At 35.7% G+C, this 288,358-nt stretch overlaps 2 protein-coding genes across 2 annotated transcripts; one reads left to right on the top strand and one right to left on the bottom strand.

Annotated features, from left to right (window-relative positions):
• The first annotated feature begins 57,258 nt into the window (after positions 1-57,258).
• Positions 57,259-125,126, top strand: LOC150107637 (uncharacterized). Its single transcript, XM_090391443.1, has 8 exons — positions 57,259-57,632; positions 66,104-66,143; positions 74,756-76,034; positions 96,530-96,752; positions 102,980-103,105; positions 103,214-103,347; positions 119,397-119,557; positions 124,598-125,126. The coding sequence occupies exons 1-8, from the start codon at positions 57,387-57,389 to the stop codon at positions 124,996-124,998; spliced, it is 2,610 nt and encodes an 869-aa protein (XP_090247569.1). The 5' UTR covers positions 57,259-57,386; the 3' UTR covers positions 124,999-125,126.
• Positions 125,127-167,127: 42,001 nt separating this feature from the next.
• LOC150107636 (uncharacterized) lies at positions 167,128-284,910 on the bottom strand. The gene is made up of 5 exons (XM_090392147.1): positions 284,825-284,910; positions 231,208-231,259; positions 213,523-213,636; positions 175,872-175,940; positions 167,128-167,257 (listed from the first exon to the last, which is right to left on the bottom strand). The coding sequence occupies exons 1-5, from the start codon at positions 284,908-284,910 to the stop codon at positions 167,237-167,239; spliced, it is 342 nt and encodes a 113-aa protein (XP_090248273.1). The 3' UTR covers positions 167,128-167,236.
• Positions 284,911-288,358: the final 3,448 nt, after the last annotated feature.

The following is a 288,358-nucleotide window of genomic DNA, read 5'->3' as shown; positions in this document are numbered from 1 at the left end:
TACTAAGTTCTCACCCGCTTCTCCAATACACACCTGGAGGAATACTTGGCAACGAGATTATTCAGTAGCCAATCCAGAAATATTCTAACGAGTTACCGTCAGGGTCAATTGTCTGATGAGCAACCTATAGAACTCTTTTACTGTCGTTTTCTCGAATGAAAGAAGTACGGATTCTTCTCTCCCTTTCGTTATTTTCTGGCGGCATCATTCACATTGTATGGTAAATGGAGGAAGAAGAAGAAAGTGACAAAGAAAACACTGGAAACAAAGAAAACGCTGGACATAAAGTTAGACGCACTCTTGGATTTCAATAAAGAGAATGTTGATGTCACACCCGGCGATGAGTAATTAGATTATGTAAAAGATTGCGGGCAGTTAAAGTGTTGAGACGAGTATATCATTTTTGTCAACTGAGTGTGTTCTACGGCTGGTTTATCTATTGCGATAGAGGAAAAATCCGAGTATGAATGAAGCGTATTCTTATACTCCATCTGAAGTTGGGTGAGAGTTGAAAAAGTATAGAAGAGGGTTCAGATCCCGTCTCTAAAACGCGAAATGAACTTTGGGTCATTCCAACTTAAAGGCACATTTTGTTATTATGACCGTTCCACGTAGAAGCCTCCTCGTTAACGCACTCATTGGTTCATCGTTATCACCAGAAAGTAGATTAGGGATTAGAATACTATGCTCTTTACCCTCCTCCTTAAAAGTGCAAAGAATTATAGTACTGTAGTGCTATTCTCTAATAGCAGAACATTTAAGACATAAAATACTAATATTTTACAACCATTTCACCTCTTCCATTAAGGAGAAAAAAAAAATGGGCAATCTGATTTAATATCCTTTTTCAACCCACCTCCGAATCTTGGATGTGTTCTTCGGCGGAGTTATTTGGTAGTACAGAGGTAGAGATTTGGTTGTTACCGTGTTCGTATAATGTACCACCCAACAAGTAGGCTGTCCTCTGTAGGCCAAATAGCCTGCTTTGACATCGGCTTATAACAACGTGCCTTCTAGCTGAAGCACGAATCGTAGTATTTGAGGCGCCACGTAGGTCCGAATTTGTGACAAGAAGAATGCAGCAAACCTCTGTTCATCCTCTGGCTACAAAGGATCAGAGGAGAAGAGAAAGAGAGAGAGAGAAAAAAAAAAGATTCGAGATTTGATATTTTCTATGTTACATTTATTAAATCTATAAGTATATACGAAAACGCAGGCATGGAATTTCCAAAATTATTTGATAAGTTGGGCCAAATAGCAATTTTTTTTTAATTCTCAAGGGGCTAATTAAAGGTTTGTAAAATTAGGGTTAATAAAAAAATACAAATTACTAAGAATTATTTAATAGCACGTGCATATCTTATGAAATGGTAGTCATCGTTTTATAAACACCGTTCCATAAAAGTATTAGGAACCTCAAATAAAGGTCAGATTTCAATAAAGAAGTTAAATAAAATGCCTTAAGCAATTATTTTTTCCCTTTTCATATTTCTTTCTCCCGTTCTGTTTTTTTTTTTTTTTTTTTTTTTTGCATACGTGTTATTTTCTTATGTTTTTCATGATGCTTGTAGTACCTATCTCAGTGCCCTAATCATTGATCTCATTAATTAATATGCCAACCTCTGTACTCATCGAACGGCTCGGTATGGCTTTTTTTTTGTTATGTTAATAAAAGTCATGACGTTGCACAATTAAACAAAATGCAACAAAAATTGTAATAATACCGAAAATCGTCTCTAATTAATATTGGAGTATATCGGAACAAGTGCATATATTTAGAGGAGAATAACCCACTTGAGATTCTGTAAGGACTGTAGAATATTGGCGTGATCGCTACTTCAATATGAATATTTTCCCATTAAGTGTCTTATTCAGGATGCCAACCTGTGAGAAAACCGCCTTAAGGTGACACTTGACATCAGCTTGCCACCGATCTTCTTATATGACACTTGAGGAAGCCCCTGTGCATGTCTCTAAAAGACAAAATGCCGAAGTTCGGTATTGTATTAAAAAAAAAAGAGAGAAACACATACGTTCACTTGCTATCTGTTCAACGAATATTTTTTCAAGAAGATCTTTAGATAAATGAAAGAATTTCTAAGATAAATAATTTTGTTCAGGAATATTTAACGTATTAAATATTCCCAATTTCCGGTAACCTGAGTGCTATAATTTCCTAACGACTAAATTTCTGTGGCTGGCTAATTTTCAAAGAAATAGTCTAATATTTAAAAATTCTCCCCAGAAAAGATTACTTCTTTGATAATGATTATTGTAGGTTGGCCTTGGACAAAATACCACAGACCATCGAGTCAAGCAAAGAATATCATACGCAGTGGCGTAATTATTACGTAGCTAAGAATCCTACAATTTATTTGTCAGTGTATTGGGGTAGAGAGAGGATCTTCACATGCACAATAATCGTCAAAAGGGCTCACTCACTTTCTCAAAGAGCTAACCAAAAGTTTATGGAGGTAACGTAGATCTCTTTCCCTGAAGAAGTGATATTTCCCTCTGTGTCGAAAATATATTAACACGATGAATATTTATGAACATTATTGGGGAAAATTTCTTCGCTGTGTTGATAGTATACTGGTTGTTTTTAAAAGATAATCCTATGGTTTGTTGTTTTTGGAATTGTATATGAAGCAATGAAGGTTCATCATCATCATCATACGTATCAAGGATTTAGGCCTGTTCCGGCCTTAGAAGTCATCGTTGAATCTTTTAAGAGGACGTCCTGGTTTTCTTTTTCTTATTGGCTTGTACTTTAAAGCTTGTTTTGGTAATCTTTCTGTTTTCATTCTCTGAACGTGTTCCATCCATTTATGTTTATATTTTTTAATTTTTTCAATTACTGGTTCTTGGTTTAATTCTTTCGTAATTTCTTCGTTTCTTTTGTGATCAAATAGGATATACTTTGCAGTTTTTCTCATAAACTTCATTTCTGCTGTTGTTAATCTTTGTTTGGCTTTTTGTTTTATTGTCCAGATTTCGCTTCCATACATTAAGACTGGTAGGGCTAATGTATTGTATACTTTTAGCCTGGTTTGTTTTTGAACTAGGTTGGGTTTAAATATATAGTTAATTACACCTGTTATTTTTAAATATTTGGCAATTTTTACGTTTATATCTTTTTCATATGTGATCATACACCCTAAGTAGTTAAATGAATTCACCTGTTCTAAGATCATGTTATCTAATACTATTTTAGTTCTTGTTGGATCTTGTCCCTTAAAGGCCATAGTTTTTGATTTTTCCGTTGATATTATCATACCATAATCTTTGGATATTTTAGATTTAAAATAGCTCTCTGTAAGTTATCTTCAGAATTTGTAATTATTATTTGGTCGTCGGCAAAGAGGGGAGTGTTTAAGTTCACAGTAGGAGAAAGTTTAATACCTTGATGGAAATTTTTATTCCATTTTATTATTATTTCATTTAGGTAAATATTAAAAAGAGTTGCTGAGAGGGGACATCGCTGTTGAACCCCTTGATTTATCTCTCTCGTATATGATAGCTCATGATTTAATCTTATTTGTATTTGATTATTTTCATATATACTTGTGATAACTTTTAGGATATTATTTGGTATTTGTCTTTCTTTTAATATGTTAAATAATATGTTTCTTTTAACTTTGTCAAATGCTTTTTCAAAGTCAATAAACGCAATATGTGTTTCTAAATTATATTCTCTTCTTTTCTCTATTATTAATTTTAGGCAAGAGGCCGGGTCTATACATGATCGTCCTTTTCTAAATCCATTCTGTACTTCTAAAATAAAGTTTTGGAATATTTCATTAGTTTGCTATTTAAAATTCTGCTATATATTTTGTTTTGTAACAGGAATTTAGTATACTTATACCTCTATACTTTTTAGGGTCATCTCTATTACCTTTTCTAAAGATAGGAATCATAATTGCTTTTTTCAATGAAGGTGATGTTATTAAGTTTAATTGCATATGTTCTTCCAGCTGGATTGCCTGTGTTGAGAGAGTGAAAAAAAAAACCTCAAGGGAAAGTCCTACCGCCTGGGTATATAAGCTTGGCTAACTCAACTTCACTTGAAAAGTTCTTACAGCCCTTTCCTTGAATGTCTTCAATAAGAGCTTGACTCACCTTTAGCAAGAGTTGTCCATTTATTACCACAATGAAGTAGTGCATCCAAGGGCAACTGGTGATAAAGGTGATTAATCACAGTATGTTTTTAATCAGTTTATGAAGTATACAAATATTAATCTACTTATCTATGTGCATTAGAATGATATTTCAGGCATAAAACCTTAAAATTATTAAATAAGGTTATGATAAACCAGGTTAAAAATAGTCTTGTCCCCAATGATAGAATTATCTCCAATTTTATTGCAGATCATCACCACAAATTCAAAAAATCAAACCAAATCATAAAACATCCGAAGAATCAAATTTTGTCAAAAGGTGATACTATAGACATTTTTTTTTTATCGTATGGTCGATTTATAACTTGTAGAATGCTCTTGACAGTGTCTTAAGGACATTTCCTATCCATCAACGAAGATTCAAATATTTTAAAACATTCCTTGAAACTCAACAGTAAATTAGAAACGGACATATTACGCATTTAAAAAGAATGTATCTAACATGTTCTGACTATTAAAGACGTGAATTCTGGTTTATTTCATAAATAAAATTAACTATTTTGTTGGATTGGATTTGTTGTCAGCCATATGGTTGATTCAATGTGGAACAGAAATTATTGGCAGCATTCCAAAAAAAAATGTACAATTGAAAAAAAAAAAAAAACTATACGTGTAGCAAAAGTATATAAAAGTACGAAAAAAGAGGCATCTCGTATGCAATTTTTTTTCCCCTTCCGATGAATAGTAATTACTCCCACAACCATGTTTATTTATCTTCTGATAGATAAACAAGGTTCTGGGAGTAATCGCTGTTTCCTTTCATTACTAGTATTATGTAGTTTAAGTAAGATAACAGTAAGTTGATTAAGATTGTGTACAGATGAAGAGAACTCATTGTAGTTCAGGAAACTTGTAGTTTGGGCAAGTTTCCCGAGGGAGTTGTTTTCCCAGGGAGTTAAAAGGATTTTTAAGAGTGGTGGTTGCTTTTCCCTTTCAGTCATTTCCGACCCTAGGTTACTTTCTAGGCATTGCCCACAAAGTGTTCTTGGCGAGATTTTTACAAGGTACTTCACCATTGCTATCCCCCCCCCCACTTTTATCCGCACTCAGGACCGGCATATGGTTGGGACGTATTCATGACTAATCCATGTGTGTTCACGGGGACTGTTTGTCTGTTCTGGGGGGAAATGAAAACCCCCTACCTTCATATGAGACCGGCTAACTCACCTTTCGTCAAAAGTGACCAGATAACGGTTCCTCATGTCACTAACGGGTATCGAACCCAGGTCTTTCCGACCAAAATGCTTCGTCTATACTGACTCAGCTACGGAGGCTCCTTAGTCTATGAGACGAGTGTGTTATGTCTATGAATGGTATGTTCTTCGGCCAGTTTGAAAAATAAAAAAAACATGAAAAAAACTAGTTCCGGATGGGGAATTCGAGACGAGATTCGAAGCCAAGTCTCTTGTAACCATTGCGCATTGTCATGTGAACTAAGGAGGCTCTATTGCCATCTTTAATAATAGATTATTATAGCAAATAAGCTTCCTCTATTGTCCGACCATCTGGAAGTCTGCTAACTACACTTAAATCAAGTAACTGCATTTTTTTGAGTCATTGGATCTTTGATTTGAAAACCTTCAAATTTCACTCTTTAAAAAATACGTAACAGAGGAAGTGACTGAATGAAGTGGAATTTGTTTTATGAGTTTGGGGTTGAAGTGCGTAACCATCGGAGTATTTGTAGATAATGCTGCACCGGAAAGCGAACGGTGAAAAATGAGTCAACGTAAATGCTATTTTCTGCACTTAAATATTTTTAGGGACCTCTAAGGCGTCCCACCATAAATGGGAGAACAGTATTCAATGGGCACACGGATCTGCGATTGGCATAGTAAGGTTAATAGCGGTTTAAAAGTAAAATGACGCCTTGAGCGAAAGAGAAAAACCTAATTTCTCGGATGCTGTGGAGGCGACTTTTGCAATAGGTTTATTATCAAGAAAGATTGAAGATTAGAATTATTCAAAGAAGAGAAACATCTTATCCAAAGATTGGAGTGTTGTTAAAAAGGGATACTGTTAAAAAGTAAGATAAAAAAAAAACAGTTTTTTTTTTTTTTGCGAGAAATGAAACAGGATTCAGTTTTAAAAGCATTCAAGTCAATAAATTATTAGAAATCTGTTGAAGAATGGATTACCGATCAGAATTTAGGAATGAAAAATTCATTTAATGGAAATTTTGTTGATGTGCAATGCAGGGTTTGTCAAATGATACAAAAGGACTGCAGTGCATTTGTTATCAAACATCGGGCAACCGAATTTGCAATCATCTAGAAAAGGTTGTTGATATAGAGAAAGAAAACAGTACGTGAAACATGTGGAAGCCTAGTTTTAGCTGCAGAGTTTGAGGATCAACATCCCTCAACCATTACACTTAACGGACGACCAGACAGAAAACCGGGAACTTCGTTGCAGAAGACAGCCATAGGATCAGAGTTTACTTAAAAGGCTGTTGCTCCAAAGAGTTGAATCACGACAACCACTCGAGATTTCATCGACTTTTCCATACCATTTGTGCAAAGGTGGGTGACACAAACAAAAAAAATCCCACCTTTTGATAGAAAAGATTTGTTACTCTTAAGAATTTCAATACGGAGTCGTTATCACTGCAGGATAGATACCAGTGGAACGAGAGAGAGAGATGTTGAGAGGAATCTCTTTGGAATGGTAAGAGAACATTTACCATTCAATGGTATGACTGATTTTCTCTTAAGTAACGATACCATAGAACCATGAGAATGCAAAAGAAGTTGGGCAAATTATTACTAATAGTCTTGGCAAGAAACTTTAAAGCACGAATTCCACTTGGCCATCATACCAAACCTGATTTCAGCCATTTGCAAATCAGTCTTGAATGTGTTGACAGTGTGCTTGTCGCTCTTTGGAGCTTTGGTATAAAGAGAAATGGAAGATGGAGGTTTCGATGAACACAACTTAATTCTTCTCTTACAGAGCCGAGCCTTAACTTCGTGAAAAATACTATTAGATAAGGGACGATCATTAAAATCGGACCAGAGGACTGTAATCCAGCGAAGAAAATTAAATAGCTCTATAATAAAATACGATTTTACTAAATCTTTTACATAAGCTTACCGGAAAAAAAAGCATGTTTGAAAATATATACAATCTAAGAGACAGAGTTTGAAATATTATTAGTTTGGTAACTTAACTAAATATTATAATCAAAAATGTTTAAAATATTTTAATTCAGCTTATTAAGGAAGCGAAGTTCTGAGAGTATTTGCATCATTTGGGTATGGGCTGCCTTGGTAATATTTCAAAGATAATCCTCAGTCAATCTACGGAGTAATAATGAGGCAACTAAACTCAACGGTGGATAATCCTGTATGTTACAAGTAATACCATCCCTATTAAAACTGGAATCTTTCTGTAGTTTCTTTCAAGATAAAAAATTTAACTCCACTAACGCCATTTTATTTCTAAAGGGAGTAGACAAGGCACATTTAGCGTAACTGACTAACTGTTTGAAAATCATAGATAGCCAATATATCCATCTTTTACCATCACAACAGCTGGTCCCAGGCTATCAATGATCGCTGGCATCAAGGGAGAGAGTATGGCAGACAACTGCCACCATCTTGTAGTCTCTATTTAAATCAAATTCTGTTATTAAAAAAAAAAAGTTATCCAAACAGTTTTCTAATTCAAAAACAATTTTTGTGTTATTGAATCCATAAAACGTTTTATGCACAAAACAATTCCACGTATTGCACTCCCCCCCCCCTACAGAATGAATTAAATTCACTTTCGAAAGATGTTTCTTAAGTGTAACCATAACAGGGACTTATGAATAAATAATAATAATAATATAAAAACATTATTATAGGCGAGCGTCCATTTCTTGTCCTTCCAAGACTGGGCTTTAGATAATTTAATGTATCCGGATTGTTTTTCGTCTGCCGCATCTCTCTCTCTCTCTCTCTCTCTCTCTCTCAGGTTAATTATTTTATGTCTGTAGAACTCTGTGTTTATGAAGCCAGTTTGCCTGTTCTGAGGGACAAAAAATTTGATTGTAAAGACACCCAAAAAAGTTTCTTACGCTATAAACGGGATTCAAACCCAGTTTTTTTTCCTACTAATGGGCTCGTCTAGACCAACTGAGATACGGAGGCTCTAGGCAAACATATACACACATATTAATGTGCCTCATAAATAGATCGATAACGCATCTATGTTCTGTTAACAATCCATGATACTTTCAGGTACAACACATAATGATTCAAATTTCTTAATTACGTGCATCAATCAAAAGATTGTCCATTGAAAACAATACGGTCTAGAAATTGCCTTAACAATGGCAACTCTCGCGTTGCCGTTACTAAAACTGTAAATGAGAGCTTTAATGTCAGGGCGCTCCTCGTTTGAAAAAACTCCACTGGCATCTCTTCAGTAAAAGCACCCAGTTAACGTTAATATCATCTGTTGTGTGTTATTGAGTTGGTAGTTCTCAGAAGTTATGAGAACGCTTGCACGAACCAGACCAAGATGTCTGAAGTTGGGTACTGCTCCGATTACTAGCAACCAAATTGTGAAATGATCGAATTTCTCTATGGCCTGAATAGGACCGATGTTGATATAAACTTTTGTCTGTTTGTTTAAAATAATTTAAATAATAAACCCCTAAAATTTGACAGATTTCGCCTATGGCACTGTCGGATCATCTGTAAATTAATATAAAAAAACCTTTCAAACGACATCTTCCTCTGGATTAATTGTTGCATATTTCAATTAAGTAAAGTATGTCTTAATTGTATGATTATGATTTTTTAAAGAGAAAGTTTCTAGAGAAGGGGGAATGAAACCCCCTTTTTATGATACCGGATCTCACGTTTAATTGAGAAGCCCTTATAAAAACCCCTCGAGATCTCAGTTTCAGTGCCCTCGGGATTCACAATCAGGCATTTCCGATCAAATGTGTACCGGCTGGGCTACCCCACCCCCACACACACACATTAGATGTTTGATTCAAGGTAGCCCAACAAAATATATCCAAATAGCAACTAAATCCACTTGAGGCAGAAGCATAGCTAGGGGGGGGGGGGACGAAGGGGGAGGTCCTCCTCGGGCGGCACTTTGACTGTTTTGAACTTTCGCAGTTAATTCTAAAATACAGTCTCGAGAACTCATTTCGAAATATTGTAATACTACTGCGAATTTTCCTCACAATTGCTGTAAGTGTTGCTAGTTGTGAGAGGAGTTTTTCTAAATAAAAATGATTAAGAATTACCTAAAGACTTTTGCCAATGTCATCGACGATTTTGCCAACAGAAAAGCAAGAAAAATAACATTTTATAATGTTGAAATTAAAGTTTTACTTCAAAAATAAACATAGTGTTTTAATTTATTTCCCTTTACGTTGTTTTGACTTTTTGTAGTATTTTTAGTATGTATTGAGAGGGGCGACAAACTCAGGGACCGCCCCTGGCAGCTAAAGCTCTAGCTACACCACTGACTCGAGGCCAAACGAATTTTATGTCTTTACAGTAATTAATGCTACCAACTGAATTATAACATGCTGTAATGCTTAGAAAATACTTCATCGCTGTTCGTTTAAACTAATCGCTTACTTGATTAAATCAAGTATTCGACATATTAACTGAATACTACGGTGCTCGAATTCTCGATAGCACTGGGTATAATCAGTTCAAATGATTCCGTACCTAACAGGAATGAGAACGATAATAATTTAATCGAATTTTGGTATTAAAATGGTTCCTTTTAAGCCCAAACTGACAGCTGTATAAGTTTTAGTAAATTTTCCAAATAACCAGAATCCTTCCTGTCATAGCAAAGTGGTTAAATGCGTATGGAGGGACCTAAAAAAAAAATGAAACCTAAAAGTGAAATGAATGTAAACAATGGATTAATTAATTACAGAAAACCAAATATACATCCAAGTGACACTGAAATCGCTTTTGCTTTTTGCTTGATTCAAACAAAAACAAAGCAACTATGGACTAATTTCGAAAGATTTATGACCACTTTTTCATTACTTTTTCCACTCTTTTATTATATGAAAAGAAAGTCAAAATGCTCTTCTAATTACTTAGATTATACGATACCTTTTGAAGTTGAATGAATTAAATGGTTTTTATAAGACCGAAAAACACGTTAACAAATCACTACATTCATAACTTTAAACATAATAGAATATGACGCCAATTATAATATAGTTTTTACTTCAAATGCATTTTTAAAAAAAATGGCAGTATTCAGTTGAGCGAGGGATATAACCAGCATAACCCCAAGATTTAAATACTAGAGTATTCCCCCCCCCCCAATTGTTTTTAAGAGGTTTATTAAACTTAGTAACTTCATCCTTTGCATAATGATTCTCAGAACCTTCTTTGGTAACCAGACCATAAAGCCATTATTACAAAGGAAACTACATGAGACTAATTACGTTACGACCAATAAAAGACTATGAAAGCTTTTCAAAAACAAGAAAATGTTGCCTTACCTGACAGCCGACAGTATTGATACATTTCAGTGTATTTGGCCTCATTTGAAATGGGTTGAATATTCCTTAAAGTTTCTTCTCTGCTTTCCAGTTGAGTTTACTTATATGTTGTTTTTTAATTGTAAAAAACAACACTTATCATTATTAACATATAAAACTCCCTATCGGTTTTTACTTCAAATTTATTTTTTAGAAGCATCGCTATACGATACTTGTTATCAAGTATACAGGGGATTCGCATTGGATTAGCAAAATAATGATAAAAAAATGCAGAACGTCTTATTTGAGAAAGATTTGTTAATCAATTCATGTTGTATATATATCACTGAATAAAAAGCAGACGATAGTTCAGTTATCAGTTCATTGTTGCCATTTATAGAAGTTCAATTGTTGCGTAATACAAGTCAGTTTCTTTGCTGGCTGCAGATTTCATTCCACCAGTATGAACTCGCTAACCTTGTACATTTCCAAACATTGCAGTGTAAAAAGAAATGATTCTAATCTCGGTGAAATTGATCATGTCGATATTTTGCATGTTATAATTCCTCCCTCTGACACGTAACGAAGCCTACACCCAATTATACAGTTATGATTATAGATTACGTACGGGTGAGGACACAGAATGATGTCGTTCAGTCATAAAGCGGATTTTAAACTCCACCTGTCACATCGGCTACATTCAGCTCATTACAAATGGCGCTAAATTTTTCACGCCTATACAGGTGGCTCAACTAATGATTCGCCTTAAACGAGTCACATTGTTTTCAACCCCTCACTATTCCCATTTTCTCTCTCCCCCTGCGTCATGTGCGGAACTGTAATTCGTTACTGGAGAGGCGTGTTCGCCTTTCGGTATTCTTAGGGATCGAATTATTGATGATATTTTTTTCCTCCCATCTCGTGCGAGTATGCTACCCTCCATCATGAAACGATTTGTCATAGGTAATTACCTTCATTAAGGACCAAAACAGATGACGATTGTTTTTAGCTAATTATACACGTCTGCAATTATAATATTCTTTGATTGCCCGTTTAGTTATTCTCTTTTAGACTTTAATGTTCCCTTTTTGGCAATTCACCCAACTAGAAGTTTGGGGGAAACGAAAATTACCAAGTTTCATTCAAAGTTTTAACATTTGTCATGTTACAGACTGTTAAAAGCAATTTAACATCGCTTCAGAGCTTCTGGAATTACCCGAAAAAACTTACCGAACCTTAAACAGAGTTTGTGTAATCCATCGATATTTGATTAACGTTGCTCTGAATTACTTAGGAACGATTTTTAAGGTATTTACAATACCATTGTTTGGCTAACGTTAGTTTTGACGTCACAGAAATCTGCTTTAATCATTGTTTGGCACGTGAACGGTTGCATTGTCAGTTTCATGTATTCCGAAAGAAATAAACAATGTGTATAGTTTAATGTGAGTGGTGACGTCACATAAATTGTTTGGCACGAGAACTGCTGCATGCACATTGTCAATTTCATTTGTTCCATACTTTGATGCTTGAATGAAATAAACACTGGTATGGTGTATAGCGAGTAATGACGTCACATAAATAGACTATCCTTTGATTATTATTAGGCACGCGCGAATAGTTGCATGTAGATTGTCAATTTCATTTGTTCCATACTTTGATTCTTGAATGAAATAAACACTACATGGTTTATAAGTAGTACGAGTAAAAAAATACAGTAAGCATGATAAAATTTTAGGTTAAAAGCTTAAAATCATTATGTTTTTTTGTTGTTGTGTACAGTTTGACGATCTTTTGAGAAATGAGCTAATATCAGTTGCTGTTTGACAAAAACGTGACATGCAATATACCGCTAAGTAATTTAAAATCAGATTTTCTTTCTCCACTTAATAAACACGCCGTTTTAGAAATCTACATGAGTAATAAAACTCATTATTTGTATCTTTCAGCGCATGACGTTACGCAACAATTAAATTTGCAATCGATGGCCTTGTTTAACCAGTTAATTGTTGCAAATGCATGTCAATTTCACTTTTTAAACTCCCAATTTCTAATTGACGCTAATTCCAATGCAACCAAAGACTTTTCTACAAATCCAAAAGGTAGTTCAACAAAGTTATCATGCTAATCCGCTAGACGAAACAGAAAAGAAAAAAAAAAAATTAACACTTATGTTACTCAGAAGAGAGAAGAACGGTATTGCCCGAAAATAAATTACTGTTTGATTCCCTGACGCATGCTGGAAGACCGAGTTAAATGCGTTATTTTGTCATTAGGAAGACAAGCCTGCTTCAGTCTCTGGGGGGATTGCCATGCCAGAACCCCAGTTAACATTAAGAAGCAGTAATTACCGTTAACAAGCACTGCAGTTGCATTCTATACACGGGGGCACAACTTAAAAATGATTTTTCATTCTAATACCGGCGTCCTACGTGAGACCGGGTTATTTAAACAGTCATTAGTCAAGTAGGGAGAAGAAACGCGTAGTGGGGATTTGTGTTTGCTTATTACTTCGTCAGCCCTAATCTGCACTGACAGATATTAAGTTTTCCTAACGATTTATGTGAGTTTTATACCTGGCTCTGATTACTGGCTCTTGTACGGGCTGTTTTCAGATTAATATCGAGCGTGATGTTATACACAGCCACCCCCCAGTGATTTGGTAGCACAGGTTAAGTCCTCATTGTTAGGTCAATATTACCTTCATGGACTTGACTTCACAGTCTGGTGCCTCTTTGGACCATTTAAGTCCGTAATGACCTTTTCGTACACACACCTAGTAATACCAGAGTACCTTTTAATGTGTATACCACCCCATCTTAAGTCATGCCGCGTTTTATTTATTCCAAGGAAGATCGCATCATTGGGTAGTAAATGACAAGAAACGCAAGTTACGTATCAGGAATAGTGGAGACGTTTCTTTTGATCTTGGCCAATTGTCATGATTGCTAACGAATGGTTCATGCATGGAGAGAGAGAGAGAATAAATACAGGGGTTGTTCGCACTGAAACTAACCTGTTGTTTGGTTTTGTCCTTCATTGTTAAGTGACTAACAGTTTTTCAGATGAGATTAATTGGCAATTATAGCTGGCAGGTTTACTGATGTCTGGGAACTAAAGTGTCAGAATGAATAAAAAAAATAATAATGAAATAAGCAAAGTTAATACTTTTTTTGTAGGACATTGGTCGTTTAGTTGTTCTAATTAAATATTAAAAGCAACGGCTATTGTTATAGTGTGAGCGACAGCTTTATTGGCGTAATAGACTGAGTGAAGTTGTTTGATGACATAGTGTTTTAATATTTCTGAAAAAAAATTGGTGACTCATAATACTCATATCACACACACACACACACACACACACACACACACACACACACACACACACACACACACACACACACACACACACACACACACACATTTAATACTGCGACTTTGATAAATATAAGATTGTTTCACAGCTTGCCGGCAGAACGTTGACAATCTTAAATGACAGACTATTTGAGTTAACGTTGCTCTGAAAAAAAAAATGAATTTTTGGAAGGAAGAGCTATTTCATATCTCTCAAAATTTGCTCATTTAGATCTTATTAAGAGATATGAAATAGTTCTTTCCACTTTTTTCGTGACTGGACCCAGATTCCCATATGATAACTGACATGCTTTCGTATCCAAAGCTCCATACAAAAAGAAAAAGAAAAAAAAGCTGTTATGTTTCTTCTTTTATAATAGTCTAAAAGATATTTATTTGGAAAAGGTAAAAGCCAACAATTTTTCCAACTAAACTCCCCAAGATCAACGTAAGAGGAAGTTACCTACCGAACATGAGTGATCCCAGCTTTTGTTAAGTAAAACAAAACTGCATAATGCACGGCGCCCCTTAGAGCTTAACCAACTCAACCTAATGCTAATTTTATTTGAGTGGTCATAGATCATACTATTTAGACAAGGAAAATGCTAGACAGACAGATAAAGAGACAAGAAATATACCAAACGCTCTTCTCAGATGGTATTAAGAAGCTCGTGGATTGATACAAGAATTGGGTGGAAAAGTGAAAATGAATGCAGGTTGTACATTTCCATAGTTCATTTATAGAAGTGTTCTGATGAAGAACGTGTAGAGGAAGATAATGCAGAGATGATTGCTGTCCGAGGTGTCTGCAATTGACATGGTTTTCAGAACGGAATACTCAGTTCTAGTTTGCATGAAGATTAAATAGATTAAAATTGAAGCAAAGTTTTACTATAAGGCTGAATTCATTAAATATAAATTTGAAGATCGTAGAATATATTAAGAATATATTATTTATTCCTTTTAACATCTATGGTCTTCTATGGAGATCGTAGCTTTATACATCTATTAAATTAAATAATTAAACATTAAATGATAATTAAACATTATCATTTCATTCATAGAGTACGCATGATTTATAGAAAGAATAAAAAAAAAATAAATTTACTCGTCAAATACGATTAAAGAAATTCATTCACAATTGATCGCATAATAGGACAGATGAATTTTATAAATTAGTTAAAAAATTTTTAAATTTCTGTAATAATTTATATTGAAAATTATCATTATAATCATTCAATGAAAGATTAATATAAATATTCGTATAATTTATAACTTCGTCAACAGAACTAAAACTCTTAGAGTTAATAAAATTATACACAAGTGACTTTATCGATATTAAGGTTGGAGGATCTTGAGATTGTGGTGCTATTTTAACGAAGACTGAAGGCTCTTGAGATTTGTCCAGAGAATTTTATTAAATTGAGAACGACAGAAAAAGGAACTTTTTTTCCGTTTTTTATAACAGTTTTTGATATTAAACGGGCGTTTCGTGGTCCAGCTGAAATAAAATCCTCTAGTGATGCCCTTGCTATAAATAGCATTAATAAAATAATTTATGGAATCCGTCATTAGATTCGATACAATCTTTCATTCAGTATGATAACACGATTTATAAAATCATTCAAATCCCTATGTAGAGCAATCAGTATTATAATGCGCTTTCGAAATCCCCATATCTTCCCAACCTTCAAATACGGATACTTAAAGAAGAAGACTTATTCCGATTGCACACATAAATTCGATTGTTTAACACCCTACAAAACAGAGAAATCGGCCAGAGAACACACGCAATTTACAAACATAGCAGACTATGAAAATAGAAGTATCAGATCTCTTATGGCATTAATTCGGTTTATACGAAGCCAGTTTATTTTGCTGTGATAGGCCATTGAGTCTAATACGCTAAGGAGAAGTCATATAAATAGCGTAGCAAGGGGGGGGGTAGGCTAAAGAGCAAGAATTAAGTGACATTCTTGACCCATAATAACCATATAAAATTTACGAACAAATAAGAATAACTGCGACAAATATAAAAAAGGGGAACAGAAAATTACTAAACCGTAATAGGCGGTAGTGTTCCACAAGAGGGGGGGATAGCTACGAATTACAAGAATTTCATAAACTCTCACGACACACAAATGTTTGTCAACGATTATGTTTCAATTAAGGACACGAAGCCTAGAAAACGAGGTCAAACCAGTCCTAAATAACACAGACCACTTCTCGTGCAAGAAAAACAGTAATCAGAATCTAAGACACGTTGTGGTGTGGGTAATGACCACAATATCTCCAATGCGCTCTTTTAAACACTCGGCCTGCGTCAATTTTACGTGGTTGGTATGGTGATATGGCGTGATCAAAGGCTGTGTTATAACAACCACACTGTTTGTCATGTTTATGCTGGAAGAAGTGAAGTGAGTTGTACCAAGGAGGGAGGAAAGGAATGAACAGACTTACATCAAACATAAGATTAGCAAGCCATTCGGTTCAAATTAAAGAGTCAAGTAAAATGCTTTTTTTTTCTCTCTCCACGAGTATTATTTTGTTTAGCTCATAATTCATTCTGAATAGTGGGCTAATCCTATAAATTGAATACTGACTTAGTTGCTCTCGATTTTACAGTTTTTTGTTTTTTTTTTTTTGCTTTTGTTTTCACTCTTTTCGGAACATACTATTTTTAGAGAATATTTCGATGGCAAAAAAAAAAAAAAAAAAGATTTCTAGTTAGTTCTAATTAAAAACTTCAACATAAGTGCAGAAACAGAACCTTTGTAGCGTACTCAGCAAATTCGCTGATGTGAGGAACATTTCTTGGGATTAAAGAGTTTTGTTGACTGAAGATGAATTATCCAGTTTCAAATCGAGAGGGTCGAATTTTCCCTCGTGGATTACTTTGGGTTTTCATCACTCAAAAAGTCAAATCCTTTTGAGGACATATAACAGAGATGGGACTAAGTTAGTCTAATGTCTAAAGGATGTTAATCTTAGGGATTAATTAAGGTATAATCTGGATTATGGGACTCAGAAATAACGGTCGGTTAGAAAGGATTTGAAGTTTTAAGTTCTTGGATTTCTTTCTATTTTTAATTCACGTACCCTTCGCTATACTGAGCTAACTTTCCCGAATAAATCTCAGAGTTACTACTTCTAACCACCAAAATCCGATGGCAAACTATTATTCATAAGCAATGCAATCTGAAACATGGCTTTGGGGTATAAACCGATTTGTTTATTCTTCAATCACACGTTACATCGGCAAATGGGATCACACTTAAGATTTATTTATCAATATAAGAATTCTGATAGCCATAGAATATGCGTATTATTTTATACAAAACTGTCTTTATTTTTATTTTTTATTTTTCTTATATTTACACAATAAAACATGATTAGATTCTAGCACTTCTTGGAACTTCAGGCGACAGCATTGATATTTAAATCCAGTGATCAAGGGAAGATTGGTTTCGTGGTTATAGATGATCCGCAGTTTTGTAATATAAAATAACTACAACACACACAAGAGAGAGAGAGAGAGAAGAGACGATAAAATGGGGGAAAATAGATAGACGATGAGAATAGATAGATATACAGATGAATAGAGTGAGATAGATAGATAGACAGATGGATTTTTCGATGTCGTCTGATTTCAGTCGCCACACCCGACGAATCCACCCACACAGACGTTCCGTCCCAAAGAAAAATCAGCGACCCGAGATATCTATCATCCCATTCATTCGTCCAGCCACACGAAATAGGTGAGAAGCCCCGACAGCAGTAATGAGCAGCACATCCTGGCGTGATACATGACATGCCCACCTCCGGAAGGGTAAGTCTGGGGTGGGAGGGGCCAAAGAAACAACTGACAGATACAAATGACTAGCGACGGAAGTTCACCGTGCCGTAGAGCGAGGTCTGGCTCCTTGCCTCTCTCTCACCGAGTAGGCCTGATGGCGGTGCGGCTAATGGAGCTTGCTCTGCTTTCCGCTCCATGGGGGAGGAGAGTGTTCCAAGTGCTCTCTCCTCCGAAACAGCCGCCTGCACGAAGAAAGACAAGAAAAAAAAAAAAAAAAAAAAAAAACTTGATTCGTTTCTTTGCTCTGTTGGGAGGAAGAAGAATTAGAAGGAACGCTTTGCAGTAACTGAAGTGCTTTTCAAGTGGTAGTCTGCGTCTTATCAGAGCGTCTTCCCTTACTGTTTGGTTGGTGTAATTTACGGCAGCTGCTAGTGATAAGTGTCACACGAAAGTGTTCATTTTACCAGCCCATAGTTCGAACAATAATTACGGTGATAATATAGACAGTCGATGTCCGTAGCTAACGCTCGAAATATTCATGTAAATGGAGTCAACCAACCATCCACTCAGCCACATTGAACGTAAAATTCTCCAATAAAAGTTCATCGTAAAACCTTACTCACTTCTACGGACTGTATTAGCATTAAAGTGTATTTATTTACCTATCGGGACGTCTATAGTATCTTTCGTAATCGTAATAATGCTTATGATTAAGTGTTTATACTGGAATCGGATCGAGGGTGTTCGTACAATCCATTACAATGTATTTGGCCATCCACCTATGGTCAGATGGCCGCCAACTGTCCGTTTCTGGAAGTCGGATGCAATGAGGTTGTCCATTCAACTGTGGCCTAGATGGCCGATCACAACAGATTTCCCCTGCCGTTGCAAACCAGCAACTGGCTGATAGTGAAAACAACTTTTAAATAGAACTCAAATAACACAGCTCAACTGACCACTCACCTCAGACTAATATGACAATTTGAGTTTATAAAATTTAAACCGGAAATGGATAATACGTTAGAAGCTATCCACAAAGAATTCTATTCAATCAAAGATGGCTGACTGATGCCAAATAGTTCGTTATCTTTTTCGCATATTTTGGTTTTAGATGGTATTTCACTTCATAAAATTTACCAAACATTTTCATCATCCACAGTGTTTAGATCAAGGTAAAATGACAAAACTAGTCGATTACACGACATTTAATTACTTGTCAGTGGTGTATCACATTTTATTTTATTCAATTTGCGTTAGGATCGTCGTATTTCACCACAGTGATTATTACTAATTTCGTCAGCATTAAAAAAAAAATCCCTGTTTTTTGATAGATTACAACAGCGTTTCGAACAATGTGGTTGTTACTCGGAACTGCTGCCAAAGCAACAGACTATGATTCCAATGTAATTCTGTCTGGTAACTGTGTGTGTTCTTCTGTTTTGTTTGCCTACATTCCTGAGATTTTAAATCCTGTGATTTCCTTAGGAGACTGGATAACTACCCTTCAGTTGAAGAGCCCTTAGAAAAGTTCGTCTCCTCTTAGAAGGAATATTAAGGGTTATTCCGGAAGGATAGAAAGAATACACCCTCCAGAAGCCGTATTTTTTTTTTTTTTGCAAGCGACTAGCACGTTTCATAAATTACATTTTAAAAGATATATTTTCGACTGTTGATTGGATTTGCGTTTGTCTATCTTGCACTACAAATTAACGTTCGATATTTTTCGTAGTGATTCTGCGCAACGGTTTTGTTCTTTCTGAATGTCACGTGTTTTTGAAACAACTATTATTGCGTAGTATAATCCGATAGAATTGTATATGATATACAATAACTGTTTATTTTTCACTTAAAAATAAAGTTATCTTGCTTCTCTAATGTTTTTTCTCGTTTTCCTTTTATTTGTTTTTAAATAGGGATTATTTTAAACGTAAAAATTGCAAAATATTTAAAAATAACAGGTGTAATTAACTCTATATTTAAACCAAACCTAATTCAAAAACAAACCAGAATACAATACATTAGCCCTACCAGTCTTATTGTGTGAAAGCGAAATCTGAACAATAAAACAAAAAGACAAGCAAAGATTAACAACAGCAGAAATGAAGTTTATGAGAAAAACTGCAAAATATATCATATTTGATCACAAAAGAAATGAAGAAATTACGAAAGAATTAAACCAAGAACCAGTAATAGAAAAAATTAAAAAATCAAAACATAAATGGATGGAACACGTTAAAAAAATGAAAACAGAAAGATTACCAAAACAAGCCTTCAAGTACAAGCCATTAGGAAAAAGAAAACCAGGACGTCCTCTTAAACGATGACTTCTAAGGCCGGAACAGACCACGCTAGGCATAAATCCTTGATATGCATGATGATGATGATGATGATATATTTTAGTTATAATATTATAATAATTATACATGTAATTTTACAACTAATTTATTCTGTCCTTTTTATTGCTCTGAAATTTTGGATAGGACTCACCAACTACAAAAATACCTTTGCGGACAATCAGAGGGCCTCAGTTTGAATTTAAAAAAAATTTTTTTTTTATTACAAATGAACATTTCATTTTCTTTCTGTTTTTAAATATATTTCTAATCACGTACTTGTGGTATACCAACAATGACATCACGGGACCATTTCAACAGCACTCCTAGGTTCTAATTTTTTGACCAGGTAGTATAAGTAATTATTATAAAATTTTACTGCTGTGATATTGTATTTTGGTATCAGCAGACGCACATAATTATGTGTGATATAAAATCACACACACACACACACACACACACACACACACACATACACATACACACGGTGTAGTGCGATTATGCTGGGTAATCCAATCCCGTCCCCAATTAAAAACTTCGACTTAGAAAAGCGATGGAGCTAATTGTGAATTCCCTTCTACCACTTTCATCCGTAATCTTCCCATCTAAACATGGTCGAGTTTTTGCGATGGATCCATGACGGGTCTTCTATCGTGCACTCATCCACACCTCATTATTCTGTTTCTTGGCGCCCTATTCATCATCACCACCCATTAAAGGGAACTTTCCACTACAAGAGAGTGTGTGTGTGTGTGTGTTTGAAAAGAGGCGCCTCACATACACCGCCTTAGGGGATACTACTGTCTTTACACCTTCTAATTACGAACCCTGACCTTCGACCTAAGAAATTACACAAGGCCTCTTTAAGGGACTTTCGGTTTTTATCCAGATGAAAATTTCATGATTTTTTGATTCGTTTTTCCCTCTCCCTACTTCTCACCCTCCCCGCCATCTCAGCTCACTTGCCTACCGAGAGATGTCCTATTCAGCCGTGAAGTGTAGACAGGTGACTGCAAGTAATAGGGGGAAATTACTTATCACCTAAGTCACTGTAGAACAACTGGTCGACTCCTCCTTCGCTTCGACTCCCCTCTGACTCTCCCGTAGATTTAACGGGAATCCCATACCCATGGCGAAAGTAAAATTTATTACAAAAACGTGGGACAATTAGTCACGGTATAAACTCCTCCCCCTTCCCGGAGCAAAACTTCAGACTTGAAATAATAAAGACGTCAGACCTAAATATACCGATGACCTTTCCGATGAGGTCACAGTCGTTGGATGGATCCACTTCTTTGCGTTCTTGAAATCGCATCGTTGGATTCATTAGTTAATGTAGACGAAGAGAGTCCAGTACTCATTTCGGATATCAAATAACTTTCCCGCGTGATTCTTTTCATGACGTCATATCCTCTTTCTTCTCTTAGACACTAATGAAATAACTTATTTTATTAAAATATCACAAATTATTGTGATATTTTAATTATTACGTTATATTTCAGGCATTTGATCATTTACTGAGCGAATTTGTTGCTAATCGAAACAGGTCGCCGTCGATTTTTGCATTGAAATTCCGTACGTTCAGGTAAAAGTTTCATAGAAATTTAAAGTAAATAATTAACGTTTATTTGTGTACAATATTTCAATGAACTAACATCTCTTAGTTAACCAGTTAATTAATATGTAAATAGTTCAACAAATATCATTGGCATTCTTTCATCTTATAACCCTATTAAAATATTTTATGAACAAAACCAAAAATTGTTTGTGTTATAAATTAAAGTTTTCTTTCATTTATTTATTTGAATAGTTCGTTATCTGAGTTAATTAGTCTTTAACGCACGTAAATCTTTTTCTCCATGGAAGAAACTTATGTTTCTCAACTCAGCAAAACGCCCGTAGAAAATACACGTACAAGTACATGGAAATAAATACTAGTTAATATTAGGAAACATCTAGCATGCTGCAGGAAGACACTCAACCTCAGCGATGGTAAGAAATAGAGAACCTCTGTATACTGGTCTTTCCCCCACTTCCCTCAAAAATAGAATAAAAAAAAAAAAGAATGCGGTCTGCCCCTTTTGGGAATTAAAGGGCATTTATTTTAGTTCACACGTTTTATCATGACGAAAGGAGCGTTAAAAAATATTCACGTGACGATGTATTTGAATTTGTCTCAACACTAATTTGTTTTATGAAAGATGCATTTTGAAATTTTGACCTTGCTTTTTAAGAAAATAAATGCAATCCGGGGTTGGGAAATCTTCCCTGTCGTAGGACTTTTAAGAATGGGGGATAATTTTTAAGAATTTCATCAATTTAATTTTAAGAACGAGAAAACTAATCTTTAAGAATGAGAATATCTGCTCTTAAATAGGGGTCAGGTTACGAAGGCTGACTTGTGCGTTTTGTTGCTGAAAGGGAGATCCAGAAATATGGAGAGAGAAACTCTGCCACCCTTAACTATGACTAGAGTGGTATTAGACGCATTTCTTAGGAACAGAGCGTGCAAAAGTTCTTTTTTGTCTTTGATGGGAAGCCGAACGCAGGTATTTTTAAGCAAGTGAACTTGAACAGTGCCTCCTTTGGCCCAGCTGGGAAGACAATGAGACCCTTCGATTAGAAAATGGCCTGAGTTCCATTCTTTTCATGAAGTGAGGAATCTTTAGATGGAAATTTCGCTTGAGGATGAGATAGCCGATCTCCCACCCTCACCTCTTTGCTGGTAATTACGCAAAACAGGAAGATAGGCCAGTGAACAATCGGGATTTATAGATTAGAAATGCTGCGTATGGGTAGTAGATAGTGTAGTGTTGGGTAGCGTGGAGTGGATGTCGGACTCAGTGGAAGTGTCAAGTAATAATAATAATAATAAAGAATAATTCTGTCCAATGAATTTTATTTTTTTCTTGTACTCAGTTATGATAAACAGCTGTGCTCTAAAGGCATTCTTGAACTACGTTAGAGAGAGAGAGAGAGAGAGAGAGAGAGAGAGAGAGATTGAAAATGAGATAACTAGGGAAAAAAAAACAGAATGAAAAATTGAAAAGAGTAAAGGATGATAATAGAGAGAAAAACAGAAATAACTTAGACAGCGAGAAGATTCTAAGGGTGAAAAATAGAAAGAAAGAAAGAGAAAACAGAAGTAGGAAAGATGAAAGTATTAAATAAATAAATAAATAAAAAAAGGCAGATAATGATGTGTTCTTGAGAATAAGTGTGTGTGTGTGTGTGTGTGTGTGTGTGTGTGTGTGTGTGTGTGTGTGTGTGTGTGTGTGTGTGTGTGTGTGTGTGTGTGTGTGTGAAAGAGAGAGAGATTAAATTGTTCCTACCTGTTCAATGTTTGACTTCGTTTGATTTATTCTTCTGGAATTTCAGAAATTATTTTGACCAGAAGGAAATTTGAAACTTCCGTAGCCCAACGTCACATCCTGTTATAATTCAACTCCTTATCCACAATGCGTCGAAAAGCAGCCGTCCTGTCAATAGACCGAGCAACAGAAAATTAATGTCGTACGGGCTTAGAACATAATATTTTATCCATTGTATTTCATCCTTTCTCCTGCCTCTATAATTCCCTTAGCGACAATGGAAGAAGAAGGGGACGAAAACATTCCGTAGCATCAATCATTATCGTCACCCTTATTATTGTCGCCTTGACGGAACAAGTACTCTACACTCCAGACTTAGTAAAAAGAGCGAATGAACTAAAGAACAAGAGAGAGAGAGAGAGAGAGAGAGGGAAGGAAAGAGATAAGTGTTTTACTGCACATTTTTCCCTGGAGCCAGTTTCCAAGGAACCAGTAATGGTACGACGATGGTCCATCCATAAAAAAAAAAAAGAAAAAAAAAACTTTGGTTCGCTAAGAATGTAAATGCGGGGCATTAATGTGGCCAGAAAGGCTTAAAGAGGGAATTTTCATATTTAGTGGATGGTTGCGATGCTGAAAAGAGCGATAGTAATCGTGTTCTGGTTTCATTTACCTATTTACAATTTCTAATGGAATTTTCCTGTCTTTCACGACAAAAGTCTTCGACTACAAAATTTCGCGAATCGACATGAAGAATTGTCTTTATGATGGTAGCAAGTACGACAGAAAAAAAAAAAAGGAATTGAACTCTTCTTTTAAAAAAAAAATGAGTATAGTAGGTATTAAAAGAAAATTAAAAGAAAGAAAATGAAAAAAAAAATAATACAATAAAGTGTGAAATAGAAACAGAAAAGTGAATAAAAACAGAATTAAAATGGCGAAGATGCGAAACCCTTTCATCGGGACCTTTCGACTGAAACTGAGTTAGCTGGTCTCAAACGGAGGTGAAAGGGAGCAGCCATATTAGGCAATTCAGATAGCATTAACCGTCCTATTCTATGCAGTATGAGGTTTCTAAGAAGACACTTGGCCGTGGCAAGCGATTAAGTCCAAATATGAAAGGGAATAAGGGATGGTAAAGAAACCGTTAAAGGAAGAAAAATATATTCGGTGGAATGTTCTTTTTGAAAAACAACATTAACGAAAACTGGTTAACTTAGGTTTCAGTATAATTTTCTGTCTGCTGCCGTTTTCTTTCAAGGTGGAGTAAATGTGCTTCATATTCGAACATTTACAACAATCCACATGGATTGTAATTTACTATCAAAAATTACCGATGTCATTAACCAGTTTTTTCTTTTTAGAACAATGAAAAATATGCACGATTAATTTAAATTATTAAGTTGGAGGGGGGGGTAGTTTCTATTAAGAAAATCATTTAAATGATTCAAATAATACATAAAACTTGCTGTTAGCAAATATTTTCTGCTCCTATATTCTTAGCATTGCAACATTTTCAGACCATCTTGAAATCTTCACAAAATTACGACTTTCCAAATATTTTTGAGTGGCTCAAACAGGTGAAAGTTCAAGAACACTGCAATGAGAGGATAAGGCATTGTCATACAACTAAAGAACACGATGGGAAGGCATCTCTCTCTCTCTCTCTCTCTCTCTCTCTCTAAGGTACACTATCGCATTCATTTCTTGATAATATTCATGGATTGATCTTTATGGATCTAAGAAAGGTATGGGCATCTTTTTACTGCCCTAAACTATCGTTTGTGCTGTTTCTGTTTAGACCCTCCAATGCATAAAGTAGCAAATCAACCTGTTGAAAAGGTGCAGATTTTTTCAATGTTCTCATCAGTCATTGATGTGTATGGACTCCTTGATTCTTCTTCGGTGGCGATATCTGTCTTACCATTTAGAATCCGTGAATTCATCGTATCAATCGATCAATCAAAAGTCTTTCAGGGGACAGATTACATCAATCAAATGTTATATATATAAAAAAAAATTAATATACGTAATAGATCAAAAGAGTAGAAGGGATTTAGTTTCCAACTCAAATGAGAATATAAATAATTTACGACTAAATTCCCCAATATAATAATTCGTTAAAGTAGTCTTTATTAAAGAAGAAAAGTTAATGGTATTAATGTTTGGAAAAAATCTCAAATGACTGTTTCCTAATAATCACATCTTCCACAAGATTTACATGTTTAACTCGTGACATGAAAACGGCATAAAAATATCACGTGTTTAGTGTCGCACATTCTATTGCAACTTAAATACAGTTCTCTGTTAGATTTTTTTTTTTTTTTTTAAATTTTACTTGTCGTTGTTAAAGAGGAATGCCACGTTTCTATTGAATACCATTTGCTGACCTGGTTGGCCGAGGGGTAGGCGTACCCGATCTCCCACCAACGGATTGCGGGTTCAAATCCCGCCGTGGGGGATGGATGATTGTCTTTAGGTGGGAGATGAAATTCATCGCTCAGTGAGAAACCACCCCTTCCGCTTATTGGAGGACTGAAGTGGCTTAAAAAGTTCCATGTTTGGTCTCTACAGCAAAGTTGCGGACTATGTAAAAATAAATAAAAAAATTATAAAAATGGGAAAAAATTCCTTAGCCTACCCACGGTTACTAATAACTTTTAGTAGACGGGAACAACATAAAAAAATTAGACATGAAAAAATGAATAAACAACAACGAAATGTTCTTCAACAGTAGTCCTTACGGAGTTACTTTCGATTTTTACAGTTGAAAAGGAGTAATAACCTAAACTCCAACAGAATAGCTGCGTAATTCAATTATAATTACGACAATGAGAGGAATCCTTTATCTCTTTATCGGCGTTGACGTAGATGACTCACATCCAGAGATGTGACATTAACAGAACGCTGTACGTGTATTGTTATTACTAAACAACCATAAAATGTTTGCGTTTTACCAAAGCAAAGGGTAAAATGACTGCGATACATCTTATATCAGCAACTGTGCTTATACTCGGCACGAGGTAAATGATAACATTATTATCACAGAAATATGAGAAATTCAAAACACTAGCAAAATATATAAATAATTGGCATCTTCTAAGAAATTTTATGAACATGATATTACGGGGGGGGGGAGGAAGATCGACAGAAATGATTTACAAATGGAATTAACAAATACATGTGTTGAAAAATGTAAATCTAAGTAATTAAAACACGAAATTGAAATTAAGGAATATGCGAATGGATAAAGATGTCGAAAATTATAGTAGGCTTACTGAGGAAAAAAAAAAATCAAGGAAGAATATTTAAAGCTAGAAAAAGAACCTCTTGATATGTAAAGATGAATATAAACATAATATTATGGTTATATTTATGTTTATAAGAGAGAGAGAGAGAGAGAGAGAGAGAGAGAGAGAATATAAAACAAAAATAATTTAAATACCCTTTTAAGGATAATTTATTTTTCAATTCGATAAAACTGATTCGACTGGTATCAGACGTACTACCAGGAACAGAGTGCCAGTCAAAGGTGTGTGTATATATATATATATATATACAAGAAAATAAATAAATAAATAAACTAAAATAAAATAAATAAAAATAAAATAAAAGAAAACTAAATACAGACTAATAACAGACATGAACAAATAAATGGGGAAACATCAAATGAAATACAAATGAAAATACGGGGTATAAAAACACATAAAAAGGTTTACAGATAAAAAAAAAAGAAATGTAATTTAATTGTTGCAAAGAAACTAACAAATGAAACCATAGAAATCAAAGAAATGGACATAGAAGTTTTTTTTTTTTTTTTTTTTGTTAAGTTTCTTCCGAAATAAATTTACTTATTTATATTGAGATACCGTTGCTATACATTCCCAATAGGCCTCGTTATTTTTGATAATTTACTTACAATGTGACGAAGAGAGAATCGAATCACTTCATAAGACTCCATTAAAATTTTTCTGGTCCATTTCTCATTAATTCGAAACCCGTTTTATGTCTTTTATTGCGCCTTTTTGTTACGAATATATCATCGTAATTTGCACTTTATCGTAGCTTCAAATTTTTAAAAGAATTTCAATATTCTAAAAAAAAAAAAAAGTTTTAATTCTTTAAAATCTCTAATTAGAATTTTTTTGGATCTTTTCTAGGAATATTAATTCTAAACGAAACGTTTAGTCATGTTTTAAAACATGATTAATCTTCATTATTATCTCGTTAATAATTTAATATTTTTCAATTTCCTCTGTTCTGACTATTCTCATGTCTATTCTAAAACCAATAATAGAACGCAAATCATTTGGACTCGTCATTGTTACTAGTTGCTGTAGAAACCTTGGTATGTTTCATCGTTTAACGTTTGCAATACCACGTGATCTGGCGACTCATTCTTTAGCCTATGGTTAGATCGTCTGCTCAGTAATTACATTAAATGTAGTTTTCTCTAATCCTATTATCTTCTGATTGACTTATATCCATAACTACGTCATTGCAACGTCATAAGGACGTTGATTATTATGACAAAATTCAATTATTTTTATTATTTCAAATTAAATTGTATTTGAAGGTTTGTTTTGAAGTTTCAGCTATTGCATGATCCCAATTAGATTCCAATAGAGTCATTGGCACGTCGATTATTTTAATGTGAAGCCATCGAATTTCTTCTTTCTCCCCCACTCCGGTAGATGGCGAATATCTGTCATCAGAGTAACACAACAGGAGACGTCGCAGTCTAATGTAACACTTGCAGCAGATCGCCACATCATGAATCATAGTAAACGTCATACACGGCTGGTTTCAGTCTGTTTATCACCTACAGAGCAGTACCGACCTGGGAAAGACGGTGTCAAAGAACACTAGAAAACACCATCTGCCTGAGCGGCCATCTTTTCTCTCTCTCTCTCTCTCTCTCTCTCTCTCTCTCTATCTTTCGTTCTCTCTCTCTCTCTCTCTCGCTCGCTCCCTTGCACTTGGCAACACCAGCCAACAGCAACAACACACACACACACACACACACACACACACAAAAAAGAAAAAAAAAAAAAAGAAAGGAAATAAAAAAAAAAAAAAAAACACGAGCTGCGCAGAGTCATCAATCACTGTCACCACCGCTCTACCCATTGCCAAAGTTACATCTGACTTAGCAATTATTCCCCCAAATCCCTTCATCAAGAGCGGCCTGGCCTGAATGTGAAATGTCCACATCTTGGCAGCGTCCCAACCCCTCGCTCCATCAGCTTTCCTCGACCTCCCAACTGAATGGTAAAAGCAGATACTCTACTGTTTTCAGAGCTCTGAATGATTCGGTTAAAAATTCTCATAACAAAAATTGTTCTTCTGCTGGTTCAGAGAGAGAGAGAGAGAGAGAGATTCAGTGTCTATTTCGCTCATGGGGGCTAATTACACTCCAAACCACGTTCAGATGGATTTCAATAAATCTAAGGGATAGAAAGATCATTATAGATATTAAGAAGCTTATTTTAGACTAATAACATTTACCTTGATTTCTATGCGACTTAAAGAATACCAAATATCTTTATTAAACTGCATCTTAGCAGTCTTTCCCTCCCCAGATTTTTTTTAACCGAAAACCTACAAAAGGAGTGGAGGTGAAAAAAAAATCACGCTTCTATCATAAGGTCACTCTCTTGAAATACAAATACCAAATTTTAAACAAAAATATAAACGTAATAGTAGGGACATGTATGCTTTATTTAGGAAACAAGAATAGTTAGATATCATTTTCGAAACTAATTGTTTGCATTAGATCAGTTTTCATACATTAGTATGATATTAGCTATTGGATAGTAGCTAACGTATCATCCAAAATCACTTTTATTATTGGAGGTAAGTTTTCTATGTACCTGAGATCGTTATGACTTTTGCGTCTTTCAAATTACTTGTTTATTTGACAACTAAGTTACTTAAATTTAAAGCGACCTGAGCTGTCATTCATCTACAGAGTTTAAAAGGAGAAAAGGCATATTTATTAGAATCCGGTAGTTTATAATATTTGACCTTTGACCCAGTAACCACATTACATATGTCAAAAGGATGTTCTAAAATCATTTTTGAGTGCTATATTTGTAAAAAAAAGTATCGCTTTGTCTCATAAACAGTTAGAGGGCAATACGAGGGTGTGCTGAAAAGTGATAATCATCATGAAGGAATTGAGACCTAAAAGAAAAAGAAAAAAGATTACAATTTGATGAAAAGACGGGGGGGTTAAAGGGTTTTAAGATATGTTCTTTCTTGTAGTTATATCAGTTGCTTTGATATCATTTTTGTTCTAGGTGTTAATCAGAACTTTTCATCCCCCCCCCCCCGTCGTACTTACCTCTTTTCTCGTCCTAGCTCTGAGCTGATATTTTACTATCAACACACCGTTTTAAGGTATTTCAAATAATGAAATCTGTCATTGATCGGAAGGATTTAAGTTCAGATATCATCAAGCACATTATTGAACTTTCTTTAGGTCTTCTCATTCGTGGTTGAAAACAAAAACAAAAAAAAAAAAAAAAGGACGGATAATAAATACACAATTGACAGAAGTATAGCGATGTCTTTTGATTCGTGGCAAACCACTTTTAAAGACAACGAAACTTAATGTTAAGTTCTGACTTGGTGAAAAAATTTAATGGCCCCTGCATAGCACATTCGGCACCCTTTGATTGCAAGAACTAAGTTGGAATTCCGTCTGGGGAGCGAAATACCCTTTTAATGGTGTTTCAACATGAGTTAACCGGTCTCCTTGAGATGGAGGGTTTTTCCCTCCTGGAAACTCGGGTTTTTCCTTCAACCTGAGATTAACAGAACTTAATACACTGTCTTACCTCCTAAGTTTACTTGATTCGGTTGATTCTACATAACAAACTTAGATTTTTCATAATTTGGCGAATTGTGAATTGTTGTCTATAATTTCCATTATCAACATTGTTGGTAGTTAGTAATGAGAGAAATTAAAAAAAAAAAATAAATAAATAAAACTCGATCGGGGGGTGGAACGGAAGAATAGATCTCCCAAAGAATAATTCGGCATTGCCAAGGAAAAGGATGGTCAGAGAAGAAAGGAGTTATTACAAACACAAAATTAGGATTCTTTGCCCCGAAAGCAGACTTTGAAAAGTTGTAAGTGAAGGGAGAAGAGCCAAAATTGAAACTGGGGATGATGATGACAGTCGGTTTCGCGATGTGACAACAGTTAGTACGGTCCCAGCCATGAAAAGTGATGTTTGAAGGTAAAGAGGGGATCCAGACATTGCCGTCGGATGTCTAGACGCTACCGTGTCATAATAGGCGTTAAGTCTGAACGGAGTGAAGAATGTGAGCCTTTTCATACGTTTTTATACAATCGTCTGAGTAGTAAGAAAATCTACTAAAAATATAAAAAAAAATCATCAATAAGTCGTTTATTATCATTCTTTCCAGTATTACGTTATTCTGAATGTAATACATATGGTGGGTATTTAATTTTTTTTTTTCACTACAAAATAAGCTCGATGATATTATTTTATGTAATCTTAACAGAAAAGTCGATCTTTTCTTCAAGTTTTTATTTCATAATATATCAGGGATAATTAATAAAAATGATTATTAAAAATAAGAGGAGAATGAAATCCCAAATGACCATTTATAACATTATTGCTATGGCAACCATTATTACTCAACAATTTTTGAGAATAACATTGATGACGTTAAGTCGAAGGACATCAACAAGTGTTGCTATTCATATAATTGTAATTTTACGTTTAAAATTTATTCATGCATATTTCATATGATCGATTTCCTTCTCTACATCATGTTCAACAGAGTTACTATGAATGGCAGGTGAAACCTACAAAAATAAACCCCGTATGTTATCAAGCAGACGAAATAAATCCTACAAAAGGGCGTGGTTGGATTCATGATAAAATTCCATCAGTATGTATATCGTGATCATTAGTCCAGATTTTCTTATCAAAGAATATCTTCCTGTGTGTGTGTGTGTGTGTGTGTGTGAAGAGGAAGTAGGCTATCATCTGTTGAAAGTTTAGATATCGGCATGTATTCCAACGAATAACATCCCTTGAATAATCTTCACATCAAAGAGTATCGGGATATCTTACGGGAAGTAGAAAAAATTAAATTACAATTTTTTTTTCTACTTCCGGCAGCATTTATTTGCAGTTTTTTTTTTTTTTTTCTCCTCCAGATTCTTCTTCCTCACATTGGACACTCTGTACCAATGTAAGGTAATTATAAGTTCTATTTCTGGATGATCCAACCCACTCTCGGTGCTAGCATGCGAAGTCGCGAGCAAAGATGATTCGTTTTGCTCAACGCTCTGCTAGTTTGTGGGCACTTGTGAAATGAATACTTGGCGACACGGAGGATTTCCAGTGGCGATGGACGCTGATGCGAAGTATGACGTCATTACACGTGATTTCTTAAATCATATCTTATTTGTTAATGTTAGTGTAACAAAACCCAATGTCGAAATGTCCGATTTTTAATGTCCTCGTAGATGGCACAATTTATAATAGGACGTGTGTTCTATGTAATTACCTGAATAACAACTTCCAAATTCATGTTTTTGAAAAAAAAAAATAAAAAAATAAAATAAGGAAGTTTGTGACATGGGTTATGCCATTCCCCATTAGCAAATCGACATATTACTTTTGGATTATGTACAACTGCCAGTTGTTGAGAACCTAAAGACTTCATTATTACAATGTTTTTTTTAACAAAATTATTACTGTTGAAAGCCACCATCATGGGTTAATTGTTATATGACACCTCTATGAATTTCCAGGACACTTGCGGACAGTTACTCCACACTTTACACAGTTCGCATACAAATGTATGTTTGTCTGGTAACCAGAGGCCCTCGTAACCTTCTATGACAATGTTTAGGGAGCAGTAAGATTGGAAGAAGGCAAAATTGCATCTCAACCATAAAAACATCTTTTTTTTTTTTTTAATTACATATATTCTCGCATTTAGAGACGACAAAACAGTGCTTACATAGGAGACGACATACAGCTATTTCACGCACTTCGATTCGCCGGTCATCCAATACCACATCGTGCACTTGATCGATGATTTCTGGTGTTGTTACACTTTGTTTGGATGTCCTTCACATAGATCATTTTCAAGACTGGTACGGCCATGTTTAAACTCAGCAGCCCATTTCTTAATTGTCGAAAACGAAGGAGAAGAGTGCCATTAACTTTTATGAACTTCATATGAATTTCTTTGGGCGTTAAACCTTCTTTTACAAAGAATTTTATAACCGCACGATACTCAATTTTATCCATTTCAAGGGATACAAGACAACACTTTTGCTTCAGACAGCTGTATAAAACAAACTACTTGATAGGATGACTTGCAATTTCACATGGATGCTTATGACAGATGTATCAACTTAGAAAAAAAAAAAATCTTGCCGATAGTATACGTACACGTATACCCTAACAATGGTCCTACTGCTAACTTGGTGTTCCTAGTGCTTTGCTTCGGGAAACCCCCCCCACCACCACCACCACCTTTGTATGAGACCTTTTTCAACTGAAGTTGATTAACCGGTCTCATACGGAGGATCTGGAAACTCGAGTTTATACATTCCTTTAAAAGGCTAGAAGAAATATGGAGATAACAGACATAATACGCACTGGTCTCTCTCTCTCTCTCTCTCTCTCTTTCTCTCTCTCTCTCCCTCTTTCATAGTCTTAGTTATTTCGTCTAATTTAAAACAACCTACTCCACCCCAATCCTTGAATACTAAATGGGATTCGAACCTAGATATTTCCAATAAGATTCTGTTATATAAAAATTCCTTTGTCACTTTTATTATTAAAATATTTGTCGTCTTTTTTATTCATTAAGAATTTCAATTTTTTACTTATTAGCATTGCGATATTTTTCCAATTATTATTCTAATTAAATTGTACAATATAATTTTTTCATATATATATATATATATATATATATATATATATATATATATATATATATATATATATATATAATATATATATATATATATATATATATATATATATATATATAATTTCTTTTTCCCCAATACCCATGCTAAACGAATTATCCCAATTTTGAACTCCATCTCTGCTGTACTTAATACTTGAAAACTTGCCGATAGTGGAATTTTAGTTTTAAAAGTAGTCCATAGAGAGCAGCACTGTACACTGTTTAATTTATCCAAAGTAGTTGCTTTTTTGGTAAGATGATGTAAACGGATAATAATGAAACCAGTTTTTCAATGAATTACAGCCTACTAACATGATCATATGTCAAAAGAATTATAAATCACTTCCATAATTGCTTAATACAACAGACGTGAAAAACTTCCTTCTGCTATTGAAGTCAGATAAGCAGCGATAGCATTTCAAGATAATACAAAGGTGATTTGTTTGTCCTTAGAAATGTGCCAAAAATTGCAAACGTTCGGGTTTGATTTGTCAGAAACAAGTTTACGAAACGGAATTTCTAAGAATGAAAAGTGAAGATCTTAAGATAAGAATTTGATTTTGACATTTGTTTCGATAAGCCTAATCAGTAAACAGTAGGAAATCAAATATTTATCGGTTTAATAAAACAAATGATTTTAATACAGTCGGTTGATATATGAATAAATTATAAATATTTCACAGTTGAATTACAAACAGAAGTGAGCGTCCTTCAGTAATTCACTTTTTTACGACTTATTTGATTCTCCATTTTCTTCTTCTGTCGCAAAATATCGTAGAACGTCATACCACTATTTTACGTAAATGCGAAGCCGTTAATATATATATAAAAAAATCAAATTAATTTATTGTTATTATATCTTCAAATTGCATAGTTCGTATAACTACCACTAGGGGGTCGCTGCACTCAACGAAGAGTGCAGCACTGTTGATCCAACAATACAGGGAAGCCGAAGCATATTTCAAAACTGGTATTTTAATAATTAATTATTTTATTAAAATTGTGAAACTTAACAAATTATTAAATTAATATAATTAATTTATTTACATAATTAATTGTAAAGTTCATTTTTTGATGAAAATTACAACACTTTGAATAAAAATAAATGATTTTTTCATTATTAGATGTACATTTATACTTCTAAGCGTCATCGTCTGTTCCTTTTGTTATTCTGAAAAAAAAAAAAAAATCTGATTCATAACGATGCTGATGCAAGATACTAACGATTCTGTGTGGTGAAATGAATGCTTGAGTTTTTCCGCGATTCAGATTATTTATTTATTTATTTTTGATCTATTGATTGATTCTGAATATTCGTTTTGTAAAATGCTTTACAAAAAATAGCAAACACACTCCAAAAATACCTTCCTGATATCTGTTGGCATAGCATGGAGTGATTTTGTGGGATTCGCTTACAGAATAACTCCATCACTTTGTTTCTTTGTAATGTAATCAGATGTCATTGACAAATGTCTTGGTAGGATTGGAAAGAAGGTCGTGGGTGATCGAAAAAAGTGAGCCGACTGTATCTGTGTACATGGTGCTGATCCGCTGTACCTGTCAGAAATGTAAACACTCACACAGCAGAACACGTGCTGCTTGGCCAGATATCAGGCAATGAAGTGAACATGCGTTGGACTGAGCCTCTGTAAATAATGTTTTTAAGCAGAACAACACTAATGGATAAGAATCTGCACACAGTCCAGTCAAAATATAACCACCATCCTAATAGTTCGTGGCCTCCCCCCCCCCTTCATTTCAGAACAGCTGCATTAAGCGGAGTGGAATAAACTCTATAAGACGTTGCAAACAGGATGCTAAACCACGTCTTCAGAATTACTTTCTGTAAATCTGCAAATATTGAGGATGGAGAATTCAAACCCCAGACCCCACGCCCTAACCGTCGATTCGCATAATCTCACAGATGTTTTATAGGATTCAAATCCATTTGGCAAACATGGCAATACCTGGAAGTCACTATTGTGTTCAGTGAACCACTGAAAGATCCTGTTGGAACATACTTTCAGCCTTCAGTGAAGCCGCTATTAGAGTTCCAAGAACTTCCCAAGAAAACATCTCTCATATATAACGCTAACCCCCTCCTGTTTGTGTATTTTTGCTGAACCACGATATCAGAGTGATTCTCTCACAGCTTTTCATCAAACTCCTTCATTTACATTCATTTATATTCATCTCGTTTCCAAAGGAAACGAGATGAATATAAAGCTGGAAACGAGATTCATCCAAACAGGCAACTTTTTTGCAGTTTTCAATGGTCCAGTGATGTTTCTTTCAGATGCAAACTGTAGACATAGACTATGGATTCCTTGAGTAGACGTCTACTTCGGAGGTCCATATGGAGGAGGAGGATGGTGGTATTGTAAATTCTAGGAAACACTACCCTTCATCTTCGGGTTAAATTCCATGGTCAAAAATTCCACAGTTTTTCTTTTATGAGCTTGCACAATGCGGGATAATCAGCGTTTACCACATCATCGATGAAGCGTGGTTGCCCACCATTGTCCCACGACTGCTCTTCTGTTTGGTATTCTTCCACTTGGAACACCTTAACTACAGTAGTACGCAAACTCATAAAATGTTGTCAGTTTCCTGGATACTGCCACTCTTCAAACGCTACCTCACAATCATGTCGTTTTCGAATCAGGTTTTCCCCTAAAGGATGGTCGGATATCAACATTTTGTCAAGGTCAGATGACGGGCACTTCAGTGCAGTCTTCCATTTCTAAACATAAAATGTGATGTTCCTGCAGTTGTGATTACTTGGAGGAGTGATCCAGATCAGTTCTGCATGATGTTTGCGTAGGTATTGATATTCTCTCTCCCCTTGGGTACCTCAAGTACTGACGCGCTCATTGTGTTGGTAGCCAATCCCATCTAAATGGTTAGAAAAAATTAAAAAGAAAACAATGTCATCTACGACAGTATTACCAGTACTTTCTTTGCATCCCTCTTTTGTATAAAACAGTTAACAATAATCCTTATGCACTGTTTGTTTTCAAACCACTTGTTTACAATAATCTTTTTAACGTGAAAAGTTAGTTATCATAATATGCTGATATCCAAAATATCAATATATCACCTATATCAATTCACATGGTCATAATCCATAGGGAGACACTGTCACCACCGAATTTCTGTGCTGTGGCAGCATTCACGAAAAGATTTACCAGTCTGCTCCTTCAAACTACGTCCTTCAAACTGGAATCGTGTAATTTTCTTTACGGAACCAATATTCATGGTTTTGTAGTTCTGGTTTCTTGATTTATCAATCGATGCGTATTCGATTGATAAATCAATAAATTCGATTGATTGGCGTGTGAACATTTGTGTAAGATCGTTGATGGTAGTCAATACATTTTTATCGCTAGCTGCTGGATCAATGCAGTTAGAAAAGGAAAACCCATTTGATTTTTAGGTAATACAATCTAAGGATGATTCCTTAGGAAAGTGACGGGGGGGGGGGGAAGATCAATGTTTAACAGAAATGAAAGAAGTTCAGAATAGTTGGTGGCATCGGGAGAGTGACGCAAACGAATGAGAAAGAATGGACACAGAAACAGAATTACAGATAAAAAAAAAAAGGTCCTAGATGGAAATTTTTGACATGGCATGTCTGAGCGAAGATATGCGCCAATGCCATTTTTCAGACGAAAAGAGTCAAAGACTTTGTAATTAGGAAAAAGTAAGATGAAGTTCGGCAGATTGGAGATAAAAATGAACATCGCTAATGTCAGAATTATAACCACGCGTATTTGTAGAATGCGAAGTGGGTCCGCAAGATTTGGTGAGGTTTTACTTTTTCTGCTTGTGATCTCTTTCTCTTTGATCGATTTTTCATTTTTGTTGTTTGAGTTCAAGGCGAAAGGAAGATGGAACATACACGAATGCATTCTTTGCTAAGTCATACATACGGAGAATTTTGCTTCACTCTTCTGCAAATTGTGATCTCGACAGTGTGTTTCCGCCTGCCATTATCGGAGTCCCTCCAGACACACCAGATAGAATAATGGCAGCAAGATCATTGGCTCATCTGAAAGCCTCTCAAATCGTTATCATGAAGTCCGATTCGGTATGCATACTATCTTACAGACCATTTATATGCCTTGAAACGAAAAACTGTGGTCTCGCTTGCTTTTTGAATGATGTCTCATGTAATTTTGAAAATATGAACATTTTTATACCGGAAGATATGGAAAGGAAGCAAACTTAAATTTTGCTCTCGGGCCTAAATATAACATGGCCACTTCCAGTAAGTGAGCAAAGTGGTGGTGGTATTGCGACAGGAATTGAACTCATCTATCATCAGATGGTGTCCAGTACCACAGATGCTTGGCCTTTCCTCCTAGGAAAGTAAATGCCTCACCTCTATTCTAGCAAATGTTGGTGCACTCCTAGGTATTTTCCATTCTAATGGTTTTATGCTGCTTTCTCAATCCCGACTTAAGGCTAACCAGCTCCTCCTACTCCCTTTGAGAAATATAATGAATTTCGGAGCTGCCTAATAATTATTAAGGGTCTCATAGATATTACTCTAACAAGAACGGATGTGATAGCAGACCATTCCAACTTTGTTGTTAATACATTTTAGACCCAAAAATTGAGAAAACACTCGATTTTAATGAAATGTAAAGCCATTTCATTCAACTTTCATTTCAACAACACAAATGGAATGCATTTCAAGGCGCAATTCAATAACGCGTACGCAAAAAATACAAAGATAACCGCGCAATGATTTCATGCGGCATGTGATTGCTGAAGTCAATCGCCCAAATGAATTTTGATATTCTCAGTCAGATTTAGTGCGACAAAGACTTAAGTGTTCAACATACTGAGTCAAAACTTTGGGTACTCCTTCCATTGTGTTATACGAGTATATATAAAGAAGCCACATGGCCGAATCCTCAAGTAACTTCTGAACCAATGGAACATGGAAAACTATTGGAGCATACATCTAAGTATCTTGGATGAATTCTTGTCACCTGGTCTCTAAAAGAAGCTCTCTTCTGAGACAGATTTCTTCCTCATGAAGGAATGGATTCGGTTTAAAAATTGAATACACGTTGCTCTTATAAGTATTTTACTGTTCGATTGGTCTGATATCTTCGACGTAGCTCAATGGATGTTAACGGTTATGACTGACGAAGATTCAAAGGACGTTAACCGTTAATACTTTCTGAAACAATGTAGTTTAGTACGATGTCACACGTCCGTATTTAAGATTTTAGCTACCATAAGCTTTTTTTTTTTTCTGTAACGTTTCTTATTTAGAAATGCAATTCTACATTATTTCAAAATAATATTTAGAAAAGCTTATTATTTTGTTAATATTTTGCATCATATTATAAAGTCAAAACGAGCCTCTAAACTCAATCGGTATTGAGGAAATTAGAAAGAATTTGTGAATCTGAAATCTCGTCAAGGAAGAAAATAACATTTTAAGGGATTTCAGCTTAAGATGAGTCGATCGGTCTTTTATTCGAAGTGGAGAGTCTTTTCCTTCTTTCGAAAAAGAAAAAAAAATCGGAATTTATTTCTTGCAAACCAAGTAAGCCGGCCCAAAAACAACAACAACAACAACAACAACAACATCAACAAAACACACTTAGTTAACAAACATGATACATTGACCTCATAGCCTTGGATGCTTTCACCGTAATTCTAAGCAATACAGCCCAATCCAGCCTCTAAGAAATAAGGCAGCGTACACGAACACTAGTATGAGAACTTTGTGTTTTGGGTTTTAATTTGTGTCCTCTTTTTTTTTTTTTTCTAAAAATGGGTGAGAAAAGACAAAAGGTATTATCTATGGACACACATATATTAACATCCATACGATCTTTTAGTGTTGAAAAAAGGCGGACTACTGACTACTGCATTGTCGGAGATGACTCGTCATTATGTTTAGCGAAAATGTTCTGCGTTTTCTTCTAAACGTTTCATTTATTTGCAGTTGACTACTTCTAGTGCTGAATAGGCGGGAATGGAGTGTTCGAGTTACGGAAAGAGAACGTATAAAGGTCAAATAGATGAACTGGTTGAATGTTAAGCGGTCGAATTCTGTGATCCTCGCCAACTTATTGAAAGAGAAGCCTTAAAAGGATATATCGGTATTGAAACTTTAAAAGGACGATAAAATATTCATGTCCATTACAAATAGACAATTGTTTACTTTACGTTTTGAAAGTTGGTTCCAGAATACACAACTTTGATGCTGTTTCCCTCAAGATGATTTTCAGCCTGAGAAAGAAGTCACAAAACATCAAAAATGGTGGCGAACCATGGGAATTCTATGCTTGGTTAAGAACTAGGACACTTAGATCCCGTAACATTGCGTATTATTGTTGGACCGCAGAAATCAGATAGCAGAAGACTGCTTATAAGGTCAATTTAAATGAATTATATCCCGAAGGCATCGGAAAGCTCTTCTGTAAGCAGTCATGTTTACAGTTTGGCTGCGGTGGGGAGGATAACCATGCTGTTATCACACTCTCTGTGTTTCCTTTATTGAACGAAAGCATCGAGCGTGCATCAAGTGCAGCTGAAAATATCGCGTTCTCTGCTCCATTCAATGCATTTGCCCATGCATCACACTGACGTGGCTTTGCTGGTGTGCGGAATTGATATATACACCATGATGAAATAACTATTGGGAAATCTATTTTAGAATGAATGTGGCTTATACATAAGGCAAACAGATATATCCCTTGAGTCGACTACATCTGTATACTGCCAATGACACGAGTAGAAGACCTTAGACTTCGAAAGTCATATCATAGGCGATCCCATCAATGGTCTAACCGTTTGTGACATTAGTAAAAGACTCTATTATTTAAAATTAAGAGGATGCACCATTATCAACTGATACTAAGGTTTGAGTACCTTAACCAAGAAATGTACGAAAGACCAAGAACGCCAACATCGATGGACGAAAGAAGTGAAATGGAAATCTTTGCCATTCTGATATGAAAATATCAAACAGAAATTCAAAGAGCTTGTAAAAGATTCGACTTAGTTGCAGTATACTTATTAAAAAGTATACGGCCTTGGGTTCTACAAAAGGACAGCTGCACATAACCGAACATTATGTACAAAGCTAAAACACCAACTGCATTGGTGTGAGGAGCATCATGACTGGTGCTTTGAGTGTCGAACATGTGTGATATGGAGCGAGGAATCAAATCACGCTACTCTCTTTTCTGATCACGTAGACGATGGATTTGGCAGATGCTCAAGGAACACCTTACGTCTTGATCGTTCCAACTGTGAAGTTTGGTGGCAGGGTATAATGGTGATAGAGATTTTTCTCCTGGAATAGACTCCCGGAAACTCTTTTTTTTTTTTTCTTCTCAAAAACGTGCAAACTGGCCAGAAGTGCACGCGCGCGCGCACACACACACACACACACACACACACACACACACACACACACACACACACACACACACACACACACACACACACACACACACACACTGCCTTGGTCAAAATACCCCGCCCCCCCCAAAAAAAACCTTGCATGGACGCACTTAAAGTGCCTGGAAAAATGAAATCCAACAAATATGCAACACTTCTAAATAACGCAATGTTTCTTTACGTTGTGATAGTTATATGGAACAGATTTCTATCGCTTTCACAGTGAACTAGAAAATGATGTTCCAAACTTGACTGACTTGGACACGGACTCGAACTCATTTTTTATATATTAACTGGAACACGTCGGGTGGGTCTAACAAAGAATGAGACGTGGTGGTCATGCTGAAGGAATGAGGAGTGGTCCAAAATATCACCTCCCTTTTTTTTTCTTTTTCATGGGACTACTACCTCTGAAAGATTGTAAATTTTACCTATAAGTACATTGTACCGTGGTGGGCTAAGGAATTTTCTATTATTTAATCATCTTTAACCCTTTATATATATATACTGTATATATATATATATTATTTATTTTTTGCCTAATTTGGAAAATTTGAAATCAAGATACACCTATTATATATATATATATATATATATATATATATATATTAGTAGTTTCCTTACAAAAATTCTTTCCTGGATATTTTTGACATACTTAAATCTCATAACGATGACAATCGATGGTCTTATTTTACTGTAGAATCCTATTTGGAAAATTAGTTGCACCATGTCAAAAGATATCATAGGTTATGATTCAATATAAATGTTTCCTTTTTTTTTCCCTTTTGGTATCGTCTTCAACTAAATTGATCTTCGCTGAGTTCTGAATGAAGACAGAATACTATATACTGCATTTAGTAGACGAGATGAGATGATTCTGTCCTCTGATATGAGATCATCGTTTTTACTTGCAGGCCTAAAATGACTTAAAAAGTTTCCTGTTTCTAGATATCATGTTTGGTTTTTAGAGTTCTAGGAGTTCCTGGATTATCTGGTAACTCAGTACTAAAATCTACGAGCGGTTTTGCAACCATTCATAGGTGGAACTCATATTGAAAATACTGTAATTTTGAGTGGTAAAATAATATTTAGGACTTGTTACAGTAAAGTTCATGATAATAGAATCTTTCGTTAAATTATGTTAAATAAGTGTGGTATAAATTTGAATAGATATTTCTTTATTATTAGTTCGAATAATAACACTTTCCAACTTCAAACTAAAAATGTCTACAACAGTTAATAACACCACCAACGAACTGAACATTCGTGATAAACTGTTCAACCCTGGCTCGATACGCAAGATAAACCCGGTATGTAGTGCGCAAAAAAAAAAAAAAAACATAAAATTTGAATGCATGTGAGGTGACGATAGATAAAATCAAGCTATAAACAATAAAACAAGAAGCAAAATTAAACTGAAATAAAATGAAATTGGAGAACTATGTAATGATTGTTATCAAGTTTAATAACATGGCATACACCAATAGAAAATGCACAGGTCGGTCCTGTTGTTTAACCGATATCGGACGCTACCTTTTATCAGTGACAAATTGTGTTACAAATCTACTTATTGCATTCAGCAAATTATATATGTGATGGAAGACAAAAAAAAAATATTAAAAAAAGTTTCTGTTTATTTCAAGTTTGGGAAATGTTGCATGAGGAATTAGCCAACAACCAGGAAACCTTGCATCAAGCAAATTGCAAAACTGATGTAAGCTGCTTTTTTTCTTTTGTCAAACGTAATGTTTTCCCTCACATAATTGATAAAAGTATTGGCATTTGAGTCATGAAATATGCTCAGTCATGTTGTCAAAATAACTATCAAACCACGTTCACACACTGAATAAAAATCTTATTATTTCATCGAGTTAAAGTTTCTATTTTGAACAGACAATGTCTTTAGGCTTAACTTATTGTTAAGCCTAAAAAAAAAAGTTTATACATACGATGTTCTTTTAAATAGCAAATTATTGATCGCAATTATTATCCTGTCTCAAAAAATAACAATAGTAAGCAACCAAAAAGTACTTGTAAACCTAATTCACCCAAAATTTGATTTTCTGGTTCCTTCTCGACTTCTTACAATGTACAAAAATCAAAATAAATACAGTACTATATGTTACATTTTTATTTATATTTTGGATCATTTAGCGAAGTCCGTCTCTGTCTTTTCATTATAGATAGTAGTTGAAGCAAAATTTGCTACATCAAGAAATACGCCAATGGAAAAAATAAAAACAAATCACATTCGAATTTATCTTTAGTTAACTATAATTTGGATTGTAATGAAGCATCCATAATAATAATAATAATAATTATTATTATTATTATTACGTAACACCTCCAGGGAGTTCAAAGACTCATCAAGGGAGGGCACCGACTCTACAACTCTTTGTTTCTATCCACCAACTACAACGAACCGCAACTACCATCATCATCTACCAACGTCATCTACCACCCATCATCACCCATAGTATTTTCGCAAACAAATCACAAACATCCATGCCCGCGGCGGGATGTTTGTGAGGCTGCAGGCCTCCCGCAGCCTTTTGGCTGGAGAGCGGATACGCTTGTCTCAAAACAAATTTCTTCATTTGTTTTGCGACAAGATTATTTGTTAGAAAATCTAATCCCCCCCCCCCCCTCTTAATTTCGTTAATTTCAGATGCCCTTGCTTTTCTTTCGGATCGAATATCTAGAGTTAGACCTAGAAAAAAAAAAAAAAGCTATGACTTCGACAAACAACAGACGGAATCATTGCAAAAACGTCTTTCAGTACAACTTAGAACACAACGAAAAATGCATAATTAAAAAAAAAAAAAAAAAATAGTTGAGTGTGCTAACTGCCTTACAACATATCAACCTTTGACTATTATTTAGTTTCAATTCAAGTTTAGCTCTATTCATTTTGCAGTCGAATCAAGAATAAATTTAAAAGATTATCCGAAGAGGCCTGCGTAAACTCGAATTAACCATTATGACGCTAGGCTACCCTTCTAGTCACTCACGCAACAGAGAAACCTTTTAGGCCTGCTTATCAGTCGAGTTAGATTATCTTTGGCGTTGAAAAGTAGGTTTCCGTTTCTCTCAGGAAAGAATATTCAGATTTTTAACCCATCAGTTCAGCAAAATCGTCCGTAAAAAACATACACACACACACACACACACACACACACAACACAGTGCATATTAATAAGTACTCAGTAGGATTACAAGCAGCCTCTCATCTAGCATGCCGTAGGAATGCTCTTCATCCCGGGGATGGTGAGAGCGGATTGCCACCAAATTAATTACACTGTTTATATTTACTAACTGCAAAATGGTTCCCAAATCAAGTTGTAAAAACTCAAAAGGCATATTTGCTGATATGAAAGTCGAAAAATCTTCAAGAATGTAATCGTAAGTAAACGCCAACGTAGATGAATAGCATGTTATCTTAAAATTGCTATCTTGACATCGAGTATTCAAAACAAATCAGGAGTTATCACTCTCGTTTTAAATATTTGTTAACAGAATGTAATTTTGACCATTTTGTGTAATGTAGATGAATTTTATTCTTTAAGGATGTGTCAAAGTTTCTTTCAAAAAGGTGGAGGTTTAAGAATTCCCTAAGTTATTATCAAACTCACCCACCCACCCACCCACCTCCTTCTCTCCTTTCACATACTTCACCATGAAAAAAAAAAAAGCCAATTAACACCGACATGTTTATTACGAAAATTGTCCAACAATGAGTAACAATTTTGCGGTCTTGACACTCCACTCGTATGTCGGCTTAATTAATTGATCTCTAAAGTTTCCCTACATCATCTAAGAAGGCTCCCATTATTTGTTTTCTGCCAGCTGGTGAGGAACAGCTCAATTAAAGAACCGGAGAAGCTGCAAGGGAAGACCAAAAAAAAAAGTGCTTGATCAGGAGTTGTAACCTCGCACTTTTAATGAGCTCCTATGACATCCTAAGTAGCCCTGCTGCCGGGGTTGGAGCAGTGATGGATCGTTACAGTGACAGCTGCTCCTTTAGATGCAACTCACCATGGCCAGGTAACAACGATTCATCATCACCGTCGCAGCTTCGTCAAGGAACGGTGTCGCCAGCACATCATTCGTCAATCGGCAAAGTGGATTGGACTGTAGACACTCAAAATAAACCTCCACTTGAGATGGTCAAAAATAGGTCTGACTAAGACTTCACACAGCCACCTAGCTCTCTTTCTCTCTCTCTCTCTCTCTCTCTCTCTCTCTCTCTCTCTCTATCTCTTTGTATGTATGCGCTCACGTATCTGTGCAGCCTATCTTCTACGTCAGCAATTTTGTAAGATAACTCCATAGAGAGAGACAGAGAGAGAGAGAGAGGTATACAAATAATATTTTAATTAGTAATTAGCATTTTGATAATTAAATTCATATCACTTACTAGATCTTCTCCCAAGAACTGCTTTCTAGAATCACATCGATCAACCAGAGGCTGTGATGTTTCATAAACTGTATATAATTATATTATAATTTTAATATAACAGACTATTTTGAATATGTATCGAATGCTGACATAAATAAACAATTTTGAGAATGAATTATATGTTATGAGTAGAAGAGGAGGATAGGTGAAATAAACATATAAATGATTAGGCGATGGACTTAGAACTCTTTATAATATTTATAAGTTAGTATATTATATATTGATGTTAACATTCGAATACTTGATACAAGTTATTTGCTTACTGTTGAATATGTTTGTCTTGATATTATTGGTAATTATTATTACTGTTATATATTCATGAAAATTTTAAATACGTTTTCTTTAAATTATTCATAAGTTACTTAGCATTCAACATGTTGCTACGGTTGTTATTATACACTGTTTTCAGTTTCGAATGACGCAGTATAAATCTAATGATAAGGCATTAATTAAAGATGATTATTTTGCAAATAAGTACGGCCAATCATGTGGTATCATAATTTTAAAAGTGGAAAATAAAGTTTAAAAACAAAAAAGACGAATAGAGTGTAAGAAAGAGAAAAAGTAGTTATAAGTGAAAATAAGCACAAATCAACCACTTCGAAAAGGGGGGGGGTATGGCTAATTTAGTTATATTTATATGTTTTCTTTTACTTTTTATATAATTTTATTTTATTTCTTAAATCTCCAGTAATACGAGATACTGCACTCCGTTTCTGACTTTGTGGTTGTGTGTTTCTCCTCCAAAACATAAATCGACCTAAGACTTTTTTTTTTAGGTTATACAGGGTGGCCATAAAATAACTTTCCCTCATTATTTAAATTAAGGGGATATTAAATCCCACATTGTTTTAAGAAGCTCAAAGATTGGAATCAGAGAGTTTCTTGCCGAATATAGTAAACTATAAAAGTATCGGCGACCACTAGCGTGAGCTAATGCAAGTGACCCTAGTACGTAGTACAATACCGGACAACTCGTAGCAAAGGAGGTGAAGTTCTGATCGCTGTTCTTAGGTATTTCCCATAATGTAAAAACACATTTCCTAGGAAATGTATGCTGTTATTACATTATGGTGGAAGGTCACTACTCAAACCGGTTTCAGCCTTTTTTGAGGCTTCATCAGTGAGTAGCTAGACCTAATACCAAAGTGTATAGCGAATGTGGGATTTAGTATCCCCTTAATTTAAATAATGTTTATATCGCCGAAATGAAGCTTATTAGCTCTTTATATTTAAGTAACTTTCCCTCTTTGGAGGCATCCAATAAACGGAATGAGACCAAATTTTATATTGAGACTTTTGAAGGCATGGGGAGATGATTTCCGCGAAAAAAAGATTTAGTACCAAAAGTCCCTGATAGGAGAAATTTTGGCGCTGGCGGAGCTGAAAGCTGTCAAATATTTGCAGTAAACGCAGGTAAAAGGATTATGCAAATTTTACTGTGATTTAGTTTCAAAAAAAAAAAAAAAAATCAGCTAACGCCTTTTTATTCCCGTATATATAGGGAGTAGGCGAGGCCGTTTTTAGCCCTATCTAACATTTTGAGACTGAGTGGGCAGTTCAATCTCCACTGGTACCCAATCAGAGATAGCTGGCCCTAGGCTATCACTAATTAAGCGGCACGCAGGGAAGAGTGATGGCTCAGCAAGTGCCGCCATCTCGTGGTCCCTAACCCTAACACTCGTATTTAATGTCTAAAATAATGTGGGTTCTACGTCGATTTTCTTGAGTTTACGGGACGAAAAACCCGAGTTTCCGGGAGAAAAAATCCACTTGCCCATGCCAGAGATCGACTAACTCGGGAACCGGTCGAAAAAAGGCTTAGAAAAATTTCCTCTAGTCGCCGACTAGACTTGAAATCAAGTCTTTCTTCGTGCGGTCAAGCGCCATGGTGTACAAAAGCCACATTAGTTTAATTATAATAATTATTATTATCATTGTCACGCTCCTCAAATCCAGATTAATGAGTGACGCGGCTGTCGCTTACACCGCCGAAATGTTATTATTCCATTTTATCTGCCTTTAATATAATTATCCGCTTGTTTTCGGCTCTGCCAGGGCCAAAATTTCCCCTATTGGCGACTTTTGGTACTAAATATTTTTTTCGAGGAAATCATCTCCCAATGCCTTCAAAAGTCTCAATATAAAATTTGGTCTCATTCCGTTTATTGGTTTTACCTACAGATGCCTCCAAAGAGGGAAAGTTATTTTATGGCCACCCTGTATTTCCTTCAGTATACAATACTAAGTTGTAATTCATAGAATTCATGACGTTGGCATCTCTTAGTGGAAAGTCATAATAAGCTTTAAAAATATGAAAATTTCTAAACTATGTAATAAAGGCAGGCAGGACTGAAAATATGCTTACAACAAATTGAAAGGATTTTTTTTTTTTCAATTAGCGATTCTTAGAACGATCGTACCATCTAGCGATCGATAAGCGCATTACACACTTAATCGTCAATTATAAATTAAATAAAACTTTGCGTGATTAAAACGATACTTCTTTTTACAAGGTGTTCGACTGCTGTATTAATGTTGTGAATCTAGTTACAATTTTATCTACACGATAAACCAGACTCCTGTTATTCATTATAAACATGGGTGGAGGAGAATCTATATCTTCATATGTACATTGCCTGCAAGCAAGATTCCTGTGTTCTAAATCAGCGAAAAAGGGTTGGGAAGAGGATCAAGATAACCTCATATGTTACAACTCATTCATTATTATGCCAGCAGTGATACGCCAGGAATATCAATCTAAGTCATATCTGTCTGACGTTAGATGACATTCCTTTGTGTATCTTCGCCACCTACCGAAAGGAATCTGTCTGGAGAAAAAATAAAAAAATAAAAAAAATGATGTCGCTATTATCATGTCTCTTTGACACTTGATATACAAATTCAAGATATAAAATTAAATTTTAAAAATAATTTGAGGATATTTTTATGTCTGCGTTTCCATTGTACTATTATAAACAGATAATGCCTTCAATAATAAATATGCACACATGCGCATGCGTTGAAAGAGTTGTATTCTTAGATGTTAATTAAATATGTTTGAACTATGGATCCATTGAACGGGTAGAAAGGCTTATATGTTGCAGTTGATATATATATATATATATATATATATAAAATAAAAAAAAAAAATATATATATATATATAAAATAAAAAATATATATAAAATATATAAAATATAAAATAAAATATATATAAAATAAAAAGTTTATTTATTTGCTGATATTTCGCTGGTTTTATATCCAGAATCTTAATAACACAAACAGTTTGTCACAGCACGAGAATAGCAACAATTATTGGTGTTAACAGCAGGACTAGTTTAAAAATTGTAACGGACAACACAAAACTAAACAACTAAAGTTATAATTGGCGCCCTCTATTGTTGGATAAAGAGAGAGAGTTTAACAAGTATTAATTTGATCTTAAAATGACTGAAAGTTTCTTAGTGCTTTGTTCGGGACTTTTTGGTCTCCGCATAAATTACAAAATTCCACGGAGTTTCAACCTCTCACGGCTTCCTCCAGGAACACGTACAAATAAAAGAACATGTAAAAATAAAATAAACGAAAAATATCTAGTTTTTCCTTCAAAGTTTGCAGATAAATTGATATCTATGTTAGCAACTCCAGTAATTACAATATATCAACAACTTTTTGAATTCGGCAGTATGCTGAAAACCTTTTGAAGGACTTTATGTTTAAAAATGGCTTTTTAATCTAGAAAATGCAAACCTTTTTCATTTGATGCTTGGATTCTTACTAATCATTTCAGATACGCCCTACCAAGGTCATAAAATGTCAAATTTTCCAGGCCCTACTTGTAAAAAAAAAAAAAAGAAAAAAAAGATATATAAGAATGATCCCTTAGAAGAATTGTGCTTACATGTTGCTAAATCTGAATTCACCGAACACAACACCCTCACTGTCCTAGAAACTGTCCCAGACGTCATCTAAAACCTAAGAACGAGGCACCACCTAGCTTCCTTACACGACGGATTAACTTCTATGTGTGGGGGCCCCAGCTATTCTCTTCCTTATCACTTCAACATTTCATGCCATCCGCAAACACTAAAAGTTCACGAATGGGAGGAAGCCAGCTGTCTCAACCTCACTCAACTCTTCTTCCCCCCCTCCCCCCCATCCTTCACACTGTTGTCTGCCCGACATTCTTGCAGCTGTTAGAGATCATCGATAAGCCTAAAGACGTACCAACGAACGTACTGTTTACTTGCATTGTTTCTAATTTGAGTTCACAGCCAGACCACCGTGACTAAAGCTGATACACAGCGATGACAGGTCTCGAGACGTAATTCCTACAGTTTCCGCACTTCGTCTTCAAGCTGGGTTGTTAAAATAAAAGCAAATAAGGTTATCCATACAGAAGATAGAATGCAGGTTCTTGGGTTCAAAAGAAATGATAGAATCGTTAAATCAAACTAAGAAATGGAAATTACAGTATATGTCGGCGTACAAAGGCGACTTTTGGGCGTATAAAATTATTCCAAATTGTATTTATTTTGTGCTGTACTCGCCGTATTAGTCAACCACATTACGCTTTCTGCTGACAGCTTTTTACACAATATAATATAATGTAAACATAGCAATCATGTCAGGTATATTCTTTACTGTAAATTAGGTACAATGTCTTCCTGGTTTCAGTTTTTTTTTTAAAACTTCAAATTTCTTGACGGGATTCGAACCCAGGTCTTTCAAATCAAAGCTATTATCGAAACCAATTAACTACAAAGGCTCTTCAGAATGCCAATAATTAAATAAGAAAATTAATTCGATAATATGAATTAATAAGTACTTGATTTATTAATTATTATTTATTCATTAAACTATAAACTAGATTATAAAGAGTATTTTTGAGTCAATATATAAAGAGTATTATTTTATTTTTTTTTTAAATTGATTTTATTAGTCGTCATTGTCACACCAGTATTGATTAAACCCACAAATTTTGCAATCTCCAAATGCCAGGTTGCTTCTTCATCTACAAAGAGAAGAACACCAATAACAAAAATCGGAGATCAAACCGTTAACGGTATAAATATGAAAATAAACGAGATACGTGTCTTGCATAGAATGCGTATTATCTGTTTCCTATGAGAAACGTTTTGATGATTGTTGGAAAGGTTGAAATCGTGCTTGTTCCGAGATGTTTAAAAAAAAAAAAAAATCCCAGACTACATTTGATGATTAATCCTTGGTTCCTATTAAGTCATGTGGTGGATTACTTCAGTAAATTCTTTAATATGTCGCGATAAGAATTTTACTCCAGTATTGGGCATGGTGACTTTATCCTATTCTACTCGGCGAAAAAAAATACTGTTTATTATCGATAAAATATACACTTTGGTATAATTCAAAATTACTTAGAAATAAAATATATTCTTCTTGTTTTTCATGAAAAAATATTGTTTATTATCGATAAAATCATACAGTTTAGTATAATTCAAAATTACGTCAAAATAAAATCCATTATCATAATCCCAATAATGTTCTAAAATAAAAACTATAACAAATGTTATGTCTTTAATTGTAATGTCCAAATATTTAAAGAGACAGAGTAAACACGATAAGCACTACAAACACGCTACTACTGGTGCAAACTGCATATAAACAACAGCGGAACTGCGCGACGGACAGTGCCGCATTACGCTAATAGTTCGCATTTCACTATGATGCATATACTTGTGCGCGTAGCAATATGACACTGTGGTTAACACAGCGCTGCTAGCGTCCTTCGCCCTCCTACACAAGATGGATTTTTATTATTTTTTATTCAAAATAAGAGAATTGTATAGGATTGCTGATGATAAAATTAAATATTACAAGCAAATATAAATAAATTAATAAATATATTTATATATCGAGAAAAATTGGGGGTGCTGCAGTTCCGTAGTGCCTATGCAGGAGCCCCTCCTCCCTGTAGCAGATACATGCGTGGTGAGGAGCCAAATTTTTCTTTGTCTTTTATGGACCACATCAGTGACGTGTTCTTATTTTCTGTATACGACAAACAACATGGATAAAACGTTTTGAAGATTCTTGAGTAATTTTGAAAGGGACGTCATGTGTAGGCGAACTTCAGGGATTCCGAATAGTTTGGACTGTTGTCTAAGCAACCCCAATGTTATGCACTTTTAGTAGTGTAGCGTATCAGTCTTCCAACATATGGAATAAATACATGTGGAGTTATTATATTAGATGTTAGTGGTCTGGAGAAGTAGTATTTCTCAAAGGTAGATTTTTAAGGGGTTTCTTCGGATAACTATTAAGCATGAACTGATGGAGCAAAAAATGCTGTGTTTTTCTCCATTTGTTATCATCTTTTATGATGGTGATACTTGTCTTTTTTTTTAAAGGCGTGAATGAGGCTAAACTTATGAGTAAGATCAGTGGCGGCCGGTGAAAATTTTAAGAAGTTTTATATATATACAGGGTGTTCGGGATAAATTTGACATATTTATAATTAATTATATTTTTCCGTAAGTTACATGTATTAACACACACTTCTCTTCATTTAAAAGTTTGGACCCTTCTTCATTCATATACAAGATGTCAGAAAGGATGGATAGCTGGAACCCACCTGAATCATGGAAGAGAATAACTTGTATCATGATGATTCGTGCCCGCCATCAAAATAAGGATATTACGACTGCTGCCCAATGCTCCCTGAATACAGTAAAAACAATCAGGCATGAACTAGAGACTTGCAATGGTGACTACGAGGATGTAGCAAGAAGAAAGATCCCTAGCAGACGATCTGATTGCGTTCGTACAGCAGAATTCCTCGCAAATCTGCAGGAACAGGTGTTGAAGAACCCTGGCATTCGAATTCGGGCTTTGTTCGTGGAGTTGCTAACTGTAGTCAAGCCCTGGATAACAAGGGTAGCCAATGGTAGGCCGTATGTATGGCAGCAGGATTCGGCCCCTTGCCACACCTCTGGGAAAAGTCAAAAATGGTTGTCTGAAAATTTCTACGACTTCACCAGTCCAAATGTTTGGCCTCCAAACTCCCCAGACCTTAACCCCATGGATTATTTTGTATGGGGCGCAGTTGAAAAAGACACCAATCGCACTTCCAGTAATACAAAAGCCCAGTTAATGGATAAAATTAAAACAGTTTTTGCGGCCCTTCCCAGGGAGACTGTAGCATCAGCTTGTTCGAGGTTCCGAAGCAGAATTGAAGCTGTGATCGATGCTAATGGTGGTTATTTTGAGTAAATCTTGTTGATAGTATTGTAATTAACTCTGCCTGTAATGTTTTTTTGTCAATTCATTAAATTTAATAGATACAAAGAAGATTTTCTTTTTCCTTACGAAACTGTCAAATTTATCCCGAACACCCTGTATATATATATATATATATATATATATATATATATATATATATATATATATATATATATATATATATATATATATATATATATATATATATATATATATATATATATATATATATATATATAACCTAATCAGTAACGAATTTATTAATAAATAAATTTACATATTAAAAATTGTTTTAGTGCAATTTTTAATATGTAAATTTATTTATTTAGTGCAAATGAATATCGGCATTAGATCGCAGTGCATTTGTTTCGTGTAATGATAATTGAAAAAATATAATTCTTTTCATATTTTCAACAGTGACACTCGTCATAATTCAGCCTTGTATCTAACCAGCGGCCCGTACATGAGCCCTGCGACACTGCAGTACCCCCAAGGAAAAAATGAAAAATTTAAATTTTGTTTGTGTTTATAAATAATAACAATGCTTACAACAATATATAAATGCATTACAACATGTTAAAGGTTACAGCTTATGTTTTGACATTGATTGAATAGTTAATAATTGGAATTGTTCGATTAACGCTTTAGATTACGAAACAAATGCACTGCGATCTAACGCCGATATTCGTTAGATTCATCATTTCGACACTGCCCAAACAGCAATGTATTTTTAGTCCATACGCACGTTATTTCCGTGAGATATTATTATTATTATTATTATTATTATTATTATTATTATTATTATTATTATTATTCGTGACACCTCCAAGGAGTCCGAAGACTCATCGCGGGAGGACATATAAAACGCTTATTATTGGTGCGTGTGCGTGGTGAACTATTTTTTGTCAATCTTATTTTATTTTGTTAAAATAACATATAATTATTTATTTATTATGGATACAAGGTTGAATTATGACGAGCGTCACTGTCGAAAATATGAAAAGAATTATATTTTTTCTATTATCATTACACGAAATAAATGCACTGCGATCTAACGCCGATATTCGTTTGCGCTTGTCATTGCTATTGATTCGAAACTTTTATTATTGGTGTTTGTTCGTGGTGAGGAAGAAATATTTTTAATAAAGCAATTATTAATATGTAAATTTATTTATTAATAAATTCGTTACTGATTAGGATTTTTTTTTTTTTTTTTTTTTGTATATGCAGCACCCCCCTACTTAAAAATTTCACCGGCCGCGACTGGTCTTCAACAAAACATGTACATGGACCCATCATGGATGATCACACCAGTTTGAAGGTGAGATGGTGGAGTGATGGTCTGAGACAAGTTTTTCTGACACTCATCCATTCCCATTGGTGCTTATAAAGAGCTGAACTGATGCGTCCTATCTGATCATTCATGTTGACCACTTACATCATTTACTCATCCAGAATGGTTCAAAACACGGTAGTAACTTTACATTAATAGACTGATCCTCTCATTCACTTGATTTTATGCCCACTGAGATTCATTGATATAGTTAACGAGTTAATCGTCAAAACACAGAATTTTAACAGTTCTTTAAAAATCTTCGACTCTATACAGAACTAGGACTAATAGTAAAAGAAGAAGAGAAATGCTTAATCGCTTCACATGGTGAGAAATGTTAATTCAGTGAGGATACATCCCCTACCCTCATTACATTTCAGTATTCAACACTATGTTTTTTTTTTGTTTGTTTGTTTCCGGAAATAAATTCAGTCTGATGGGCTTCGTATTAGTTACCAATAAAGTAGTTTAAGTGTTATGCTTTCAAGACGAGGTTAACTCCGGTTCGACACAGTTTTGGGTTTGCATAGCAACCCGAATCGCTTATAGTTCCATATGCCCCACATTAACTTCATCACTGGCACTAATTACTGTTTTCAATATTAAATCTGATAAAAACCGGTTGGTCGGATTCACTGCCGAAGCAACTAACACCATGAAATCAATGAAGCCAATGTATTAAATTGTTTCTTCACGCCAGTTTTCATGTTTCCGAGATGAAGTGTTGTTTCCAGAGGAAGAACTATGCTTTCCCCTTACGAGACAGGCTGATTTGAAATTCTTTAGAAACGTCGCACCTAGAAGAAATCCGGATCCAAGTCTTTCCAAGCAAAGGGCATTTATCGATAACGACTGATAACAACGGAGACTCCAGTATTTCTAGTGCAAAGGGAAAAGTGGAGCTCGTACATAAGCACTGCGACACTACACCATCCCAAAGGAAAAAACGAAAAAGTTAAATTTTGTTTGTGTTTATAAATAATAACAATGCTTACAACATTATATAAATACAATACAACATGTTAAAGGTTACAGCTTATATTTCGACATTATGAATAGTTAATAATTGGAATTGTTCGATGAACGCTTTAGATTACGAAACAAATGCACTGCGATCTAACGCAGTGTCGGAATTATCACTTTCGGTCAGTTCCGGCTAGACTCGCCGATATTTGTTTGCACTTGTCACTTGCACATAACAAGTGAATCTGACACAATAGATACAATTTATCGCTACAGATAAATTGTATGATATGCTAATTTTGATATTTCAAGGGGAATTAAGAATGGGAAATAACAGTCAAATATTTTTTGTAAATCTTATTTTATTCTGTTAAAATAACATATGATTATTTATTTACTATAAATTCAAGGCTGAATTATGATCAGTGTCACTGTTGAAAATATGAAAAGAATTATATTTTCTCAATTATCGTTACACGAAACAAATGCACTGCGATCTAACGCAGTGTCGGAAAATATATTTTTTTTTATTTTCGGAAAATAAATGCACTGTTATCTAACGCAGTGTCGCTACAGATATATTGTAGGCTTGCGCGCATTATTTCTGTGTACGAAACTTTTATTATTGGTGTGTGTTCGTAGTGAGGGTGAAATATTTTTAATATGTAAAGTTACTTATTAATAAATTGGTTACTGATTAGGAAAAAAAGAATTATTTTTTCCTATTTTGTATATGCAGCAGCCCCACTTAAAATTTTCACCGGCCGCCATTGAAATGAAAAAAAAAAAAAAAAAAAAAAAAAAAGATAAAATAAATTCGATGCCGAAAAGAATTTATATTTTTCGAATCGGTTTACCTTCGTTCCCTCTCCCCTATAAAAGTGGTATGATTGATACAAGATTTAGCTGTTTCACAAATTTTACTAGAAATCCATAATATCCTATTTTCATTACAGTATATTGCTATTTTTTTTGCCAGTTTTGTTCCTAAAAATGGTTCGATTTAAACCAGAATTGAAGTAGTTCGATTTTAATATGAACATCGCAAATAAAGGTTGATCGATTGGTAGAACCTCTGCTACTAATGGCTCACCGCAAAAAGTTAAGCAAGTTTGAGCGTGGTTAGTTGGAAGAGGATCAATCGTTCGATGTTGTTGAGTGGATGCTTTCCGGGTTCGAGTCCCGCCATGGGCATGGATGTTGGTGATTGTCTGTGAAAATAGTGGTGGTGGTGGTGGTCGGCGGTGGATGGCGCTGGTGTTGATGATGAAGATAATTGTGGTTATTGGAGTGGTGGAGACGGAGAGTTGTGGAGCGGGTGCCCTCCCTCGATGAGTCTTTCTACTCCCTGGAGGTGTTATGTAATAATAATAATAATAATAATAATAATAATAATAATAATAATAATAATAAATCAACTTTCAATAAAATCCATCCAGTCAGTTTGGAGCTATTACATGTGTGCAAATCTAACATGTACTTATGTATTTTGAAAAATGCATCTAAAACAGACCGAGAGATAATAAGAAACAAGCACAGTAAACTATACATAACTCAGCTTCCTATAATCTACAATAATTTATTTGTGAAATGAAGTATAATACCAATAATCTATAAACTGGTTTACGTGAAAATTCGAAATATAAAAATATGGAATTAGCACAAGAATAGGCGTTATTAATTCTAGAAACGAAACCATGTTTGTGTTCGGAACTAAACTTTCTCGCTCTCGAAGACAAGAAATAATAATTTTAGTGTCTTTTATACAATTTTTAATACTAAATTTGATTCCTTTTAGGCTAGCGTCTAGGGAAAAATGCAGATGTATATGTAGAGTGAAATACAAGCAGCCCCTTCTCCACTCCCAGGACACTCTGCACTGAAAACTGAAAAAAAAAAAAAAAAAAAAAAAAAAAAAAACGTTAGTTGAATTTTTATAAGATTTATTTACCAGAAATTGAATACATTGCAACAAAAGGCCTTGTATATTTATTTTCCTGCTATTTCTCTCAAGAAATGCAATGATAATATTTAATTAAACAAGATAGCTTCTATAATTATCGTGGATGAAAAAAAAAGACATAAACAACAAAAAATTTAGGAAAAAAGATTCAGTCATATAGTCTTTTTCCCATCCTATTTCCAGCAATTTCGAGAATGAAATCTTTTTTATTTTTATTCTCCCCATCAAGAACACAGAAAAAAGCAATTAAAAATTAAACGTCTTTCATGGCATTTTAGAGACATAACTTCATGTGTGATAGGCACTTGTTTACTTAGAGATGTTTTGTTTATTTGCAGAAAGCCATAACAACTTGTACCATGCTAAAGCAACGAAGCTATCTTATGTTAAACGCCAGCTCACGTTCAATCGGTTGTTATTCTACAGAATAATAATAATAAAATAAAAGCAATTGAGTAGTAGTCAGTTGAGCATCATTATACCAAACAGAAACAAATTGCTGATCTATGGAACCTAAAAGTAATTGTTCAAATTAGTTCAAATAAATGAACATCATTATTCTAAATGGCATTGTCAAGTCCGTACGCAACAATGCTGAAACATTTACAAGTCAATTCGGCTAAAGGAGACTGTTGTGTCTGTTCATCATGCACTCACTGTAAAGACAGGTATTCTTCATCTGGACTGCATTCACAAGACGTGAGAAGGGCTACTCCCTCAGGCCAAATTGTAATGAATCCTGTCTTGCCGAATCTTTTGAAGGAATACTCTCTAAATTACGATATCCAAATAGAGGATAAATTTGATCAGGTAAATTAAAGTATTTAAATGTCTACAAATATATATCTATTTCTCTTCTACAATTGTCTAATGAAATTCTATTGGCTATGTATTTGTAATTATTTATGTAATAATAATTGCACATTATTCGAATTCTATTTTTATTAATTTAGATTTGATAAAGTCTAGTTATTAAATATTAGATATTTAAATATTTAACAAATATTTTCATCTTCAGTAGGATTGATTATATATAGCTAACAACAAATGCCGCCACTCTAAGCAACAGTTATAGTAAACAACTTTTTTTTTTTTTTTTAAATAATCTTTCTCGAACGAATGCTTTTATGTGACTTTTATGGAGAACAACTGCATACATATAATAATTGTCGCTTTCCAAAATAAAATACTAAGAGTTTTACTTTGCTATTTGTCTGAAGTTAGAAATGGATGGAATTATGACCGAGTTAGATAAGACTACCATGTCCGTTAATTATACATTCTCTTGCCGGTGTTTTGTGAGAATATAAACATGAGTTTCTAAGGTTAGGAAAACGAAACAAAACAAAACAAAACAAAAAACTTCTGATATCTTTATGAGGCCAACTAACTCACATTCACTTGAAAAATCCTTGTAAAGGTTAGCCCGTCATCGGATGTGAGCCCAAAGATTTCCAACAGAAGAGAACGTGTCCATAGATGACAAATGATGTGGAGAGAAATAAATTAGAAAAAAAAAATCTCTACAGTAGTATTTCCAGATAATCTAATAGAGTGACTTTCATATTTTATGTTCGGATGATTCTCTACATGAGAAATATTGAAACATACTCTCTAGCAAACGGAAATTTTAAATATCTGTTTAATTACAATGACATTTATCACTGAATGGTAGAGAAAAGCTGCAGAGTGTATATGGTAATGTGCCATCCTTCGTGGATGGGGTGTCATAAAAAAGTGACATTATCCTTCCATCTATTAGAACAGGCTTGTCCAGTGGTCTGTAATTTGTGGCTTCCTTGCTCTCATTCCATACATGAATTCTTTACGGGTACTGCGACTATATATATTCCAATTTCGAATCCCATAGCTACCCTTATGGTATAAGGTCCTCAGGAAGCTGTATATTTCTCTGAGCAGCCAGATAATCTCTTCTGCAGATGTCGCTGAATTACAGTCATTAAACTGTTTTGTGTCATATCAAGTTCTGACGTAAAGTGTCAGTTTTAAGGATATTTTAAATCGTGCATATTTTCTTGCATTTCTGAACTCTTCTGGGTATTTATTTCCAGTACTTACCACATGGTCTGTTTGCCTGGGCGAGTGGACAGCATATGCATTCTCCAACTAGTAAGCTGTCGTTTCCAATCCCATTGTGACATGATATCGGTTTTCGTGTTGAACTATTACGTGGTGATTGTGGGATGACAAAAACCCTGAATCTCCGGATGAGACCGGTTAATTCGCCTTCATTAAAAAACATATGGTTTCTTTAAAAACGTATATGTAGCAAACGATTTTTGTTGCATGACCAACATCATTTTTTTTTTTTTTTTTTAAATTAGTGGTCTAAAGTAGCTTGATAAAATTTCATGTTGAGTATCTAAAGTTTCCGGATTACTTAATCCTTATATAGTCTCTCTCTCTCTCTCTCTCTCACAACACACACACACACACACACACACACACACACACACACACACACACACACACACACACACACACACACACACACACACACACACACACACACACACACACACACACACACACACACACACACACACACACACACAAACAAACAAACAAACAAATTTTTGGCGGAGGACAGGGATAGGATTTACATTAAAAATACTACGTAAAAAAAAGTTGGGAGAAACTCAATGGTTGCTTTTGATATCTCTAAGACATCTGATTGGATTTAGCACAAACGTATTAATAAAGCTTCCATCGTATTGTCTTCTTTCTGCAACTGGATTACCAGCTTTCTCTCTGGTTGCACATTACTTGTGATTGCAAACGGGCCGTTATCTTGTAACTAGTCCTGAGATATCAGAGGACAGTGCCGTAACGAGCGCGTATCGAAAGAGGAGCCCGCCACGGGCGCAACTAGGTTTGGGGCGCAAAACGCAAAAATTAAAAATAAATAGATATAAAAGTCAACTATTTTATATTGTATTTTTAAATTTCGACAATACGCCGCTTTAAACACACAAATTCTGCAACACACTGCAACTCATTTTGATGGGGTTAATAGTAAGTATTTAACATATTGCATTTAGTAAAATTTAACTTATTACATTTAAATTTTTCAAAATTTTTGTCATTTTTGGGTTGGGGCGCAAGTTAAACACTTGAGTTGGGTTGGGGGGGGGGGGGGGGGGGGTTCGCAAGTTAAAAACTTGCCACAGGCGCTTCATACTCTCGTTACTGTACTGTCAGAGAACTTCATTCACTGGGCTATTCTCTTTATTTTCCTTCTTTACATCAGTGACTTTCTTCAGTTTATTATAAATAACATTATATCACACTTACAGTATGATATAATGTTACTTACTTACTGTATATGTGAAAAGAATCAAATACAAATAAGATTCAATCATAAGCTATCATATACGAGAGAGATAAACCCAGGAGTCCGACAGGAATGTCCCCTTTCACCAACTCTTTTTAATATTTATCTAAATGAAATAATAATAAAATGGGATAAATATTTCTAACAGAAAAATTATCAACAGAAAAATCAAAAACTATGACATTGAAGGACAAGATTTTAGAACAGGCGAATTCATTTAACTACCTAGGATGTATAATTACGTATGAAAATGAAAAATATATAAACCTAAAAATTGCGAAATATTTAAAACTAACAGGTTTAATTAACTCTATATTTAAACCTAACCAAGTTCAAAAACAAACCAGACTAAAATTATATAATACATTAGCCCTACCAGTCCCATTGTATGGAAGTGAAATCTGGACAATCAAACAGAAAGACAAACAAAGATTAATAACAGCTGAAATGAAGTTTATGAGAAAAACTGCAAAATATACTCTATTTGATCAAAAAAGAAATGAAGAAATTTTGAAAAAATTAAACCAAGAACCAGTAATAGAAAAAATAAAAAAATATAAACATAAATGGATGGAACACGTCCAAAGAATGAAAACAGAAAGATTACCAAAACAAGCCCTAAAGTACAAGCCATTAGGAAAAAGAAAACCAGGACGTACTCTTAAAAGATTCAACGATGACTTCTAAAGCCGGAATAGGCCACTCTAGGACTAAATCTTTGATCGCTATGATGATGATATCAAATATAAAAATCCTAAACAAGAGCCAAAGCTTTTACAATATCCACTTCTACAAACAACAAACCGAATAAGCTTCTTACTTTTGATAACACTCAGATCTCTGGATAAGTTGGGGTTTCTCTTCTTGGAATAATTAATAACCAGTCTTTCTTGAAATAAACATATCACAAATATCGCCTTCTCAGCATCTAATATATAATGTTTAAGTGTTACTTTAAACAACACTACAAATTACAGATCCGTCCAATCATTGAATAATATATGCTATTATTTGGAGAGTGGCTCCAGAAACTCCCTGAAATTCGATTCAGTAAAGAAGAACGCACTTAGGTGTAGGTTGACCAGTGACCTGTTTCTCGAATTCGCTTTGAAATCTGTTCAACACAGACGTTTAATTTCTGCTACATGCATTTTGTAAAAATATTTCTATGATCACTGTTTCTTACAACTGGCATCCCTATTTCTTCCATTCTTCTTCTCAAAATCTGTTAACACATGTGGTGCAACTACTTAATACTTTCTTAGAGTTGAACTCAAAATTCGCGAAGTGTAGATGGAGATTTAGGTAATGTAGATGGTAGGTTGTTTACAGTGGAGTGCCCTTGGATTATTATTATTATTTAAAATAATTCAACTAACTCACTCTCTTCTTTCTTTAAAAGAATATAGCATAGTAATTACATATAATGACAAACTCAATGTTATGGCAGTGACTGGACTAACCCATCTTGGATTATGCGATGCATTTCAGAGTAATAACTGCATTGAGACGATATTTAGTGTACAGCATAACTTGATGATGAGATTTTTTTAAAAAAAAAATACGTACTATTTTTCTTTTTTGGTTGTTGAATATGAGGACATGTCTTAAATCGAGTTTGAATTTTCTCAGCACTAACAAAGTGTACTAACAACCAAAAATAAGCACTTGACTCTGGTCTTTATTCTAATATGCAAGCTTGACACAAATTTTTTGGAAAAATTAAGGAAACTATAATAATAATAATTATTATTATTCGTGACACATTCAAGGAGTCCGAAGACTCATCGCAGGAGGACACCCACTGTATAACTCTCCATCTCCACTACTATACAGAACCTCTACTACCAATCATCTATATCAACGCCATCTACTGACCACACCCACCACCACCACCATAGCTAGTATTTTTTTGTCTGTAAATTGCATGTGTTCTGAAGGGCCGATTTGTCTGAATGCGGGATGAAAAACCCCGAGTTTCGGGGAGAAAAAATCCTGCTATTTCCTATGAGATCGGCTAACTCACCTTCAAATGAAAACGTCCATATAAAGATTCCTCCCGTTCGATTCACGACGGGAATCGAACTTAGGCCTTTTCTAATCGAAGGGCGCAACGTACTGTCATTCTTCTAATTTTATATTTTATTTTCTCAAAAGCATCTATGTACATTCGGATGAACTATTTACATATATACAATAAGTACATAGCATGCTTATTTCAGTTAACAATTTTCATTGATGTTTCATTTTCATTTACAACATGATAACATGCTCAATATCTTTTTCACCTAGAGTCCTGTACATTCTTTTGAGCAGTTATTTTGCCATTTAGCATAAGTTACACATTGAAATAATACAATGTTTTTACCTTATCTGAAGAGATAAGTTGCTATTTCCATATTTACAACCTTTTTCATATATATATATATATATATATATATATATATAAGCTTGGTTATATATATATATATATATAACCAAGCTATATTTTTATAAGCTTGGTTATTTAACTCCTAATCCCAAGTATGCAAACAATTAAGTTTGAGCCTGAAACATAGTTCAAGTCTGAAGTTTACCCACCTTTACAATGAGTTGCCCTGGTGTTGTACCATCTTCAGACTTGCGCTATGTTTCAGGCGCAAACTTAATTGTTTGCATACTTGGGATTAGGAGTTAAATAACCAAGCTTATAAAATTACTTGGTAACCCTAATGTATATATACATATATTTGGCAGAATTTCATAATTTACATTTTGTTTCAATCTAATATCAGTAATTTATCTTAAAGATTAAATGACCATTTTCATATGTACAAATAAATATACATGTAATTTTCAATATATATCATATGTTACATATTAAATTATAGCTATATTTTTAACATATCGTAAGTGAGCGTTACTATTGGCATATATACATTTTTCTCTTCCTTATATACAGATAGATACATTTTTCTCAATATATCATACGATACATACTTCCTCTTATGCAAATAGATACACATTAAATTAAATTGCTCATACTATATATACAGCATGTAGTAACAGAAAACTGGAAATGCATAACGAATTCGTTTCAGATTAATTATATTATTAAATTAAATTTAATAATATATAAGTGTATATTTTATTAAATTTAATAATATTTAATAATATTTAATTATATTATTAAATAATATTTAATTATATTATTTAATAACATCAATTATATTATTAAATTAAATTTAATAATATATAAGTGTATATATAAGTGCAATACTTCTACACTTATATATAGATATGTACATTATGTGTTTAGTTTTCTATTCCGTTATTTTTGCCTTTCAGAGTGAGTTATATGGTCTTGTTTTCATGTTTTTTTCTTTATGGTGGGTCTTTTATTTCCATTATTTGTATGTTTTCTTCATATTCTTTAGAGATAGGGCCTATCTTCCGCCATTGGTGTTTTGTTATCTTTTTTTCTGTTTATTGTGTCTGTTATGATTTTATTTAGTTGTTTGTTGAGTTTTTTGAGTATATCTGGGCCTGTTTCTCTTCCATAAATTTTATCACATCTGTATGTCCACATGGAATACATTGTTGTTATAATTATAATTGCTTGTGTTAGAGTTATGTTTCCGTCCTTTAGCCAGAACAGTGTGTATTCTGTGACCGGTTCTTTGTGTTTTATGAATTTCTGAGCAGTGTTCCATATTGAAGAAGTATGGGGACAGTATAACATTATGTGATATAGTGTTTCTGGTTCAGGGCAGAAGTAGCATTTGCTGGGCCTTGAAGTGGAATACTTTTGTATGTGCACCGTATTCTGGTGGTAGGCAAGCGCGGTGAACTTTGTAATAATTTGTAATAAAATAAAATAATAAAATTTACTTTATACTTTAATTAAAGTATAAAGTAAATAGAATATATGTAATTACAATAAAATTAAAATTTTCTTATTTTTAACATATCTTGCTGTTTCTTATTAGGTTCTTTGAAAATTTCTTGTACCATGCTTGCTGCAACAGCTCCGATTCATACATACGGTATGGCAGAAAAAAAAAAAGTACTGAACTTCGACATAATATATATCGTTGTAGTTATTCGGTAATGTTTTTTTTTTTTTTTTTCCCCAACATGCTGTATCATTGCTCATACTATATATACAGCATGTAGTAACAGAAAACTGGAAATGCATAACGATTTCGTTTCACATTATATAATATTAATTTAATAATATTAATTATATTATTAAATTTAATTTTATGATCACCAGGGGGATATGAGCGATACAGTTCGAAAGTGATTGTTAATTAAAAATAAGGAATATTAATAGAATAAAGAAAGACTGTTGGACTGTAGGGTATGTGGAAAATTTTGCATAAAGTGGATTTATAAGTTATATGATATCATTGTGCTGCATTTTTTGAAATACGCTAGCTCGAAATAAATAACATGACATCGTATTTAGGCCTGACGAAATTAATTTATATTAATGGCTAGGAGGTCGGTCGGTGAGTTTATAATACTTGTATATTGTTAAGTATTGAAACTTTGTCTTTTAATTTAAGTAGTATTATGCCGTTTACATTTACGTCTGAGTTAGGCCAATTAATTTAGCATATCATCACAAGGACAGTCGCCTTACTTACCTACTAGAAAAGTAATGTAACATGCTTCGCGTCAATGAAAGACCAACAGTCGGCCAGACAGGCTGTTAGGAGAATGTAAACTGCGTAATCCCGGCTTTTAAATACTAAGACTACTTTAACATCTTATCTAGAAACTTTACGTTGAAATTTTGGATTGAGAAAAAAAAATTCCTTGAAATATCTGGTGATGCCACTGTTTGGTAGGTTTACCACATTACAGCTTTCTGAGGTTTAACTGTCTAAAAAGAGCAAATTCTTCAGCAGCGCTCAAGTCTAACTGGAACGGATTTTTTTTTTTTTTTTTTTTTTTTTTTTTTTTTTTTTTTTTTTTTTGAGGGGGTGGGTGATGATATTTGGTTTATACACAGCAGTCCTGTCGTGCCATCAAGGCTATGGAATCCACAGGTATGTTACGTGATTTACTTGTCGAAATCATTTTCTCTTTGTCTTTTAATTTAAGTAGCCTTTACAGTTCAGCTTGAACTTTTTCATCACTTTCCGTGTGTGATTTTTCTGTTTCTTGGGGCTCTTTTCACCATTAATCTCCTTGGGTGATGGTTAGTAATGTGTTCTCCCACGATGAATCCGTAGACTCCTTGGAGGTGTAGCATAATAAAAATAATGCTTTAATGATTTGACGTCACTACAGTTGACTCCGGATGATCTAATTGTGCTTCTGGCTATTGGTAATTTATGATAATACTACTACTCTGGAAGTCGGTTAACTATGCTCCATTTTCAGTTGCACAGAACCAGCATGTAACTCTTGTCTTTAAATTCCAGCGTAAAGTGGTTCACTGTTAGGCGAACTTCTGGAAATATGGATGACGTGTGCACAGAGCACAATGTTGTGAAAGCTGGCTGTACGTCACTACCTGTAACCCTACTGTACACGTTCACTAAATTTAATCGTGGTTACTAGGTTATATGACAAAAGATTTTCTGATAATCAGCACTATTATTCAAGTACTCATAATTTTTTCGAAAAAACATTCAGGCTTTTTATGGGTTTACATTTTTGGAACCCTAATAAACTTTGCATCAGTTGATATTATTATTAAATAACTATTTTAATTAATATATATTTTATTGAAAGTGGATAGTCTTGTCAATATGAAGAGTGAAAATCTTTATTATATTTATTATTCTTGTTTAATTATTTTCATGATACCTTTTTATATTAAACTAAACTTTTATATTAAACACACGTTTATAAATTAAAAAGAAAACCGAGGTCACAAAATACTGTCACGCGATGCAAGCATGAATTCTATATAATATTTATTTTGTTTCAGGTCTCGTTAGCCGGAGAATTTATCTGTCTAGTATGTTTTGGTAAGTAATTCTGTTTTAACGTTTCAAATTCTCTTACTCTTATAAAATAAAGGATTCAATCTTTAAATATCTTCATAAAGAAGTCTGTCCCGATACAAAATATGCGTATACAAATATATATTGTGCAACGAGAGATCTCAAAACTAAACAATTTACATGATGCACTAGACTTAGTGCACCATGGAACTACGTTTTGCATTTTATGCGTTGTTTTCCAAGCTGTTCTGTTGAACAATATTTCGTGCAGTGCGAAATAGGAATTCTTGGGAGAATTTTGATCTGGCGATGTTTTCTCCTGTAAAATACCAAATATTATATTAAATTTATATTGCGAAATGACTTTGCCTACGTAGCGCAATTGGAAGAACAACAGGACATTGCACCCTTCGATTAGAAAATTCTTGGGTTCGACTCTCGTCGTGACGAGAGGAGTCTTTATATGCGCTGTTTCGATTGAAGGTGAGAGCCGATTTCATACGGAGGTAGCAGGGGGTTCCCCCTCCCGGAAACCCAGGTTTTCATCCCACAAATCGCCAGAAGAACACACGCAATTTACAGACAAAAAATACTATTGTGGCGGTGAGTGGTAGATGGTGTTAATGGTAGTTGGGAGGGCATACTTCTCCACTATACAATGCACCGCTTCCAGTATATAGTGGAGAAGTATGCCCGCCCACGATGAGCTCTTGGAGGTATCACATAATAATAATAATAATATACGACTTGGAAATACTTATTTGAATTGAGTTTAGATTGTAAAGTATTTATATTGTTTAATTAAGTAGTCCTGTTTTCTTGCGTCTTGGTGTCACTTCCAAACAACTTTTCTTCTTTGAAACCTTAATGCGTGTAATCCTATTTATATAGAACACACAGTTACATGTGTTCTAACCGGTTTGCTTCATTTGTGGGATGAAAAATCCGAGTTTCCGAGGGAAAACAAACTTTTCTGTGTGAGACTGGCTTACTCATCTTCTACTGACTGAAAAGTCCTGATAAAGGTTCTTCGCCTTCTAGACGGGATTCGAACTCAGGAGTTTCTATCTAGAGGACATTGTCAACCGATTGTGCGATGAAGGCTCTGTTGTGCTAAGGCTGTTATATTTTAGAAGAATGAATACATGATTTGATTTGAAATTTCATAAAGGAAATATCACATGTCTATGAGTGGAATCTCGTTTTCAGTTGATAGGGAAAGAAGTTTGTAGCTGGGATCATTTCAAGTTAATCGTTGGTAGTGAGAGTTAAATTATTATTATTATTATTACAACTACTACCAAAGATCTCCAGGAGTTATTGAGTTATAAGAGAGAAGGGGATAAATGGAAGAAGGGGGTGAGAAAGAATAGATTTTAAGCAAAGAGAAGGAAAGAGAGAAGGTTATATGTCAAGTAATTGAACTTAAGTAGACATCTAAATTATATATATAATGGAAGACAGAATTTTTAATGGTATAAAATTTCTCCCGAGTATCAAGAGTACCTTCCGTATGAATTCAAAATTAAACAAGATACAAGTAACATAACGAAGACAATAATGAGAACATGTTAAACACATGTGGATAAAAATTCTACGAGCTGGGACATTCTGAGCTTGCTCAACATTCCATCTCTATCAAACATAAGATTCTGTGGAAAAAGACCTAAGAGCCTACATAAAAGCCTTTCTCATGAAACAGTTGCCTAAGGAAAACCGCAAATTCCGATTGGGGTGATGTAACCTTGTTATGCTGCCCAATCAGAATTGATCTTATGGGCTTAATTTGTCATCTTTATGAGAAATTGTTCATCTTCACACAGCTTTCCTTACATAAGTTTTATACCATATACAGTATAAAGATGTGTTTCGACATCAGAGCAGTTCGGACCGTGCTACTCCACTTTGGCACATTCTCATTATTGAGTCTTCATTATGATATGTGCCTTGTTTAAGTTTTCTTATATAGTGAAACCTGTGGAGCATCCATAACTATAGAATAACAAGCATGCCACAGTAAATAACTTTTTATTATGTAAATATTTTGTCTGATGTCTCATAAAACATCAGTACAATGATCGAACAACAATAGGAATTGAATTTAAAAATCAGTAGAGCGCACATGCTTAAATTGGAATCCCTCAATGTATACACTGGCATGTTCATGGATTAAACCTAATAGGCTGAAATTAAAACTAATTACATTAAATTTAAATATAACAGATAAATTTATTGAATACAATTGAAGATAGCAATTTCCCAAACTTTTGGAATAGTGAGACAGTCATTTTGATTAAGATTAGGTCTATGAAATAAGACTTCAGTATTTTCTTTATATAAACGTTCATGCTTATATATGGATCTATGTAACAACTTAGCGTTTTGGCCTTGCACAAGATGGAATTAAAAACGTTAACCACAGGATACAATGGCAAAACGCTAAGCTACTAAAAGTTTAGTTCTAGTTATAAACTATAGGAAAACTTTTTCTGGGCTTTTTTTTTAACCTGATTCCAGATTTCGTCGATTTGCTCCAGTAAGAAACTGATAAAACTTTAATAACCGAGCTCGAGTATATAGAAATAACTAGTTAAAATTTGGAAACGTGGTATTGCATCTAGTATGCTTGGAATGCACATAACATCAGCGATGGTAAGAATTGGAGATTGGCTGCCTATTGATTAAGAAAACTTAAAGCTAAACGAGTTTTACATTCCCTCTTTTGAAAAAGAAAGGATGATTTACGAGACTGGAGCATCCATAACTATTGGAACATTACTACATAAGTGTTCATTGCTTCACCTTAAAGGATGGTTGAAATCGTGTGCAACGACAGCAAAACATTTAAAATAAAAAATAAAAAAAAAGTTAGCACCTTTTATTCTCTTATAGGGAGTAGGCGAGGGCTTTAAACCCCATCTAGCTTTTGGAGACTGAGTAGCCAGTTCATTCTACACCGGTAGCCAATCAGAGATAGCTGGCCCATTACTATCACTAATTATTAGCTGCCACCAATGAAGAGACAGGCAAACAAGTGCTACCACCTCCTGGTACCTAACCCTAACAGAATATATTACTGTCTGAAATACTGTGGGTTATACAGTCGATTTTCTTGAATTTATGGGACGGAAAACCCGGGTGTCCAGGATGAAAAACACCACGACCCCTTGCCAGAGATCGACTAACTCGGGAACTAGTCAAAGATAGGCATAGAAAAATTCCATTTGGTGACTAGACTTGAACTTAAGTCTACCTTTGGGCAGCCTAGTGCAGAGGATGCAAGCATCACTTCCACAGAGCTACACAAGCCTTAAAAAATAAATTATTTTAAAATATTTTTTAGAAATGTTTTGTTGCTGATAGCGAATTTTTCCAATAGATAGCACTTAATCGATGCTATCCATTGGGAAAAAATTGAATTGGATATTCTCATGTATATACCTTTATCAAAATATCGAAATTTTCATTATGTCGAAAATAACCACAGAAGTAACTATAAATAAAAAAAAGTTTTAATCATGGTTACTTTTGTGCCTTATTTATAGCATCTCTTAAATAGAAATTTTCAAAAGTTAGTAGTCCACAAGATAATATCTTTCAAACAAAAAAGTTTGAGCATCTGTGTCTTTATTAAAGTATAATAATGAAAAGCAGTATGCTGTTCCTTCTCTGGATAACGTCTTTTAATTATATGTCAGAGGCATCTTATATTGAAGTTTTACTCACTCCTAAGCTCATGAAACACAGACTTCTAGGAAACTGAACTTTTAATTAATCAAACTATCAAGTATATATATATTATTATTATAACTTGTAAATGGAACCCTCCTTAGCACAACGTGAGAACTTAGCTAGTAAGACACATCTTTGAATCCCGTCTAAGACAATGGGATGAGTTTCCTGGAGTGGAAACTCTGTTCCCTTCCAGGAAACTTGGATAGTTATTCCGCAAAGAAAACTGGATCATATGCATTTGACATCTTATTATATTTGTTAAATTTGGTTTCCTCAATAACTAAGGCCATAATCCAACTAGAAAAATTAAAAATTATGAAATCTGACATCGTTTAAAATGTTACGAGTGCTACTTTCGGATGCTATAACTTATTATGCATCTTTGTTTACAATCTCAGTGGTTAAAATATATTACTATGATGCAGTCTCAAATTTTAATCATTTAAAGTGTAACAAATGAGCATTTTATTTTTTGGATACATAAAATTCCAATGATTGGTTGGTCAGATTTAAATTAGGAATGAAACAACGGCTATAAGAAGCACACTCTTAAAATTTCTAAGTCATTTGTGTTCGCCATCTTGTTTCAGTTTTATTGGACAAAGAACTTTTCCACTGCCTATGTGACAGCCTGACTAACTCATGTTCACACTTGATAAGTGCTTATTCCTTCCGTCCTAGATGCGATTTGAACCAGTCGGCATCCTCTCAACTTCGCTAATGGAGCCACTTTAAAATTCACTCATGTTCAGTATGTTAACACGTTCTGATGACACTCTGAATTTACGATGACTATGACTACAAGATTTTCCTTATTTAGTATATTATAGTCTACAAGAAATTTTATTATTTTCATTCATGAGATGCGTTCGAGGTAGGGATTAAAATGTATCAGGGTGGGTTATTTAAAAATTTAATGATTTATGAGATAACCCACTTATCAGAAGTGAGCTTATAAAGTCCGAACAGGACTTAGGATCCTCACTGCAATTTTTCACGTCTCAAGAAACCAGTCCGCAATCAGTTTGTGGCAGGATGGGCAAGAAATCACAGTTATGCTAATCTCAGATAAAAAGGATACATTCGTAGCATTTTACAGACGACTTCTGCATAAGTCATCGGCTTGTTGGCTTGATTTAAAAAACTATTATATTCTGATATTCTACAATTGGGTAATCTTTTTTTTTTTTTTTGTTTAAATTTCATTATTTTATGAAATAATCATTTCCTTTATAAATCTCTGACCAAATCAGGGATTTGGTCACCAGGTGACTATCATCAGCAAACAAATCTGCACAAAAAAAACCTGCCTCTCACTACCCTACTCACACACTCTTTATACAGTTTCCAGGGATGACCTCGGGTTCTCCCCCGATCTCCCACTATTTTCTGTAGAACTTCTCCAGCATTGATCCTATAACAACCCCTTACCAACATGTAGGTCTCTATCATATCTCCCCTCTTCCTCCTGTCCACCAGACTCTGCAAATTACATCTTCTCAATCTTTCTTCATCCTCGACATTCCATACATCAGAAACTACTTTAGTCATATGCCTTTTGACCCTTTCCAACATCTCTTCATTCTTCTGAAAACCAGGTGACCAAATCTGGGCATAATAGTCCATTTGTGGCCTAATTAAAGCCTTATACAACGGAACAAGAATCTCCCTACTTCTACAAGTCAATGTCCTCCGCATCATTCCCAGAAGTCTTTGTGTTGTCTTCAATTTTGGCTATGTGTCCCCTAAATTTCAGATCCATATCCACTATCACTCTCAGATCTCTTATTTCTTCCACCTCCAACAATATATCCTCACTAAGCATAAATTCTGCATCCCATCTTTGTTTTCCAAATTTTAAAACCTTACATTTTGCAACATTGAACTCACATCTCCATTTCCGTGCCCAATCACTCAATTTATTCAAGTCTTCTTGTAAGGCCACAACATCTTCACTACTCTTCATGGTTCGTCCCAACTTTGCATCATCAGCAAATAACTGAATATCTCCATCCAAATCTTCACCTATATCGTTAATATACAAGTTAAATAGTAATGGCCCCAGAACAGACACCTGAGGCACTCCACTAGTGACTTTCCTTTTCCTGGATATCGGTCCCCCATACACAACTTGTTGATACCTATCAGATAGCCAGTCTCCAATCCAATACACTAATCTAATATCCAACCCCATCTGCTCTAGTTTGACTATCAATTTTTCATGAGGTACTCTATCAAAAGCCTTTGCAAAATCTAAGTATATTACTGTGTATTCTTCTCCTCTGTTCAGGGAAGCAGTCACTTTATTGTAATAAGTAAGTAGATTACTAAAACATGACCTCCCTTTAGCAAATCCATGCTGTCCATCAAAGATAATACCATTGTTGTCAACCCAACTCTGGATCCTAGTTCTCACAAGCTTCTCCAACAACTTAACCACAACACCTGACACACAGATTGGCTATAGTTTAATGCTTAAGTTCGATCATCTCCTTTATGGTGACCGAACAATGGAAGAAGGTGGCACAATCTTGCCCTCCTTCCACTCCTTAGGGACTTGAACGAGTGCAAGACTCGTAAAAATATATGTCAAGACAGGTGTCAACTCCCTGGCACATTCCTTCAGAATACGTGGCGATATAGTATCAAGTCCCACAGCCTTATTAACATCTAGTTTACTCAACTCCCCATACACCTCTTGCTCACTTACAGTCAGTCTCTCCTCCCTATCATCTACTGCTCTCAATCTCTCCATGAAATCACATTCACAAGATTGAAAGACCTTTATAAATTGCTCATTAAGTATCTCCACCACACATTCTTCAACGGCTGTCTTTATATCATTTTCTCCTATCAATGTCATCCTTCCATAATTATTCTTTCTTTTGCTGGCTACATATCAAAAGAACTCCTTAGGATCCTTTTTGGCTTCATTAGCTAACTGCTGTTCTTACCTCTCTTTAGCTACCCTCACCAACCAAGTCACCCTCCTTGCCTGGTCTTTGTAGACCTCATGGAATTGGTTATTTCCACTTCTCTTATGCTGCCTCCACAATGCCCTCTTTCTCTGTATCACATGCTTAATCTCTTTATTCATCCATCTCGCACCTACCTTATTTAATCTTCTCACCCTTGAAATACACTTAGACATTGCATCTACTAGATAGTTTTTAAAAATCCCCCAAGCTGCCACTGATCTCTTTTCCAGCTAACTCCTCATTCCATGCTACACCCACAAGCTGTCTCCTGAGCTCTTCATAATCACTCCCCCTCCTTGTAGTTCCACATATACCCTTTTCTCACAGAGGTCCTCACACTGCTGGAAAACACCCAGGTAATCACCTCATGGTCACTCTCACCAATTGGTGGATGATTTGACTCCTCATTTATGATGAGATGACCAAATCCAAGATCCCTGAATCCTTGCATGCCCTCTGTTACATACTGTCTGAGGTAGTTATCCCTCAAAAACTCAAGAAACTCATTTTCTTCACTTCCAGTTGCTATCTCATTATTCCAGTTTATATTGCCATAATTAAAATCGCCCATAATGATCACCCTTTTCTTATTTGCTTGACTAATTTGATTATACATTTCATTATCGCCACCATCCGCATTACCTGGTCTATAACAACATCCAACCAAGTATTTGATTCCATTCACCTCTATCTCACACCATACTGTTTCAAAACTACTGACACTATTTCCCTCTTGCATCTCTACTTTGTATGGACATAACTCTTTCTCTATCATCAATAGCACCCCCCTCCCTTTTTACCCCTTCTATCCTCACGAAACACATCATACATAACCTTCCATCTCTATTCCTGTCAGGATGTCATCCTCTTCCAACCATGTCTTATTTATTCCAACAATCTTTGGGTGAACAGATGCAATTAATGCAACCATTTCATCTGCCTTGTTTCTTATACTTCTAGCATTGTATACAAACACAACAGCTCATTTCTGGATCTACAGCTAGTTCCACTGATACCACTCACTCGATGTGATCTCTCCATGCTCGACTGGGGGCCATTTCCCTTTCTGCTTATTCATTTTAAAACCATTTTCAATTCCAACTGTTTCCTCTTGATCCCAGGTCATCCCATTTCTTTCCTGTTTACACATGCTCTCACCTCCTCTCGGAGCATCCACCTTTCTCACGCTGTATACTCCTGTCCACCCTGAGCCTCCCTATTTCCCTGCTCCTCTTGCACACCCATTGTCTCATTTTATATACTTATACCACCCACTTCCTCATTCATGACCACCTCTTCAATCTCTTCTGTCACTCTCCTGCTCTTCCACATCACTTCCCACTTGATCTGATTCATTCTCTCTCACTCTACTCACTTCTCTACCTTCCAACAGCAGACTCACACCATAACCACTCAAATGCAGTCCATCTCTCCCATACAGTTCACTTCTTCCTTTGAACTCATTCCACACATTAACAAACTGTACTCCCATCTCCTCACACATTTCATTCAGCATATCATTCATAATCCTTGCTCTCCGCCTCATCTCACCACAGTCATACCTAGGCAACATGCTGACTACCCTTCCTGTCACACTGTTCTCTTTTATCCTTCTAAGCAGCCTCCTGACATCCATTCTGAGTTGCTCTTTGTCCTCTGTCAAATCATTCGTGCCGATTAAAACCATCAACTCCTTTGCTCGCTCCCTCCTCATATCCAATGCCTCAATCACTCTGCTCATTTTACCTCCTGGAAAACATACCTTGTGCATCCTATCATCCAGCACACCTTTAATAATGGAGTCGCCTTATAATGCCCCTCGCTTATCTTTCGTTAACTCTTTTGTGCCATCATGATTAGTTTTAATAGTTTTTACCCGAATTCATTATTAAATATATATTTTTCTTTTTTTTTTTTTTTTAGGATTCTCGGAGAATTTGTTCTTTTTGGCCAGATGGGACACTATTACTCATCCACAAGGAAAATGGGTACTTAGTAAGATGTACAATAGGGATTCAGTGAAAATTGCCATCCCAGAACACAAACATCAGATATTATTATTAGAGTTTCCTACTGGAGAATTTATATGTTTAAGATATGATGGAGATGATGCCTGTTGGTATAGTTGGACTCTTATGGTGTCACCATTAGAACCATCTCAGATACAGCTTCCTACCACGGTACACAGACACGAAGTCATCGTTCCAGACAAAATGGACTCGAGACGGATCAGCTCACCACATACATTAAAATTGAAAAACACTAACAGTAATACAAGAAGGAAAATATTTAGTCGAAGTAAGAGCAAGGGAGATATCTTCTCCAGTTCAGACACCCATGAAGATATAAGATATCTGTTTTCTAATAGCTTTATTGATAAAGCAGACATTGAACTGGAAGTCAGTGAGAATAAAGCAACTTCCGAATGCATTTTTACGAATGATCACATTAATTCACATGAACCAAATAATGAGCAAAGCGAGTATGTTAATGAAACGAACACTATAAATGAGGATATTGCAAAACAAATGATTTTCTTGGAGAGTCAAGATAAGGTTAAGTTTGAAGAGGATGATGACGAGAAAGTAATTAATGATATTGGAGATTTGACTATAGTACAACCTAAGAAGGAGAGTAATGTAAGCATATTGTCAAGGTCTCAAACTTTAAGCAACATAACTAGTTTGGTGGAGAAAAAGTTGAGCTCAAGGATTTCTCTCCCTTTGCAAGGTACATCAAGTAGTGAAAATGCTTCCAAACAATTTCCAGCTGTTCTTCAAGAAAACAGCGAGAAATCAGAAACTTTAGCAGAACATGACATGCTCTCTATAAAAACTGAGAGCAAGGAAGGACTTCACGAAGACGCCACAGTTCCTGCTGGTAGGTTCCGTGTTAGGAAATGCCCATTTCCAACCTGGGTATATCTAGGAGCATTAGGAAGTCATGTCTTAAGAGGTATTATGAAGCACAAATGGCATGAATATCTATCAAGTATGTTTCTTGTAGCAGATGGAGTTTGTGGAATTGGTGAAATTCTTATATGGATTCTTCCTGAGCAGAAATTAATGAAAATTAGAAGATGCTACTCCATGCTACATCTTGATCATTGCAGCAATGCTTGGAAGAATTCCAGTAGTCGTTCCATGCCACGTGTTGTATCATTACCCAACATTAAAAACCTGGGAAATTGTAATTTAACAAGGTAAGGTTAAATTTAAAAATATGTACTATCCAGTGTATTTGCATATTAAATGACAAAAAAGTCAGTTATTATTTTCTTATTCTATTGCAAATGCCAAATATGTGTTCACTTTTACAAAGGACTTACATATTTGTATGTGTAAGCCCTTTGTAAAAATAAAAACCTTGATGAAATACTTTATTTCATTTTATTAGTATTTTTTTTTAAAAGAGAGTGATAATCAGGGATCACTGCTCTAGAGATAAATATGTTTTTTCATATAACTTCGGGTTTAGTAAGCAGCAGGAAATTGCTTATGGAATCAACTGCCTGCCTTCAGCATCATACGATTCCACACCCTATAATTCATCCAGGAAAATATTAATATGAGGAAGAGATGAAAATCCCCATATGGCCCTGAGCCATTTCTATATATGCATTCTCTGAAACAGACTGAGAAGATCAGCATTTCAATTCAGATGCAAAATTAATGTAGGTAGTGCAACTGGTTTAACCAGTTGCTAAATATCAACCAACTAATAAACTGACAGGTTTATTAGTTGGTTGATAAATCAGTGGGATAATATCAGCGCTTTCGATTACTGGACGCAACATTTCTGTAATCTTTTTGGTCAAGTTTTTATTTAACTCCATATATAAAATAAACATGAACAACTGCTATCACCTTTTATAGATGAAAATCTTAACATATAAAAGTTCATTACATAAAAAGCACAACCTGCTTTCTAAGTCTTTCCTTTTTTTTTAAAATAAAGCAAAAGTAACTTGTCATAATAAGGTAATGGAATTTCTAGAATTCTTGAGGGACAAATGTCTTAGGCAACATGTAACAGAGCGAACAAGAGGTTCAAGAGTTTTGGATTTGGTTATAGCATCAGAAGAGTTGATAATAACTGAGATGACATCTCTTCCACCAGTTGGAAAGCGTGACCATATGATTTTGACTTGGAAAATGAATAGACATGCAGGAGAGTACTCAATGGTGTTTTTATCCGTAATTAACTCTTTATTTAATTCGTATGATGATATAACGGCCGTGAGGCCCTTTTTTTTTATGGGGAAGTACGGCACTATCTTAATCCCCCCAAATTTTTATCTGGGTTCGGGACCAGCATATCTAATGAATCAGGCCTATAGCTGCTTTTGCTGACTGTAATCCATTTATGTTCACGGGGATGATTTGCGGGAGGAAAAACCCCAGATAAACTGGGGAGAAAAACCCTGCTGTCCATGCCCAAGACCAGCTAACTTGGCTATGTCTAAGAAAGATCCTAAGCTCCTCATGTCAGTGACGAGAATTGAACCCAGGCATAAGGTTGTGAAGCATATAGCCACTCGGCTAATCGTGTGGACAGAATTAACTCTTTTGAAGGTCGATGGTGGCCAGTTGGTCTCCATTCACAGCCATATTGTAGTTAGTGCATGACTATCAGTAATCCAAAAGAATCCAGGAAAGAGAATATGGCATTATGGAACTGCTATCTTGTGGTCCCTAACACAAAATAGTATGAATTTATGGTCGATTTGCTTGAGTTTTAGGATTTATTTATTTATTTATTTATGCTTATGGCTACATGAAATTGGTAAGTGAAAAATAAAATCACAATTTCACAATTTCACAATTTCCAGAAACAAATGATGAAAATCTTAACATATAAAAGTTCATTACATAAAAAGCACAACCTGCTTTCTTAAGTCTTTCCTTTTTTTTTAAATAAAGCAAAAGTAACTTGTCATAATAAGGTAATGGAATTTCTAGAATTCTTGAGGGACAAATGTCTTAGGCAACATGTAACAGAGGGAACAAGAGGTTCAAGAGTTTTGGATTTGGTTATAGCATCAGAAGAGTTGATAATAACTGAGATGACATCTCTCCCACCAGTTGGAGAGCGTGACCATATGATTTTGACTTGGAAAATGAATAGACATGCAGGAGTATCAAAGAGACAGGAACGTATGTGGAATTATAAAGCAGGTGATTATAATAGTCTTAGACGTCAACTCGGTGAAGTTTTGTGGAGAGAGAGGAATTGGAAGGCCAGGATATCATTAGTGCTTGAGCACTATGGGAAATTGTGAAGGAATATTTGTTAGCAACAATGGTAAGCTGTATTCCACGAGTGAAGAAGAGGACACAATTTGGAGTAAAGTGGATGACAAACAATATTAAACAGGAACTGCTTGCGAAAAAGAGGATATGGAAGAGATATAAGGAGACAGGTGAAGAGAAGATGCATATAGAATATAAGAGACAGGCCAGAAGAGTGACTAGTATGGTAAGGAAGGCAAAACTAGAATATGAGAAATGATTGGCTCTTAGATCCAAGGAAAATCCTAGAGAATTTTTTAGCTATGTGGCCAGTAGGAGGAGAAATGACTGTGGAAGAATGACGTGGGATAAAAATGGGAATAGAGTGACTGATGCAGAGGACATAGTGAAATTGTTCAATGAATCCTTTATTGGAGTATTTCATCCTGGAGGAATCAATTTTAATACTAGAGAGATAGGGCAGGTTCGAGGTTTAGAGGTGCAGGAGGCAAGTGTGTTCCACATACTGAGTACTCTGGATGTTAGTAAAGCAGTGGGACTGGATGGTATTTCACCACGAGTTTGGAGAGAATATGCTAAGGAACTGACAGTGCCTTTGACCTGTCTTTTCAATGAAAGTCTGCTGCGGGAAAGGTGCCCATAGATTGGAAGGAAGGTAAGATAGTGCCATTGCATAAGGGCGGTAGCAGACCAGAATAGTCTAATTATAGGCCAGTTTGTGTGTCATCAGTAGTTAGTAAGATCTTGGAGAAAGTAGTGAGGGACTGTATATAGCATTGGGCAGATGAGGGTAATGTTATCTGAGAGAGTCAACATTATTATTATTATTATTATTATTATTATTATTATTATTATTATTATTATTATTATTCAGGCCTCCAAGGAGTCAAAAGACTCATCGAGGGAGGTCCTTCCTAAGACATAAATTCTTTAAAGACTCATCGAGGGGAGGTCCCCCCCCTGAGAAACATAAAGTTTATCATACCACTCTTTAAACTCACTGACCGTTCTCGCTCCCACCACTCCATCAGGCAATGCATTCCACGGCTCAACCACCCTCCACACAAAGAAACCACTCCTCACCCTCTTGCTCACAGTTTCCTTTCGTAACTTCCAGGGATGGCCTCTTGTCATCACTCCTTCCCGCTGATCAACCAAGCGAAAGAACTCCCCAGTGTCAACCCTGTAACCACCTCTCAACAGTTTAAAAGTCTCAATCATATCACCTCTCCTTCTATCCACCAAACTCTGCAGTCCACATTCTCTCAGCCGATCCTCATAACTATCCTTGTACAGTCCTGAAACCATCTTTGTCATCCGTCTTTGTATCCTTTCCACAGTTAATTTATCCCCTTCAAATCCTGGGGACCAAATCTGAGAACAATAATCCAAGTGTGGTCTGATCATGGATTTGTGAAGGGGCGCTCTTGTTTTAGCAATACGCTAGCCTTTTTATGATAAAGTTACAAGAGCAGTAGATGAGGGAACAGCATATACTGCCATTTTCCTAGACTTAGCAAAGGCATTTGACAGGGTGCCACATGAGAAGCTGATATTCAAGTTGCAGCAGATGGTTCTGGATGTCAGATTGGTCAACTGGATTCAGGATTGGCTGTCTGATAGGTATCAGAGAGTTGTGTATGGTGGAGCAGTATCAAAGAGGCAGAAGGTTACAAGTGGTGTTCCACAGGGCTCAGTGCTGGGGCCTATATTGTTTAACCTTTATATCAATGACATGGTCTGTGGATTGCAAGGGGACATTCAGTTTTTTGCAGATGATGCGAAGCTGGGAAGGGTTATTAGTAATAGTGCAGATGTGGTAGCCCTGCAAGAGGATTTGAATAAGCTAAACAGATGGGCAAATGAATGGGTGTATCAGTTTAATGCAGCAAAATGTAAGGTCTTGAGGTTTGGGACACATCGATGGGACGCTGCATACTCTATGGGAGGAGTTAAACTGGAGAATGTAGGGGAGACAAGAGATCTGGGGTTGATGATTGATAGAAAACTGAAATTTAGTGGACATATTGCAACGGTAGTGAAAGTAACACAGAGGATTGCTGCAATAATGAGAAGGACACTGACCTGCAGAGATAAAATGGTTATCATTCCTTTGCATAAGACTCTTATTAGACCACACTTAGAATATTGTTCTCAGATCTGTTCCCCAGGATTTGAAGGGGATAAATTAATTGTGGAAAGGGTACAATGGCAGATAACAAAGATGGTGTCGGGACTGTACAATGTTAGTTATGAGGTTCGGCTGAGAGAGTGTGGACTGCAGAGTTTGGTGGATAGAAGAAGGAGAGGCGATATGATAGAGACTTTTAAACTGTTGAGAGGTGGTTACACGGTTGATACTGGGGAGTTTCTTCACTTGGTTGAACAGCGGGAAGGAGTCATGACATTCCTGGAAGTTACGAAAGGAAACTGTGAGAAAGAGGGTGAGGAGTGGTTTCTTTGCATGGAGGGTGATTGAACCATGGAATGCATTGCCTGATGGAGTGGTGAGATCGAGAACGATCAATGTGTTTAAGGAGTGGTATGATAGATGATAGACTTTGTGTTTCCTAGGAGGGACCTCCCTCGATGAGTCTTGATAGACTTATGTTTCTTAGAAAGGACCTCCCACGATGAGTCTTTTGACTCCATGGAGGCCTGAATAATAATAATAATAATAATAATAATAATAATCAAGCCAGGGACAATTATCGTCCTGCTGCAACAAGCATGACAAAGCTGCATGTTCTCGCAACACTTCACAACATAAATGTAGCTATATCCGAGGTTTAAGTAGAGAGCAGTTGTGTCTTGTTTGAGAAAACTTGATCCATTAGAGGAGGCCCATTTCACATTGTATCACCACCTTCTAACATGAGGAGGAGTTTGCTGATACTATGACGAGGACTATGAGAGTGACTACAAGAATAACGTCTTTGTGGTGAGACGGGACCATGATTTTCTGTTTCCTTCATAACCACCATCATACCAACTGCAAGTCAAGGTCCAGGCTGGAAAGCCCATTCAAGGCCTCATCTGTCACCTTGTGGATGTCCTGTAGGCCACCACCGTGAAATTGGTGCGTTCACAGCATTGGCAGTCGTACACAATATGGGTAATCGTCTGAGCCACGGGAGAACAATCACAATAAGGGTGATCTGACAGCCCCCATTTATGTAGAAGGTAGTCACATCTGCCCTGACTAGTTCTGATTCTGTTTATTGATGACCAAATCTTCCTAGGAAGATCAAAACCAGGCTGCAGAGCACAGGGATCTTTTACCAGGAAGCTGTTTGTTGGGAGATTGTTGGACCAGTATTCTCTCCATATGTCAGATATCGATGGCAGTGCAGCTGAAGAGAGTTCGTCCATGGACCAGAGAGGCTTTCTAGGTTTGAGGTGAAGACTAGGCAGGTTTATGAGAGTCTGGTGTAGGGGCAGGAGTGGGTTGCTCACTGCTTTATTAAATTCCTTAATCGAGGCTTGTCTTCTCCGTATGTGTGGTGGAACAATGTTAGATAGAACAGGCAGCCAGGAGAGAGGGTTGCTTCTCACTGACCCACTAATTGTGCGCTGTGTGTCTATAATGTTAGTGTGTGTACTTCTTTCCCAGACTGGGGTACAATATTCTGCTGCAGAGAATGCGAGGACTAGTGCAGACGACCTTAAGACCTCTGCACCACAACCCCAGGTTGTTCCAGCAAGCCTTGAAATGATATAATTTCTGGTTTTAATTTTATTGGAGAGGTTGATGATGTGCCTTTTATAGGTTAGGCTTCTGTCCAGGCTCACTCCAAGGTATTTTGGGTGAGGCTCGTGTTCTACCATTTTTCCACAGAAAGAGAGGTTGAGTTGTCGATTCGCCTCTGGTGAAATATTGAGGACACTGTTTTCGTTGGATTTGGCTTCAAATATCACTGCTTCAAGTACTCTTCCTGGGTGTTCAGGTCTGTGTTCAAGGTTGATTCTAGGTTGGTAAAGGAGGTGGATTGATGTAAGATCGCTAGGTCATCGGCGTACATATACTTGCTTGATCTGGTATGAGGTAGATCATACATGTAGATGTTAAAAAGTATAGGGGATAACACAGAGCCCTGAGGAAGACCGTTGTGAAGGAATCTGGGCTTGCTCTTTTTTCCACCAATATGGACCCGGATCTTTCTGTTGGAGAGAATAGATTCAAAAAGTTGTAAAGTTTTTTTACACTTTATAATATTTCCTAGTTTTAGGAGGAGGCCCCTGATCCAGACAGTGTCATAAGCAGATGTTAGGTCAACGAAAGTGGCTCCAGATTTAAGTTTCTTCTGGAAGCCTGCTTCAATTTGAGTTGTCAGGGCTAGGAACTGGTCACAGCAACTTCTTCCTGGCCTTCAATTCGATGAGTGGTGAAATTCTTTTAAGGAGAATTCTTTCAAAGAGGTTAAAGGTGGTGCAAAGCAAGGAGATAGGTCACAGGTTTTTCACATCATTTGGATCTTTCCCTGGTTTGGGCACGGCAATTATTTTGGCTTCCTACCACAGCTTTGGAAATTTACCAGTCATGATGATTTCTGAGAAAAGGGCAGCCAGCCATGTTTGGCCATGTTGTCCAAGATGTTTTAGGAACTCAGGGAGTATACCATCCACTCCTGCAGTTTTGCCATTCTTGGTAAGTTTTAAGGCTATTTGTACCTCTTCCCTAGATACTGGGTGTACGAGTTCAGGAAGCTCGGGTTCCGTCTTCAGGATTTGTCTGATGGAAGCGTGTACAGCAATTTTCCTGGTAGAGCTGGGATGAATCTTGGAGGTTTTCAATAAATGGTTAGCCATTTGATCAGGAGTTATCAGGAGTTTTAGGATTAAAACATGCCAAAGATCGATTAACTTGGGAACTAGATGAAGAAAAAAGCTTAGAAAAAGCTCCTTTTGTTAGCAACTAGGATTGAACTTTGAATGGCCTTTCCTCTTTCTGCATTTTTTCTGGATTCCATCGTCAGTGGCAAATCTAGATACAGTCTCACTTAACTTTCGTGTTTTACAAAAGTTTAAAATTGAGGGGGGGATCAGCTTTAATTCCTTTTGAGCTTCTTGAAAGTTCCATATTTCCCCCAGCACTTCTTTTAAGTGATTCTTGCAGATGTTCTAAATTCCACAACAATTTACTAGTGTTTATCCCTTATATGAAATTTGCTTTGGACAAGAATTGCATGCAGTCGTTTAATTTTTTCATATTTTTAATCTTTCTAAATTTTGCATTGATTTATTTTTCATTTGAAACTATAAATAAATAAATCTGCTAACTCCTTTTATAGCTCAGTGGAAGTGGTGTTTGAAATCCATGGCACTAGACTAACTGAAAAATGACCTATGTTCTATTCTCGTCACTGAACGTTTTTTTTTTAGGAACTTTTTCTAAGCTTTTCATTTACCAGTTCCTGAGTTAATTGATTTCTAGTACTAGCAAGCTGATTTTTCCTCCCAGAAGCTTGGGTTTTTGTCCTGTAAACTCAAGAAAATCGACCGTACAACCACAATATTTTGGACATTAAATACAGTGTTAGGATTAGGGACCATGAGATGGTGGCACTTGTCAGCTGTCTCTTCACTGGCTGTGGTTTATAACTAGTCTTGGGCTAGCTATACTACTTTTCCTGGCCTTGCTTGCTCCCTATAGGGGAATAAAAGGCGTTAGCAGATTTTGAAACTAAAATAAAAATATCGAAATTAAAAAATTAAAATTGTAAATAACTTTTATCTTATCAAGTTATCAGATGTGATCCAAATTTAAAAGTAAAAACGAAAAAAAATAAGTAACAGCATGAAAACCCATTGGCTACTGGCGGTTAATCTTTTGTTTAACTAATGAACCTCTTGATTATAGGAATATTATTCTGTGAATGAACTAACTTGGAGCAGATAGTATAATAAAAATGTCTATTTACGTGGCTGTTTCATTGTACTTGATTCATGGTCATATAATACAATTTTAATCATCATCTATAATCTGTATACGATACAGTACTCATTTTACTAAAATTAAAAATTATAATAAATTCAGTGCTTTTCTGTTTCAGATTTGTACATTTAAATTTATGAAATGTTTAGAGTACTGGAACTACTTTTCCCGGGAGTCGAGAAAAGAAAGATTCAAAAATTTTCCAGGAGAGAAACCCTATATGACAATGGACAAAGGATGAGAAAGAGGCTAAATTTACCATACCTCATTGGTCTTCTTGGTCACTGAACCACAACATTATATTTCATTTCTTTCTCCATGTCAGCTGATATACAGAATGAAGTGAAATACAATGCTACATTACACAAAAGCTAGAACTTAAGCATATCAGTGCCATGTCTGAGATTCAGGTGAGGGTTGGAAAGAAGTTTTTTTTTTTTTTTTTTGAAGAGTTGGAGATTGCAGTTGTTGAGCAACACTTCCTGAAAAAGGTTGTTCCAGAGGACAAATGTAAAGAATAAAAGAAGCAGAGAAGCAGGTCCAGCATATCCATCATTTCTCTGCTTAAATTAAACAGAGAGCAGTGCAATGAGAAGTGACAGTTCAAGAAAGCAGCATCCATGAAAGTACCTCTAGAAAAGACAGAGTTAAAATAGTGCTTCTTTGAAATAGGTTGTAGCAAGTCAATGAAATCTATCAACTAGTTGTTCTCCAAAAGCATCAAGAATTTTAGGGAGTTTTAGATGCACTATGAAAAACGTTGAAAAGTATTCTAAGGACGGGCATATTTGGGATTTATACATAGTAAGTAGATGGATGAAAAGTAGCATCTAGAGCAGAAAAAAAATGCTTAGTGTTTTGTAAGCTCAGAAACCGTTGATGTGATGTGTTTATTCCAGGAAAGGCTGGGTTGGGGAGGGGGATATGTCCAAGAAGAGAGAGAGAGAAGAAAAACTTATCTTGTCTGGTGATTTGTGTATTACTGCAGACAAGGTTAGGTGAGCTGAGATCCCTTTTGCCCCCCCCCCCCCCCCCAAAGGCTAAACTGCGTTTTGTGAACAGGTTATCCTTGCCTCATTAAAGGATGGTGGAAATCAGTGTTTAATGAGGATTTAAGTGGAAATCAGTGGAAATTAGGTGGAAATCAGTGTTTAAGGTAGATAATCAAGATCATCTACCTTAATTGTAGATGATCTTGAAGCTTTGAATGTTTGTGCACCACATATTTTGTCAAATGAGTAGGATGAATGGAGTGCACTGTCATCAGAAAAGCCGTGGATAGGATTATTGGTGATTGAGAGTAAGTCATTTATGTATGGGAGGAAGAACTTAGCAATAATACAAAAATTGTTGTATTCCTGCATTGGTATAGAAATGCTTGAAGTGAGGAAGCCATGATAGTGAATAATCAGATAAATGCTATCTATTCAATTACAGAGGAAAGAAGGGCCAACTGAAGGCAAGTAGTTTACTGAACAGGTCTTGATGCTGTTGTTCTTTATATTTCCATGTTCTTTACATTTCCACAGTAATACACAAATCACCAGACAGGATCAGTTCTCTCTCTCTCTCTCTCTCTCTTTACATTTCCATGTAAAGAACAACAGCATTCTGTTGCAAACTGCTCATGGCATGTATCAAGTAGTGGGTAATGTAGGCTGAGATCAGCTGGGTATCTTGTGTCAGAATCTATACAGTTAGTCGTTGATTAATTGATGGATCTCTAGTTGGAGAAATTGATTGGTAACATTCTTCATTAATTTGAAGAAGATTAAAGTGAGGGAATGATCAGTCAGAAGTCTGACGATAGACTTTTATTTTCCCTTTTGTTTGGAATAGCTTAGATATATGTTTGCTTCCACATACTGGAATAAGAGCCAGCTGAGTTTAAAAGATGGTACAGACGTTAGAGAATAGGTGCAAGTTGTAGAGCATAGCTATTGTGTACAGTTAGAGAGTTGCCCTAGGGACTGGAAGGCTTTTTGGTAAAAAATACATCAGACGAATACTAAGTTATTTAGTATTCGTTTGATGTCTTTTTTTGCTAATAGACCATAGTATTCATGGTACTCTGTTTCTAGTATGGTTGGTCATCTGTGCAGGAATTAGAAAAGAAGAGTGATGCAGGTGACATATTATCTTTATGTTCTGTAACAGTGGTGCCATCCAGATGAGAAAACAAGTAAGCCGAAGTTGTGTCTGCCATCTTTTGCAAGGAACCACAAAGTTTGCTACACTGTAGTATACTCAGAAAGAAATGTGGAATACTCTCAGGTTTGGTCCATTGTCTGTGTATCATGTGTTGATGTTTCAAGAAGTTCCTACTCTAATGAGTGGAGGCTTTGTGTGCTTTCTGCCATGTGATACCAGCTGTACTGATTTGGGATTGTGCATATAGCGCTAAAATGGTTCAGACTGTACTGTCAGCTCAAGTCTCACCTTCTTTGGTAATGCTCAATAATAAAAACATAACTGCACAGCCATTAAAGTTCTGAGTGCATCATGCATGCTCTCAAATGAATATATGTGTGGATAACAAAACTCTGTATCTCAATCTCTAGCACCAGAGAAGACAGCACAGAGAAAACCTGATGATATACACTGCTTGGAAAGAAGTCAACAGACACCCCATGAGGAAAATGCATCATGGCATGTTACAAGTCATGTGTTTATAGCCAGTATAAATTGGAGGAATATGATGCTCCCAAGTTAGTGCAACTGTGTCTGGGTGAAATGGCTACGAGAAGGAAACTGATGGAATTTGAAAGAGGTGTTGTGATAGGATGGCATGTTGCAGGCCTATCTATTCGGCAAATCGTTGAAAAATTGGACCATTCCAGGTCAACAATCAGTGATATGAGATGAAAGTGCAGGGAGTCATCTGCAAGTGCTACCTGCAGCAGATGACCCACCACACTGACTGACTGAACATGACTGTAGGGTGTTCCGAAGTATAACATCTAAAAACCGCCATTTGTCAGCCGACATGTTGAACGCAGAATTCCAGGCATTGAGTAGAACATGAATCTGCAGAAAAATCTGCACATTCAGAATCAGAACTGAGGCTCACAACATGGGGTTTCCATGTGCAGCCCCACATTAGTCAAACCAACATGCAGCATCGTCTTCAGTGGTGCAAAGAGCTCGTACAGTGGACATGGAAGCTTGGAAAGCTGTGCTATGGAGTGACAAGTCATGCTATACCCTCTACTGAGCAGATGGACAGGTGTGAGTGTAGTGGATGCCTGGCGAAGTCTCTTACCAGAGTGTGTAATCCCAACTATGAAATTCGGAGGTGGTGGTGTGATGGTATGATACTGTTATTCTTGCCACAATCATCGAACTCCGAGAGGTATTTGAACATTCTGGGCAATGCATGCAATGCTTCCTACTTTGTGACGTTTCTACAGAACTGACCATTGTCTCTTTCAACAAGACAATGCACCATGTCATAAGGCTGCTGCTGCTGTGGTTTGTGGACATGAACTTCACCACACTTGACTATTATTATTATTATTATTATTATTCCTGACACCTCCAAGGAGTTCGAGGACTCATCGCGGGAGGACACCTACAACTGTCTCAACTGATACAAGTCTCAACCACTACACCGAACCTCTACTACGAATCATCTCCATCAACACCATCTACTGCCCACCTCCACCACCACAACTAGTATTCTATGTCTGTAAATTGCGTGTGATCTGAAGGGCCAATTTGTCAGTATGGGGGATGAAAAATCCAAGTTTCCGGGAGAAAAAACCCTGCTACCTCCGTATGAGATTGGCTAATTCACCTTCGATTGAAAATCGTCCAGATAAAGATTCCTCCCATCATGATGAGAATCAAACTTAGGCCTATTCCAATCGAAGGGCGCAATGTACTGTTGTTCTTCCAATTGCGCTAGCCTCCACAAAGCCCTGATCTAGACCATAAAACAAAAACCATACCAAAAACATCTATGGGATGAACTGGAGCATCGGGTGAGGTCAAGTGGCGTCCATTCCACAATAGTTCAGGATCTCATTACATGCTTATAGTAGAAATGGTCCAGAATTCCCATTAATCGCTATTGTACGCTTGTGTAAAGTATGCCTCGTAGGATTGCTGCAGTCATTGCAGTGAAAGGAGGTTCTACATCTTATTAAGGTGGGTGCCATGGCTGTTAGTTCTTCACACTATGGTTTCTGTTGACCTCTTTCTAAGCAATGTATATATTTATGCAATGTGAAATAGTATGTTGATGTCAATATGTAAGTCACGCCAACTTCTTACATTTACCAACGGGAAAAATAATGCAATCCAAATATTTAGATATGATACAGATAGCATATCTATGTAGCATGCAAGCAAATCAGCCAAGAACACACAAAAGTTACAGACAAAAGTACTGTGGTGCAAAGAGCTTGTATAGTGGACATGGAAGCTTGAAAGCTGTTTTATGACAAGGCATGCTACACCCTCTTCTGAGCAGATGGACAGGTGTGAGTGTAGTGGATGCCTGGTGAGGTCTCTTACTTACCACAGTGTGTAATCCCAACTATGAAATCGGAGGTGGAGGGTAAATGTCATAGTATGCAGATGGTGGTAGTGGCGTTGTGTGTAGACAGAGAATTATGAAGTGTTGAGAGTGGAGTGGAGTACCCTCCCATGATGAGTCCTCACAGGTGTCACATAATAATAATGTTTTGATCTTCTAGTCTGAAAGCATAAATAGGAGAATGCTAGGCTTTTGTATTGTCTCTAATCTCCTTTTATAAAATTATTACTATTACCATTATTACATGACACCTCCAAGAAGTCTAAAAACTCATCATGGGAAGCACACAGCTCTGCTAAACAATTCATGATATCTCCTCCTGCTCCACAGTGAGTTTATCACATTGGAAGAACTTTACTTCAGGAAGTAGAGGAAGCAAGAGATCTAAATATTTTGGTGGATAGGGAACTGAAGTTCAGGAGACATATTGCAAAGTTGTAATGGTTACCTGAAAATTGCTGTAATAATGCAAGAACATTGACATTTATGGATAAGGAGGTGATAGTTCCACTCTATAAGATATTGATTAATGCTCATTAAGATTTCTGTGCACAAATCTGGCCACTTGACTATATTGGTGTAGAAAGTTTTCCACTTGGTTGTATTATAAATTAAAGATGTCAAGAGATTATATTCATGGAGAAATGTGACCAACATACAAACAGCACAAGGGTCAGGCAAGAAAGGTGATAGCATAATAAGGAAGGCAAAATCAGATTATGACAAGAAATTAGCTGATCGAGCCAAAGGAAATCCCTCTGAAAAGAGTTCTTTCAATAGATAAAAAGTTTTTGAATGAGACAAAAGTTCTTTCGTTATGTGGCAAGTAAGAGATAGCATGACTATTGAAGGATAACATTAATGAGTGCTGAGGGTACTGAGGTGACAGAAGCAGACAATATAGTTGAATTACTGAGTGACTGTTTTTTAAGGGTATATCATTCAAGTGACTTTACTGCTATGACAGATGTGATAGGAGGCAATGTGAGAACAGAAGTTGATGAATTGGAGGTGCTTAAGATATTGCAGAAGTTCAAGGTAATTAAGGCTGAGGTATTAGATGTGATATCAGGTGGTGTCTTACAAGAATGTACAAGATAACTGGCAATGCCTCTGACTAGGCTGTTTAAGTTTCAGCTCTGACTGAAATAACTTCTTCACATAAACAAGGCTCTAAAACTGCAGTAGCAAATTATAGACCAATCAGGACCACAGGATTGGTGATAAAAGTACTGGAAAATTTGGTCAATGGGAGAATTTAGGAATGGGTGAATAAGAATATGATGCTAAAGCAGTATCATATTCTTTGTGATGTGTTAAGGATCGGTCATATCGTAGTAATTTACTGACTTTTTTAATAAGAGAGTGTCAGCTGAGTTGAATAAAGGGAATAACTACACAATGACTCTGCTGGTTTTTGTAAAGACATTTGACAGAATACCACATGGAGATGTTAGAAAATAAATGGAGATAGTTATGACACTAGTTATATGGATATGAGGGTGGCTGATGGACAGATACCAAAAATTGGTATAGTATATGGAGGAGCAGACACTAGGAGAAAGCAGGTGACTAGTGGAGTGCCACAAGGTTCTGTGCTAGAACCACTACTGTTTAATTTGTACATAAATGATTTGTACATTTTTAATTTGTACATAAATGATATCAGAAATAACCTGAAGAGAAGTATTCTTTGTTTACTGATGATACAAAACTGGGTAGAGTAATAGTTAATCAAGGCAATGTGTAGAACTTGCATGTGAAGACTTAAATAGGTCAGTAGGACAAAACACAGTTGGTGTCAGTTTAATGTGGAGCAATGTAAAGTTATGCATTTTGGGAAAATTGGATTACAAGCTGTGTAGTACCACATTTATGAAAGTGTACTCCAGGAAATAGAGCAAGCCAGGGACTTAGAGGTTGTAGTAGATAGAGAGTTGAAGTTTAGAAGGCATATTACTAAGGTTGCCAAGCTCATAAGATTACTTGGCTATTGAAGAACAGAATAACAAGTGGATATAAGGAAGCTTATTCCTATTTATAAGGCCTTGATACATCCACATCTGAATTTTTGTGGTCAGGTATGGTCCTGGATTTCTTGGAGATGAAGAACGCAAAGAAACCACTCCTCACCCTCTTGCTCACAGCTTCCTTTCGTAAACTGGTATCTATTTTGTTAATTTTATTATATTGTTCATATTATTGTTCCATGTTTTGTGTTATATGTTATGTTATGTGGTATTTTTGTTGGCATTTAATTAATTATTATTTTTTTTTGATGCTTGATAGTGTTTTTTTATCTCCATAGGATAGTGTCATGTGATGCATTACTTTTGGTGATATCACTCATGTGACACAGAGGCGTGCATGTGCTTTTGTTTGGTATCATTGATTTCTGGATTATTGGAGAGAAGTAGATATCATTTACCTGCTTTGAATTAGTGTAACTCTAGTCACAATTGGAGTTACAGTAATAATAATAATCATCACAATCACAACCCCAGTCACAACTGGAGTTACAGTAATGATGATAATAATAATCCCAATCACAATTGGAGTCATCGACTATCTTCACACAATTGCTAGAGGATATCACCACCAAACTTCTTTTACACTGCAGTGACATCACCACCACAATTGCACTATAAATATCGTATTACAGTGCAATTGTGAGCTCTTATCTTGGTAATCATCAGATCATGATTACCAAAATAATGGTGGAATGGAAACACCTATTTCCTTATTAAATACACCTTGAATATTTCCCCTCTTGTAATCCAAGATCCCTTTATGCTATCCCTTTCAATTCTACCAACTCCAACTTCCGTACATGTCCCTTTTAAATTTTGAATTCTATATCCCTGATGATATCCCTTTGAATTTTACCAACTCTAAAAAGAGCCTTATAAAGATTCTTCACAAAGAACCTTTATAAGGATTTTCAATTGAAGGTGGGTTTACTCCACAAAACAGACAGACTGGCCAATGAATACATGGAGTTAACAGACATATAACATTATGTACAAAGGATTTACAAGAGCATTGAATGCATTATCTACTATTTATCTTCCCCTGTCATTAACAGTATTCTTCTCAATGTGGTTGACATTCTGCTAAAATTCCAAACTTAATTCAAACCTCCTAGTATTCCTTCAAAAGAAATAGTAGCCTTAAAAATATATACAATGAAGAAAAAAGATTGCTATAACTAAAGTAGATAAGGGTTGTGTAAGTATCATACCTCATCAAATTGAATATAACAGAAATTTTGACCAACTGTTAAAAGACTACTCTACTTACCAGATTATATATCAGGATCCTAGTATATCTCAAAGAAAAAAAAAGTATCTGAATTATTTAAAAAAGTATATCTTGGCTAAAAGCAATTACCAAAATTCTCCATGCGTGCAGGCCACAAAGATGCCTCCAACGATCTTGATCTTGAGCCTCCCTCTTCCATGTTATACCCATAGATTTCACTAGTGGATCTTCCCATCTTGTAGATGATCTTCCTGGTTTTCTCTTTATTCTTGGTTGCCAGTTAAGTATTCTATATGTCCATCTGTTATCCCTGAGTCTGACCTGCCCATCTCATCTTGCTTTCATATACTGCAGTTACCACATATTTTATGCCTAATCTCTTTCTTAGTTCCGTGTTTCTAACATTTTGCTGATGTTACAAATCCTGCATTCTATTGCAAGCTGAGTTATTCTGAGAGTCTCTTCTTCTTTTCTTGTCGTGTTCCATGTTTCTGATCCATATGCGAGTGGGGGAAGAATGTCATTAAATAGTTTTGCCTTCACAGAGATGTCAAGATTTGGATGAGTAAGTGTTTCTTTTAGTCTGTTGAATGTTAGCCATGCAGCTTTCTTTCTTTTTGCTAGTTCTTCAGATAAATCGTTATTCATTTTTATTGTTTGTCCTAAGTAATTGTCAACTTGTTCTATAGGGATGTTATCAATACATAGGTGACTTTCACTTGTGTAGATGTTTTTGATCCATTTTGTTTTTTCTAGATTCATTTCTAAGCCTATCTTACTGCTGTTTGTATATATTTTTTCACCCATTTCTTCCAGGTCTTTTGGGTTGTGGGATATCAGTACTAGATCATCAGCAAACATAAGGATTTATAGTTTTTCACCATCTATGCTTATTCCTCTATTTAGGTCTATTTCTTTCAGAATGTATTCTAAAGTGCTGGTAAATAGATTTGGGGGAGATCACATCACCTTGTTTGACCCCTCTCTTTATATCTATATTTATAGGTTGATCAAATATGGTTATTTGTGTGGTGTGATTTTTGTTAATTTCTTTTATCATTTGGATGTAAGTAGGGTCCACATTTATTTCCAGTAAGTCACTGATGACTGCATTGTGTTCTATGGTATCAAATGCTTTTTTAAAATCAATAAAGAGGAAACATAGAGGGATTCAGTATTCTCTGCATTTTTCTGTTGATTGTGAAATGACCTGGATATGATCCATTGTGGAGAAGCCTCTTCTGAATCCTGCCTGCTCTCTACTGGAGTTGTCTTTGAGAGTGTTTTGGATTCTGTTTAGTATTACTCTGTTCATGATTTTATATATGTGAGAGAGTAGACAGATTCGACAATTGTTTTTATGCCTTTGTTCCCTTTTTTGAATAGAAGTATGGTTTTTGAGGTCTTCCATTCCTATGGAATCTTTCTTTCTTTGAAGTACCATGTGAATCTGGCAGCCAAGGCTTAGAAAATAATTGGTCTGCCTTGTTTAACCAATTATTTTCAATATATATACGGAGCATGTATATATATTTTCAATATATATACAGATAATCTGCACAACTGTGCCTTGCAGTTGTGCAGATTGTGCCCTGCACAAGGGCGCTTGAAGATGAGGGGTGCCATTTCACCACGAGAAATAATAAAAATAAATAAATATAAATTTTCTTATTCTTGAATTATATCGTACTATATAAATTACACAATTACAATTTATAGTTAATGCAATAAAAATGAAATTTAAAATCAGTTCAATTATTATGAATTCTTAATAATCTAACAATATTTTTAACTTAATACATCACCAGTTTAATAGAAATTATTAGTTTAAGACAGACCGTGAATTCATTCTTATGCTGTGCTTTGCCCTTTGTGGATGTGTGATTGACTGAAACAGTGACATTGTTCTGCAAATTTGGAATAATTTGTAGAGCATAATTCTATTTGATTTTTTTTTTTTCAACAGTAAGCATTTGGTGAGACTCTAAAATAAAAATGGCGGTAAAATTTACCAGCTAAAATAAATTTTGATTTTAATTGAACCTCTAGTTTTCACAAAAAATATTTATAACATTAAAAAAAAAAAAAAATTGTTAATTACTGTTATTTTTGTTGCCACTTAAAAATAATATCAAGGAAATTTACCAGGCTCTTTTTGATATTACAGAAGATGAAACCAAAGATATCGATTCTAGAGTTCAGGCAGACAACTTAATTTCAAAGATTTATTCGTTTAAATTTATTTGCTCTATTCATATTTGGTACGAAATCTTAAGTCTTGTAAATGTTGCAAGCAAAATAATGGAAATTATTATATTACATCTTGATTATGTTGTACATAATCAAGATATAACATAATAATCTTGATTATGTTATACAAAAATTAAATACTCCCCGAGCAGACCAATAGTTTGAAAATATTATTAGAACTGCAAAAGAAGTAGCAAACGATCTTAATATTGATTCTATTTTTCAAGACATTCGCAAAATAACAAAAACAAAAATGTTTGGTTACGAGGCATCAGATGAGACAGTGCATGATCCTAAACAAAATTTTAAAATAATTTTTTTATTCGCGATTTTAGACACAACAATAACTTCATTCAAGGAAAGACTGAAGTTATTGTCAAAGCAGATTAGTAAATTAAAAGATTGGAGCGATTAAGATTTAATAAAACATTGTAAAGATTTGCACTTAAAACTGAGCAACAATCAAGATTCTGACAATCACAATATTGATGGTATGACTTTATTTGAGGAATTAAGAACTTTGCAATGTTTTATTAAAAGAGAGTCGCCTCCTTGGGATGTTTTAAATTCTATATACGACAATAAATTAACCGACACATTTCCGAATATTGCGATTGTAATGCGTATTTATTTAACATTACCAATATTCGTAGCACAGGGGAAAGAAGTTTTTCAAAACTGAAACTAATAAAAAATTATTTGCGGTCAACAAAGTCTAGAGAGTCTAACGGATTTATCAATTATATCAATTGAAAATAATATTATGGATTCATTACACATTAAAGATATTATTAAAAATTTTATGGCAGCTAAAGCAAGACAGATAAATATGTAAAATAAATCTACATTTATCCTAATTGTTATATAGTTAAAAGCATATCTCCAAATTATTCTTTGTCATGTAATAATATTTCTTTTTATATTAAAAAATAAAAGTAATTTTTGTTTATATGTATATTCTGTTGTATTTATAATGTTAACAAAATAAACATTTTTGAAAATTTTTATTATTAAAAATTCTTTATTAATGAATTTTAGTGATTACAATGTTCTACTATTGTTAAATAAATTTTATTTTTATGTATGTGTATAAACTGTTTTGTACTTTTAACAAAGTAAAATTTTTCGCAAAAATTTTTCATGGAAATTTATTTTATGGGGGCGCTGAAAACGTTTTGCACAAGGGTGCCTCCTACCCACAGTACAGCACTGTATATATATATATATATATATTAAAAATCATCTATTTTGCAAGAGGATCCAGGATGTGCAAGAGGATGAAGGATCAGCTTCATTCTCTTGCACATCCTGGAGTGTATAAAGTTCTTTGTGCCCGACACTTGGCCCACTTTGGGCAGACCAGTAGATCTGTTAATGTCAATTTTAATATATATATATATTAAAACCTTACCATGCTGTACCATCTTGGATATATGGGACCGACAAAATTAATCCCCCACCCTTTCATACAGTAGTTTATAGCATAGATAACCCTCCCCATAAACTTTTCAAGCAGTTATCACAATCACTTTCCCATCCCCTTGATGGGAAACTCTCCTTCCATTATTAAAAATTAAAAGCACAGTTTTGATCTTGTCTGCTGATTGTGCTGAACTGTTAACCATCTTCTGTATCTCGGTCGCATTTGAAAATATAGCTACAGTTCTTCATAAATATAATTACCATGCCACTTTAAAACCTGACATCCAGCTAGTAGCAACCATCATCTATTTTGCAAGAGGATCCAGGATGTGCAAGAGAATGAAGGATCAGCTTCATCCTCTTGCACATCCTAGAGTGTATAAAGTTCTTTGTTCCTGAAACTTGGTCCACTTTGGGCAGACCAGTAGATCTGTTAATGTCAACCTTTGAAGAACATACAAACTACATTCACATCATCTGTATAGCAAGTTAGGACTGGCAGACCATGCTCTAGACACTTTTCACACAGGATTAAATAGAAGAAGACAACTTTGCTACATGTAAGTTGCTATATATCTGAAAAATTATTTTTAGTATCGACATCAAATATGAAACACTCCCACAACCTCAACAAGTATGGCTGTATCACTTTGCCAAAGATTTAGGAGACAGTCATTCTAAGACCACATTTAGCCTGTCTTCTCTAAATTAATTACATTTTTATCTTGTCCCTAGAGGGCAACTTGAATGGAGATTAGTTCCTTTTCAGTTGTAAAATTTGAATTCTTTCCACATTGAGCATTTTATGTTTTACCTAGTTGTAATTTGCAGTCTGAAGATGCAGGTTAGAAAATGAGTAAAATATTAGTAAGTTTAATAAACAACTTAAATTATTTATTTTCTTAAAGTTTGTACTGTGAAGCATTGTTATGGATATCCTGTTGACTTCAGCAGCCAAAGATTCTTTATAATTAAATTATTTTGCATAGTTCTTAACCCTATTTTATATCTTTAAAAAAGCTAATCTGCATTTTTAGATGGAAATGCCAACAGAATGACCAGCAACAAGAAGAACACGTACCACTGTTAAACAGACTATCTCCCAGGCGTATGTTACCTATACGAAAATCCTATAGTTGTGTTAAGGGTGTCCCATCTCATACAATTGCTTCTGAACTGACACGTATATTCTCATCCTTATTCCTGAGCATCCGAGAGAGAGAATTTTCCAGAGCTGTACATGAGAATGTCCAATCAGTGGTAATTATTAATAATAGATTATTATTTTTTAATATCTTTTATTATTATTATCTTATTATTATTTTTAATAGCATTTCAGCATTCAGCATCTGACATAGAAGTCAGCTGCCAAATGCTGAAATGCTACATCTGGTCCATTCTGCTCTATGGAATTGAAACATGGACATTGAAGGCGACAACCATCAAGAAAATTGAAGCCTTTGAGATGTGGCTATATAGAAGAATGTTAAAGATATCATGGATAGAAAAAATTACCAAGAAGATGTCTTTAAATCCATTGGCAAAGCCAAAGATCTCATACAAACAATCAACAAATGAAAAACATCACATCTTGGCCACATAATAAAGGAGCTAGAGGAAGAAGAAAATATCTTGGTTTGAAAACATCAAGACGTGGGCAGGAAAGAGTAGCATACAACTGCCCATATTAATGCAAGGATGCAGTTTGTTTGCCAAGATGGTTGCTGACCTTTGAAAGAAGATGACACCATAAGAAGATATCTGAACAATGAAAGCCTTAAGCAGTTCCATGGTGTCTTCTATCATTAGGGCCCATTTGGTTCAGGGCCAGACATAATGATCACAAAGTAATTACTACATCTGAACCATAATATAATAAGCTTATTTAATCCTTTATCCAAGTGTGAGCAAACAAAGCCTGAAAGTATCTTCAGGACTGGGGTAAGGTAGTGCAACACCAGACAACTCATTGCAAAGGTGGAGAAAGATCTCATCACACAGGTAGTGCAACACCAGGCAACTCATTGCAAAGGTGGAGAAAGATCTCATCACTCCTATCTCAGTACCTCTCTGAATCCGGAGTAATTTAATAATAAGGTTGCACACCCTTTGGCAACTCCTATAGGTTAGGATGACCTCTCATTGCTTCTGCCTTTGTATCTCCACTACTGGGCCTGGCTCCCACTGATGAGACTTCAGTAAAGGTCGAAACCGGTATGGGTAGTGGCCCTTGCCTTAATGCATAGCATTACACATATCTGCAAGGAGATTTGCTTTGCATTATGGGAGATACTGAGATAGGAGTGATGAGAGCTTTCTCCACCTTTGCAACGAGTTGCCTGGTGTTGCACTACCTTACTCCAGTCCTGAAGATACTTTCAGGCGCAAACTTTGTTTGCTCACACTTGGATAAAGAATTAAACTAAACTTATTATAGTCTAACCAAGTGAAAAATAAACTCTCTACATCTGAACCACTTTCTTGAGGCAGGAATAGTTTTCTTATATATTAAGAATAAAGATGTATCAGAAAAGTAAAACTTGGAAATATAAAATATCCAAATATATTAAAAACAAGAATGAAAAAAAAAAAGAAGCAAACTGTGTATTTTAAATGGCTATATTTTATATTACCTGTTATGAATTTTATTCAAGATGGAAAGGTGAGGACTACAATCTGGTTGACAAAGAATCAGAGGGATCTAAACAAGGTAAACAAAGATTTTTCTCCATTTCCACAGTGAGTTGTATCTTTGGATGGACATCATTATTACTAACAAATGTATGGACTTTTGACCCATAACTAATCAAAACAATCAAGTTTGAAGACTATTTCAGGAGACACACACTATCCATATTATATTTATTGGACTTCTCCTTTAAGGATACATTCACTCATTCACTACTCTCCAATGAAAAAATCTAATTCTCACACCCTTCTCAACAACAACTTACAGCAACTCACTAAATTACAACCTGCTCAATTTTCAGAGATGATCCCTTGTTCTACCTCTTCTAAGTGGCAAAAAATTTCTTCTGCATCACTCCTACAAAACCCTTTTAGTAATTCTATCATATCCCTTCTTGTACACTTATCAACCAACTTCTGCAACCCACAAGTCCTCAATCTGTCACTATCTGTGGAGAGCGTTTCACAGATCACTCAACATCTTGGTCACTCAGAGAGGTCACAGCACAGACCACTGAACATCTTACGCACTCAGAGAGGTCACTGAATAATACTTTTCAAGACTTCTGAACCCAAATCTATTCAAACACAAGCTATCCATCTTTATAAATCTTCCTTCCTTCCGTCAAACTCAGCACCATTCCTCCTGAAATCTGTATACTGACTGATTTAAAATAATCCCTCTTTGTTTCAGCTCATCTGGTACACATGGTATGATACATACCATGGCAGCAGACGCACAACTGTTTCTTTCTCACTCTTCTTTTTTGCTTGTACTAGCAACTCTTTCATATCTTCTCGCAGACCACGTCACCTGCTAGATCATTTGTATCAGCCAAAATAAACATCTTCTTCATCGTCACTCTGCATCCTGATGACATTATTGACATCCTTAATCTTGGCTCCAGGGAAACACCATTTCATCACACACTCTCCTCGAGCACTCCTCTTATCAGTGAATCAACATCCAAGATTTCATCCTTATTCTTAAGTTTTTACTCTTTCATACTCTGCTTTCTCTTCCCTTACACTCCCCCTTCTTTTACTTCTGTGTCATACCATTTGTGAGATGCTTCTTGAACTATTAATTCTCATGTTTTGTTCTGCAGAGAACTCCATGTAAGTGCACTATCTTTCCATTACCATCTGGTCATTCTCTTCATTTTCCATCATTTCATTCTTGTTGTCACTTTTACTGCATACAACATTAGCCTTGCCATTCATAATCACATTTTCATGTATTTCATCTTTCAGCTCACAACTGTCATTCTTCTTACTCTCCTCACACTTCTGGCATTTGCTCTTGAAACACTTACGACAAACCCACTCACCAGTTTCATTCTCCTTCATAGATCTTTCATTCTATGAAGTGCATATGTTTGATACATGTTACAGTGAAAAAATTCATGCACATTGAAATTGCTTCCCATTATTTTACACATCACTCCCATGACATATAGTATAGCTTACAGTAAAACAAAAAAAATAAATGCTTTAAAAACCATACAATTAAGCAAACAGCCATTGCAATTAAAGAAACAAATACTTGTAGAAATAATAATCCAGAAAGAATGAGTCAGGTTATCACTAAATACTTTCATAAACAAATTTATCTTTCGGCACCAAAAAATCACAATGTATAGAGCCTTAGTCTGCTTTGCAATTAGAATCATTACAATCTACTTTGTGGATAGGAATCTCACTGTGGAGCAAAGCAGAGATGTTATTCACTTTTACAACCCAGGCAAGCAAGAATTTACTTTTGATATTAACTGTGAGTAGCTGAAGTAATACAAAGAGATGTAGCCATATCTATGCTATCAGTAATTTGTTTAGACACACTACATTAAGACTGCCTAGTTGTCACTAGGCAGTCTTGATACTTTTTTTGATCAGACTTCATATTGTTAATGGCTATGCAGTTTATGATTTATACCAAGGGTCAGCAGCCTGCGGGCCACATGCGGCCCAAACATGCATTTTTGGCGGTCAATAAAAGGGTTACCGTACTTACATGGCACGTGGCCTGTATTTTGAATTATTTAAATAATACATTTTATAATATGAATAATAAATTAAAAATAATTTTTATGTCTATATGCCTTCGTGATATCGCCATGCAACTTGGAGCGAGTCAACCATGGTCACCATGAGTGGGGATAACAAAGGCGACATCATCCGACGACAACCGAGATTTTGGTACACTTTTGCATTCGCCAACTATGTCTGTTGAAGAAACATTGATGGAAGAAAATCTACATCATTATATATGTTGCAAATCTGCATCTACAGTTGGATGGCAAACACAAAAGGAAACTTTTGTTGGTATTATTTGAGATTTACAAACGGAATTTTCAACAAGATTTGTGGATTTTCATAAAAATTGCATCAAAATGCGATTATTTTTGAATCCTTTTAATGTTGACATTGATGACGTACCAAATGAACTAAGATGGAAGTTTTGGAAATACAATACAATTATTATTATTATTATTATTCAGGCCTCCATGGAGTCAAAAGACTCATCGTGGGAGGTCCTTTCTAAGAAACACAAGTCTATCAAGACTCATCGAGGGAGGTCCCTCCTAGGAAACACAAAGTTTATCATCTATCATACCACTCCTTAAACGCATTGACCGTTATCGATCTCACCACTCCATCAGGCAATGCATTCCATGGTTCAACCACCCTCCATGCAAAGAAACCACTCCTCACCCTCTTTCTCACAGTTTCCTTTCGTAACTTCCAGGGATGTCATGACTCCTTCCTGCTGTTCAACCAAGCGAAGGAACTCCCCAGTATCAACCCTGTAACCACCTCTCAACAGTTTAAAAATCTATCATATCGCCTCTCCTTCTTCTATCCACCAAACTCTGCAGTCCACACTCTCTCAGCAGAACCTCATAACTAACATTGTACAGTCCCGACACCATCTTTGTTATCTGCCATTGTACCCTTTCCACAGTTAATTTATTCCCTTCAAATCCTGGGGACCAGATCTGAGAACAATAGTCTAAGTGTGGGCTGATAAGAGTCTTATACAACTGAATGATAACCATTTTATCTCTGCAGGTCAGTGTCCTTCTCATTATTGCAGCAATCCTCTGTGTTACCTTCATTACCTTTGCAATATGTCCCCTAAATTTCAGGTTTCTATCAATCATCAACTCCAGATCCCCTATCTACCCCACTTCCTCCAGCCAGTATAACCCCTCCCATAGAGTATGCAGTGTCCCATCTATGTTTCCCAAACCTCAAGACCTTACATTTTGCTGCATTAAACCGACACCCCCCATTCATTTGCCCATCTATCTAGTGTATTCAAATCCACTTGCAGGGCTACCACAATGAAACATTAAAGAATGCATTTTTGTTAGAAAACATTCAAAACATTGAGACACTCTAAAGCTATACAATTATAAAGCTATAATATTCGACTGTAAATTACAGTTATTATGAACTTGAGCTATAGTCCGTGTTAAAGTTCTATTGTTGTACACTTGTGTGTGTGTGTGTGTGGAACCATGCGATCTCCAGTATCTGATAGTAGAGCTGAAAGAGTCAGGCAAATTATAGCTGAGATTATTGTTCATATGAAGAGGGTTCAAGGTGATTTCTTTTGACTCGACAATGCTTACCTCATCGTGGCAAATGTGTAGGTTTGAAGTTGTTGTCCAATTTACTTCATGTTGGCGGCTTTCGTTGTTTGTGTTTATTGAAAACAGGACATGGCCTGATAGGGCGGTAGCTTTGGTTCTCTTGTAAGCAATGTCTCTCTGGTGTTCCTCGATCCCTACAGTGGCATGGATGTTTATGATGACTGTCTTTAGGTGATAAATGATTTTCACTGCTGTGAGACCAGCACCTGACTGACAGGGGCTTGAAAAGGCTTGAAAAATTTCCATATTTGGTCTATAGAGCAGTTTTCTGATTATCTAACCCATAGTTAGATAATCAGAAAACTGATTATATAACTATGGGTTAGATAACTACTTTATCTGTGATTCCTTTATTAGCGACTTCTGGTGGTACTAGTAAAGTTAGGTTTTTATTCCCTGGTGTCAGTTTTGAGCAATTTTAAATAAAGTGAGAAACAGAAATAATGAACATATTTATTGCAGAAAAATGCACATACAGTTATATTTAATAAATTTTTAATTTACAGACTTATATCAATGTTTGCTGCGACCACAGAATCTTTTTTTGCAAATTACAGTTTAAGAATCATTGCTATAAGTTATGCACCTTTTGTAGATGAAATGACATTACAAAAAAAAAAAAGATAGGATTATCCACCTTCTTGTTAACAAGTAAGGTTTAAAAATTATTTGTCTGTACCATGTAAAGTATCATGATTCTGAGTATTCTGAAGAATATGTTCTCCAACAAATACTTGTGACAGTGGTGAAGTTGTGGAAATTGGGTCCTATGAAATATAGAGAAATAGGAAAATATTTGTATTTTTAATCTCCTAACAAACAAATAGGATTTATAAGAATTTCTCGCTCTTCTTCATCCATGCATGCATATACACACTGTCAAATAGTCATTATGACAAGCATTACATAACAAAAAGGATTGAGATGAGAATAATAAAAATAAAACAAATAAAAAAAAATGAATATTGAAAATAATAAAAGATAAAAATTATAAACAAATAGCAAAAATTAGATCTTGAAATTGGATAATGATTGTTTAATGATACTTGCTGAATAATGGGGCTGAACAAATATTTGATAAACAGAATAACAGTTATATAAATATGCTTAACTTGCATTTTATAAGAAATGTATTTTCAGGAAGAAATTTTTAACATCCATGTCATGACTAGTTATCAGGAGCAGTTAACAAGTTTTGTTATTTCTGAAATAATACACCAGAATTCAGTAAAACGCCAGGCAGAAATGATTGTTAAATTTATCAAGGTAAGTAAAATCTTTTTTCAAATTAAGCAATTTTTAACAAACTTCTTTTCCTCTTTGTTTAGTGATATTGTAAGGTAGAAGCTTATTTATAGTCTATTTTTACTGCAGGTTACAGTGGAATGCTACAACTTGTGCAACATGCAAGCTGTCATGACCATACTTGCAGCAATGCAGAGTATAGCAGTGTTCAGATTAAAGAAAATGTGGAAAGTTGTGGAAAAAAAACATTTCACTAAATTCATGTAAGTTGTACATTTATCTTGGAAATTAATAATGATGCAAATATTATACATGTACCAAAAGGCTTAAAATAATTACTTTGTTAGACAGAATAAACAGCTGCATGATTGTGAATTTCAGATGTGGAAAAATAATCCTATCTCAGTGAAATGCCATTTCAGAGTTTGATGGAATGGCATTTGATCGAGATCAGTATTGTTTGTCAGCATTTCACTTGCTATGAAAGCAATTCGTTCTCTGGGACATGTTCACTACCTTTGCACTGTGTCTCTTTAAAAGTCATTATCATCTATTAGTTAAAGAGCTGTGGTCAAGGTGTAGGCGATGCTAGTGAGGACAAGGATTTAGAACCGGTTTGACAGTAGCAAAATTCTCTTTAATGGGCAGCATGGGTTTGCTAAAGGAAGATTTTTTTTGGCAATCTGCTTACTTATTATAACAAGGTGATAAATACATTGGATAAGGGAGATGCATAATATAGTAGTATATTTAGATTTTGCAAAGTTTTCTATTAGATTGCAACATGACAAACTAGTAGTTAAATCGGAATAGATAGGGTTGGATAATACATTAGTGCATTGGATTGTAATTAGCTGTCTGATAGGTATTAGCAGGTTGCGTATGAGGAGTGATATTCCAGAAGAGGAAAGTCACTAGTGGTGTGCACCAGAGGTCTGTTTTGGGGCCATTGTTGTTTATTTTGTATGTAAATGACATTGGAAAGGGTTTAAACAGTGATATAGTGATATACAGTTGTTTGCAGGCAATGCAAAGTTGGGGAGAATTATGAGAAGTAGAGTAGATGTTGTAGCTTTTCAAGAAGACCTAAATAGACTGTCTGAAAGTATTTGTAGGGATGTCAGTTTAATGTTGCAAAGTGTAAGGTTTTAAAATTTGGGAAGCAAAGATGGGATGCAGAGTATAGAATTGGTGGGGATATATTTAGAGGAGGTGGAGGAGTTGAAAGATCTGGGGGTGATGGTAGATAGGGACTTGAAATTTCATAGATCTTTTTCTAAAATTGTACCAGGCTTTGATCAGGCAGGAGGGATTGCCTGGTTTTCAAAAGGATGATGAGTTGTTGGAGAGGGTTCAGAGATGTTTGAGTAAGTCAGTTTCTGGTTCTGGAATGTGGAATATGAGGACAGATTGAGAGAATGCAAATTACAGAGCCAAATGGATAGAAGGAAGAGAGATGATATGATTGAGACATATAGGTTGGTGGGGGGTAAATACCAGATTAACATGGATGAAATTTTTCATTGAATATCTCGAGACAGGGAGAATGAGAGGCCATCCCTAGAAGCTATATAAGATGGATGTGAACAAGGGGTTGAGGAGTAGATTTTTTTGCATACACAGTGGTAGGTGATTGGAATGCATTGATTGAGAGTGTGGTGAGTGCAGGGACAGTGAATGCATTTAAGTCGAGGTGGGAGTGAGAGTGGGACCTCCCATAATGAGTCTCTTGACTCCTTGGAGGTTTGCTGATAATAATAACATTAATAGTCCCTCCCACCTCCTCCTCATCATCAACATCCTGCAATACATATGCACCAATATGAATACTCAGTCTGCAATTTCAAAATGCAAGAGTTTGCATTCAGAAATTGAACTATTATTGTCACTCCTTTGTCTGCCTTGCCTATCTACTCAAATCTACTTGAAAACACTTTACACTAGCTCTGTCACACATTACAACTTTGCATTATTTGCATATGGATAAATATTCATCCCCCCCCCCCACCACTCGAAAAATTACAAATATCATTTAATACACAGATTGAACAATGATAGTTCAAGAACACGGTCCTGCAGTACTCCACATGTCATCTTTCTGTTTTTAAACATGACTCCCCAATATAATATTTTTATTATTATTAACATCTGACTTCTGGAGTCAGAGACTCGTTGTGAGAGGTACACACTATCGTGCACAAAGCTCATCCAACCATGTATTAAAATCATTCATTCTGTCTATATTTACAACATACTCAGGCAATGCATTCCACTCACCAACCACTCTTCACGCAAAGAACTTTCTCCTCACTCCTCTGCTCACACCCTCTTTATACTGTTTCTCTTGTTCTACCCCTTTCTCCCATTATGTGAAAAATATCTTCCACATGGACCTGATAACAACTCCTGACCAGCTTATATGTCTCAATCATATCCCTCCCTCTTTTCTTCTTATTCACAAGACTTTGCAATTTACATTCTTTCAATCTGTCTTCATACTCCACATTCCAAAAACCAGTTACCAACTTTGTCACTCTTCTCTGGGGCCCCTTGTCTACCACCACTCCCAGATCTCTTCTACCTACTTTAAAGTTTTCCCACTAAGTATCTGCTTTGCATCCCATCGTTGATTACCAAATTTCAAAATTTTACACTTTTCAACATTGAACTGACAGTTCCGCTTACCTACTCATTCAAACAATCTATTGAAGTCCTCATGTAAGGCCATAATGTTTGCTTGACTCTGCATTGTTCTCCCGAATTTTGCATCATCTCTAAACAGCTGCATATCACCAGTTAAATCCATCCCAATATCATTAATATAAAAATAAACAGCAACAACAACAACAATGGCCCTAATACATATCTCTGTGGCACACTGCTAGTGACTCTCCTCTTTTGGGATACTGCACCCTCATATACAACTTTTTGATACCTATCTGACAGCTAATCACCAATCCCACTCACTAGCCTGTTATCCAATCCCATCAGTTTCAGTTTATATTATTATTATTATTATTATTTCCCAAGACCTCATGGAGTCAAAGACTCATCTGGGAGGTCCTTTTATCACACACACATCTCATCATACCGTTGAAAGTTTATTTTTCACTTGGTTAGAGTATGATAAATTTAGTTTAATCCTTTATCCAAGTGTGAGCAAACAACGTTTGCGCCTGAAAGTATCTTCAGGACTGGGGTAAGGTGGTACATCTGGGGTAAGGTGGTTGTACCACCTTACCCCAGTCCTGAAGATACTTTCAGGCGCAAACTTTGTTTGCTCACACTTGGATAAAGGATTAAACTAAATTTATTATATATCATCATACCGTGTCTTAAACACACTCAAACTCCTTGCAGACACCACCCTCTCAGGCAAGGCATTCCAATCACTCACAACCCTGCACGAAAAAAACCTGCCTCTCACTCCCCTACTCACACCCTCTTTATACAGTTTCCAGAGATGACCTCTGGTTCTCCCCTGATCTCCCACTATTCTCTGTAGAACTTATCCACCATTGATCTTATAACAACCCTTACCAACTTGTAGGTCTCTATCATATCTCCCCTCTTCCTTCTCTCCACCAGACTCTGCAACTTACATCTTCTCAATCTTTCCTCATACTCAACATTCCAGAGGTCAGAAACTAGCTTAGTCAGTCACCTTTGGACCCTTTCCAACATCTCTTCATCCTTCTGAAAACCCGGTGACCAAATCTGAGCACAATAGTCCATGTGTGGCCTAATCAAAGCCTTATACAATGGAACAAGAATCTCCCTACTTCTACACGTCAGTGTCCTCCGCATCATTCCCAGAAGTCTTTGTGTTGTCTTCACAATTTTGGCGATGTGTCCCCTAAATTTTAGATCCTTATCCACTATCACCCCCAGATCTCTTATTTCCTCTACCTCCAACAATATATTCTCACCAAGCATAAATTCTGCATCCCATCTTTGTTTTCCAAATTTTAAAACCTTACATTTTGCAACATTGAACTCACATCCCCATTTGCTTGCCCAATCACTCAATTTATTCAAGTCTTCTTGCAAGGCCACAACATCTTCACTACTCTTTATGGTTCGTCCCCACTTTGCATCATCTGCAAACAACTGAATATCTCCATCCAAATCTTCGCCAGTATCATTAATATACAAGTTAAATAGTAATGGCCCTTACAGACCCCTGAGGCACTCCACTAGTGACTTTCATTTTCCTGGATATCGCACACATACACACAACTTGTTGATACCTATCAGATAGCCAGTATCCAATCCAATGCACTAATCTAATATCCAACCCCCATCTGCTCTAGTTTGACTGTCAACTTATCATGAGGTACTCTATCAAAAGCCTTTGCGAAATCCAAGTATATTACTGTGTATCCTTCTCCTCTGTCCAAGGAAGCAATCAAAACATGACTTCCCTTTAGCAAATCCATGCTGTCCATCAAAGATTATACCATTGTTGTCAACCCAACTCTGGATCCTAGTTCTTACAAGCTTCTCCAACAACTTAATCACAACACCTGACACAGAGATAGGCTTATAGTTTGATGCTTGAGTTCGATCACCCCCTTTATGAAGTGGCACAATCTTGCCCTCCTTCCACTCTTTAGGAACTTGACCAAGTGCAAGACTCTTATTAAAAAAATATGTCAAGGCAGGTGTCAACTCTCTGGCACATTCCTTCAGAATACGCGGTGATATATTATCAAGTCCCACAGCCTTATTTACATCTAGTTTACTCAACTCCCCAAACACATCTTGCTCACTTACAGTCAGTCTCTCCTCCCCATCATCAACTGCTCTCAATCTCTCCATGAAGTTACATTCACAAGATTGAAAGATCTTTATGAACTGCTCATTAAGTATCTCTACCACACATTCTGCAACAACTGTCTTTATACCATTTCCTCCAATCAATGTCATCCTTCCATAATCATTCTTTCTTTTGCTGGCTACATATCGAAAGAACTCCCTAGGATTCTTTTTGGCTTCATTAGCTAACTGCTGTTCATACCTCTCTTTAGCTACTCTCACCAACCAAGTCACCCTCCTTGCCTGGTCTTTGTAGACCTCATGAAATTGGTTACTTCCACTTCTCTTATGCTGCCTCCACAATGCCCTTTTTCTCCGTATCGCATGCTTAATCTCTTTATTCATCCATCTCACACCTACCTTATTTAACCTTCTCATCCTTGGAATACATTTAGACATTGCATCTATCAACTTATTGTGTGGCAGTCTATCAAAAGCTTTTGCAAAATATAAGTATACCATTCTGTATGTATCTCCCTTGTCCAAGTTGGTAAGGGTAATTACCAGAATAACGTGGATGAAATTTTTCATAAAAATATCTGGAGACAGGCACACTGCTAGTGACTTTCCTCTTTTGGGATACTGCACCCTCATATACAACTTTTTGATACCTATCTGACACACATGGCAGTCTATCAAAAGCTTTTGTAAAATATAAGTATACCATTGTATATGCATCTCCCTTGTCCAAAACATTTGTCACCTTGTTATAGTACAAAAATAAGTTAGTAAAAATTGTTCCACCTTTATGCAGTGGAACAATTTTATCTTCTTTCTGCTGTCTTGGAAGTTCTGTTGTAACACTCTTATTAAACAGCCATGCCAATTCTTCATAGTCTGACAGAATATTAAACTTTTGACATATCCAAACTCTCTCTCTCATCTCCTGTTCAGTCTCTCCACAAACACACCCTTCCCTTTCCACTTTCATATCTTTACACAATGTGTAATACACACTGCTGTCATATCTTTCCGATAGCTATCTCCACTCCAGTGATTGATTATCAAGCCCATTTAAAGTCTGAATTTAAATACCTGTCTTCCATTCTCTTCATGAAATCTAGAATCTGTAATTCCTTTCCATTGTCAATTATAGAGTCTCCATAACTCAGTCGGTATAGACGAAGTCCTTTGGTCAGAAAGATATGGGTTCGATTCTCATCCATGACTTGAGGAACCTTTATCTGGTCTCTTTCACCTGAAGGTGAGTTAGCCAGTCTCATATGGAGGTAGAGGGTTTTTCAACCAGAAACTCGGATTTTTCATCCCTCAGAACAGGCAAACCAGTCCATGAACACATGGATCTACTGTCATAAAATGCATACTTAATCCTTCATACTTAATCCTTTAGGAGGGCTCAACAGGGATGGTTGAGAAAAGGGAGGGAATCCACACGAATAAATAAAAATTGTCAATTATTGTCATAAACTTGCAATAAAATGTAATCAAATTATTAAATCACTAACACAGGATCTTCCATTTACAAATTAATGCCAACCTCCATGACTTTTATTAAACAACAACGTCAAGGGCATGATTGCTTTTACACCTCCTCACCATACTAAACATATGACAGGATCCCTCTGCATGACTGATATCTGTGGTAGTGAAAATTTAAAATACCTCTGATGGTCAGCCTCAGTTTCTCTCTTTTCTTTTTCTCTCTAGAATAATAGAATTTTTATCTGCATGGAATGCCCTGACAAAATCTATCACTAAACAATTCCATGTCCTCTGTCCAAGTCACCTTATTCCTATCTCCTGCCTAACAGGATCACCATCTTAGTCACTTTCATAGTTTGTACTTTATACACATTGGTATATTACAAATATTGGTTAACTGGGGATAATATTTAGGCAGCAACAAAAAATGGAGAGACACAGAATCTTCTGGAAGGAGAGAAAAAGTAATGATAGAAAAGAGTTATATCTGCTCAGAGTGGAGGTGAAAGGCTGTACATATGATTGATGGTTTTTGAGGCCATAAGAAACAAAATAGCATCTGATAAGATGTTAAATTATGTGGGAATGTGAAAGCAATGATCATGAAATATTTAGACAAATTAGCTGAGCCAATGAAAAGAGATTAATCTGAATAGAAGATTTTTAGGAATATAGATTTTAAAGAGGAGATAGGATGTAGAAGCAAACAGTGCATTTCTAGAGATAATCACCTTAGAAAGCACGTGATTAAAGAACATCAGATTTTTAGTGTTGGATTTGGTGATAGCCTTGCAGGATGTAGTCGTGAATATGAGAGGAGACTAGGCAGTCAGGCCAAGGGAGCTCTCCTGCTATGTAATGAGCAAGCAGAAGAAAAAGAAGAATGATTACGAAGACGTGATGCAATAGCTAGGAATAGCATCAAAGTAACTGCTGGAGAGGATGTAGTGAACTTGTTTTACGAGCACCTTGCCAATTATTTCATATTAGTGTGAATAATGCTGTGCCATGCCCAGAAGGGAGGTAAATACTTAAGGATTGGAGATGAATAAGTTTTTTTACATACATATGCCAGATGTTAATAAGGCTGTGGGATTGGATGATATATCATCATATATTTTTAAGGAATCTGCAAAAGAGTTGATTGTGCCTCTAATTTGATTGTTTAATAGGAAGAATCCCAAAGGAGTAGTTGAAAAAAATAGCATCACTGCATAGGGGTGGTGCTGAGACAGATTTTTGAATTATAGACCATTCTGTATATCTTTGGCTGTAGTTTTCAAAGTGCATTGCTTCTATGAAAAGGAGTCCGACAACATATAGCAATACTACTGAAATACTTTTCATACAAATGTTTACCATTTCTTTCTTTATACTTTTTTGTTTCTTATGCAACTGCTTAATTTCAGCATTTTTCCATTTCACACTTATCCTGTTTATCATTCTTACTCTATGGATGCAATTAGCAATTGTTAACTAATTTAACTAATTTTCAAGTAGCATTAATCTCTACCTGTTTAAGTTGCTGTTTCTCTGTTCTTTGCTCAAGCTATCTGTTCACTTAGTCCTAATTTCAATCCTGTTTTTCTTGACACTTTCCTTGAGTAATTATGAAAACTCACCCCTTCTCATTCCCACTTACTGATTTCTTTTCCACTCTATATTAGTATAATTAAAATGTCCCCATAATGATTATGTTCCTTGTATTCACTGAATCTAATTTGTGTAATCATTTCAGCATCATCCCCCCCCCCCCCCCCCGACATACACATATTTCTGGCCTACAGCAGTAACTTACTAAACTAACTTATTTCTACTTCACACACACTATATTCTCATACCCACAGCCACAGCTCTTCTTCCTTGATCTTTATTCTAAATCAGTGATTTTCAATCTTTTCCATAATATGGCACACCTAGACTAATTATTAAAATTCTGCACCACACTAAAAATATATTCTTTTAATTTTTTGATGATCTGGCAAAAATAGGCATACTTTTGATTGATTTACACACACAAGACCAGACACTAATAAATAAATGCACAAATTACAACATTATTTCTTTTAATTAATTTGTTTTTATAAATCTCGCAGTACACCTGAAGACCTCTTGTGGCACATTGGTTGAAACTCGCTGCTCTAAATACATATAATTCTTCTCCAGTTTGTGACAATATCCCCTTCCATTTTATCCTGGCCGTCTTTCTGGAAGATGCAGTTGCTCTCAATTCCTACTTTAGCTGGTACTTGGTCACCCATATTTCTTTGAACCAGCTGATTGCCAAATCCCTGGACTCTTTCCTCTTGTCCCAGTATTTCTGAACATTAATGCATATAAATACAGCAGTTCATTCCCAGACTTTGAAGTGGTCCTGTCTCCATTTCTGCACACAGTCTTCATTTGGGAAATCCCCTTCCTTCTCTCATCCAAAAACTAATCATTCTAGTTTTTCTGCTTGATATCCTTTCACCAAACCATCTTTCTCAAAATACATGCCGCTCACCCCAAGCATGCAAAATACTTTTACATTCAAATTTTAACAAATTTTACATTTAAATTTTAACATAGTATTGTTTATTTTTGGTAGCTTGTTGTGTCTGTGTGATTTTGGTGTGAATTCCATTTTATTTAACTTAGTATTTTAACGATGCGTTTCATAGAATAGCACATGGCACCAATGTGACTTAAGATAATGGCGTCCAAAAATACACCACCTTTGTTCAAAAACTGTAATTTGAGGGAGTTTGTCTAATGTGATGTGCGTGGGATGTATATATTCCCGAAGGAGGCTGGAGTTTGGATGGAAAGTGATAGTGGTTGGAGAATGTGCAGAAAGTATAAGCAAAGTGAGGAATTGAAGTATGTATCAGGTCGTGAGATAGTTATGGTTGAAGAAAGCCAGAATGTGAGTGAAAATAGTGGCTTGATAGGGAATTGCGATGTTGTGCAAGATGGCAATGAGAGCGGTGATCAAAGAGAGAGTGAAAGAAACTATACAGAGAGAGAGAGAATGGTTTAAATGATGAAAAAAATGAGGAATTATTTGTAGGAGTGAGATCGCTAGGTTGCGCGCAGTGATACACAGTACGCAGCGAAAGTTGGAGCACCTGCAAAACTCTTTCCAGAGTGCCTCAGCTAACGGAAATTAACAAGTGTTTGAAAGGAAAAAATAAGCGTAGGAGTAGGAGAGTTTCTAAAATGAAGGAAAGTGTGTTGTATGGTGACTCGTTATTAAGAGGAGTGATAGATGGGAGTTTAACTAAATTGTACTTACCAGGTGCGAAATTTAAGGATGTAAGTGAGAGTATTAAAAACAGAGGGTGAAAGAATTGATAATTGTGGTGGGTACGAATGAATTGAAAGGAGATAAATTTTTTATGAGAGAGGACTTTAAAGTATTGTTAAAGGTAGTGAAAGAAAAGAGTGACAGAGTTGCCACGGTATGACAGAGAGGAGTTTAGGAGGAGGACCATAATTGCAAATGACTTTATGTGCAGGTTATGCAGACAGCGTGTTGTGGAATTTGTGGACATGTGGACTTGTTAATTTCCGTTAGCTGAGGCACTCTGGAAAGAGTGCCTCAGCTAACAGAAATTAACAAGTGTTTGAAAGGAAAAAAATAAGCGTAAGAGTAGGAGAGTTTCTAAAATGAAGGAAAGTGTGTTGTATGGTGACTCGTTATTAAGAGGAGTGATAGATGGGAGTTTAACTAAATCGTACTTACCAGGTGCGAAATTTAAGGATGTAAGTGAGAGTATTAAAAACAGAGGGTGAAAGAATTGATAATTGTGGCGGGTACGAATGAATTGAAAGGAGATAAATTTTTTATGAGAGAGGACTTTAAAGTATTGTTAAAGGTAGTGAAAGAAAAGAGTGACAGAGTTAGGATGGTGAGTCTGTTGCCATGGTATGACAGAGAGGAGTTTAGGAGGAGGAGGACCATAATCACAAATGTCTTTGTGTGCAGGTTATGCAGACAGTGTGGTGTGGAATTTGTGGAATGAGTTTGATGGGCGAAAGGATTTATACAAGATGGATGGCCTGCATTTGAATGGATTTGGTGTGCAAATACTGGAAAAAGTGTTGCTGAATGAAGTGAAAATGGATGTGCAGAACCAGGGAAACGAGAGAACTACCAAGGAGGGGGAGGGGGGAAGTGGATATGCGGACATCAGTGAGACAGTTGAGTGTAAGAATGTGTATAATGTACCTGAGCCAGTACTAAGGACAAGAAATCAGAATGTAGTTAGAATAACGCATCAAGATAGGGGTGGGACAAAGGGACCTCTGCATTTCATGTATACTAATGCCATGAGTATTAGGAACAAGAAGGAAGAATTTTTGGCCTTGATTGGCTCTTCCTGGCCACAGGTTATTGGCATTAGTGAAACATGGCTGATGGAAGATGATAGTTAGTGGGATAGAATGTGTAGGTTATAGTGTGTTTAGGAGGGACAGAGAGAATAAAATGGGGGGAGGAGTGTTATTGATGATAGCTAATGAACTACAGCTAAGGAAAACTGAAGTTGTATTGCAGGATAGTGAAAAGAGCTCATTTGAGGCTATTTGGTGTGAGATTGAGACTGGCAGAACAAAATATATAGTTGGGTGCTGCTATAGACCAGGTGATGGAATAGATGGTGGAGATAGTATGCATAAACAAATTGATGAAATGAGTGGAAGGAGAGTAATTATTATGGGGATTTCAACTATGGTAACATTGATTGGAAGGAGGAGAGAACACATGTGAGGAAGGAAATAGATTTTATTCAATTATTAAGGGATAACTATCTGAGACAGCATGTAATTGAAAATACTAGGGGTTTGAGAGTGCTTGACCTGGTAAAAGCATCTGAGAATTTGACTGTAATGAATATCACCATGTTGCCACCTATTGGTGAGAGTGATCATAAGGTGTATAGTATGACCTGGGAGGTGGCTAAAGGTGTGGAATTTTCGATTAAGACAGGGTATATGTGGAATTACCATGCTGGCAACTATGACAAGCTTAGGAGATTGCTTGGTTCAGTGCCACGGCATGTAAAACTGCAAGGGCTGGATGTTGATAGAGCATGGGATGTGGTCAAGGAGCATTTACAGGAGGTTATGGCTGATTGTATACCTAGGGTCCGAATAGTAAAACAAGTAGGTGTTAAATGGATGAATAACACCATTAAGCTTGAGCTGCAAAAAAAGAAACAACTGTGGAGGGAATTTAAAGAGAAAGGTGACCTGCTCTCACATGAACGGTATATAGCACAGGCCAGAAGGGTAACGGGTGTGGTAAAAAAAGTAAAAGCGGATTATGAAAGGAAACTAGCTATGCAAGCTAAAGAAAATTTGAAACAGTTCTTTCAATATGCTGCAAGTAAAAAAAAAACTGTACACGGCAGAATGATTTTAAGGAATGACGATGGTAAGGAGGTCACTGAATCAGTCGATATAGTGGAGTTACTGAGCGAGCACTTTGCAAAAGTATATCCTCCAGGTGGTGACATCGAAAAAATGAAGGCACCATTAGTTTATACGGGAATTGTGATGAATGAAGTGGAGGTGAATAGTCTATTACAGAACCTTAATGTGAATACATCTGTGGGATTGGATGGTATACCAGCATGGGTCTTATGTGAAGCGGCTAAAGAATTATCAGTGCCCTTGACCATGTTGTTTAATGTGAGTCTCGGGTCTGATTTAGTCCCGAAGGTGTGGAAAGAGGGGAAAATAGTTCCACTGCATAAAGGAGGATCCAAGACTACTGTTGCAAATTACTGACCAATCAGCATATCAGGAGTCATTGTCAAGGTCCTGGAGAAAGTAGTCAAGGGAAAAATACAGGAATGGATTGATGAAAATGAGATACTGTATGGGGGAACAGCATGGCTTTGTGAAGGTTAGATCATGCCTCAGTAACTTGCTCAAGTTTATAACACAGTGACGGCTGAAAACTGATTAAGGGTAATGGATTTACAGTGATACTGCTGGACCTGGCTAAGGCATTTGACAGAATACCACATGGAATTCCAATCCGTAAACCACAACATTTGGGAATGGATATAGGGTTGGTGAAATGGATAGGTGGGTGGTTGATGGAGAGATATCAGAGAGTAGTTTATTCAGGTTAGTCCAAAAGATGGCCTGTGACTAATGGTGTGCTGCAGGGTTCTGTTCTTGGACCACTGCTGTTTAATTTGTTCATTAATGATATAGGGAAGGATCTAAGAGGAACAGTTCATTTGTTTGCTGATGATGCAAAGTTAGGTAGGGCAATAGTGAATGCAGAAGATGTCAAAATCTTGCCGGAAGACTTGGATAGATTGGAGTTCTGGGCTAAGGAGAATGGATGTCAATTTAATGTGACAAAATGTAAGGTTATGCATTTTGGGGTGAAAAGATTAGCAGCAGTATACGACATTGGTGGAACTGTACTCCAGGAGATTGATGAGGCCAGGGACTTGGGAGTGTTGGTGGATAGGGAGATGAAGTTTAGGGGGAACATTGCAAAAGTGGCTAAATCAGTTCATCAACTCACTTGGTTGTTGAAAAATACTTTGACGAGCAGAGACAAGCAAGTTATTGTACCTCTGTACCGAGCCTTGATAAGACCTCATCTCGACTACTGTGCCCAGATTTGGTCACCTGGGTTTCTTCTTGATGGGGAGGAGGTGGAGAGGATTCAGAGGCGAGTGACCAAGATGATAGCAAGTCTATGGAATGACCTTATGAGAACAGATTGAAGATTTGTGGGTTGCAGAAATTAGTTGATAGGCAGAAAAGGGGAGATATGATTGAGACATTCAAATTGCTAAAGGGTTTCTATAGGATTAATTCAGAGGATATCTTTGAGATCAGGACTGGTGGTGGGTGGGAGAACTAGGGGACATCTATGGAAGCTGGGTAAGAGTGTGGTTAGCAAGGGTGTTAGAGCTTAGAGTGGTAAATGAGTGGAATAAGCTGTCAGAGTCTGTTGTGGGTGCTATGACAGTGAATGAGTTCAAGGCAAGGTATGATAGATACTGTGAGAATGTTGAATAGTTGTGTGGACATGATGTTTAGGGACTCCCTCGATGAGTCTAAGGACTCCCTGGAGTCGCCCGTAATAATAATAAAAAAATGCATCCCAAACATCTATATGCTCCAAATCTCTCATTCCATACATTCAGACCACCATCTTATTCACCAGTCTTCAGGACTGTCATTAGACTTGATTAGGTTGTAATTACAGCTGAAGCAACCAAACTATTGCGATGTTCTAAAATAAAATTTTTTATTTTATATGTGCTATGGAGACGAGCCTAAATAATGCATACTATTCTTTCCTCCTTAATCCTATTCTACATCCTCTAACATCTCTTTTGAATCCCTTGCCTACTCATTTTGAATTGCTTTTTTAAATCAGTCATATTCACTAATACAAGCATTTTATTCACTGTTACTCCCCTTCTTTTAGCCAATGCAGCATTTTCTATTTTCCCACCTGGAAACTCTTTTGCCACTTTTACACTTCACATCCCAAATTATTAAGTCTCTATACACACCCTGGTTTACCAGTTGCATTTGTACTTCTCTTGCATGTTAACCTTATTTATTGTTGTTCTGCCTTTCATTCACAACTCTTCCTTCTTCTCTCTCTTTCACTCACACACACACATCTACCAACCAATCTCTCCTCTAATTCCATTCTACACTAACATCTCTTCTGAATCCCTTGCCTACTCATTTTGCATTGCTTTTTAAATCAGTCATCTTCACCAAAACAAGCATTTTATTCACTGTTACTCCCCTTCTTTTAACCAATGCAGCATTCTCTATGGGACTAATGGGTTTCTGCAATTCATGTACAAAACATGTACCTAATTCATGTACATGTATTAGGAACAAGAAGGAAGAGTTTTTGGCCTTGGTTGGCACTTTCAGGCCACGGGTTGTTGGTATTAGTGAAACATGGCTGACAGAAGATGTAAAGCTAGTGGAAAGAAGGGAAAATAGTTCCGCTGCATAAAGGTGGTTCCAAGGCTGCTGTTGAAAATTACCGGCCAATCAGCATAACAGGAATCGTTATCAAAGTCTTGGAGAAAATAGTCAAGAGGAAAATACAAGATTGGATAAATGAAAATGGGATACTGTATTGGGGACAGCATGGTTTAGTGAAGGGTAGGTCATGCCTCAGTAACTTGCTCACGTATTATAACACAGTGATGGCTGAACTGGATAAGGGTAATGGGTTTACAGTGATTCTACTGGACCTTGGTAAGGCCTTTGACAGGATACCACATGGAATTCTAATCAGTAAATTGCAGCATATGGGGATGGATAGGAGGGTGGTTGACAGAGAGATATCAGAGAGTGGTTTATTCAGGAGTAGAGTCCACAAGATGGCCTGTGACTAGTGGTGTGCCACAAGGATCTGTTCTTGGACCACTGCTATTTAATGATATAGGAAAGGATCTTAGAGGAACAGTTCATTTGTTTGCGGATGATGCAAAGTTGGGTAGGGCAATAGTGAATGCAGATGATGTCAAAATTTTGCGGGATGATTTGGATAGATTGGAGGTCTGGCTAAGGAGAATGGATGTCAATTTAATGTGGCAAAATGTAAGGTTATACATTTTGGGGTGAAAAGATTAGCAGCAGTTTACTACATTGGTGGAACTGTACTCCAGGAAATTGATGAGGCACGAGATTTAGGAGTGTTGGTGGATAAGGAGTTGAAGTTTAGGGGGCACATTGCAAAAGTGGCCAAATCAGCTCATCAAATCACTTGGTTGCTAAAGAATACGTTGACAAGCAGGTTATTGTTCCTCTGTATTGAGTCTTGATAAGACCCCATCTCAACTACTGTGCCCAGATTTGGTCACCTAGGTTTCTTCTTGATGGGGAGGAGGTTGAGAGGATCCAGAGGCGAGTGACCAAGATGATAGCAGGTCTGTGGAATGAACCTTATGAGAACAGGTTGAGGATTTGTGAGTTGCAAAAATTGGTTGATAGGAGGAGGAGGGGAGATATGATTGAGATTCAAATTACTGAAGGGTTTCTATAAAATTAATTCAGAAGATATTTTTGAGAACAGGGCTGGTTGTGGGAGGACTAGGGGACACCCATGGAAACTGGGCAAAAGTGTGGTTAGTAAGGGTGTTAGAGCTGGGTTCTTTACTTTTAGAGTGGTGAATGAGTGGAATGGGCTGCCAGAGTCTGTAGTGGATGCTGTGACAGTGAATGAGTTTAAGGCGAGGTATGATAGATACTGTATGAATGTCGAATAGTTGTGATGAACATGATTTGGGGCCTCCCTCGATGAGTCTAAGGACTCCCTGGAGTTGCCCGTAATAATACACTCTAACTCGGCCTTTAGTCTTTCTGTATGATATTCATTTTGCTTCTCAGTTACTCCATACCATGATGTTTCATACATTCCACATCTCTGTACCTTCATTCACATCTGTTGAAACCATAAAATTCATGTATTTGTTCTTCTAAATACAAGATTTCACATTAAAAAAATACAAAACCAATCAAAAGCTTGTCTTCTCTTGAGTACCTGTAAATTATGCTTCCAACCACTATGCACCTGTAAGATTATAGGGAGCACCCATGACATGCAGCCAACAGGAAGAAAATTTATAGGGACTAAAGGGAGTATTTGTTATAGTGGAAGGTTTACTGTAGCAAATTCATTTATTATAACATAGAATTATTGCTGTGGGATTTTAGCTAGGACTTTTTGATAGTTTATTCTAGTGATATACAAGAGTAATATACTATAGTAGCTTCTTTATTAGTTATGCCATATGAATATTGAAATTGGGCAGTTTTCATTGCTCTCAGTTAAACATAAAACAAGTAATTTTATAGTTTTGAAGGATTTTCAGTATAACAAAAGTGTACAGTAAATCTTAAAGGCATATTTCTGAAAGTACCACTTTTTTAATAGCATATACGAGTATTGTCTCAAAATTGAATTTTTTGGTGATTCTGAGACTATCTATACTCTGGAGCTCAAATTTCAATTAATTTTAAATCGCATTTCTTACTGATATTTTCTTATTCATAGGCAATTTATTGGAGTCTCAAAGGAAATGAGCAGCCAGAAAGACAGACTCCATTATATCTGTGAAATCCTACGCAGGGGCAGACCTCTTGTGCCTTTTTTGGGTGATGTTCTTCTACTGTGCTATTTATCATTAGCAGAGGCAGAAACTTCAAGCCTTCATGGTAAATTAATTAAGATTTTTATGTAAAGTCTTTTTTGGAAATACAAGGGGGTCTGGAAAGTTCTGATAAACACCTAGAAAAAAAAAGATATTAAAGCAACTGGTATAACCACAAGAAAGAACATACTAGTAGCAGAATTATGAAGGTAACTTATGTTCTTTCTTGTGGTTATATCAGTTGCTTTAAGATCATTTTTGTTCTAGGTGTTTATCAGAACTTTCCAGACCCCTCTCATATTGTTATTATTACCACAGAATTTTCACGAAGTCATGAGACTCATTGCAGGTATAGTTTAAGTAGAAGTATAATCAGGGGCTCATGCATAGGCAATGCAGAACTGCAGCACCCCAATTTTTCTTGATATATAAATATATTTATTAATTTATTTATATTTTCTTGTAATATTTAATTTCATCATCAACAATTCTATACAATTCTCTTATTTTGTATAAAAAATAATAAAAATCCATCTTGTAGCATTTAGGAGGGCGAAGGACGCTAGCAGCACTGTGTTTACCACAGTGTCATATTGCTACGCGCGCAAGCATATGCACGTCATAGCGAGATGCGAGCTATTAGCGTAATGCGACACTGTCCGTCGTGCAGTTCTGCTGTTGTTTATATGCAGTTTGCATCAGTAATAGAGTGTTCGTAGTGCTTATCGTGTTTACTCCGTCTCTTTAAATATTTGCACATTACAATTAAAGACATAACATTTGTTATAGTTTTTATTTTAGAACATTATTGGGGTTATGATAATGGATTTGATTTTTAAGTAATTTTGAATGATACTAAACTGTATAATTTTATCGATAATAAACAATATTGTTTCATGTTTAATTTTTTTAAAATTTTTACCATAATTTTGATATTTTATCCAAACACGTATATACTGTATTTATAGTGTGTATGTATATTTCGAAAGTTGCAGCACCCCCCCACGATTTCAAGCCATGAGCCACCACTGAGTATAATATATCTTCTAATGATAATCTTTTTTGTGTTTGTTTGTCCCTGTTGTTTTGAAAAATTTTCAATCATACTAAACCTTCTACTAAACTCTGTAGATTACATGCCTCACTCTGTCCCACATAGCTAATGCTTCACAGTTATGATATAATTTTTGTTACTTGACTATGTATCCTGTTTGGAGTTTCTTCATATATGGTTTGGTCAAGGCCTTATCTAGTGAAGCCACTACAACCCGTATCTGTGCTGATCCTTTTCACTATTATAATAATCAATAATTTTCTAAATTGTCTTCACCATTTTTTTATGTGAATCTCACTCATTAAAGATTGTAAACATATCATACATTTAATATTGTGGCGGATTATGATTAGATAATCTGGTTTCCCTTTCTCCAGAAACCAAACATTGTACTTTTTCAAGTCGATCAAGTCTACAAAAAAAAAAAAAAAGAAGGTGGTGATTTCACAATAGGCGATGCATGGAGAGTGGTTGGTGAGTGGAATGCATTGCCAGAGTGTGTTGTGAATGTAGACACATTGAATTATTTTATGATACGGTTGGATGAGCATTGTGTGCAATAATGTGTACCTCCCACGACGAGTCTCTGACTCCATGGAGGTCGGATGTTAATAATAATAATAATAATTGTCTATCGCTATCCATTTTTGAAGTATGTTCCCTGAATTTTCTCGACTCTGTGTTCATAAGATCTTTTGCACTGTAATTTCCTCTGTTGAATGTACAGAATATATATAGCATTTCACTTGCATATCCTAGAGTTCAGAACATTGTGCTTTACTACATCAAACTGTTATCTCCACTCATTCTTCAACCTTTCCATCTTATTAAAATCTTCCTGAGCCCTCTGTTAGTACCATTCCTAATAATCTTTAGGAACTGCTCTACAAACAATGTTTCCCTACATTTCATTAACAATATCATTGACAATGAAAAAAAAAAAAAGTTTGAGTTTGATTAGTAAGCTCTAGTACTTGATACTGCTTCTCCACACCTCTTTGATATTTGTCAGACAGCCAATCCATCCACTGGCTTGATATATAAACTGATTTGTTGGAATTCAAATATCAACTCATGTAGCAAACACAGTTCTAATATTAATTTGCTATAGAGTTATGAGTTTCCATTGGCACTTTTTTGTTTTACCCCCTTGCTTCATATAGTTTTCCATAAATTATATAATAATTTGCCAGCATGGTTGGGTGAGCGGATAGCACTTTAACTCTCCAATCAGTAGGGTTTGTGTGTTCAGTTCCTACTATGGACATGAATTCTCATGAATGTCTTTAAGTGGAAGATAAATCTCATTGTCTGGTGTGAGACCACTACCCAGCTTATTGGAGATTTGCAGTGGCTTGAAAAAGTTCCATGTTTTGTCTTTATAGCTTATGTATTAAATAAAAAAATATATAAAAAATAAAAATAAAAGAACAACAAAAAAGCCTTGGCTCACCCACAGCATTAATATATTATAGGTTAAAAACCCTTTGCAGATAGGAGTGACATAAAAAAATAAAATTAGAAAGTGAATTATGAATAACAGTATATTTCCAATACTTCTCTCTGTAATGCACAAGTAAAGAAGCTTAATGGATATAGCTAAGACTTCAGTAGATGCTAAGAAAGATGTGATGTCAATGATCACATTGTATTCATTGAGGAAACTTTTTCACCTTATAAGAGAATACCTACCTGCTCTTTTTTTTTTTTTTAACATGAATGCCTTCTACAAAAAAAGGTGGTAAATCTGTTGTACTTTAGTACCATAGTTGGGTTGAATGTTATATAATCCAAACTACATTGTAGAGCAGAAAACAAGGAACTTTTTTCAAGTCACTTCAGGCCTCTAACAAACAGTGTGAGATTCGATCTGACAGCCTGTTGATTGAAAATAGAAATACTATTCTAATTGGACCAACTAGGCCAGCATATTTATACACAAAAGGATCTTAAATCTCATTGCCTCTTTCATTCCATCTTCCAAAGTTAAGATATATTAACTTTTTCTAGATTTGTCTTATTCAGAAGTTCAGATGTTGAAATTTCAACATTCAATACAGAAAGGAGCTTTCTGTAATCTTTAGTACAGTTTCTGCATGATTTGCTTTCAGCAAATCATGCAGAAACTCTGGAATCCTATAAAACTCTTTTAATAACTTATAATGCTTCTAACATGTCTCCTTTTTTTTCACCTATTGGCTAGTTTTTGAAGTACACAGACCGTCAATCTATTCTCATAGGAAGCATTTCATAGACCTGTCACAACATTGGTCACCGTGGATCATCTACCACTTCTTCCACAACCACATAATCTGATCTGCTGTTTTGGTTACCTTTGCAGTATGTCCTCTAAACTTCAACTCCCTATCCACAATCATCCCCAAATCTTTGGCCTCATCAGTTTCCTGCAGTTCAGTTCCATTGATATAGTATACACAGCTTATGATTTATTCTTCCCAAAGTGCATCACCTTACAGTTGGCCACATTAAACTGACAGCTTACCTTTGTCTATACTGCTGGTCTGTTAAAGTCATCCTGCAGGATCTCTACATCACTTTCATTTACCATTGCTTTTCTTAGTTTAGCGTCATCAGCAAACAACTGAATATTTCTTGTATCATTGTTGTACAAATTAAGCAACAGGACCAAGTACTGAGTCCTCATGTACATCACCTGCGTTCTCCTGGACTCAACTCCTCCATAAACCACTTTTTTGATATCTGTCCATCAGTCATCCTCTAATTCAAATCCCCAGATTCATATCTATCCCCATTTGCTCCAATTTATGCAACAGAGCTCTATGTGAAATCCTGTCAAATGCCTTTGCAAAGTCTAGCCATATCACTGAGTAGTGATTTCCCTTATCCAACTCTGTTGTCACTTTATTATACAAAGTAAGCAAATTACTAAGGCAAGCCCTACCCTTCGCAAGAGTATCATATTCCTATCCACCCAGTCTTGATTTCTGTTTTTCACCAATTTCTCCAATACCTTAACCACAACTCCTGAGATGCTGATTGGCCTATAATTTGCACCTACTGTCTTGGAGCATTCTTTATGCATTGGGACTATTTTGCCTCTTTCCGGTCCAATGGCATCTTCCCTGTATTGAGACATAAATTAAACCACTTGGTCAGAGGAGCCAGTAATTTCCTTGCACATTTTTGCATTACATGGGATGATATGCCAGTAGTCCCATGTGTGTGTGTGTGTGTGTGTGCATGTGCTTGCATTGAGGCTCTGCAGTATTCTAAACATCTCCATTTCTTCAACCTCAATTCTCCCATCAGTCAATGTCACATCTGGCATTGCAGCACCACAACCTAGATGGTACACCCCTACAAAATGCTCACTCAGTAATTCAACTATTTGGTTTGCTTCTGTTACCTCTCCACCACCACCACCAGCACCTTTGGCCTGCTTTAACATATAGGTCACTTTTCTTGCCTATGCCTTGCACTGCTCATGGGCATGCTGATCACCTTTTTTTTTTCTTTAATGCATATATTATACACACCCGAAACAATGTGTACTTTGCAATATGGTATGCTAAGGGAATTAATGGGAAGTCATTAGCCTCTGTTTAAATGTAGTCTAGCCATAAAGATACTTCATGTGCAAACTTTGTTTACTTACACTTGGACAAAGGATTAAACAAGAATATAATTTCTTGCCATCTCTAATTTAATTTCTAACCAAGTGAAAAAACTTTCAAGGACAAAACAAAACTAGCCAGTAGCCTCTAAAAGAAAATGATTTATTTTTTTTGTTTCTGGCAAAATTCTCTCTTTCAAGTGCTGATTTTAACTGAATAACAGATTCCTATGTTATTATTTATATAAGTTAGTACCAAGCATAAGGCAAGTTATTATTTATAAGTTTATAAATATAAATAAATATTTATAATATAAATATTTTTATAATATTTTATTATATTCTTCACATGGCCTAATATCAAGCATTAGAAGTAAATGGTAAAATCATATTCAGTTTGGTATCTGTATGTATTCATGCATATAGCTGTTTTAAGATTTTAAATTCTGTTGCAGAAGATGATGACAATTCTGCCAATAATGATGTACCACAAACAAGGAGAACTCTTTTAAGAAAAATGTCTGATGTAATGATAAGTTTTTTCAAAGAACCTTCATCACAGATGTCATCTAAATGCAAACATGATGTAACAAACTGCCCTTTTCCTAAAGAAGCTCTTAACCTCTTGAAGTCTCCAGCACTACCACCCAAATCTGACAGTGACTTTAGAATTCGGATACTGAGGCCTCTTCTTTATAAATTAAGAATGTGCACTTCAAGTTATCTTTTAGATGCTGAAGATTCCAAACTTCGCCATATTTTTTGTTCTCTTCATCCAGTGTGTAAAGCAGAACATTATAAAAGTTCTCTTCAAAACACCTTTCAAAAGTATAAAAATTTTTCAGATAATATATAATTATTACATAATTATATATAATACTTGATTGTTTTAACAAAAAGTTAAATAGAACAAAGAATACAAAATCTTAATGTTTTAATCTAATTCTTCTGTAATGTTTTCCAGAATAAATTTGTTTGTTTTGATATGTAGTCCAGTATCTTATTAGAGACAAAACTTATTACTTTTGGAGTTTGGATTCAAGGTACTGTGTCAAGATAGTGTTATTTGACACAATAAGATAGCATTTGGTATTGTCCTTTGCCTGCAGCATCAAACTTTCTCTGATGATTCAGTTACCTTCATATAACTCTAGATATCATAGTCTAAAGGGAGATCTATTTGGCTAATGAAATAGACTTCCTTGACTAACAGTTGTGATAACGATGGATGAAATAATCTGAAACCAGTCAGAAAAAATTTAGTGAAGTGCCATCATGATGGAAATACATGTGATATTCTGAACTAAATTAATTGGTTCCCAACGAGTACTATACATTTTCCAAAAACTAGCATTTGAAATTCAAATGTCTGCACAGAGATTTTCACTAGTCAAAAAAAAAAAAAAAAAAAAAAAACTAGAGTGAGTGGAGAGGGTAGTGGTGTAGTAGAGCTTTTGCTGCCCGGGGTGGTTCCCGAGTTTGCCACCCCTCTCAATACACACCAAAAATACTACAAAAAGTCAAAACAACGTATAGGGAAATAAATTAAAATACTATGTTTATTTTTGAAGTAAAACTTTAATTTCAACATTCTAAAATGTTATTTTTCTTGCTTTTCTGTTAACAAAATTCGATGATATTGGCAAAGTCTATTTCATAATAATGTAGGTAATCTATTTCTTAATCTATTTTATTTAGAAAAACTCCTCTCACAACTAGCAACACTTACATTGTGAGGAAAATTCACAGTAGTATTACAATATTTGGAAATGAGTTTTCGAGACTGTATTTTAGAATTAACTCAACAAGTTCAAAAAGGTTCAAAGTGCCGCCTGGGACAGACCGTCCCCTGCACTCCTCCCTACTACGCCTCTGGGGGAGGGTGTGTCATGAATGTTTTGTGTGCAAGTCATGTGGAAAGCAGGAGAATGAAGTGATGTATATTAACAATTTAAGGAAAGATAGAAAGTGCTCTGGAGAATGTGGAAGTAGTGAATGATAGTGCACAAAATATGAATAAGAGCATGAAAGAAGTGGTTGAAAGTAATGCGTATTTTTTAGTAATAGGAGAAATTAAAAAATAAAATTAATGAACATAAAAAAAGTAATAGCAAAAATAGAAAATGTATAACATAAATTAACTAAAAAATATTGAAATTAAAAGAAAATATACAGTAGATGTTAAAAATAGATATGAAGTTTTTATTCAGTTCAGACAGAATGAAATGAAGAATTCAGAAGTATTGAAGAACTATGGAAAGGTATTATTTCTTTCTTTATTTATTTCTTTATTTTATTAATTTATTTTATTAATATTAAAATACATAAAGAGATTAAGAACAGAAAAGATAATTATTATTATTATTAGTGACACTTCCAAGGAATCCGAAGACTCATCGCGGGGGGACACCTATTGTACAACTCTTCGTCTCCACTACTACACAGAACCTATACTACCAATCACCTACATCAACGCCATCTACTGCCCACAACCACCACCACTAGAATTTTTTGTCTGTAAATTGCGTGTGTTCTGAAGGGCCGATTTGTCTGTATGCGGGATGAAACACCCGAGTTTCCGGGAGAAAAAAACCCTGCTACCACCGTATGAGATCGGCTAACTCACCTTCAATTGAAAAAGTCCATATAAAGATTCCTCCCATCATGACGAGAATCGAACTTAGGCCTTTTTCCAATTGAAGGGCACAACGTACCGTCGTTCTTCCAATTGCGCTATGGAGGCGCATAAGAGAGAGTTTATTGAAACCTACTAAATGAGGCATAAATTGCAGCTAATAGAGTCACCTCTATTAGCTTGCAATTAACAGTGAATATACTGTATCCATTTCTTAACCAAATATGGATGCAGGAAGAATGGGCAGATGGATGGAATATTGGGTTACTGATAAAAATACCAAAAAAAAAAAAAAAGATTTTAACTGATTGCAATAATTGGAGAGGAACATCATTATTAAACACAAGTAAAATACTAACAATATTAAGAAATAATAATTAATTAAATAATTAATTCTTATTTCTAATAAGAATAATATTAAAGAGAATAAAAAAAAAAGAAATCGACTAAAGCTAAGAGAAACACAAGCAGGATTTAGAGCCAACAGGTTATGTATAGATCAAATAGCAGTACTACTACTAATAATAATAGCAGTAGTACTGCTATTTGATCTATACATGACCTGTTGGCTCTAAATCCTGCTTGTGTTTCTCTTAGCTTTAGTCGATTTCTTTTTTTTTTATTCTTTTTAATATTATTCTTATTAGAAATAAGAATTAATTATTTGATTAATTATTATTTCTTAATATTGTTAGTATTTTACTTGTGTTTAATGTTAGCGCAGTCAATAGAATGGTAGTGAAATCATTATATCAACTCTGTTGATTTCAAAAAAGCTTTCAACAGCATTGACTGAGAAGCAATATGGAAATTAATATCATATTATGGTATACCATGTAAAATTATCAACATAGTTAAAAAAAATATAAAAAATATAAAATACAAATCATACACAATAAAGAACTTTCGGAAAAGTTGGAAATTAAAACAGAAGTTAGACTGCATTCTCTTCCCAATAATACTTCTTATTGTTGTAGACAGGTTTATGAAAAATGCTATGAAAAACACAAAAAGAATACAGTGGAATTTAATAGAACAGCTGCATGACCTGGATTTTGCAGATGATATTTGTTTATGGGCAGATATATATGACAACATATGAAGAAAAAAATTAAAAATAAAACTCATTTTATTTTTAATTTTTTTTCTTCATATGTTGTTGTATATATCTGTCCATAAGATGAAGTTGACTGTTGGATTAAGAATAAATAAAATGAAAATAAATCAAGTGGCGAGAGATCTGAGATTCATGCTTGAGGTTGTACAAAAGAAAACGCAGAAGGAAAGATAGTGTGTGTGTGTGTTACCCAGGTAATAATGAGGAGTTTAGCAGAAGAGCAGTAATAATGAATAGCATAATAGACAGAATGTGTCAGAAGAGAGGATTGGAATAAGTGGATGTTTTGGAGGTCATTTGAAGACAGAAAGAAATTGTATGCAAGAGACACCTTTCATTTGAATGAGGAAGGACGTAGACATATGGAGAGATTGCTGTTTTCTGAACGAGTCAGTGTGTCAGTGCAGGGAAACTAGAGTTCCCAGGGTGGATGGTAGCAAGGGTGGCCTCTTGTGAGAATGGGTGCTTGGGAAAAGGGGGACGACATCAGGTAACACCGAGTCCAGTGGGGTTGGGAGGGGGATAATGCTGCTGAAAAATGCTGTACTCTGCTACTAATGCCAGGAGTATCCAGAATAAAGGAGATGAATTGGTGGTGCTGATAGCGTCAGCCTGGCCAAAGATTATTGGGATAACTGAGACGTGGTTGAAGGAAGATGATATAATAACAGGAATAGAAGTAGCAGAGTACAGCATTTTTCAGCAAGATAGGAGGGGAAAACGCAGTGGTGGAGTACTGCTTATGATAAGTGATGACTTATGTCCTCTAAGAGTGGAGGCTTTGGAAGGTAGTGAAACTGATAGTTTTGAAAGCATATGGTGTGAGGTAGAGGTAGGCAAGACAGGATATATAGTAGGGTATTGCTACAAGCCAAGGATTACAGAGGGTGGGGAGCAGGAGATGTTTAGGCAGCTGAGCTTGGCAAGTGCAAGAAGAATAATTGTTATGGGAGATTTTAACTACAGCAGTATATGCTGGGAAGAGGAAAATGCATGTAGTAATAAGGGAATGGAATTTCTAGAATTCTTGAGGAACAAATGTCTTAGACAACATGTAATAGAGGGAACAAGAGGTTCAAGAGTTTTGGATTTGGTCATAGCATCAGAAGAGCTGATAATAACTGAGATGACATCTCTCCCTCCCAGTTCGAGAGAGTGACCACGTGGTTTTGACTTGGAAGATGAATAGAAATGCAGGAGTATCAAAGAAAAGGGAACATATGTGGAATTATAAGGCAGGTGATTATAATAATCTTAGATATCAACTTATTACCCCAAGCCCTCATGGAGTCAAAGACTCAACTTGGGACAGTTCCATGGAGGGCAGAATTGGAAGACCAGGATATCATTAGTGCTTGGGAAATGGTGAAGGAATATTTGTTAGCAGCAATAGTAAGCTGTATTCCACGAGTGAAGAAGCAGACACAATTTGGTGTAAAGTGGATGACAAACAATATCAAACAGGAACTGCAGGTGAAAAAGAGATTATGGAAGAGATATAAGGAGAGAAGTGGAGAGCAGATACATGAAGAATATAAGACTCAGGCCAGGGGAGTGACTAGTATGGTGAGGGAGGCAAAACTGGAATATGAGAAGAGAGAGGCACTAAGATCCAAAGAAATTCCTACGGAATTTTTTAGTTATGTGGCCAGTAGGAGAAGAAATGGTTGTGGAAGAATGACATTGTGGGATAAAAATGGGAATAGAGTGACAGATGCAGAGGACATAGTGGAGTTGTTCAATGACCACTTTATTGGAGTATTTCATCCTGGAGAAGAAGGTTTTAATACTAGAGGAATAGAGCAGGTTCGAGGTTTAGAGGAGAGCGTGTTCCAAATACTGAGTACTCTGGATGTCAGTGAAGCAGTGGGACTGGATGGTATTTCACCACGGGTTTTGAGAGAATGTGCTAAAGAACTGACAGTTCCTTTTTCCTAGCTATTCAATGAAAGTCTGGCTATGGGAAAGGTACCCAAGGAATGAAAGCAAGGTAAGATAGTGCCATTGCATAAAGGTGGTAACAGACTGGAAGTGTCTAATTATAGGCCGGTTTCTGTGTCATCAGTAGTTGTTAAGGTCTTGGAGAAGTTAGTGAGGGACTATATACAGTGTTGGGCAGATGAGGGTAATGTTATTTATGAGAATCAACATGGATTTGTTAAGGGGTACTCTTGCTTAAGTAATATGATTGCCTTTTATAATAAAGTGACAAGAGCAGTTGATGAAGGAAAGGCATATACTGCCATTTTTTTTGATTTTGCAAAGGCATTTGACAGGGTGCCACATGATAAGCTGATATTTAAGTTACAGCACATGGATTTAGATATTGGGTTAGTCAACTTTCAGGATTGGCTGTCTGATAGGTATCAGAGAGTTGTGTATGGTGGAACAATATCAAGGAAGCAGAAGGTTATAAGTGGGGTTCCACAGGGCTCAGTACTGGGACCTGTATTGTTTAACCTTTATATCAGTGACATTGTCAACCTTCCCAGCTTCACATCATCTGTGAAGATGATGTGAAGCTGGGAAGGGTTATTAGTAATAGTACAGACGTGGCAGCTCTGCAAGAGGATCTGAATAAACTAGACAGATGGGTAAATGAATGGGGGGTCTAAGTTTAATGCAGCAAAATGTAAATCTTGAAGTTTGGGATACATCGATGGGAGACTGCATACTCAGTTGGAGGAACTGTACTGGAGGAAGTAGTGGGGGGGAGACAAGAGATCTGGGGGTGATGATCAATAGAAAATTGAAATTCAGTGGGGATATTGCAAAGGTGGTTATCGTAACCCAGAGGATTGCTGCAATACTGAGAAGGATGCTGACCTGCAGAGATAAAAGAGTTATCATTCCGTTGTATAAGACCCTGATAAGACCACACTTAGACTATTGTTCTCAAATTTGGTCCCCAGGATTTGAAGGGGATAAATTAACTGTATAAAGGGTGCAGAGGCAGATAACAAAGATGGTTTCAGGACTATACAATGTTAATTATGAGGATCAGCTGAGGGAATGTGGACTGCAGAGTTTGGTGGATAGAAGAAGGAGAGGCGGTGATATGATCGAGACTTTTAAACTGTTGAGAGGCAGTTACAAAGTGGAATCTGGGGAGTTCTTTCACTTGGCGGAGCAGCGGGAAGGAGTGATGACAAGGGGCTATCCCTGGAAAGTACAAAAGAAAGCAGTGAGCAAGAGGGAGGAGGAGTGGTGAGAGCAAGAATGGTCAACGAGTTCAAGGAGTGGTATGATAGACTTTGTGTTTCTTAGGAAGGAATTCCCGCGATGAGTCTCTTGACTCCATGGAAGCCTGAATAATAATAATAATAATAATCAATGGGATCAAAGAGTAACATATAAAATCTAAGTTACAGAGAGCAGAAACAATTTTTAACATGTTAGGGAAAATATGGAGATCAAAGCAAATAGGCTTAAAAAACAGAATCAGGTTATTTAATACAAATATCAAATCAGTTCTACTCTATGCATCAGAAACATGGACAACAACAAAAGCAATTCAGAAAAAACTGCAAAGCTTTGTAAATAAATTTAAACATTTATGCAGACATTTGACTGAAGCATTTAATGAAAGCTGTTCCTGAATTTGAAGACTTCTAGAAATAAAATGGCCAGAAATGATATCCAGTAAGGAGTTATGGCAAAAAACTAAACAAACCAATAATGTATGATGACATCAAGCAGAGTAAATGGAGATTGGATAGGGAATGTACTAAAAAAACTTGTAAAAGACAAACTCAAACAAGCATTAGAGTGCAATCTGCAAGGAAAGAGGAGGAGAGGTAGACTAAAGATGTGCTGATAGAGAGGAGTAGAAGAAGATCTCGGAAAGATCTGGACACAAACAAAGAGAGAGAGAGAGAGAGAGAGAAGCACAAAACAGTCAGATGGAGATCTGTGGTCATGACCCAATGGAGTGAAGAGGAATAAATAAGTAGGATACTGATAAACAGAGATAGAGATTATTGTTTCTCTGTACAAGATCTTAATCAGATTGCATCTGGACTAATATGCGCAGAGTTAATCACCTCGTTTCCAAGGTGTTGAGTAGATTTTGGAAAGCATCCAGAGATAAGTTAATATCAGATATGGATATAGATTGTGGGAATACTATCTGTAGAGCTTAACAGATAGAAGATAAACTGGAGGAAGAGAGAGAGATGAGGAGAATGAGCAGCCTTAACTGGAAGTTGTATAAGGACAGTTTCAGAATAATTTTTTTTTGCTTGGAAGTGGTGGAATGTGAAATAGGCTGCTAGAGAGTGTGGTGGGTGTAGAAACAATGAAGGAGTTTAAGGCACAATACACATACTGGCCACTGAATTAGAAACCTTTATTCAAAATAGTTAGCAGGCCTTGTTGGCCGAGTGGATAGCATATCCACTCCGTGGCCAAAGGCTGTGGGTTCGAATCCTGCTGTGATTGTCTGTGGAAATACCAGTAGTGGTTGGCAGTAGATGGCGTTGGTGTAGTTATGGTCAGCTGGTGATTGAATGGAGGAGATGGAGTTGTAGAGCAGGTGCCCTCCCTCAATGAGTCCTCGGACTCCCAGGAGGTGTCAAATAATAATAATAATAATTAAGAATGCTGCTGATCAGTAATCCAATAGTGTTGATCACAATGAGAAAAATGTAGGATCTTTCAGAGTTTGACAGAAGGATTATTGTGGGAGCCTCTCTGGCTGCAGCCACGATTTTGAAAAAAGCAGAGCTGATTGGTTTCTCAAAATGTGACATATCCTGGTGTTTAATCAGTGGAAAAATAATCCACATTGTTTGTCTAAGAGGCATAACTGTGATCCTAAGACAGTCTGTCAGGAATGAGATTGCCTGAGAAGGCTTGTATGGACAAACAGAACTTTCTCTGTCATATACAAGTCCTCTTTCATATCAGAAAACATCCTCTGATATTGCTGGAAAGTTGGGTGTCCTCCAAGGAATATCTGAACATTGTTGTTGATCAAGTCCATCCTGCAATCTTAACTTTATATCCAGCAGGTGACAGTTGTTTCATGGACAATGCTACTGTCCATGTTCAGTAGTGGCTCAGTGAGCATGATAGTGAACCACAAAACCCAGATCTGAATTCCACTGAAAATGTATGGAACATGTTAGAAAAAACAGATCCAGGAGCAAATTCTGTTTCCTTCAAATCTGAGCTGGTTAAAGTCCATCCTGCAATCTTGACTTTATATCCAGCAGGTTATAGTTAAAAGACAGTCTGGTGAATGCCTGCTATGTTGTAGACATAGACACAATCCAAAACCTTGTAGAATCTATGCCAAACTGTAATTCAGGCTAAAGAAGGTCCAACACAGCATTAAATAAAAGTTTCTAATTCAGTCGCCGATATATGTGACGTGACGTGACGTCCACTGTGCTGTATAGTGATGACTTTTTGCAATGAGTTCTGGAGGTCTAAAAATGATGATGGTAGTAATAATATTATAATAAATTTTTCCCTGATATGATTTCGATTAAGAATATGGCAACACAATTTGCTTTTTCTGATAAATTTATGACAAAGTTTATAATATTTTGCACATATGGTTTCCAAACATTGAAGAGGGAAAAGCATTTTTGTACTGACATTTTTTTGGATTTTACAAAGGCAATTGACAGAATTTCATATGATAAGCTGATATTTAAGTTACAGAATATGGATGTAGATATCAGGTTAGTGAATTGGATTGTCTCATAGATAAATTAATTACTGAAATAAGAGAACATTTTTCTGCTATAATTTAGAGAAATAATTTATCAAGCAGAATCAATCACAAAAAACAAAACAGAAACAATGCTAAACATTATCATATAATACATGATGATCTTATTATCTTTGCATACTTACTAAATTTAACAACTGGAAGAGATTATGATATACATAAAACTACTAATGAAAAACACACACACACACACAAAATAACAGATTAAATTATTTATTACAGGAAAGCATTACCATGACTAGATGAAAAAAAAAATACACTTGAATCATATATCACAAAATACATTTAAAAATATGTTGTTATATTCAACTTATGGCAATCATAAAAATAAACATACAGCAACAATATGTACATTACTTTACTGTACACTTGTATTATTACTTTTAACTGGTTAAAAGTAATAAATATTGCCAAACACATGTTATATGTTGGTGTACTTTGCTTCATTAATACAGGTGCACTGGATAATGTCCACATATGTGGACATTCAAAACATTATATAGTATTTATATAATATTGATTATTCACTGTAAAATTTTCTGGATGGAAACAATCAATATATATATATATAAACAAAACAAGATTAAAGCACACATCTCTTGGCTGTTTATTTCTGTACAGTTATCATTAATGCTTTAAAGACAACTCCCATAAACTAATTTTTATTAATATAACAAAGTACAAAGTCAGGCATTAACAATATTGATACAGTACTTCTTTTCATACCACATATACTGTATGTAGCTAAAGAAAAAATATTAAAAATGTAACAGTATTGCATTGGACAAAAACCAATCTTTTCATTATTGTTTAAATTTATTAAAAGATCATAACAAAATGTACCAGTAAAGAACATTCCAAAGATTTTTGTTCACATGAATGTATAATTATGAACAAATACAAAAGAGGAAGTATAAAATTCCAGTATTCTGTATTTTGAGTAAACAAACATATTAATTCTATTAATACTAGCAATAACTTAATCAATAATGAATACAGAATAAAAAAATGATAAGTGATGTGTGTGTGTAGTTTCAAAAAGAGTGGGACGGCTATAGTTTATTAAATATGTCCTTAAATACAGAATACTGAATTTTATTGTTATAGAGGAAAAAATTTGGCAGTCGATACTTGTATAATTTATATTTCTAGGTACTTCTTTATTATAATACTATGACTTCTAATATGTAATTTAAAAGGAAATTTAAAAAAAATCTGATTGATATCTTATTAATATACTAAAGAATAAAGTATTATGTACAAAAAATGAAGTTACAATAATGAGTACTTTCTTTAGTTTGATGATATTACCTTATGATACCATCATAAAATTAAATTATTATATGTGGTCACATTCCAGTTTGTAAACTTATTCACAGTGATATTAAAGTTTACTTTGTATTTTATGTAAAAAAACAGTTGGCATTTTATTTATTATTATAATTTTTTTTTTTTCAGTGATGTTACATTTGCTGGTTTTGTTAGTTGAATACATAGTATACCTGCTCTCCAACTAACAAGCTGTGTTTGAATCTCACTGCAAGCATGGATGCTTGTGAATGTCCTTAGGTGGTAAATAAACATAATTTCTCCGATTGTTACATGGTGATCAGCATTCATTAGAGTAATATTTATGGAAATTACTACCATGTTGGAGTAATAATTTGGTTTATTTTAAATTAAAGTTATCTGACATTAGCAGTAGTCTCCATAATTTTATCATAATAAATGTTAAACACATTTTATATTAGCAACGAATGCCATTGTCTGGTGTGAGACCACCACTCTTATTGCTGGTAGTGACTTAAAAAAAAGTTCCATGTTTGGTCTCTAAAGCAGATTTCAGGGATAAGTCTTAATCCACAACAATATTAATACTAATGTACTATAGTTTACAATCTTTCATTGGTGGGATTAAAATAAAACAAAACAGGAATTGCATAACCTAATTTTTAAATTATTGTTTTCGGGAAACTTGTGGCACAAGGTTTCAGGAATTAAATATATCATTCACTCTTTTCCTTGTGGCATCATGTTAATTTGTAATTTTTAAATTAGCTCACACAGTGACTTTTACAATTTTTCATATTAATTTTTAATGCACATTGGGGTCATTAAGACATTTAATTCAAGTTAAGTGTACTGTCTTCATTCTATTAAGCCATAAAATATAAATTAATTAGTTAAAATTCTGAAGTTCATTCCCATCTTTCTCCAGCATCTAAAATTGTCATCATGAGAGATTTTAATTTTGCATTAAACTAATATCAGGAAAGTTCAATAAATGAGGATGAGCTTACTGAAACTCTATAGAACAACTGCTTAAGGAATATGCACTGGAGGGTCACACATGGTCATAATCTGAGAGGTAGTTAAGGGCAGATAGATAGTATTTAGGAATGTTTATCTACAGAAATAGAATTCTGTTATGATTACAGTCAGATGGAATGGTAAATGGATGGTAAAAAAACTAAGCAGGAAGAAAGAACTATTTAGGGAAATAGCACAGGAGAGCAATATAAGCTACTGGTTCTAATACTGTGTTAGGAGTCTTTCAGTTAAGTAAGCTATTCTACTAAATGATATGCTAGTGGCAATGAATGAAAAGATGTGCATAAAATTAATCTAAACCTTGTCAAGAATAAGTAATGTAATAAGATGAAATGCAGTACGTACACGATACATGCACAACTGTTTTAAATGTTTCTAAAAATAATAAATACATTATGTTGAAAAAACAAAAAAATTTGCAATTAAAAATTTTGGGACCCTCGGACACCTATAAGTTATGGAATGTAACTCAAGACTGATTTGAATTTGAAATCACTCATAAAAAAAGTAGGTAATTTGTAGTTTTTAACAATCTAATATAGGCTTTGTTTATAAGCTTAAGTACTTAACTACTACTGTAAATTATATTATTTCTTATATCAAGATTGTATGATTGATGAATGTTGAAAAATACTTTGCAAATGAACATAAACTACAGTATTATTATTACGGGCAACTCCAAGGAGTCCTTAGATGAGTCTAAGGACTCCTATGGAATAAGGTACCATAGACCTGCTATCATCTTGGTCACTCGTCTCTGGATCCTCTCCACCTCCTCCCCATCAAGAAGAAACCCTGGTGCCCAAATCTGGGCACAGTAGTCTAGTTAGGGTCTTATTAAGGCTCGATACAGAGGAACAACAACCTGCTTGTTAAAGTATTTTTCAGCAACCAAGTGATTTGATGAGCTGGTTTAGCAACTTTTGTGGTGTTCCCCCCCCCCCCCACCCCCTAAACTTCAACTCCCTATCCATCAACACTTTGAAATCCCTGGCCTTGTCAATCTCCTGGAGTACAGTTCCATCAATGTGGTATACTGCTGCTAATCGTTTCACCCCAAAATGCATAACCTTACACTTTGCCACATTAAATTGACATCCATTCTCCATAGCCCAGTCCTCCAAACTATCCAAATCATCTTGCAAAATTTTGACATCCTGTGCACTCACTTCTGCACTGTATTGCTCTACCCAACTTTGCATCATCAGCAAACAAATGAACACTTTCTCTCAGTTCCTTTCCTATATCATTAATGAACAAATTGAAAAGTAGTGGTCCAAGACCAGAACCCTGCGGCACCACTAGTCACAGGCCGTCTTTTGGACTCTACTCCTGAATAAACCACTCTCTGATATCTCTCCATCAACCACCCTCCTATCCATCTCACCAACCCTATATCCATCCCTATATGCTGCAGTTTACTGATTAGAATTCCATGTGGTATCCTGTCAAAGGCCTTAGCAAGGTCCAGTAGAATCACTGTAAACCCATTACCCTTATCTAGTTCAGCCGTCACTATAAAACGTGAGCAAGTTACTGAGGCATGATCTACCCTTCACAGAACCATGCTGTCCCCCATACAGTATCCCATTTTCATGTATCCAATCCTGTATTTTTCTCTTGACTATTTTCTCCAAGATCTTGACAACGATTCCTGATATGCTGATCAGTCAGTAATTTACAACAGCAGTCTTGGGAGCTCTTTTATGCAGTGGAACTATTTTCCCATCTTTCCATCCCCTCGGGACTAACCCAGACCCGATTAAACATCAAATTAAATTAAACAAATTAAACAAAATGGTTAAGGGCACTGACAATTCTTTAGAAGCTTCACATACGACACGAGCTGGTATACCATCCAATCCCACAGATGTATTGACATTGAGGTTTTGTAATAGACTATTCACCTACACTTCATTCACCACAATTCCCATATAAGCTATTGGTTCATTCATTCCTGCAATGTCACCACCTGGATGATATACTCTTGCAAAGTGCTCACTCAGTAATTCAACTATATCAACTAATTCGGTTACCTCCCTACCATTGGCATTCTTTCAAATCATTCTGCCATATACATTTTTTCTTTTACTTGCAACATATCGAAAAAACTGTTTGGGATTCTCTTTAGCCTGCATAGCTAATGTTCTTTCATAATCCGCTTTTGCTTTTCTTACCACGCTCGTTACCCTTCTGGCCTGCGCTTTATACTGTTCATGTGCCTGCCGGTCGCCTTTCTCCTTAAATTCCCTCCACAGTTGTTTCTTTTTTTGCAGCTCAAGCTTAATGATGTTATTCATCCATTTAACCTCTACTTGATTTATTATTTGGACTCTAAGTATACAGTCAGCCATTGCCTCATACAAACACTTCTTAACTACCTCCCATGCACTATCAACTATCCAGCCCTTTCAGTTTTACATGCCATGGCACTGAACCAATCAAACTCCAAAGCTTGTCATACTTACCAGCCCGATAATTCCACATGTACCCTGTCTTAATTGTAAATTCCACACCTGTAGCCACCTCCCAAGTCAAGACCCTATGATCACTCTCACCAGTTGGTGGCAAAGTGGTCATATTCGTTACAGCCAAATTCTCAGGTGCAATTACTAGGTCAAGCACTCTCTGACTCCTAGTATTTTACATTACATGCTGTCGCAGATAGTTATCCCTTAATAACCGCATAAAATCCAATTCCTTCCTCCCATGTGTCCTCTCCTCCTTCCAATCAATGTTACCATAGCTGAAATCTCACATAATAATTACTCTCCTTCCACTCATTTCTTCTATTTGCTTGTGCGTACTATCTCCACCACCTATTCCATCACCTGGTCTATAGCAGCACTCAACTGTATATTTTGTTCTGATAGCCTCAATCTCATACCAAATAGCCTCAAATGTGCTCTTTTCTTTATCCTGCAGTTCCACTTCTATTCTCCTTGGCTGTAGCTCATCAGCTATCATCAATAACACTCCTCCCCCCATTTTATTCTCCCTGTCACTCCTGAACACACCATACCCCCTCACATTTAATCCCACTAGCTATATCATCTTCTGTCAGCCATGTTTCACTAATAAATTTATTGAAAAACCTGAGTTTTTATTAGTTCATTATGACACAAAGATAAAATACAATGAATTGACTAGTTTAACCACTAATAATGTGTGCCTTCTTCATAGTAAAAACAAATATAAATGTAAGGCTAATATTTGTGAACTATGTCAACAAGCTAAGCTTGCAGGAACCATTGTAGTACAAATAATAGAAACATATGGAGACAGTGGAGGGTGGCATGAGTCATCTCCCTTCTGGCATTGTTTGGAGGTGATTAACTGAAAAATTGAAATATGGCATATGAAGTGATCCAATAAAAGATTTGGAAATGTTACTTAGAATTAGTCCTTGGTTTTTATCAAGAGATTCATAAGAAAAAATGACCATGGTTGATTTCTTTATTTCATGAGAGAGAGAGAGAGAGGAAATTGTCTTCTAGGCACAGTGCCCTTGTCCCGATCTGTTGATGTGTATGCAAAGAGTGGTGAACTAAACCTGATCATTTTCCTCTCTTATGAGCCATGTCTCTGAGATGTTCTTTTTTTTTTTCTTATCTCAAAACTTCTAGAAAGTCTGACCTATGTAGGAAAGGCCACAGGAAAAAAGAATTCTGTAAACTCCATGATGTTTGTAGAAGGGATTAATATCTTTTGGAAGGCAGAGGAGGCTATGGATGGGGAGAATAGGTTTGTAAGGCAATTTGACATCATGATATTGATTTGGACAAAAGCTCTATGCCTTAACTAAAAGACAATTTCCTTTGTTGTCAGAAAAAGGAATCAATCATGTTCATTTTTTCTCATGACTCTTTCAATAAGAATCAAGGAATGATTTTAAGTGATATTTGAACATCTTTTATCAGATCTCAACTTTTCAGCTAATCACCTCCAAACAGTACTGGAAAGCAGATGACTTATACTACCTTTCACTATCTCTGCACTTTTCTATTATTTATATTGCAATGGTTCCTGCAAGCTTTGCTGATTAAATTTTAGTTAACAACTACCACCTTTACATTTATATTTGTTTTTACCCTGAAGAAGCCACACATTCTTAACGATGAAACTACCAGTCAATTCATTTTATCTTTGTATCATAATGACCTAATAAAAATCCAATTATTTTTTTAATAATCTAACTTCACTGGTTGAATATTCTACCTGAAACATAAACTGCAGTATATAAATGTCAAGGGAAAATTGTTTGGATTTAGATCTCATACAGAGATAACAAGGATTTTTCTCCACAAAATTTCATCTTGTATAAGGGTTTGGTTATTGGGCCCCTGCTGTTTAATTTGCTTGTAAATGATATAGCATGTGGACTGACTGGGGATCTTCATTTGTTTGCTGATGATGCAAAGTTGGGGAGAATTATAAGTAGCATTGCTGATGTTAATTCCCTTCAGGAAGATTTGAATAGACTTGGACAAAGGAGTGGAGTTGGAGTTTTAATATTAATAAGTGCAAGGTGTTGCATTTTGGAGTGCACAAATATAAGGATGTGTACTATATTGATAGTGCCATACTGCAGGAAGTGGATGAGATTCAAGATTTGGGAGTGATGGTTGACAGTTGACTGAAGTTTAGAGGGCTTATTGCAAGTGTTGCAAAGACTGCACATCATAGTGCTGCTATGATAAGAAGTCCTCTAACATGTAGGGATAAGGAAGTGGTTGTGCTACTGTATAAAGCACTAGTCAGATCACACTTGGACTATTGTGCTCAAATTTGGTCACCTGGTTTTCAGTGTGATCTGGAACCATTGGAGAGGGTCCAGAGATGAGTGACTAAGACAATATCAGGACTTTGGAATGCTGGCTATGGAAAGAGAGAGAGAGGTTGAAGAAATGTTGACTGCAGAGTTTGGTGGATTAGAGGAAAAGAGGTGATATGATAGAGACATTTAAGTTAGTGAGAGGATTTTATTGGATTAATCCAGACAGGATTATAAAAAGAGTAGAAGGCGAGAGGAGAAAAACCAGAGGCCATCCCTGGAAGTTATGTAAGAGTATGGTGAAGAGGGGTGTGAGGAGTAGATTTTTTAGATGGAGAATTGTCAGTGAATGGAATGCATCACCAGAATGTGTTGTTAATGCAAGGAGTGTTAAGGATTTTAAGATTAGGTATGATAAATATGTTGTCAGTTAAATGACCCCCCCATGATGAGTCTATTGACTCCATGGAGGGTGCAATAATAATAATAATAATAATAAAAGCAAATTGTCCAGAAAACATATAAAAATTTACAGACAAAAAAAATATATATATTGGTGGATGATAGATAGCAGAGAGTGCTCTGTGTGTGTGTATGTAAGTCCTATAATGAATAACTTCAGGTACTGAAATACATAGACTGTGACAGTCAACTCAATCAATAACTACAACATGTAGCATCAACAATACTTTCTTGTCTTTCAAAAGACAAAACTCCTAATTTATTATTAACATCTGACCTCCATGGAGTCAGATACTCATCATTGGAGGTACACACTATTGCACACAAAGCCCATCCAATCGTGCCTTAAACTGATTCAATGTGTCTACATTCACAACACACTTGGGCAATGCATTCGATTCACCAACCACTCTCCATGCAAAAAACCTGTTCCTCACTCATCTGCTCATGCCCTCCTTATTCAGTTTCCAGGAATGGCCTGGAAATTGAATAAGGAGGGCGTGAGCAGAGGAGTGAGAAGATGGGAGAAGAACAAGAAAACTTGTTCTTCCCCCATCTCCCATTCTATGAAAAACCTGAAAACAACCCATGATTAGGTTATATGTCTTGATCATATCCCTCCCTCCTATTCATGAGGCTTTGCAATTTACATTCTCTCAATCTGTTCTTGTAATCCACATTCCAAACAATACTGTCCACCTTTGTGAATCTTCTCTAGACCCTTTCTAACATATAATTATCACCATGAAAACCCGGTGGGCAAATCTGTGCTCAATAATCCATATGAGGCCTTATACATAAAGAGGCATCATAACCTCTTTATTTCTGCATATCAGGATCCTATGCCATTATCTGATGTGATGTCTTCACAACTTGTGCAATGTGGCTCTGAATTTCAGGTCCTTGTCCACCACCATTCTCATCTCCTCTACCTGCTTTAAAATTTCCCCACCAAGTGTATAATTTGCACCCCATCACTGCTTACCAAATTTCAAAATCTTATTACACTTTGCAATATTGAACTGATAGTTCTACTTACCTGCCCATTCACGCAATCTATTCAAGTCCTCCTGTAAGGCCATAACATCTGCTTGACTCTGCAGTGCTCTCTCACCAATTTTGCATCATCTGCAAATAGGTGCATATCACCAGTTAAACCCATCTCAATATCGTTAATATACAAACTGAACAACAATGGTTCCGAAACTGACCCCTGCGGCACATCACAAGTGACTGTCCTCGTTCAGAATTCTGCACTCCCATATATTTTTTTTGATGCCTATATGACAGCCACTTGCTGATCCAACTCAGAAGTCTGTTATGCAGTCCCATCTGTTTCAGCAGACTATTAAAAGCTTTTGCAAAATCTAAGTGGTGGTACTTTTTTTCCTTTTGTAGTTTCTGACCCTAGGTGACTTTGTAGGCATTGCCCACAAAATGTTCCTGGTGAGATTTTTATAGGATAGTTTATCATTGCTTCTCCCCCCATTTTATTGAGGCTCAGGACTGACATATTCATGACTGTAATCCATGTGTGTTCACGGAAGGCCGGTTTGCCTGTTCTGGGGGATGAAAAACCTGAGTTTCCTAGTGAAAAAACCCTCTACTTATATGAGACTGACTAACTCATATTTTTTTGAAAGAGACCAGATAAAGATTCCTCACATCACTGATGGGAATCGAACCCAGGTCTTTTCAACCAAAGGGCTTCGTCTATACTGACTTAGCCATGGAGGCTCTAAATCTAAGTATACCACTGTATATGCATCTCCCTTGTCCAAGACATTTGTCACTTTGTTATGGTACAAAAGTAAGTGGTAAAACATAATCTTCCTTTAACAAAATTACTGCTATTATCAACCCATTTCTGTATCCTACTTCTCACCAATCTCTCTCTAGTACTTTCACCACAACTTCACATATACAGATTGGCCTATAATTTGTAGCTACAGCTTTATCACCACCTTTATACAGTGGAGCAATTTTATCTTCTTTCCATCCAATGAAACCTTTTCACTCTCTCTTAATTTCTAAACATTTCAATTTTGATTTCAAGAGAATGTAATGTTCCCTTTTACTGAAATCATTATAACAGTTTTTTTTTTAAATTCACACACTGCATCACTATGCAATGTATAAATGTTCATTACAAATTAGCTGCAGTGACTTTTATTTTTTTGAGATTTCCATATATCTAGTGACTATTTTTTATTTTTCTAATATTTTTAAATTTAGAATAATGAAGTCTGATAAATTACTATCAACCTACAACAACTATAAGTTGTTGTGGGATTTTAATTCACTCAATATTTATAATTAATAATATACTAAAAACAGTTATTCTCTATTAATTTCTAAAAATTTAAATTTTGATTTCAAAAGATGTAATGTTCCCTTTTACTGAAATCATTATAACAGTTTTTTTTTTTTTTTTTTTTTTTTTTTAATTCACATGCTGCATCACTATGCAATGTATAAAATTGCATAGTGATGGTTGACTTATGGAGCCAGTGAGTTGTGTATGGGGGAGAGGTGCAGTATGTTAAATAAGAATCGTGACCAGTGCTACAGGATTTGTTCTAGATACTGCTGTTATTAAATTTATATATTGACAATAAGGTTCAAAGTCAGAGAGGAGATATTTAGTTGCTTGATGTTGATACTAAATTAGGGAAAGCAATATCAGCATTTGATGACATAATGTTATTAACAACAGGATTTGAATAGGATAGCACTTTGGAAAGATGAACAGGAATATCAATTCAGTGTCACTCAGTGTAAAGTTATGTGCTTATGAGAAGGTGTAATAAAGTGTATTGAAGCAACTTCTCTCCAGGAAGTGGAAGAGGCAAGAAATTTGGGGATTATTATTATTATACAGTTATCTCCATGGAGTCAGAAGACTCATTGTGAGAGATCCAATATTCACATACTAGTCCTCATTCACATAATATCTTTCATACCTCTCCTTAAAGTCATTTACTGATGAAGCATCCACAACACCTCTGGCAACCCATTTCAACCAATCACAACCTTCCCAGCAAAAAATGTAGTTCTAACATCCTTGCTAACCATACTCTTGCACAACTTCCACTGATGACCCCTTGTTCTTTCCCTCTTGCCATGTACTGAAACAAGTCTTCAGTGTCTCCTATAAAACTCTTTAATAACTTAAATGCTTCTATCCTGTCTCCTGTCTTTCACCTATCATCTAATTTTTGAAAACTACAGACTGTCAATCTATTCTCATAGGGAGCATTCCACAGACCTGCCACAATCTTTCTCACTTGCATCTGGATCCTCTCCACAACTTCTTCATCCCTATGGAATCTAGTAGTCCAAATCTGTGTGCACTAGTCAAGATGTAGATTTATTAGAGCCTTATATAGGGGAATAATGACCTCTCTATCCCTACTTGTTAGTGTGTTCTTCAACAATCACATAATCTGATGTGTTGTTTTGGTTACCTTTGCATGTCCTATAAACTTCAATTACCTGTTTACTGTCACCTCAAAGTCCCTGGTCTCATCAGTTTCCTGCAGCTCATTTCAATTGTTTATCTTTGCCCATACTACTAGTTTGTTTAAGTCTTCCTGCAGGTTCTCTGCATCACCTTCATTTACCATTGCTTTTCCCAGTTTAGCAAATCATTGATGTACTAAACTGAATATTTCCTATCAAATCATTTCTGAAATCGCTGATATACAAATTAAACAACAGAGGACCTAGTACTGAGTCCTATGGTACACACCTGGTCGCTTACCTTCTGGACTCAATTCATCCATAAACCACTCTCTGATATCTGTTTATCAGCCACTAATCCAGATCATCAGATTCATATCCATCCTCATTTGATCCAATTTATGCAATAGAGTTCTATGTGGAATCTTGTCAAATGTGTTTGCAAAGTCTAGCAATATCACTGAGCAGCCAATTCCCTTATACAACTCCATTGCTATTTGATTATAAAAAGTAAGTATATTACTAAGGCAAGACTTACCCTTCACAAAACTATGTTGTCCCTTATAGAGTTTATATTCCTATCTACCCAATCCTGAATTTTTTCACCAATTTCTTCAATACCTTACCATCACTCCTGATATACTGATTGGTCTATAATTTGCTCCTTCTGTCTTGGAGCCTCCTTCATGCAATGGGACAATTTTGCCCCTTTTCCACTCATTTGGCACCTTCAAAGTACTGAGACTTAAATTAAACAGCTTGGTCAGAGGAGCTGATAATTTCCTTGAATATTCTCATAATACAGGGACTCATATGCCATCTAACCCTATTGCTGTGTCCATATTGAGGTTCTGCAATATTTTAAGCACTTCCATTTCTTCAATATCTATTCCCCTATTAGTCAATACCATATCTAGCATTGCAATGTCACCACCTGGATGTCATTGCAATGTCATCCATTGCAATGACATCCAGGTGGTGAGGTATGCACCACCATCCAGGTGGTGCATACCTCATTTGGTTTGGTTCTGTTATCTCCCCACCATCAGCACTTTTTTAAAGTCATCCTTCCATAGTCATTCCTCCTTTTATTTGCCATCAGTGGCGAATTCTGCACAAGCTCATTAATTGAGAAAGAAGTAATATTTATTTGTTAATAAATGCATGCATTTATAAGCATTCCATTTAGGCTTTTATTTTTGTAGACAGAAGATGTTTTAAGCTTGTGTGGCAATAATTGAGCTTTGCGTTGTGTATCAAAGGCCGACACTAGTCAAGTTACCTTGGCTTGCTCGGTTGTGGAAGCATCCAGGTCCTCGCTTCAGCACTGTGATTTCATGCGCATGCATAGCCATTTCCGCTCCCTCCATTTTATCTCACCCTGTTGCTTAAACATGGCTCATACCGTCAAAGTAGCTCTAGCTTCAGCCAGCCTTTACAAGTGTGCATGTTGCTTGGGAAAATTAGGTTACAACCAACTTTTTATGATGATGTTATTGACCAGTTCATAAAGAAGAACCGTAGGGTAGAATTTGTATTCAAGTAGCTAAATTGAAAAAGGTAGAATATCATTTGTAAAATAAATGTTGTATTTGTATGATTGAATGTACATATATTTCTAAATACAGGTAACCTTCGTATAACGCGGTACTTATACAACACGGTTTCGATGTAACTCGGTCTACAAATTGTAGTAACCCTTGTTGAACGCGGTACTTATACAACACAGTTCCGATAAAAACAGGTCTACAAATTGTAGTAACCCTTGTTGAACGTGGTACGTATACAACACAGTTCCGATAAAAACATGGTCTACAAATTGTAGTAACCCTTTATCTTTTCATATGTTTTTCACCGCGTGACCTAAAAATCAAATTTTATCTTTGTTAAATTTGTGTCTGCCTGTTTCCAGCATGTAATTATAAGTAGCGAATTTAAATTAGGAGAAATACCCTTTAGCAAGCATGTACCTCAATTGTTTACCGTGTAAAACGTTTATTGTTGAAAACTGTCCTCGTTTCCGCCAGGAAAGTGCATTAAAAATCATAAGTGTGTTCCTCTCAAGCTGAGCACTTTATTTTCTGGTGAGTTACTAATGCTTGCATTTTTGTGTAAAAAATTATTTTTATAGTAATGGCTACAAACTGCAATGAAAGGAAAAAATCAACATTGAAAACAAAATTAATTTCTCTCGAAGAAAAATATTCAAAATCTTGGATCAGTTGAAAAATGGAGTTTTTTTCCCTGCAAAAACCAAGAGTTTTTGCAGGGACTTTGAATTTAAATGAATCAACAATTCGAACAATCAAACAAAATGAACATAAAATCCGAGAAAGTGTTTATTGCTGGGTCAACGATAAGTGCAAAGGGCATTGTACATGATATTCTAATGAAAAAATGGAGAAATCTCTAATGATTTCGATAGAAGATTGCACCTCAAAAGAAAATTCCTATGGATGGAAATCTTATTAAACAAAAAACTCTCAAAGTTTATAAACATTTATAGTGCAGACCAGATGTTCAATGCGGATGAATCTGGGTTATATTGGGAAAAGTGCAAAAAACGCAGCTATATTTCGAAAAATGAAAGATCAGCTCCTGGATTCAAAGTTTCCAAAGATAGAATTACTCTACTGTTTTGTAGTAATGCATCCGGTGAGTGATTACGTGACAAAACCAGTGTTTATTAACAAATCCTCGTGTTATGAAAGATTAAAATATGCACTATTTTATTTTGCCTAAAACATTTATGCATTATATGCAATGAAGTTTAAGTACAATTTGTAATTTTTATGCTTTTATACTATGTATTTGTTTTATAGTTTATATGTTTTCTTAACTTACATGAATTACCTGAATTAAATAAAAATATATTTTTTATAACAAGCCAAAAGGCTATTTTACCGGCAACTTTATAAGTTAAGTTTAAGGGAGATGGTAAATCCCGTATTATTCTACAGCCAGGTACGAAACTCGGATCGAAATCCTAGAGTTTCATGCTGAAAAAACTATCGGCGAGCCCAAGTGTAAGTAATCACTTGGGTAGTACAACACTTGTTACTGGTAAACAAAATACTTGTACTTGGGCTCGCCGATAGTTTTTTTCGGCATGAAACTCTAGGATTTCGATCCGAGTTTCATACCCGGCTGTAGAATAATACGGGATTTACCATCTTCCTTAAACTTAAAAATATATTTTTTGTTGGATATGTCATTGTTGTTTATATAATTAAAAAAAAAAAACGATTTTGGAACATAACCCTACTTTTTCTATGTGATCTGAGACTCGCATAACGCGATTTATATAACGTGGCATTTCTGCGGAACCTAACATCTGCGTTATACGAGGGTTACCTGTACATAATTTTAAATGGTCAGTAATTCATTATTCCGCTAATCAGACTTCAATCACACCTCTCTGAATGATAACAAGAGCAAGCATGAATTTCAAGACCAGTATTTACTCCTGTTTGCCTTAGGTTTCTTTTGGCTTCATCAGCTAGCTTTCTCTCATAATTAGTTTTAGCTTTCCTTACCATACCAACCACCCTTCTTACCCGTGTCTTATACTGCTCTTGGGCATGTTGATTACCTTTTTCTTTATAATACCTCCACAACCTTTTCTTTGTGTGTAACTCCTGCTTAATGAAGCTGTTCATCCATCTAACTCCTACCTGATTTATCCTTCTGACTCTAAGTATATACATTCAGATACTGCTTTCTTCAAACACTCCTTGACCACCAACATCTCTCCCCCTTCAAAATTCTTATGTCAAAGCTTTGCTGAAAGTTGACTCCTCAGCTTGTTATAATCACCTGCTTTATAATTTCACATATATCCCTTCTTAATAGAAAATTCTGCATGTCTGGTCAAGACTATATGATCACTTTCTTCAAGTGGAGGCAGCGTAGCTAGACTGGTTAGTGTTAAGTTCTCTTGAACCTCATGTCCCCTCCATTACATGATGCCTCAGGTAGCAGCAGCTTTCAGCAGCTATATAAATTCCATTTCCTGAATGTTGATGGATAGGGAACTGAACTGGGTTCAGGGGATGCACTGCAAAAATTGTAAAGCTTATCTGGAAAATTCCTACTATAATGCAAAGGACATTAACAAGTAAGGAAGTGATAGTTCCACTGTATAAAACACAAATTAGGCCACATCTGAATTTCTATGTGCAGATTTAGTCAGCTAGGTATCTAGTTGATAAGGTAATATCAGACAGAGTATTGAGATGAGTGAATAAGATGGACTCAAAACTCTAGAAGGACTAGTAGCAATTTAATCTCATAAGGGAATGTGTTCTGTAAAACTTGACTGTAATTGGCAATTACAGTCAAGTTTTACAAGTGCAATTGGCAATATATACGGGTAACCCTCGTATAACGCGGTACTTATACGACGTGGTTTCAATATAACGTGATCTACAAATTGTAGTAACCTTTGTTCAACATGGTACTTATACAACGCGGTTTTGACAAAAACACAGTCTAGAAATTGTAATAACCCTTTATCTTTTCATATATTTTCCCCCACTCAACTTAAAAATCAAATTTTATCTTTGTTAAATTTGTGTAAATATAAAACGAATTTATATTAGAGGAAACACCCTTTAGCATGCATGCATGTATGTCAATTGTATACCGTATAAAGTGTTTATTGTTGAAAATTGTCTTCGTTTTCTGCCAGGAAAGCGCATTAAAAATCATAAGTGTGTTATCTCAAGCTGGGCACTTTATTTTCTGGTGAGTTACATACATAATTAATATGTAATGCTTTTTTTATGTAAAAAATAATTTTTATAGTGATGGGCCACAAATTGCATTGAAAGGGGAAAAAATGAATATTGAAAAGAAAATTAGTCTCGAAGAAAAAAAATTAAAATCATGAATCGGTTGAAAAATGGAGAAAAACCAGTTGTTGTAAGAACTTTGAATTTAAATGAATCAACAATTCAAACACAATGAACATAAAATCCAAGAAAGTGTTTATTGCTGGGTCAATGGTAAGTGCAAAGCTCGTTACTCGTGTATGCAATTTTCTAAGAGAAAAATGAAGAAATCTCTAATGATTTGGAAAGAAGATGCACTCAAAAGAAAATTCCTTTGGATGGAAATCTTATTAAACTAAAAACTCTCAATGTTTATAAACATTTATAATGCAGACTAGGTGTTCAATTATTCATTCACCTCAATACTCTGTCTGATATTACAGACTAGGTGTTCAATGCTGATGAATCTAGGTTATATTGGAAAAAAATGCCAAAACGCACCTATATTTCGAAAAATGAAAGATCAGCTCCTGGATTCAAAGTTTCCAAAGACAGAATTACTCTACTGTTTTGTAGTAATGCATCAGGTGATTACATGACAAAACTAATGTTTATTAACCGATCCTCAAATCCTCGTGCTATGAAAGATTAAAATATGCACTTATTTTTATTTTGCCTAAAACATTTATGCATTATGTGCGATGAAGCTTAATTACAATTTGTAATTTTTATAATTTTATACTACGTATTTATGTCATAGTTTATATGTTTTCTTAACTTACATGAATTACCTGAATTAAATAAAAATATATTTTTTGTTGGATACGTCATTGTTGTTTATGTAATTTTTTTTAAAAAACGATTTCGGAACATAACCCTATTTTTTGTATGTGATCTGAGTCTTGCATAACATGATTTATGTAACGTGGCATTTCTATGGAACCTAACATCCGCGTTATATGAGGGTTACCTGTATATATATAGTAAATTGATGAGAGGAGCCTACCAGAATAGATACAGGAAAAATATTGCACTAATAGGTAATGGAAGAATGAGATATTGCCCTCTAGAAATTGTGTATAAGTAAGCCATATAAGTAAGCAATTGAAAAGTATATATTATTTTTTTTTTTTTGTATGTCAAGTAGTGAATTCCCCAGTGCCAAATGTTTCCAAGGCAAGGCATGCTAGTATTGTTGTCTGTATAGAGTTTGGCTTCCTACAGTGAGTCTTTTAAAGACTTGAAAATAATACTAATACTATTGAGAACTCCTGTCAGTGAACTGGCTAAAAATAACAGTTTCAAGCTTAACCACAAATAAATGCTTGGGTGAATACTAAGTGAAAATACATAATGAGTGAACTTCTTTTTTTTTAAGAGCAACCTTAATATGAAGCTATATATTAACTTGTTCAGAGCAGGCACTCACAAACATCCTTGCCTTACAAATAGTTTGAAAGCAATAGGTTTTTTTTTTTTTTTTTTTTTTTGTCAAATGCTACCAAGGCAGGATAGTAAACTACTGAGAATTAGCAACCTGTAATTCATGGTGAGTTTCAGTTTGCATAAATTCAAAACTTATGCTTAAATATTAATTTAAAAGAAAAAATGTGCTTAGAGAGAATGAATATGAAGAATAAATAAATATTTATTTATTAAATGACTGCTCGTTCAAGTAATTTCTGAAACTGTCATTCTGTCAAAGTATTTGAAGAAATTTATCTGAATAGTAACAGTTTGTTAGTTGGAGAACAGATACATGAAAAACATTAAGTTTTTTTTCTGCAGTAATGATTTAATTCATCTACTTAAAAGTACATCAAAAAAAAAAATCTGCATAAAATATACCCTAATGATTTTATGAATTATTCAATTAAAATGCACATGTAGTCAAGTTTCAAAAATATCTATATTCTAAATTTAACAGACAAATGGTGAAAACACAGTTCAGTTTATTATTTTAATATGCCACACACACACACAACAATTCAGTGAATATTTGGAAGCCTTATAAAGGCCAAAGTTGATTGTCACTCGCATAGAAAGAGAAGATATTATCAGATGAAGATGATCTGGCTCATTATGTGACATTTATAAATGTAGGCAAAGAGAACACTTAATAAATTATTAGTTAAAATTGTGCATGGACATCTCTTACAATATCATACACACACACATATGATATTGTATAATCATGAATGATTCATTCTTTAACAACTGTCATACTCTTGAGTATGCTACATTAACTGCACATACAAGGAATGCATTTGTAATAATGTTAAACATCTATGCTTTAAACTAAAATTGCAGTTAGTAATTGTTACAAAAAATAATGTGTATTTTCTATATATAGTTATTTATTAAACTACAATAACTACTATAAATAAATAAATATATATATATATTTGATGCAACATATTTACTTGGCTGTATGCATAATTAAAGAAATTTAATGATCAGAAGTCGAGAAATACCAAAATAGAAAAAAATTCTATATGATTTGAATGCACAACTAGTTTCTTAGAAGACTTCATCAGGTGTATAATATGAAAAGAGAAATATAAAAATACACATTACAAGAGAAACAACAGATATAAATTAACTTGCAAAAGTATTGCTGACATTTGAAGGTGTTCTGGATGCCATAGTATTGCTGGACACATGAACGTGTCCAACAATACTATGTTCAGGCATGATCTCATGTACATCAAAGTTGAATAACTGAAGAGTGACAATCAGATAGGTTATAGCTAAGGTGGACCCAATAGAAGCCAATTTCTTTTGATTCCAGAGTTCTTCTCTCCAGGTCATCATATCATCTCTCTCTCTCTCTCTCTCTCTCTATATATATATATATATATATACTTAATATAATAATCAATTTCTTCAAACTGTACAATAATAATTATTCATTAGTTATTAGTGATCCTATTATTCTAGTAGCAAGGCTTATACGTTGGTTAGACATAACTGGTAATTAGTTTACGGAATTAACAACGCAAATAAAGTATATTAATTAAAGGTAACTTTAATGAATCACTTCTATATTTTGGCAACGTCACATGGGTTCACCACTTTCCCCACCCTTGGCCAATTTCTTTATGGAGACATTTGAAGAGAAAGCCTTCAACTCCGCCCCACAAAAACCCACTATTTGGCTTTGTTATGTGGATGATGTGTTTGCTATTTGGCCACATGGCTCAGACACACTCCACTCCTTCCTAACACACTTAAACAACCAACACCCAAGAGTCCAGTTCACCTTAGAAAAAGAGGAAAACAACACCCTCCCCTTCCTAGACACTTTAATCACCCGCCAGCTTGATGGATCTTTGATTTTCTCTGTTTACAGAAAACCCACCCATACTGGCCGATACATTCACCAGCAATCCCCCCCCACCTCACAACAATATGGGGTTATAAAAACACTGTATAACAGGGCAAAATTAATCTGCTCAGATGACAAGGCCCTGACTACTGAACTAAACCACATCCTCAACACTTTCTTAGCCAATGGCTATAACCCCAAAAAAATCCAAAAAATACTAAAACCAGTAAACCACAACCCCCCTCCCCCCCTCCACAATAAAGATTACACCAAGTCTATCACCATCCCCTACATCCAGGGCACCTCTGAGAAAATAACCAATATCCTCAAAAAATATGACCTTACTTCCTGTTACAGACCATATAAAAAGTTGGCATCCCTTATCTGCTCTACCAAAGACCAACCACTTCCCCTAGACCTACCTGGTGTATACCAGGTCCCTTGCAGCTGCAAATTGTCCTACTTTGGCCAAACAGGCAGAACAACTAATATCAGGATTTCAGAACACAAAGACTACATCCGGTTTCACCAGTACAGCCGCTCTGGGCTGGCAGACCATGCCTTAGATACCCACCATAAAATTCGTTGGACGAAAACAAAAATAATTCATCGCAGCAAGTTTAAATACGAAAGATTATTCAAAGAATCTTCAGCAGCTCTAAAAAACGTTCCTAACCTCAACAAATTTGGGTGCATGAAACTACCCCAAATTTGGGAGACTTACATTATGAGAACTTCAGCCCAACAGCCAAGACTACCAAATTAACCCGCAAGAGGGCACCATTAGGACTTTAGGAACAATATTAGTTTCTTGCTTTCTTCCTCATTTGCTTTGTGTTAGTGCCTGCGTGCACATACCATATCTTTATGTTCCTGAAGATTGCAATGTGACGTTGCCGAAATATAGAAGTGATTCATTAAAGTTACCTTTAATTACTATACTTTATTTGCATTGTTAATTCCGTAAACTAATTACCAGTTATGATCCTATTATTGTAATGACATCCTGTTCACATGGAACCATAAATATTTAATATCTCAATAAATACCAATATAAATGTTTTATGGATATGTGACACCTCCAAGTAGTCCAAGGACTCATCCAGGGAGGGCACTCTACTCTCGAACTCTCTGTCTCCACCATTTATGTGTCTAAGATATTTACAGATTCTAAAGCTGAACAACTCAAATACCATATGTCATTTTGTATATTGCACATATAGAAACATAACTATTTTTTTTTTTTACTAGTCAGGATACTTTTTTTTTTAAAACACAGCTACCATTCTTGTAAATATAAAAAATAGTCATGTTTACTGTAATCATAATTTGTCTATCTTACACATTCAAATACATAGACACACAATATACTGTGCATGGTGCGGTTAAAAATGAAATAATATAAAAGATAAAAAAAAAAAGTCCTATTTATGTTATGCTATGAGTTCAACAGAAGCAAACACATTATTTTGCATATATTAAACAGATATTGATATGTTACTTTACTTTTTTAAATTATTGTTGGAATGAAAGATATAATGTAGTCTTTAATACAACCCCACACAAAAAATGTCTAGTGAGATAAGGACAGGATATTAGAGAAACTTTGGTAATACAGAATACCATTTTGTTTTTGCAAGATAAAATGAAAAAAAAAAAAAAAAAAAAAAACTGTTAAAGGAAATCTTTCATCTCTGTGCTAAGATATAACCCAGAATACCTCAATTACTATTTGTGAATTTCCTTTATCTCAAGTATGTTTCTTTTTATTCAAAGATTTTCCAAAATACATTCTAGAAAAAAATAACTAAAGGCTACTTGTAGTAGTCACACACAAGTTTGTCAACATAAGCACATACACTATGGTCCTGCAACTCACATTGAATGCATGGCACCACAGCAGTGATGTTTATGCAAGCAGAAACTTGAAATTATTGTTATTCCAATGGGAAATCTCTTCTTGACTGAGCAGTATTCAAAATAAGAACAGATAGACTGGATCTTTTTTTTTTGGTAGGAAATAAAAGTATGAATTCGGTGACATCCAGGATCTAATATGGCACTATTATTATTATTTTCTTGACTCCATTGAGTCATAAGTCGTTGTGGAAGGTAAACACTAGTCAACACGAAGTCTATTGTACTACTCCTTAATCTCATCCACTGTTTGCACTTTCACTACCCTCTCAGACAATGCATTCCATGCTCCTAACACTTCCCATGCAAAAAACTTACTTCTTGCCTTTTTACTCACTACTTCCTTTCAACTTCCAGGGTTGGCCCCTTGTCCTTGTTCCTTCCCCTCATTCTATCATATGAAAACTCTCTAATAATAAGCCTTCAATTTAAATGTCTCAATCATATTCCATTTGTCTTCTATCCACCAAACTTTGCAGGTCTGAATATGCTCAGTCTATCCTCATAACCGACATTGTACAGTCCTGATATCACTTTTGTTATCCATCTCTGTACCTTCTCCAAGCCCTTTAAATCCTGGTGACCAGATCAGAGCACAGAAATCCAGATGTGGTCTGATCAAAGCTTCACACAATTGGACCATCCTTTTATCTGGTCAATGTCCTCCTCAATATGGCAACAATTCTCTAAGATGTTTTTACAACCTTTGCAATATGTTCTCTGAACTTCAAATTTCTATCCACAATCACCTCAAGATCCCTTGCTTCCTTCACTTTTTCTAGTATAACTCCAAGTGAATATGAATCATCCCATTTGTGGATCCCAAATTTCAAAACTTCATACTTAGTTGCATTAATCTGCATTATTAAATAATCACTTTTACCTTCCCAATCCTGCCAAAATATACTATGCTCTTTAATCTCTATTAGAATATCCTCCTCAGTTAACCAAGTTTCACTGATACCAACAATCTTTGGAGATTGTTGTTGGGATAGTCGATCAAAGCACCAACTCATTCCCCTTATTTGTAATGCTCTTAGCATTTGTAGAAAGAGAAACCAGCGCATTCCCAGTATTCTATTATTATTCCCTGCACCTGACTATGCAATATAGTGTACACTCTCTCATTTTTCAAGCCACTATCCCCATAATGAGACCATTCCTGCTACATTCCACCCTTGCAATTCCAGTTTTACCTGCTCTAACAGAGCAGGTGAAACAAGGTGAATTGCAGATGAAACTGGAATTCACCACCCAGAAAACAATACTCTCCAAATGCCTGTGTCTTTCTGCATTTTAAAGTAATACATTTTTTGCATACAGCTCACCTCTATCCTCAAATGTATGTACTCCATGCATTAACATATTCCAGCCCTCTCTTCCTACACATTCTCGCTATCACCTCATTCATTATCACTGCTTTTCTCTTCCACTCCATATATTATACATACTGGAGAAATACACTCATTATCTTCCTTTACATCTCCTCTACATTTTCACCTCACTTCATTGCAACTGCTACACTCTGTTGTTCTATCCAGCAAGCACTCCTCTGGCACTCTACTCTGCACTCACTGAATCATTGAATCTTCAATCTCCAAGGACAATACTCCAAACAGATTCATTCGTCCTTCTCTCACTGGTATCCCTGTTCCAATCTTTTCCCCTCCTTCCTCTCATCTCACTATTCCTTGCCTCCACACACTCTCTCTATTTTCTCCAATTTCCTCTCTTCCCCCTCACTCCTATTCTCTTGCCTTCTTCTCTCTCTGTTCTCTCACGCATCTACTCATGTTCTCCTCACACTATCCAACCCCCCCCCCCCCCACAATCATAGCCATCAGATAAATCACATCTCCCTCTGCCACATTGTTCAAGGTGAAATCCATATGTACATATTTCATATTCTCTTCACCCTCTAATATGCTAGTGGTATCTACAAATATGAACTGGCATTCACTGAATTCTTGTGTCTCCCAGTGCTTCCCACTGCCTACATTTTATGCATGCATACACATTCTCATTCCTCACCTGCCACATTTTTAAATACCATGGAATGCACACATTCCATGGTTTAAACTATGCTATGAATAAGTTTTAAAAGAGGTAAACCGTGAGTAGACATAACTATACAAATAAATAACGGAAAAACTCACGTAGAAATATTATTTAATAGTATAATTTTCGCCTGTGTGTCACAGGCATCTTCAGTACAATTAGGCACAAAAATTAAACACTAACTGACAATTCCAAAAAGCGCCACCTAAGTAGCTGGTGTAAGATAACTAAAAAGGTCAATAACTTTCCTAAAAAAAAAAAAAAAAAAAAAAAATTTAATACAATAAAAAGTTAGGAAAGATTAGCTGATTTGTAAAGTACTATCTCCCATAAAGGGGATAGCTATCCCCTTTATGGGAGATAGTACTTTACAAATCAGCTAATCTTTCCTAACTTTTTATTGTATTAAATTTTTTTTTTTTTTTTTTAGGAAAGTTATTGACCTTTTTAGTTATCTTACACCAGCTACTTAGGTGGCGCTTTTTGGAATTGTCAGTTAGTGTTTAATTTTTGTGCCTAATTGTACTGAAGATGCCTGTGACACACAGGCGAAAATTATACTATTAAATAATATTTCTACGTGAGTTTTTCCGTTATTTATTTGTATAGTTATACTATGAATAATGTAGTCTGTAAATAGTGGCAGGCTGGGTGATGTGTTAGAACTGGCAGCCACCATGATGAATATGATTGATACAATACAGAGACAATATACTAAAGAGCACAACAATCAAAAAAACCATCAATTTCAACAGTGCAAACTTAAAACCCAGTATTGGTAACAAAATAAATACAATAAAATCCTTCCTTACTACTAATATTTATCTTTTTTTTTTTTTTTTTTCAAACAGCTCACATCAACCAACTACAAAATAGACAATATTTTCCCCGGGTGAGGTTATAATGCAACAAATGCCATGGAAACAATTCAAATTATAGCAACAACAACAACAACAACAAAAAAACAGTGTCCTAGTATGGTACTCTTGAGCTATACATACAGGCAAGCATATGGCCATTGGGTAGAAAGTGAGTAATCTAATGTGGCCATACTTTCTGAGAATAGGGGAGTGCTCCATTGCTGGTGCTAATTCTAAAAACTGTCTCTCACATTTGTAAACATTTCAAAATTGTGTCTACTCACATGTCAACATGCCTTTGAGAAAGGCTGCTTGATCAGATGGAAGATAGCCAGGCTACTTCACAATCCCAGTTTAAATTGGGGAGACTGTTCCTGGAAGTGGCACAAGTTATATAGAATCCGAGTAATTGTAACAAAGCCAATGGCATAATCTTGTATAGATGCTGGTGTACAACCTTATCTATCCATCATCATTAATAACAGGAATCATCACAAAGAGTGCCACTGTTGCCATACATGGAAGTGACTGTTCTTGTTAGCCAGGTCATTTTATTTAGTATCTTCACTGAGTTTGTATTGTTAAAATGCTTCTGATAATACTAGCATCAGCTAGTGAAATGTTGCATTGAAAATAATTAATTTTAATCAGTAAATTATTTATTTGCATTCCAGTATCTAGAATGTAGTTTTCTGTTCCAGAAACTCGACATGAATTGAATTCTGTGACACTGATTTTCCCTTTCAGTTGTTTCCAACCATAGGTGACTTTGTAGGCATTGCCCACAAAGTATTCCTGGTGAGATTTTTACAGTGTAGTTCACCATTGCTTCTCCCCCCCCCCCCCCACCCAATTTTATCCTGGCTCAAAACTGGCTGGGATGTATTCATGACTGTAATCTGTAATCCGTGTGTGTTCACGGGACGGGTTTGCCTGTTCTGGGGACCCAAGTTTCTAGGTGAAAATCCCCCCCCCCCCAATACCTCCGTATTCTTGAGGCCGACTAACACACCCTTGGTCGAAAGAGACCAGATAAAGGTTCCTCACATCACTGACAGGAATCGAACCCAGGTCTTTCCGACCAAAGGGCTTCATCTATACCGACTGAGCTACGGAGGCTCCATTCTGTGACAAGCTGTATCAAATAACCTTGTCCCTATGTGCTGGTGTTTTAAGGATACTTTTTCTTTTTTCTAGATTGGTTGATTGTATAAATGAGTATCTTCCATTGTGTATGTGTTGGTTTTCTTTAAACAGAGAATGATAGTAAACTATTTGAAATTACTTGTGTGACTAATATGTCTAGGAAGGGCAAACAATTATTTGATTTTTTTTATAATAAACTATATTTCTGGATGTTGGCTGTTTAAATGTCTTAAAATTTATCTGATGTGTCTAGATCATACATACTATTAATATGAGTGTGGTTGTGTGAAGGCTTGGATCTCTAAACATCTATATAGAAAGTGGCTATAGGTGAGATGATAGTCCAATTTCTTTGAATATTTTCCCCCCCCTCTCTCTATGTAAAATAACCATCATGAAAAGTGATTCTGAATAATTAAAAATTGCTGAGGAAAAAAGGGAAACTTTGAGAACCTCTTTTATTGGTACATTAGTAAACAGTAAAGTAAGTAATATTAATTTGATATTTAAAGAGACAAAAGCAATCAACACAGTCACACTTACACCCATAGTCTGGATTTGTTATAGTGATGACATGTTTTGCTATTTTTTCCCATGGTCAATTTGGATATGCTTTTAAAGCATGTAAGCAGCCAGCATAAAAAAATAACACTTCATTATAGAAAAAAGAACCAAATAACTGTCTTTTCTAAACAATTAATTGTATATTTTTCTAATGATTCATTGTCATTTTCCATTTATAGAAAACTATCACACGCTGGAAGATACTTGCATAATTACTCACACCATCACCTAATCCAACAATATGGTAATATGATGGTTTTAATGTGCCTTTTGTGAGTTGCAATGTGAGGTTGGGTCTTGAGCCACTTGTGATATACTGAATTTTTTTTTTTATTAGATACTTGGTTCTTTAGACTTGTTGGAGAACCAAGGCTTGAATAGTGGTCTGAGAACAGGTGTATGGATCAGAAAAATGGAAACAGTAATTAGACCATAGGGAGGAAGAAGAAAGTTGGACAGAATATCCCATCTGGTACTAGCATAACATCAAAGGATATGAAACAGAACGGTTGCATGAAGGATGTTTCTAGTAAATGAAATTTGCTTACAGTCTAGGGAGAGGAGAACTAACATTTACAGTATTTGGAAGGAGAGCTGGTTAAGAAAAGGTCCAGGATGTTGGCAAGATGATAAGGATTATCTGCTATTCCAGGGCCAGATGAACAGTTTGTGTTAGAACATTGCTAACAGCATCTCTTCCAGGCCCAAACAATAAAACTAGTGAAGGGAAGCTACTTTGAATTGTGGACAAAGAGATCCCAAGGAAGATGATCTCACCGGTTAAGTTTTTGAACTATAGAAAATCATGCTTTAGAGATAAATAATCAGTGAGGTCAGAGTGGTTATCCATATTTATCTAGAGAATGAATGCTAGGTTTTGGCATTCTTAGAACTCAGAATATCAGTGCATCTGATATCAGCTTAGATTTAAGTGGCCATGGCCATGGTGTGTCGGAAAAGAGTGATTATGGCAGAGAGAGACAAGTAGGGTGATTGAGAATGAGGAAGATGAATGTCATATGGAAATTAATGTAGTAGATTTATAGAATAGTGACAATTGGGTGGGTGAATGTCAAGTAAGAGTAGAATGCTTGGGAGGGGGGGGAGAGAAAGATACTGAGAGAGGAGGTGAAATGTATGAAGTAAGAATGCATGAATTCAGAAGTGAAAGAGGATATTAGGACACTAGAAAGGTGACTGATGTGATAAACAAGAGGGGGAGTGAGAGAGGATTATGGGAATAACAAAAGGAGAGAGAGTTGGAGTAACAAGGTATGAGTGATTGAGAGGAATCTTGCTTTCCTCTCAATCCCTCATACCTTGATACTCCTACTCTCTCTCTCTCTCTCTCTCCTATACTATAGGAGAGAGAGATAACAAGAAAGCAGGAAAGTGGGAATGCAAGGAGAGAGAGAGAGAGAGGGATGCAGGTGAGCCAAAAATGAATGGAGCATGAGAATAGTGATGTTGAGGATTTTAAGCAAGGTGAAATAGTGGATGAGATGATCATGATGGTGGGTAAAAATGACCTGAGAGGTAGTATGAATTGGGTAGCAAGAGATTTAAGGGCTTGAGGTGTATGACAGAAGTGTGTGAGAAGGAAGAGAGTATGCGTGTTTACTTAGATATGATAACGTAAAGATGAGGGGAAGAAGGCCATCAATAATGAATGGCATGATATCAAGGATGTGTCAAAAGAGAGGATTGGATTATGTGGATGCTTGTAGTGCATTTGGGGATAGAAGAGAGTTGTATGTGAGGAATGGATTGCATTTGAATGATGGAAGCAGAAGTGGCCTAATGGGGGATAGACATTTGGGAGATGGGAAAATGTATCGTGTTATGTAGAGTCAAATGGAGTCTGAAGGGAATAATAATAGGTATACTAATATAGACAATTCATTGATGTTTCTTTATACAAATGCTGGAAGAATCAGAATAAAGGAGATGAATTAGTGGCATTGATAGCCTCAGCCTGTCCAAATATTATTGGAATCAGTGAAATATGGTGAGGATATATACTAACAGGAATAAAAGTAGAGGGCATAATGTATTTTGGCATGAAAGGAAGGGCACACACACACACACACACAGTGGTGGAGTACTGTTTATGATAAGTCATGAGATGTGTCCTCTCAGAGCAGAAGAATGGAGGAAAATGGCACTAATAGTTTTGAGAGGATATGGTTTGATCAGGACAGAATAATTAGTGGTATGTTGCTATAGGCCAGGGAATACAGGATTTGAGGTTTGTTTGGCAGTTGAGTTTGGCAAGTGCAAAACAAGTGACCATTATGGGAGATTTTAACTACAGCAGTATAATCTGGGAAGAGGAAACAGCATGTAGTAGTAGTAATAAAAGAATGGAATTTCTGGAATTCTTAAGGGGAAATGCCTCAGACAATATGCAGTAGAAGAAACAAGAGACTTAAAGAGTTTTGGATTTGGTTCTGCCATCAGAGAACCTGACTGTAACTGAAATGTCATTCTGGTGGAGTGATCATGCTGTCTTGATTCTGAGAGTGAGTAGATATGCAGAAGTGCTGAAAGAAAGGAATTTATGTGAAATTATAATATTCTTAGAAATCAGCTTGGGGCAGTTCCATGAGTGGAAGAATTGGAAGGGAGAGATATCACCAGCACATGGGAACTATTGAAGAAATATTTATTAGCAGCAGTGTCAAGCTGTATACCTCTAGTGAAACAAATAGAACAAGATTTGTGTAAAGTGGATGGATTATGATATTAAACAGGCACTGCAGATGAAAAAGGAAGTTAAGGAAAAAGTACAGGGAGAGAGCAGTGCCCATGAGAGAGGGGTGCAGGGGGGGTACATCTTACCTGGGTCTGGGAGCAATAAAAACAGAATGACTAATGGAGAAGATAAGGGGCCCAAAAGAAATTTTGTGCCTCTGATAAAATTGCTCTCAGAGACCCTGGTGTCTGAGAGCAGTTGCATAAGGAATATTAAGACTCAGTCTAGGAAAGTGACCAGCATGATAAGGAAGATACAACTTGAATATGAGAAGAGATTTACCCTAAGATCAAAGGAAAATCTGTAGGAATTCTTTTGTCATGTTGTTGGTAGGGGAAAGAAATGACTGTGAAAGAATAACATTTTTAGAACAAAAATGGGAGTTGCATGACTGACATAGAAGACATAGTGGAGTTGTTTAATGATTTACTGGAATTGGAAGTGCAAGAGGAGAGTGTGCTACAAATACTAAGTTCTCTGGATTTCATTAAGCCTAGATGGGATTTTACCACATGTGTTAAGAGAATGTGCCAAGGAACTGACAGCTCCATTGACTTAGCTTTTCAGTAAGAGTCTGGCTATGGGAAAGCTGCCCATGGAATGGAAGGAGGGTAAGATTGTCCCACTGCATAAGGGCAGTGGTAAAATGGAAGTGTCAAACTATAGGCCAGTTTGTATTCCTTCTGTAGTTGTTAATATTTTGGAGAAATTAGTGAGAGATCTGATCCTAGGTGGAAATTATTCAGAATCTTCAAAATCTTCTCGAACTAGTGAATGAAGAGAATGAAAAAAATGGGATTAAGAATAAATATCACCAAAACTAAATTCATGGTCATAAGCAAGAAACCAATTCTTAATCAGCACTTTCTTTAAACAGGAAATAAATAGAAAGAGTCACAAAATTTAAATATCTCAGATGCTGGTTAAATGAAGAATGCAATCTAGAAATTGAAATAAAAGTTAGAATTGAAATGGCAAGAAAAAACTTTCTCCTGATGAAATCAACACTGTATAACCACAATTTAAATTTAGAGTACACATGGTAAAATGCTATGTATAGTCTGTACTGCTGTATGGTGCAGAAACGTGGACCTTGAAGACAACATCAATAAAAAAAAAATTGAGATGTGGTCATACAGAATGTTAAAAATCTTATGGACAGCAAAAACATCCAATCAAGAAGTACCGGAAGAAATCGAGAAATCACGTGAACTTTTAGATACCATAAAAAGAAAAAAAATTGCATATCTCGGTCACCTACTTCGCAATGAAAAATATAAGATGCTTCAATTGATTATAAAAGGGAAGATAAATGGAAGAAGAGGACAAGAAAGATGAAGAAGAAGAAGATCTTAGCTGGCACTCATCAGACAGTAGGCTGTCATGAGCTCTGAGGGACTGTTCAGAGTAGCTGAGGATTACTCAAAATTTGCCAAGGTGGTTGCCAACCTCGGATAGGAGATGGTACTCAAAGAAGAAGAAGAAGTGAGAGATTGTATACAGCATTGGGCAGATGAGAATAATGTTATTTGTGAGGGTCAGCATGGATTTGTTAAGGGATGCTCTTGTTTTAGTAATCTAATGGCCTTTTATAATACAGTAACAAGAGCAGATGATGAGGGAAAGGCATATACTGCCATTTTTTGGGATTTTACAAAGCCATATGATAGGATGCCACATGATAAACTGATAATTAAGTTAAAGCAGCATATGGGTTTGAATATCAGGTTAGTGAACTAGATTGGAGACAGAAGGTTACAAGTGGAAACTCTCTCTCAGAGCTCAGTATTGGGATCATATTGTTTAATCTTTATATCAATGGAATTGTCAATGGATTGCAAGGAGATATTCATTGTTTGCATAATAGCGTCAATGTGATAGCCCTTCGGGAGGATATGAATAGGCTGGACAGATGGGCAATTAATTGGAATCAGTTTAATGCAACTAAATGTAGTCTTCAAGTTTGTGGTCCATTGATATGGGAAGCTGCATACTTTGTTGGAGTAAATGTACTAGAGGATGTGGAGGAGGCAAGGGACCTTTGGTGATGAGTGACAGAATCTCGAAGTTTAGGAGACGTATCGCAAAAGTGTTGAAGTTAACCCAGAGGACTCCTGCAATACTGAGAAGAATACTGACCAGCAGAGATTGGTCTCTGCCGGTCAGTGATAACCTAATAATGATAGAAGAGTTGTCATTCCATTGTATAAAGTCTTGATCAGATCACACATGGATTGTTGTGCTGAGATTTGGTTGCGGGATTTGAAAGTGATAAATTAATCTTGGAGAGGGTGCAAAGGTGGACAACAAAAATGATATCAGGACTGTACAATGTTAGCTATGAGGAGAGACTGAGGACATGCAGACTGTAGAATTTGGTTGACAGAAGAAGGAGAGGTGATTGACACATTTAAAACTGTTTAGAGGTAGATACAGGATTGACACTGGTTAGTTTTTTTGTATGGTAGATTACTCCGTATAAAATCTTAAAAAAATTTATATGTAATTCTTTTGACATTGATAGGAAATGCCCAACTGGGTTCCATCAATTTACTATCATTACACAATACTCCCTGTAAGAAACATTATTTATGTAATGTTTCTTACAGGCAACTAAGGGCTCATATCTATCAAGTTTTTAGTTTATTTTTTTTATTAGGGACATTATTATTATTATTATTATTATTACGGGTATCTCCATGGAGTCAGTAGACTCATCGCGGGAGACCCAAACTAGCAAAACAATATCTATCATATCTCTTCTTGAATTCATTTACAGATGTAGAACTCACAACTGAGTCTGGCAATGAATTCCACTCATTCACCACCCTTCAGGCAAAAAACCTCATTCTCACACCCTTGTTAACCACACTCTTCTTTAATTTCCAGGGATGACCTCTTGTTCTTCCATCACTATCACACAACTGAAACATTTCCCCTGCATCAATCTTATAAAAACCTTTTAGTAATTTAAATGTCTCTATCATATCCCCTCTTCTCCGCCTATCAACCAACCTCTGCAATCCATAAGCTCTCAATCTATCAATGTGGGGAGCATTTTTTTACATCACTTACCAACTTAGTCACTCTCCTCTGAACCCTCTCCACAACCTCCTCATCTCCAAGGAATCCAGGTGATCAGACCTGAGCACAGTAATCCAAATGTGGAAGTATCAACGCTTTATAAAGGGGAATAATAACCTCTTTATCTCTGGATGTTAATGTGCTCCTCAATAACCACGTAATCCTATGTGTAATCTTGGACACCTTAGCAATGTGTCCCCTGAACTTCATCTCCCTATCCACCAACATCCCTAAGTCCCTAGCCTCATCAATCTCTTGGAGTACCGTTCCATCAATGTAGTACACAGCAAGTAATCTTTTAATCCCAAAATGCATAACCTTATACTTTTCCACATTGAACTGACATCCATTACCCTTTGCCCATTTTGCCAGCTTATTTAAATCATCGTGCAAACTCTCAACATCAACTTGATCTTTTATTGCGCTACCCAACTTTGCATCATCAGCAAACAACTGAATATCTCCCCTCAAGCCATTTCCTATATCATTTATGTACAGATTAAACAACAATGGCCCAAGCACAGAGCCACACCACTGGTCACCTGCCTCCTCATGGACTCTGCTCCTCTCCATACACCACCTTCTGGTATCTCTCCCTGAGCCATTCTCCCCTATCCATATCACCAGTTTAGTATCCATTCCCATCTGCTCCAATTTGTGTAACAGTGTTCCATGGGGTATCCTGTCAAAAGCCTTAGCATTTTGAAAGTATGTATAAGTGTCTGTCAATATTGCTTTTTCCATCCATCTACTTATAGGTATATTTTTATGGCATAAAATAGTTCTGGTTAGATACATTGTAATGAAATTTGGTCTTTGTAATATTTAGTTAAACTGGCCCAACATTTCAACTATAGATTTAATCTAGATAACTCTTAATACTCTCTTAATACTTGAATTATGCAAAATTATATGCTTACTGTATGATACAAACCTCTAAACATTGAGCAATACTTGAATAACCACAACAACTTCACAATATGTACTACAAAAACAATGCTATTATTCTCTGATAATCTAATAATGATTAAGTCCACATTTCATTGCTTGAGAGTAATTATAAATAGGTTTTTTATATATGGTTAGGTTACTAGCCCTCTTTATGTGTTCCCAGATCACCTGCATACTTTTTTATTAACTTATTTATCACACCATAAATTTAACATTACATAACTATTTGCATGCTATTCCTCATCATCCCTATTAATTTTTCTACTATTCAGTATAGATATACTTAGAGTGCCAAAGAGGTTACATTAATGCCATTCCTATCACTCATCTGCATTATGCCCTGATATACATTCCATATATTTTTAGAACAGTTCATGTTTAATTTAATATTTTTTGAGGTTACCTCACTTAAATATTTTATTCTTTAGAATTAAAGTAATCTGAAATGAATATTTTATGAATACCATCACATGTATTCATAAAATACAATATAAGATAGTACATCCCCAGGCAGCAGCATCACATTACCTCTTGAGTCTCCATAATTTATATTTATGGAACAATTTTTGGCTAATTATAAATTTTTACACTACTATACTATTTTAGCTCTCAAGCAATGATTTCTTTGGTATATTGTTGGATTTTTCAGTTTTCATAAAATGCATTTAGTCAAATATTAACCACAACTTCTATTTTCCAAAACTGTTAATAAAACTGTTGTTTACAATAATGATTATAATAATGAATCATTATAGCTTTTTTTAAATAAAAAATGACATTTGGCTGCTGTGTAAATGATATATTAGATTAAAAGTTCCATAAAAATGCGAAAAATACATGCTTTTCCTAATTTAATGTGTCAAAAATTTTGCCACATTTAATTAGGCAACCTTAAAAAAACAGGATTGCAGAATAGCTCACAAACATACTCATGTTATATTGTTTCATTTTTTTTAGATTAAATTTTAAACAATCCTGCATTTCATTCATAATTCACTTTGAGTGTATAGAAATTTGTGATGAATATTTCTATTTTGACAATGTAAGTGTCTGATGTGTAGACACACAAATAACATTATATACAAACTTTATTATGTTTTGTTTTGGCATGGTCTTCAAGAATGGTTTATTAATTCTTCTATGGTTTCCTGTTTGCAACCTTAAAATAAAGAGATTTATTTATAAGCAGGGATACAAAATCATCTAAATAGAAAAAAAATCATATCATTATTAAGATCAAATACATAACTATTTAAATTTTTTAAAGACTAAGGACTCAAAGATACTCCAGTCAAAATGTTATTCATGAAGAGTAATTAATTAAGTTTAACTTAATTAAGTGAATATAACTTAGAGTAGATGCTACAGTAATTAATTCATTACTAGTCTGATTAATTATTTAATTTAAATAAAAATCACTCTACTAACCATTTTCGAAGCATCAGAGAAGGCAGCTGACACACAAAAAAGGAAAAAAGTTGTTGGAGATCTAGACAGCAGAGTAGGAAATGATTACTAGACAGAAATATTTTGGAAAAATTTGGAGAAACGAGCAAAACTAATAATAATAATAACTACCTGCTGAAGATTTCTGTTGGGGACATTACTAATACCATGTTAAAACATAAAAATGTGCACAAATTCATATGGATGCAAGAAATAAGAAAAACGTTATTGACTATGTTATTGTTGATAGTGGGTGCTTTCCCAATTGTTTAGGACACAGGGGTATACAGAGTATTTGAAATAGGAAAACTTTAGTAAAAACAAAGAAAATAAATATCAGGAAGTGGGAAAATAATTGAGACTATTGAAAATGTATAGAAATCGAGGAAAAAGTACTATAAAAGGAATCACAGATGATCAAGGTGATGTGAAAAATTGAAGATATTCTAGATATCTGAAGATTGTTAAATGAAACAGCAGTGATTGCATGGTGGTAGAAGCACTCAGCAGGAGTATTAGGAGTAATATATCAATATCAATACTATTATATATTAGGAGTAATATATCAATATATTAGGAGTAATATATCAATATCAATACTAGAAGTAGAGAAAAAAATCATCAAAAACTTTAAATGTGGAAAGGCAGCTGGAATAGATGATATTTGACCAGAAATTCTCAAATATGGAGGTATTAAGTTTTACAGTGACTTACACTGCATAATTCAGAATTCAAAAGTACCTATCTATAAAAAAGGGAAGAAACTGAAAGTGAGAATTACAGAGGAATTTCTCTATTGAGTGGTAAGATTTATGCAAGTATACTTGAAAAAAAGTTAAGAAAAATTGTGGAGGGGAAGCTTGGTGAACAACAACCTGGATTTAGGGGCAAACAGAGATTGTCGGGATCAGATTTTCACTTTAAGACATAGTTAAGAAAGCATGGGAATGTAACAACAAACTGTATTTATTTAAGTTGTGTAGATTTGGAAAAGAGATGTGAGAAGGTGCCAAGAGAAAAGCTGTTCAAAATGCTTTAGTTATATGGTGTAAATAGGATATTATATCAAGCAATACTTGGTCTATATTTGAGTTGTAAGTCAGCAGTTAGTTGAAGGAGGTACAGGAAGGTGGTCTGATGTTAAATCAGGTGTGAGACGAGGGGTGTACATTATCTCCACTGTTATTCATCATCTATATGGATTTCATTATGAAGAAAGTGTATTAAACCTGATATCAAAATTGGAGACATACTCCTAAATAAATCCAGTACAAGTTTGCAAGATCCCTGACTAAACCAAATAACTGTTGTCATGAATTTAGTATGAAAATCAACAATAAAATGACAGAGACAGTGAAAATAGGTAGCGAAAATAGTGAAAACTGAAAACATCAACTGCATCCTGAATGGAGAACCTATAGAACAAGTAAAACATTTCAGCTATTTAAGTATAAATTTTAGTGAAAATGGCAAATTAAACTTGGGAACAGACAGCAGAAGTAGCAATGCTGGTATGATAGGAAGTCAATTGAATAAATTTATATGGAATAAGAAAGAAATTAGTCAAAATGCTAAACTAACTGTATAAAAGATAGTGTTCAAACCAATTTTAACTTATGGATCTGAGAGCTGGGTTACCCTTGATCAAAGACTAGGGACCACAGATATGAGAGTTCTGAGAAAGATTAGGGGGAGTGGGAATCAACAGATGATATTAATGGCAGTATCATATTAAAAATGAGGATATTAGGAAAGAACATGACATTATTGGCATTCAGAAATGTGTTAGTAGAACTAATCTCAGGTGGTATATGGCCACTTAACCAGTTTCAACCTTTATTGAAGTCTCATGAGTGGGAGCCAAGTAAAACAACTAAGTGAAAAAAGCTTTCAACATCTATCTCTAATCCAGATTATTTTAGTAATAAGGTGTGATCCCTTTTGACAACTTGTATATGAAAATATGACTTCTACATTACTTTAACCTTGGTATCACTTCTAGGTCTGGCTCCCAATGATGAGACTTTAATAAAGGTCGAAACTGGCATGAGTAATGGCTCATTCCATAATGCATAGAATTATACTTGCCTACAAGGATATGTGTTTTGCATTATGGGATACTAAAGCAATTGATCTGAACTCATTAGCCTCTATATACAAGCAGTCCAGTCGAGAAGTTACTTCATGCTCAAACTTTGTTTGCTTACACTTGGATAAAGAATGAAACCAACAATATTATTTCTTGGCATCTTTAATTTATATTACCCTACTTTTGTATCATCAGCAAACAACTGAATATCTCTCTTCAAATTATTTCCTATATCATTTATGTACAAATTAAAAAGCAGTAGTCTAAGCACAAGAGTCCTGCACTTCTAGCACACTACTAGTCACCTACCTTCTCCTGGATTCTGCCCCTCCATATACTACTTTTGATATCTGTCCAGCAGCCACCCTTTTATCCATATCACCAGTTTCATATCCATCCCCATTTGTTCCAATTTGCATAACAGAGTTCCATGTGGTATTTTGTCAAATGACCTCAAAAAAATGCAGCAGAATCATGTAGCCATTTCCTTTATTCAACTCAGCTGTCACCCTATTATAGATTGTAACAGAGTATAATATTCTTATCCTCCCATTCCTGAATTCTCTTTTTTGATCAACTTTTTCAGTACTTTTATCACCATTCCTGAGACACTAATTAGTTTATAATTTGTTACCACAGACTTAGATAATCCTTCATGGAAAGGAATTATTCTGCCCACCTTCCACTTGGCTATAACTGAGACTTAAATTAAACAGCATAGTCAAAGGCATTTCTAGTTCACCTGTACATTCTCTTAAAGTGCAAGCTGATCTAATCCCACAACTATATCTGCATTCAGCTTATGCATTATCCTAAGTACCTCCAATTCAACATCAGTCTCTGTCACCTATGCCATAACAATATCTTCATTGGATGATATACCCTTGTAAAATGATCAATTAGTAGTCAACAGTTTCATCTGTGTTAAATTGTGAATGAAGAATTTTATGATTATTAATACTTCATTCATGATTTAATTGCATTTCCTGAGCTAAGTTTGCTCCTAAGTAAATTGTAATTTAAACACTTACTGTTTTTTGTTCATTGAAATAATAATTGTAATTTTTTTTAGTTATTTATCTTATATAAATTCTTTATATTAACTTGTAAATGTATCCTAAGCGAACTGTAATATATGCATTTTATTTGTTATTACTGAAAGTGAAAGTATTTCTAAGGGACTCTGCTAATGTGATTTGATTGGATGCTGTCAGAAAACTATGTTATTTTGAGATAGCACATGCCTTAGCATTGGGAACTGTACAACGATCATGGGGGATTTTCGTTGTAAACTGAAAGTGTGGAGAAAAACAAGTTTGGGTGGGAAAGAGAGAGAGAGGATTTATGAGATATAGGAAGAAGGAACCAGAAAGAAATTAGAGAGAGAGTGTGGGAAGGTCATGAGATGTGATCTAACCTGGGATCGTGTGACGTAACAAAGGTTTGGAAACTTGTTCCGATTTGAATGAATCTTACTTTGAACTCATATTTATTTATAGTTTCTTGTCACCTTGTAAAGGAATTTACCCAAGTGAAAGGATAATAATATGATCGAGATTTATCGTAAGATAAGTTATTACGAGCAAGAAAATACATTTTCTAGTCTTAACAAATTGAACTCAGGGATACTATAAGTTTTGTGTTGCCTATAGTGGAAGATTATCGAGTGCCTAGAAGTGTTGTAAGAGTTTTCCGTAATGTGCAAGCTATGATGATCATACCGGTAAGAATATCTATTCTATAACTAACGTGTGATAGTGTAGCTTGTGTCCGGAGAACTTGGTCAAATTTTGTGTTGCTGGAGCCAGCTAGTCAAGCTTGAATGAGTGATATTATAAAACATTTTCCTTGTGAAACTAATGTGAGAAACTTCATTGAAGAATTAGTTCGTGTTTGAATGTGTTATCTCACAATGTATATGTAAATTCAAGACTGAGCCTTTTAAGAACTATTTTAATCCTCTGATAGATATTGATGATGCCAGCTAAGTGTTTGACAAAATTGAAGTTTGTGATTATTCTATGAGAATAAAAAGAATTACATTTTAAGTGTTTTGCTGAATATTGTTGTTGTTTAAGGTGAAACTAAGTTGAAATCCTAACGGATGAGAATTGTGAAAGCCTTATATATATGTTCTAGCAGTAAACAATGCACTCAGCTGAGTAGAATCTAAATACTTTATAGAATGCATAAATTATTTTCTAATTGTATTGATCTTAATAGAGTTCTTGTTTCTTATGTAAGAATAATTTTGTGAGAGAATTAAATATCTTGTTTAACTTGATTCTTGTGCTTGCCTAATTTCAATTTCATTGCATTGCTCATTAAAATACGAATCTTGCAGGAAACCTTATGTATAAGTAAGAAAATTTCGGCCTGTAGTAAGTTCACGTTGCTGTTGTGCTATTTGATGCTTGACTCCTTCACAATAATTGTGTGATTTGAAACATAGAGTGGTGCAGTTTAATAAAAATTTTCTTTATGTTTGAAAGTGGGGTCAACCAACAACTAGCAAATATAAGGTTGGATGAAAGACAAAACCAACAATCTGCCTCAACAATCAATCTCTTTACAATCTGCACTCATTCAAGTTATCCTTGTATAGAGATTTCCTTTGACTTGCTTGGCTAGTTTCTTCTCGTAATCTGATTTTGCCTTCCTTAAAATGCTGGTCATCTTTCTTTCCTGATCCTCGTACTGTTCATGACCTTGCTGGTCACATTTCTCCTTATATACCCTCTGCAACAATTTTTTTGTTTTGCTTCTCATGCTTAAAGATACTACTCATCCAACTAACTTCTATCTGATTTACCTTCCTTACCTTAGGTATTTAATACTGCTTCCTTTAGCTTCTCCTTAACATCTCATGCAACTAATTATTACCACTCATCTTATGCAGGCTCCATAATGCCTGCTTCCTCCAGATTGCATGTTTAATCTCTTCATTCATCCATTTTACACCTACTTTATTTAACCTTCTGACAACCTTTGGAATATGTTTAGACATTGCTTTTGTTAGATAGTTCTTGAATACCCCAAGCATCCTTCTCCTTTCCATTCAAATCCTCATTCCATGCTATAGTTCCAAACTGTCTCCTAAATTTTTCATAATTTCCTTGTAGTTTTTCATTTCCTTGTATTTCCACATGTATCCTTTCCTCACCGAAGTTCTCATATAGTTGGCAACTACTCAAGTAATCACGTCATAGTCACTCTCACCAACTGGAAGGATATTCAGCACTACTTCATTTATATTGACATTCTGATGAGATGATGAAATGCAAGATCCTCAATCCCTGGTAGTTGCCCCTCAAGAACTCAAGAAATTCATTTTCTTTACTTCTAGATACTATCTTGTCATCCTAATATACATTACACATGTATCCTTTCCTCACCGAAGTTCTCATATAGTTGGCAACTACTCAAGTAATCACGTCATAGTCACTCTCGCCAACTGGAAGGATATGCAGCACTACTTAATTTATATTGACATTCTGATGAGATGATCAAATGCAAGATCCTCAATCCTTGGTAGTTGCCCCTCAAGAACTCAAGAAATTCATTTACTTTACTTCTAGATACTATCTTGTCATCCTAATATACATTACCATAATTAAAATCACTTCTAATGATCGTCCTCTTACTATTTGCTTCACTAATTTGCTTATACATTTCCTTGTTTCTGCTCTCCAAATTATCAGGTCTACATCCAACAGCAACATCCAAGCAAGTAGTTCATTCATTGACCTCAACTTCCCTACCAATACATTACCTCACTTTCTTTCTTTTTTTTTTTTTTTTTGGTAAATACTGTATGCAGATGTTATATGTGTGTGGGGGGAGGGGGGGGGATATAACAGAGACATAAAAGTTACTTACAAAATTTTATGCGACAGATGGAGAATTTTATTACTATATGGCATTTATTTATTTATTTATCTTTTTTTTCATATTAATCACATATGACAAGTTGCAGCAACATCTATAGGCAATCAGTGCTGAATGTGTGTGTGTGTGTATGTGGGGACAAGGGGTTTTAAGAAGAAAGAAAGAAAGAACCTACTGACGTGTTTTATGAATAGTTGTAGGCTATTGTTAGCTGAGTGGTTAGTGTATATCTGCTCTCCAGCCAAAAGGCTGTGGGTTCAAATCCCACTGTGGGCATGGATGTTTGCGATTGTCTGTCAAAATACTAGTGGTGATGGTGGGCAGTAGATGGCATTGGTGTAGATGATGGTAGTTGCAGTTTGCTGTAGTTGGTGGACTGAGTGGTGGAGATGGAGAGTTGTAGAGTAGGTGCCCTCCCTCGATGAGTCTATGGACTCCTTGGAGGTGTCACATAATAATAATAATAGTACTTTGGGAAAATAGTATGATGGAGACTCTTCCCAAGAACACAGACACATGGAATGAAGGAGGAAAAAGGAAGTTGCTATTGATGTTTGGTGCTATTGATTATGGTAAAAATTTCCAGCTCAAAAATTACAAATTAGATATTATTATACCATGAGAAGGTTATCGCCTTTAAGATGGAAGAATATCTTCTTTGATGACCTGAGTATTATTGAAAGGCAATATCAGTAAGAAGCAGAATCAAGCTACACTGTAAATGGATGTTTGACCAAACTACACAGGTTTAAAAAAATGAACAAAGTGAACTGTTTCAAGGAATAGTCACTGGGTCGTTAGAAAATGAGGAAAGGCATGAATGATGGGAACTGATTGGATTAGTGTCAGTTTTCTGCACTTTTTCATCTTATTTTGAAAATCTTGGAATGTATGAATGCATATATCCTAAAGAATACTGGCCTAAATACCCACAGAATTATTATTATTATTCCAAGACCCCATGGAGTTAAAGACTCATCTAAGAGGTCCTTTTTTCATACACACAGCTCATCAGACTGGCCTTAAACACACTCAAATTCTCTGTAGTCATCAAACTACACTCTCAGGCAAGGCATTACAATCATTCACAACTCTGCAAGCAAAAAACCTGCTTCTCACACCCTCCTTATACAGCTTCCAAGAATGACCTCTGGTTTTCCCCTGATCTCCCATCATTTTCTGTAAAACATCCCTAACATTGATCCTATAACAACCCCTTACCAACTTATAGGTCTCTATCATATCACCGCTCCTCTTACTATCAAGAATACAAGTTAAATATTGATATCCAAACCATTCTTCAATTTAGATAGATAGATAATATAGTAAGCTTTAATTCATCCACATGTATAGAAAAGCTTAGGTATTGTTGGTCATTCATAATAGTGCTTCACAGTGTAAAAGAGAAAAACCAAAAGAGAGAAAAAAAAAATCAATTTATTGAACTTACTAATATTTCACTGATTTTCTACTCAGCATTTTCAGAGGACAAATTACAACTGTGACAAGTACACAATACTTAACTAGACATATTAGTAAAATCAGTGAAATATTACTAACTCAATAAATAATTTTTTTTCCCTTTCTTTCTTGGTGTTGTTTACATTTTTGTGATGTACTGTTGTGAATTTAATTCACTCCAAAACTTGATTCTGCTTCTATCTGATCATGCTTTTTGACAATATCAAGGTCATCACACAAGATGCTCCTCCCTCTTAAAGATGACTATCCCTTCATGGTATAAATAATATCTAATCTGTAGCTCTTGAGCTTGAAAATTCTGCACTAATCCATGGTACATTTCTTCTAGTTAAGTTGCATTTTGAGGAAGACACTTTTGTTTAACAAAATTTATTTTAATCTTTCTTTTGCAACTATGCAGTAAACTATGTGATTTAACTGTTACAGACCACTCTGTGTCCATAGCTTCAATATGTCACAAAGAGTTAATAACTAACAGAATATCCTAGATGTATGATTAATTTCACATGTGATGATGCGATTTTAACAACAAGCAACTTCATACAATTTGAGAGATAACCATTCTCTAAAAAGAAGGCAATGACATAATTGTTGCTAGAAATGAAAGGTATATTAAATACTTCTAATAAACAGTAGTATCACATGTAATGCTATTACAGGTCTTTCCAGGGTATTATTGAATACTTACTGAGCTGTGGGGCTCTCTTTGTTGCCATCCTTTGAAATGGACTGCAGATGTCAAATCTAAGTGGTGTTAAAGAACCGATGTAGAAACTTCTGTTTGTTTAGCTTAAATGTCTCTTTGTCTTTTGTGTGGTTACTAAATAAAGGTTTTTATCAAATTTAGCTATTTTTATATTCTACCTACCATTCTGGCTTCCAACTTTGTTAGCTTGCTTTCTATTTGAGATCTTTCCATTTTTTTTCTTCTCAAATCCTAAAATGTAAAATTACTTTATAACTTAATTTCAATTTAAAATTTGAATCCAGTGAAAATACTTTCACTATTTAAAGTATAATAATTGAATATAAAATCTAATAATTTAGAGCATAATTCAATATATGATAATAATTTCAAGAATGTTTGTAAAACTGAAATCCCTTGAAGTCTTGACTCCAGGTGTTTATATAACAACAACAATGATAATTTAATCTGCTGAATTACAAGATGCTATTTTTTTATATTGTAATAGTTAGTATGAATCTGTTTCATTTTAATGACTAAAAAATATCAAAAAAAAAAAAAACCAGTAAAAGGCTGCTTTACAAAAGGATTTCCAATCCATATATTTAGATAAACAGGATAAAATACAAAAGAAGAAACTGGTTTCTTGGCCTCCATTCAGTTGCAAGGACTCTCCACAGACCACAACACCTATTATACTTTGCCACACCTATTATACTTTGCCTCAATTATACTTTGCCACTGATTCTGGAAATGCATTCCACTCATTTCCCACTCTCCTTGCAAGGACTCATACAACCCTTATATAGCTTCTAGGAAAGATTCTTGTTGCCCTACCAAACAGTATCATTTGCAATATTTCTTCTATATCTAACTGATATATATATACATATATATAAGAAATATGATGCCTCTTACCAACTTATATGTCTCAATATCACTCCTTCTTCCCTTATCTTCCAAGCTTTGCAGAGTACACATTTTCTCTACCTCTCCTCATACTCAACCAGTTTCAATTCTTGATTCTCTCTCTCTCTACTGTTTCCTTATTGACTATTATTATTATTACATGACACCTCCAAGGAGTCCATAGACTCATCGAGGGAGATTTCCATCTCCACCACTCAATCCACCAACTACAGCAAACTGAACTACCATCATCATCTACACCAATGCCATCTACTGCCCACCACCACTAGTATTTTGACAGACAATCACAAACATCCATGCCCATAGCGGGATTCAAGCCTTTTGGCTGGAGAGCAGATATGCTAACCACTTAACCAACCAGACTGGCAACTCATCTATTCAGGAGAAAACTGTATGCAGAAATCCGGATGTGGCCTGATCAGTGCCTTATAATGTGGCACTATAACTTACTCATTACTAATTGTCCAAGTCTTTTGGCAGCAATTTTCTTAGTAAACTTTGAAATATTTTTTGGTGTCTCCCAAACTCAATTCACTATCCACCAACATCCCTCACCTGTTTCTCCTCATCTCCTGGAGCAAAATTCCACCACTATAATGCACTTTATTCCATCTTCTCAGGTCAAAGTGCATGAATACGCTCGACGATACTGAAGTGAAATCCCCATTCATCTACCCAAATCCTCCTGTAACAATCAGCATATTACAGTCATTGCATCAGAGCTCTTTGCCATTATTCTTCCTAATTTAGCACCATCTGCAAGTGTATGAAATATCTTCTTGCAAACAATAACCCTTGTATGTAACCAATATATAAATTAAACAACTGGGATCCAGAATAGAATCTTGTGGTACAAAATCTTAAAACAACTTGTCATCCCTTTCTTTTGAGATATTATCTCCCTGCCTATACAGATTGCAATGGTGTCCATCAGCCAACCATCCCTATATCAAGAATACCAACTTAATATCTATTCTGATCCAACAAAGCTGCAATGTTCAACAACATTCCGGATGTAGAGGGATGCTTATATAGTGATCTTTCAGTGATTTTACAAAGGAATTTGATAGAATAGCACAGGGCAAAATTATTGCTCTGCTCTCAAATGTAACTACACTACTGAAACAAGACCCCCCCCCCCCCATAACAAATCCGTGTTACATTCTAGAAAGATTTCTATTCTCATCAATTCATGTTTGTATTCTATCTCTGATAGACTCTATAACACTTTCAGTACCACTGCACCTGATACAAATTGACAGTTTGCCACCACAGACTTAGATTCTTCCCTATGCACTGAGAGTACATTTCCTTACTTCCACTCTTCAGGGGTAATTCTTGTTGTATTCTTGCTGAATACTCCCATCAAAGGCACTGTCAGGAACTTTGCACATTCCATTAACATAAATGACAATATTCCATCCGATCCCACAGCTATGTTTCCCATCAGTTATAGCTAAAATCCCAAATATTTTGTATACTTTACTTGCTGGTCTTTCCTCTTTCTTCCCTATTATATACAACATTACTTTCCAACATGTAATAATAATATTATTATTATTATTATTTAGGCCTCCAAGGAATCAAAAGACTCATCGTGGGAGGTCCCTCCTAGGAAACACAAAGTCTATCATACCACTCCTTAAACTCACTGACTGTTCTCGCTCTCACGCTCTATAAGGCAATGCATTCCACTGTTCAACCACGCTCCATGCAAAGAAACCACTCCTCACCCTCTTTCTCACAGTTTCCTTTCGTAACTTCCAGGGATGGCCCCTTGTAATCACTCCTTCCCACTGTTCAACCAAGTGAAAGAACTCCCTAGTGTCAACCCTGTAACCACCTCTCAAAAGTTTAAAAGTCTCAATCATATCACCTCTCCTTCTTCTATCCACCAAACTCTGCAGTCTCCATTCCCGCAGCTGATCCTCATAACTAACATTGTACAGTCCTGAAACCATCTTTGTTATATGCTTTTGTACCCTTTCCACAGTTAATTTATTCCCTTCAAATCCTGGGGATCAAATCTGAGAACAATAGTATAAGTGTGGTCTGATCAGGGTCTTATACAACAGAATGATAACCCCTTTTATTGCAGCAATCCTCTGTGTTATCTTCACCACCTTTGCAATATGTCCCCTGAATTTCAGGTTTCTATCAATCATCAACCCCAGATCTCTTGTCTCCACTACCTCCTCCAGTATAGCTCCTCCAATAGAGTATGCAGCATCCCATCGATGTATCCCAAACCTCAAGACTTTACATTTTGCTGAATTAAACAGACACCCCCATTTGCCCATCTGTCTAGCTTATTCAAATCCTCCTGCAGGGCTACCACATCTGCACTATTACTAATAACTGTTCCCAGCTTCACATCATCTGCAAACAACTGAATATCCCCCTGCAATCCACTGACAATGTCATTGATATAAAGGATAAACAATATAGGTCCCAGTACTGAGCCCTGTGGGACCCCACTTATAACCCTCTGCCTCCTTGAAACTGACTGCCATACACAACTCTCTGATACCTATCGGACAGCCAATCCTGAATCCAGTTGCCCAACCTGACATCCGAACCCATGTGCTGCAACTTAAATATCAGCTTATCATGTGGCATGTGCTGTCAAATGCTTTTGCTAAATCCAAGAAAATGGCAGTATATGCCTTTCCCTCATCTACTGCTCTTGTAACTTTATTATAAAAGGCTAGCATATTACTAAAACAAGAGCGTCCCTTCCGAACTCTCATAGATAATATTACCCTCATCTGCTCAATGCTGTATACGGTCCCTAACTAATTTTTCCAAGATCTTAACAACTACTGATGAAACACAAACTGGCCTATAATTAGACACTTCCAGTCTGCTACCGCCCTTGTGCAATGGCACTATCTTACCTTCCTTACATTTCCTGGGTAACCTTTTCTGTAGCCAGACTTTCATTGAAAAGCCAGGTCAAAGGAGCTGTCAGTTCTTTAGCACATTCTCTCAAAACTCGTGGTGAAATATCATCCAGTCCCACAGCTTTACTGACATCCAGAGTACTCAGTATTTGGAAGACGCTTTCCTCCTGCACCTCTAAACCTCAAACATGCCATATCCCTCTAGTATTAAAATTTACTTCTCCAGGATGTCCTCTGCATCAGTCACTCTATTCCCAATTTTATCCCACAATTTCTCCTCCTACTGGCCACATAGCTAAAAAATTCTCTAGGATTTTCTTTGGATCTTAGGGCCAATCTTTTCTCATATTCCAGTTTCACCTTCCTTACCATACTAGTCACTCTCCTGGCCTGTGTCTTATATTCTTCATGCATCTGCTCTTCACCTGTCTCCTTATATCTTTTCCATTGCCTCTTTTTCACATGCAATTCCTGTTTAATATTGTTTGTCATCCACTTTACACCAAATTGTGTCCTCTTCTTCACTTGTGGAATACAGCTTACTATTGCTGCTAACAAATATTCCTTCACAATTTCCCAAGCACTAATGATATCCCGGCCTTCCAATTCCTACCTCCATGAAACTTCCCCAAGTTGATGTCTAAGACTATTATAATCACCTACCTTATAATTCCACATATGTTCCCATCTCTTTGATACTCCTGCATGTCTATTCATCTTCCAAGTCAAACCATATAGTCACTCTCTCCAAATGATGGGAGAGATGTCATCTCAGTTATTATCAACTCTTCTGATGCTATGACCAAATCCAAAACTCTTGAACCTCTTGTTTCCTCTATTTCCCTCCACTATGTCCTCTGCATCAGTCACTCTATTCCCATTTTTATCCCACAGTGTCATTCTTCCACAATCATTTCTCCTCCTACTTGTCACATAGTTAAAAAATTCTCTAGGATTTTCTTTGGATCTTAGAGCCAATCTCTTCTCATATTCCAGTTATGGCTTCCTCTCTCACTTTTACTCTGATTCGCCTTGCATTCATCTCTTCCATTCTCATCTTGTTCAATATACTGAAAAAAATACTTGCTGAACATTTCTACTATATCTTCAATGGATGTGGCACGTGTCATCATCAGCAACTCAAGTAAGTCTTCCTACTTATCATTTCTTCTACTAACCACATAACTGTACGTTTATGCATAGAGAGAGAGGGAAAAAAAAGGACAGTTGTTAATTATTAGTTATCCCTAGAAGGCAACTAATAATAATTAACAGTTTGCACATGCAATAAATTTGTTCATGCAGTTATGTTGGAATTGTTTTTCAGATAATGTGGCAAAAAAAAAAAATGTGGTACTAGTGTTGCAAGTGAGTGTATCAGTAGTTTTGCACTGTGATAAAAAAAGTGTTTTTAATTAGTGTATAGTGTGGCTTTTTTTTGCAATTGTACTGCATTTTTTTTCGGTTTGAATAAAAGTGTCCTTCAGTGGTGTTGCTGTTGAAATTTTTTTGTTATTTATATTGTGTTTTGCTACATCTTTGTTGTATTACTTCAGCTTCTAAAGATGGCATCCCTAAGGAAATGTACATCAGCGGCACGAAAGGTTTCAGCATGAAAGTCTGGCTTTGTCTTGATTTTTTGCAGTGGATGCATTGTGAAACTGCTGTATGTATGCACCAAAAAATGTGAAAGATCTGTGGACTGTTTGGGTAAACAAGAAGAAGGAAAGCGTTAATGTATGTGAAAAGTATCTGGATAGATTAGAGCGATTAGAAATGGGAGCAAACATGGGGACCATAGTAGATCTTTGGCAGGAGTTAATGAAAATGAAAAGTGAAATGAAACATCTGGAAGAGGATATTAAACAGCTAAAGGAGAGATTGGTTGATGATAAGGAGAAGGAGGAAGTTAATGTTATAAAGAAAAAAGAATCAAAGGATAGTCGTATATCAGTGTATGGGGACTTGATCATTAGAGGTGTGATTACTAATAAAGTGCACAAAACATGCTTTCCTGGTGGAACAATAAAGCAAATAACTGATGGGTTGCAGAAAAGGAAATACCAGGCATCAAAATTAGTGGTAGTATGGGCACAAATGACTTAGTCGGGGAGAAGAAGAATGTTGATAGAAACTTGAGGAAGTTGTTGCAGCAGGTAAAAAAGAATAGTGTTGTTGAGAAAGTCGTAGGCATGTTTCCCAGATATGATAACAGTGAATTGAGAAGGAGAGCAGAGATAATGAATAGTAAGATGGCTGAGCTGTGAGGCAAAGGGAAGTTCATATGGTATAAAGCTGATGGATTACATTTGAATGGGTTTGGTGTTGGGAACCTTTCTAAATGTCCTTTCTATTGTTTTCTGAGAAGGCACAGAGTCAAGAAGTTAATGTAGCCAATGATCAGAGTCTACTTGAGAAACAGGATAGCACAAATCAACAGATTGTACAGCAGGAGGTTGAATATGCTGAAGATGTGTTGCAGCAGCACAAGGTGATGGAATGCATAAAGGTGAGGATGAGACAGGTAAGAATGGAAATCACAGTCAGGATCACGGAAATAGGAGTGGTCAAACCGAAGAGAGAGGTGTAGTATAGCAGCTAGAATAGAGAATGTTGGTGGAATGGTAGGATGGCCTCAAACACACAGTGATTGTGTTTATACACAAATGTAAGGAGTATTCGAAACAAGAAAGTTGAATTTGTGACATTGATTGAGACGGTATGTCCAAAAGTAATTGGAATATGTGAAACATGGTTATCTGAGGAGAATGTGATGTCAGGAATAGAATTAGAAGAATATATAATTTTCCGGAAGGATAGAGATGTGAAAAGAGGGGGTGGGGGAGTGCTATTAATGACTGTTGCAGAGAAATTGTATCTGCAAAGTGATTGTGCATGCACAGATTTTGAATCTGTGTGGTGTGAAGTTGAAATAAACAGGTTAGTATATCTGATAGGATGCTGTTATAGGCCAGGGAATGTAGAGAATACTGATTGTGAAATGTTTAGACAAATTAGTTGGGCATGTAAAAAGAAGGTGATCCTGATGGGAGACTTTAATTACAGGAATATAGACTGGAAGGAGGAGATAGTGTATGGGAACAAGGAGAGCGAGTTTGTGGAATTTATGAGAGATAAGTATCTTAAGCAGCACATGATTGAAGCAACTAGAGGCTTTAATATTTTTGATTTGGTGCTAACTTCACAAGATGTAGTTGTTAATGAGGTGCTGACACTGCCGAAAATGGATACATGTGGAAGTATAAAGCAGGTGATTATAGGAAGCTCTGTTATCAGTTAGCATCAGTATGTTCAAAATGCATGGAAACTCATAAGGCAGTATCTGATAAAAGCAATGTATGACTGCATACCGAGAGTTAAGCGAGTAAATAGAGTAAAGTGAAATGAATGAACAGCGAAATAAAGCAAGCTGTGCTGGAAAAGAAAATGTTATGGAGGAGGTACAAGGTACAAGGTGGTGATCATGGATCAGAGTATAAAGTGCAGGCTAGAAAGGTGACGATCATAGCAAAGAAAGAAAAGATGCAGTATGAGTGAAGATTGGCTGGTCAGGCCAAGGTTAACTCAAGGGAATTTTTCACTACATGGCAAACAAGAGGAAGAATAATTATGGCAGATTAACACTGGTGGATAGTCATGGCAGCAGACTAACAACTGCAAAGGATATAGTGGAATTATTGAATGAGCACTTTATCAGCATATATCATTATTATTGAAATGAAAATGAAAAAGGAAAAGTTGGTCCTTGTTGGGGATCTAAATAGTAGAGTAGGAAATGATTGTGAGACATACAAAAATATTTTGGGAAAATTTGGAGAAAAGAGCAAAGCTAATAATAATGGCAAATATCTGTTGGATTTCTGCTCAGGACATGGACTGGTTATTACTAACACCATGTTCCAACATAAAAATATGCACAAATTCACATGGAGAGAAGAGGCTAGGAATAAGAAAAGTCTCATTGACTATGTTATTGTTGATAGTGATGTTTTCTCCCTGGTGCAGGACACCAGAGTGTACAGAGGATTTGAAATTGGAAGTGATCACTATTTAGTCTTGAGCAGGATAAAATTGAATTTCATATTGAAAAGAATAACATGTAAGAAAGTTTTAAAGCGAATAAAAGTTGAGCAGCTCTCAGATGTAAACTGTAGACTAAAATACAGAAATATTATTGAAAAGAAAATGAAAGAGTTTGAGAACAGGAATCAAACCTTGGAGATTCAGTGGCAAACTCTGAAGGAAACATTGATTGATTCTGCCAGAGAGGCATGTGGTGAGGTTGTGTGCAAAGATAAAAAAATCAGAACTCCCTGGTTGACACAGGAAGTTAAAGAGGCAGTGAAGGAAAAGAAGATAGCATATCAAAAGTTCCTGGCAAATAAGTCAGCTTTTACTCTTACGGAATACAGAGACAAATGTAAGAAAGCTAAACAGTGTGTAAAACTAGCTAAACAAAAGTCATGGGAGGACTTTGGCAAGAATATAGAAAATAAATATCAAGAAGGTGGCAAAATATTCTGGAGGTTGTTGAAGAAGCTTAGGAATGGAGGAAAGAGTGCTGTAAAAGGAATTAGAGATGATAAAGGTGAAATGAAAACAGGAGAAAAAGATATCCTTGAAGTATGGAGTAATTACTTTGAAAAACTGCTAAATGAAACAAGCAGTGATGACAGCACAGTGATAAAAAACACTGACCAGGCATGCAGTCAGGAATATATATCCATACTTGAAGTAGAAAAAGCCATCAAAGGCTTGAAATGTGGAAAGGCAGCAGGAGTAGATGATATTCGACCAGAAATGCTGAAGTATGGTGGTATAAGAGTCTTACAGTGGCTGCACTGCATAGTTCAGAAAGCCTGGACAGAGGGACGAATTACCGATGATTGGAGTAGAGCTCTCATAGTACCCATATATAAAAAGGGAAATAAAACTGAATGTGAGAATTACAGAGGTATTTCCCTACTGAGTGTTCCTGGCAAGATCTATGCAAGTATACTTGAGAAACGGTTGAGAAGAATTGTGGAAGAAAAGCTTGGTGAAGAACAAGCTGGATTCAGGCCAAATAGAGGCTGTCAGGATCAGATCTTCACTTTACGACAAATAGTCGAGAAAGCATGGGAATATAACAAAGATCTGTATTTAAGTTTTGTCGATTTGGAAAAGGCATATGACAAGGTGCCAAGAGAGAAGCTATTCAATACGCTGCAGTTATATGGTGTCAATGGGGCATTATATCAAGCAATACTTAGTCTTTATTTGAGTTGTGAGTCAGCAGTTAGAATTGAAGGAAGTACAGGAAGATGGTTTAATGTTAAATCTGGTGTGAGACAAGGATGTACATTATCCCCTCTGTTATTCATTATCTATATGGATCACATTATGAAGGAATGTGGTATTAAACCTGATATCAAAATTGGAGATGTTAATGTCAGCTCTTTGCTTTATGCGGATGATGTTATACTTCTAAATAAATCCGCTACAAGTCTGCAAGATTCTCTGACTAAATTGAATAGCTGTTGTAATAGATATGGTATGAAGGTCAGCAATAAAAAGACAAAGACAATGAAAATAGGCAGAATCATTGAAAATGTCAACTGTGTTGTGAATGGAGAACCTGTGGAACAAGTAAAACATTTCAACTACTTAGGCACAATTTTTACTGAAGATGGTAAACTAAATATAGAAATAGACAACAGAATCAGCAAAGCTGGTATCGTGGGAAGTCAATTGAATAAATTCATATGGAATAAGAAAGAAATTAGTCGGAACACTAAATTAGCTGTATACAAGACTGTGTTCAAACCAATTTTAACTTATGGATCTGAGAGCTGGGTCAGAAGTAAAACACTTGACCAAAGACTAGAGACCGCAGATATGAGAGTCCTGAGAAAGATTAGAGGTGTGAACAGATGGCATCAATGGCAATATCATATTAAAAATGAGGATATTAGGAAAGAACTTGACATTGTCAGCATCCAGGAATGCATTAGCAGAGCTAATCTCAGATGGTATGGTCACTTAAATAGAATGGGAGAGGAAAGATTAGCAAAACAAGTGTTCTCTGCCAGGTTGGCAGGAAAACGACCCAGAGGAAGACCAAGATATAGGTGGATTGATACGGTACAAAGTGCCTTAGACGATAGAAATATAAGATCTGATAATGTTGGAGTCTTGACAAGTAACAGACTGATTTGGAGGAAAATTGTAGATAGGAAGTTAGTAATGATGTAATTTTTTTATGTAGTACTGTCATATCCTGTATACCCCTTGAGGGTACATGGCAGGAATTTGATGATGATGATGATGATGATCATTATTATTATTATTACTACTACAGGCAACTCCAAAGAGTCCTTAGACTTATCAAGGTAGCCCTGAACATCATGTCCATCATAACTATTTGACATACACACAGTATCTATCATACTTTGCCTTGAACTCATTCACAGTCATAGCACCCACAACAGACTCCGGCAGCTTATTCCACTCATTTACCACTCTAAAAGTAAAAAAACCTAGCTCTAACACCCTTACTAACCACACTCTTGCCCAGTTTCCATGGATGGGCCCCTAGTCCTCTCACCACCAGTGCTGTTCTAAAAAATATCATCTGAATTAATCTTACAGAAACTCTTCAGTAATTTGAATGTCTCTCAATCATATCCCCCACTTTTCCGCTATCAACCAATTTCTGCAACCCACAAATCTTCAACCTGTTCTCATAAGGTTCATTCCATAGACCTGTTATCATCTTGGTCACTTACCTCTGGATCCTCTCCACCTCCTCCTCCCCATCTAGAAGAAACTCAGGCGACCAAATCTGGGCACAGTAGTTGAGATGGGTTTATCAAGGCTCGATACAGAGGAACAATAACTTGCCCGTCTCTGCTCATCAATGTATTCTTCAGCAACCAAGTGATTTATTTGATGAGCTGATTTAACCACTTTTGCAATGTGTCCTTTAAACTTCAACTCCCTATCCACCAACACTCCCAAATCCCTGGCCTCATCAATCTCCTGGAGTACAGTTCCACCAATATGGTATACTGCTGTTAATCTTTTCACCCCAAAATGCATAACCTTACATTTTGCCACATTAAATTGACATCCATTCTCCTTAGCCCAGTCCTCCAATCTATCCAAATCATCCTGTAAAATTTTGACATCATCTGCATTCACTATTGCCCTACCCAACTTTGCATCATCAGCAAACAAATGAACCGTTCCTCTCAGATCCTTTCCTGTATTGTTAATGAACATACTGGTATAAATTATCCGGTACAAAATATAGAAGAGAGGCAGGTATTAGGAGAATTGGAAGTGAAAGAAACAGAGGTGTATCAGATGTTGGTTGGGTTAGATGTGAATAAGGCTGTGGGAATGGATGACATATCACCACGTATGCTTAAGGAATGTGAGCCACAGTTGGTTATGCCCTTGACTTGGTTATTTAATGAAAGTCTTGCAGTGGGTAGGATTCCTAAGGAGTGGAAAGAAAACAAAATAGTACCACTCCACAAGCATGGTTCTAAGACAGAAGTCTCCGATTATAGACCCAGTCTTTATAACTGCAGTTGTGGTCAAGGTGTTGGAGAGATTGGTAAGGAATAGAATACAGAGTTGGGTTGATGGGCATGGCATTCTTTATCATGGTCAGCATGGATTTGTAAAGGGTAGGTCCTGTTTCAGTAATTTACTTGCATTTTATGATAAGGTGATGAGTGTATTAGATAAGGGAGAATAATATACAGTGATATTCTTCGACTTTGCAAAAGTATTTGATAGATTACCACATGATAAGTTGGTGTACAAGCTGCAGAGGATGGGAATAGACAGTATATTTGTTAGACGAATCAGAGATTGGCTCTCTGAATGATACCAGCAGGTTGTGTATGATGGAGCAGTGTCTCAAAAAAGAAGGGTAACCAGTGGCATGCCTCAGGGATCTGTTCTTGGGCTTCCTGCTGTTTAATTTGTTTGTAAACAATATATCATGTGGACTGACTGGAGATTTTCAGTTATTTGATGATGATGCAAAGTTGGGAAGAATTATAAATAGCACTGCTGATGTTAATTCCCTTCAGGAAGATTTGAATAGATTTTTTACTTGGACAAAAGAGTGGATTTGTAGTTTTAATATCAATAAGTGCAAGGTGTTGCATTTTGGTGTGAAGATATCGATGGCAATACTGCAGGAAGTGGATGAGATTAGAGATTTGGGAGCGATGGTTGACAATAGACTGAAGTTTAGAGGGCATATTGCTAGTGTTGCAAAGGTTGCACATTGTAGTGATGCTATGATAAGAAGTACTTTAACATGCAAAGATAAGGAAGTGGTTGTGCCACTGTATAAGGCACTGGTCAGACCACACTTGGACTATTGTGCACAGATATGGTCACCTGGTCTTCAATGTGATGTGGAGATATTGGAGAGGTTACAGAGACGAGTGACTAAGACATTATCAGGAGTTTGGAATGCTGGCTATGGAGAGAGAGAGGGTGAAGAGATGTGGATTGCAGAGTTTGGTGGATAGGAGGAAGAGAGGTGATATGATAGAGACATTTAACTTAGTGAGAGGATTTTATCAGATTAATCCAGAGGGGATTATAAAAAGAGTAGAAGGTGAGAGGGGAAGAACCAGAGTTCATTCCTGGAAGTTATGTAAAAGTGTGGTAAAGAAGAGTGTGAGGAGTAGATTTTTTATATTGAGAATTGTCAGTGAATGGAATGCATTACCAGAATGTGTTGTTAATGCAAGGAGTATTAAGGACTTTAAGATTCTATATGATAAATATGTTGTCAGTTGAATAAACCTTCCACTATGAGTCTGTCAACTCTGTGGATGGTGTTTGAGAAAGAGAAAGAGTGATTATACATACAAATTTCTGCAATTGTTTATAAGGATTACTTGTAGGTGAGTGAGGCAAGTTAATCCCACCTACTTCGAAGCTTGGTTTAGCTTTTATGAATAGAGTGGGATTTAGCCTTCACTATTTGTGTTGTTGCTACTGTTTATATATGGGATGTAGGCATTGGATGCTAGTGATTTGTGATGTGTATATTAGTGTTAATGGTTTCTTAACTTTGTTGGTATATTTTCCAGAGTTTGTTTTTTAATGTTCTGTAGTTATCTACGTGTTTTAACTTTCTTGGTAGGTTGTTGAGTTGTGTGGGTATCTGATGTGATCTCACAAAAGAACCGTATGAGTTGTTGAAGGGTATTGGGATGTAGAGAGTTGTTGTAGGTCGTGTTATACGATATGTGTCTCTGTCGTTTCGATAGGTGATGTTGAAGTAATTCCTTGTTAATGTCATGTAGTGTTTCAGGTTTTTAATGCTCAGAATTCTGTGTATCGCCATGTGCTGCTTGTTGGATATTGGTTGTTGCGTGTAAGGTGTCCAGATCACTGTTGACACGATTTTCCTGTGTAGTGTTTCTAATTTTGTTAGGTGGCTGTTTGATGTATTTGCATAGACTGTTATTCCATATCTGAGTAGGGATTCGCAGATACCGTGATATAGGAGTTTTTTTATGTTGGGTGGAATAATGTCTTTAACTTGGAAGAGATTTGCTGCGATGATCCGGAGTTTGGTGTGTAGGTATTTTGTCCATTTAAGGTGGGAATCTATATAGAGACCGAGGTATTTTGCGTGTGTTACAGGTTTGATTTCGAAACATTGGCAGGTATTTTTGTTGTTAATGCAGCGGTATGTGTGACAATGTATCGATAGTGATGCAGGGCGTATGATTCTTGGGTTGTGTATTATCAACATCTGTGTTTTGGTGCCGTTGATTAGAATTGCATTTTGGTGGAAGTATGTTGTGATTTCGTTTAGGTCTTGTTGTGCTTTGTAGAGAGCTGTGTTAATGTCTGTTTGGATTGCTAGTAGTGCAGTGTCATCTGCGTATTGAAATATTTGACTTCTTATGGATATGTTATGAACATCGTTAATGTATATGTTGAATAAAGTGGGTGATAATATGGCACCTTGAGGTACACTGTGTTTTACTTGTATACTCCGACTGTAACATGTACCTATTTTTGTTACATGTGTTCTGTTTGAGAGGTAGTTTTTGAACCATGTATGCAGTGTTCCTCTTATACCTATTGAGTATAGTTTGGTGAGTAGTATGTCATGTTCAAGTGTGTCAAATGCTTTGGTTAGGTCCAGCAGTATAAGGACGGCGTACTTGTTTTTGTCGAGAGCTATGTTTATTGTGTCAGCGATGTCTTCTAATAAAGTAATGGTGCTTTTTGTTTTCTGAAAGCCGTATTGGTTTTGTGAGATGATGTTGTACTTCTATAAATAAGTTCTGTAGTCTGGTGTGTGTTATTTTTTCTAGAATTTTTGAGATGACTGGTAGTGTAGCTATTGGTCTGTAGTTCTGAGTATCGTTTCTTTTGCCGTGTTTGTATATTGGCGTAATTACTGCAGTTTTTAGTTGTTGTGGAATAATGCCTGTGTGGAATATTATGTTCACGAGTTTCAAAAGTATTGGATTTATTTGTTCAAAGTGTGTTATAAGGTCTGTGAGTCTTATTTTGTCTATTCCTGGAGTGGTCTTTGGTTTTAGTTTTAAGAGTGCTTCTTTCAGTTCCTGTTTTGTTATGGATGGAAAATACATTGTTTGTTGTTGACTTTGTGTCGGTAGTTTTTTGTTGATTGTTGGTAGTTTGTCTTTTTTGAGTTGTGTGATGTTGTTTGTGAAAGCATGGTTGAATGAGCCTGCTAGTTCCTCTTGGTTTGTGTCCTGACCAAAACTTTTTGCAATAAAATCTTGTGCCGAAGTTTTCTTTTTTCGGATAATAATAATAATAATAATAATGGGTTATAGTTAACTCACTGTTAACTATAACAATGAATTATAGTTAACAACACTATAATAAAAATTATTATAGTGTTGCTTCGAAGTTGCCATCCAACACATTTCAAGATTTACTGAAGTCTCATGAGTAAATGGCTAGATCCTGAAGATAGTGAAAGCAGAAATCTTCTTCCAAGTACATAAAACAAATAAAACAACTATAGACTTAATTAATTAATATTTATAACCAATCCAATGTTTCACCAGCTAAAGTTGGTATTAACAAACAATATTAGAGGTGTGGTAAATGAAAAGATGCACAAAGTTTGTTTTCTGGAAGCTAAAATGAATAGAGTAATTGAGATATTGGGAATGAGAAGTCAACATTAGTAATGGTAGTAAGGACAAATGACTTGACTGGGAACAAGGAGAATGTAAGTTTAGATATCAGGAGATTGTTGGGAAAAAAGATAATAGTGTGATAGGAAAAACAGTCAGTGTGTTGTCAAGGTATGACAGTGATGCGTTGAGGATTATGAATGATATGTTAGCAGAAATCTGTGAAGAGACAGGAGTGCAGTTTGTTAATGTATGGAATGACTTTCAAGGATGAATTGAACTGTATATAAGAGTGATGGACAGCATTTAAATGGTTTTAGTGACAGTCATCTGGAAAGACTGCTGGTGGAAGGGAAAGTAATGAGTGCAGAGGATGAATCTGAGCAATAAGAAGTGATGTGAAAGAGTAGGAGGACAAGGAAGGAGAGAGTGAAGTGTTGTTTATGAATGAAAAAGTGGGTGGCATGAGTATAGAGAACGAGATAATAAGTGTACAAGATTGGATTTGAAGAAGGTTGTGGGATAAGTAAGGAGAAAAGAAATAGCTCAAAGAAATTATGGAGAAGTCGCATCTAATAAGTGGTATCAGTGAAACTTGTTATAGATCCAGGAATAAGCTGTTATGTTTGTATATGAATACTAGAAGTATCAGAAACAAGGGACATGAAATGGTTGCATTGATTGAGCTTGTTCACCCAAAACTTGTTGGAATAAATGAGAGATTGTTGGATGATGATGACATCCTGAAGAAAAAGAGATGGAAGGGTATGATGTATTTTGTGAAGATAGAGTGGGTAAAAAGGGAGGTGGAGTGCTATTGATGATAGAAAAAGAGTTATGTCCATACAAGATACAGATTCAAGGGGAAAACAATGGCAGTGATTTTGAGGGGAGTATGGTGTGAGATAGAGGTGAATAGAATCATATACTATATTGGATGATGCTATACACTTGGTAATGTGGATGGTAGTGACAAGAAAACGTATAAGCAAATTAGCTAAGCAAATGGGAGAAAAAAAAGGTGATCATTATGGATGATTTTAATTATGGCAATATAGATTGGGATGACGAGATAGCGACTGAAACTAAAGAAAATGAATTTATTGAGTTTTTAAGGTACAACCACTTCAGGCAGTATGTAACAGAGGGCACACAAGGACTGAGGGTCTTGGATTTGATCATCTCATCAGAGGATGTTATTATAAATGAGGTGTGAACAGATTTGGTCACTGTGTTTTCACAATGACTAGGATATGTCAAAAAAGGGTCCAGAGAAGATTTTCAAAAGTGGTAACTGGTGTTTGGAATGTGGAGTATGAAGATAGATTGAAAAAATGTAATTTGCAAAGCCTCATGAATAGGAAAATGGGGGGGGGATATGATTAAAACATATAACTTGACCAAAGGTTGTTGCCAGGTTAACATAGAAGAAATTTTTCATAGTATGGGAGATGGGGTGGAACAAGAGGCCATTCCTGGAAACTCTATAAGGAGGGTGTGAGCACAAGTTTTTTTACATAGAGAGTGGAATGCCTCAGTGTATTGTGAATGTAGACACATTGAGAAATGAAGTCTTCAGCTATTTGGTGAAGAGTAAGGTATATAAAAAAAGGAAATGCAGTTATTATTTTCAGTGTCAATTGAAAACAATATCCTACAATGCACAGCATTTATTTTTTTTTTTACAAATTCTTGAAGTTCTGTTAATAAGCTGTATCATATCACAAAAATGTTATCCAGAAATCTATACTATGTTGAAGATCATAGGATGAATGTCGAGGAAGAGGCAGCACTATTCAAAATTCTCCATGAAACAGTTAGCCAATTTAGAGAAAAACAGAACATCCCATCACTACTCCTTTAATTTATTTGAACAATTTATTTCAATAACTGAAATAATCAGCTAATTATAAAATCAAAGAGATTGATAATATTGGGTGGGAAGTTTAATAATTTCAAGAAATTCAGTTAATTGGATTAAAAAATAAAAAAAAATTATATATATATATAAAAATATGTATATATAATATATCACTGCCCTTTCATGGTTTTCTTTATTTGTGGGAATAAAAAAAAAGGTCACATGGAGAGAGAGAGAGAGAGAGAGATCAGGTCAGTGGAGAGGATGGGGAACAGGTTGTTTTTCATTAAATTAAGGCAAATATTTAGCAGATACATGTTCAATTTGCAAATCTTCTGTTCAAATTCACAAGCACAAACTCCATGACAAATTTTTCTCTTCAAAAACTTGCTCAATGTCTTTGGATGATCTTCATTTATTGACTAGCAAACCTTTTGAAACCTTCTGTTTTTCATCATTTCTCCTTGTTGAAGATCAGCCAGATTGTAGTTGGTCTTCAGTTGCCACACTTCCATTTCTGAAATGGGAAAATCACTTGAAGACCTGCTTTTTTTGACAAGTCTTTAAGGACAACACTTTAGTCATCCTTAAAGGCTTGCCAAAGCATAACAATAGTTTCAGCTGCAGTTTTACCCAAAAGAAAACATAATTTCACACACACACACTGTTCTTCATGGTCAGCCATCACAAAATTGCCAAACTTGTTTGTAAGCACTAATTAAAAAGCAGCCAGAGAAACAAACCAGTTCACACAGGATGCTGCCACTTGCCAGACTGGCATGAAAAACTGCTCACTCACAATGCCAAGTGACATCATCCGTAACTAGAAAATGTGGACGTAGCACTTTCAGAATCCGGTTATTTTTAGGTACCCCCCCCCATACTTACCTGTCCATATTTGCACTCACAATCCACTGATTTTCACTGTGACTACAAATAAATGAAATGCTCATGTATACTATTAGCTCCCTCTATGCCATCACCGAAGTCCATATTTGCATATTAACTGTAAACAAGTATATGAGTGATACAAACAGTCATGTTACTCCAGCATTTACCTATGCATTATAATATAGACACCATTGCAAAATCTAATGCATTCTTTTATTCTTTACTAATGCATTTGTAATTCAAATCAAAAATAAAATTTTTTAAAAAAATTTGAATTTATTTATTCATTAAAACTCTTGGTATAATATTATGTTGTGTCGGAAAACGTGTCGATTCACTTTTAATGAGTCATCCCATTTCTGACCCAACATAAGGTAACGTTAAAAACCATGGATATGGACATGCTTATGCCTCCAGAGAAAAATGTGCATTTTGGTAATTCAGAACTATGTCTAACCATTTTTTTAGTAGATATTAAGTGAATTTTGAGAAACCCATAACTTAAATAGATAATGTTTGTGGATTATTTAACAAAGGAAAATTTTGTATAAATGCTGAAAGATGTATATAAGATGATATATGTATTGAGCCATGTCAAAAACAGTTCGGAGTCACGGTGACCAATTGGCCGCTGCTATGTGCATGATGTAGTCACCAAGAGAGGGCTCTCACATTAACTATATAGGCGTGTAATTCAATCAGGCTCTTATTTTTCTGTTCCTGGTTCCTGATCCAAGTGCTGGATAGCTGTGAAGCTTGCTGCCGTACCCAGCAACATTCTCCTGTTGCTGTGCGTGCCGTGTCGACCATAGCCACAACTGAGGAATGCGGCCAGAGTTCCAGAAAAGAGCAGTTGGTTGGCCATGCCAACGTATAAATCAGCGATGAGGTGAACCTTTTCGAAAGGAATAGAAGTATGTCGCAGATGCCATAAGAAATATATGGTGAGGAAACCCGGAAGTCTAATTAAGGAAGTCCCAACAACTACCAGAAAAGCAAGAACAGTAAGGTGCAAGTTTTCGTATTAAAATTGAATAATAACCAAAGAGGGTATAGGAACCAGAGGGTTAAGGAGCTCCATATAGTCAACTTCCACTTTGTATCTAAAGAACTGTATTCTTTTGGACATTTCTGTCTACGTCTAAAGAGCAAGTGACACCCTAAGCTTAAGCTGAGCTGGGAACCAAGGCTTCGGACTGTTTATGTTGGAAGAAACATTTATATCATTGTGTTAAATTTAAATTTGAATATTAACTGAATTTTGGGGGAGGATAAAGCCTGAGCATAAGAGAGAATATTGTTCCATGTGAATCTTGCAAGACAGAGTACGTCTGATATGCTACATATTAGGATTGTAGAATGTATCTATGTATATGTGTTATTCCTATATATAGGAACTGAGCAACTCTGTAGGAATTAATTGAGCCTGAACGTAGTTACACAAAGAAGAGTATGAGATCGCTAGAATAAGACTTTAAAGTAAACCTTTTGGATATGTTAATTTAAGAGGGGGGGGAGTTCAGGCTCTTTAGAATTGAAATTTCTAACTAAAGTGTATATATGTATTTGTCTAAATAAATGTATTTCTTTAATTCAAACCTCATGAGTCTGTCATTGTTCTGAGAATTGAGTTACCACTTGTTAAATTTCGGACCATGCATAAGTAATAGGGGAATCCAATAGCAACTGAGAAAGGGGGACCATGACTGTAGACCACTTGATCCCTATATTGTTTTTCAGCAGTTTTAAATTGTGTGTCAGAATTCAGTTGCTGGCTGGTGCAGTCGACTTAAAAGAATATAAATTTGTCGGCAACGGAATAGCTGAGAATAAGTAAGATAAGTAAATAATATAACTAATAATAACAGGGCTAGTAAGAAGACGTAACAATTACAATAATTATAATGAAGGAACATCAAACAAGAAATGTAATATATTTTACTGATTTCAATGAAGTTTAGCAAAACTACAAATGGCATATTCAGCTTTAAAATAGTCAGGGGTTGTTGAAAGGTAGATATACTGTTATTTGACATATAATAAATGAATAAATTATGAACAGTATAAGAAATATGTAACAAGCTTACTGTCTGTAAAGTTGAAAGATCTTTACATTTTATTTCTGAGAATCTTTTCACACTTCCTTTGGAAGATGTATAACTCTACACAAGAAAGAAAGAAAGAAAGAAAGAAAAGAAAGGTCTGTTATTTCTTGATAAAACTGTTATCATTCTATTGGAAAATTTAAATATATATTATAAATTTACAGTAATAATTCTGAGTCTAGTGTAGTTATTGCCTTAGATATGTTTTCTTTATTTAATAATTATTAAGTCATTACACCTACATACTAACTATTGCAATATGTTCATCTTATTTGTTAATGATATTTAACATAAAATGAAAAATTCAAGTAGCTGGAGTTTTTCATTTTCATTTATTAGATACTGTGAATGAATTCAATAACAGGTAGGATAGTTGATGTGAATGAGGCCTTCCTTGATTAGTCCCTGACTCCCTGAAGGTCTCTAGTAATAATAATAATAATATTAATATTTGTGAATGACTAGGGATACTGATGCCAAGTCCCTTCAGGAAGATCTAAACAAAGAGCTCGACTACCATTTTAATGTTAATGAGTACAAGGTTTTGCATGTTAGAGTGAAGAAGTGCAAAGCAGTATGTATTCTGTACTGATGAACTGTGTTCCATGAAGTGGTATGATTTGGGATCTGAGAGATGATGGTTAGTAGACACCTGAAGTTCAGAGGGAACATTGCAAAAGTCAAAGACTAGTCACACACAGCACATTATACTTGACGAGAAAGCATATTTTTGTTCAATCCTTTACCTAACTTTAAACCGAAACCCAAAAGTAACAACATATACCTATGCACCCAGTAAGACTTCAGATGAAAACTCCAAGAATGATTTCTACAATCAACACTTTCTCTACGCTGTCCCAACACACAATCTTCACATTGTAGGTGGAGATTTTAATGCACATATAGGATCAGATGTTTCAGGAATCACAAAAAAATATAGGGCCTTTCATGTACCACAATACAACAAATGAAAATGGATATCTTCTAGCTGAACTATGCAACCCTCATAACTTTGTCAATCTACAGAGCAAATTTCATGCAAACCTGAAAGAAAATGGACCTGGAAATATCCAAATGGAAGAAGATTACCAATTTATCATATTTTAAGAAATGGAAAGTGGGTGAGATCAGCTCAAAATTGTAAAGCTTACAACAGTGTAGAACTAAACTCCAATCACAGAATAGCAAGTGTGAATATAAAATTTCATCTCAGTGCTTTTAAACCTAAAACAAGAATAACAAATAAATATCACTGAAATGACCTAGCTCTTCCTATCATATAAACTCAGTATAAAGAAGCAGTGCAAAACAAACTAACAGAAGGCTCAGTGCTTGAAGAACCATTTCAAGCACTGAGCCTTCTGTTGGTTTGTTTTGCACTGTTGCTACTTGAAGAACCATTTCAGAGCTTTCCTCATATTATACGATCCATCCATGAAGCAGCAACACACACACCATTGAAGAATTGGTAAAGTGGAAAAATTGGGAAAAACATGGAGACAAAGAGCTCTAGCTACATTAACATCATCACAATGGAAAGCATAATAATACCAATATCCAAAAAAAGGCAATCTGAACACAGAGGAATTACACTACTTCCTACCACACTGAAAATTTATAACAAGATGCTTCTAAACTAAATTGAACCATATGCAACACTTCTACTCAAAAATCAAGTAGGTTTTTCGAAAAACAGAAGCACTGTTGAACACATCCACTGTCTCTTAGAAGGTTGCTAGAAGGGGCAAGACATAAAACCTTCCCTTAATCTTAAACTTCATATATTTCTCAACAGTTTAGATTCAGTCAACAGAGAAAGGATGTTCAAAATTCTCAGTTATTATGACATACCCTTGAAAATAATCAAAGCAATTGCAGAACCATACCAGAACTATCATGCAAAAGTAATAGTTAATGGACAGATGACTGAGAGCTTTCCTATTTCCACTGGAGTTCTTCAGGGAAACTGTTTAGCATTATATCTTTTTATTATTACCCTTGATTATGTTGTATTCAGACTCACAGGAATAAGTACCTTGAAGATTCGGCAGGACAAACCCACATAAGCAGTCTGTTTTGCAGATAATGTACTGATTAACTAGCATTTGGAATGCTCAAAACCACTTAAATAATTTATGTAAAAATGTAAAACTGATTGGGTTGCAGTCAACAGCAGTAAAACTAAAGTCCTAAAGAACAGAATAGAAGGACATATTAGGCTAAATGACCACATTCTTGATGAAGTAAATGATTTTCAGTCCCTTGGATCCTACACTGCGACTCTAACTAACATAGCATAAATAAAGCACAAAGCTCTTCAGTTCCATAAAAGTCTAACTAATATTTCGAAATCCAATTTCATTACCACAAATATCAAAAATTTGTGTGTACAAAACCACTAGACAAGCCATATTTACATGTGGTGCCCAGACATGAAACAGCACTACTCAATAGCTTTGGAACAGCATGCTTTTGAACAAAACTAGGATATACATGGCAAGATCACATTCCTAATATTGTCATTCTTGAAGAAATTCAGCAAAGACCTCTACTAGAAACAATTCAAAAAATGCAATATATATGGCAAGTTCTTTTTGAAGGCTTATGAACCATCTGATGTTTACCATTTGGCACAAAACTGAGCAACTTAGCTCCGTTTCTCAAGTTCCTTAGTATTGAAAGAGAGTTTTTGCTCTCTTAAGGTTTCTGCTTGGTCTCTGACGAAAAAACCAGTTTGAAACAGTTGTCAGGTCAGTGAAACTTTATCAAAATGGACCAATACGAGGTGAATATATGGATGCTTGGGCGTAGCGATCATGTCTCCTATTAGTCTGGCTAGGGCAACTCGTAAATGCCAGCGAGTGTATTCCAGTAAGCTCTTGGTCAAATTTCACATGAAACTTTTATAGTTTCTGTATTTGGCTGTGAAATAATGCTGGATTTAATATCCACTTGATTTTTATAATTTTTGCATCTCCAAACTGAAGCCTTTTAGCAAATAGCAAATTTTCATTTAATAGATTTTATCTCCATGAATTTTTGTTATATGATTATTTCTGCACATATTTCCCTATTCATAGATAAATAAATGACGATAAATCCTTTACCCATGCATGAGCAAAGAAAAGTTTGCACATGAAATATCTTCATGATTAGGTTACTTATATATAAAGACTATTGACATTATATGAAACTACCTCAGTATTTTATAATACACAGCATTATCCCCCCACCTTTGGATGTGTATTTTGCAATGCATTATGGGACAAGTCACTATCCAGAACAGTTTTGACTTTTACTGAGGTTCTTATCAGTAGAAAGTTAGATCTGGGGGAGATATTGAGTTAAATCTAATCATATTTTAAGAAATGGAAAGTGGGTGAGATCAGCTCAAAATTGTAAAGCTTACAACAGTATAGAACTAAACTCTGATCACAGAATAGCAAGTGTTAAAATGCAAATGTAGGAGTCATATTTTCCACACACAAGTAACAAAAAGGTACAAGGCATATCCAGAAAATAAGATCCATTCAGAATTTACTGCCAAATAAGATATGGGAGAGGGGTCATGCATGTGTGGTAGTATAGTGACTCATTAACTAGCTATTGATCATTTTACTGTGGTTTCGTTATTGTTTGTTGTCTTCTACGAATAATTTATGAGTACTGTGACAAAAAATTCCACCAGTTATGAGGTTTGTGGTGCGATAGTTTTTGTTGATAAAAAACAATAGTGCCACAAAAATTCACTTACGACTGTGTAAGGTTTACGAGCCTAATGTAATGAGTGTAATGAAAGTAAGGTTAGGCAATGGTGCCAATTGTTTGAAGAAATGCACAATAAAGTTCATGATGAAGAGCACAGTGGCCAGCCAAGTGCAGTGACAGACAATTTGGAAAGAGTGAACACAAAAATTCATGAGAATCATTGTTTTGCAATTACAGAACTTTTTTTTGAATTCTCAGAAGATTCACGCTCAGTCATTCATGAAACTGTGATAGAAAAGCTGGAGTATAAGAAATTATGTGCCAGACGGATCCCCAAAATGCTGACCAATCCCCAAAATGCATAAACAGGAACAAGTGGAGTTGGCTCAAAAATATAGGAGTGTTATGAAAATAAAAGGAATGATCTTTTTTCTCGTATCATGACTGGTGACAAAATGTGGATTTCATACACAAACGTCAAATCAAAACAACAATCAAATCAGTGGCACCAGTCATCATCTCATAAAGCAAAAAAAATTCAACCAGGTACTATCAGTCAAAAAATGATGGCCACTGTCTTCTGGCACCAAGAAAAAAAAAGGATCTTGCCATTGATTTTCTTCGGTACGGAACCACAATTAAGTTTTATATTCAATCTTCAACCAAATCATCTGTCACCATATTTGGCTGTCACCTGCATTCTTCATCATGAACACTATTACAGCTTTCTTTAAGCTGCAATTTGAAGGCATTGGGAAGCCTTCAACAGAGAAAGTAAAGGATAAAAGACTTGGATGAGCGCTACTATTTAGTTAGAGAAAGAGAGGAGAGAATTGGAGATATTCATCCCCTCTCTAATTCCAAGCGAGTGAACTTTCTGGAACAGATAAATGTCACATCTAGTAATGCAAAAAATAAAACTAAAGTTGATACACAAAAAGATAGATTCACAAGAAATGAGGAAGAAAGAAAAAAAAGGGGAAAAAGCTGAAGCTGGGTCAACAGACTCTCTAGACTCAGAATTATTAAAGAAACTTATCAGGCAGGAAGTGGAAAGACAACAATAGTCAATAATTGAAAAGCAGAAAAAAAGAATTAAGCTATTGGAAGAACTAAAACTTGGAAACTCTCATAATAAGTCACAAATGAGGTTGAGAACAAAGGAAAAGAGAAAGAAACCCTCCCCCACCCTCCCCTGATGTTACAACTGTAACAAGGTAGGACACTTTGTAAGAAACTGTTATAAACAAAGGAGATATACCTCAAGGGAGGGGGGGGGATGTAGACTATGACCCAAATAAAGTATGGATCAATTATTGCTAACTCCAAAAGTTGAACATGAAACAGAGCAAGTTTTTTCGTTGTGAAAGGAAAACGAAAGAATAGAAAGAAAAATTGAATGAGCGAAGGAAAGAAAATGAAGACATTAATCAAACAATAGGGATCCGAATCATCCTCAAGTCCTTCCATGGATGAAAACCTCAATAAGGAAGTCTTAACAAAGATTCACATGGATCAGGATGCTGCACAACTGGCCATTTAAGGGAAAGAAAGGAAAAAGGACAGAAGGAATGAGACCAACTGGATGACTAATCAGCAACCAAGGAAGGAGTTTTGCTTAATTATTAGTCGCACAAGGTTCAAGAGATACAAAACGAGGGTTGTCATAAACAAAAATGCGAGGCACTCAAATCTAGACATATTAATGACTTATGGGAGTAAAACAAACCTAGTGAGAAGAGAAAAACATTATAGTAAAAGGAAATTATGATCCTCTCCTGAAAAAAAGGGAGAAGAAAAAAACAAACAAAAAAAAGTTTTTTTTTTTTTGGAAAGATTGAGGCCTTTGTAAAATTTCGCAGAATAAGTGAATTTAGTTAACTTGTTGAGCTCGATTTTATAAGGATATCAAACCAAAATAATATAAAAAAATACTATGTATTAATTTTCTTTGAATGTAAATTAACTACTTTGTGAAATGTAATAGATATTACCTGTATAACTATAGTGTTTAAAAATAGAGGAAAGGGATTATGCCTTATTAATATAGTGAGTCAGCAAGAAATATAAAAGAAACTTCACAACAACTTGCAAACAAATTAAGCACCTAAAACAAAGATTTTCAGCAAGAGAGGACCCAAGGGACATCATTGCACCGGATGATAATTATGGACACTTTGGAGTAAGAACAAAGAATGAGAAAGATATTTAAGGGGCTGAAAGGGGGAGAAAAAGCATAGGAGGTAGGCTGGCTTTTGATCTTTTTTCAGCTGTATGGGAAGAGAAGAAATGAGGCAATGACTAGGAGATTTTGGCTGGAGGTTTGGTAGTTCGTACTTCCTGATGGTTTTTCGTCAGAGCTTTGTTGATGGTGAGTCTCCCTGAAGTTTTCCAGGTAGTTTCTGAGGCAAATCCACCAATGTGTCCGATGGATAAATGTCGAAGGTAAAATCAGAGGTTCTTCAGATGCCTACTAGTGTAGTCAACAGGCAGAGCCAGCAGAGGAAGAAAGAAGGAAGGATGTTATTTGTTATCGTTTGTTACTCAGGTCCAAACAATCGCGACGGTATACAGAGTACAGAAACATCCAAGTTAAAGAAAGAACTATCCAGATCAAGGCAAAGATTTGGGATGTCCCGATGGAAACTTTATTCGTGGTAAAGGACTGTTTATAAAGAAAACAACTGTGAGTAAACACATCATATCGATGTTTCCTGGATTGCAGATATGTAGAAATTGAACATATATGTTAAGCAAATGTCTGAGTTAAAGTTTTTGTGAAGTACTGAGTAGAATGTCAGAATGGCATAAATGAATAGGTTATATTTATATAAAGTAAATTTATGAAGTTAAGCCATGCTGGGAGAAACAGTTATTCCCCACTATTTGTCTAGTATGTATTGTAAAATACTAACTAGTGCGTTAGGATTGTGTGAACCAGAATCTGCATGTTTTATTGTGTTATATAGTTTCTGGAGTTAGCTATGCTGGGAGAAATAGTTATTCCCCACTATGTGTCTAGTTTGTAATCTCAATTTTTTTTTTTAAGTAGAATAAAATGCTTTGTTTGAATGACAATTTGATCTGATCATTGCCAATGCATTATCATAAAAAAATTAATGACCTATGTGTGTTAGTTAGATATTGCCACGACTTGCTGTATGGTTAAGAAAACTTTGACTAGATTTTGCCTTTATTCCATTTCATTAATTTCTCACTCTCTATTACTCTGCCTGTCTGGTGCAATCATAAATCAAATAAATTTGTCAGGCTGAAGAGTGTGAGAAATTGAATATACCGCATTCATATAGCTGGCATTAGCTAGAATCAGAGTCTGCTTTGTGTGTGTGTGGAACAAAGGGCAAGGGCAGGAAGAAATAGGTAGAACAAAATTTAAGATAGAGAAGTTTAGTGAACTAAACATATCGTAAACAAATTTTACTTTAAACTGGCATAGTCAATGGAATAAGAACAACAAAGGGCAAAATAAATCAAGTAATTGAGTAAAGGCCAATAATAAAAAAGTTAATAGTAATAATATAAGAACAAATAAGATTTTTATGACTCAGCCAGTAGGTTAATAATAAGTGATAATTACAATATTTTACATTATTATCTTTCATGGGCAGTGCAAATTTGCTAAAGGAAGGTTAAGGTGACAGCAGCATTTTATGTGGGAGATGGATACACAGTAGTATACTTAGACTTTGCAAAGGCTTTTGATAGATTACTGCATGATAAGTTGATAGTCAAACTAGAGTGGATGGGGGTTGGATATTAGACTAGTGCATTGGATTGGAGATTGGATGTTTGATAGTTATCAACAAGATGTGTATGAGGGGAACAATATCCCGGAAGAGAAAAGTCACTAGTGTGTGCCTCCGAGGTCTGTTTTAGGACCATTGCTATTTAACTTGTATGTTAATGATATTGGGTAAGATTTGAATGGGGGATATTTAGTTAGCAGATGATGCAAAGTTAGTACAATAGATGTTGTGGCCTTATAAAGAAGACTTGAATAGATTGAGTGAATGGGCACAGGAGTGGGAATACCATTCATTGTTGTTGCAAAATGCCTTCTTCTTCTTAATCCTTCCTCTTCTACCTTTTACAATGTCAAAGTTTTTTATTCTTACAACTGTCTCAAGGATAAGGTGGTTGGTCCTATGCTTTCCGGTGTGCCCTATGTCTGTAAATGCATGTGTTCACAGGGTTAGTTTGACTGTGTTGGAGAACTTAAAACCCGAGTTTCTGGGTGAAAAAAACCCCCTGCCTCCGTATGAGACTGGCTAACTCACCTTCCATCGAAAGAGACCAGATAAAGGTTCCTCATGTCACTGAGGGGAATTAAACCCAGGTTTTTCCGACCCAAGGGCTTTGTCTGTAACGACTGAGCTAAGGAGGTTCAGTTGCAAAATGTAAGGTTTTAAAATTTGGAAAACAGAGATGGGCTGTTCATAACTTATTTTAATGGTATAAACAACATCAAACAAATTATTTTATAAAAAAATATGTTTATTAATTGGCTTATATTTCACTGGATTTCAAACCAGTGAACAAAGCAACATGTTATAGTTTATACATGAAATAAGTAAGTTAAACAATTCAAATTATAACGGACAAAAGATCTAAAGTCCTATTTTAGTGATCTCTAATGTTGTTAACAAAAGAAGTATTACAGCTATGTAGGGGTTGTGATCTTAAGATAACAGTCTCCCAAATTTTTAGCAAATTAATGCAACCATATTTGTTCAGGTTAGGAGAATGCTTCATAGTCATGGCTGACTCTAAAAATAATCTTTGTCATCTGTAATGACTTCTAAATAGCACATCGTTTTTTTTTTTCTTCTAATCCTGTGTGAAGGGTTGTCCAAGGTGTGGTTTGCCAGTTCTGATTTGTCATAATAATGGCAGCGAATGTATTTTTTATGAAGGTGGATGTTAACAGATCTTTCTGTTCACCCACAGCAGGCCAAGTAAACTATAACATGCTGCTTTGTGCTCTGAAGATGCTGTAATAAATTTAGTTTAATCCTTTATCCAAGTGTGAGCAAACAAAGTTTGCGCCTGAAAGTATCTTCACGACTGAGGTCAGGTAGTACAACACCGGGCAACTCGTAGCAAAGGTAGACCAAGTTAACATCACTCCAATCTCAGTATCTCCCATAATGCAAAACACATATCCTTGCGGATATGTATAATGTTATGCATTAAGGGAAGGGCCACTACCCAGACAAGTTTCGACCTTTATTGAGGTCTCTTCAGTGGGAGCCAGGCCTAGACATGGAGATACCAGGCAGAAGCAATAGCGAGGTCATCTCTTTACCTATAGGAGTTGCCAAAAGGTGTGCCACCTTTTTATTAAATTACTCTGGATTTAGAGAAAGATGTTGAAAGTTTATTTTTCACTTGGTTAGACTATAATAAATTTAGTTTAATCCTTTATCCAAGTGTGAGCAAACAAAGTTGGTGCCTGAAAGTATCTTCAGGACTGGGGTGGTAGTACAACACCGGGCAGCAAAGGTGGACCAAGCTAAACATCACTCCTATCTCAGTATCTCCCATAATGCAAAACACATATCCTTGCAGATATGTATAATGTTATGCATTCAACATCTTTCTCTAAATCCAGAGTAATTTAATAAAAAGGTGGCATACCTTTTGGCAACTCCTATAGGTAAAGAGATGACCTCGCTATTGCTTCTGCCTGGTATCTCCACGTCTGGGCCTGGCTCCCACTGAAGAGACCTCAATAAAGGTCGAAACTAGTCTGGGTAGTGGCCCTACCCTTAATGCATAACATTATACATATCCGCAAGGATATGTGTTTTGCATTATGGGAGATACTGAGATAGGAGTGATGTTAGCTTGGTCCACCTTTGCTACGAGTTGCCCGGTGTTGTACTACCTGACCCCAGTCCTGAAGATACTTTCAGGCACAAACTTTGTTTGCTCACACTTGGATAAAGGATTAAACTAAATTTATTATAGTCTAACCAAGTGAAAAATAAACTTTCAACATCTTTCTCTAAATCCAGAGTAATTTAATAAAAAGGTGGCACACCTTTCGGCAACTCCTATAGATAAAGAGATGACCTCGCTATTGCTTCTGCCTGGTGTCTCCACGTCTGGGCCTGGCTCCCACTGAAGAGACCTCAATAAAGGTCGAAACTTGTCTGGGTAGTAGCCCTTCCCTTAATGCATAACATTATACATATCCACAAGGATATGTATTTTGCATTATGGGAGATACTGAGATAGGAGTGATGTTAGCTTGGTCCATCTTTGCTACGAGTTGCCTAGTGTTGTACTACCTGACCCCAGTCCAAAGATACTTTCTGGTGCAAACTTTGTTTGCTCACACTTGGATAAAGGATTAAACTAAATTTATTATAGTCTAACCAAGTGAAAATTAAATTTTCAACATCTGAAGATGTTGGTTTGAAATCCAGCAAAATATAAGCCAGTTATTAAGCACCTTTTTTTATAAAATAGTTATTTAGTGTTGTTAATACTGTTAAAATAATTTATGAATAATGTTCAACACCTAAGCTTGTCTATTAGATTAAAGATGGGATGTAGAATTTGCTCTTGGTGGGATCTATTGTTTGAAGTAGAGGAAATAAGAGATCTTGGGGTGATGATAGTTAAGGATCTAAAATTTAGAGGACACAGTGCCAAAATTGTGAGGACAACACAATGAATTCTGGCAATAATGCAGAGGACACTGACTTATAGAAGTAAGAAGATTCTGGTTCTAGTGTATAAGGCTCTTCTTACTTCTTCTTCAAGTCAGTGTCCTCTGCATCATTGCCAGAATTCATTGTGTTGTCCTCACAATTTTGGTACTATGTCCTCTATCCTTATCATCATCACATTTCCAAACTTTTTTCATATTCAACAAAGGTTGAGACATACAGCTTGCAGAGTCTAGTGAATAGGAGGAAGAGGGATGATATGAAAGAGATGTACAAGTTGTGATGGGTTGTTATAAGATTAACGTTGAAGAGGGTTTTCATAAAATTGTGAAGGATTGGGGGAGAACAAGAGAGCATCCCTGGAAGCTATATAAGGAGAGTATTAACAAGGGGGTGTAAAGTAGATTTTCTGCATGGAAAGTTGGGAATGATTGGAATACTTGCATGAGAGCATGGTGTCTGCAGAGAATTTGAATGTGTTTAAGGCATGGTATGATAAGCTGTGTATGACAAAAGGGACCTCCTACATGAGTCTTTGACTCCATGGAGTCTTAGGATAATAATAATAACTAGCAATATAGTTTATGACCAATAGTTGGCAAGGAAGAAGTAACAAGATCATTCAAAACTGTTTTGCTCATAGTGGTTTTAAGCATTCAATCATTGATATGCCAGATATAGCTGATTAATGAAAATGCTCCATTAGGCATGAACTACATCAGAAACTATGAAGCATTTGGTCCTACTGATTGTCATCTTTGATATAATGAAAATGAGAATTTTTGAGGAGAAAATTGAAGCAAAGCATTAGAGGACATTAAAAGAAAAAGAAAGAGATGAATATGACACTCCCAAGCTTGACAAGTGACTACCCAGGACATCAGAAAATTTATTACTGGATTTTTTGTATACCAATGCTAGAAGCATTCGAAATAAGAGAGAAGAATTTTTGGCATTAGTCAGTGAAATCTCACCAAAAGTTGTAGGCATTAGTGAAACTTGGCTGTCAGCAGAAGATGTGGTCACTGGAATTGAATGTGATGGGTACAGTATTTTCAGGGAGGATAGAGAAGATAGAACAGGAGGAGGAGTACTGTTGATGATAGCTGATTTGTTGCAGCCAAAGAAAGTAGTATATCATGATGATAGACATTTGAATGAGAGTTCATTTGAGGCAGTCTGGTGCGAAATAGTGACCAACGCAACCAAATATACAGTTGGATGCTGCTATAGGCCAGGGAGTACGGGGGGAGATATTGAATTCATGCATCAGCAACTTAGTGCAATGAGTGAAGGCTTAGTGATTATTATGGGGGATTTTAATTATGGTGATATCAATTGGAAGGAGGAAATATCACGTAGCAAAAAGGAAATGGAGTTCATACATCTTCTACGAGATAATTACTTGAAACAGCATGTAACTGAAGGGACACGTGGTGTGAGAGTGTTGGACCTGGTTATTGGTTCAGAGGTTATATGCATAAGTAAGGTGTTCTCGTTACCTCCAGTTGGTGAAAGCGATCATGTGGTATTGACTTGGGAGGTTGCAAAATCTGTGGATTTTTCTATTAAGAAGGGGTATGTACGGAACTACAGGTTAGGCAATTATAACAAGCTTCGGAGTGAGCTTGCAGCCATCCCATGGCAGAACATATTGCAAGGGAAAGATGTTAGCAGTGCTTGGGATAAAATCAGCGGGTATCTGAGGAAAGCAATATCAGATTGTGTCCCCATGGTCAGGAGGTCAAACAAGGCAGGCATTAGATGGATGAGCAGTAGTATCAAGCTTGAACTGCAAAAAAAAAAAAAAGAAAATGTTATGGAGAATTTACAAGGAGAAGGGCGATCAGGACACCCATGAGCAGTACAAGGCTCAAGCTAGGAAGGTTACCAGCATAGTAAGAAAAGCTAAATCAGATTATGAGAAGACCTTAGCCAAAGAGATCAAGGGTAATCCCAAAGAGTTCTTCCGCTATGTGGCAAGTAAGAGGAAGAATGACTTCGGAAGGATAACCTTAGTGGGTGCTGATGGTATTGAAGTGACAAAATCAGATGTAATAGTCGAGTTACTGAGTGATCACTTCTCGAAAGTCTATCACCCAAGTGAGGATATCTCTACACCTATAGCAATACCAAATGTGAGAATTGAAGCTAAAGAATCAGAGGTATTAAATATATTGCAAAACTTAAATGCAAACACTGCAGTAGGCTTAGATGGAATATCAGCTCGGGTGTTGCGTGAATGTGCAAATGAATTGTCAACCCCTCTTACCTGGATATTTAATTTAAGTTTGAACTCTGGTATGGTCCCTAGGGAGTGGAAGTTAGGCAAAGTGGTTCCTTTGCATAAGGGTGGCTCTAAAACTGCGGTATTGAATTACAGACCAATCACCATCTCAGGAGTAGTGGTAAAAGTATTGGGAAAAGTTGGTTAAAGACAAAATTCAAGAATGGGTGGATCAGGATATGATACGTTATAGAGGCCAACATGGTTTTGTTAAAGGTAGATCCTGCCTTAGCAATCTATTAACTATTCATAATAGAATAACATCTGAGTTGGACAAAGGAACTGGCTACACAGTGGTACTTCTGGATTTTGCTAAGGCTTTTGACAGGATACCCCATAGAACACTGTTACGCAAATTGGAGCAGATGGGAATGGATATTAAATTGGTGATATGGATAGGAGAATGGCTCAGGGAGAGATACCATAAGATGGTGTATGGAGGAGCCGAGTCCAGAATGAGGCAGGTGACCAGTGGTGTGCCTCAGGGCTCTGTGCTTGGGCCAATGTTGTTTAATTTGTATATAAATGATATAGGAAATGGCTTAAAGGGAGATATTCAGTTGTTTGCTGATGATGCAAAGTTGTGTAGTGCAATAAAAAATCAAGCTGATGTTGAAAGTTTGCAGGAGGATTTAAATAAGCTGGTAAAATGGGCAAAAGAAAATGGATGTCAGTTCAATGTGGAAAAGTGTAAAGTCATGCATTTTGGGATTAAAAGATTACCAGCTGTGTACTACATCGATGGAAAGGTACTCCAAGAGATTGATGAGGCTAGGGACTTAGGGGTATTGGTAGATAGGGAGATGAAGTTCAGAGAACACATTGCTAAGGTGTCCAAGATTGCACATAGGATTACTTGGTTGTTGAGGAACACACTGACATCCAGAGATAAAGAGGTTATTATTCCCCTTTATAAAGCATTGATACTTCCACATTTGGATTACTGTGCTCAGGTCTGGTCACCTGGATTCCTTGGAGATGAGGAGGCTGTGGAGAGGGTTCAGAGAAGAGTGACCAAGTTGGTGAGTGATATAAAAAATGCTCCCTACATTGATAGATTGAGAGCTTGTGGATTGCAGAGATTGGTTGATAGGCGAAGAAGAGGGGATATGATAGAAACATTCAAATTACTAAAAGGTTTTTATAGGATTGATGCAGGGGAAATGTTTCAGCTGTGTGATAGTGATGGAAGAACAAGAGGCCATCTCTGGAAATTAAAGAAGAGTGTGGTTAACAAAGGTGTCAGAACAAGGTTTTTTGCCTGGAGGGTGGTGAATGAGTGGAATTCATTGCCTGACTTAGTTGTGAGCTCTTTGTCTGTAAATGAATTCAAGAAGAGATATGACAGATATTGTTTTGCTAGTTTGGGTCTCCCGCGATGAGTCTACTGACTCCATGGAGATACCCGTAATAATAATAATAATAATAATAATAATTACAACTCCTTTTCAAGCAGGAAAGCAATATTATATCTGCTCTAAATACCCGCGCTGATTTTTTTTAATTGCAGTCAATCAAAAAAAAAAAAAATTACAGGCTACACTCAATTAATTCCTATAATCAGTCAGTAATTTCTAAGAACTGCATGTGTGTTTAGTATGTATATAAATGAAATTATTTTTATGAGAAATAGTTTACTTTAATTAAAGTCAATTGTTTAAGTTTATCTATAAATCAGTAATTTTGTTATGCGATAAACAAAAATCTTGACTTAAACTTGTTTTCTTATGTACATACATCTTTTAAACTAATGACATGCAACTTTGTTTAATTGGAACAGCTGCTTAATTGGGCCAAATTATGCTATTCCCGGTGTGGCTCAATTAACTGGAATTCACTGTGTGTGTGTGTGTGTGTGTGTGTGTGTGTGTGTGTGTGTGTGTGTGTGTGTGTGTGTGTGTATATACATATACATATATATATATATAATATTATTATTATTATTGTGGGGGGGACCATCTGTGAAGTCTGAAGACTCGTTAAGAGAGGCCCACACCACCCATTATTCACACAATACTTATCACGTCACTTCTTAAATTCATTCACTAACAAATCATTCACAAATCATTCTAGTGACTCGTTCCATTCATTCACCACTCTATGCAAAAAATTCAATCCTCATGTCCTCATTAACCATAACATTTACCAAAAGTGACCACTTGTTCTCTCTTGCCAAGTACTAAAAACAACTTCAATATATATGCTACGATTAAAGTGATAAATCCGGTTATTATTAATAATTACCGGTTAAAGTGAATAATTTCTAGAGGAGTCTGGTAAATGTAATAAAAACATGTTTATAGGTTTTATATATAAGATTTCATTCTCAATAGAAATTATAACAGCTTAAGTTAGGTTAAATTAGGTTAGTGTATAATTAAAAAAGTAAGGAAAGTACTTCTTTTGCACTTAATGCAATCAGAAATCATTATAAACTAACCTAACCTAACCTTTATCGGTTGGAAATCATTATAAACTAACCTCACCTTTACTGGTTAGGTTAGTTTATAATGAAAAAAGTAAGGAAAGTACTTCTTTTGCACTCAGTGAAATCAGAAATCATTATAACCTAGCCTAAACTAACCTTGATGTTGCATGTTGAACCAGAGTGTAGTCGTAGTTTGACGTGGACAGATTAATGGGGATGAAAGATAAACGTTGTTGTGGGCAAAGCTTAATGATTTTGGGCAGATAAATGGGGATAACAAATAAAAGTTGCTGTGGGCAGATGAATGAGGATAATTGAAAAACGTCATTGCTGTACCTCTTTCCTCATCAATGGACAAAAACACTGATCAGTTCTTCTGTGATTTATTTATTATCTCCATTCATCTGCCCACAACAACTTTTATATGTTATCCCCCATTTATCTGCCCGCAATCATTAAGCTCGGCACACAACAACGTTTATCTTTCATCCCCATTAATCTGCCCACGACAAACTATGACTACACTCTGGTTCGACATGCGACATCAAGGTTAGTTTATAATGATTTCTGATTTCATTGAGTGCAAAAGAAGTACTTTACTTACTTTTTTTCATTATAAACTAACCTAACCTAAACTAACCTAACCAATAAAGGTTAGGTTAGTTTATAATGATTTCATTGAGTACAAAATAAGTACTTTCCTTACTTTTTTCATTATAAACTAACCTTACCTAACCTAAGCTGTTATAATTTCTATTGAGAATGAAAGCCTATATACAAAACCTATAAACATGTTTTTATTACATTTACAAGACTCCTCTAGGAATTATTCACTTTAACCGTTAAAGTGATTAATTCTAATTATTCACTTTAACCGGTAAATATTAATAATAACCGGATTTATCACTTTAACCATAATATATATATATATATTTTAACCATAACCATACTTTAACCATAACATATATATATATATCTTCTGTCTCTTAATTATATTCCAACTATTTCATCTTTCCTGCCTATCAACTAAACTTCGTAATTTATAAACTTTCAATGTATCCTCCTAAAGGGCACTTCACATCCAAAGAAACTCAGGTTACCAAATCTATGCACAATAATCCAGGGATAATAACCTCCTTATATCTATAAATAAGCATGTGTGTGTATTCTAAACATTCAAGTGATCGAGCCATTTTGTCCATTTTTGCAATATGCCCTCTGAACTTCAATTTCATTTCCAGAGTCCAGTTCCATCAATGTAATACACAGCTTATAATCTTTTTATCCACAAGTCCTTATTCTTACATTTTGCCACATTAAATTTGCAACCAGTATTCTCTGTCAATACTGTCAGGCTATTAGGATTATTCTGCAAGATCTCTGCATCACATTCATTAGCTACCCCCCCCCCCACCATTTTGTATCAGTGGCAAACAAATGTATATTCCTTCTCAAATCATCTCCCATATATTTCATGCACAAATTAAATAACAATGGCCCAAGTACAGAACTCTGTGGTACACTGCAGGTTACCTGCCTTTGCTTGGACTACCATATACTACCTTTCTAATTAGTCATCTATTTCTGTCCATTCATCACCTCTTATCTATACCACTAGCTTCACATTTATCTCCATAATGGCAAAAGCAAGAAAATAATAATAACTGGAATAAAATATGTTGCTGGATGTGAGCAAATGGGCAGCTGCCCACAAGTTTTTTCAGAAAATTTTGCACTTGCTTATTGTCATTCTTGATTGGAATATGTAAATAAAATAGCTGCATGAAGCCTATTAGTATAGTGAAATCGACATGCTAGGATGAGGGTCTGCAATGATAATTTCAGAACAATGTGATTAAATGTATTTATTATTTACTAATCTGCATATAAGAAAAGTCTTCATATTTCTTTTTTCTGGGGGGGGTTACACAATTTTGGTAATTTAGTTTAATTGAAGAATAGTCCATTTATGTAAAAGCTGTTTAGCTCAGTGGAAATGGTAATTGCATACTCTGCGCTAGGTCATCCCCGAAGATAAACTTAAGTTCAAGCCTAGTTGTCGATTGGAGGAACTTTTCTAAGCCTTTCTTTGAAAAGTTCCCAAATTAGTCGATCTCTGGAATGGGCAAGCAGGTTTTTTCCCTGGAAACTCAGGTTTTTTATCCCATAAACTCAAGAAAATCAACTGTAGAATCCACATTATTTTAGACAGTAACATATCCTGTTAGGGTTAGGTACCAAGAGATGGCAGCATTTGTTTGCCTGTCCCTTCATCAGTTGTCACTTATAATTAGTGACAGTCATGGACCAATTATCTCCGATTGTCTATCAGTGGAGATTGAACTGCCCACTCAGTCTCGAAAAGCTAGATAAGGTTAAAAGTCCTTGCCTCTTCCTATAAGGAATAAAAGAAGTTAACTGATTTTTTTTTTTTTTTCATTTATGTAAAAAAAGTAATTATCTCTTTAACTCTTTTTAGTTTTGGTGAGTTATACGACATCTGACTTTCCTTAGTTCTAGTGTGAGTGTGTGAGAGAGAGAGAGAAGGATGAATATTTTGTTTGGAATAAATGGATATCAGGATGGGAGGGTCAATGTTTAGGTAATAGGTAAAACTGCAAATAGTGAACAACAGAATGATTAATTTTCAGACTTTTCTTTTGTGTTCTAATGCAGGAGTTCAATGTTCAGATAACAGATAAAATGGACATTAAAATAGCTGATCTTCAGATTTAGGTCATAGTTTTGAAAAATCAGATAACTGGAAGATAGATATTAGGAGGTTGGATTTTAACATCTGTATCCTATAATTCATTATAAGATTAAAAATGGTTTTATAAATCTCTTCTTACTCTGTTCCTTATGGAAGCATCCTGATACAGTTTTTTTTTCTCAAGAATTTCTTGTGTTACATACAGTTTCCTTCTGAGATGACTTATTTGAGTTTCCTTGGCTTGGTTTGCAACCTGTGCGTAAAAAAATAATTATAAATCTAAATATTACTTTAATCATTAAATAAAATGTATTATTTGATTTAATCATTTAGCAGATCTGCACAGATATATTTGGGTAAGCCCATAATATCAAAAAATAATTTCCCTGGGTTTACTCATGTCTTGTATTTGTTCATATAAAAAATGAACATATTTGTAATGCATTCCCCATTCATTTTTTTTATTTATTTTTTATTTTTATGGAATTTAGATTCCTACTGGTGGAGTGGTGGGTAAGGGTGGGACAAAGGTGTGAAGCCATTCATTATTTGTCTTTTGTTGTAGGTAGGGGGGGGGGGGGAGAGAGAGAGAGAGAGAGAGAGAGAGAGATGGTGGTTATAGTTATATTATTACAGTCATAATCATACTGATTATGCATATAACCAGTATGATTATTATTATAATTAATAATTATAATAAGTATGATTATTAATTATTATAAGTATGATCATAAGGAGTCCAAAGACTCATCGAGGGAGTGTACCTACTTTACAACTCTCCGTCTCCACCACTCAATTCACCAACTACAGCGAACTGCATCATCATCTACAATGCCCACGGCCACTAGTATTTTCACAGAAAATCACAAATATCCATGCCCATGGTGGGATTTGAAACAGCAGCCTTTTGGCTGGAGAGCCGATCAGCCAACCAGGCCAGCTATGATTATGAGGGCCATAAATATATCAATTTATGTTAGAATGTTCATTGATATCTTTCAGTAATAAAAACTAATCATTACATTTTATCTTTTACATATTATACTTTCAGAGAACAAGCTATTTTGAATAACAAAATCAGCCTGCCTTAGTTATTATATACAGGTAGCCCTCGTATAATGTGGATGTTAGGTTCCATAGAAATGGCGCGTTATACGAGACTTAGATCACATAGAAAAAGTAGGGTTAGGTTCCGAAATCGTTTTTTTTTTTAAATTATATAAACAACAATGACATATCCAACCAAAACAATATTTTTATTTAATTCAGGTAATTCATGTAAGTTAAGAAAACATAAACTATGAGATAAATACGTAGTATAAAATTACAAATTGTACATTAATTTCATTGCACATAATGCATAAATGTTTTAGACACAATAAAATAAAGCGCATATTTTAATCGTCATCACTGTCTTCAGAAATAACATTTCGTAGATGTTTGTGGCTGGAGGTTGTCACTACTTGAAATCTCTTGGATATCATTTGTATAATTCTCATATGTATGTAACTCACCAGAAAATAAACTAGTCAGCTTGAGATTAACACACTTATGATTTTAAATGCGCTTTCCTGGCAGAAAATGAAGACAATTTTCAACAATACACACTTTATACAGTAAACCCTAGATGGCGAACCTATGGCACCCGTGCCAGAGGTGGCATGTCTGAGAATTTTGCTGGCATGTCAACGATTTACAGGTGATATCCTTTTATACGCTTATAAATTATTCAAGTTTTCTTTTTAATTGTTACAATACGAACAAGCTGAATTTTGTTTTACACAAGACAGCAGCTATAAAGACGTGCATATGATTGGTGCAGTATTAACAAAAGATCGTGCGACCCAAAGACAAAAGCAACCAACAAGTGTTGAGTTGAAATTCTAATTCTCTTCAATTGAATTCCATAACATCTGAAACTGTCATAACAACATTCACTATTAGTTTTAACACATTCACAACAGGGTGTCATTTATCGTTCTGATGGAACTTCTCATTACTGACTGGCTCAACTCACACAAACGTTTCAACCCTTGGTTGAATTTTATGCCTTCTTGTTTGCATTTGAGGTGGCAGGCGAACTCACACATTCATTATATGGCATTTTTCAATTCTTGGTAGTTTTTTACTTTAAGTTAGCCTTTGTGATCTGTCATACTGACATTGAGAATTTCAAATGCAATAAAACAAACACTTATTTCATAATTGAAAAATTGGACAATAGTTTTCAGTTAGATACTGTGTTTCAGTGTAACATATGGTTTTGCTTAAGTCTATACAGCATAGTTTCTGTGAGAGGGGACATGTGATTTATTACTTAGCGCCGTTTTTATTCCATCTGTCTCTAATTGCACTATTTGTTGAGAATGACACAGACTGCAAAAGCCTCTGTACAGTACCTTATTCAGTAATGCAATAAAACTAAATTCGATACTTATAAAAAAAGTTTCAGATTCTATTCGATAAAAATAGAATCTGAAACTACTTGCGCAATATGGGCAGACACAAATTTAATGAAGATAAAATTTGATTTTTAAGTCCCAGGTAAAAATATGAAAAAAATAAATAAATAAAGGGTTATTAGAAATTGTAGACCACGTTGAACAAGGGATGCTACAATTTGTAGACTGCGTTATATCGAAACCGAGTTGTATAAGTACCGTGTTATACGAGGGTTACCTGTACTTTATAAATATATAAATAACATGCCATTAACTTTTTTACATAAAAAATTGAAACTAAAAACCTTTGTACAAATTATTCATATCGATATATGAAATTCTACACCACAGAGAGAGAAAATGAAAACACAATATATTAAAGATATCAATTTTGAAACAGGAAACTAACTGTGATTGATCAGCAATGTATTCCACCAGTTGTCCAAAGATGGCACCCACAGGAAACAACCATAGGAAACAATCCAGTATGGAGTCTTTCTCCCAGAGGCAAAGCTGCATGCCACTGGATGGGTCCCCAGGTTGCATATTGGGGAATGGCCACCAGAGATGGTGGCTAGCTGTGAATAGCCAAGAAGCGGCAATACTAACAGGACATGGTGGGTTAGTGGACAACTCCAGTAACTCTATAAAATGCCACAGAAGTCCAATGACGGTACTGCGTCAAGGCAAGCTTAGGCCGCCCTAAGCCTAAATCTATATGCTCCTTCTTGCATCTCTCCCAAGCTCTTCAAGGAAGACTAAGGGTTTGTCAGATAAGTGTTGATGTGCTGACAGTAAAAAGAAAATACGACTGAAATCTGATGCCAAAAAACAAGAGAAAAGACTTGTGCTGGCTGACGTTGCCCGGTCAAACAAGGTCTGTGTCCCTCAATCGAGCAATCAGGGTTGGATCGAAAAATCAGTTACTGAAAACAAAGACAAAAAAACAAACTTAAGCCTGTAAAGGATGGAATATCAATTGGTACATGGAATGTCCGTACTATGGGCAACTGGAAAATTGCAGTTGCTTCAAGAAGAATTGAAGAAATACAGATGTGATATTTTGGGTATTTCAGAAATGAGATGGACACTGTCAGGAAAATCAAATGGTGGAAGAGTTCTCTGGTCAGGAAATGAAAGTAAGCATGAAGCAGGAACAGGTTTCCTGCTAAGTAGCAAGGCCTGCCAGGCAATGATAAGATACAAACCAGTTAGTGAAAGAATAATGGTTGCAAGATTCAGTGTCCAACCATAATATCATGACCACTCAAGTATACGCGGCTACTGCAGATGAAGACATTGAGAGATTTTACAGAGATCTACAACTAGAAATTGATGAGGAGCCGAAGCAGGATATATTCATCATTGGAGGAGACTGGAATGCAAAGATTGGCAGAAATAACACAGGATGGGAAAAGATTATGGGAAAATTTGGATATGGAGAAAGAAATGAACATGGAGAGAGAGAGAGAGATGCTTCTGGAATTTGCCACTGATAAAAACCTGATGATTTGCAATACCAAATTCCAACAAAAAGGCTGTTGTAAATGGACATGGAGCTCCTTCGATGGTAAACACAGAAATATGATCGACCTGATATTAATAGATCAGAAATGGAGAATCTCAGTTCAACAGTGCAGGTCATTCCAAGGAGCTGATATTGATTCGGGCCACAGCTTAGTGATTGCAAATATAAGACTTAAAAGAAAGTTCCAAAAAGCTAGAGACATCTCAAAACTAAATGAAGACAGGCTAAGAACGGCATATCAGAACATATTGGAAACTAAGCTTAAGACCCCAAGTGAAAAACAAAATATAAATACAAGAGCAGAATGACTGACTACAGTGCTATAAAAAGCAGTAGAGGAAGTAATTCCTGAAAGAGAAAAGATCAACAAGAAATGGATAACTCAGGAAACCCTAAAATTGGTACAAGAGAAAAGAGAACTGAAACTTAAAAGAGATAATTCAGAGGCAGCAGATTAGTTATACCGTCAAAAATGCAATGAAGTACGGAAAGAAGCAAGAGCTGATAAAGCCAAATGGCTGGAGGACCAGTTCAAAGACATTGAACAGTTCTATGGAGAACACAAAACTAGAGAGGTCTACGAACTTATAAGAAATGTCAATAGGAAGCGACAAACAAGATTAGTAGCAGTCAAAGATTAAAATGGTAAAGTACTGATGGACAAGACCAAAATCATACACAGATGGATAAGATATTGCAGTGAACTATATAAAAATCAATTAAATAATACTGCAACAGAAGTAATCACAGAACTAAAAGCAATCTCTCCACCAGCAGAGATCTTTGAAAATGACATCTTGGAAGAGTAGGTGAATAAGGCTATAAAACATCTCAAGAACAACAAGAGTCCTAGAGATGACAACATAATAGACGAGATGCTAAAATATGGGGGAGCATCAGCTGTAAAAGAAATGCATAAGCTATGTAATGAAATATGGAGATCAGGTTGTGCCCTGAAGAGTGGAAAAAATTGGTTTTGGTTGTTAAGGCAGTGCTTTAAAATGTATGAATTACAGAACTATTGCACTAATGAATCATCTTAGCAAAGTGCTGATGAAAATACTAACAGAACCTGAAGGGTCATATGGAGGCACATCTTCCTGATGAGCAAGCCGGATTTCGAAAAGATCGAAGTACAGTGCAACAAATACTCACACTAAGACTAACAGCAGAGAAAGCTTGAAGAAAGAACAAAAAGATATACAGTCATCCCTCGACTTCCGTCTGGTTCCATTCCATCCGGGTAAATCGAGTTGGATGTAAATTGATACATTAAATCAACAGAGTTATAGAGATTTAATGGTTAATAAGTACATATATTGTCATTTTAATTCTTAAATCTTATTATAAAACTTTAGTGTGTGTTACTGCTGCTATAAAACAGGAGAATAATCACCCAATTATTTGCCATGTCAAATAATTTTATCCAATTTTTCCACAAACTCCTTGGCAGCCTTCTTGCACTTGCAGATTCCCATATATTTTCACATTATGCAGCACAAAATGCTACTTGAATCTCATGAACCAACCGGAAGAAGCGTTGAATTTATAGTCATAATTGGGTTCTGCTTTCTCCTTTAACATGTTGAAGAGATTAAGTGCCTTAACAGTTATGGTCACAGTGATAAGGGGTATGTGGTTTTGGTTCAGGTCCTCTATCCATGATGCAAGTAGGTTTTCTATATCACCGACAGGACCTTGTCATTGCTTCGTCAATTTAATGAAAGCAGATCATTTCACAGCCTCTATGATTTTATTCTTATTTTTAAAATGGTCATCACTGCAGAATAGACCATCCGAAGTCATGTGCGATCACACTGATGGGATTACCAGCTTCATGTTGCTTTATAACTTGCAACTTCGTTTCAAGATCAATTGCTTACCTCTTTTTCTGTGATTCTTCACTAGGTTTTTTAATTGTGTGTGTAGGGACCATGTTGCACAAAACATTGCGAAATATTTAATAAATACACAAATAACCCATTTCTCAAGCACAAAATCAACAGAAGAACTGTTGAAGACACGTGCCGACTGCTGAGGGAGGTTACCACTGTGCATGTTTTACCTTAGACTTGCATATTGTTCGAAAGTATACCAGAAAATGTTATTTTCTGGTATACTTTCGAAGACACATCCATGATCCCATAAGAGATCATGTATGTGTCTTCTAAAGGATGTAACTCGAACGGATGTTAAGTCAAAGGATGACTGTACTGCTGTTTCGTGGACTTCCAAAAAGCATTTAATAATATTGACCAAAATATAACATGAGCTGTCTTGGAATCCTACAGTGTGGACAATAAATTGATCTACATACTGAAAGATATAAACAGCCAAGCACAAGCAACAATCAGGATAGCAGGTGCGACTGGAGATTGGTTTGCCACTAGTCAAGCGACCCAATATCACCAATCATCTTCATCACACATCTGGGTAGTGCACCAGATAAGATTAAAGAAGAAGGTGGAGGCATTTCAATAAATGGCATGAGAATAAACTACCTCTTCTTTGCAGAAGACATTGTCCTGATTGAAGATGCAGCAAGGCTGGAAAGGACACTGCAAACACTATACACAGAAGGAAAGAGATATGGACTAAATGTCAACTTTGAAAAAACTAAACTAAATACTCAATGGGGTTTAAGGAGTGGTATGATAGACTTTGTGTTTCTTAGGGGAGGGGAACCTCCCCTCGATGAGTCTTGATAGACTTTGTGTTTCTTAGGAAGGACCTCCCACGATGAGTCTTTTGACTCCATGGAGGCCTGGATAATAATAATAATAATAATATAACTCAGCTTGTCCTGTATATTTGTATATGCTCCAGATGATGGTCTTAATATGAAGATCGAAATGTCAGGAAATTAAAAGTGTTATTTATAACATGGTTGTAAAGTCCATAATTTCGAATATGAATTATATAATGTTTATGGTTTCATCTGAATGGATGCGTGGATGTTGATTATTGCTTATGTTGTTGTTGTTTATATTATAGAAGAAAATACACACTTCTAGTAATAAAAAAACTAAATAAACATATTTAATACCATTACATTTTTAATAATAACCAGTCTAATTTAACAACTAAATAGATTTAAGATTGTAGACTTAATAATAATTTAGTAGATTTAATTATAATGAAATATAAGAAAAGCAAGGAGGTAACTTGTTATATCCATACACAAATGCCAGGAGCAATAGAAACAAAGTGGTCGATTTTGTTGCTTTGATGACAAACTCAGCAAAATCAACCACTTTGTTGAGTTTGTTGCTTTGGTGAATACAACGTAGAACTAAAATTGTTGGCATTAGTGAAACCTAGCTGTCAGATGTAACTGGAATCATGGATAAAGGATATAGTATTTTTAGGAATGGCAGAAGAGATCATTGAGGAGGGAGAGTCTATTAATGATATCAGATGACTCGAGGCCAGTTAGGATAGAAACACATGAAATCAATAATGGTAATAATTTCCTGAGTAGCATTGAGTTTAAGGCTATCTGGTGTGAAGCGGAGGTTAACAGGATGAAACATATGGTGTGTGTTGCTATAGATTTCACAGTTCGTTTGCTGGATGCTGGGGATGAAGAAATGTATTATTATTATTATTATGTGACACCTCCAGGGAGTCCATAGACTCATTGAGGAAGAGTGTGCCAACAGCATCGAACAATTGAACCCCTTCCAACTACTAACTGTGCTCAAACTTACTTAACTTTTTGCGTGAGCCATTAGTAGCAGAGGCTCTGCCAATCAACCAACCTTTGCTGGCAATGAGGAAATCTGCAGACGAATACAATCAAAAGAAAACCTGATCCAGAAAATAATCAAAAGGAAACTACGTCTAAATACATAATAATACATATATAATAAATAATTATATATGCTAAATAAATATATAATATGTATTGCTGAATTACCCAGATGAGTACTACATGCGTAATTATTATGGGTGACCTAAATCAGAGTACTGATTGGGTATCAGAGAAAACTCATGTTAAGAATGAAGGAGAATTTATTGAGCTGTTGCATGACAACTTTTTCAAGCAGCATGTGAAAGAAGCAACTTGAGAACAAAGAGTTTTAGATCTGATCATAGCATCAGAAGTTGTTTCAGTTAAGCATGTGACTATTTTGCCACCAGTTGGTGATAGTGATCATACCGTACTGACTTAGAAAGCAGTCAACTATATGGATGTTACAATCAGGACAAATTATATGCTGAACTACAAATCTGGAAATTATGACAATCACACAAGAATGCTGTCTTTGGTTCCATGTTATCAGTTTTTGAACGGGAAAGATATTAGCAGTACATTGGAAGCTTTGAAAAGATGCTTAAATAATGGAGTATCTGAACATGTCCCTATTTGTAAATATAATACAAACAGAATGGGATCACTCCCATTCTGTGCAATGTGCAAATGGATGTGCAATCTCATTAAACAAGAGATCTGTAAAAAGATGATGATGTAGAAGTAATATGTGATAATAAGATTGAGAAGAGTTATGAAATATATAAAGCTCAGGCCAGAAAAATTACAAGTATTATTGTACGGAAAGCTAAGTTGGCATATGAAAAGTAACTGGCCATTATTATGCTGCAAGTAGAAGAAAGAATGAATGCAGAAGAATAACATTACTGAATGCCGACAGTACCTTAGTAGCACATGAGGTGGTTCAGTAACATTATTCTTCTGTATTCAGAAGAATAACACTATTCGTAACCCAAGAATGTCCTCCTAACTTCACCAAGATCTATTAACCAAGTGTATGTAACATAGTGCATAGTGATACCACTACACTCGATGAAAAGATAGAGGTACATGAGAAAGAGGTTCTAGAGCTATTGCATAACCTGGATAAAAACTCGGCAATTGGGATATAGGCATGTTTGCTAAAGGAATGTTCAGCTGAACTGGCTAGGCCAGTTCAGCACAAAGGAGATGAAAAAGACTGATATGTCTAACTATGAACTGATCAGTATCTCTGGAGTAGTTATCATTTGCTATCCGATCATTTTTTTTTCTAACCTATTGATAGGATAGCAAATGAAATTCTGTTGCATAAACTAGAGAATTACTGACAGACAGGTATTAGGATTTGCCACTGAATCTTAATTGCTTAAGATTCAGTGGCAAATCCTGAAGAAAACATTGATTGATTCAGCCAGAAAGTCATGTGATGAGATTGTCTGTAAGAATAGAAAAATCGGAACTCCATGGTGGACACAGGACATTAAAGAGGCAGTGAAAGAAAAGAAGAAAGCATATCAAAAGTTACTGGCAAATAAGTTAGCTTGTGTTCTTAGAGAATACAGAGATAAATGTAAGAAAGCTAAACACTGTGTAAAACTATCTAAACAAAAGTCAGGGGAGAATTTTGGTAAGAACATAGAAAATAAATATCAAGAAGGTGGCAAGATATTCTGGAGGTTATTGAAAAAACTCAGTCCCCTCTGATATTCATTATCTATATGGATCACATTATGAAGGAAAGTGGTATTAAACATGATATCAAAATTGGATATCTCCAATTTTGATATCAGAATACCAAAAGAGCTGTGAGTTAATCTCAGCTCTTTACTTTATGCAAACAATGTTATACTCCTAAATAAATCCAGTAAAAGTTTGCAAGATTCCCTGACTAAACTGAACAACTGTTGTAATAGATTTGGTATTTGGTAACAAGACAAAGACAATACAAAAAAAAAAAAAGAGGCAGAAACATTGAAAATATCAACTGCATTGTGAATGGAGAACCTATAGATCAAGTAAAACATTTCAGCTACCTAGGCACAATTTTTTAGTGAAGATGGTAAATTAAATATGGAAATGACAACAGAATCAACAAAGCTGGTATGGTAGGAAGTCAACTGAATACATTTATATGGAATAAGAGAGAAATTAGTCAAAACACTAAATCAGCTGTATATACTACAACATAGTGTTCAAGCCAATTTTAACTTATGGATCTGAGAGAGCTGGATTAAAAATAAAACACTTGACCAAAGACTGGAGACCACAGAGTCCTGAGAAAGAGTAGGGAGCTGAACAGATGGCATCAATGACAATATCATATTAAAAACGAGGATATTAGGAAAGAACGTGACATTGTCAGCATCCAGAAATGTGTTAGCAGAGCTAATCTCAGGTGGTATGGTCACTTAAATAGAATAGGAGAGAGAAATATTAGTAAAACAAGTGTTCTCTGCCAAGTTGGCAGGAAAAAGACCCAGAGGAAGACCAAGGTATAGGTAGATTGACACAGTAAAAAATGCCTTAGAAGACAAAAATATAAGATCTGATAATGTTGGAGTCTTGACAGGTAACAGATTGATTTGAAGGAAAATTGTAGATAGGAAGTTAGTAATGATGTAAGTTTTTCATGTAACACTATCATATCCTGTACACCCCTAGAGGGTACATGTCAGGAATTTGATGATGATTAATGGTATTGGAAATAGGCTGACTAGAGATCTTCAGTTATTTGCTGATGATGCAAAGATAGGCAGGACAATCAGGGATACTACTGAATATATAGCATTTAAAAGGTTATTTGAATAGGCTGGAAGTGTAGGCGAATGATAATGGCAATCAATTCAATGTAGTAAATGTAAAGTTATGCACTTTGGTATGATGAGGCTAGAGATTTTGGAGTTATTGTAGAGAGAAAGTTGAAGTTCAAAGGTCACATAAGGAAAATTGCAAATACAACTCGGAGGATAATTTCAATGTTCAAATGAACGTTGACATGGCCTGGCTAGCCAAGTGGTTAGTGTATCTGCTCTCCAGCCAAAAGGTTGCAGGTTTGAATCCTGCCGTGGGCATAGATGTTTGTGATTGTCTGTGAAAATACTAGTGGTGGTTCACTGTAGTGGTTGGAGACAGAGAGTTATAGAGTAGGTGCCCTCCCTCGACGAGTCTTTGGACTCTCTGGAGGTGTCACATAATAATAATATGGAAGTCATTTTGCCTCTTTACAAGGTCCTGATATGACCACTGTGAAAAGCTGCAAAGGAGAGTTAAAAAGATGATACTGAGATTGTTAGATTGAGAGTATGTGGACTGCAGACACTGGTAGACATGAGAAGAGCAGTGATATGACAGAGTCCTATAAACTTTTGAGAGGTTGTAATCAACTGATAAAATAGGATATCAATTGATAAAATTTTTCATTAAATAGAAGATGGTGAGAGGACAGGGCATCTGTGAAAGTTAAGTCTGTGGGCTGTTAAGAAAGAGGTAAAAATTACATTTTTCTCTTAGAGCTGTGAATGAATGAGTGGAACTATTTCCCTGTTGAAGAAGTGAGTGCATCTAGTGTGAACAAGTTTAAGGAAAGGTATGACAGCTGGTTTGGGTGATGTATAGTCTCTTTTGATGAGTCCTTGACTCTATGGAGGTCTAATAATAATAAATTCAGCTAGTTTATTATTATCCCTGGATGTTTTATTATCGCTATAAACAACAGCTTTTACATATCTTTTTGACACAAAGTTTTGCAGTGGGCCAAATTCCAAAGGAGTACAAAGAGGGCAAAATTGTTCAACTTCATAAGGTAGGTAATAAGACTAAATCTTTGAATTATATGCCAGTCTGTGTGCCTGGAGTTGTGGTTAAAGTGATAGAGGTTTTTTTAATTTATTTTTTTTATTTTATATATATATACATCTGATCCACTCATGAAAGAACACAAGACCTATAGCACACTAGTGCCATGAGTGGATCTCCAGCGATGAGTCTTTTGCTTCCATAGAGGTTTTAATAATAATGATACAGGAAAATGTGCACATGCAGAAATCCTCAATATGAATGAGTGAGTAGGAAAATGATTAAAAGATGCTGAATGTACCTCCCAGATTCTGAAACTGAGCGGAATAGTCAACCTACAACCTCCCTTTCACAAGGTGCAAGAGGGTTGAAAGGAGGGGATATTGTAGTTTGTGTATACTAATACCAGAAGCATTTAGAATAAGGGAGAGGAGTTTTTGGCATTGTTAGTTCTACTTGGTTCAATTTATAGATATTAATGACACTTGTTTGACAGAGGACATATATATAGTCATAAGGCTAGCATGAAAGGTATATACAATATTTTCAGAGAGGATAGCAGGAATAGGATGGGAGGAAGTAGTTTTGCTAATGATAGCTGAAGAATCGAAGCCAAAAAAATGTAGAAGTTTAGCAGGAAGTGAAAAACACTGAGGACAGTATATTTGAGGCTACCTGGGAGGCTGATAGGAAGAAATATATAGATTACTTGTTGCTATAGGCCTGGGGGTTAAGGGAGAAAGTGGATAGCATGCTTTGGTTAATTATCAAAGAATGAAGGATGAATAATTATTATAAGGGATGAATTATGGGACAGAATTTGAAGGAGTAAATTTTAAAAAGGAGAGAAAGAAATGAAATTTATACTCTCACTAAAGAGATAATTACCTGAGAGCATGAGATGGAGAGCTCAGGATTCAAGATAATAGTCATTCTTCCTTTTTTCTTGCCTCACAGTGAAACAGCTCTTTGAGATTTTCATTAGCCAGATTGGCTAACTTCATATCATAATCTGTATCACCTGCCGGATCTGGTGATAATATTAGCAGCGCACAGGAGATAGTCAAGGGATGGTGTTTGAGGAAAGTAGTATTGGAGTGGATACTCAGTGTCAAGAGAATAAATCAGGTAGGAGTCAGATAAATAGCATCGAGAAATGTAATCAGCACACTCATGAATAGTACATAACACTGGCCAGAAGAGGAAGGGTGACCAGTATGGTAAGGAAAGCATAAACAAATTATGAGATGAAGCTAGCCAATCTGGCCAAAGAAAATCTCAAAGAGCTGTTTCACTGTGTGGCCAAAAAAAAAAAAAAAAAAGGAAGAATGACTATTATTATTACAATATGACACCTCCAAGAAGTCCAAAGACTCATCACAGGAGGTATTCTATTTTTTTCTGCTACATACATCTTGGTATCTCCCCTACTATTTAATTCGCCAACTTCACACAACAACAACAACACTACTACCATCAATGCCATCAACTACTACCAACAGTAGTATTTGATGTGTGTAAATTGCGTGTGTTCTCATGGCTAATTTGCCTGTATGCAGAATGAAAAATGTGAGTTTTTTGGGAGAAAAAACCCCGCTACCTCTGTATGAGATCAGCTAACTCACTTTTAACTGAAAAAGCCCACATAAAAATAATTTGTGTTACGATGAAACTGAAGGTCTTTTCCAATTGAGGGGCACAATGTTCTGTTGTTCTTCCAATTGTGCTACAGAGGTCACATGGTTGGGAGCTAAAGAAGTCTGCTTCTGCTAACAAAGAGTTACTGAATGATCATTTTGTTAGCTGTACCATAAAGGTAGAGATGTTTCAGTGCTATATATGACAGTGATGTGAGAATACACACAGATGATTTAGATGTGCTGGGATAATGCATTACCTTAATACAATTACAGCCATGGGATTAGATGGAATACTAGTGCGTATTATGAGAATATGGAAGGATATCTTCTGTGACCAAGCTATGTATGAGAGAAAACATGGATTTGCAGGAAGTGCAATATATTATTAGACTATGAAGCAATGAATGTGAAACAGACTGAAAAGATAGAAGATGGTGTAAATGAAAGAAACGGAAATTAAACGAATGCTAGGGAAACTGAGGGAATGAAACAATGCAAGAATATGGAAGCGAAAGTTAGTGATAAGGGAGAGAAGGAAAGTATGAATGAGAAAATGGAAGTAAGATGCAACAGAACGAGAGGTAGTGAGACTGCGGGAGTGAAATTGTCGGAATGCAAAATTTGATGAAACAGTTATTGAAAATAAAAAAATGAAATGAGGAATATGCATTGTGATGTCAGATGTTTAGTGGAAACTAATGAAAGTGTGCAAGAAAATAGAATGAAAGAAAAAAGAATAAAAGAGGTGACAAATGATTCCAGGATAGCAGTATATGGAGATTCCATAGTTAGAGGATTAGTTAATGAGAGAATGAATGTGAAACAGACTGAAAAGATAGAAGATGGTGTAAATGAAAGAAACGGAAATTAAACGAATGCTAGGGAAACTGAGGGAATGAAACAATGCAAGAATATGGAAGCGAAAGTTAGTGATAAGGGAGAGAAGGAAAGTATGAATGAGAAAATGGAAGTAAGATGCAACAGAACGAGAGGTAGTGAGACTGCGGGAGTGAAATTGTCGGAATGCAAAATTTGATGAAACAGTTATTGAAAATAAAAAAATGAAATGAGGAATATGCATTGTGATGTCAGATGTTTAGTGGAAACTAATGAAAGTGTGCAAGAAAATAGAATGAAAGAAAAAAGAATAAAAGAGGTGACAAATGATTCCAGGATAGCAGTATATGGAGATTCCATAGTTAGAGGATTAGTTAATGAGAGAATCCATAAGCTCTGCTATCCAGGAGGGAAAATGAGTATGATAAGTTAAGCATTGAACATGAGGAAGAAACAAGTAAGAGAGTTATTGGTGATTGTGGGGACAAATGATCTAAGTGGACATAAGGAGCATGTGAAGGCAAACATCAGGAGGTTGAGAAGAGTGAAAGATAACAGTGTAGTGGGAAAGGTTGTCAGTGTGTTGCCGAGGTATGATTATGGTGAGTTGCAATGGAAAGCTAAAACCATGAATGGTATGCTAGTGGAACTGTGTGAAGAGAAGGGAGTACAGTTTGTGGGTGTATGGCATGTGTTTGAGGGAAGAATGAAATTATACAGGCATGATGGGTTCCGTTTGAATGGTTTTGGAGTGAGTGATGTGATGCGTGCAAGAGATCAGAAGCAAGAGATGAAGTGAAAAATCAGGAGAGTGGTATCGAAGAGACACAAGTGTTGGCAGTGAAAACAGTAGTAGTGTGAGAAATGAAGAGAGAGAGTGGGAATGTAAGAGGAACAGGGAAATGGGGGGAGCTTGGGTGGACAGGGAGACATGGCATAGATTATGACAAGCTTAGGAGACAGATTGGAGATATAGCATGGAATGAGGAGTTGAGCGGTAAGGAAATAAATGCTGCTTACAAACTGACAAAGAAATACATAACAGTATCAATGTGTGAATGTATTCTGAAGGCCAAAAGGTTGAATAAGGTAGGTGTAAAATGGATGAGTGAGGGGCTTAAGCATTAAATCTGGAAGAAGAGGAAGGCACTATGGATGCAGTACAAGATGAATAATGGTAATAACTAGTTACATGAAGAGTATAAAGAACAAGCCAGGAGAGAGTGACTCAGTTAGTAAGGAAAACAAAAGTGCAGTATGAGCAGAAATTGGCAAATCAGGCAAAGAAAAATCCCAGAGAGTTTTTTAGATATGTGGCAAGTAGAAAGAAGAATGATCATGGTAGATAATGTTAATGGACGAAAATGGTAGAATGGTAACTGCTGCAGAAGACATTGTTGAGGTATTCAAAATCAATTTATAAGGGTGTTTCATCCTGATTAGGGTAGAATCATGAGGAACTTAAGTGTAGGGGACATAGGAGAGGATGGCTTAATTGTGAGTGAGCAGGAAATATTTGAGAAAATAAATAACCTTGATGTCAATATGGCAATAGGATTTGGGAATTGGCAGTAGTATTGGCATGCCTGTTTAATAAGAGTCTTATAACAGCACAAGTTCGAAGGGAGTGGAAGGAGGGTAAAATTGTTCCACTGCATAAAGGTGGTGATAAGGCTGCAGCTTCAAATTATAGGTCATTCTGTATATCTGGATTTGCAGTGAAGGTACTGGAGAGTTTGGTGAGAAGGAAGATGCAAAAATGGGTTGATAACAGCAGCATTCTCAGTGGTTATAAGCATGGGTTTATTAAAGGGAGATCATGTTTTACTAATTTACTATAACAAGGTGACAAATACCTTGGACAGGGGAGAGGTATACAGTGGTGTACTTAGATTTTGCAAAGGCTTTTGATAGACTGCCACATGACAAACTGTTGAATAAATTGAAACAGATGGGATTTGGATAACAGACTTCTGAGTTGGATCAGTGACTGGGTGTCAGATAGGTATCAGAAAGTCGTATTATGGAGGGTCAGCATTCCGAAAGAGGAAAGTAGCTAGAGGTGTGCTGCAGGATCTGTAATGGGTTACTTTGTTCATTTTGTACATTAATAATATTGGGATGGGTTTAACTGGTGATATGTAACTGTTTGAAGATGATGCAAATTTGGGGAGAGAAATGCAGAGTCAAGCAGATGTTATGTACTTACAGGAGGATTTGAACAGATTGATGAATGGACAGGTAAGTGGAACTGTCAGTTCAATGTTACAAAGTGTAAGGATTTGAGATTTGGTAAGCAAAGATGAGATGCAAAGTATGCACTTGATGGAGAAACTTTAAAGGAAGTTGAGGAGATGAGAGATCTAGGAGTGATGGTGGACAAGGACCTGAAATTCAGGGGCCACATTATACAAGTTGTGAAGATGTCACATTGGCTAATGGCAATGATGCAGAGGACCCTGACATGCAGAAATTGAGAGGTTATGATTCCATTGTATAAGATCTTGATCAGGCCTCTTATGGATTATAGGAATAACACAGAGGAGACTTTTTAAAATACAGGATGGGAGAGAATAAGGACCTACCCCTAAAAATTGTGTATGGCGTGGTTAGTAGAGGTGTGAAGGATTAGATTTTTTACTTGGAGAATGAGTGAAATGGACTGCCAGAGGAGATCCACTCCACCCCTTCACTTATTTGACACACTGTTGGTGAATAAGCTCAAGAAGTATGATAGGCATATTGTTTATATACCTATCATAGTACAGGCATATAATGGTTAGTACAGGCCTCCCATGATGAGTCGTTGACTCTATCAAGATGCTTGAGAAAATAAAAATAAATAATATATCCTATAATAAACCCCCAACCATTAATACCACTTTACTTTTCCTTATATTTTAATCTAGGAATACAAAAATCTTCTATTTTGTTTCTATATTTTTTTTTTCCATTTTTTCCTCACACCATCCAAAAAAAAGTGAAGATTGAGTTGAATAAAACTGTTTCATCATTCTGATCTCATATCTGTTATGCTTGTCATGTAACCAGTTATGCAGATAAGTATGGTAAGAAGGTAATATACATTGGCAACATAGCAGAAAAATAGCCCAATTATTAAAATCGGTCAATGTCAGAGCAGCCTTTAAACTAGTTAACACCTTACAAAAGATTCCTACCTTCCCCTTAAAGATAGCATTCCATTCTGTAAGCATTCTGGGATATATAAGATTACTTGTTCTTGTGAAAAGGTGTATATAGGTAAAACTGGGAGAAGTTTCGAAATCTATAAAAAAGAATGTGTAGACAACATTAAAAATAAGAGAGAATAAAGAAGCTGACTCAAAGCAACACATCCTCACAGAACATAATGTTGCAGATTGATAAGTTTCCTCCATGGCTTACTTAGAATAGAATACTTGTATCAGATTGTTCACTGAGTCTTTTGAGGTCATTCTCTCACATGTACACTAAATAGAAACCAAGGAATTATACTTCATGACATTTGTAAATCCTTAATTAGTGTATGCAGTCACATGCAGAGTTTACACAATTTATAGACTGTCCCTCCCATACAATAAGACAAAATGCCTTTTACTGCAGTATTCATGACCTAGGATATACTGAACACGAAATATAATAAGGCTTGACAGTGACTCATTTCTATGTGGTTTATTATGTGTTTATTAAAGTCTCTAGATTTTGTTGGCTGAAGATTGCCAGTGTAGACAAGAAACCATATAAAAATGAGTCAAAAATTCAATATACTTCTACAAACTACAGTATCAGAATGACAGCTCTTAAATATATTAATCAAATATTTCACCTGAAGTGCTGCTACTTGTTTCTCAGATGCTTCAAGAAGTTCTTCTAATTCTCTATAGAGGAGATAACAATTTAATAATTTATAAACAATTTAAATATATGCAAAATCTTCATATACTTTTTAAAGTAAATATACAAATGAAAGGGGTTATTTTATATTTTAATTTTATTAATATGATTAATTTCATGCTAATATCTAAAATAACATCCACCAATTAGTGAGAGTGACCATGAGGTGATTACCTGGATGGTTACCAGCAGAGTGAGGACCTCTGTGAGAAAAGGGTATATATGGAACTACAAGAGGGGTGATTATGAAGAGCTCAGGAGACAGCTTGCAGGTGTAGCATGGAATGAGGAGTTAGCTGGATCAATGCGGCTTGGGGGATTTTCAAAAACTGTTTAGTAGATGCAATGTCTAAATGTATTCCAAAGGTGAGAAGGTTAAATAAGGTGGGTGTAAGATGGATGAATAAAGAGATTAAGCATGCAATATAGAGAAAAAGGGCATTGTGGAGGCAGCATAAGAGAAGTGGAAATAACCAATTCCAATGAGGTTTACAAAGACCAAGCAAGGAGGGTGACTTGGTTAGTGAGGATAGCTAAAGAGAGGTATGAACAGCAGTTGGCAAATGAAGCCAAAAAGAATCCTAAGGAGTTCTTTCGATATGTAGCCAGCAAAAGAAAGAATCATTATGGAAGGATGACTTTGATTGGAGAAAATGGTATAAAGGCAGCTGATGCAGAATGTGTGATGAAGATACTTAATGAGCAGTTCATAAAGATCTTTGAATCTTGTGAATGTGACTTCATGGAGGGATTGAGAGCAGTTGATGATGGGGAGAGACTGACTGTAGGTGAGCAAGAGGTGTATGGGGAGTTGAGTAAACTAGATGTTAATAAGGCTGTGGGACTTGATAATATATCACCACGTATTCTTAAAGAATGTGCCAGGGAGTTGACACCTGCCTTGACATATTTTTTTACTATGAGTCTTGCACTCGGTCAAGTTCCTAAGGAGTGGAAGGAGGGCAAAATTGTGCAACTTCATAAAGGAACTGATCGAACTCAAGCATCAAACTACAGTATAGGCCTAATACTGTAGTTTGATGTAGTCTGCAGTAAACTATAGGCCTATCTGTGTGTCAGGTGTTGTGGTTAAGTTGTTGGAGAAGCTTGTGAGAACTAGGATCCAGAGTTGGGTTGATAACAATGGTATTATCTTTGATGGACAGCATGGATTTGCTAAAGGGAGGTCATGTTTTAGTAATCTACTTACTTATTACAATAAAGTGACTGTTTCCTTGGACAGAGGAAAAGGATACACAGTAATATACTTGGATTTCACAAAGGCCGTTGATAGAGTACCTCATGATAGGTTGACAGTCAAACTAGAACAGATGGGGTTGGATATTAGATTAGTGCATTGGATTGGAGATTGGCTATCTGATAGGTATCAACAAGTTGTGTATGGGGGAGTGATATCCGGGAAAAGGAAAGTCACTAGTGGAGTGCCACAGGAGTCTGTTTTAGGTCCATTACTGTTTAACTTGTATATTAATGATATAGGTGAAGATTTGGATGGAGATATTCAATTGATTGCAGATGATGTAAAGTTGGGACGAACCATGAAGTGTAGTGAAGATGTTGTGGCCTTACAGGAAAACTTGAATAGATTGAGTGATTGGGCACGGAAATGGGGATGTGAATTCAATGTTGCAAAATGTAAGGTTTTAAAATTTGGAAAACAAAGATGGGATGCAGAATTTATGCTTGGTGAGAATATATTGTTGGAGGTAGAGGAAATAAGCTATCTGGGGGTGATAGTGGATAAGGATCTAAAATTTAGGGGACACATCGCCAAAACTTTGTATCTTCTTGTTTGCTAATACTTCCTCCCTGGAAGTTGCAAAAGGAATTAGCAAACAAGAAGATACAAAGTTTTTTTTTTTTTTTTTTGCATGGAGAGTGGTAGGAGCATGGAATGCATTGCCTGATATGGTGGTGAAAGTGCAAATGATGGATGAATTTAAGGAATGGTACAATAGACTTTATATTGTCTAAGGTTGCCTAACCTCCCATGATGAGACTTATGACTCCATGGTAGTTAACAATAATTAATTTCTGGTACAGTATTGCAGGTTGCCAGTAATCAGCCATTTGTTACTCAAGATCGATTACTCAGGCTTACTGGCTTTTTTCTAAAAAATTGCTGGACTTGATTACAGATATTACTCTCCAGGCAAGACATGTCATATGGACAAAGGACTCATCTTGGTGCTGCTTTTGACAGGTTATGGAGGTTCTGTCAACTGACAAGCATAATCTCCCAACATGAACTTCATAGACTTTTTCCTGGAGTATTATTTAAAAATGCTAATGCATGAATTGGAGGTTTCAGACATTGCAAAAGTGTAGTGATAAATAGAATATGGCTGTTGTTAATTTGTGAATGAAGAATTTTATGATTATTAATACTTCATTCATGATTTAACATGAATTGCATTTCCTGAGCTAAGTTTGCTCCTAAGTAAACTGTAATTTAAACACTTACTGTTTTTTGTTCATTGAAATAATAATTATAATTTTTTTTAGTTATTTATCTTATATAAATTCTTTATATTAACTTGTACATGTATCCTAAGCGAACTGTAATATATGCATTTTATTTGTTATTACTGAAAGTGAAAGTATTTCTAAGGGACTCTGCTAATGTGATTTGATTGGCTGCTGTCAGAAAACTATGTTATTTTGAGATAGCTCATGCCTTAGCATTGGGAACTGTACAACGATCACGTGGGAATTTCGTTGTAAACTGAAAGCGCAGAGAAAAACAAGTTTGGACGGGAAAGAGAGAGAGAGAGAAAATTTATGAAATATAGGAAGAAGGAACCAGAAGGAAATTAGAGAGAGTGTGGGAAGGTCGTGAGATGTGATCTAACCTGGGATCATGCGACGTAACAAAGGTTTGGAAACTTGTTCCGATTTTAATGAATCTTACTTTGAACTCATATTTATTTATAGTTTCCTGTCACCTTGTAAAGGAATTTACCCGAGTGAAAGGATAATAATATGATCGAGATTTATCGTAAGATAAGTTATTACGAGCAAGAAAATACATTTTTCAGTCTTAACAAATAAGTTATTGAACTCAGGGATACTATAAGTTTTGTGTTGCCTATAGCGGAAGATTATCGAGTGTCTAGAAGTGTTGTAAGAGTTTTCCATAATGTGCAAGCTATGATGATCATACCGGTAAGAATATCTATTCTATTCTATAACTAACGTGTGATAGTGTTGCTTGTGTCCGGAGAACATGGTCAAATTTCGTTTTGCTGGAGCCAGCTAGTCAAGCTTGAATGAGTGATATTATAAAACATTTTCCTTGTGAAACTAATGTGAGAAACTTCATTGAAGAATTAGTTCGTGTTTGAATGTGTTCTCACAATGTATATGTAAATTGAAGACTGAGCCTTTTTAATCCTCTGATAGATATTGATGATGCCAGCTAAGTATTTGATAAAATTGAAGTTTGTGATTATTCTATGAGAATAAAAAGAATTACATTTTAAGTGTTTTGCTGAATATTGTTGTTGTTTAAGGTGAAACTAAGTTGAAATCCTAGCGGAGGAGAATTGTGAAAGCCTTATATATATATGTTCTAGCAGTAAATGATGCGCTCAGCTGAGTAGAATCTAAATACTTTATAGAATGCATAAATTATTATCTAATTGTATTGATCTTAATAGAGATCTTGTTTCTTATGTAAAAATAATTTTGGGAGAGAACCTATGTATAAGTAAGAAAATTTCGGCCTGTAGTAAGTTCACGTTGCTGTTGGGCTATTTGATGCTTGATTCCTTCACAATAATTGTGTGATTTCAAACATAGAGTGGCGCAGTATAATAAAAATTTTCTTTATATTTGAATGTGGGGTCAACCAACAACTAGCAAATATAAGGTTAGATGAAAGACAAAACCAACACTGTGATATAATTTGGATCACAGTTGGAATGGCTGAGCATTTTCAAAGGTCATGAATATGATGAGCCAAGTACATTCAAGTTTAAGCATGCCACTTTGAATAACTATTAAAGTTAAAGCCTAACATCTTAAAATTAAGATTTGGTATATTGGCACTTCTTTTGGAAAGAATAATTTTATTTAATCCTATAATAACTTAAGATCATCAGATATCATAACTATGAAATAAAGCAATTTTCAGGAAAAAAAATTCATAGGTTATTTTATTCATTTTCTTTTTATAGTGAAGAATTTATGGAGACAAAAACACACGTGTTGGAATGATTACTTTAGTTATAATTAAGAAAATAACATTCGATGTGTCGACCGCTGTATTGAGATCATCATCAGGAAAACATACATATGTACAGGACACCAGCTACACGACACTACCACCAATACAGAGATCAAAACATTGAATATTATTTTCTTAATTATAAGTAAAATAATTATTCCAACATGATTTTTTGTGACTAGGAATGTTGACCACCATTTAACCTTAAAAGAAAGAATTTTCTCTTTTATATTACTCACTCATGAAAGATCTTAAATCTGTAGCACATTGTATATACACTATGCACAAATTACAAGTACTTCAGTCATACATGAATGTGCCTAATAAAGCACGGTCTTTTTTCAGGGAAAATACAGAAAGAAGTAGGATGCAGTGAATATTTCTGTAGTTCTGCTGGTTAATTTTTTTGCACCACACAGCTTAGTATTTGCAACAATGACAAAGACACATCTGCTCCATTCCCTCATTATGTGGTTGAAGTCCCCACCCCCAGACTCTCAGAGGGTCTGGGGGGGACTTCAAATACTTTAATGATTAACAAATGTACACAGTACCACATCATTAATCTATCATATCTAGTACACACACCGTGTACTAGATATGATAGTATCCAAACAGTTCAGTAACATATGTGTGACCTCTCTCTTTCCATATGGAGGGTTTCAACCTTCCAATTATGAAGAATTTCTAACTGAACATTTGATAAAAGGGCTTCTTTTGCTTTAAGTACTAGGGAATATTATATGTTAGTGTGACAACTTATCTAACAAAATTATACCATTGCCAAATTATTAACTAAAAAAATAAAAGAAATATGTTTGTTTCATATGGGCCACTCTAGATCCAGTTTAAGTGATAATGTGCACAATAATTTAATGTTAATAATTTGTTTTATTTATATGGGTTGTTCACATATACTTTTCTTGTTTAATTAAACTGCAACTAAAAAGAAGATAGTTTCCAGAGATGAAGAGTACCTGAAAAAATTGATAGGATGAACATATAACATTGCTACTAAGTAATCTTATTAGTTTATAATTCGGAAACATATTTTTAAAAATCAAATTAAAAGATAGTTAGTTGAAAAGTGAATAAAATTTATTTTTTTTAAATATCTTATACAGTCTTCTAAACAAGATTCTGCTGTTCATAGTCATAATACCAAACTATTCTATTCACAGCAATATCTACAAATATTGTTAGAAATTAAATTGAACATATTTTTAAATATGGCTATCATTTAAAAATGGATGAGCTTTTATTATTATTATTATTACTATTTTTATTATTATTACCACCCCAAGACCTCATGGAGTCAAAGACTCATCTGTGAGGTCCTTTTATCACACTCACACTCACAGCTCATCATACCGTGTTTTAAACACATTCAAACTCTTTGCAGACACCACATACTCAGGCAAGACATTTCATTCATTCACAACTCTGCATGAAAAAAACCTGCCTCTCACTCCCCTACTCACACCTCTTTATACAGTTTCCAGGAATGACCTCTGGTTCTTCCCTGATCTCCCACTATTCTCTGTAGAACTTCTCCACCGTTGATTTTATAACAACCCTTTACCAACTTGTAGGTTTCTATCATATCTCCCCTCTTCCTCCTGTCCTCCAGACTCTGCAAATTACATCTTCTCAATCTTTCCTCATACTCGACATTCCAGAGGTTAGAAACTACCTTAGTCAGTCTCCTTTGGACCCTTTCCAACATCTCTTCATCCTTCTGAACCTGGTGACCAAATCTGGGCACAATAGTCTATGTGTGGCCTAATCAAAGCTTTATACAACGGAACAAGAATCTCCCTACTTCTGCATGTCAGTGTCCTCCGCATCATTCCCAGAATATATTTAGACATTGCATCTACTAGATAGTTTTTGAAGATTCCCCAAGCTGCATTGATCTCTTTTCCAGCGAACTCCTCATTCCATGCTACACCCACAAGCTGTCTCCTGAGCTCTTCATAATCACCCACCCTTTGTAGTTCCACATATACCCTTTTCTCACAGAGGTTCTTACACTGCTGGTAACCACCTCATGGTCACTCTCACCAATTGGTGGATGATTTGACACCTCATTTATAATTACATCCTCTGATGAGATGACCAAATCCAAGACCCTTAATCCTCGTGTGCCCTCTGAGTACTGTCTGAGGGATAACTACCTCAGACAGTACTCAGATTTGGTACTGTCTGAGGTAGTTATCCCTCAAAAACTCAAGAAACTCATTTTCTTTACTTCCAGTTGCTATCTCATCTTTCCAGTCTATATTGCCATAATTAAAATCACCCATAATGATTATCCTTTTCTTATTTGCTTGGCTAATTTGACTATACATTTCACTATCAGCACCATCCACATTATCTGGTCTATAACAACATCCCACCAAGTATTTGATTCCATTCACCTCTATCCCACACCATACTGCCTCAAAACCACTGGCACTATTTCCGTCTTGCATCTCTACTTTGTATGGACATAACACTTTCTCTATCATCGATTGCACTCCCCCCCTCCTTTTTTTACCCCCTTCTATCCTCACGAAACGAAAATACCCTTCCATCTCTATTCCTATCAGGATGTCATCCTCTTCCAACCATGTCTCACTTATTCTGACAATCTTTGGGTGAACAGACACAATTAGTGCAACCATTTCATCTGCCTTGTTTCTTATACTTCTAGCATTTGTATACAAACACAACAGCTCATTTCTGGATCTCCAGCTAGTTCCACTGATACCACTCACTCGATATGATCTCTCCCCGTGCACTGTCGTTATCCTCCCCATCCAATAACTGAGACCATGGCATAGAATCCAGCATACTCCTCAGGTGGTCATAATTTCCTGCTTTGTAGTTCAGCATGTAACCTTTTCTGAATGGAACATTCATAAACTTAGCCACTTCCCAAATGAGTACCACATGATCATTATCACCAACCAGAGGTAGAATAGTTACTTCTTTAATTAAAACACCCTCCTGACACTATAATCAAATCTATCACTCTTTGACCTCAACTTCCCATGATGGGCTCTCACCATTTATATATTACACAGAATTTGTTTCTTCCATTCATGCATGTTGTGTAAATTTATAATGCTCCTGTGTGTGTGTGTGTATACAGCTAATCTCATCAGCAAACAGTATAAAACCTGCAAAGTCATGATTTTGGACACAGTGCTCTCATTTGAGGATCCAATGAGAACACTTTAGATAGATGAAATAGATACAATTATTTTTACTGAAGCATGTATCAGACAGACATGTGAGGAATCCTTAAAGTGACAATAATTTGTCAAATACTTGTCCATTAATTTTCAATACTTCCTCCTACATGTTTTTTTTTTTTTTCCTCTCTCTCTTTCTCTATACTTGCAGCCATTCCTGCCCTGCAAAATGAACAGTTTTTCTTTTACATGCATATGGACAGATGTGTATATATGTCTATGATCCAGCATTTTTTTTGTTAGGAAAACTTTAATGGTAATAACTACCATGTTTCAAAGTAACTTTTCTTGAGCAGGACTAAGGCTCAACAATTTATGCAAAAAATTTATTTTTTAAAGAAGACTTATTCCCCCCCCCCATTTTTAATGATATGTCCCAATAAGGCAATAGGAGTTCTGTTCTATAAAGTGATTAATAGTGTTGTACCATGGGGAGAAGTTGTTTTTTTAATAAAAAATATTCTATCTTTCTGCCTACTTGCACATAGCAATATATTTATCGATCCCTGAGTATAACCATAAAAAGTGCTAGTAATTACACAGTGTAATATCATAAGGCTAAAAAGCATCTGGATTTTTATTCCAGATGATTGGAACAGAGCTCTCATTGTTGCTGATTTATAAAATGCTAAAGAAAACTGAATGTGAAAATTAGAGAAGAATTTCTCTACTACAGGTAGAGTTGTACACAATGTCCATTCTTATTTATATCCTACCTTTAAGATTTTTTATGGTAATCCCAAACATGAAAGATTATTCACTTTTATAATGCACTGGTACCGGAGTTTGTTGAAGAGAAAAAAAAAAAAAATCGTTGACACTAGATTTGAAGACCATCAGATGATACTTACTAATTAAAAAAGTTAAAAAGAAAAAAAGGGATATGTTACAAAAGACAGCAGCACAGGGAATGAATGAAGATGCTATGTTTTATGAGCATGGAGTTAAATTGTGATGGAATATTAAATAGACACTGTATGTCCCATCAGTAATTCTTCCACTCTGCTCTAAATCTGCTAAGATTTAGACGAAAGTGGAAGAATTATCGATAACATTTATGATTAATAGTGACAGTGGTTATATCTAATGGTGAGCTATAAGGGGCTCGCCCGAGCCCTTTATTAAATTCTTCTCAAATTTGTGAGCCCCTTGTTCTTGTTTACTATTTTTATTTTTTCAAAAAAAAACAACAAACAAACATAATTTTTTGAAATATATTAAGCGACAAACTCATACAGTAACCTAACAAAGTGAATTTTATTAAATAAAATATTATAGTTATGTTACCCCCATTTTACAAATAAGAATTCACTTTTGGTAATTGCATATAAATAAACAGGACTATAAAAAAATTCCCCCTTGATTGGTACCATTGATTATCACTTGAAGTATAAAAACAAAAATATTATCTAAATACATTAACTTCAATATTATTGTGTTTGGATAATATTTATTTATTCTTTATAGATTGTTTATCATAAAAACTTCTATTGCAAAAAAAAAAAATATTTTGTTTATAAAAAATGTGGACTATTTCATATGTGCAATTATAAAAGATTTTATTCTTATTATATTTTGATAGTTAAATAATGTTTTTCTTATGTAAGATAAATTAACACAAATGATTCTGTGCAAATATTTCATGTTTAGATCATTAAATATTTGTTTAAAAATGATAGCCTTTACAGGTTGATTGTCCCTCCCCTCATACTTTTTGATTGGCATTTTTGTACACAAGCTGTATTAATAAAAGTTTTTGTGTGAAATATGGCTTTTTTTTTTTTGCTCAACGATGCAAGCCCTTTGTTAAAATTTCCATAGCTCACCACTGGTTATATCTACAGAAAAATACATACAGAAGAAACTGAATAGTAGGTTATGCAGTGTAATTCATAAGTCTAAAGACAAAAATAATATGGATTTTTATTGCAGGTGATTGCAATAGAGATCTCATTGTGCTGATTTATATCATTGTCATTAATTAGCTAAACTGCTTTCTTCTACTATTCAAGAATTTTTAGGAATTTTTCAGTAATATTACTCACATTTGGGCACCATACCAAATGAGAGTAATATTCAATAGATGTGGGGATTTCAGATTTGTATAGAGTTAATCATTGCTCAAGTAATTTTGTATGACTACAATACTAGTAACAGTTTTTAAATTTTTCATGTGGCAGTGAGCTATCTGGTATAAGGTGGAGTCTAACATGATTAAATACACAGTAGGGTGTTGTTACAGACCTGGTGGATCGGTTACTAGTGATGAAGAAATGCATCACCAAATAGAGATGATGGGTGCAAAAAGAGTAATCATAATGGTAGACTTTAATTATCCAAATATTGATTGGGTAGCAGTAAATTCTCACAAGAATGTAAGTGAATTTATTGAGCTGTTGCAAGACAACTTCCTCAAGCAGCATGTGACAGAAGGAACTTGAGGTCAAAGAGTGATAGATTTGATTATAGTGTCAGGAGGGTGTTTTAATTAAAGAAGTAACTATTCTACCTCTGGTTGGTGATAATGATCATGTGGTACTCATTTGGGAAGTGGCTAAGTTTATGAATGTTCCATTCAGAAAAGGTTACATGCTGAACTACAAAGCAGGAAATTATGACCACCTGAGGAGTATGCTGGATTCTATGCCATGGTCTCAGTTATTGGATGGGGAGGATAACGACAGTGCACGGGAAGTGATAAAAAATACTTAAATGATGCAATATCAGAATGTGTTCCTAGAATTCAAAGAATAAATAGAGTAGGAGTGAAATGGATGTGTAAACTAATTAAGTAAGAGATTCATAAGAAAAAGATGATGTTGGAGGAGTATCACATGCATAAGGATGATGTCAGTTATGATAATTATAAGCAGCAGGTTAGAAGAGTTACAAATGTTGTACAGAAAACTAACGCCGAGTATGAAAAGAAACTGGCTCTGCAAGTTAAAGACAACCCAAAAGAATTCTATCGTTATGCTGCAAGTAAAACAAAGAATGAATTTGAAAGAATAACTGTACCGAATGTAGATGGTATGCGGATGACTGACTGTTCAACTAATGAGCAGCCATTCTGCTAAAAGCTATCCACCTGGTATATGCAACATTGAACTCACCGCTGCCTCTTTACCATATGAGGAAATTCATGTGGATGAGGAGGAAGTACTAGAGCTATTGCACAAACTGAATAAGAATTCTGCAATAGGAACTGATGGGATATCAGCACAGATGCTAAAAGAGCATTCAGCTGAACTGGCTATTCTCTTGAAATGAGGCTATATAGTTTGAGTCTCAGAACAGGGAAGATGTCACAGGAGTGGTGCAAAGATCGATGTATCTAACTATCAACCAATCAATATCTCAAGAGTGGTGGTGAAGATTTTGGAAAAGTTGGTTAAGGCTCACATTCAGAAATGGGTTGACAGAGAATCTCTACTTTGCAATGAACAGCATGGGTTTACTAAGGGAAAGTCATGTTTTGGCAACTTGCTCTCTATAATAATGTCACCATTGAATTAAACAAGGGAATGGATACACAATGACACTTTTGGACTTTGCTAAGGCTTTAGGGAGAATACAGCATGGAAGACTGTTGCATAAATTGGAGAATATGGGATTGGATTATAAACTATTGACATGGATAAGAGAATGGCCAACTGACATATATCAAAAAGTGTGGTATCGGGGGTGTGAATCTGCAAGATTCAAGGTAACCAGTGGTGTGCCTCAAGAATAAGTCTTTGGTCCATTGTTATTCAATCTGTACATTAATGACTTTGGGAAGGATTTGACATGTGATATACAGCTATTTGTTGATGATGCAAAAATAGGTTGGGTAATCAGGAGTGCTGTTGATATGCAGTGATTGCAAAATGATTTGAATAGATTGAAATTGTAGGCATGTGAAAATAGCTATCATTTCAATGTTAATAAATGTAAAGTCATGCACTTAGGTGTGATTAGATATCAAATGTTGTATTATATTGGTGAGATTATGCTTGAAGAAACTGATGAGGGCTAGGGATCTTGGAGTTTTAATAGACAGTAAGTTGAAGTTCAAGGGTCATATAGCAAAAATTGTAAATACAACTCAGAGAATAATGGCAATGTTGAAACGAACCTTGACATGTAAAGACAAGGAAGTCATTTGACCTTGATAAGACATCACTTGGAAAGACTAATGCATGTAGGTCTGGTCTCCTGGTTTTCGTGGTGAATCCAATACAGCGGAGAGAGAGAGAGTGCAAATGAGAGTGTTAAAAATATGATATCAAGATTGTGGAATATAGATTATGAAGACAGACTGACAATTTGTAGGCTGCAGACACTAGCAAACAGGAGAAAGAGGGGTGATATTATTGAGAGTTACAAATTTCTGAAAGGGTTATACAGAATTTCAGTAGACATATGTAAAGGGAACCGGAGTAGTTATACCACAGATATTCACCACAGTCATACCTAGTTGAATAATCTTCAACCAGAAATCCTAAAAAAAAGAAATATATATTTAATAATGAATTCGGAAAAAACTATTAAAATAAATCATGATGGCATGAAAGAGTTAACGAAAGATGAGCGAGTGGCGTTGTATGGCGACTCCATTATTAAAGGTGTGCTAGAGGATAGAATGCACAAGGTATGTTTTTCAGGCGGGAAAATGAGTAGAGTGATTGAGGCACTGGATATGAGGCGGAAGAGAGCAAAAGAGTTAATAGTATTAATTGGTACAAATGATTTGAGAGAAGACAAAGAGCATGTCAGAATGGATATCAGGAGCCTGTTTGGAAAAATAAAAGAGAATAGTGTGACAGGAAGGGTAGTCAGTGTGTTGCCTAGGTATGACTGTGGTGAAATGAGACAGAAAGCAAGGATTATGAATGATATGCTGGCTTAAATGCGTGAGGAGATGGGAGTACAGTTGTTTAACGTGTCGAATGAGTTTGAGGGACGAAGTGAGCTGTATAGCAGCAATGGACTGCATTTGAGTGGTTATGGTGTGAGTTGCTTGGAGAGACTGCTGCTGGAAGGTAGAGAAGTGAATAGAGTGAATGAATGAGATCAAGAGTTGAGTGATGTGGAAGAGCAGGAGAGTAAGATAGGAGAGATTGAAGAGGTGGTTATGAATGGGGAAGTGAGTGGTATGAGTAGAGTAGAGAAAATGAGAGAATGGGTGTGCAAGAGGAGCAGAGAAACGGGGAGGCTCAGGGTGGACAGGGGGGTACAGAGCGTGAGAAAGGTGGATGCTCCAAGAGGAGGTGAGAGCATGTGTAGGCAGGAAAGGAATGGGATGACCAGGGATCAAGAGGAAACAGTTGGAATTGAAAAGGGTTCTAAAATGAAGAAGCAGAAAGGGAAGTGGCCCCAGTCGAGCATGGAGAGATCATATCGAGTGAGTGGTATCAGTGGAACTAGCTGGAGATCCAGAAATGAGCTGTTGTGTTTGTATACAAATGCTAGAAGTATAAGAAACAAGGCAGATGAAATGGTTGCACTAATTGTGTCTGTTCACCCAAAGATTGTCAGAATAAGTGAGACATGGTTGGAAGAGGATGACATCCTGATAGGAATAGAGATGGAAGGGTATTTTCGTTTCGTGAGGATAGAAGGGGATAAAAAAAGGAGGGGGGAGTGCAATCGATGATAGAGAAAGTGTTATGTCCATACAAAGTAGAGATGCAAGACGGAAATAGTGCCAGTGGTTTTGAGGCAGTATGGTGTGGGATAGAGGTGAATGGAATCAAATACTTGGTGGGATGTTGTTATAGACCAGATAATGTGGATGGTGCTGATAGTGAAATGTATAGTCAAATTAGCCAAGCAAATAAGAAAAGGATAATCATTATGGGTGATTTTAATTATGGCAATATAGACTGGAAAGATGAGATAGCAACTGGAAGTAAAGAAAATGAGTTTCTTGAGTTTTTGAGGGATAACTACCTCAGACAGCATGTAACAGAGGGCACACGAGGATTAAGGGTCTTGGATTTGGTCATCTCATCAGAGGATGTAATTATAAATGAGGTGTCAAATCATCCACCAATTGGTGAGAGTGACCATGAGGTGGTTACCAACACTATGAGTCTTGCACTCGGTCAAGTTCCTAAGGAGTGGAAGGAGGGCAAGATAGTGCCACTTCATAAAGGAGGTAATCAAACTCAAGCATCAAACTATAGGCCAATCTGTATGTCAGGTGTTGTGGTTAAGTTGTTGGAGAAGCTTGTGAGAACTAGGATCCAAGTTGGGTTGACAACAATGGTATTATCTTTGATGGACAGCATGGATTTGCTAAAGGGAGGTCATGTTTTAGTAATCTACTTACTTATTATAATAAAGTGACTGTTTCATTGGACAGAGGAAAAGGAAACACAGTAATATACTTGGATTTTGCAAAGGCTTTTGATAGAGTACCTCATGATAAGTTGATAGTCAAACTAGAGCAGATGGGGTCGGATATTAGATTAGTGCATTGGATTGGAGACTGGCTATCTGATGGGTATCAACAAGTTGTGTATGGAGTTGCAATATTCAGGAAAAGGAAAGTCACTAGTGGAGTGCCTCAAGGGTCTGTTTTATGGCCATTACTGTTTAACTTGTATATTAATGATATTGACGAAGATTTGGATGGAGATATTCAGTTGTTTATAGATAATGCAAAGTTGGGACGAACCATAAAGAGTAGTGAAGATGTTGTGGCCTTACAAGAAGACTTGAATAAATTGAGTGATTGGGCACGGAAATAGGGATATGAGTTCAATGTTGCAAAATGTAAGGTATTAAAATTTGGAAAACAAAGATGGGATGCAGAATTTATGCTTGGTGAGAATATATTGTTGGAGGTAGAGGAAATAAGAGATCTGGGGGTGATAGTGGAGAAGGATCTAAAATTTAGGGGACACATCGCCAAAATTGTGAAGACAACACAAAGGCTTCTGGGAATGATGCAGAGGACACTGACATGTAGAAGTAGGGAGATTCTTGTTCCGTTGTATAAGGCTTTGATTAGGCCACACATGGACTATTGTGCCCAGATTTGGTTACTGGGTTTGAAAGGGTCCAAAGGTGATTGACTAAAGTAGTTTCTGACCTCTGGAATGTCGAGTACGTGGAAAGATTGAGATGTAATTTGCAGAGTCTGGTGGATAGGAGGAAGAGGGGGAGATATGATAGAGACCTACAAGTTGGTAAGGGGTTGTTATAGAATCAATGGTGGAGAAGTTCTACAGAGAATAGTGGGAGATCAGGGAAGAACCAGAGGTCATCCCTGGAAACTGTATAAAGAGGGTGTGAGTAGGGGAATGAGAGGCAGGTTTTTTTCATGCAGAGTTGTGAATGATTGGAATGCTTTGCCTGAGAGTGTGGTGTCTGCAAGGAGTTTGAGTGTATTTAAGACACAGTATGATGAGATGTGTGTGATAAAAGGATCTCCCAGATGAGTCTTTGACTCCATGAGATCTTGGGATAATAATAATAATAATAATAAATGCTTAAGTGCTGAAGTATAAATGTTCTGCAGTGGCTACACTGCATAATTCAAAGAGCTTGATCTGAAGGTCAGATTTCCAATGACTGGAGACGAGCTCTCAGAGTACCATCTATAAAATACAGAATAAGGATATGTAACTGTAAGGATATGTGCTTTGCATTATGGGATACTAAGGCAAGTGATGTGAAGTAACTAGCCTCTATATATACGAGTTGCCCAGTCGTGAAGTTACTTTATGTAAAGAAAATGCTCACACTTGGCTAGAGGATTAAACCAAGAATATAATTTCTTGGCATCTTTAATTATAGTTGAGAAGTCGTTGGAGTATGACAAGGATCTGTACTTAAGTTTTGTAGATCTGTAAAAGGCACATGACAAAGTGCTTAGAGCATAGCTTTCCAAAATACTACAATTATGTGGGATAAAATGGAATATTATACATAGCAACACATAATCTATATTTAAGCTGTAGGTCATTAGTTAGAATTGAAGGACATTAGGAAGATTGTTTGATGTAAAATCAAGGGTAAGATAAGAATGCACATTATATCCACCCTTATTCATTATCTATATGGATTGCATTATGAAAGAAAATCGCATTAAACTTAATATTATAATTGCAAATGCCAAAGTTAGCTCTGATTTACGCAAATGATATTGTACTCCTAAACACATCTAGTGCAAGTCTCCAGGATTCTCTACTAAATTGAACAGCTATTGTAACAAATTTGTCATGAAAATTAGCAATAAAAAGACCAAAACTATGAAAATAGGAAGGAGCATAGAAAACTTCAGCTGCATTTTGAAGTGAGATCCTATTGAACAAACAAAATATTTCAACTATTTAGGCACAGTTTTTAGTAAAGATGGCAGGTTAAATCTGGAAATAGACAACAGAATAAGCAAAGCTGGTATGGTGGGTAGCCAGCTGAATAAATTTATATGGAATAAGAGAGAAATTAGCCAAAACACCAAACCAGCCATATACAAGACAGTGTTCAAACCAGTTTTAAGTTATGGATCTGAGAGTTGGGTTAGAAATAAAGCACTTGATCAAAGACTAGAGACCACAGATATGAGGGTTCTGAGAAAAAATAGTGGAGTGAACCGATGGCATCAACGGCTGAATAATTTAAAAGTGAAGATATTAGAAAGAAACTTGACATTATTATCATTCAATAATGTATCAGCAGAGCTAATCTAAGGTGGTATTGCTACTTAAATAGAATGGGTGAGGAAAGATTAGCAAAACAGGTATTTGATTCAAAGATTGCAGGAAAGAGACCCAGAGGAAGAGCAAAGTCTAAGTGGATTGATTTAGTCAGAAGTACCTTAGAAGCATGAAATTAGATATGACAATATTGGAGTGCTCACAAGTAACAGAGTGATTTGGAGGAAAACTGTTGATAGGAGATTAATAATAATGTAAACTTAATCATGTGGTACTGTCATAGTAACCTGAACACTCCTTAGAGATACATATCAGGAAACTGATGATGGTGGTAAATCTGTCTTTTCTGATTGTGTCCTGAATACTGAAAGGCACCTGTTGTTTACATCACACCAAAACATGGTATGAGCACAAATTTAAAGAGGCCTGTGAAATTCTTATCAGCCACCCTAATCTTGGCCAGCAAAGGTTGGTCGATTGGTAGAGCTTATTAGTAGCTCTGCTACTAATAAGCAAGAAGTTAAGCAAGGTTTGAGCGTAGTTAGTAGTTGGAAGGGGATCATTCGATGATGTTGGTACACTCTCCCTTGATGAGTCTTTGGACTCCCTGGAGGTGTCACATAATAATAACAATAATGGTGGTCTAAAAATCCCAATCTGGATGGCATATATTTTACCCACATAACCTTTTTGGTCTAAGAGTTAATTATAATTAGGACTGCAGTAATATAGGATCTTAGCTAAATATAATAACCACTTATGTTAAATCATTGATTAGGTCATCAATTTTGCTGTATTAAAAGTATTAATAAGAATTTGTCCTCTGATGATGTTATAAAGGGGAATATAGCTTGATGTTGTTGTTTTTTTCCCCCCACTAGCAGTCAGACCAGTAGAATAACAGTTGATCAAATCACTGTCACTTTGGCATACTGTTTGAAATGTAATACAGCTTGTATTTGTGTGTGTGTGTGTGTGTGTGTGTGTGTGTGTGTGTATATATATATATATATATATATAGTTTTTACTTTATGTTTAATATATATTTCCTTATATATATGTAGAATATAAGGACATTAAAGTAATTATTCCTAACATGGTTGTAGTTTCTATAAATGAATACGGCATGGTTGCTTTTCCCAGTAGAGGGCAAGCAGGCTACTCTGGTGATGGATCATCAGAAGATGGATACATCTTCTGATGCCATTTGGGGATTGAAGAGACTGTGTGTAAAGGTCAACAAGGCCCTTTTTCAATGTTGCACAGAGTATAAAGTTTAATTTGAAGGCAGTGATAGGTTGCTGCTTATTCAATTAGTGGGGATGTATTGGAAGAACAAGGATGAGATAAATTCCCCCCCCCCCTAGTTCTAAGGAACTGGAAAGGGGAAGGAGAGGATGGTGAATATACATCCAAAATTTTGAGACTACACTGTGAAAATTGTGAGGATAACTCAACAGACTATGACAATGATGAAGTTGGCATGTACTATAAGAAGGTTATAGATGCACTGTAAGGCTTTGATCAGGCCGTATTTGGGGATCAAAAACCAGATGAAATACAGATTTCATCTGGTTTTTGAGACAGAGAGATTTTGGAAAAAACTCACAGAAGGGTGATTAAGGCAGTATAATCTTTCTGGAATACTTGAAGACAAATTGAGGAAACACTGTTTAAATCTGATGAACAGAAAGAATAGGGATGATATGACTGAGACATAAGTCAATGTGTGGATTTTTACCTGATTAATGCAGAAGACATTTTTTAATGGGAGAGAGAGAGAGCAGAATAAGAGTCCATTCTTGGAAGTTGTATAAAAGAAGAACAAGCAAGGACTGAGAAATAAGTTTTTGCTTGGAAAGTGATAAGTGAATGGAATGGATTGCGTTAGAGTGTGATGAGTTGTAGAAACAATAAAAAATTAAGAAGCAGTGTTTGATAGTGATAATTTCCTATAATGGCGTAATAGCAAAAGAGCATCTTCGGATAAAAATGAGAAAATGAATTATATAAAAACATAGTTTGACTAAAATAAATATATTAAATTTTTGAATGTCTTAGTTTTTACTTTATGTTTAATAAAACTATAAAATCTGAAATAAAAGTATCCTTAAATTTAATTAGTCCCATTGATCGGCTTGACTAATAATAACTTATCCAAGTAAAGTGAGAAATCTCTATAATTAATACATGACTGAGATAGACTAAAAATTAAAAAGATTAGATTACAAAAAATACATCATCATCATAACACTAAATATGGGTATAGACCATATTGGTCTGTTCCAGTCTCATTATCCATCCAATATCCCTTTTTTAGGTCTATCCTGCCTTCTCTTTTCAAATACATAAAATTATACAAAATACATAAAATTGATAAAAATAGAAAAAAAAATCTTTATCCCACCCATGGTACAAATGTACTTTAGGTTTACTAATAACATTTTGTGGGTGAGAACCACATAAAAACACTGTTCATAGATCACTTAAATAATTATCAGTGATTTTGTTCTCTTTTTTGTGCAACAGTGATAATCTTGAAATTTTTTTTGAGGCACAGAGCATAAAGTTTTCCATTGAGATAAGTTATGGATTCAGACTGGTTACTATATAATTTTCATTATGGCTTGATACATCTACCGTCATTGGAATTTGATTAACAGTGTCATTAGCAAGGGTGTGCATCCTCTATTAGGGAATTAGTTTAAAGAGAGGAATGATAGGTAATGTGTCAACAATGTGTAGGATTCCTGTGATGAGCCACTGGAATTCATAGAGATGTCCTAATAATAATGGTATTGTTTTTTGGAATTACCAATCGGCAAATACATGGCACATACAGGAAAACCTCACTTAACGAGATTAATTAATCCATCAATTAATGCGCACTAAGTGAAATCGCATTATGCAAATACAGTAAACAATAGGAATAATTATAATTCATCCATCAGTTAGCAAGAATTTGGAAAAAAATTACAGTATCAGCTATATTAGAGGATAAAATCATCAAAGTTAATAAAAATCAATTGCTTAAATTTTTATTTAATGTCTAAACATTTGATTGAGCAACTTTTTTACAAAAAAAATTAAGTGAAGATGTTTGAATCATGCTCAACATTTTCATCTTGTCATGCAATTTGTGATAGCTGGCGATCGCTTTATCAAGATTTTGGCAGACTTCGAAGCTTTGTTCCATATCAGGTTCAGCATCAAACAAAATTTCCTTAGCATACTTAATGCGATTGAAAACTAGTACAAGTTCTTTTGCAGTTAGCTTCTTAGTTGTAATATTCTCTTCTTGTTCACACTCCTTATCTTCTTCTTCTTCATATGCGTGCTGTTCTTCTAGTTGAAGGAGATCATTGTCACTTAACTGTTCTCATTGAGAATCAAGAAAGTTTCTCACATCTTCATTATCCAGTTCATTAAATCCAAGTTATTATTATTATTTGACACCTCCAGGGAGACCAAGACTCACTGAGGGAGGGCACCAACTCTATAACTCTCTGTCTCCACTACTCTACCTCATCCACCAACTGCATCATCTACACCAACACTACCTACGGTAAACCACCACAACTAATATTTTCACAGACAATCAAAAACATCCATGCCCACGGTGGGATTCGAACCCACAGCCTTTTGGCCGGAGAGCAAATATGCTAACCACTCGGCCAACCAGGCAGGCTTAAAGTTCTTTTCCAATTGTGCTGATTTCTTCAATAATGTTAGATTTTGGATTTTGCACACGATAAACTAACATATGCTTGAGTTTAAAGCCTATGCACTGCCTCCTAATAAAAGCGTAAAAATAAAAATAAAAGATGATCTTCAGATACTTTGTATTGTGGTTGAGATGCTTCAGTTTTAGCTAGGAAAGTTTTTGTTCGCACATGCTCCCAAAAGAGATCAGTTTCATGGACGTTGAATATTTGTCAATTGTCATAATCACCCTCCTGAATTATCTTTTGCAATTCTTCAGGAAACTTGGTTGCAGAATCTTTATCAGCACTAGCAGATTTCCCAGTTATTCTTAAGTTATGAACTCCAGCTTGATTTATAAAACGTTCACACCATCCTAAACTTGCAGCAAAATTTCACATTCCTCTTGAAATTTGGTCTCCTTCAGTGAGGTAAAAATATTGAGGGCTTTTGCCTGAATATTCCTTGTACTAACAGATATTCTTTTTTGGTTACAATTTTCAATCCAGAGTGATAGAAGATGCTCTATCTCAATCATTAAATGGCTTCTATTTCGGGTGATCTACATGCTTAAAGAACCAGTAGCAAAATTTTCTTGTTCTTTGTATTCTTTGCTCTTATTTAATATAGTCCAAACTGCAGACTTGCTGTATCCCAGGTCTTGCACAGTCATTGTATTACTAGTGACACTTTCATGTCTCTTAATGACTTCCAGCTTTTCTGCTCGCTGCAGATTGGCGACAAAAAATTTCGCGCAATGTAAAAAACGTGTTAATTAACTGATTAATCGCTCACTTAAAGTAGGAAATAGTATCATTTCACTCAATTGTGCTGATTATCGCACATATCGAATTCATGTTAAGCAAGGTTTTCCTGTATATTTAATTATAGAATAATAAATTTTTTTTTTTATTAGCATAGGATCTACGAGTATATGTCTGATTAATGTTTTATTATTGGCCTCAGGAAGATCAAAAATCAAATTCTCATTGTGTGTGTGTTTCAGCTGTAAATTTGTTACAGCTCTTATTCAATGTAGTTAGAGAGTACATCATCATCATTTAGGAGTGCAACATCATCTCTATAAAGCAAAGAGTAAAGTTTGATATCTCTAATTCTAATATCAGGTTAAATTCCACTTTCTTTCATAATGTGATCTGTGTAGATAATGAATAAGAGTGGAGATAGTGTGTATCCTTCCTTGTCTTATTCTTGATTTTACATCAAACCAGTTTCGTGTATTTCCTTCCAATCTCAATGTTGACTTAAAACTTGAATATAGACTATGTACTCTCTGCATGATGTTTTGTTTACTTCATATAATTGTAGCATTTTGAAAAGCTTTTCTCTGGGCACCTTGTTGTATGCTTTATCCTTGTTACATTTCCCATGATTTTTCAACTATTTGTCATAAAAATGGCATGGCAAAATAGTTCCTTCGCATAAAAGGTGGCTCTAAAACTGTGGTAGTTAATTACAGACCAATCAACATCTCGGGAGTGGTGGTAAAAGTACTGGAAAAGTTGGTTAAAGACAAAATTCAAGAATCAGTGGATCAGGATATGATACTCTATAGGGATCAACATGGTTTGTTAAAGGTAGATCCTGCTTTAGCAATCTATTAACTTTTTATAATAGAATGACATCTGATTTGGACAAAGGAAATGGCTACACAGTGGTACTTCTAGATTTTGCTAAGGCTTTTGACAGGATATCCCATGGAACACTGTTACTCAGATTGGAATGGATACTAAATTGGTGATATGGATAGGAGAATGGCTCAGGGAGAGATACCAGAAGGCGGTGTATGGAGGAGCAGGGTCCACAATGAGGCAGGTGACCAGTGGTGTGCCTCAGGGCTCTGTGCTTGGGTTGTTGTTTAATTTGTACATAAATGATATAGGAAATGGCTTGAGGGGAGATATTCAGCGGTTTGTTGATGATGCAAAGTTGGGTAGTGCAATAAAAAATCAAGCTGATGTTCACAGTTTGCAGAATGATTTAAATAAGTTGGCAAAATGGGCAAAGGGTAATGGTTTTCAGTTCAACGTGGAAAAGGTTATGCATTTTGGGATTAAAAGATTACTGGCTGTGTACTACATTGATGGAACGGTACTCCAAGAGATTGATGAGGTTAGGGACTTAGGGGTGTTGGTGGATAGGGAGATGAAGTTCAGGGGACACATTGCTAAGGTGTCTAAGATTACAGATAGGATTACGTGGTTATTCAGGAACACACTAACATCCAGAGATAAAGAGGTTATTATTCCCCTTTATAAAGCGTTGATACTTCCACATTTGGATTACTGTGCTCAGGTCTGGTAGCCTGGATTCTTTGGAGATGAGGAGGTTGTGGAGAGGGTTCAGAGGAGAGTGACTAGGTTGGTGAGTGATGTAAAAAATGCTCCCCTCTTCTCTGCCTATCAACTTGATAGGCGAGAAGAGGGGATATGATAGAGACATTTAAATTACTAAAAGGTTTTTATAAGATTGATGCAGGGGAAATGTTTCAGCTGTGTGATAGTGATGGAAGAACAATAGCACACAGCTGAAACATTTCCCCTTGCAATGAGCAGAATTCATTTCAAGACTCAGTTGTGAATTCTTCATCTATAAATGAATTCAAGAAGAGATATGATAGATATCGTTTTGCTAGTTTGGGTCTCCTGACTCCATGGAGATACCCCGTAATAATAATAATAATAATTATTATTATTATTCCGGGCAACTCCAAGGAGTTGACAGACTCATCGAGGGAGGCCCCTAACATCATGTCAAGAACAACTATTCGACATTCACACAGTATCTATCATACCTCGCCTTGAACTCATTCACAGTCATAGCACCCACAACAGACTTTGGCAGCTTATTCCACTCATTCACCACTCTCCAAGTAAAAAACCTAGCTCTAACACCCCTGCTAACCACATTCTTGCCCAGCTTCCATGTATGGCCCGTAGTCCTCCCACCACCAGTCCTATTCTCAAAAATATCATCTGGATTAATCTTATAGAAACCCCTTCAGTAATTTGAATGTCTCAATCATATCACCTCTTTTCTGCCTATCGACCAATTTTTCCAACCCACAAATCTTCAATCTGTTCTCATAAGGTTCATTCCACAGACCTGTTATCATCTTGGTCACTCGCCTCTGAATCCTCTCCACCTGCTCCCCATCTAGAAGAAACCCAGACGACCAAATCTGGGCACAGTAGTTGAGATGGATCTTATCAAGGCTCGATACAGAGGAACAACAACTTGTTTGTCTCTGCATGTTAAAGTATTTTTCAGAAGCCAAGTGATTTGATGAGCTGATTTAGCCACTTTTGCAATGTGCCCCCCCCTAAACTTCAATTCCCTATCCACCAACACTCCCAAATCCCTGGTCTCATCAATCTCCTGGAGTACGGTTCCACCAATGTGATATACTGCTGCTAATCTTTTCACCCCAAAATGCATAACCTTACACTTTGCCACATTAAATTGACATCCATTTTCCCTAGCCCAGTGCTTCAAAATATCCAAATCATCCTGCAAAATTTTGACATCCTGTGCACTCACAATTGCTCTACCCAACTTTGCATCATCAGCAAACAAGTGAACACTTTCTCTCAGATCCTTTCCTATATCATTGATGAACAAATTGAAAAGTAGTGGTCCAAGAACAGAACCCTGCAGCACACCACTAGTGACAAGCCGTCTTTTGAACTCAACTCCTGAATAAACCACTCTCTGGTATCTCTCCATCAACCACCCTCCTATCCATCTCACTAACCCTATATCCATCCCCATCTGCTCCAGTTTACTGATTAGAGTTCCATGTGGTATCCTGTCAAAGGCCTTAGCAAGGTCCAGTAGAATTACTGTAAACCCATTACCCTTATCCAGTTCAGCCGTCACTGTGTTATAAAACGTGAGCAAATTACTGAGGCATGATCTACCCTTCACAAAACCATGATGTCCCCCACACAATATCCCATTTTCATCTATCCAATCCTGTATTCTTTTCTTGACTAATTTCTCCAAGACTTTGACAACGATTCCTGATATGCTAATCAGACGGTAATTTACAACAGCAGTCTTGGAACCTCCTTTATGCAGTGGAACTATTTTCCCCTCTTTCCACCCCCTCGAGACTAACCCAGACCCGAGACTCAAATTAAACAAAATGGTCAAGGGTACTGATAATTCTTTAGCTGCTTCACGTACGACACGAGCTAGTATACCATCGAATCCCACAGATGTATTGACATTGAGGTTTTGCAATAGACTACTCACCTCCACTTCATTCACCACAATTCCCGTATAAGCTATTGGTTCATTCATTTCTGCAATGTCACCACCTGGATGATATATTTTTGCAAAGTGCTCGCTCAGTAACTCAGCTATATCAAATGATTCGGTTACCTTCCTACCATCGGCATTCTTTCAAATCACTCTGCCATATACATTTTTTCTTTTCCTTGCAACATATCTAAAAAATTGTTTAGGATTCTCTTTAGCCTACATTGCCAATGTTCTTTCGTAATCCTTTTTTTGCTCTTTTTACCACACTCGTTACCCTTCTGGTCTGTGCTTTATACTGTTCATGTGCCTGCTGGTCACCTTTCTCCTTAAATTCCCTCCATAGTTGTTTCTTTTTTTGCAGCTCAAGCTTAATGGTGTTATTCATCCATTTAACCTCTACTTGATTTATTATTCGGACTCTAGGTATACAGTCAGACATTGCTTCATGCAAACACTTCTTAATCACCTCTCATGCACTATCAACTTCTAGCCCTTGCAGTTGTACATGTCATGGCACTGAACCAATCAAACTCCTAAGCTTATCATACTTACCAGTCTGATAATTCCACATGTACCCTGTCTTAATTGTAAATTCCACACCTTTAGCCACCTCCCAAGTCAAGACCCTATGATCACTCTCACCAATTGGTGGCAATGTGGTCATATTAGTTACAGCCAAATCCTCAGATGCAATTACTAGGTCAAGCACTCTCTGACCCCTAGTATTTTCCATTACATGCTATCGCAGATAGTTATCCCTTAATAACCGCATAAAATTCATTTCCTTTCTCCCGTGTGGCCTCTCCTCACTCCAATCAATGTTACTATAGTTGAAATCTCCCATAATAATTACCCTCCTTCCACTCATTTCTTCTATTTGCTTGTGCATACTATCTCCACCATCTTTTCCATCACCTGGTCTATAGCAGCACCCAATTGTATATTTTGTTCTGCTAGCCACAATCTCACACCAAATGGCCTCAAATGTGCTCTTTTCTCTATCCTGCAATTCAACTTCTATTCTCCTTGGCTGCAGCTCATCAGCTATCATCAACAATACTCTTCCCCCCATTTTATTCTCCCTGTCATTCCTGAATACACACAATTCCCATCACAATCAATCCCACTAGCTATATCATCTACAGTCAGCCATGTTTCACTAATGCCAATAACCTGTGGTCTGGAAGTGTCAACCAAGGCCAAAAATTCTTTCTTCTTGTTCCTAATACTCCTTGTATTAGTGTACATGAATTGCAGACCCCCGTTAGCCCCATCCCTACCTTGATGCCTTATACTAACTATCCCATTCTGATTTGTTGTCCTTATTCGCTCGGGCATATTATACTCATTCATACATTCAACTGCCTCCCTAAGGTCTGCATATCAACGCCCCCCCCCCCTTAATAAATCTAGTTTCCCTGATTCTGCACATCCACTTCATTCAACAACTCTTTTTCAAGTCTCCTTACACCGAACCCATTCAAATGCAAACCATTCATCTTATATAGATCCTTTCACCCATCGAACTCACTCCACAAATTCCACACCACTCGTCAAACCCATGTATAAAGTCATTTGCAATTATGGCCCTCCTTCTAAACACTTCACTGTCACACCACGACAAAAGACTAATCATCCTAACTCTCTCACTCTTTTCTTTTGCTACCTCAAACAATTCATTCAGGTCCTCTATCATTTCCATTTTATCTCCTTTCAAATCATTTGTACCTACCACAACTATCATTTCTTTCACCCCTTCCTTTTGCTCTCTAATAGACTCACTTAAGTCTTTGATGGTCGCACCAGGTTGGTACGATTTAGTCAAATCCTCTACTAACACACCTCGTACTAATGAATCTCCATACAGCACTCACTCCTTCATTTTGTTTACATTCACAATCATACTCTTATTTTTCCTATCATACTTTTTATTATTGGCTGGTACACTCGGTAGACATTTGTGCATACACTCTAGCTGCTGCTTTGCTCTATGAATCGCTCCGCTCAACAATGCGACCTCACTCATTGCATCTGTCTCATCTTTTTTATTATCTGTTAAGCCATTAATTTGCTCTGTATTAATACCATCATTCACACCCTCACAGTTCTTTTTATTATAATAATAATAAAAGGAAAATCTGATCCTGACAACCTGTATTTGGCCCGAACCTAGCTTGTTCTACAAGTTTCTCTTCCACATCTTTTCTCATATTCTCTCAAGTACTTGTTGAAAGTTTTGTACATGAATCATGCACAAAGTCTTAAAGCCTCAGAACAACCACTGATGTTGAAAGTTTTTCTACTTGGTTATACTATAAATTAAAGATGCCATGAAATTATATTCTAGGTTTCATCCTTTATTCAAGTATAAGTAAACTATTGCACGTGATGTATCTTCATGACTAGGCTACTTGCATATAGGGGGCTAATGACTTCACATCAATTGTCTTAGTATCCCATAATGCAGGGCACATAGTCTTATGGACATGTATAATGCTTTGCATTATGGGAAATGCCACTACCCAGACCAGTTTCAACCTTTATTAAGGTGAAAAAGTAAAGCAGTGTTCATTATAGGCCTAGAGTAGTTAGTATACAGGTGTAAGAGAGCCTGATAGTATTGGAGAAAGAGAAGACAGATAGATAGTATCAGAGATAGAGAAAAAGGCCTCAGCTCCTTTATATCATCATATATCCAAAGGCTATAAGTTTTCCTTTTTCACCGGTCTCATGCAGATGAACAACCAAAAGACCAATTGAAACTAAAGCAAAAAGATGACTGATACAAAGGCGTTAGCCTCATCTGAGTTAACTGCCTTGGGATTGCTCTCCATTCATCCCTGCAATTGACTATATAAGACCACATTGAACTAAGAGGATTCACCAGGGGAGATAAAATTCTGTCTAGTACAAATAAACAGAATTTTATCTCCCCTGGTGAATATACATGTCTAAAAGGATATGTGCTTTGCATTATGGGATACTAAGACAAGTGATGTGAAGTCAATAGCCTCTATATACGAGTTGCCCAGTCCCAAAGTTACTTCAGGCACAAACTTTGTTTGCTTACACTTGGAAAAAGGATTAAACCAAGAATATAATCTATTGGCATCTTTAATTCATAGTATAACCAAATGGAAAAACTTTCAACGCCCACATTTATATGGGTGATTCTGTAATGTGGAAGAAGATTCTAGGAATAGTCCCTTGTTGTTTGTTATTGTATATTTAGTACCAGGATGGTGACCTCATGCTGGAAAATGAAAATCAACTTTCACTGAAAAGACTTTCACAAACATTCATGCCACAATGAGATTCAAACCATAGCATGTTGGAGAGTAGAGCTGTTATCCACTCAGTCAACAAAAGCAGCATAGCAGAGTGTCATGGCATAACCAGTTGATGAAAACTAGTTCTGTGTTGAGAAAGAAAGGACGCAGTAACCAAATAGTTGATGTCAGTCAATTTGGAGTAACATGGAAGCTTTTCAACATTGTTCCCATAAATCCACAGTCAGGAGCTGTATACTTCATTTATGCATAAATGAAATATACATCAACTGTATATTTCATTTATGCAATGTTGCACACCAAAGATTGTGGTTCAGAGGCTAGATGATTCATCTGATGGAAAAGTTAAAAGTTAAGCAAATAACAAAATTAATTGGAAAGCTTATTCCAAACAGCTAACAACAATGTATTACTTAATATATTGCTTCTGATAAGACCTCTATGTATGTTTTTGGTAGGGTACAATGACACAATTGCCAAATTTAAGGAAGCAAAAATTCACATCTTGTAATGTAACAAAATCATGACAGCTCCAAATTGAATATGATTCAGTAAATTGGCAATTCTTCTTTCCAGAAGCTGCAGGGCAATTTAAGTTGCCAAATTATGCACTCTTTTGGTAACTTCTAGCATAATCAGGCCCAACCATATTAGGATAAACCAGTTAAAGCTTTCCTGACTGAGCAATTTCTAGAAATGGATTAGGAGATCCCATCACATGGACTTTTAAGTCACAAAATCGGATCATCTGGGATACATAAATGACCTAGCTTACCAAATGTAGACGAAGAAAATGGCTGAGTTGTATTGAAAACAACTAGCAAGACTGAGTGCAGTACTCTAAGTACTGTCTGCACTCAGCAAGTACTTGAGATATTGAATATCAGGGAGGCCTATCATCAATGATTAGGCAGAAAGATACATAATCTTTGTGTACCTCTAAGCATCCAGCAGATAAAATTCAATGGTCCTCCTTATCAAGTCCATTGAATTTTTTATGAAAGAAAGAGTTTTGTTAAAAAGTGTAATTAGTACTCGAAGATTGCAAGTCAGTGGTCTTTAGCATCAACGACTGGCAGAGGGATACATCACCCTTGTGTACTTTCAAGATCCTGTTTCATGTTCCATTTTGCTTCTGTTTAATGGACTGATTACTATTCTGGTTCCAAACAAATTATAATTTGTATGATACCCCCATGGAGTGAAAAGACTCATCACTGAAGGTCCACACTCTCATGCAAAAAAAGAGCATACAACAGTGCCGTAAACCTATTTCACAGTTTCTGCACTCACCACACTTTCTGAATGCATTTCTCACCTCCATGCAAAGAACCTACTCCTCGCTCACAGTCTCCTTATACAGCTTCCAAGGATAGGATTATGTCTAAAATATAGAAAGTAAATCCTTTCTTTTAAGCAAACATACTAAACTGTTAAACATATATATATTTTTTTGATTTCATTACTACTGTTACTTTTGTTTCTTTATCCTAATAACAAAGTCCCTGAATGGTCATACAGCCCTAATATAATCATACCTATTAGCCCCGTAACTCCACATATATGGACCCATCTCGTATATCCCCCCTCTTACATGAAGATTCCACACATTTAGCCACCTTCCAGGTCAAAATCACACGATCACTCTCATCAATTGGTGGCAATGTGGTCCTCTTGATTACAGACATCCTCTGGTACAATTACTACATCTAGCACTCTCAAATCACCTAGCTTACCAAATGTAGAGGAAGGAAATGGCTGAGTTGTATTGAAAACAACTAGCAAGACTAGTTGTTTTCAGGCCATCTAGTGCAAGATGGAAATCTTGCACTAGATGTATATTCCATCGCATGCTGCCTCATATAATTATTTCTTATTAACTATAAATTCCATTTCCTTCCTCCCATGTGTCCTTTTCTCCTTTCCAAGGAGAAAAGGACACATGGGAGGAAGGAAAAAGTGAAGGAGTAATTATTATGGGGACTTCATCTATGTTTCCATAGTTGAAGTCCCCATAATAATTACTCCTTCACTCATTTAGCTTATTTGCTGATGTATATTATCCTCATAATCCTTCACATCTTCTTGTCTATAGGAACAAAACTGTATATTTTGTCCTGTTGTATTCCATCTTGCACTAGATGACCTCAAATGCACTGAATTCCTACTCTCTTTGGTTGAAGAGGGGATGCGAAGCACATCCCCTTACCCAGTAAGGGGATGTGCTTTGTATTGGGGGAGGGGGGAAATACTAAGGAAAGTGATTGGAGCTTGCTCCACCTTTATCACGAGTTGCCTCAGACTTGAACTACATTCAGGTGCAAACTTGACTTACTTGTCTGTTTGCTTACTTGGGAAAAAGGATTAAAACCTAGCTTATAAAATTGCTTGGTATCTTTAACATAGTATATACCCAAGTTAAAAAAATTTCTACATCTTACTCTCATCCTGAGATTTTTATTTAATAAGGTCAAAGCATTCAGGTAAAATTTATAAGCTCCGCATTACTTCAGCCTTGGCATTTTTCGGTCTGGTTCCTACTGATGAGACCTCAATAAAGGTCGAAATCGGTCTGGGTAGTGGTCCTTGCCTTTAATGCATAGCATCATACATCTCCATGAGGGATGTGCTTTGCATTAGGGAGAAATACTAAGGAAAGTGATCAGAGCTTACTCCACCTTTACCATGAGTTGCCTCAGACTTGAACTACGTTCAGGTGCAAACTTGACTTACTTGTCTGTTTGCTTACTTGGGAAAAAGGATTAAAACCTAGCTTATAAAATTCCTTGGTATCTTTAACATAGTATATACCCAAGTTCAAAAATTACTACATCTTACTCTCATCTTGAGATTTTTATTTAATAAGGTCAAAGCACTACTTCAACCTTGGCAATTTTTGGTCTGGTTCCCACTGATGAGACTTCAATAAAGGTCGAAACCGGTCTGGGTAGTGGTCCTTGCCTTTACTGCATAGCATCATACATCTCCATAAGGGGATGTGCTTTGCATTAGAGGGAAATACTAAGAAAGTGATCGGAGCTTACTCCACCTTTACCACGAGTTGCCTTAGACTTGAACCACGTTCAGGCGCAAACTTGACTTACTTGTCTGTCTGCTTACTTGGGAAAAAGGATTAAAACCTAGCTGATAAAATTGCTTGGTATTCTTAAACATAGCATATACCCAAGTTAAAAAACTTTCTAAATCTCCCATTCTTCTCTCTTTCTACTTTCAGTAACTCTTTCATGTTCTCCCCCTCACACCATGCTTGTCTCTTTACAAATCATTCATTCCTGCCAAAACAATCAACTTTTCACTTGGCTTTTCTGCATTCTAATAGCCTCACTAACATCATTGATCTTTGCAATCAGAAAGAATAATTTCATCATTTTCTCTCACCAAGCACACATTATAAGAGAATCACCATAAAAGACTCTCTCTCTCTTGACTTTTCGTTTCTCACTTAGTCAAGCTTTCCTTTTTCTTTGTTATTAGCTGAACCACTTGTCAGATGTTTCTGTATTCGTTTTGACTCATGCTTCAACTTGTGTAGCACTCCATTTAAGCATGTTATCTCCCTCATTACATCCAACTCTTCACATCTTACATACTACTATTCTTTTAATCATCACTTTTACTCTCTCTCTCTCTCAATCTTATCTTCTGCTACATCATCACATACATTTTCAAGTGTACTCCCTGTAACATCTAATGCTTCAATCTCTCGACCCAACCTGCACTTTTGACATTTGATTTTGTAACATTTTCTCACCACTCATTTTCAAAGCAAAGTCCCTTCGCCTTTGGTAACAAGTAGATTTTGCAGACGTCATCATCATCAAATTCCTGACATGTATCCTCAAGGGGTGTACAGGATATGATAGTACTACATGAAAAATTTACATCATTACTAACTTCCTATCTACAATTTTCCTCCAAATCAGTCTGTTACTTGTCAAGACTCCAACATTATCAGATCTTATATTTCTATCGTCTAAGGCACTTTGTACAGTATCAATCCACCTATATCTTGGTCTTCCTCTGGGTCGTTTTCCTGCCAACCTGGCAGAGAACACTTGTTTTGCTAATCGTTCCTCGCCCATTCTGTTTAAGTGACCATACCACCTGAGATTAGCTTTGCTAACGCATTCCTGGATGCCAACAATGTCAAGTTCTTTCCTGATATCCTCATTTTTAATATGATATTGCCATTGATGCCATCTGTTCACACCTCTAATCTTTCTCAGGACTCTCATATCTGTGGTCTCTAGTCTTTGGTCAAGTGTTTTACTTCTGACCCAGCTCTCAGATCCATAAGTTAAAACTGGCTTGAACACTGTCTTGTATACAGCAAATTTAGTGTTCCGAATAATTTCTCTCTTATTCCATATGAATTTATTCAATTGACTTCCTACCATACCAGCTTTGTTCATTCTGTTGTCTATTTCCATATTTAATTTACCATCTTCACTAAAAATCGTGCCCAAGTAGCTGAAATATTTTACTTGTTCCACAGGTTCTCCGTTCAAAACACAGTTGACATTTTCAACGATTCTACCTATTTTCATTGTCTTCTTATTGCTGACCTTCATACCATATCTATTATAACAGTTATTCAATTTAGTCAGAGAATCTTGCAAACTTGTAGCGGATTTATTTAGAAGTATAACATCGTCCGCATAAAGCAAAGAGCTGATATTAACCACTCCAATTCTGATATCATGTTTAATACCACTTTCCTTCATAATGTTATCCATATAGATAATGAATAACAGAGGGGATAATGTATATCCTTGTCTCACACCAGATTTAACATTAAACCATCTTCTTGTACTTCCTTCAATTCTACCTACTGGCTTGCAACTCAAATAAAAGACTAAGTATTGCTTGATATAATGCTCCATTGACACCATATAACTGTAGCGTATTGAATAGTTTCTCTCTTGGCACCTTGTCATACCTTTTCCAGATCAACAAAACTTAAATACAGATCTTTGTTATATTCCCATTTTCTCTTGACTATTTGTCGTAAAGTGAAGTTTGCAAGATTCTCTGACTAAATTGAATAACTGTTGTAATAGATATGGTATGAAGGTCAGCAATAAGAAGACAATGAAAATAGGTAGAATCGTTGAAAATGTCAACTGTGTTTTGAACGGAGAACCTGTGGAATCTCCTGACAGCCTCTATTTGGCCTGAATCCAGCTTGTTCTTCACAATTCTTCTGAACTGTTTCTCAAGTATGCTGGCATAAATCGTGCCCGGAACACTCAGTAGGGAAATACCTCTGTACTTCTCACATTCTGTTTTATTTCCCTTTTTATATATGGGTACTATTAGAGCTCTACTCCAATCATCAGGAATCTGTCCCTCTGTCCAGGCCTTCTGAACTATGCAGTGCAGCTACTGTAAGACTTTTATACCACCATACTTCAGCATTTCTGGTCGAATATCATTCTGCTGCCTTTCCACATTTCAAGCCTTTGATGGCTTTTTCCACTTCAAGTATGGATATATATTCCTGACTGTATGCCTGTTGAGTGTTTTTTACCACTGTGATATTACTGCTTGTTTCATTTAACAATTTTTCGAATTAATTACTCCATACTTCAAGAATATCATTTTCTCCTGTTTTCATGTCACCTTTATCATCTCTAACTCTTTTTATTGCACTCTTTCTTCCATTTCTACTTCTTCAGCAACCTCCAGAATATCTTACCACCTTCTTGATATTTATTTGCTATGTTCTTGCCAAAGTCCTCCCATGACTTTTGTTTAGCTAGTTTTACACAATGTTTAGCTTTCTTACATTTGTCTCTGTATTCTCTAAGCGCACAAGCTGACTTATTTGCCAGGAACTTTTGGTATGCTTTTCTTCTTTTCCTTCATTGTCTCTTTAACTTTCTGCGTCCACCATGGAGTTATGATTTTTCTATCCTTGCAGACAACCTCACCACATGCCTCTCTGGCATGTGGTGAGAAATTTCACCACTAAGTGTTACAGCTAAGATTTATACAAGCATTCTTGAAGAGGCTGAGAAAAATTGTGGAAGAGAAACTGGGAGAAGAAGCAGCTAGGTTCAGACCAAACAGAGGTTGTCAGGATCAGATTTTCACTTTATGACAATTAGTTGAAAAATCATGGGAATATAACAAGGATGTCAAGTTTTGTAGATCTGAAAAAAAAAAGGCATACAACAAAGTGCCATGAGAAAAGCTTTTCAAAATGCTACAATTACATAGGATAAATGCCAGCCTGGTTGGCCAAGTGGTTAGCATATCCACTCTCCAGGCAAAGGCTATGGGTTCGAATCCCACTGTGGGCATGGATGTTTGTGATTGTCTGTGAAAATACTAGTGATGATGATGGTGGATAGTAGATGGCATTGGTGTAGATGATGTGGTTGGCTGTAGTTGGTAGATTGAGTGGTGGAGACGGAGAGTTGTGAAGTAGGTGCCCTCCTTCGATGAGTCTTTTGACTCCTTGGAGGTGTCTCATAATAATAATAATAATAATAATAATAATAATAATAATAAATGGAACATCATACAGAAGTACATAGTCTATATTCAAGTTTTAAGGCAGCATTGAGAACGGAAGGGAATGTATGAAGCTGGTTTGATGTAAAATCAGGTTTAAGACTAGGGTCATCATTTATATGGATCATATTATGAAAGAAAGTGGAATGAAACCTGATATTAAAATCGGAGATATCAAATTTTAATTTGTGCTTTATGGAGGTAATGTTGTAATCCTAAACACATCTAATGGTGTCATCTCTAGAATTCTCTAACTACATTAAATAACTGATCAGTAAAAAGATCATAACTCTGAAAACAGTTAGGAACATAGAAAACTTCAGTTGTATTCTCAATGGAGAACCTATAGAACAAGGTAAAATATTTGAGCTATTTTGATATAGATAAGATGGCAAATACAACTTGGAAATAGATATGGGAATAAGCAAAGCTGGTATATTGGGGAGTCAAATGAATATATTTATATGGAATAAGAGAGAAATTAGACAAAACACGAAACTAACAGCATACAAGACAGTGTTCAAACAGTTTTATGTTATGGATCTAAAAGTTGGGTTAGGAATAAAGCACTTGATCAAACACTATGATCAGTAGATAAACGAGGGTATGAAAGTATTTTAAATTTTGAAAAATTTAAATGTAACAAGTTAAATTTTACTAAATGCAATATGTTAAATACTTACTATTAACCCCATCAAAATGAGTTGCAGAATTTGTGTGTCTAAAGTGGCGTATTGCCGAAATTTAAAAATACAATATAAAATAGCAGACTTTTATATCTATTTATTTATTTTTATTTTTTTACATTTTTTACGTCTTGCGCCCCAAACCTAGTTGCGCCCATGGCGGGTGCCTCTTTCACCATGCCCTCATTACGGCACTGACTAAGATATGAGAGTTCTGAGAAAAATTAGGGAATTGAACAGATGACAGCAATGCCAGAATCATATTAAAAATAAACTGAAGTAAAAATTCCAAGAAATTTTATTCTTTATTCAAGTCAAGCAAAGTTTGCAAGTGAAGTTTCTACATAACTAGGCTACTTGTATACAGAAGCTGATGAATTTACATTAATTGCCTTAGTATCCCATAATGCAAAGCACACATGCTATTGGTTTTGTATAATGCTATACATTAAGGGAATGGCCACTACCTTACTGGTTTTGACCTTTATGAGATATCATCCATGGGAGCCAGACCCAGAAGAGATACCAATGTTGAACTAATGTAGAAGTCATATATATCCCACATACAAGTAGTGAAAAGGTGTCACTACTTATTATTAAAATACTTTGGATTAACTATTAGAAAGGAACTTGACATTCTTAGCATTCAAGAATGTATGAGCAGAGTTAATCAAGGTGGTGTTGTGTCGGAAAAAGTGCTGATTCACTTTTGATGAGTCATCCTTTTTCTGACCCAACATAAGGTAACCTCAGAAGGGATGGATAAGGACATACTTATGCCTCCAGATGGAAAATGTGCCTATTAATGACCTAGGAAATGTATATATTCAGTTTTGTAGATATTGAGGAATGTTAAAGAAGCCCATAAACTTGAACAGAGAGTGTTTGTGAATTAATTAAGATAGAAAATCATGTATAATTGCTAAAAAGATGTGTATAAAGTGATACAAGTTTTAGACCATGTCAAAGACAGTTCGGAGCTGCGGTAACCAATCGGCTGCCGCCATATGCATGACGACACCACCGGGTGAGGGCGCTGTTTTGTGGTATATAGGTTTCGGCGAGATTTGAATCACTCTCTTCTCTTTTTCATCGGTTCCTGGTTTCCTGAGCAGAGAGTTGAGTAGCTGTGAAAACTTGCCGCCATGCGTAGCAAGAATTTCCCCTTGCTATACGTGCCACGTGGATCAAAACTGCAGCTATAATGCAACCAGAGTTCTAGAAGAAAGGGCCGCTGGTGAATTAACGCCAGTGTGCAAGTCAGTGAAAGAGTGCTCCTTTTCGAGTAGGATAAAAGAATAGCGGAGACGCCATTAAAGAAAATACGGTGAGGAGATCCGAGAATTCTAGATAAGAAGGTCCTAAATCTACCAGATAAAGCAAGAACGGTAAGCTGAAACCTTTTTGTATTAAGTTAGAGTAACCAGAGAGGAAAGAGTAACTGAACGTTGAGAAAATAGCCAACTTCCGTGTTGTGTTTAAAGAACTGTCTGCATTTGGACATTTTGTCTACACTTAAGGAATAAGAGGTATCTTAGGCTTGAGATGAATAGGATTTGGACTGTTTGTATCGAAAGAGGGAAACTAATGTTATTATGTTAAAACTTAATTTGAATGCTAGCTAAAATTCTGGGGGGGGGGAGACAAGGTTTGAAATATAAGAAGGAATGTTATTTCATGAAATCTATGCCAGAATTGTAGAATAAGCCTGTATATATATGTATTTTATATGTGTGATAGTAATGGGTAATTTAGTATAAATTAACAGGGTCTGAGAATAGATATATAAGGAAGTGTAAGATTTTGTCAGTATAAGAAATTATAGTGTAGAATTTTTTGGATGTGTTAATTTAAGAAAAGGATAGGAACTCAGACTCTTTTAGAATTGAAGGTTTAACTAAAATGTATCTCTATGTTTGTGTCAAAATAAATGCATTTCTTATGTGTAAACCAAATGAGTTTGTCATGTTTCTGTGGATTGAATTACCGCTTGGAAAATCACGAACCATGTATTAGAGGGAAATCCATTAGTAACTAAAGAAACGGGACCACAACTGCAAACTTCTTGATCCCTGCATTCTTTTTCTTAATAATCTAGGATAGTATATCAGAACTCCGTTGCCGGCTGGCGCAGTCATAAAATAACTATAAATTTGTCGGCAAACGAAATAACTGATAAGTACTTAAAATAAGATAAAGGCTGACTAATAATATAAAGATAAATAACAAAACTACTAAGAAGAAAAAGAAAGATATAACAGTGGTATGATCACTTAATCAGAATGGGAGAGGAAAGGGTAGCAAAATAGGTGTTGGATGTCAAGATGCCAAAAAATGGGCCCAGAGGAATACCCACATTTAGGTAGGCTGATTCAGCTAGAAGAGCCTTAGAAGGAAATTTTAGATATGACAGTATTGGAGTGCTAACAAGTAATAGATTAATTTGGAGGAAAACTGTAATAACAGATTAACAATATAATATGTAGAAAGTTTTTTAACTTTAGAAAGATTTTAACTGTAAATAATAATAATAATAATTATTATTATTATAATTAGAATTATTTTTTACAGTTTTTTACAGCCCCATTTTTTACAGTTTTAATGTGGTTCTAACTCCTGTTTTTAATTTAAAAGTGTCATAAAGTAACTCTACTTATCACGCTGAAGACAGTGATATATAATTTATCGAAATCGGCCAAGTGGAATCCAAAATCTGAGTGTGCTGAAAATTGAACACAGTTTACCGTGGTCACTAACGAGCATAGAACAAAGGACGTCGCCATCTTTACAGTTGTCCAAGAGAAGAAAGGTGAGTCATTAAGTGCAACAAGTGCCTGAAGGAATTACCGTCCGACAGAAGTCATATAACCTGCAGGAAATGCCTTAGGAATCTTCACTTTACATGTTCCAGAATTTCAGAAACAACCATGGCAACGCAAATCCAATGCCAAATGAGAGGAATGGAAATGCTTAAACTGCAGAGAGAACAAAGAAACGCCGTCACACACGGCGCAACTGATTACGCCGGAGACAGAATCGGACGATGAACTGAACAGACAAAAAAATGGTGAGTCTCTTATAATTTGAATTCTGTAAATTTATTACTAGAAAAAGGTTTAGAAAATATAAAAGCCAGCTTAGTAGATCTTGTCCAAGAACTATTTGATAAACAGAATAAACAAAAAACAAAAAAAATTAGCGAATATGAAGAGTTTGTTAAATTTAATAATTCAACAGTCGAAGAAGTCTTACAAATGGTAAAAGACATTAAAACCAGCATTAACGTACTAACTGACAGGCAACACAAATTGATAAAAGACACATCCGAACTCCATCAAGAATTTAATTCCTTAAAACTACAATATGAACTACTAAATCAACAACAACATAAAGAAGACCTTGTCATAAACAGTCTTTCAGAAACTGAATCCACAGAAAATCTCAGAGACGTTGTTATTAAGTTAGGCCATGCAATTGACATCCCTCTACAGCATAATGATATTCAGATCATAAATCGGATTCTCAGGAAGAACAAAAAACAAGGTTCACCACGACCCACACCAGTCATAGTTCGTATGACAAGCAAGGCTACAAGAGACAATCTCATAAAAGCCAGCAGACTGAAAAAACTAGTTGTCAAAGACTTAAATCCAACGCAAGACAATACACCACTCTTTCTATCTGGGTATTTAACACCTTTCAATCAGAATCTGATGTACCAAGCAAGAAAAGCAAAAACAGAAAAAAATTATCAATTTTTGTAGATCAAAGACGGCAAGATACTCTTGAGAAAGTCACAAACTTCAAAGTCTATACAAATAAAAAGCTCGGAAGACATAGATAGGCTACCAGAGTGAAATAAAAGACTCCAATTTAGTTCTAAAAGAAGACCTCAACACAACAAAAATGAATGTGAACCATCAGATAGATGTAATCACACCGGAATACAGCAGCAATTGTACTTTCAACTCGCTTGATGCATGGAAACAACACAGTACAAGCAAGAGGTCTCTCAATCTTGCATATTAACATCAGAAGCATCCGAAAACATTGGTTATTGTTACAGGCTTATCTGAGGAATTACACCGGTATTTATTGATATATTGGTCCTAACAGAAGTATCCATAACTAATGACGAAGCGACTGCTTTCCAAATTCCAGGCTTCCAACAACACAGATGCTGCCACCAAACAAAAAGAGAGGGTGGAATATATATATATTTATCGAACATAAATTAATAGCAAAAGAAACTGTCTATCAATTTGAGCATGCTGAAACCCTTTGCCTCGAAATCACTAATACCACCAATAGACAGCATCCCATAATACTGAATGCTATTTACAGGCCACCAAACCTAAACATGATAAAATTCTTGCACGAACTCAATTGCTGCTTTCAAGTCAAGAAATATGCTCAATCGAATACCTAATGATAATCGGTGACATAAACATAAATATTGCAAACGAAAACCAGAACAACACTGTACAATACCTAGACATGCTATCCATGTATAATCTAATACCAACAATAACATCATCTACTAAAGAAGAAATATTCGGAAATACTGTCACTGCTTCCTGCCTAGATCATATAAACGTCTGAGCACCACCAAACAGTTACACTGCATCAGTCATAAAATGCAAAGTAGCAGATCATTACTTCACTGCTCTAAACCTGCCCACTAAGACAATATCCATGCAACGCCCCACAGAAGAAAAGCAACAAAAAACAATAATAGAAGAAGAAGTAGTCAACCATGAAATAAGAAAAACCAACTGGAAACACATGGCATCAGATTCAGCAGATATCTTATACAACAACATTAGACTCACACTGGAGGAAATATATAAGAAAGCTGCAAAGAAAGTCAGAATTCACTCAAAAACAACCCAAAATCCTTGGATAACACAAAACTTAATCCTAAAAATACACAAACAGGATGCTCTATGGAAAGAATTAAAGCGATATCCAAATAACACAGCCTTAAAAACTGAATATAAGATAACAAGGAATCGCCTTACAACACAAATCAGAAATGCAAAAAGAAGCTACTACAGAGACAAACTAACCTCTGCACAAAACAACATGAAACAAACCTGACATCTGATCAATGAGATGCTAGATTGTGTTCCCAACACCACCACCTCCGAAACCATAAAACACAGCTTCATGAAAGACGCAAAACCTCTCCAACAACTAGCAAATTCCATCCAAGAACTGCACAGAAATATTCCCCCAATCACAAAATGTGATCCTCCACTTGGATCACAATCAAAACAAACATTATGGTTCCCAACCATAAAAGAAGCAGAACTTCTTTCTGATACATCAAATCAAACCAAACAAAGGCTCAGGAATTGATGGTATAAGACCTAAGGATATCAAGCAACATGCAACTAGCTTAGGTCCTATCCTACTAAAATTAATAAACAAAATATTTCAAATAGGACAAATACCAAGTATGCTAAAGACTGCCATAATCCCACCCATACAAATATATGCTGATCATCCTGTATTCTATTCCTAAACAATCTCCCAACACCTTGACTACAACTGCAGTTATACAGACTGGTCTATAATTGGAAACTTCTGTCCTAGAACCATGCTTGTGGAGTGGTACTATTTTGCCTTCTTTCCACTCCTTAGGAACTCTACCCACTGCAAGACTTTCATTAAATAACCAGGTCAAGGGCATAGCTAACTGTTGTGCACATTCCTTAAGAATACATGATGATATATCATCCATTCCCACAGCCTTATTAACATTTAACCTAATCAAACACCTGATTCTTTCACTTCCAATTCTCCTAATACTTGCCCCCTTCTATATATTGCACTGCATTATTTATACCATATGATATATACTGATAAAAGTAAACTTAATCATGTAATGCTGTGATAGTAGCCTGAACACCCTTTGAGGGCGCATAACAGGAAACTGATGATGATCTTTACTTTATTTCATATAGTTTTATATTCTTCAGACATTGAGGTATTGATTTGCCTTGTAGATATCTGTGAAATGTAGTTCTCTATTTTTTTTGCTAAGCTTTTCATCTCCTTTTATACCATATGTCCATTCACCATATTTCATTGAAGATGATCTATTATTTTCAGAATACAATATTAGTGTCATTAAAACTTTGTGTATATGTGTTACCCTTTACTTTTTAATGTGATTTAATGTGGTTAAGATAAGATATTCAGTTGTTTGCTAATGATGCAAAGTTGGGAAGAGCTATAAGAAGTGTTACCAATATCAGTATACCCTTTAAATAAGCTAGTAGCTTGAATGGACAATTAGCACTGCTGCTACCTTCAAGTTGGTATTTGCAAGTATCACACTACAGAAGTGATAGTCTTCCATTCATTTCTAGATCCTGTGCACAAAGGATCTAGAAATGAGGAACAGTAGTATCAGAGTCTGGAATATTTATGAAAAGATTATTATTACAATACATTTCCACACACTCAAGTGACTCAACATGGGAGGTGAATAAATAGAACAATTTTTGTTATAAGTGCATGAGAAATTCATTCACAGTTCTTGCACTGAATGATATAATCATGTAATCACAAGAAAGATATTTATTTAACCAAATATTTCGGTCTGGAAATAGCAGACCATCGTCAGTGGTATTACAAGAACAGTTTAAAAAATACAAGCTAGAATACTAACAATAGATCGTTAAAATTAGAACACGCCACGTGATTTTTAAACTGTTCTTGTAATACCACTGACGATGGTCTGCTATTTCCAGACTGAAATATTTGGTTAAATAAATATCTTTCTTGTGATTACATGATTATATCATTCAGTCTTATGTCGCAAGTATCCTTGAAACAACAAGTTCTTGCACTACAAAACATTTCTATCAACTGCCATTCTCCATGCAAACCACCCATTTGTCAATGTCCTATTCATCACATTCTATATCCTGTTCATCTTTTAAGACATCGCTCCAACATCAATTTGCTAAGTTTCTCTTAATGACTTTATAAGCCTTATTCATATCATCCCTTTCTCATATCCGCCAGTTCTACACATCATGCTCCTCATAACTTACATTACTGAAATTATCTAACAGGATGCAGAGGTTACCACCTCTGCATCTTGTTAGAACTTTCAAAATCACGATGAAAGTTAGTCAAGCAGATCTTTGCAAAACACTCTAGGTATGATCTGATCAAAACCTTGTACAAGAGAACAATCATCTTGTTTCTACTTTTCCAATGCCCACCTTACCATAACAGCAATGCTATTATGGGTTGCCTTCATTGCTCTGTGCTCTTCAAGGTTTGAGATCTCGTTTTTGCTTTTTTTCAGCAACCTCCCCTGCTTTGATACAGTAAACAATCTTGCAGAACTTAACATAACTACACTGAACTGATATCCTTACTTATCATTCCACATAACAAAATGAATCAAATTAGTAACATAACTTTCTGTATCATCATCAGATAAATGAACATCCCCCCCCCCATCCAAAAAAAAAAAAAAAGGACCAAGCAGAAATTTTTGTAGTATCCCACTTGTTACATTTGTTATTTCAAACATCACTTGTCAATACACAACTTTGATATCTACTACTAATTTCTGGCAATTTAACATTGTAAATCTGTCAAATGTATCTGATATGAGCATGAAACACCAAGGTGAATTTCATTACTTGGTATGAGACCTCTACCCTGCTTACTATAGGGCTGATGTGTCTTGAAAAAGTTCCCTGATTGGACTATAGAGCAGGATTTCTGGGCTATGTAAAATCAATAGAAAATACAAAAAAAAATTAAATATTAATAAAAAACAGAAAAAAAATTTAATTAAAAAATAGAAAAAGAAATATACATGCTATGCTAATCCCTTTTATTCCCTCATATGGAAAAGGTGAGGCTGTTTTATCACTAACTATTGGAGACCGAGAGGGCAGTTCAATCTCTACTGGTAGTAAATCAGAGATAGCCGACCCAAGACCAATTATAAGTGGCATCCAGTGAAGAGACAGCAGAGAAATGGTGCCATCTCGTGGTCCCTAGCACAATATGTTAGTGACTGAAATAATGCGAATATCGACTAACTTGGGAACTGGTCAAAAAAATCTTAGAAAAAGTTCCTCTTGTCTGCAACGAGACATACCAAAAATGTGAACAATGGTTTTTAACACATGTAAAAGATTTTTTAGCTCTGCTGCATGTTATAATTCCATCTGCAGAATGTGGAGAGAAAGAGAGAGAGAACGGTCTAAGAAACAATAAAACAACATCTAAAAAAAATGATCCCAGTTATGTTACAACTTAACATAACAGGTTGTAAACAAACAAAAACTACAGGAAACACACTGAGCATGATAAATCTGACCATGCATGATATGCTACTGACACTAGAGTTCACTGGAATCACACAAAAATACTTCACAAAAGTCAATTTAAATTTGATCCTCATGGAGACCTGTGAAACATTATTTCACTTTCCAAATCTGAGTTGTTCCATGATAATAAAACGGTTATTTTTGACACACGAAACTAGTTGGCGAAACCAACTAGTTTCGCCAACTGTGGCTGTTGGCTTCATCAGGGTTAAAAGTATATGTAAGAACACTTAAACACCAAAAAACTGTTTGCACTGAAACCATAAATGGACTGAATACAATTGTATTTTTATAAAAGCAAAAGAACGCATACATCACACGTATAGCACTAGTATGATCTACTAGTTATTATATGGGAACGTTCTGTAGTTGGCAGCAAGATTTAATTCTGGCATGTTGAAAGATCTAATGAGGATCTTCCAGATCTCAGACAGAATTAATCCTTGGTTTCTATTTAGGTTTTCTTCTGAATGGAGAACTGTTGTGGCTTCTTATATCATTCTGGAGCAGAAATTCTCCTCTAAGTAGGGCATGGAACTTTTATCCCATTCTATAACATGGTTAGTCCTAGCAAAATGAAAGGCTAACCCCGATCTGTCTTCTCTATTATTATTGATGTCTCCTATGTGTTCCTTTTTTCTGATTTCAAAACTTCTTGAAGACTGGCCAATATAGTTTAAGCCACACGAGCAAAGTATGTTGTAAACTCTGGCATATTTGAAAAAAGGATGACTATCTTTTGAAGATCTTAAGAATTAGCGAATGGTCTGTGAAGATTTAAAAACTACTCGTATTCCATGTGGCTTGAGGAGTTTAGCAATCTTATTAGAAACTGTCCCTGTAAATGGAATCACAATAGTAGAATTGTAATGTATATCTTTCTGTCATCTTTGTGTGTGGGGAGGGGGTCACAGAAAAGAATCTTGTGGATCAATTTTCTAGGACAACCATTCTTTGTAAGATTATTTGATATCAGGGATAGTTCATCTTGGAGGCCTTTATCATCAGTTGTAATGAGAGAGGCTCTATTTTTTAGCATGTGTACAATGCTAAGTTTCTGAGAAATATGGTGTGAAGAAGTGAAGTGTAAGATAAGATAAGATCGCCAACTTACTATTTGATACATCTACTTACCCTGTTTTAGATTCAGATCCTACTTTAAAGAATCACAATGATACCAACGATTTATTACGTAATATGGATAGCTGGTCAACAGATTTAAAATGGAGATTGAAGTCTATGCATCCACTAATGCCGAGACTATATGGCTCTCCAAAAGTCTATAAAAATGGATTCTGTTACGCCCCATCGTTGATGGCATTAATTCGCCTACATATTTATTATCTAAACACCTTGCAGGTCTTCTCAAAGCACACATATCCGCAATGAGCCCCCTAGTAAATGTTTAGTATTGTTCATTCGTTTTTTTTGCTTTGTTTCTTTGTTTTGAAATCTAATAGCACATTTAGCTATGATTGAAACATGAGTGAAAAATTCATGATGTGTGCTATGTGCCACCCAATCTTCTTCTTCTACTACGCGTTATTCCTGCTTCCCATGCAGGGTTCGCGTGTTACTTTAGATGCAACTTCTTGTTAGTACTACTCCCAACCGACCCGTCGCCTGGTCTGCCGCTGGGGGGATATATTTTTGACTGTAGAGGCGTATGTTTATGGCGCCGGTTTGTCTGTTTGCGGGATGAAAAACGCCAGATAAACTGGCGGAAAAAACCCTACTGACCGCGCCCAAGACCGGCTAACTTGGCTATGCCTGAGGAAGATCCTCAAATTCCTCATGTCTACAACGGGAATCGAACCTGGGACACTCCTTCCCCAGGCATATGGTTGCAAAGCGCAAAGCCACTAGGCTAACCACGCGATTGCTATGTGCCACCCAATGTTCCCTCTAATTTTTTGCTGTGAGTGTGCGCATAAATTTGCAGTGTGCAAAATTTGCCTTCTTTTGAAAAGTATGTGCGCACCCATAGAGTCACCATACTGATAATTTAAGCAAAAAAGTTAAAAGATTTTAGTTCACTCTTTACCTTTTGGTGTCAATGGGACGTCAGTCAGGTCACCCCAACTCCCCACCGTGTTCCCACACACACGGCAGTAGCCTCCACAGTAAACAGTCGGAAATCACGATTCATCTTTTGCTTCCTTTTAATTTGACATGATGCATCAGTTTTTTGCAATTTTGCTATTTGAAGAATGTTTTTTATTGTATGCCTAGAGGCATTTTTTAAGATATGCCTAGAGGCTAGATTTAATTAACTTGGTTGTATCTCAATGCATGTACACGAATGTTATTATTTAGTCTACTATTTTAAAATTCCTTTTAAAAATTAGAGAATTTGGAAACGCTACAATATTTTAAATTGTACTCTAATTTAAGTTTTTAAAAGTATTTAATTATTTTTATTAAAGTTATGAAACCATTGTTTTAACTCGTCATGATCTTGAACTAATTTGATCAGCTAATCACGTTTGGGAATTTTCCATGAGTCAGGCTTGAGATGTAAACAAACCACGCGCCATTCTATATGCTATTTAAGCCACACCCCTTTCACTTTGTCATCAAATCACTAGCCTCAAATAGGGTTACTGTTAATAATTTATAAGTTTTGTGCAACTTCGAGAATGTAATAAAAAATGCGAGGTTATAGGCTTGAGCGTTGCCGAGATACCATATTTTTTAAAGAATTTATAGGTTAATGTTTAGGTGCAATTCTTTAATTAATAAATTTTAATTTCATCTTGAAAATCTAGTGTGCACATATGTTTTGCTTTGTGCGCTAGTTGTAACACATGTGTGCGCGTGCACAGCTTGGAGGGAACATTGCTGCCATCTCTTGAATTTTGTTTTATTTCTTAATAGTATTCTCTCTCTCTCGGAAGATATTCTTGTAATAAGAGGTGAAATATAAGAAAATTACTAAAATAGAAAATAGACTTAACTAAACTAATAAATAAAATACATTTTTGAAAATTATGGAGACAACTACCATGTTTGAATAAAAACTTTAGTTTAATATAACTAAAATCTACATTCGACATTTCAACCTTTATGCCAAGGTCATCTTCTGCAGCATACAACTATACACAGAAAACAAGCTACACTACAATCAAACTAGTTTGTTAAAGACACTGATCAACCGCTACAACAATTATTGGCCTAACCTCTGGTGAAAAAAAAATATATATAAAAAAAAAATATAAAAAAATTATACATCAACGCTAGAGTCCTATTATTAGTGTTGTCTACTATATACATATATTAACATCATTCCAGCCAGTTGGTATGGAATGGTTTCTAATACTAGCTGAGGATTGGCTAGAGTCCTGACTTATGCTGGATCTTACATATTAGGTGGGCTGAACGTGTGCCATCCAGATCCTTGGAATTTTCATGCCATCTTTGTTGTTGATATTTGGGTGGTTTATCAGGATTTTGCAGGATTCCTTAAATTTCCTTTCGTACCAGGTTTTTGTGCGGTGTAAAGAGCAGGTGCTTTTCCAGTTGATTTGGTATAAGGTGTTGAGTGCGTGGTCTGAGAGGCCTGCTTCACCATAATGGTTAAATTTAATGTGTCTAATGTGTTCTTTCTTTCGTATAGGGATTGTCTATCTTGTTTCACCAATGTACGGTAAGTTACAGGTGCAGCGGATGCAATAGACTCCAGGATGTGCTAATGGGAGGAGAGGATCCTTAGAGGAGTTGAATATGGTTTTAAGTTTAGTGGGTGGTTTAAAGGTGGCATTGAGGTTATAATGTTGTAAGATTCTGTTGATTTTTTCCGATAACCCTTTAATGTACGGGATGGCTATGGTTTTACTGTAATCTAGATTCATTTTTGTTGTTGTTTTATGGAGTATTTTATTAATAGTCTTTTTGTTATAGCCATTATTTATGAATGTGTCGCTGATGATTTTTAGTTCTTGTTTCAGGGCTTGCTGGTTAGAGCAAATTGTTGTAGCTCTGTTTTTAAGGGTGTTAATGACTCCATATTTTTGTGATGGGTGGTGGTATGAACTAGCATGTATGTATTGGCCAGTGTGTGTCGGTTTTCGGTAGACCATGAAGGAAGACGTGTGACTAGTGTGTCTAGGAACGGGAGCAAATTTTGGTTTTCGATTTCGATGGTAAATTGTATGCATTCGTGTTGTTTGGATCTCTAAGGATTCTCTCCTCCCATTAGCACATCCTGGAGTCTATTGCATCCGCTGCACCTGTAACTTACCGTACATTGGTGAAACAGGACAGATGATCCCTATACGCAAGAAAGAACACATTAGACACATTAAATATAACCATTATGGTGAAGCAGGCCTCTCAGACCATGCACTCAACATCTTACACCAAATCAACTGGAAAAGCACCTGCTCTTTACACCGCACAAAAACCTGGTATGAAAGGAAATTTAAGGAAGCCTGCAAAATCCTGATAAACCACCCAAATATCAACAACAAAGATGGCATGAAAATTCCGAGGATCTGGATGGCACACATTCAGCCTACCTAATATATAAGATCCAGCATAAGTCAGGACTCTAACCAATCTACAGCTAGTATTAGAAACCATTCCATACCAACTGGCTGGAATGTATACATTGGGCACAACACGTATATAGATACATACGTGTTGTGCCCAATGTATTTCTACAACCAATAGATAACACCAATAATAGGACTCTAGCATTGATGTATAATTTTTTTATATTTTTTATTTATTTATTTTTTTTTTTCACCAGAGGTCAGGCCAACAATTTTCTGTGTATGGTTGTATGCTCCAGAAGATGACCTTGACATAAAGGTCGAAACGTCGAATGTAGATTTTAGTTATATTAAACTAAAGTTTTTATTCAAACACAGTAGTTGTCTCCATAATTTTCGAAAATGCATTCGGATCACCGTGTAAGCTTAAAAGAAAGGATAATAAATAAAATACAATTTTAGACATCTTACTCTCACATATTGAATAGAATAAAAATAGAATCCAATTTTTCAGACTTCCTGGTTGAATTTAAAAAGAACGGGAGTGCAGCTGACCATATATTTACACACCATATCATTGGAGAAAAATACACAGACATAATAAAGTCATGTGCCATAATTTCATTGACCTACAGAAAGCCTTTGATTCTATTTGGCATGATACCCTTTTGGAAAATTCTGCAACATTATGGAATATATAACAAAATAATATGAGCATGTGTACAGCAATTATTATTATTACTACCCAAAGACCTCATGGAGTCAAAGACTCATCTGGGAAGTCCTTTTATCACACACACAGTTCATCATACCGTATTTTAAACACATTCAAACTCTTTGCAGATACCACATTCTCCGGCAAGGCATTCCAATCATTCACAACTCTGCACGAAAAAAATCTGCTTCTCACTCCCCTACTCACACCCTCTTTATACAGTTTCCAGGGATGGCCCCTGGTTCTCCCACTATTCTCTGTAAAACTTCCCCAGCATTAATCCTATAACAACCCCTTACCAACTTATAGGTCTCTATCATATCTCCCCTCCTGTCCACCAGACTCTGCAAATTACATCTTCTCAATCTTTCCTCATACTCGACATTCCAGAGTCAGAAACTACCTTAGTCAGTCTCCTTTGGACCCTTTCCAACATCTCTTCATCCTTCTGAAAACCCGGTGACCAAATCTGGGCACAATAGCCCATGTGTGGCCTAATCAAAGCCTTATATAACGGAACAAGAATCTCCCTACTTCTACACATCATTCCCAGAAGCTTTTGTGTTGTCTTCACAATTTTTGCGATATGTCCTCTAAATTTTAGATCCTTATCCGCTATCACCCCCAGATCTCTTATTTCCTCTACCTCCAACAATATATTCTCACCAAACATAAATTCTGCATCCCATCTTTGTTTTCCAAATTTTAAAACCTTACATTTTGCAACATTGAATTCACATCCCCATTTCCGTGCTCAATCACTCAATATATTCAAGTCTTCCTGTAAGGCCACAACATCTTCGCTACACTTCATGGTTCATCCCAACTTTGCATCATCTGCAAAGAACTGAATATCTCCATTCAAATCTTCACCTAAATCATTAATATACAAGTTAAACAGTAATGGACCTAAAACAGACCCCTGAGGCACTCCACTAGTGACTTTCCTTTTCCTGGATATCGCTTCCCCATACACAACTTGTTGATACCTATCAGATAGCCAGTCTCCAACTGTTTATGCAGTACTGAATGGGATTTCACGTCTCCAATTTGAATGGGTTGGTAATGACAGAAGGGTAACTAGGGATACAAAGGGATACTGAAATGTATGTACACAAATGTAAGAAGTTCAGGAATATGGGTCAGGAGTTTTGGGGTTTGGTAAGCTCAACTTGGTCCAAAATTATAGGAGGCAGTGAGAACTGGTTGACTAAAACGATATAGTTACAGGGATAGAATGCAAAGGATATTGTATTTTCATGGAGGATAGAAAAAACAGGACAGGAGATGGAGTATTGCTGATGATAGCTGCAGAATTATAACCAATAAAATTAGAAGTTAAAGAGGATATTAGGTCTGAGGGAGATGGTTCATTTGAGGCTGTCAGGTGTAAGATAGAGGCAAATAGGACAAAATATGTTGTTGGGTGCTGCTATCGAATGGGGGGGGGCCCATAGGAAGATGTAGATGCTATGTATCAGCATGGCATCTATATCTTCCACAATGAGTAGTAAGAGTTGGAGTTCAGAGGGCAGAGGGCACACTGCAAAAGTTGGTAAAATAGCTTAAAGGAAGTTATTATCCCTCTTTATAAAACTATGATTTGGCCATATCTTGACCGTTGCACACAGATTTGGTCACCTGGGTTTCTTGGGAACCAGGAGGTGGTAGAGAGGATTCAGAGACATGTGACCAAATGGTGACTGGTCCATGGAATGCTCTCTAAGAGGATGGGTTGAAGGTTTGTTGAGTTATAAAGGTAGGTTGATAGGTGGAAAAGAGGGACATGATAGAAACTTTTAAGATATTAAAGATGTTTTATAAAATTGATCCAAATAAAATTTTTCAATATATGACACATAGTCAGAGAACTAGGGCTATCCATGGAAGTTGTGTAAGAGTGTGGTTAGTAGGGTGTGTGGACCAGATTTTTTGCATGGAGAGTGGTGAGTGAGTGGAATGGATTGCCAAAATTGGTTGTGAGTTTCCTGACAGTGAATGGATTCAAGGAGAGGTATGATAGGATTTGTGTGTATGATGGTTGATTTCAGTCTTTCGCAATGAGTCTCCAGACTCCATGGAGATGATGTAAAATAATAATAATGTGACTGACTGAAACCCTGTATTTGTCTTCTGAAATGATAGTCAAAATCAAGGGGAACTATAACACTCCCTTTCCAAAATAGCATGAAGTGAGACAAGGGTGCAAATTATTATCAATGTTATTTAACTGCTTCTTCAAATATGTTGTAAATAAAGTCCTGGAGAACTGTGATATTGGACTGACAGTAGGAGAAAAGAATAAACCAACTAATGTTTGCTAATATTAATCTCCTAAAATTTGTTTCTTTAGGAAATTAACACAAAGTTAGCTCATACTCTTAAAAAGTATGGCTTAACCATAAATACTCAAAAATCAAAAACAATGACAAATATTTGTGCTTCTGACCAAGAAGGAAGTGCTGTGACAGAAACTGGAAAAATCCTAGTTGAAGATACACCCACAGAAGAAGCTGATCAGTTTAAATACTGAGGCAATCTCTTTAATAAAGAGGGAAGATCAAGACAGTATATTTTTTAATTTTTAATTAATGTATTTCATGTCATTAAAAATATATAATAAAATAAAAATGATAAAAAAGATTAAAAGTGGAACCACATCAACTACTACTTGTAAACTTCTCTACAGGCCTGTTATCTTTAGGTTCTGTCCAATGACTAGGTTTTCCTATATTGCAGTTCTGCCATTTTGTTCTTCTGTTGTTCTATGCCTGAATGCTATATGGGATGTAGATGAGTCTTCCAGACTATTGGAATTGCTAATCCATCATTCTTGTTGAGATTGAGGTGATGAATGAGTACAAGTTTTGGTACTCATTCATCAGTGTAGGGACTGAGTGCCTTCCTGAATTTTATGTCACGTTTGAAGTGCATAATTGGAAAGGTCTATTTTTCCATCATGAAGAATTTATTGTGTTATCTGTGTTCATCCTTTTTACTGGTATTGTGTGTCCCATTTCCCTTAAGTAGGGTAAATGTGCACTGGATTTTGTATACCCATGGATAAGCAGAGCAGGGGGGGGGGGAATCTTTAAATGAGCTGAGCATGGTTTTTAATTTTGTGGGTGGTTTGAATGTTGCCTTAATGTTATATTTATAAAGTGTTCTATTTTTTTCTGATATTCCCCTAATGTATAGTATGGCTATGGCATTTTTGTTAATATATTTTTTTATCTTTGGTAGCATAATTGTGAAGGTAGCATAGTTATTTCAGCACGTGTTCATCAGAGCAAATTGTTAGGGCTCTATGTTCGAGGGTGTTGATGAACCCCCCCCCTAGTTTTTGTGTTAGGTGGTGATATGAGTCTTTGTGTATGTATTGACCTGTGTGTGTGTGCAGGTTTAAGGTAGACTGAGAAGGAAAGACAGCCTGAGGGAAGATACGTGACAAGTGTGTCTAGAAAAGGAAGAGTTATTTTTATCAATCTCAATGGTAAACTGGATGTGTTTCTGTTTTATTTCAGGTGGCTTATTGTCGACATATCTGAGACAAAAACTGGCCTTTAGACTTGCTAAATCTAGAGCTCATTGCTCAAAGTCTTCCATGTAAAAGTTAGCTATGCATGGGGGAGGGGAGGAGTGCATGGTTGTATATCTTCTTTTTGTAGGTAGAAATTATTTGCCACATGAAATAACTGGAATGAAGTACGTGGACATAGACGGTTGTGATACTGGGTGGAAATTTGTTTCTGTGGGAGATAATCATGTCATTAATCACGACATTTGTGAAAAGGGCAGATGCATTAGAGATGACTAATGCATCTTTGTTGTTGAGTGCGATGTTCTTAATTTTGAGTGAGAGAGAGATTAATGTTTAGTTTCCTAATAGTCAACTTTTTTTTTTTTTTTTTTAAATAATATGATTTTTTTGGTATAGTGGTTTGTGGGAATTTTTTTAGAAGTAGTACTATCTTGTAGCAGCTCAAATATTTTTAAATGATAATGAACTATGCCCATAACATCTGTGACATTTACTCTATATGCTTTCATTATAGTTCATTTCTGATCATTGTTTAGTTTTCTCAGAGAGTTTATTATTTTTTTTGTGATAAATTATATTCAAATTATGAAGTCAATGGCCATTTGATATAAAAACTTCAATAATAAAATTCTACGTTTCAACCTTTATATTAAGGTCATCTTCAGGAATATATACTTTTATACACACACAACTTACATTACAGCAACTAGCAACATACTATCATAGCAAGCTACATCACATCTAAAACATCTTAATCCCCCAACCGGCCATGATGTCTATAGACATCCAGCTAAATCTGGATACGATTCTGTAACACCAGTTGAATAACATGGATAAGAAGTGCAATTTGGTCTCACTATTTCATGCACCTCGGCCGGTAGGGAGGTTAGCCTGATCTCTTGTGGTTAAAAATAAATAAATAAAAATAAAAATTAACAACCATTAGTTAAATTAAATTAAAATTTAATTTAACTAAATTAAATTAAAATTTTTAGAAAAAAATCCAGGTAAAATTAATAATTTATTATATCAGCCGATCAGAATTTTCTTATTAATGACATGGTTCTTGCACCTTACTTTTAGTCTTGTCTACACATTTAAAAAATTTTTAAAAACCACTATGATCCCCTGTTGGCTTTTTGAAGTTATTTTTACTTTAAAGTTGCCATTCATCTGGATTTAATTTTTCTTCATTTTTTCTGGGGAGATCAGTAGTTCTGTTACCTGTAGAGAGGTATTCTAGACAATCTGAGGATATGCATTGTTGTCAGGGTTGTATATTTGTTGTCCAAAACTTGGAAAATTTTTATCTCCTGATTTTTGCTTAAATTTGGTTGTAATGATACCAATGCTATCAACTGTGGTCACTAGTTATTTTCTAACTGCTCTTTGCTATGTTGGCTATTATTTTCGTTTTTGATATAGTTTTAGGAGTTACAGCAAAATTAAAATCCTTAAAATCCAGCTTTGTGTTTCAGAGAGAATCCCTGCTACTCATTTATAGTATATCCTGATCAGAGTATTTGTTACTGCAACCACCTTTGATTTCCTGATGCAGTGACCAAATATCTATTCTTAGTGTTGTGAGATAATGAATAGCATCTTAGCCAGATTTGTTAATGTTTTATGAATTTATAAATATTTATAAAGGCTTGATAAATATAAATAAATATTTCTTGCTCTAGCTAAGTAAAAAGGATGTTTGTTTTCAGAGAAGTTGGTAATAAATTACCCTACAACTTTATAAAAAAGCCAATCTGTTTAACAACTTAGTGAATTTAACATACCTTACTGAAAATCCTTGCATTATTATTGTAGGTCTCTCTTCTTGTAAAGATGATTCTGGTTGTTGTTTAAGAGATACTTGTGCCATGAGAAGTTTCTTGAATTAACATGAAAAAACACAAGGGTACTATTTATTTAAGGCCATATTCAGCCTCATCTTCAGTGGCAACATAATACTATTTATTCAGGCTGAAATATATGGCCTTAAATAAATGGTATTACTTTTTCTTTGTGTTAATTCATGATTTAGATAGCTGTATAGACTACTGTGGTTTGTAGAAAAATTCATGTTGAAAAAATATATCCAGAGCTGAAACCATTAGAAAACAAAAGTGAATATAAAATTAATTTAACAACTGATTAAATTAAATTATGCCAAACTGGATTATTCATTTTTTTTTTTTGTTTTGTTAATTCATATATATACACATACACCACAGCAGTATAGTCACTGCAGTATTGAGTTGTAATGATACAATCAGCAATTAAACAAAAAAAAGACACTCAACAAAATGTTGAATGTCTTTTTTCTTTTTTTATTTGATAGGTGATCATAGATGACAAGCTATAGCTTTGATTTTTTCATGCGCAGTACTGACTGTGTAATGCACACTCCATACACTCTATTTCTAAGTAATCTCAGTTCCATATAGATTTTATTTCAACATGAATTTTTAACCTACCAATGTTCTAGAGAATGAGAAAACAAAATAACCCATATGTAAACATTGTTGACTATTTATTGATTATCTTGTGCAAAAGAATATCTTGGACAATTGAAATAAAAAATTTTCAAGAGCTAACAGGATATTCCCCCTAACTGAGTACCACTATATGCATGCATAATGTGTATATAGCAGCACTCAATGTATAAAATGTCCCCCTTTTGCCTTCATGCATGCCTGAAGTCAGTGAGGCCATATATCGATGGTGGCACATACAACATCTTCAAGCTGGCAATGCTGTGATGTCACTTTTTGCGGGCTACTCTCTCAAACTCTGACCAATTTGAAGTCCCACAGATTCAGATCGGGACTTCCAGATGGCCAATCAGATGGTGATATATGGGTGGGCACATTTGCTTCCAACCACTGATGTGTGGTCCTCACCTTGTGTGAGGGTTGAGTCCTGTTTGAAGGTCCACTACCTACCATGAAACAAGGTGTTGTTCAGGGGCCATACCACAGGTAACAGCATGGTGTCTTGATATACTTTGGCAAGTTTTCACCCCTTTCTCGCAGAAATACATCTTAGATATCCACTGATATGTCACTCCCCCCAACCATCACTGATGCGTGGGGGGGATGACCTCTCTGAATCCTGGGTGCTATGGCATGTGCTGTGCGACCATCTGGGGCATATACCCAATCATTTTGGCAGTTAAACGACTCTTCAATAGTGAAAATATTCTCATCTGTGAAGAGGGTAGCTCTGTACATTCTATGTACATTCTTTGCAAAATGCTCATCTCTTGAAACATCACTCTCTGCGTTCTCACGGAATTACGGTAGAGGCGTGTCTTCATAGTCCTCACAAGCTGTAGCATCCTAAAGCAGCATGGTCAACCTGTTCTTTGTCAGTTAGATGCATCTTCTGCATCCTTATAACAGTTAATAGTCCAACACACAAGCATCCTACTGATCCCGAGTGCTTTTAGCGCATTGAAAATAACAGGTGGCTACATTTTAACCTAGTGAAGTGTTATTACAGCTACACAGTTCTCATAATCTCCCCACTGTATGTGAACCCATGCAGCTAAACAACCACTCACAGCAGCACTAATGGAACCGGGCTCACTCAGTACTGTGGGCAGTGAGTGGGGAGGGGGGGGGAGTTGTAACAGTATTTTTGGCAAGGCTGTGTATATTTTTAAGAATATCATGAAATATTCATTAAAGCCTGGCAGGGAAAGATTGACTTTCTTTAAACGTTTTTCACTGCTTTGAAACTGAGTAATCTTTTGTAATGTAATATCGTTGAATATGTTGCCAATTTCAGTAATAAAATTTACTTTTATAACAGTGTGCTGAATAATAGATGATGCAGTGTTCTATGTAATCTCTATTCCTGCTGTATATTATATTTATGGTATGGTACAAACTACATGGTTTACACTTATAATGATTATCTCTGCACAAAGATTATTATAAATTTATCAATTTAAGCATATTAAATGCACTGAAAAGAAGTTTATGGTATGTACATAGACCAAACGTCTATAATTTTATACTGACATCCAGTATAATATATAGCTATGTGCAGTGGAAAAGGTCCATAAACCATATGGGTAGTTTAGCTTAACGGGAACAAGAGCAATTAATGAAATAATATTGGATTCACTGACATATATTATTTTAATGTAATGCTGATATTTTGAACAGATAACTGCAATTATTTTGGAGTGAATTATTATGACATTTAAAGAAGATTAATAGAATCAATCAAAATTATTATTAGGAAACAAGGTTAAGGAGAGGTATGATAGGTATCATACCTCTCCTTAACATAATGTAAGCATTAGATTTGTCACTGCATAAATTGATGTTGCAAAGATAGGTAGGGTAATCAGAAGTGCTGCTGACATGCAGTACTTGCAGAATGATTTGAATATTCTGGAATTGTGAGCATGTGAAAATGGCTATCATTTCAATGTTAATAAATGTAAAGTCATGCACTTTGATATGATTAGATATCCAATGTCGTATTATATTAGTGGGATTATGCTTGAAAAAACTGAAAATAACTGTTTTCAGTTTTTTTCAGTTTTAGTTGACAGCAGTGGTGGCCCGTGAAGTTTTAAGTGGGAGTGCTGCCTATACAAAATAATAAAAAAATATTTTTTTCCTAATCAGTAATCAATTTATTAATAAATAAATCTACAGATTTAATTATTAATAAATTGGTTACTAATTATGAAAAAAAATTTTTTTTTTATTATTTTGCACCCCCACAAACTTCACGGGCCACCACTGGTTGACACAGGAAATTGAAATTCAAGGATCATATAACAAAAACTGTAAATGCAACTCAGAGAATAATGGCAATGCTGAAACAAACCTTGACAAAGATAAGGAAATCATTTTGCCTCTTTACAAGGCCTTGAAAAGAACCTAACTTGGACTAAACTTAACCAAACATACTTAACAAAATCATTAACCAAACAATAAAAAAAACAGTTCACAAGATCCTCCATAAAATACTACTAAAAACAAACAAAAAAAAAAGATTAAAAGAATGCCATAGCCATACCCTATATTAAAGGGATTTCAGAAAAAATTGACAGAACATTACTCAAATATAACATTAAGACTACCTTCAAACCCTCGACAAAATTAAGAAATTTACTTAGCTCTTCCAAAGATCCTCTTCCATGTCTGGCCCACCCCCAGGGGGTTTACAAAATCAAATGTACCTGCAACCTACCTTATATAGGGGCAGCACCGGCGCCTAGTATTTTTCTTGTGTGTGCGATTAATGTTCAGTGCCTTTCCAAAAAAGTTTTTTTTTGAATAAAGTGTGAATAAAACGAACAGGAA

The sequence above is a fragment of the Typopeltis vanoorti genome, chromosome 4 (genome assembly GCF_054136105.1).
Source record: "Typopeltis vanoorti isolate ZY-2024b chromosome 4, IOZ_Tvanoo_1.0, whole genome shotgun sequence".
Classification (NCBI taxonomy): Eukaryota; Metazoa; Arthropoda; class Arachnida; order Uropygi; family Thelyphonidae; genus Typopeltis; species Typopeltis vanoorti.
This window is presented reverse-complemented; position numbering and strand designations above follow the sequence as displayed.

Excerpts from the sequence above, each read along its gene's own strand:
- LOC150107637 (XM_090391443.1), top strand. The coding sequence starts at position 57,387 with ATGGCATTGTCAAGTCCGTACGCAACAATGCTGAAACATTTACAAGTC. Across the intron at positions 76,035-96,529 it reads GGAAATTGTAATTTAACAAG|ATGGAAATGCCAACAGAATG; the intron begins GTAAGGTTAAAT and ends CTGCATTTTTAG. Across the intron at positions 96,753-102,979 it reads ATGAGAATGTCCAATCAGTG|GAAGAAATTTTTAACATCCA; the intron begins GTAATTATTAAT and ends ATGTATTTTCAG.
- LOC150107636 (XM_090392147.1), bottom strand. The coding sequence starts at position 284,910 with ATGGCACAAGTATCTCTTAAACAACAACCAGAATCATCTTTACAAGAA. Across the intron at positions 213,637-231,207 it reads AACAAGTAGCAGCACTTCAG|GTTGCAAACCAAGCCAAGGA; the intron begins GTGAAATATTTG and ends TTTTACGCACAG. Across the intron at positions 167,258-175,871 it reads CAAAGTTGGAAGCCAGAATG|GTTGCAAACAGGAAACCATA; the intron begins GTAGGTAGAATA and ends CTTTATTTTAAG.